The sequence below is a fragment of the Pezoporus wallicus genome, unplaced genomic scaffold (assembly GCF_028554395.1).
Source record: "Pezoporus wallicus isolate ANWC-B61680 ecotype Strahan unplaced genomic scaffold, APGP_CSIRO_Pwel_v1 contig_12728, whole genome shotgun sequence".
NCBI classification, from domain to species: Eukaryota; Metazoa; Chordata; class Aves; order Psittaciformes; family Psittacidae; genus Pezoporus; species Pezoporus wallicus.
The window spans coordinates 115865-398836 of NW_026641132.1; the positions used below are offsets into that span (position 1 = coordinate 115865).

Sequence of the window (282972 nt, forward strand, 5' to 3'; positions counted from 1 at the left end):
CGGTTTTTTCAGATACAGTTGCTATGCACAGAAATGAGGAGTATCGTGCCTGATGTTGGCTGCTTCTTTTGGTATCTTATGTATTTTCATGCCCTAGTACTGGAGTTTCAGTCCTGAGAGCTTGGGTTTGCAGGGAAAACACTGGGTATTGCATGTGGGAGGCAGTGCCAGGAGGTGTCTGTTATTGGGAGACAAGTGGGGGAGATGGGATTGGGTGGATAGATCATCAGCCTCATTGGATGTGCTGTGATTTTTGTCTGCACTTCCCAAGTTCTGTAATAGCTTGCACTGATGTAGAAGGGATGACAGGTAGGAGTTTCGGTAACAGCATGAATATAGAAAAGGGAGAGGATTTCCTGACAGCACAGTACGTATTGTTCTGGGTCTCGCAGCTACACTGGAGTGGTGGAGAGTATACTTTTAATCTCCATTGTTGTGCTCTTTATATCCATCCCCTGAGGAATTTCAGCAGGGCACTTGGGGTTGTAATGATTTACAATCGCATTCTTCTCTTTTGCTTTTTATTGGCTTTATGGGGTTTTATTTATTTGTGTTTTTTTTTTATTCATTTTATTCCTTCAGATTTCTTTGCTTTTTAGTAGCTTTTCATAACATTTTCTTTTTTTAGATGCCACATAGCAACCCACAGAAACTCCTAGAGCCCCACAGCCCCTGTAGCTATCCCATAGAGCCCTATATCCATCCCATAGAGCTCTGCAGCCATCCTGTAGAGCCTCAGAGCCCCTGCAGCCATCCCATAGAGCCGCACAGCCCTATAGCTATCCCGTAGAGCCCCACAGCCTCTGCAGCCATCCTGTAGAGCCCCCCAGTGTTAGTAAAGGGCAGGGGGCTGTGATCTGTGCTGTCCATTGGGCTGCAGTAATTGTGGGCGTGGTCTGGGCTGGGGGCGGGGCTGTTGTAGGGGTGTGTCCTGTGTGAGGTCAGGCCAATGAGGGATGGGGGTGTGGTCTCATCGGTGGGTGGGTGCTGGGGTGGGGCAGGGCTGTGGGGGCTGGGGGTGTGCTTAGGGTGGGTGCAGAGACAGGTGTTGCTGCAGAGGGTCATAGGTCATGGGAAAACCCACCCCAGGGGTCAAAGGTCATATGTCAAGGCGTCATGGAGATGAGGTCAAAGTTCAAAACTCTCAGGTTGAAGGGCAGAGAAAAATAGGAGAAAGGGTAGTCATGGGTGAAAGGTGGAAGGGTCAAGAGTAAGGGCAAAGGTCAAAAGGAATCAGTCAGGGGTCAAATGTCAGGGGTCATGGCTCAGGTCAAAATCGAGGTGTTCAAGGGAAAAGGCCTGGGTGAAAGGTGAAAGGTCAAGAGACAGAGACCAAGGGCCGAGGTGAAAGGTCACGGGTCGGAATATGAAGGCATAACCTCAGTGTCAAGGGGCAAAGGTCAGGGGTCAAGTGTTGGGTCAGAGAGGTTAAGGGCCGGGGGGTCAGCTGTCAGGGGTCAAAGGCCAGAGGCACAGTGCCCATTGCATTAGCGCCTGGTGCAGCACGGGCCATGCCCCCAGCAGTTTGTTATCCACACCTTGACCCCCGCACCCGGCCCAGACCCATCCTCATGTCATTAAAAAGGGAATAAAAAGTGAATTGGCCTGAAGAAAAGTGAGCAAAAAGTGACGAAAACCCAAATAAAAAGTGAATTAAACTGAAGAAATTCAGTGAAAAGTGAATAAAACCAATTGTAAATTATGAAACATGAATAAAAACGAATGAAAATGATTAAAAAACTTCATGCCTGTTGGGGCACTTGTGAGCACAGGGGTCTCTGTGGGACACGTAGGGGCCCCTATCGCAATGTCATTGCATGTCACACTTGGGAAGTCTTTCTTACAGGTGTTTTCCTGTCAGTGGCAAGGTTTTGCTCACTCTCCTTTAATGGATGGAGAAGTTGAGGTTTGGAGACCTTACGTGACGTGTCCCAGGAAGACGCTATCAGAGCCAAGATTAGCCATGGCGGGTTCTGCGGCTTTCCACCTGGTGCTTGTGCTGCTGAGCATCCTTGCAGAGGCAGTGTGGGTTGGACACCCCCAGACATCCCGGCTCTGTTCCAATGGGCTGGAACAGAGTGCACAAACCCAGCTTTGCCTCTTGCCTTCAAGGGGTAAAGAGGCTGTTTGCCGGTGAATAGAGCAGAGCTGGAGGTGAGAATTTGTCTGCAGTAAAGAGGAGGCCCTTTGTGGAGTAGGCACTGGATGTAATTGGGCTGAGTGTCAGCTGTTTCCTGCTTGCATGGCACTTGATCGGCAGCAGAGATCAAGTCTGGATGATGTTGTCCGTTGAAGATTTTGCTGTTGTCGTGTCAAGGGAAGCCTCTGTTACTTATTCACGTGGTTCTCAGAAGTTGTCCCACAAGAATATGTTTGAGCATCGCCTCGGTTTTGTTTCTCCTTCCCCGGATGCTTTCCATCCATTAGACATCCCCTTTGTCTGGCGTTTCTTCAGAAGCAAAAATTTCTGGCATTCTTGGTACTTTCATATTTAAAGGAAAAAATAAAAGTCGAAAATCAACAAAGAGGCTTCTGTGGCGCATGCATTTAGTTCTTTGTGTGCAGGGTCTTTCAGTGCTCAATTCTAAACAGTTGAATTATTAAACTTGAAAAGCATCTGCTCTTTAGAAAGCATTCACATGTACCGTAAACATGATGGATAACAAGGCAGAGCCTAATCTAATTGACACAGCTCTGCTGATGTTTGTAATAAGGGGTTGTGTGAACTGTTGTTTTTAAGTTGTGGGGTTGGTGACTTACTGCTGGGGTAGCTGGTGGCTGGTCTACTGAACAAGCTGGAGGGGAGGAAGCAGTGTGCTCACTGATGTGCTTGAGGTGTTGCTGTGGGGCTGTAATATTTGGCTGCATTAGGTTTCTGCAGATGGTCTTCGTCTCTGTAAGGACGCCTGGACCCTTTGCAGTTAGGGATGCAGTGAGCAGCTGATTGATTTGCACCGCAGCGTTCCTGCATCCAGGGCTGGCTTTCCTGTGTGCTTCCTCCTCAGAGCCTCTGAGGCTCATTTTTTAAGCTTATGGATGTGCAGAATAAGCAGCTCTGTCAGCAGCTGCCTGGGCAGAGCAGGAGGCCTGTGCAGTCCCACCTCCAGTATCTGAACCCGTGCTCCGTAGCGGCTCCTTCCACCCCGCTGTGAATAACCAGTACAGAACCAGCGGTGGCTGGGAGGCCAAACTGGGGCTGAAAACTTTCCCACATGAAACGTGCTGGCAGTGCCAGCCGAGATGAGGGTGAGAGGAGCCTGTTCTGCTGTGCCAAAGCACTCTTTCATCTCTTTTCAGCTCTCCCCGTGAGGGGTCCTGGCTCACAGCACACAGATGCCTTGTGCAGATGTCTTGGCTGGGAAAGAAGTGGCCCCTTTTCCCTCCCAAGCAGAGCAGTGAGATATAAGAAAGCTATTGATTTGTTTGTAGCCGGAGTGAGCTGAGCCAGGCTCTGCAGTGCTTTATCGAGCCTGGATTAAGGCTTTGTTACTCACTGATGCTAAAAACCACCAAAAAGTAAAGAAAAAAGTAGAAAGTAGAGGGTTTTTACCCTGTTGGTAAGCAAACTGCTAGCTGGGTGGTGTTTACCTGCTGGTTATTTGCCAAGCAGATGAGAGGCAGGGACAGACACTGAACGAAGGCTGTGGCAGGCTGAAGCCCTGGGCAGGCTGGCATTGGGCAGCCAGAGCTGTCTCACTGCACAGGGTGGCACATGTTCAGTGAGTCAGTGGCAAGAGTCCAGTCCTTAATGGGAAGGTGCCTCTCCTGCTGGTGGGAATCTTGGTGGGCTTGTTACTGCTGGGGAGAAGGGTGCCAAGGAAGGGCTGGGGTGGGAAGCTGAACTGTACTGCAGCCCTTAGTGTTGGTTGCTTGCCCCGCAGTGGTATGCAAGAGCTCTGCTCCACTATCTTTACTGCTCTATTCCACTCCTGCTGGAGGAGAAACAGAGCAAGTAGCCTTAAGACCTCTTAGTTTGGTCTGTCTATTAAGCACTGAATTCACCCTTGAAGGTTTTCCCTCTGGCAAGCAGGTATTTTTGAGGAAAACCCCCAGGTTTTTGGAAACAGCATTATTTATTTCCTTGGTATTCTCCTGGAAAAGTCATCAATCTCAGCCCTGCATTCCCTCTGCTGCCACTGCAAAATGGTTCCTCAGTGCCACACTGCTGGCTCTGCCTGCATCAGCCCAGGCAGGTTGGTGAAGGCACACGGAGCAATGGCTGTGACGGGTGCCAGCATGGATGAAGAGTGCTCTGGATTGCATTCAGTGCAGGGAGCTTGGCCAGAGGATCGCAGCAGCCAGCTCTGCAAATAGGATGAATTGGCATCGAGACCCTGCTGTCTGAACGTGTTAGGATTTAACTTTAATTGTGTGGTGGGGTGTAAGCATCAGATTGTACCCAGTACTTCTGTTGATCTTAAAGGTTGGAAACTCTCTTTGGTGCGCATGGTGCAGCTGGTTTTGCTTTACTTGATGGGGCTGAGAGGTTGGCCAGGGTTAGTGTCTGGGTTGCCCTGCTGAATTCATGTTGTCTTGTTTTATTTTGAGGAAATAAGGCTGCTTTGAGGTAATGTGTGAACTTCAGCCAAAATGTTCTTCACTTGGTGCCTGTGCAATGGCTTGTGTCACCTTGTCCTCGCTCTGCTGGTGTGAGATGGAAGAACTGCTCCTTGGACTTGGGAGGGGAACAGAGTGTCTCTGGGTGTTTTCAGTTGCTGGAGAGCCATAGCAATCTTTTAATCTTAAGGTGCAAATTGTCACTGCAGCATTTTCCAGGGGAAAAGCAGCCTTGAGAGGAAATGGAGCTATAAACAAGCCTGGCTGAGCTTCTGGCTGAGTGTTTTGAGCGGGTCTGTGCTCTCCCTCTTGCAAGGAGGCAGCTTGGCCGAGCTGTGCTCAGGTACCCCAGCCTTGGCTCAGTGATGCGGTGATGGGCGATGCGCGCTCAGCCCTGCTCACGGGCACTGCGCTGTTGTGATGTGTGTGCTGGCATTACGCAGTTTACCCACAGGCTTCTGAGAATCTAACCTTGTAATTTTAGCAGCTGGCTCCGGAGCAGACAGGCTGCTTAAAATAAATAAATAAAAGCACAGGCCTGCTTCCTGTGCGTGTCAATATTGGAATCATTTTAAATGGTGTGTTTTCCCCTGGTCACTGACCTATGGTTTATTCCATTATCGACTGCTGGGTTACTGGCTCTTTATATTCTGTGGTTAAGTGAACTGTAAGGCTGAAATCATCTGGCTGGGATGGTGTTGCCGCGCAGGAGCTCAGCTCTGGCTGACTCAGATTGGGGTGAAAGTGTACCCTCTGGCAACTCAAACACTCATTTATCTCCACCTCCCCCACCTAATAAATGGGTTGAACAACATAGTGGAGTATTGATCCTGCTTTCATCTGGCGGCCCCGGGCTGTAGCAGTTACCTTTGTGCCACATTCCTGCTGCTTTCCCAACAATGCCATACGTTTTCTCTAGAGCTCCCTCCCTCCCCTTGGTGACCTTCGCCTGGTCTTTGCTGCTGGACAACATCACCACTGTGGAGTGCAAACAGAGCCAGCGTGGGGCAGAGCTTGGCAGTGTCTGTGGGTAAAAGCTTGCTCAGCTGATATCAACCCAGTGCTGTGAACCCTGCAAAGTTGAGTGTTGTGGCTTGGTAACAAGCTTTTGTTCCTTAGGCTCTGTTCTAGGTCCTAACAGAGCATGGTTGCTTGCTTTCAGGACCATTATAAGGTAGACTGAGGGCTGGTTGAAGACCATGCAAGCTGCTATCTGTCTCTACTGGTGTTTGAATTAGCGCCATACTTATTGGCACCATGTTCTTCCTGGTCTTGTGGCACTAGTGGAGCTCTACTGATGCAGTGGCTTGTTTAAAACTGAGTAAGACTCAGTATTGCTACTCTTAGCAAGGCACTGCTTTCTGAGAAGCTTCTAAAGCTTCTGGCATCCAAGCTGCTGGTGGGTGATTTGAGTACAGCCTGATCCAAGACTGAAGACTGTCCTAGCTGTGCTGCCTACATTGTGCGAAGGCTCTGCAGATGCGGGTGCAGGGGAATATACACCTGGAAGCCTGTTAAGCTCTGCTAACACCAAGTAAACCATCATCCCTTTTCATACCAACAGCCTGGGGCACGTTACGCAGTGCTGAGGGTCTCCAGCAGTCTCTATGCCTAGTTGCGTGCCGAAAGATGTGTTTTATATACAAGGGAGCAGGGTGGTTCACAGTTCCTTTCCCTTTAAGCATGAACAGTCTACTGAGCTTGCATGTCCTGCCTGGGGCTGCCTTAGGCACTTTGTTTGTTTGGGTTGTTTTGTTTCTTTCTTCTTCATTGCTGTAGAAAAGTAGCTTTAATGCACAAATACTCAGACCTGCTGTGTTCTGTATGAGCCGTTCCTATCTCAGGTCTAATGAGGACTTGATCTTTGTTAGCGACTGATTTGCATGTCTTGCTTGTGGGCTACGGGGGTGTTAGAAAAGCCTTTTTGAGGGCTGCTGCTCAGCTTCCCAACCAGATGCATCCATCATCTTCAAAAGAAGCGGGGGAGAAGCATGGCTCATGCTTTCTGTTGAGTATTTGGCATCCAAATAAACAGGTGTTCTGGCATGGGAGCAGAGGAGAGCTTGTCTCTCAGAGCTCCTGTCTCTTATGTCATGTGAGGATCTTCAGGGAGCTTCTATCAAAGGCCTGGGTTTACTAACGGTGCAGATGGTTTTGGTTCTGCTAGGGGAATAACTGGGTTCCTTATGTCTGTGGCAGGGTAAAGAGGTGAATGTCTCTGGAGCACAGCCCAAAAATCACCTTGGATAGAATTAAACTAGAAGTAAATAACGAAGCTGCTCTGCGAACCTCCGGCCTTACGAGGCAAGTATTTGGGACTGCTGCCAGTCCCAATGTTATGTGCTGCATTCAAACAAGGTCATGTCTGCTGTTACTGGTGGACACATGCTGGGAGTAACCCTTGATCCTCTGAGGAAACCAGGTCTGTGAAGTTCGAGACTGGAAATTTGGGTGCTGTGGCACACAAGGTGAGACAGAGTCATAATGCAGCTCAGCGCTTTGTATGCAGGTCTCCCCACAACTTGGTGTCTTTCCTCCAGGGTTTGACTTCTGAATCTGGCTGTGTTGGCTGCTTGCTGTGGGGAAACACAGTATGGATGGTATGGAAAAAGCTGCCTAGTATCAGTCCCCTCTTGCCTGAGCCCTGCCCAGGGCTGTGTACAGGAGACAGGCTGGTTCTTGGGAATAGCAAGACAGACAGTCAACCTCTTTGTTCCTTGACTTCCAGGTAGTGCCAATTCCAAGAATAAGGCAAACACTGTGGTGGCCTTATCCAGGGACCTCGCTGATGTCAACATGTGCCTGTCCATTAACCTCATTGGACTTTGGGTCAGGTTTCTTTGAAGGCTAGGCATTGAAAGCAAAGAGCTGAAAGGCTAGCTGGGGTCGCTCCAGTCTGCTGGGGTAACTGGAGCAAGGACAAAGGGAAGACTGTGTGAGGTGAGCCTGTCTGAGGGTCAGCCCAGATGTGATTGAAGGCAGAGGCGTTTTTCATGGCCGTCTGTATGCTTCTTATGCCAGACATCTCTCACAGAGCTGCTGATGGGCCTCTTGTCTTCCTTTAATGTTTGTTTATCTGCGTGTCCCCAAGGGTGCTTTGACAATCTCTGGGGATGCCTAAAAGGATTGAGGCACCCAAGTGTCTGTGCACAGGATCAGCACAGCACGCTCGGTTTTTATCCTGTCCTTAAATAAATGCAGCTTCTGAGCAGATGGAAACATTAGCATGAGAGCTGTGTGCCTTTGTGTTTTAATGCTGTCTCCCCGAGCAGCTAGAGAGACACATTATGAAGTTCTTGCTTTAAAAGGACCTTGATCAGCAGGCTGGCTGGAGAGTACTCCGTGTCACTTTTTGGTGCTTTGTGTTGTGGAGTGCTTCAGGGGCTGCCCATGAAATTCATTGCAACTCTTGTGCCATAGAACAATCCAGATGCAAGCTGAGATTTGTAAGTTGTAAGCGAATAGCATTAGCTGGCCAGGAAGTGTTGCTGCTTGTCTTTTGAGCTCTCCATAGCAAACAAAGAAACAGAAACAACAAACATGAGGTTTACTTGGGAGTGATGTGAATGTGCTTTTTATTTAAAGCCACAGGAGAGCAGTAACTTTTGCCTATTGTGACCTTCTTTAAAAACCATGGCATCCCCTTCATTTGCTGCCTACAGTGCACACCAGTGGATGTCTGCTCCTCAAGCTGTCTGCTGCGTTCATCATGTTGATATCTGAAGTGTCTTGGTACGTTACTGACTGTTCTGCTCCTTTCTTCCCCCATGCATGTGCTGCTTCCTTAAGGCGTTTTGGCACCAAGGAGAAGGCAGAAGTAGCATTTTAAACATAAAGGATTCCAGATGTGAGCATGCCTTGGACGCTGCTGGTGGAGGAGAAACACGTAATCCACCCAGGTGTTCACATTATGGTGTGGCCACATGGTATGTGTGGATAAATACATCCCAGATCAAGGTGATTGTTTTTTGTAGGTTAGTTTCCTCTCTTCTTTTTAAACTGTAAATTGAAATCCTCTCTCTGGGGAGGATGCAACTGTGTACCTGTGAGCTGCATCCCCTGCTGGGGTGTCAACTTGATGGCTGGAGCTTCACCTTCTTAAATGTCAGTGATTAGGTGTTAGAAGTTCTCCACTTCCTGCTGGGGGAGGTTGGAAGAGGCCGCTGAGAACTGTTTGCTGTAGGAAATGAGGATTGCCAAGATCCTTTATTTTGATGGAGTTAATGTGATCCCTTCGCTTTGTGAAGGGTGGAATAATCCCAGCATTGCCACTTCAGTCCCACCCCTGGCCTGATAGCCAAGTCTTGTCCTTCTGATGCAGCTATTAGCTTCTGTTCTCTATGAAGACAGGCTGGCAGAGGTGGCTCTGCAGTGAGCCTGTCCGCTTCCCTTTTGAGAGGATCTCCAGCATTTACGTGGCCCCTAAAGTTATGCAAACTGTTTTGTGACTTTAATTTGTGAGGAACAGGCGAATAGTTCATATTGCTCTTGGGGAGGTTGTGTGCTTAATGAAACCAAAAATCAGCTCTGCTTTTCCTTGGCGTGAGTTTTAATTTTGAGCGTGTTGTGTTCGTGATCAGTATGGGGTTGTGAGTGAGACAAAGGTTTGTTTTTATGAGATCTAGCTGGAAAACTCATCACTTCTGATGCTGGTTCTCCTTAAAGGCTTTGTAGTGATTGTGGCTATTACAGCTTTGACTGTGTTGGCTTTGTGACAGAATTGTTCATCTTTGTGGCAGTGATTCCTGTCCTTTTGTTTACCTGGTAACCTCAAAATAAAAGGCGCTACCAGTGGATCTGTATCTCCTTTCCTTTAATATAGCAGGTTCCAGAGTGCCAGTTGGAGATGGTCCATAAGGGTGCTCCCCTGAACTGATGCTTCATACAAGCCCTGTGTGTTGGTTGGAGAAAATGATATTGAGCTCCTGAGGGCTGATTTTGGGGTCTGGAGTCAATTTGGAGCTTGAAAAGTGGCTGTCACAACACTGTCTCCAAGATACTGCACGAGGCGATGACGTTCATTCAGGGTGTGCAGGCAGCTCCCATGATGGTGTGCAGCACCTCTGCGCTAGCAGGGCTGTTGCACAAGGGATGGAATGATGCAATGATGCCCCAGGGTGTTCCTGCTGGCCAGCTGTTCATCTCTTTGTATGGATGCTCAGAACACTCGGAGCAGTTTGATTTAAGGAAGAAATGTTGAACTGAACGAACTAAAAATACACAAAACCCCCACAAACAAACAAAAGTCCCGACAGAGAATTACCTCATTTCAGGCTACTGTCTGTAGCATTTCACACTCTCTCACTCCTGTCAGTCAGGGCTCTTTATATCTGAATTTTGTGAGGCAGACATTGCTAAGACTGAGGTATCTTCTTACCTACTGCAGGCTCTTGCAGGGATCTGCTTGAAGTGCTGATTCCTCTTTTCTATTTCTCAGCTCATGGTGTTGCATCTGTTCTGATCAGGAAGGGAATTGGGGCTTCTGACTCAGTCCTCTGAAGAGACTCCTAAATGCTGCTGTGTCTGAGCAGCTGGAGCAGGCAGGCTGGCAGACTGGGAGGGATGCGCCTGTCTGAAGCGATAGGGAGGAGGATGCGCATGCTGGCCATGGAGGCTCTGGGGAGCTGGATCCTCTGTTTTCTGGCTGTAATTTGGCATGAAAGGTTCAGCTTCAGGCTCCTGACCTCCCTGGCCCCAGGAGTGTTGCAGGAGCAGTTGCTTGCGTGAGACCTTTTCTGATTTCTGTCCTGACCTTCGGTGTCATGCACTGGAGACGATGGTTTTTATGAGGATGCTCTTGGGTGATGAGTGATATATCCCCAAACCCCACAGAGTAGCATTTTCTTAGGTGGAAAAAGAAGTATCTGGCAACTGTGTAGGAGGCTGCTGCTTTGGCTGGTGTGCACAAGCATTAACAGTGATAAATCTGTTGGGTTTGGGGATTTTTTAGTCCCTTTTTCCTTCTCGAGCTCCTCTGGACTTCTCCGCATGAGATTAGAAAAATGGAGGCATAAAACCTTTGATCCAAGCTTTGATTAAATTCATGTGAATGCCTCTATCCCAGGAGAGGTGCTCGGTGTCAGGGGAGCATGGGTTTGGGGCCACAGCATTCCCAAATGCATGCTCCGGTGCGTTTTCCACTGAGGTGGGGCCCAGAGCAGTTATCTGCAACAGCAGCAACGTAAATTGAATGAGCAGCCCGGTTAAATAAGTAATGAAGTTAGCAGGGGGCCTAATTAAATTAAATTAAAAATTATGTATGGATGATGCCTTCCTAATAATTGCTGTAGGTTTGTCACTGAGGTTCTCCACACTGCCCCTGTGGAGGAAGCTCCCCCTCTCTCAGGTGCTGGTACCACAGAGGGATGTATTTCACACTTCGGTTTGATTTGGCTCCTTCCTGATGCTCTTGAGACTATTGCGGTGCTCTGTGTTTTACTGAGATGTACGCAGGGAGTTTGGGTGATTTCAGTCTCTGCTGCTTATATGATGGTTTTTTTCCCCTTCCCCCACATAGGGTTTCTGCTTTGCTCCTGTCCTCCTAGACCAGCCCAGGTACCACACTGATGTCATAGGGACTATCCTCTGTCCTTCCCATCCCCTTGCGTGCCTGGGGAGACTTCTGCCTTTGTAAAGCACTGGGGCCTGATGGCACATCTGGTAACTCTGACTACAATGACTTAACCCATTGCTTTATTTGAAATTAATCTCTTAATTTCCGTCTTTCCGGGCCTGTTTCAAGCAGGGATGCTTTGAAAGCGTGTGTGGGGTTGGGGATAAGTGTTAGGCTGAGGTGGAAGAACGATTCTGAAGCAAGGGAAAGCTGCTGAAATTAAAGACACTTGTGAAGACACAGCCATCACGGAACATTTGCTCTCTCCATACAGCGTGTTGAGGACAGTCTCTTGGTGTCCTGGGCACGGTCAGGCACTTAGTGCACTTGGAAGATGGGTTATCAAGGCAGAGCTGGCTCTGGCTGGCAATTACTGACCTTTGAGGTAATGTGTCCTTAATAGAAGGATGTGAGTATATCAGAGGGGGAATTATTATTGTCATAACCATCTTTTCACCTCCTTTTGAGGAGGACAGGTCTATTAAAGGACATGTGCTCCAGCAAAACTAGTCCTGCCCCTCCAGGAGGTGAATGCTGGCTTTTCCTGAAGGCAGTGTGGGGAGAAGAGGGAGCCCAAATGATCAGAGTTGCTGGTTTAATGCCTCCCTGCCCTGGTTCATTTTGCATCGGGGCTGATGTGTTAAGTCCCAGACAGTGTCTTCAATGAGTATTCAAGCTTGTTTGACAGAGGGGCAAGGTCCTGGGGACTCACAGCTGGATCACCAACATCTATTCTGCATGAATCAACATGTGCATTGCCCAGGGATGCCTGGGACAGCAGCTCTGGTAATGAATTATGGAAGATCTATGTCACATTTGGAGTCTGTTTCTTCCTTGTTGATGGGAAAACCTCCCGGTGATTAACAGGAGGCTCTTGCACCCAGTTTGCTTTCTCCGGGAATAGCAGATGCTTTACAGTCAGTTTCTCTGTGCTTCCTTATCAGAGAATCTGAAGGTCCTTTGCAAGCCTTTCATTAGTTCTTGTTTGGCTTTGGCATCTTCATGCCCACTGGCCTTCTGAGTGGCAAGATCAGTGAGCCTTGTCCCAGAGTGGAAATGTGGAAGGAGAAGGATCTTAGCCAGAGCCCTTATGAAGCCAGAGGAGCTTAGAAAGCCAGAGGGGCTTGGTGACTGATACAACTAAGTGACTTGCATAGGTTCAGTGACCTGAGCAGCGCTCTGCACATTTCATGCACAGTTGCTTTAAAGGGATGCTGATCACTTTCAGCATGACCTGCTAATTATTAGAGCAGATGAAAGCCTTCTTTCCTCTTTTTAAATCCTCCTCCCCCTCCTTGCATGTTCTCTTCTCCCTGCTCCTTCCCCAAGTCCTTATCTAAGCTAATCAACATGACACAGACGAAAAAGCGCTATTCTTACAGCAGCTATTAACTAGAAAGGAGCCAGCAGGCGTCTGGAGCCCCTCAGGAGGGACTCGCCTGCTCTAACCCATTGCTTTTAACAGCCAAAGTGAGAGCTGCAGAGTCGGAACAGAAAAGGTTTAAGCTCCTTTCTTTTGAGGTCCTAATACACTGTGACCTCTATCCTATGATGTAGGTTTGGAGGAGGACCTTTGTGTGGAATTCCAGTAGTGACGAGGGGTTTCCCAGGTATCTGATGTATCCCTAAACTACTATGAGCATATCTTTTGCTGGTAAGTTTTCCAAAGTTCAGGGTGTATGTTTAGGTCCTTCAATGAGTTTTTCCATCCCAGATGGCCATTAGTGTTGATCCAGTGTCCCTCAGCAATAAAACCAGCAAGGGGAGGGTGGCGTTAACTTGCTGCAGAAGTAGTTCCTGTGATTGCATTGAGCTGGACACATGGGTTTGTGTTCTCCCATATTTCAAGATTTTCCTGATCTAGAGTTGTGGGAGGGATTTTCCAGTGTCCTCTGCTCTGTTTCAGATGAATACTTAAAAGTTATGCTCGTGGTGATAACGGAGTAGGCTGAGACAGAGGACGAGCTCGCCTTAGGAATTTCAACTGCGGTGGTATGTCGAAAGGAAGCTAAGCAAATGGACACGATGTTTAAATAGTGTGTCCTGAATTGCTTTCATTTGGTTCTTATTTTGTAAGCCATTGGCTGGGTTTTCTGTCCTTTCAGAAATCAGCAGCTTCTTATGAAATATGGAGCTGTTTAAAAACAGACAGCAGCTGCTCCATCCTTGCGTCAGCAAGGACTCGGCAGAAGGAAGGGGAATGGTAGACGGTTGTTTAGCTGTGATATTCCTCCCTTCATTGCCGTTGTCATATTGTGTTAACAGAAGGTCTGATCAAATATACACGAGGAAAGTAAGACTTAATGTTTCTTTGTTCTCCTGGAATGGTGCTGGGAAGGGTGGGAGGGGGGAATGTTTGAATGAGACTTTTATTTATGTGGTTCAGATAGCTTGGCGTTGCCGTGTCGGTAGATACGTTGTTCTGCTCTTATTTCTTTGGCTGGTGGCTGTATTTTAAGCTGGGAAAAGTCTTGGTTGTTTGTACAAAACCTCTGCTATGTGATATGGAAACAACTTGGGGGGGGGGGGAGGGTAAGTATGTCATGGGGAGGGTATGCTCTGTTCACGCTGGCTTCCTAACTTGTGTTAAACTCCTTTCTTTTAAATCTCAGTGAGATTGTTTAAGAAAATAGAGTGAAAAATGAGGAACATCGTTGCACAAGAGCTGGAAAGAACCCAAATAGTTTGCTTACTGTTAAAATTGCGACATGACTGGAAACATTTGGTAAAGAAAAATTAATTGCCTGGTGTATTTGTGGTTTCCTGTTGAACCTCCATTTCTAGAGGAGGTTGAAAATCCCATGGATGTTTCCTCAGATTACTAGATAGCATTGTACCTTGTGTGCATGATGAAAGACTTCCAGCAAAGTGTGCAGATATCCATGGCTTCCTATGAAAAGTTCCTCCCATCTGGAACATGACTCTTCGCTCCTTTTTAGTAGGGTGGTTTGAACAGAGGAAACATGCACTGAAATTTATCCTGGTCCAGTCTTACTTCACTGAAAGAAGTCTGAGTCTTAGGTGTTGTCTAAAAGCACCTGACCTGTCCTCGAGTTAGTGATGGGGATGGGGTTTCTGTGCACTTCTTTATGGTAATGGTCTGCCAGCATGGACTTCCTTCCAATCTGAGAGTCACCTGAAGAAGGATGCTCCTGTGGTCCTTAGCCTCCAGGCACACCTTTTAATGAGCTTTCACACCATGGACTGGGCTGGCTTGTAGGGGAGGAGAGGGTCAAGCAGTCATTCAGGAGAGGGAGGGCCTGAATGCGATTGAAGATCTGCCCTGGCCCATCTCCTTGCTGCGGAGGGTGGTGGCATGGGCAGTGTGTGGGAGCTGCTGGGTGAAACCCTGGGCTGGAGACACCTGGTTGCAGGTCAGATCCGAGGATGGAAGCTCTCCTTTGGCTCACAGCCCCTGTGTCTGTCCTCATTTGGTCATACAGGAGATGTTTGTATACACACAAGTATAACTCATGATGACGCAGGGCTTTAAGTTGTGAAATCTTTGAGGTATTCCCGTGGGAAGGGAAGAGTTGTCCCTCACATAATTTCCATGGGGAAATAATCTCGTTAAACACCAGAAGTTGTTCTATAAAGCAACGGCAGGGGCTGTGGGGGGAGCGTGGTTAACCATGTAGAATGGAGACAGGCTAACGCTCACCAAGGCCAAATGTAAATGGCGTTTATAACTGTGTATGAGTGTATTAAAGCTTTAATTTGCCATCACTGATGGGGATCAAAATGAGTGCTGTTCAGCTCAGGGAGCTGAAAGCAACTTCTTGAGATGGCTATTGGTCCTGCAGCTGCAGGTACTTGATGTCTGAGAACATGCACAGTTGCTTAAAACCTGCTTCTGGTTACCCTGGCAAAGAGTAGAGCATTGGGTTGTTTGGTGTAAGCTGAAACAATGTGGTGCTTAAATAAGTAATGCTCATCCTGTCCTTCAGCTTTCTGAAATCCCCCATCCAGATCTGAACGTGTGTGCTTGCTCGTGGGCTGTTGGGAGTTAAATCTTCCTCTTGCCTCAACTGTGGAAACGGTCTTCATTTATCATTTCCCAGTTTAGCTCCTGTATTAAAATTATAACAAGGCTGGGGTTTATTTTTGTCTTGTGTACATTTATCTCCTGTGTATCCTTGTGTCTATTATTAGTCCTGCTCCATTGCTAAATGGATTGGCCGAGCTCCTGGGGACAAGATATTGAAGCATCTGACTAGTCTGCAATACCCCTCAGCCACTCTCCGCTTTTGCAGTATTCATAGTGGCTGGGTTTACCCAGCGTTTGTCATAGCTTGCTTATTTTAAATGCTGAGGATGCAGTAGGCAGAGCCAGCAGATAGGAGATCTTAAAAGGCACATCAGTTTGTGCGTGGAAGGAGGGAGGAGGTGGATGTGGAATGGAAGCTCCAGCTGAAAATAAACAGCAAGCAGTGGTGTGTGTTTGGGAAGTGTCTGAATTGCATGGCCAGGGCACAGCCCTCCTCTTGGTTTGCTTTTCTGTTTGGGTTTGTTCTCGACAGGATATTTCTGTTCCAGGCTGCATATAAGGGAAGGTCGAATCCTCTGCAAGAGGGCTGGTGTGGAGCTTGGCTGGCTGTGGATTGACCCCTTCCTGAGTGAGGAAAACATGGGAAACATGCTGAGTTTTCAGCCTGGATTCAGAATCCCCGTGACTACCACTTCTGGTCAGTGACTGAGTGCTTGTCCTCAGTCTGTGCCTAGCTTTTTGGCTTGCACAAGTGTGGTTTGTACTTCTGCTGATCTTGCTCTCCTGTTTCCACATCCAGCCTGAGCTAGCCGGGTGTTCTTTTGGTCTTTCTGGGATTTCCTCTGTTCTGTAAGTTCACGATTGAATACGTTCTTGCTTTGCTTGCGGGCCCTGCTTGTCCATGTGGCCTCTTGTGTTCTCTGCAAGGGTCTCCCAGGTCTTAGGAAGGTTCATAGTGTTCTGCACGCTGTAGTGCTTTGCCTCTGAGGACTAGTTGTGGATGCTTTTTAAATAGCCCAGGCAGTGCCTTTGGCAAGGGCATGGTCCAGAACTCACTGAAACAATTAGAGAAGTCTTACTGGCATAGCACGGCTTGGGATCACATTCTTGATTTGGTTTTTATTTCCTTCTAATTTGTTTCTCTAAAAGATGTGATGAAGTATTTCCCCCCACTTCCCTTTGTTGGGCTTTTTGTTTGGTTGTTTTTTTTTGCCTTCTTTCCCCCCTCTAAGCTATCTTGTTACTAGCAGAGATTTTTCTCCTTTCACAGCTATTTGCCATGTGCTAGTGCTGGGTGTGTGTAACCTCAGCTCTGCTCTGCTGCGGTGGGCCCCTTCAGCCCATGGGACACACTCTGCTGCTGGCCTCCTTGATCCCGTTGGAGGGACGCTGCCTGGTAGTGCACAGATCTGAATGAGTTGTCTCTTTCCACCATTTCCCTTTGTGTTACTCACCCAGCATCTTTCAGTCCCTATGTACGTGCCACGTGCTGCCTTGTTTTGCCTGGGTTAGCAGCATTTCTGATGTTGGAGCCTGTTTCTAGGCCCACGTGAAGCTTCTCTGCTGCAGGCTCTGCTAGTAGAGGCAGTATGCCCTGTGTGTCCTGTACCTGGGGCTGGGGGTGTGTGTGAAGGCTCTGGCTTGTGGAGCAAGAGAATGGTTTAGCCCTGGCTACCTAGCTGTCGGTGTAGGAGCCTGGGAGCTGTGTGGTAGATCAAGCACACAAGGACTGAGTTGCCTCATGGGTTTGCTACTGTGGCCACAGAGTGACTTGGCAAGTGGGGGAGAGTTGATCCCACTAATGGTCAGGCTTTTGAATTTGGTTCTGGGATTTAATCTTTTCCCCTACTTTTCTGAACTTCAGAGCACGCGTGACTGAGCCAGCTGATGAGCTGTGGGACCTGCTGCGGAGAACCTCGCTGCCCTTTTCATGTCCTGGGCGCAGCAGAGCTGCTGTGAGCAGGCAGGCAGGAGTGCCCGTGGGCACAGCCCAGATAAGATGTTATCACCTGAACAGAGATGAAAGTGCCTGTGCAGTTGACTGGAGTGCAGTTGGCTGCTTGCTGGGAGAAACCAGTCCTTATCTGGTACATCTCCCAGGGTAGGCTCCTCATCGGGACAAGGCGCACCTCGGGCAGAGCAGAACCCAGCCACACGCTTGAGCTTGTGTTCATTGGGGATGTCCACATGCCTTCTGGACCTGCCTCTTTCATCCAGTCACGTTCCTGTATGCCTCTGTTACAGAGAATACCTTAAGCATCCATTGCTCCATGGACTGCGCTGTAATGTGGTAATCTTTGGGTTTTCTCTTCCACCTGGAACTCCAATAAATGTTTCTGTGGCTGTGGAACTGCTTACAGGAGGAATACGAGCAGTATTGTTAAAGTTATATGGGCTTTATGGAAACATGGAGGTCTGTCATGGTCTGCCAGCATGGTAGAGGCTGCTAAATGGGTGATATTCCCAGAGACTGGGCTTGAAATCCTGCTCTCCATGCAGTGAATGTAGGTTCCCCTTGACATTGCAGAGGCTGGCTGCAAGTGCCTCTTTCTCCAGAGAGAGCAAAAGTGAAGACTCATCTTGGAATAACAGAGGTTATAACAGCAAGGTTCAGTCTTGTGGCTCCAGCTTTATTAGCAACGACCAAAGTTGTCTTTCTGTTGTATTTTTCTGGTGCTCATGGTGATTTTTCCATGGTCAGATCTGCCTTCTTTCTTGTTTTGTCCCTGTGAATGAATGGATTTTATTTGGAGCTGGCTTCCATGCTAGAATCTACTTTGTCCTGACACCCAGTGTTGGATGCATCCTGGTCTTACAGTCTGTCCAGAGGCTGTACATGACCAAGTGTACAGTTAGTTGCTTTGGAATTGTTAAAGGTCAAGGGTATTGTTGCAGAAGGTTCATCTAAAAAAGAAGAAAAAGCATCCTATGCGAGGTGCTGTTGGTTGTTCTCTTGAAATCCTTAGATTTGGAGTTTGAGAGGAAAAACCCATTGAATGATGTCTTAAAGCTGAATAAAGGAGTCAGCATTGAATGTTTTAATGTCTTGCAGATGCTGTGGGGTTGCAGGGTTTTATTTTAGATTTAACAATGGGAGTTGGAGTGGCTCCAGCACTGCACAGAATAGTCTCTTTAATTAAGGGTTTAAGCTGGAAGAGCATGTGTAGCGTGATGCCATTTTAAAGTTTCAGCGGGGCTTTTTAGTTGTAAGTTGTTATTCCCCATCTTGGATCACACATCTGTGTGGCTGGGGTCATGGTGGGGATGCTCCTTGCCCGGAGAAGGGAGGTTGGTGTGTGGAAGGGCAGCAAGGTGTCTCCAGATGGTTTAGCTCTGATTTTATTTCCTCTTTCCTGTGGCTCCTGGTGCCCACTTTGGAGGTGCCGCGTCTTTGCGGGCACATGGTGTATGACACCACATGTGTGTAGTGCGTGACACCATATCACACCCACCATCAGCTTTGTTTTACACTAATAGTTCTTTTCAGGTTAGGGATAGGGTGTTCTGTAGCTATGTTCTTAGGTGTCATCATGGTAATAGGAAGCTGTGAAGGAGGTTGTGGAATCATAGAATCACAGAATAGTTAGGGTTGGAAAGGACCTTAAGATCATCCAGTTCCAACACCCCTGCCATGGGCAGGGACACCTCACCCTAAAGCATGCCATGCAAGGCTTCTTCCAACGTGGCCTTGAACACTGCCAGGGATGGAGCATTCACAACCTCCCTGGGCAACCCATTCCAGTTCCCCACCACCCTAACAGGGAAGAATTTCCTCCTTATATTAAATGTGGTCTGCTTGGAAAGGTGTCCCCAAGACCCACTGAGGTTTACTGGAGCAGCAGAGGATGAACTGAGGCTGTGTGTCTGCGGCATTTAGGGGGGCAGGGTAGACCCTATCCCTCCACAAGTTGGAGGTTTCAGTTCTCTGTGGCTTGTTTGCCTGTTGTTTATGGGGTGGAACCCAGAAAATTGGCCAATAAATGTAAGAAATAAATTATTCTCCCCATGAAAACGCAGATGTTCAGGCAGGCATCCCTGGGTTCTCATCTGGAAAAACAGCATTGAGGGATTTTAGGTGATGTCTCTTAAGTTCAGCCCATTCTCAGCTTATGGGACACAGGTAGATGCTCTGTGCCAGTTCTGGTTCTCTACCCTGTGTGTGGCTCTGCAGTAGCACAATGTGTATTTAATAATCAGTGGCAACAACTGCTACTTTTGGCAATCCTGGACACTTTGCTATAAGAACCAGCATCTGCCAGGGTTTGCTGCATCGTGGTTTGTGCTAAGATGAGTGCTTGATTCTCTTTCGGATAGTTACTGTGAGAACTGGGCTCTCCTGTGGCATTAGGAATTGCGGCCTCGTAGCAAAGGCTGGGCAGCTGCAAGCCGGACGGGTACCAAGGAACCTTTATGGTTTGCACTTAGTGTCTCCTAGTATGTTTATCCCCATAAAATAATGAATTGAACTAGAGCTCCAAGCAATGTTATCACCTTTGCACATTAAACAATCATAATCATGCGCTCTGACTTAATGAGATTTAGAAAGAAATGTTGGGGTTTTGTTTGCCTTCTGGTTTTTGAGTGTTAAAGGCTCCCTTGGGCCGTGCATTCAAGCCTTTTCCTGAGATCCCGGGGCAGCCTGTGTGCAGAGGGCTGGCCCTGGAGACTCAGCAGCCACCAGTGCAGAGCAGGAGCTTTCCCAGAGCCGTTGCCAGACTGGGGAGTTGATGGTGGACGCTGGCAGCACTATTTTGAGCGATGAGAAGGAAGCTGACTGTGTATTTGTGGTGGCCTTGGCTCTTCTGTTTCTTAATTTTCTCTTTAATTTCTATTGTTTTCTTTGCTTATTCGCTAACTTGCAAAAATTCAGCAAATGGCAGAGGATCTCCCAGCCCTTGGGGTGCGTTGTATTCAGAGCTGCAAGTGAGCCAGCACATGGCAGCGGCGCTCGCTGAGCTCCTGCTCGGAGGTGTAAACGGGATGGGTGTGATGGACCTGCTGGCCTTCAGGTGATCAGGGTCTGGAGATAGCAGGGTCATCCTGGGCAGCTTTGTGTGTGTATTAAGGGTAAATATTAACTTTGCATGATCTTGGGAGCTGCTGTGTGTTTGCATTAGCTGCTCATTTTGGTAGGGTTTGGTTAAAATTCAGTCACGAGGCTCCTTAACTTCATCAGTCTTCACTACACCATGAACTTGAATAATGTCTTCAGTGTCGTCTCCTCTGAGTTTTGCTGCTGGTCCTCAGTCTTGCTGGGGTGTGCTAGTGCTTTTAACTCATTCAGCTGCAGAATGAGCCCAAACTGTATGGGAGTATAGGTTGCCCTATACTGGCACAGGGTACAGGACATCTTGAGTTCAGCTGCTTGCCCAGGATATCCCTGCAGTGCATCCTGAAAGGATGGATGAGCTCTCCCAAGACTTGCTGAGAGAGGGTTTGTAAAGCATCTTGCTTCCCTGCAGCTCTGCAAATCACACCCAGAGCCCCACAGGCCTCATCACTGCGGGGGCAATGACAAAACTGCACACACAAGTGTTGTTTTGCTGTTTGTTTTCTCTCAAGCTAAGCTAGTTGAGAAGAGAGCCCCGTGTGCAGCAGAGCAAGCATACCTGCTGAGTAGCAATGAAACAAAACTGAGGGAACCCAGACTGTGGCAGGTCCTGCAGGTGCTGCACTGGTGAAGTCAACACATCCATTAAATAGGAACCTGTCCCTGTGTGCCATCCATGGGAAGAGCAACATCCATCCCTGCATCATCACTGGTGATCCCAGACACTGATGATGCCGGGCAGCAGTGCGGGAAGGGAAGGGTTAAAGGAGGCGAGGTTGTCAAGTTGGGTTAGCCATCAGATAGCTAATATTTTAGAGGTTTTTCAGAGCTAAGCTATAAAAAGGCCGTAGCAGTATTTCAACTCGCCCATTGTCTGCTGGAAGCCAGCCAGCGTTGCCATGCCGACGAGGAATTATTACTTGCTGCCAGAGCTGGAGGAAAAGCTCATACTTTTGGCTTCAAAACAGGAGGGGTGGACTTATGTAATCCACTGTGTTTATAGGCTGAGACTGGCAGGAGCATTGAGAAATAATTACAGGCTTTCCATTTCATTTCCAGCTTGGTTTTTAAGGCTGTGTGGCCTCTCTTTATTTATTTATTTTGAAGTTTGAGAGGGTGGCTGCTAAAGATGCAGGAGGAGATGCGGGGATGCTGTGAAGGTGAGTACCCCTCCGCTTCCCTCCCTGGACTGGCTGGGCTGCTTTTGTTTTGGTGGCGTTTTTGTCTGGAGAGCTTAAACTAGGCCACAGCAGAAAGAAGTTGCTTTGGAAAACTGGAACTTGGCCGGGCAACACAGAAACAGTGTTTAGTGCTGGAGGCTGGGAATCCACTTTTGCGGTTGCCTGGAGGTGGCCAGCGCTTGCAGACAGAGGTGAAGTGTGGGGTTTTGTGAGCTCCAGCTGCTTTCCGAGGTGATTTTATCCCTGCAGCCCTGTTGGAGTGTGTGTTTTTTTTTTTTTTTTGGGGGGGGGGGAGGGCAGCAACAAGGAAAAAGGAGAGGAAAAAAGTTTTAGGTGTTGTTTTCTCCCCGGAATGTCTTGGTCTCACACATGGCTCCGTCGGCTGGAGAGGGATTTGTCAGTGTGATCAAAGCAGTTTTGCTGATGTTTTCGTGCTCTTGAGAGGTGAATTCCAAAGTTTAGCCTGTAATTAATGTGGGTTTGTTCGTCCCAGGAACAGTCAGCAGATGATGCTGTAATTTGGGTTTGCCTGAAAAGCAGCGCGTGGTGTGTTTTGACTTGGGGCAGGCTGGTGGGAGTTTGCAGCTGCTGTTTTCGTGCTGGCTGTCGCATCAAGGGAGTTAGTGCTGGTAAACTCTGCTCGCAAAACTCAGGGGTTGGGTGGTTCTGCTGGTTGGAAGGGTCGTGCTCCTGTTAGCGGTGAGGAGGATGCTTCTGCTGTGCTGGGAATCCGTTGCCCAGGAGGGATCACGGCATTGTGGTCACAGCTGAGGAGGGGGGATGCTGCGGGTGGGATCCAGGCTGGGATTGCTCTGCCTTGCTTCTTCCTGCTCTCTTCTCCTTGAGGAAATGGGAGTGTTAGAGCTGACTTTTAAATCTCTGACACTGGGTATAAAGCTCCTAAGAGTGGACAAAGCCCTTTTTTGGAGGGAATATGAAGGAGAATGCTTTGAAATGCTGCAGACTTGCTGTGGAGGTTACAAAGGTAGATAGAAGCTGCAGTGTGCTGTGATGTATTTATTTTATCTAATGCTTTCTTTCATTGCACAGTGTCCACAGAGTTACGTTTTCACTTTGTGCTAACCTGACTTTCTGCCGTTGTTGTGTGGTGTGTGCAGCTTAAATATCCCTCCTGCTGTGTCAGCATGCTCTGGTGATCAGCGTGGTGCTGGCTAGAATACTTAACTTCTGAGATACTGCACTTCTTAGGGACAGTGACAGTCCCGCATGAACATATTTGGTCCCTAACTTGACATATAGGGGTGCATGGGTGGAACTAATGCACGTGAGGGATTGTTAAGCTCATACTGCAGAATTAAGCTGCTTTTTCCATAGTTTCGTAGCAAAAACTTGGGAGAGTGGTGGTGCACTCTGAGTCAGGAAGTGTCCCTTGAAACGCCAGTCAATCCTGCTGTTACCAGAGACACCGGTGTGCTACACAAAGTAAGTCAGTCGTTTGATGATCCATCATACAGCTCTACCTCCTACCACAGATGCTGTTGGACGCGGTGCGAGTTAGATTTGTTACTGCAGGGCTTTTTCTGTGTGTGTTTTTTTTCTCCCTTCCTCTGGGATTCATGCCAAGATGAACTATATGTTCTGTTCTTAAGAGCTATGAGTAATGCATGTGTGAATCTATAACATAAGTAATACGAGCATATAAAATGTGTGAGTATGCAGGATTCGTGTATCCTGCATCTACGCAGCGCCGCACACATGCTGGATGCGCACTCAGAATTAGGGTGTGATACATGTCTGGGCAGAATTAATGACATGCCTTGCAGTTCCTGCTCGCTGCAGAGCCCTGATGGCCTCATCCTGGCCAGCCGAAATCCCAGTCACCAGCTTTGGTTTGCCTATTTAATTGCCCATTTGGAAGAGTTACAAATTAAGAGCTGGAATTGCATGTGCAGCGGAAGTCAGCCTTAATGAAGACAAGGGGAGATGCTGGCACTGCTGCCTGATGTTCCCTGAGTACTGGGGTGTCTTGGGGTTCTGCCTTGGAAGTAGGGATACAGGGATGCAGGGGGGTCCTACACCAAGTAGATGCTGCTGCAGGAGCCACTGTACAAGTGATGCCCTCCAGCGCAGGCCTGATGCCTCTAATGGGATAATTTTTTCCCCTCTTTTAGATGAATAAATGGGTTTTCTCTCATAAATGATTATTTTAATGTGAAAAATGAGAAGGTGGCACGTAGCCAGCTCCCCCGCCTCGCTCTTCCCCGCTCCAATGAGGTCATTGCCTCTTAAAGTTTATACCACGCGCTGCGAGACGGGGCTGGAGGAGCAAGAAGGCAACAAACGTCTCTCTGGGGATGGGTGGGAGTGATGGCCACCAGTCCCTGACACATTAGTGAGCTGTGAGTGATGCCTGGGCAGGGTCTGTGTGTGGGGAGGGGGCCTGCTGGAGGGAACCTGGCAGGATGCAGATCCGGGTGGGAGGGGAGCGCGCTGGTCCCTGTGGTGCAAGACCTGGGATGCTTTGGATGCCAGTCCAGGGGGGTGGTTGTGCTGCTCAATGGGGTGCTGGGTAGAAGGAGTTTGTGTGTGAAGGGCTGGGCATGTCCTTAGGTGAAATGGGATTGGCAGCAGTTGAGTACCAGATGCAGGCTTGCTCTTGCATCTATTTACTTTTCCTTGGGAATTTCCTCAGTGCTGTTTTTGCAACGGGGTTGTGAGAGTTTGACCCAATGAAGGTTATCTCCAGGACCTTTGTGTCCCCTGGCTGAGCAGCTGCCTGGAGGAGTTGTTTTTCTCCCCCTTGAAAGCCATCCTCAGGTGCTTGTGGATTCCTGGGCTATTGTTTTCTCCTTGTCTGTCCCCCTTCTATAGTGGATATCAATATGGAAATGGATGTGCCTGGACCATGAGGTGGTCCTTGGGGTTGCCCTACAAGCTGTAGTTCAAGAGTATGGATTTTGAGGGCCGTGCAGATCCACTGTCCTGCCTTTGCTGTAGCTCTGAGTCTGGCTGGAGCTTGCTCTGTACTAGAGGTGGTCAGGAAGGGGACCCTTCATGCATCTTTAGCTGTGCTTGTCTCACTGCTCCATCGTAGTTCTGGGGAGGTGCGATGGGCTGAGTCCACTCTGCATGATCCCACCTTTGCTGCATCAAAAAGGAGCTGTGGGACAGCAGAAGGTGTGTGAATAGTGGAGAGAGAAAGCAAGGGAGATGGACAATCACTTTTATTTTAAATCAATACATTTGAAAGCCCCTGCATTGGGAAGAAGCGTTGGTTTGCCTTTGCAGCTTCCTCCCCCAGTGTACTCATGCTGTAGGGTGCTGTACACAGCCACTGCTGTCAGCAGTGGGTTTCAGAGGTGAGTTTATACAAAGTGAGCCTAGGAGGAAGCTGTGAAAAGGTTAACAAGAGGGAAGAGGATGGAGGAGGAGGCAGTTGAGATGTTGTGGATGTGCCATCATCTGCAGTGTTTTGCAAGGACAGTGAAGATCTGGGAGATGCTTCCATTTGCTGGTGTGGGGAACTAATATCCTGTTTTAAAAGGACAGCTACCAGGTAGCTGCTCCATATATAAATGAGTACCCGAGGGCCCAGGGTGCACCAGTGTCAGCACATCTAAAGCTTCCCGGCGTTGGCTTTGGTCTTGTGGGAGTAGGTTCAGCTCTGATCTTTCCTTGCACCAAGGGTGGAAATGAAGAAGTGCAGTTGGAAGTTAGTACCAGAGGGGACCTGGGGAGGGGTCCAATGTGCTGCTGTGCTTTTAGGCATGAACTTCAGAAAAACCACCCCAAAACCCCACTTTAAAATCACTGATCCACCATTCAAGCATCCTGATAGTTGCGGCTGCTCTTGTGCTGCTGCATCCCTATGATATCTTCTGTTCACTTCATCTTTGTCTTTCTGCTTCTCCTCAGCAGCCTTGTTGATGGTTTTTTTTGTTCCCTGTCGACATGATACAATCACTCCTTGTTAGCCTATCTTGCTCTTTCCTCTTTCAAGGAAGGGAAGGAGCAGGGGAACCAGATCTGATAATTCCAGTGAGCAGAACTGTTCCCCTGAGCCCTTTATAAAGAAATAAAAAGGCTCTCCCTCTCTCTGCTTCTCTTTGAGTACAAGCACTTTACCCTCTTGGATTCCCTGCAGGCTCCTCACACTGCTAAAATTGAAACATCAAGATGTCTGAGGCAGCAGGAATTACCATCAGTGTTTTGACACCTGGAGGTACAATTTCTATTAGCTTTTATATAAAAACAACACCAGTTTTGCCAACAGAGTTCTTGTTAAATAATGCATGAAGACCCCGCTCCTGACAGTCGGTATTTTTCTTTCACTTCCCTGGACTCTTGGATAATGGCTTACTTTTTGTGACCATTGGGGAAGAGATATACACTCACAGACAGAAATGGATATATATGGACACCCCCATGCTTAGCTCCCGGTAGTGAGTTGGTTGCCCTGTTTGCCAGTTAACATGGAGAGATGGAGAAAGCAGTTGAAGGTTGGTGTGTTAAGTCTTGGATCATTGTTTGATGTTTTGGAAGCAGCAAAATGCTCTTCCTGAGATGTTTGTTAGTAAATAAGGCTGTTTAGATGGGATATGAGACCCCCGGAGGGTCTTCATGCCCTCAAGCAGAGATGGGCGCAGGGTCATCAGCAATAAGAAATGGGTAGCTTGAGTTTTAGCTTGGATGGTGCTTGGCATCAAGCATATGCTCTGTGCTCGCTTTTAGGGGAAATGAAGTGAAACAGAAGGGCACAGCATGTGGATGTGACTGCTAATAGTGAGAATCAAAGTACAGTTTTGACATCTCTAACCTAATAAGTGGTGCTGCGCGTGAGAGCCTGCTTATTTTCCTTTTTACCATGAGATGCTTTGACAGAGGAGTAAAGTCCCATTTTGACATTTCTGTCATTTTAACTAAAGAGAGAGATTACAGTAAATTGGATTAAGTGAAAATCTTCTTCAGATGTTTGTGGTTTGGGCTGATTTATGGATAGATGTCATTTGAACGTCATTCTGCTTTTTTTAAGCATCTGCTTGATGGTTGCTCTAATGCTGTTGCTGCAAATAGCCCATGCAGAGGAGGGAAGGCTGAGCAAGAAGCAGTTACCCGTGACAGATCCAGTGTGGTGTGTGGCATGGGGACAGCAGAACGCTGTCCTTCGCACGTTCCCAGCCGCATAGTGCCAGATTCTGTAACGGGTGCTTGGTTCTCATTTGAGTTCCTGTTATTAAACTTTGTTATCTTCCATTGAGAGCCATTTAAAGGGGTGTTTCCAAGTGCTTTTCCCGTCCTGGAGAGAGATGCTTCAGCACACACATTCCTTATCGTGCTCTTAGCAAATCTTGTGTTGTTTGTTCCCCTGAGACCAGGGATGAAGATGTTCTTGAGTACACTCGTGCAAAGTCTCAGTCTTGGCCTCCTGGCTGTGGAGTCCTTCACTTGCCATGAGTGTGTATGTGACTTTTCCAGGAGCCAGAATATTCCCATAAGCGTGTGCTGGCTCACTGACATTAGCAACAGCACGTGAAAATACTGTGTCCACGTACGTGGTATTTCCCAAAGATAGTGTTGAAAGTTCTGCCATTAAATTAACAGCGTGAGACTTCTTAAATACAGACGTCCTTCGTGGCGTCCTTTACCCAGGCTGCTGGTTCCACTTGGAAAGCTGCATACTCTCTTGTGGATGATGATGTAATCAACGCTGTGATTAGTGATGTCATTGATGGAGTAGTCCCCTATTGCCTGGCTCAGTGATGAGTGAGATGAGATTGAAGTCTTTGTGCAAATGGTGTTGGGAAACCGGGAAGTCAGCATCCGCATCCCTAAATGGTGTTATTTGCATGTATAGGTTTGAATTTCTAGCATCATTTTGGAAGATACTTGTGGTCCACACTCAAAAGCACTATATTTGCAGTTAGGTGTAGAGGCTTATGCATTGTTGTGGTCTCTGAAAGCTTATTTTCAATTTTGATGTTGGTTTGAAGCTCTGCACCCACGCCAGGAGGTGTATGTGGTAGTTGTCTGCCAGTGCTGCTCCTGGGGCTGCCTCTGCCCTGTGTCTTGTGGAGGCAGTGCTGGCTCAAGGGAGCATGCGTTGGGATGGGTGTAAGAATATAGAAATTACCCTTAATCCCCTGACGGGGTTGGGTGCCTTACCCTGTGTCTGTATTGATTTCTAACGTCCTGGTGCAGGCATGTGCTGCCCAGATGTAAGTTACAGGTACAGAGAAGTACCCTCGGAAGCGGAGCGCATCAGATCCTGGCTCCTTGGCATGAGTCAGCTGGTGATGCTTCACATCTGCCCTCCAAACCGAGCCCCATTGGTTTGATTGGCAGCATCTCAGCACTGCCTGGGTTTTCCCATGCTGTTGTTGACACCAGGGCTGTGGTGTTTTGTGCTCCCCCTCTGCGGTTTGTGTTGTCCTTGCAGTTAAGAGATTTGCCTTTTGCTGTGTGAACATTTTGTGCCTTGCTGGTGACTCAAAGAGCAGCTCTGGAAATATTTTCTGTGTTATTTTTTGGTGATATAAATATTAGTGGAAGATCACACCGCTGAGGGGAGATAAATCTGTAATCCTGCTTAGTAGTGGCTGATCTTATCCGAGCTGAGTAGCTCTTGTTGCATAAGGGACAGTGACCTGAAATCATCTTTTTCAACCAGCAGACAGGATGGGGTGTGTTTCATCACTTCATCGCACACATGGGAGTGATACAGACCTAAAATGGTTTAGTTTGGTGGATTTACTTTGAAATCTCCCAACAACTGACCTTTAGGTTGCTGTGTCAAAGAGAACAGCGGTGCCGCGGGAGGTGGGTTATTTTAGTGCATCAGTCTGTATTAAACAGGATTCCTGCATCTCTTGCAGCCTGGCTGGCTTTTTGGGATTGCTAAGAAGTATTTGCAAAGGTTACCTGGCATGAATGACGAGGAGCAAGCAGAAGAGCTTGATCACAGCCCATCCCAGGGATGTTGGGGTGGGAGTTTAAGGGATTGCTTTGGCACTGGCGAAGGGCTCTGCTCCGTCTCTTGGCATCGTGCTCCCACCGCTGAGTGCCAACAGAGGGTAGGTGTGTGAGCAGGAGGGGAAGAGCTGCTGCTTGTAAGAAGTGAAGAATTAAAGCCATCTGCTCCAGCTGTGTGCCTCTGCTTATTGTTTTTAGCTTCTCTAAGTAAAGCAAATGAGGAACTGGAGGTGTGTTTCTTGGCAGGGACCTTGTCTTGCTGGAGTTGAAGAGGTATTTCCCTTTCTGCTCGGTTGGTTCTTTGTTCTCCCGTCTCTCCCAGACATGTAGCAGCCCCAGGTTGAGCTCAGGTGAGACATCTGGTCTCTCCCTGCAGGGGAGGATGAGGGTGGGATAGCTTTTCTTCTTTCCTCCCCATCCCCTGAGAAATGCTACGCTAAATACCTTAGTGTTACGAGCCCCCTCTAAAGATGTGAGGCTCGCTTGGTCACCTCGCCTGTCTGCTTTCTGTCTTGCCCCCCAGTGGAGGCAAGAGCACAGACTGCTTGTATGGCTGGCAGTGGGGAAAGAAGAGGTGTTTTTTCTCCCTGGTGTGGGTGAATTGGTGCTGTCTGTGATGGATTCTTGCTGCGACAGGCTCTAAATGGGAACTCCCAAGGGAAATTAGCCTGCAGCTTTTGACTTTATTAAATATTCTTCAGTGCCATCCCAAAGGACCACTTTTTAGTGCTCTGCAATGTTTCCTCTGTATTTTAAACATCACCTACATGAAGTGTGACAACGTATGGACTATATTTACATTAAAGTCTACGTACAAAGAGTTAAGAAATGATAGATAATGCATTCTGTTCTTCACGTCTAACATCGTGATGTCTTACAGATAGATATGAGAACCTCAGCTGGAGATATTGCAGATTATTATAAAGTCCAATAGCTTACTTTAATATTATGGCTTATAATGATTGATTTAGCCATTTATTAAAGCACCTATTTAATGACTGATTAAAGTCTTTGGAAACTATTTGTGAGTTTTAAAACGTAACCTGATGTACTGTACCGCCATTAGCACCTTGCTAATAAAATACACTGTGGTGTTAAGTTGCAAAGTTCAATTTTAGGCCTTAGATGTGTTGAAGTTTTAAGTACCTTGTTACAGATTATTCCTGGTATGTTTGAAGCCTCAGAAGTACAATGTGTTCCTCACAGCGACCTGGCAGTGCTGTGTTTACCTTGTGGGTCTCCTGCCTGTTGGGACGGACCCTGTTGGCTTTGGCATTACTGGCCTGTGTAATGTCATCACCTGGTATTGAGTACCCTGATAAAATGCTCTCTCCCTGCTCCCAGTGAGGAGCGGGTCCATCTTGTGCTTGGCAGATCAGGAACCAGCAAGCGATGCTCCTGCTTCTGCCCAGTGCCTGTGGACGCTATCCTTGGGAGCAGCTTTGGGAGAGCTTTGTGCTGATGCAGAGCATCACTGTTACACAGCTCCCGGCTGAGTTGGCTCCCTGCTAGAGCAGGTGGCGTCCTCTCTGGGCTGTGCTGAGGGAGCTGAAAATCCCAGTGGGAGGAGGATGGCTTGTGTGGAAGTGCATGATGCCAAAGATGAAGTCAATTGAAGAGGTGGATGTGGGAGAGGGGAAGCTTACCCTGATAAAGAAGAGGTGCAGGCTAAGCTCTGCATCCTGCTTTGTGTCCAGAGGTGTGTTGTCTTCCTGGGTTTTCATAAAATGATTTGGGTTGGAAAGGACCTTAAAGATCACCTATTCCAACCTCTGTCCCCCATACCTTCCACTGGATCAGGATGTTCAAAGCCTCATCCAACCTGGATTTACCTCTCTTTAGACAAGTACCAAAATCAAAAGGTAAATTGTGCATACACGAGATGACAGGGGACGTGGTGGTTTTTTAAGTCTGCCTCCTTTGTCTGTATACAGAAGCATTTTTTCTATGGACTGCTCAACTTTCCATTCACTGGAGCTGCACAGAGCTGGCTGCTGGGCTGAGCTGTGTAATGGGATATGTGAATCACAGCAGGAAACCTGCTCCAATTTAAGCAGCCCTGATTTAAAAGCAAATGCAGTCAAACCAGTACAAACTCCTGCATGGAGGAATTAAAACTGCTTTGTGTGCGATTGATGTCACTTCTGCCCAGGTCAGTATCTACTGCTGAGGGATGCTCAAGTGGACAATGACTAAAACCCAATTTGTTGAGCGACAGACGTGTCTGCTCTGCCCTTCTCATTGGGCTGTAGGAAGCAGGTAAAATTAGAGAAGGAAGGGCTGTTAATGTGCAGACCTTTCATCTGTCCCCACTCCTGCCTGGCAAGTGACTTTGTGCTGTATATGGGTAAATGATTATAAAATCTCAGGCTGATTTGGGTTGAAGGGACCTTAAAGCTCATCCAGTTCCAACCCCCCTGCCACGGGCAGGGACACCTTCCACTGGAGCAGGTTGCTCCAAGCCCCTGTGTCCAGCCTGGCCTTGAACACTGCCAGGGATGGGGCAGCCACAGCTTCTCTGGGCACCCTGTGCCAGCGCCTCAGCACCCTCACAGGGAAGAGCTTCTGCCTAAGAGCTCATCTCAGTCTACTCTCTATGATCTTGGTGAACGGTGTGTGGTTGAAGACTAATGCCGTGCTTTTCCTTGGAAGTCTGAGCTTATAAGAATAATGTTGTGGCAAGGCTGGGGATGTAAACGAGCACATGGGGATTCACAGGAATGGGAATGGTCTTGCCCTGTTAGTGGCTGCTGTAGAAACAAACCAGTGAAGTCTTTTGGGCTTGGGCTGGGGTAGCAGGGAGGTGATTTTGGGGAAGGCTGTAATTTATCTTTCTCCCTCCACATTGTCAAACAATTCACTGTTCATTTGCTTACCTCTAGCATCTGTTTGCAATATTTGTCTGTCTGTACCTTTAGCATCTGTCTGCAATACTTGGTTCTTTCTGGAGATTCCCTACCAAGCAGCCACATCCTTGGAGATGTGGGGACAGTGGGTTGGCTCCGGTAGCCTGTGCCCAGTTGTTCAGTTCCCAGCCAGCTGTTCTGCAGCTGTTTTCACTGCAGAGACTGCAGTGATTTAAACTGAGCGGGTTTCCCAGGGCTTACCCCTTCTATGTGGCAGGAGATGAAGGCACCCTGCTTGCAGCCCTCTGCAAGGGGATGCATGTGGGTGCTATGTTCAAGTGCTGGGTGCTTCTCTGTGACACTGTGGTAGGGTGAAGAAAGTGAAGGTTTAGTTGGTTTATTTAACCTTTCTGACTGCTTAATTAGTTATTTTTCCTTGATTTTTGTCTGGGAAGTTTTACCCAGGGCTCTAGAAATAAACCAGAGGTGATGCTGATGAATTGCGAGGGGGGGGAAGTAGCGCATTTCCCTTTGGGTAAGAGTTTACCATTCAAGCCTTGACCTTGTTAAAACATGTTAACTCAATAAAAGTCTGAGTGTTTAAAGACAAGTGACTTCTTCCTGCCTTGAGGGGCATAATTAAGCCATTCCACACCCCTTAAACCAGAGCTGTGGGAGGAGGACTCAGGAGCTCCATATCCAGCTTCAGTCAGTCAGCAGCCTTCCACTGGGGTCATCACCATCCTGTGAGCTGCATGGAGCAGCGCTGCTGGGAGGCTCTGGAAGTGCGGGGAGAGTGTGGCAGTGATTGCACAGCAAACCTGCTGTTTCCAGGATATTGCTCCTTTTGCAGGGCACGCAGTTCTTGCTCCTGTTGAAATAGTGGTGTTTTGTATTAAAGCAGAGTGAATTTCCTGGGTGAAGCATGCAACAGCTTCACGGGGGGAAGAAGAGCAGTTCAGTTCGTCCATAAGAATTCCCTTACGACTTAAAAATGGGGGAGTTATCTCCTTTCTCAGGGTTTCCTTGTTTAAACATTCCTCATCAGTTTGTAAAGTACATCATACTTTGGTATTAATGTTACAGGGTGGATATTAAGACAGATGAGCACATTGATGTGTCCAGAAGCACCTTCTCCACTTAATCTACTATAGGATTTTAAGCGAAATTCAGAAACTTGCTGTGTTTCCAGTTTGGTGTGTTTGTGCCTACTGAGCTGTTAATCGGTACCCACTGTGAATCCTGCTCTTGTGGCTCAAAAGATCAATAAATAAGGAATTCCCCCCATCCCAACTAAACCTCAGGAACACTCCCACACTAACCAGCTATGCAGAGGAATAATTCCTGTGTGACTGGTGCACCCTGGAGTGCCTTATTGCCTCTTGGCTGTTTAAAGAGCACTGAGCTTCATTTTCCTGAACACTTCTGTGCTGTCTCCTCCCTGGAATAAGTGTGGGTTTTTTTCCTAGTACCATGGGTCTGTCTGTACCTCAGTACAGACTCCAGTGCTCCTCACAGGCACTGAAGCTATTTGAAGTGAAATCCATCGCTGGCTCCTCCCATTAAAACACAGGGCTGTTAATTGCAGTTGCTTCATGAGCAGCTCAGCTGCCCAAGCAGAGGTGATGGAGATTTGGGGACAGTAATCCTCTTCGTTATCCCCGTGTAAGCTGTCCTGCATCAACTTGATACCCAGGGAAACTCATCACCTTAGCAGAGATAATTTCAGATGCCGTCTCTTTCCTTGCTGTGAGTAACCAGAGTGCATCTTAATTTAAATCCAAGGCCTTCATCAAGGTTATAAGCTTATTGCATGAAGGTGCTGGGAAACATCCTTAAGTGCTCCCCAGATGGACTCTGGAAAGATGATTATGCTGTAATTTGTTCCTATAGCTCCACAAAAGCAATAATTGACCTTGGGACTATGACTCTGCTATTCCCTCTGCTAGAATCCCTGGTGCTTTTGTCCGGGCCAGTTTTTGTCCGTATTAAATGACTGTGTTAGAGCTTCTGTTTGCCCAGGAGAGGTGCCTCCCAGCTGATGATGAGGATTGCTTTGCGTCAGACCTTTCCCTCGTGGTTTGTGTTTGTTTCTGCTTTGTGGTTAAAGGGTTTGGAGGGTGAGGAACCATCTGAAAACTCAGCCCCAGGGCAGGTAGGTGCAGAGTGATGGGAGGTACCTGCTTGTGCCTGCACGGCAGCAGCAGTGAATTGGGGCCAGTGAGTCATCTGAGGAATAGCTTGATGTGTGCAGCTGAGGGTTGTTCTTAAGTAGCAATAATTATTATTAATAAATAGCTTTGACTTCACCAATTGCAGAACAGGGTGGACTGATAGCCCAGGGCTGATAGCCCAGGGCCTGGGCATTTTGCTGTGAAGCAAAGCAAAACTCTTCCCTCTATCTCATGCAATGGGGCAGGAAGGTCAGAGGCTTCTGACCCCATCTTGCTGGTGCTGATCGATTCCCTGTGGAAGAGCGGACCCTTCTAGATGTCTCATCTGTATAGCATGAATTTCAGTTGCCCTTCAAGGACTCCTTCAAGCTTGTCCACAGGCTCCCAGAAAGCCTGTAAATGACAGGCTGAAAACCATTGCTGCAAGCCCAGGAAAGGCAGATCCCGAAGGATTTAACCAGGTTTCAGTCAGAGTGTCCAAGACTCCTGCTCTGCTGGAGACAGACTGGTGGCTTTGGACAGCTTGTTGCCAGCAGGGCTGAGCTTGGCAGGGAAGTGCTGAAATCCCGTTTGCCCACTTGCAGGTTCAGTTATTAAACACATCAGGAATCCCCATCTGCTTCGTAAGCCTGTCTGTGGAAACATAACCCAAAGCTTGGCTCCTGCAAAGTGCCATTTGCCTCTGAATGAAGTTGGAGGGAGCTGGAGCTGTGCAAGCCTCCTTTTTAGGTGAGACTCCCCTGTGAATGTCAGAGGGATGAAACCCTTCACATTGTGCTCGCTGCTTGCCAGGCTGTAGGTGTGTGTAGAGGGGTGTTTGAGAAAGGGACGGAGGTGGAGGTGATGTTCTCCTGTCTCCTTTCCCTCTGCAGATTGCTCTGCGAGGTGCTACACGTCGTATGCAAATGTTGAAGGTTTTTTTGGTGCCTCTAGAGAGGCTTTGACTTTCTGTCTAGAAGCTATTAATTACTTAGACAAGGAAAGCAGAACATGGCCAATTAATGGCTCCTACCGCTTAGACCTGTCTCTCCGGCTGATCTGCTGTGAACTAATGAGCAGCTCCTCTCGCCGGGCCACCGGCGAGCTTGAACTTCACATTGGTTTTCCTAGGGAGAAATGAAAGCAGCAGCAACGTGCAGGAGCAAATGGCTGGAATTCGGTTATTAACCTGGGCTGAAAATTGACTCTCTCTGCTTAGTGATTACCCAGGGGATGTGAGGAGAAGGGCCTGGTGGAGGGTTCAGAGCTGGTATTTGACAGAGCATCGAGGCAGCATTCCTTAAGTTGCCATCGTGCGTCCGAGGGGCAGCGGTGTGCTGGGTAAGTACAGCGGGTGCAGTGCAAACCTGGGCTAGAATGGGTTAGTTTAAACCAGCTCCACTCCCAGATGACTCCCTTCTTTAGGGATATTTTATGGCACAGCTGCATAGCGTCTCATATATTTTTGAGTACCTTGGTTTACAGGTCATTTAATTTATTTGCAGGCTTTGTTTTGCTTCCCTAGGGTAATTCTTGTTCCTCTTGCACATGTCGTCCTATGGAAGGCATTAAATCCTGCAGTTTGTCACAATAGTTCTGCTTTTATGCTGGCAGTCGGTGCTCTTCAAAGATTTTCGTGTGAAGTTGAGACTCCTGAATCATTAGAGGATCATGAAAGAAAAGGAATCATTTAGGAGGCGAAGATGTTTTGTCGTCTTTGAAAGTGGGAACATGCGAGAGGAGAAAATGTTTAGCAGTGCTGATCCGCCTCAAAGAACTTCATCCGAGCAGCTCCAGAAAATGAATTTCACTCCTTTATTCAGGATGTAAATACTGGAAAATGTCACTCCTGAGCTGAGTAATTTGTTCAACAAAAGGATCTCAAGGAGATGACTCCCTGAGCTTTCATGAACGTGCCCCAGACATCAGAGGATCTGTCTCTTTGGTAATAGGAACTGAAGGGCTTGAAAACCAAATGAGCAGTGTGTTGTGTGTGTGTGTGTGTGTGTGTGTGTGTGCATGTGTCTGTGTGTGTCCCAGGTGCTTTGTGAGCTTCCTTGCATTTTAAAAGCCTTGTTTATCTGGGGTTTAGGTTAGCTCCTGGGAGCCGAGAATGGGTGTAGTGATGATGTGTTGTTAGAGCCATGGTTGTTAATGTGCTGTTTAATGGACTTGGGAGCGTGGCTGGAATAGTCCTAGGGTTACTGTATCGTTATTGCACCTCGGCAATAAGGGTTTTTTCCCTTGATTTAAAGTTGCTTGTGTGTGCTTATTACTGAGATTAGTGCTGCGTAACAGTTACAATGTTTAAGCCCATGTTTAATGTAAGAGGGAGGGCGACTGAAGTGGAAGAGAAGTTGTGCAATGCGTGCAGTGATGGAGGTCTGGGAGGGGGGAGAGAAGGAGCCCTGGAACGGGCTGTCTGCTGTACCCCATGGTTGGAATTGCCCTGGATCGCAGGTGGATGCGGCAGCACAGTGGGAAGTGTGGCAGCGTTTCAGGCTGCCAGACAAGGGTTTGGATAGGACAGGAAGAAGGTTCAGTTTGTGCCTTTGCACAGTCTGTCGTGCCTCAGCAGTTGTGCTTTTAGTTTCAGCTCGTACGTTTCTGTGTCTGGAGCTTTGGGCTGGATTTCCATGTGAAAAAAAGGGCCATTTTCTTCACTGTTTTTTTTTCCATCCCTGGGTTCTTAGTAATCAGTTCTGCTGGTTTGCTTTTGCTGCCCTGCAGTGGCTTTCTTATCTGCCTCCTTTTTGGCTGCCTAAACTGTGCTCTGGCGCTTGATGGTCACTCCTTTCCTTTCCTCCTCAGGCCCCTGCCCTGTTTCCCTTTGCAGTACCCAGGTGGTTTCATGTTTGGGTTTCTTCTCATTTCCTCTCCAGGCGTCTCCATTTGTCTTTGCAGATCATCTTCAACAAAGGCCTCGCATGGTCTAATTTGTTTTCTATTTCCAGCCCAGACTTAAAATAACTCTTTTGTTCCATGAATGGCCTGTGCATGGATCCAAATCCCACCTCCCTTTTTCTGCAGTGTGGGTTTCTTTCCGCCTGTTTCTTGTCAGTATCTTTAATTATTGAAGTGTCCCTGTTGGGCACTGGGACTGCAGTCAGTAGCTGTGGGTTGTGTGTGGCCGTGTGCATGCTGACTCCCTCCGCTTCCCAGTGGAGCAGCATGGAATGGGTTTGCAGGGCTGTGGGTGCCCTGGCACAGGAACAGCGATGCTGTTGGGTAATGGGAGCAGCTCTGCCATCACATCCCTGCTGATGAGCTTGCCGTCCAGACGATCCATGGGTTGTTTCAGCTGCAAAAAGCAGGAGACCAGGAGATGCTTAAGTTTGTTTAATTTATTAGAAGGGGAAAATTCAATAGTGGGAATAGGGAAACTGAAGGGAAAGGTATGTTAAGGCAGGGTTTGAAAACCAGTCTCAGTCCAGCCATGCTGATGCTGACCTGCGACTGGAGCCGTGGCCAGGCTGGCACTCGGTGTGTGGCTCCTGTATGTTAATAAGAGGATGTCCCTGCAGCTGGAAGTGACAGCCGAGCGCTCCTGCAGAGAAATGGGTCAGTCTTGTTCATTTAAGCACATATGTACCCTCTGGGAGTTGTCACAAGGTCACTCGCAGCTGCTTTGCCGAGGGCTGGGAGGTAGTTAAACTGTGTGAAATCCATTGCATGTCCTCATCTGACCAGGGCTGTCCGTGCTGGGGCTGGTGGTGCAGATGTCTCCTCTGCTCCCAAGAAACCAGATTATGCCACTGAGAGTGGGGATCTGGACGAGGGAGGAGTTGAATGACACAGGTAACATGTACTTTCCTATGCCAGAAGCATCAGTGTCATGTCACTGCTGAGAGCAGCCTTTGGAAATGCAACCGGGAGTGGGGCTGGCAGAATCCAACCCTCTGACCTTGCTCCATGGTGCCAAACGCTGTACACAAACGTTGGCAAAGGTTATCTCAGGGCAGAGCTAAACATGGGTCCTGTGCCCAAAATAACTTGGAAAGACTGGAAAGGAGAAATACAAGTTGCAAATCCTGCTTTGCCGCTTCGGGCAGTGATAGGAGCAGGGCAGACGAGTCACCTTTCATCAGGAATCAGAACTGGTTCTGCATGGAGCTGTGCTGTGGTGGGAGAGCTGATGCAGCCTGGAGGTTTCCAGCAAACCAGGACGAGAGACTTCATCTCCTGAGCTTCTGCCATCCCCTCTGTGGCTTTAGGGACTCCTTGTACCTTCTTACAAGGGTAACAGCCTGCCCTGGGCAGCTCTGTTGCGGTGCTGCAAAGCGCCTTCTTCCTTCAGATCTGCTGCTGTAATGGCTTGTGCATCTGCACTGCCAGGCAGGCTGGGAGATTAATCCAGTCCAGAAGTCATCAGGACAAAGGAGAAGAGGGAGGAGAGCTGGAGAGGTGCTGCCAACGGGTGAGCTGGGGAACAGGGCAAGAGCTGCTTTGGGTTCTGCTGTTTGAGGTGCACCTGAGGAACCAGAGGGTCTGACCATCGTGTGTAGAGCGCTGCCATCCAGCTTTGCTTTCATACACTTCCGAAGCAAGAAACATGCATTAAGATCACACACAGGTACAAGCCTTGAGCCCTGGGGCTGAAGTAACCTCTCCTCCATGTCACAGGGCTCAGGATGTGCCTGATCCTTCTTGTTGACCCTGTGCTGCTATTTTAATTTAAAACCTCTGTGCCCCGCTGTGATTGAACGCTACTGTGGGTTCCCAGGCTGCAGACACTGACATGGTCGTCTTTGTCGTGTTGAATAGAGCCCTAAATTTATGGCAGACAGCCTGCTTTCCTATTGAAAGGATTTAATAGATACAGTACATACAGATATTTGTGTGTAGTGTCAACTGTCTTGGAAGAAAATTTCACGCACATATTGATTAGACAAATCCTTTACTGTTAGGTTGTGGTGCCTTTCTTGGGAATGTCTCTTTACCCATTTTCATCATATCTTAATTATTTTGGCTTCCACTGGTCCTTTAAAGCAAGTGTGGGTAAACCTCATAAGCGCTGTTCAGGCCTGGTTTTGATCTAGAGCTGTTTGGCAATGTCAGTGCTGTAACTGGCCGTGGGTCGGCTGCTGACAGGCAACACGCTCTTCTGCTGTGCTGCACACAAGTGTGTGACTGGAAGCACCATGGGGTGGTTGGTCCCTTGGAGGTTATAGTTTGGTATTAATTAAGCATTATAAATACAGGTCTCCTTCACTTGTATTTCAAACTACACAAGGTGACTGGAGGATATGCACCGCTTTGAGGAGGAAACTTGTCGTGTACTTAACATTGAGGTAAAGATGACTTAGCGTGTCTTTCCCCTTGCATCATTTAAAGTAATTAAACGTGAGATTTATTTTCAATCCTCTTCAGTTAAATGTGCCCTGGTGAGTGCTGGCAGCGTTTTGCTTAGTTGCCTTAGTCGTGCTAGTTACTGCCTTTCAGTGATGTCTTCTGCAGTCATTTTGTGGGCTACCTCCTAACGTCTTCCATGGTATAGACCACAGGTTGAGTAACATTACTCTGGATCTAAACAAGCTGTTCCGTTCATCTTATTTCAGTGTGTCTTTGCTTTAAAACCAGTTTGTTTGGCACTTGAGCAGTGTGTGTTCACTGGCGTCTGTAAATCTCTTCTGAGGACGGATGAGCTGGTATTATCTGTGAGCTGGGAGTGTCTTCTTCTTGTCACCTTTCAGACAGATGAACTAAGCCGTGGGGTAATTATGGCTAATGGCCTGTATTTATATCGTGGATATAAATCCTCCCCTGGGAATCCTGCTCTCCCTGAGGAGCATGGCGCTGATTGGGAGGGTTGGCTCTCACTCTGAAGAGCAACAAGTGTGTTGAATGATGATAATTGGTGTTTTTGCCACTCAACTTAATTGCAAAGCCTTACTTGAGACACGTAGGGGTTTTGCATGGTCCTGACTGTATCAATGCATTGCTTTAGCTGTGGTCAGGATGTGTACTAAAGGACTCCCACAGAGGTGTACAGCCCTGTGTCTACCTGGTGTTGGCTGTGACCTTGTAGATGACCGTGGGGTATCATGAGCTTATCTGTGCCTGTCATTCAGGGTGGACACAACTCTGCTTGCCCCCATTAGCACAGGCTGTGCCCAGGTTGATGTATGCTTGTCAGACACTAGGGCAGCCAGGAGACCAGGCAGAGCTCCTCTGTGTGCAAGCGAGCCTGCAGCAACTTGCCATGGCTTGTAGAGTGCTTTCATGGTGTAAATTAGGGAGAAGAGGTGATGGGGAAATGATTTTAGACAGTAAATGGTACATGAAGAGGAGAAACAGAGGAGTAGGGAGGTGGTGCTTTGCTCTGTGGAGCAGGGTGGAGGTTTTGAAGACTCTGGCAGTGGGGCAGGATCCTGGGAGTCTCCCATATAGGTGGAAATAAATGGGTGCAGGAGCCTTTTGGGCTCTGGCTTCTTCATGTTGTAGCCCTGGTGCTGCGTTTGCTGGTAACCTCCAGCTTTCTCCTGTTCCTAATCAGAGACTGTAAATCTGCTCATACCTAGTGCTGTAATGGCTAACACAGGTCTGTGGATAAAACAGTCTCTGATGGAGACTCCAACTGGGGAGGGTGTGGGAAATACTTTTCCTGTGAGACAATGTCTGTTCCTCATCAAAATCAGTTGAGGAAAAGTAGGAACCAAACAGTTCGATCCTAGAGATTTAAAGAGCCTGGCTGCACTCTTTGATTTCCATTAATCTGCTCCTATTGTTTGTGTTCCTCCCTTAAGAGTAATTAATAAAGGGCTGTGGATGAGGAGGCACCCTGGGTTGTTTTGCTGGGGATAGATGGCCAAGCAGCACCAGCACATCCCCAGCAAGATGTTATGCTCCCAGGTTGCTCCCCAGTGGGAGCACCCACAGCCCTGCTGCTGGCTGTGCATTGACCGTCCTGCTCCCCATGGGAGTGCCCCAGTGCTTCAGTGACCTCATTTGGCTCCAGCCCCGGTCCAGCTGCAGTGGAGAGCATCCAGGGCCTTAGACTTGCATCGAGACCTTGCTGGTGGTGGTTTGCAGGTGTGGGGATGCTTGGGCAGTGCTTTGCCTGTTTGCAAGCACATGAGTTTTTACTCTTGGCTTTCTTGTTGAGGCAAAGGTAGTTTGTTGCCCTTGGTAAGGAAGAAACCTTGCTTTGTCCTGCTAGTGTGTGGTTAGTGCACACCACCAGCACAGCATGGTCTGGTACAGGAGGGTTTTGTTGCCCCCTCTGATTTCACCCCATGTGTGTGTATCCTTCTACCAGAGAGTGAACTTTTTCTTGCTGCAAAGAAAGAAGCATAAAAGCTTTTAAACTGCTTTAGAGCTTGAAACCGTGTGGCTTTGCACTGAGTGCTGAGGTTTAAAGCTGAACTGTTGATCTGAGGAGTTTAAATAGAGAAAAACCATCCCATTACTTGCACTGTAGACACCTACCACGGCATGGTCTCGTCCATGTGCTCAGCTTCCAGAGAAGCAGTTGGTTTGCTGAAAGCTGTCAAGGACTCTAGGACCTCCAACATGGAGTGTGTGTATATACATGTGGCATATGTGTGTATATATATATACACACATATATACACACATATAGATAGATAGATAGATCTCTACATGTGCTAATTAACTCTTGGGTGGCCTCAAGCCAAGATGTCCAAGTTTGAATCTGTTATTAGGAAAGTACCTTGAACTTCTGCAGATCCCAGCAAGCTTTTGAGAGCATCGTGTTCGCACCCTTGGTGCTGCAGGGAGGGTTTGCCCCTGCAGGAGCACACATGGGCTGCAGGAGAGCTGGGAGGAGGGTGGTGGTGTGTCCCTGCGGGTGAGCAGAGCGGATGTTGAACCATACGTTCGTTGCTCCTTGCACAGCCCCAAGCTCTGGGTGGGAATCAGCCATTAAAATCCCATCTAGTCAGAAGCAGGAGGGGAAGTGGGGCAGTCACACTGGAAGTGTAAATACACCCCGGCTGCCTTCTGGGTGCCTCTGAATTCCCCTGTGTGTGCTGGGGCTTTCCTACCCAGGGGTGGATTCACCGAGCGTGCTGAGCTCCGGATGGGGACGCTTTCACTGTGTGGGATGAGGTCTGGCTGCTCCTGGGATCGGGGTGGCAGGTGAGGTGTCCTGGGGCTTGGTGATGATGTGTGGCTGCAGGGCTGGGGAAATGTGGTTGTCCCCCTTCTTCCTGCATTGAGAACCAAACCCAGCTCTGTGTTTTCCCATCTGGAACCTGGCAAAACACCTTTGTCCAAAGAGGCTGGGTTGGCCCTCACTCAGAAGGAGCATGGAGGCGTCTCTGCACATCCATCCTCCTTAGGTCTAAAGGAGTGTTTGCTGGAAAGCGTTGTTTTTGTAGAGCTTGTCCTCTTTGTAAGGTCTTCAGGCTGTTCCCATCCTGCTGTTGCAGCTCTGTCTGTCGTGCCCAGCCTGCGGGGACCGTTGCCTTGGTTTGATGTGATGCTTGGCTGGGGAGCAGAGCGTGGATGCTGAGCGAGGCAGCCCTGTGCCTGCCTGCAGCAGATAGCAAGTGCTTTATCAGCACGGGCTGATCTGTGGTCTCACAGGAGGAGCAAAAAAAAAGTAGAAAAAGAAAAACTTCCTCTTTTTTTGCTTATGCTTCTTTTTTTTTCCCCTTTCCCACCCCTGCTTGGGTTTTGTCCACACCAACTGCTCCTTCAGTTGAAATTGCGTTGGTTCTCTGTGCAAGGGACCATGAGAGTGTGGGGAGAGGTGGCACTGGAAGCTTCCTCTGCTGCTCCTGGTGTGCTGGTGAAAGATTTAGAGACTGCCCCAAACCTCCCAGGCCAGGCTGGATGGGGCTTCCAGCAACCTGCTCTAGTGAAAGATGTCCCTGCACATGGCAGGGCTTGGAACTGGGTGAGCTTTAAGGTCCTTTCCAACACAAACCACTCTGGGATTCTGTGTGCGAGAGTGTGGATGGGGAAGGGGATGGGCTGAGGAGGGATCGTGCACCTTTGGAGCTTTTGTTGAAGTGCCAAGACCCTAGGTTGTGGTTTTGGGAACTAAATCACCCCCAGAAAAATGGCTGTCTTGAAGAGACATGGAGACATAGATCAACAGGGCCCAAATGAATTACAGGCAGTTTGCAGGTGCTGGGGAAGGCTTTCCAGGGCAGTCAGGTGCGATGGTTTGGGGATAATCTTATACTTGGACTTCCCTGTGGTGGGAGTAATCCACAACAGAAACTTGTCAGTGATGTTTGCCAAGCGGAAAGTGGGACTACTGGAGAGTTGAGGGCACTCAGGTTTTCATGGTCACCCAAGCCTTGATGCTCGGTTGTCTCATGGGACCGTGGTTGACTGAATATTAACCTGCCGCTTTCCTCTTTGCTTCCAGTTGTGTGACGTGGACAGCACACACATGATGCCGAGGAGCTCTCGCCTCTCCTAATCCTTTGCCGGTGATTTGGAAGCAGCCCTTCCGAGATGTCTGGATCCACGCAGCCCGTGACGCAGAGCTGGCGCGCCGCCGAGCCGCGCTACGCGCCGCACGCTATGTCCTACCCGGTTCAGATCGCTCGACCACATGCGGTAAGGCAAGAGGCTTTCCTTCCCTGGCCTCGTGGGGCAGGGGCTGCGTGGCACATCACTGTCATTGGGGCTGTTATGCAGAAATCAGGCCGTTTCCGTGCCTGTGGTATGGGATTTCATCATTCCTCTCTTGTGGCATCCTCTTTTGTTTCTCCATATGGTGCTTTCATATTTTCTCGCCCTTTCCAGCCTCTTCCTGGTGGTGCTCATGGTTCTCTGGCTCATCACTGCTGAGCACCCAGGTCCATTTTGTCTTCCTGGCAGGAGCACCCTTGGTTGGATGCAGCAAACAGCTTTGGGGGGAAAGGGGAAGGTGTAATCTGCATGGAGCAGGAGCACTTGGCCTCCAGCCCTCTTTGGCATGGCCTTGAATCACAAGGGAATGAGCATCCTCTCCTGTGTGTGGCCTTACCACAAGCCTGGTCCTTGCTCCTCACACCCATGGGGGAGCTCTCCTCACTTCCATACAGATTGAGGGGGGTGAACCTGCTCTTCCATCAGGAGACCTGTCCTTCTCTATGTGGCATTCCTGGCTGGTGGAAGCAAGAAGAAAACTGAGCTGCTGTTCTTCCATTTTATCCTCCCCCACTTTTTTCCCTCCTCTTACCCTTGACCTCTCGTCTCCTCTTGGATCAGTGCATAAGCTGATGGTGATTTATTGCCTGTGTTTTGTTGAATCCACTGAAGCTTGCACAGGTTAATTCACCCAGATCGAGCCTCTCGTCTGCGTGCTGTGTCACTCACACCTGTGCTTGCTCATCCTGAATGGTTGAATGTTTTAGGTTTAAGCCCTTAACAGAAAAACCCCTCTCCTTAGTGGAGAGCTTTAGTCAGCTCAGGCTGCTTAAATGAATCTTATTAGGTGTGGAGTGTGGCACACACTGGCAAGGCTGCTCTTTGGAGCTGCTTCTTGGTGGGTTATAGTGAGGTGGCCACAGCAAGGAAGGGGCTTGTAATACAAGTTAGTGAGGAGACCTTGTCTCGGGGTTGTGTTTCTGACAGTGATGGCTTCTGAATGGTAGAATTCCTGCTGTGATGATGTTAGGGTTTGACTTGAAAGCTGGAAACCCATGGAGTGACTGCAGAGGGGTGGAATTCCCTCATCTGCCCTCTTCAGGCTTCAGCAGAGCGGCACAGGGAGCAGAGCTGGAGCTGGGAAAGGCTTTGGAACAGAAGTGTTAAGGAGGGCGCAGGACAAGCTTTTGGCTGCCTCAGCTGGCTCATCCACATCGCTCAGGGCCTGCGTGCTTCTGCACAAAGAAGCTTTTCATCCAGGCTATGAGACATGCTGACCTGGTTCCATTTATGGGAGCTTTGCTTCCATCAGAGCAAGCGTGTTTGTTTGGGAGGTGGGACAGAACGAGAGCATTTGTCTCAGAAAGAAAATCAAAGTTCTCTTTTTATGGGAGCAGGAGGAGGATGTGCCCAGGTGAGGGAGATCTGCAGCTCTTGGTTTAAAAACGATCCCAAGAAACCTCAGTGCCCAAAGTGAAGACTGAATTTAGAAGAGAGTGAAAGGCTCCTGGCCTTGGGGTGCTGAGTCCTTGTCTTCTGCAAACCCCACTTGCTTTCCCCTTAGTGTCAGAGCAGGATGAACCAAGCGGGGCAGTTGTTTGCAGGTCAGATGGAGCTCAGGGTTTCTCCAGCCTGCCCTGCTCTCTGACTAAAGTGCACACTGGTTTTATCCTACCGTATCCATGTTGGAAGAAGCTGCTGGCGTTTGCTTCTAGAAGCTATTTTTACAGCCACATGTAATCTTCCGAAGCCTTGTGACACCTTAGAGGTGTCTGGATGCAGGAGGGGGCTGAGCTGGGATCTGTCTGGATGGGAAGCTGAAAGGCTCCTCTTGTCACAAGTGTGCCAGCCCCACATGAACCTCCCCTTGCCTCTGCTGGGGAGGGCAGGCAGAGCGTTCCATGAAGCGTGTCCCTGCATGATCTGCCCCGCTGCTCTCAGCTGTTGGCAAACACGTGGCTCATGCTTGGCAGCGCCATGGGCTGGAACCCGGCCATGGCTCTGGGGCTGGAGCTGATCTCTGGTGGGATTGCTTGGGAGAGGAGAGCCCAGTTGCTTTGAAGTTGCTGCGCTGTTTAATATTAAAAGGCAGTGGTATTTGCTTGCGTGTCTTGGCCAGGTCAGTTTTGTCATGGGATGTGTTTGCACAGTGAGAGCTTGTTTGGAAGAAAGCAAGAGAGGCCAAAACCAACCTGACACCAGCGTGTCTTGCATCTGAGTAGATCCTGGTTCTGGTTTGCCGCATTCCAAGACATCCTTTCCTGAGAGCTGGGAATTCGTCTGCCTGGGGATCCTTATCCCAGCGGTGGGAACGCCCTGGGTCAGCTCCTGGGGCTGAGCGCAGCAGGGCTGCGAATGCTGTTCTCATATACATACATGATCCCATTCCAAGTGTGGCGGTCGCGCCCAGGGATCGGCGCGGCAGGAATGCCGAGCCCAGAAATGAGCCGTGACGTTATTTTAGGCTCGGAGACACTTCATGAGAAGTGATTTAAAGGATTGCAGCTGTTTGATTTCACAGATGAGGCAAGTGAGAGGGGATGCTGTGGAGGGGCAGGAGGCGGGGGGAGCAGGCTTGGGTGTTTTTCTTTCCCCATTGCATAAACCCCAGGGGAATATCCAACAAAACAGGGGAAGAGATGCATTTCAAATGAATAAGCAGGAATGTGCTTTGTGCATATGGGCACCATCTCCCAGCAGCATTCCAGGTGTTTCTGCTGGGTTTGGAGCTGGCAGAGAAGAGCCAGGAGTGGTCAAGTGAGGGTGTTTGTTGCCTGGTTTCACTCTTAGGTGTCAGCTTTGGGCAGGGCTGATCCATGGCTCTGATCCAGAGTGAGCTCTGATGGGTGATGCAGCGAACTGGCTCTTCCACAGGGTAGGTTGGTCCTCAGCTGTGTGGGGATGTTGTCATCCTCTTCCTCCTCCTCACTGAGACGCATCTGGTCCCAGGGATGTGGAAATGGTGTGATATTTTATAATGGCCTTCAGTATAATTCCATCTTACCAAGAAACAGCCAGTGAAAATAGTGGATTTTTGTGTTTTTAAAGGGAAGAAGGAATCTCGGTGGAAAGGTTCTGCTTGATTTGACTTTCATTACCTAAAACTAAAATCGCCAATAATCATCAGTTTCTTCTTCAGAGCACTGAGTGTTTCTTGATCAAAGTGCAGGGGAAATGCTTTTGTTTTCCACATTCATTAGCTGTGCTGACGGGTGCTTAGTTGGCCTCTGTCATGTTCAGCTTGGAAACAGAACAATTGTTTGAATGCTCCATGACCTTTAGCTAAAGGTGAAAAAGCACATTACTTATGCTCTTCCCCTTCTAATGTGTCTGAACTTAATGCTCTCTCAAATGAAACTTTTCCATGAAGGAGATGTTTTCAGGCAAGCTGCAGGTATTTTCTGTAAACAGATCAATTCTCCCGCATAGCACATGGACAGAAGGGTTCCCTGCTCTTCCTCCTGTGTGGAGCCAGTTTCTTGCTGTGCCCTCCTTACCAGTCACCCTTCTGTTAATTCCCTGACCTTTCAGAGCCACAGGAGTGATGTGGCTTTGGATACAGGCTGGGTTTCCAAGAGGGTAGCACCAGCTGCGGGAGATGACAAGGGTCAGGGCACACAGCTTCTGTGCCAAAACAACTTCTGCTTTCAGGGTGCTTTAGTGTTTTACCTATTAGAGATCCTGAAGAGGTTTAGGGGTTGGTAAGATTGGAGTGTGTGCACATGCATGTGAAATTGGTGCTCCATCATCGTTGAATCCCCTCCCTGCCAAACGAGGTGCTCTGCATGCCTCCTGTTTGCCCCCATTCCCTGCACACACTTCAGGTGAGATGAAAAGGTGAGCTTAACCCTTCTGCTCCAGCTTTGAGACCATGCTTTCTCCAGTGCCCGGGAACAACTCTGTAATTCCTTCATTAAACTCCCTGTTTGCAAACCAGCACTTGTGCAGGAGCGTCCCAGCCCATTCACTTGGCCTGTGATAAATAACTTCCTTGTCTGTCTGAACCAGAGACCAGAGGTCAGTGCAGCCTTGTGTGTCGATTTGGTGTCCTAGCCAAACGGTGGCCTGGGGGGAACCGAGTGCCTTCCCTGCCCAGGCTCCTCCTCCCTGCAGGGTTTGTTAAACCCAGCGTCCTGCCCTGGGAGGTGCAGTGAGGAGATGGGAGCTGCTGAGGTGGCAGGAGCTCGCTGCTGCCCGCAGTGACACGGTCAGCGAGGCGATGCCAGGTAAGCCTGCAGAGAAACAGTGTGTTTCACATTACAAGCGCCAGGCACCTTTGCTGCTGTGTTGGTTTTCCTTGGAGTCATGATTCGCACTCATATGTGCTGGAAGCAAAATGCCAGCCTGTGTCAGGGCTCCAGGAGCATGCAGAGCGGAAGAGTTTACAGTGCACCACCTCCGAGCGCAAAGAAAAGCCTCTGTGCCAGCTGCACGGCTGAGCCCCCCCGCATGAAACACCCCCTGGTTCGTGCCAGGGATTCACATCCCGAATCCTGCCTGCTGCGCTCCAGGGAATGTGCTAAGGAATGACGGGAAAATCAAAAGCATCTCTTGGAAATAGTGACTCCGATTGGGTCTGTCACGAGGACTCAGCACAGTCTTGCTCCTGAGCCTTTCCAGAGAAGGATTGCATTAGCTCTGAGAGGATTTGGGAAGATTGGCTTTCTGCTGTGGGACTGGGAGAGCAGGGAGGTGAAGGAACAGGACAACTAATTCCCTACCCTGGGGTCTCTCTCCCATTGCCAAGAAGGAGTTGGCTTACAGCAGTTTGGATTTAAAGCTCATTTTCCCTATGATACACAGCCTTTATCCAACACAGTTCTTTTTCTTCAAGCTACTGTAAACGTCCATAATTGCTCATTAATCTCTTTTTGGATGGGATTTGATGCAGGGGGTGATGCTTTGCATTTGGTTGGTTTCAAGATTATAAATCCACAGGGAAAGAAAGAACTTTTGCTGCGTATGTGGTTTGGCAGAGGTAGAGACCCACTGAAAGCACTTTTGGAGATGCAAAGCCTTTGCCTGTATGCCTGATGCACGTTGTCTCACCAACCTCTGGAGACACCTTCAAGACTTGGGGGCCTTTTGTTGGTTGTCACTGTCCCCACATTTGTTCAAAATGCTGAGCAAGCCGGGTTATTTGACCTGAAGGATTTGCTGCAGAGGGATAAGGAAGTGTAGGAGAGCTGAGGAGGGAATGTGCAAGGATGAAAGGGGCCTACACAGACATGCGGATAGGCTATGGGGGTTGTGTGTGGTGGGAGGCGGTGGGGGGCTGCTGCAGAAGAGATAGGATGATGAGCAAAATGACTGCGTGCTTGTAGGGTGGAAGTGTTGAGTTGGTTGTGTGAGGAGCTGCTCGCCCCACGTGGGTGTTTGTGACCACAAGTGACTTCAGGAAGCGCAGCACCAGGCGTGGGGAGTGGAGGAAGGGCAGACGGGTCATTCCAGCTCAAAGGCGCCTGGATGTGACTGGGACACGAGTCTTGTGATGGAGGGAGGCTCAAAAGCAGCACTGTAATGGATGTGGTGCTGCTCTGCAGGCACCTCTGGCTGGGGGGGAGAGGGCTGGGGCTGGCTCCAGCACCCGGCTCTGGTCAGATGACTGGGAAGCCACAACAGCCGAGAGCTGTCCCACCGAGACGTGACTGCTTCTCCATGAATGGCATATTCAGATGGCTCAGCTAAACAGCCCTGCTTTGCTCGAGGGGCAGGGAGAAGGGTGTCAGGAAGGATGCGTTGCTGTGCAGCTGGTACAGATGCTAATGGTGCTGGCAGCAGACGTGGCCTCAGCAGAGGGATGGCAGCAGGATCAATGCCTTCCAAGAAGGGGCCACGTGCAGTGTGGTCACCTCCTAAAACAAAAGGCCAAGTCAGCAGCTTCTGAGAGATGGATGGCAACGAGACTGCATTGGAATAATAAGGGCATTTGTCTTTTCAGCACATGTTGTATCCCCGTAGGCAAGATAAAATGCGTGTATTCAGCCAGGTTTTTATTACTGACCTTATCTTCAACAGTGGAGCTGATTGTGGAGGAGTTCTGATTTGTTTTATGGATTATTTTTTCTTTCCTCCTTACATCTGCAGCGAGCTCCTCCCAAGGTTCTGGGGAGGAAGTTGCGCAGACAGCAGTGTACTTGTGGACAGCCTGTTTTGATCAATAACCACCTCCTTGATGCTTCAGTGGGAGGTTTTCGGTAGCAGGGGATGGCTCCTCTTTGCTGAGGCTGAGGGCAGTGGGCTGTATGCAGCCCGTGCTGTGTCTGGACTGCCTGAAGTAATGCTCTGCTGAACATTCCCCTTTCCTCTTACCTGAAATGGCTTTGGGAGAAATGATTTTCTCCAGGCAAAGGCTAAAAAGAGCATTTCTTGGTCTGATGAGCAACTGCTATGCTGCCAGTGCCAAGGGGTATCCAGGCACCGCATAGCTTTTCCTTTTAGTGCTGAAATAGGTCACGCTTGCTGCTGGCAGGGGGAGATTTAAAGCAACACCTTTTGTCAAGGTGCAGAATGTGTAGAGCAGTGGTGGGGACCATCCCCTGTCTCTGGCAAAGCCACTTTGGCCACTCCACCTTGGACTGGAGATCTGGTCTGCCTCTCTGGTGGCACTGATTGCGGGCCTGGTCTCCTGCTGCAGCCAGGGTTGCACTGAGGGGCCCAGGCAACGGCTTATTGCACAAACTCGTTGCTGGATGGTCCACATCCCTTGCAGGCGTCATGCTGAGATACGCTGCTCCGTGCTGGCTGCGTGTTCTGGGAGGGTGGGAAGCTCAACCTGCCATGTGCTTCCCAGCGGAATAGAGTGGATTTGCAGTCCAAAGCTGTGTGGTCAAGTCTTGGCCACTGTGTTGGGTCACTCTGGTTTGTGTGTCCCTCCCCTCTGGCCATTGTCATTGTATAGGGAATAGCTGTGGCATCAGGAGTGCAGGTGTGCTCTGAGATGGGGAAACACCAGCGGAAAAGCAGGAGGAAAAGGATGGAGCACGTGGCTGGTGTGGGCGCCGCTCTGGGCAGCGCTGTTCTTAACCCCTCTTCTCTTGGGAAGTACCAGTGGAAACCAGGACACTGGGGCTGAAGGTGAGCTGTGGGGTAGAGCAAGGTCCCTAGATCCACCACAGCCAGTGGAATGTTGTTGGGGGGACCAGAGGAATGTGGGACATGCACTGTAAAGTGCCCAACTCTGGCTCTGTGTTCCACCAGTGCCATAGTGTGTGAGGACACCAACCCTGCTGCCCTCACCCAATAATTCCCTGTGGTGGCGAGGTTCCCATGCAGCACATGGGCTGCTCATCAGCAGCAAAACAGGCCAGGCAACCTCTTCTGAAATTAGATAAGGGACAATTTATCAACAGTGAAATAAACAGGGATGCACTAGTGAGCATTGGTTTTTGCTCAGTAGTGGACCACACCATTAGCAATTGGCCTCATTTAAACTTAAATGCTTGGGAGTGCTTCAGCAGAAATAGCACGTTGTTAAGAAACGCAAACTATTCGCAATCCAGCGCTGGGCGAGCTCCTCACAGTCCTAATCCTTGGTGGAGGTGGTGAGGAGCTGGGATTTGCTCCTCGGTGAGCGTGAGCAGTGCCCTGGCCTGTTTGCCTGCGTGCGAGAGGTGACAAGGACAGCGTGAGGCAGCGGCTTGGAGCTGTGCCCGGGTTGCTCGGCAGGTAAGGGGTATCCTGCGCCTGATGCTGTGATTCGAGGCGGTGCTGGTGCTGGTGCTGGTGCTGCTCAGCTGGCGGATGTGGTGGGACCCCGGGAGCACTGCTGCTGGCGTCACTGCACAGCAAGAGCTGATGGCTTTGAAGCGGAGCTGTGCGCACCAAAACCTGGCGGGGAGCTCCTGGCTCTGTGCTCGGCTGGGGGCGTGGTGAGTGACAGGGGATGGATCCAGTACTTGGGGCTGCTCGGGCTGTGCTGCAGGTGCTGTTCTGGCTGTGCTCCAGGTCTCCATGGGTTTGCTCCAGGGCTGTTTTCCAAGGAAGCCAAAAGCGCTGGGTGTTTGCTCTTGTTTTTGTGCTGGTGGGAGGAAGAGAGGAGGAGCAGTTCGCTGTTCTGTTGCAAGACCAGCTCCAGGCTTCCTTTCTGCAAGCTTCGTGTCTCTGGGGTCTCTTCCTTGGGGGATAATTCTTGCAGCTGTGGGAATGCCATCTGGATGCAGCAGTCAGTAGATGCCTTATTCGTATGGAGGTGCTGGAGCTGGGAGAGCAGGGTCAGAGCTGCTGTTGCCTGTGGTTTAATGTTTGGCTCCATGCGTTGCAGGTCAGTGCATCACTTCCAGCATCACTTTCAAACCTGCTTTTACTCCTCCTCATTGGAGGTCAGGCACCCTGGGCTGGGCACCTGCAGGCAGGGGAAGGAGAAATGCAGCACACCAGCAAGTGCACATGTTCAGAACGGAAAGTGAGAGGCAGCAGGGCTGTGAGCAGTTATTAGTTTAGTGTGGGGTTGTGCTCGGGGCAGGGGACAGTGCAGAAATGTTGGAGGCCTTATGGTAGGTGAGGCAGCAGGCTGGAAGCTTTTAGAGCTGTTAAAAAGGGGCTGAAACCCAGCAGGGCTGGTTTTGTGTTGCTGAGAGCTTTTCTGTAGCGCTGCATTCAGCCTCCTGGCTTCAGCCAGTTTGATTAGTGTATCTAATGAGCCTGATAGACTCGGGTTATTTAGGGTCAGAGGATTTACCAGGAAGGGGAGGAAGACTGCACTCTCAGTGTTCCAAAATCAAGTAACACAAGAAGACCTTGAGGCTGGGAGGGCTGTCACTGAGCAGCACCCCCAGGCAGGGGCAGTGTGGATGTGCCCAACCTCCCTCATTGGGTGCAAAGGATGCTGTTGGCTCCTCTGGCTGGGCCCAAGAACCTCTTCATTCTGCTACATCAAGAAGTGTGTTATAATGAGGCTGCTTTGGGCTCTTCAGCATCTTTTTTATCTAAATCTTGGCTGCATTGCTCTGCCGGGTGATTTATGGCACTCTTGGTGTCTGTCTCTGGTGATGCTGCTTGTGCCGGATCAGCCCAGCCGGTGGTTAGAGGGGACACAGTTCCCTTCACCCAGGTTATATTTTGGGAAGCTGCTGTTTTATCAGGAGAATAAGGTCTTGATATTGAGACTTCCAAAGTGATTTTGATTGCTTTGCTTTGGTTTTGTTTTGGAAACATTCCCACTCCTTCACCTGAGGAAAGAAGCTTAATTTCTATCAATGTAAGAAAAAAAAGTGCTCATCTCTTTGCATCTCTCCCTGACTGCTGCAAATCCTCCTTCCAGCCCCCTAAACCTGTTGACGTGCCAGAGCCCCTGACTACCCATGGTCTTTCTGCTTCCTTAATTTCTGTTTCATTACATGTAGTTCTTGCTCTGAAAAGGAACAACATGTACCTTGGAGCTACAGAGGTTTTTGGTTGTTTTATTTCAGGTCTCTTGCAGGTGCCAAGGGTGCACCAGAAATTTTAGGTCAGGATGGGGAATAAATCCCCTTTGTGTGCTTTGGTGGTGGAGAATTCACATGGAACCCACTGGACGCTGCTCCCTCGTGTCTGCATGTGGAGGGCAGCAAGGTGCCTCCCACCGTATGTCTTCAGAACACTGCTAACCAAAACCAAAGCCTCTTGAGTCACAGAATCATTTAGGTTGGAAAAGACCTTTAAGGTCATCGAGTCCAACTGTTAACCCAGCACTGCCAAGTCCACCAGGCAGTTCCAAAGGGAGCTCCTGAAGCTTTCCAGCATCTGTGTTTGAAAAACACAGGCATAGCTCCCAGTGCCATTTGTTGTAGTAACTTGGTGAGCCATTAATGGACCTACGTCCTGCCAGGGCTCCTGTGGCTCCTTCGACGGTTCATGACAGGGCACAGGGATTCACCAGTTTTAATCCTCCTTGCTGATTTTTAGGTTACGTTTTCTTCTGGTAGAACCAAACCCTGATGTGAGCAGAGCAGAGCAGGTCACAGTGAGGTGGGTGGTGGCTGGGAAGGCAGGAGCTGGTGCTCACCAGCACTGCCCTCAGTGATGAAGCCGCAGGGGCACATCTGCTGTCCCAGCCCATGGCTAATAGCTGGGAATAGCAGCCTTCCATATCACTTCAGGCCATGCCAGCAGGCTCTGAGCTCCACCAGCAGTTTTCTGATGGGGGATGAAGAGGAAAACGCAAAGCTCAGCTGAGTGTGGGTAGGAGGAAAAGGAAGAACAGATGGTTCTCGGGACACACAAGAGCCTTCTCTTTCTTTTCTCAAGGGCACAGCCGTCGAGCCTCCCAGACGGGTAATTCTTGTTTGTACACCCACAGCGGTGATGGTCCTGGTTGTGGGCCTCTTGTGGTGTCTCCGCAGACACGGTGTGTTTGGTTTGTAGGTGGATGTCAGGAGCTGCGTTGCCATTTTTGTTTTGAACCAGGACGAGTGTGAAGGTGGGGAAACGCTGTAGGCAGCGATTCTGCTTTGGCTGTAAGAGCTGATAGGCTCCTTCACTCCACACGTCTCAGTTTGTCCCACCATTGTTTGGACCAATGGCATATTCTGTCCCCCATGGATAGAGCCAAAGGAGAAGCAGCATCACGGGGTAACATCCTCCCTTAACACCTGGATTTACACCAGTGGATCATCCCCATGAGGATGAGTAGATGCTGTCCCAGTAATGCCCTTCTCGTGTCGCAAGAACCTGTCTGCAGGCACCCCTTGCCCCAGAGGCTGAGGTCTGGACTGGCCAGGCTGGAGGTGGAGACCAGGAGCGTGGGGCTGGCAGAGGTTCCTGGTGTTTCCCAAGGTTGGTGAGAACAGAAGAGCAGCACCCACGCTATTGCCTGATGCTGGGAAGGAATGAACCTGATCCCAAACACTGGTGCACTTATCTAGGCGTATGGAGAAGCGATGTCCATCAGACACCACCGTTCCCCTTCCTCCTCCATTTCATATTTGTCATTTCCAGCTTTTGTGCCAGAGAGCTTGAATGTGGGGTAGGGAATCTGCCTTTCCTGGCTGCCCTGTACTGAGTGCTTACAACTTCTGTTTTCCAGAAAGCTCCCATGCAAACATCTTGTTTTACCATCTAGTGGCCAGAGATGTTGGGCTTTGATATTCCCTTTTACTCCTCAGCTGGAGGGGAGCATGGCATCCAGTGCTGGGCTGCTCTCCTCACTTACCACTTCAGAGAGGGGGTCACTGGGGCTGGTTCTTGCTACTTAAGCCCCAGAATCCTTTCTTTGCTGACCATGCACCTCGCTGGGGCACTTCTGCTTCCTTAGTGCTGGGGCATGTCAGTCTTCATCTGATCAAATAGTATCAATTGTAGCTGTTAGGGCTGTCAGCCCTGCCCACACCCCCAGCTGCATGGGGTGTTTTATTTATTGGGGTTTTTATTTAGGCCTTGAAATACCTCTTTTTGAGGGAATTGGAGCTTTCTTCTTCTGGTTGAGAACTGTTCAAAGCAGACTCCCAGGTGGGATTGGTTCTAACATAAACGTGTGTCAGTGTTACCAGGGATATTCTGTGGCAGGGCTTTCCATGCCCCTGCCGAAGGTCTCAGTTAATGAGATGATTAGTCTTCTGGTCAAGTAACTATCTGCAAATAAAAGCTAGGAGTTGAATGTAGCTGCTAAAATGCTGTTGCTGGATTCAGTCTGTGGCACAGAGCAGGAGGGATCCTTATTTAATTAAAATCAGGAACATACTGTACTGTACTCTCTCAGGGTCAAGGAACAAAAGAGACGTACACACAGTAAGTAGCAAAGTGTCCTTTCAAACCCCTTGAGCTCAGCCCTGGGGAGCTGTGTTTAAAGGGACACTCTCAAGATAACATTTGTGATTTCTCCTTTTCTCTCTTTCTTTCCCCGTATTGCTCTGTGGATTGATGCTGAAAGCACCCCTCTGCCTCTCAATTTTCTTCTTACCTGTTCTTCATCAGGACTTTTGGATGCCAGAAATCCCTGTGTGCGTGCCCAGTGCCTGAGCTGACACTGCTGGGGTCCCCAGTTAAAAGGCTGGAGGCAGGTTGGACCAGGGCTGAGCTACCATCCCAGTACCATTGCAGGACTGGGGTTACTGGGAACCCCTTGGGAGGGGGAAGCACTGTATCTGTATGCTTTCTTCTCAGTTATCAAGGCTTATGCTTGCTTGGAAGTTGCCACCAGCCTAACGAGCTGTTGTGTGTTTGTTCCCGCAGGACGTTGCGCTGTTGGAGTACCAGCATCATTCCAGGGATTTCGCTTCCCACCTCCCGCCGGGGTCTATCATGCAGCCACAGCGGCGGAGGCCGTCCCTGCTGTCTGAGTTCCAGCCGGGCAATGAAAGGTACCAGCTCCCTGCTTCCCCTGGGATATGGGCATCCCGTCTGCGTTAGGCAATGTTTAGTGCAGCGCTGTGGTGTGGAGGAGAGCTGTGAGAGACCTGGGCAATGTGTATCAGTACGGACTGTGCTGAGCCTTTGTGCCAGTTTAGCTTCCTTGTGCTAGTGCCAGTGGCACCTTTGGTTTCTTCATGCACTTTAAAGGCATCCTAAAAACACCAACAAACCCAGCCCTCTCACTCCTAGGGAGCTATACATTGCTGTAACTGGTTGCATTGGCTCTCCTAGAGTAGAAAATAAAGCTGTGTGGTTGGGTTTGGGCTGTGGCTCCCGAGGCCAAAGGGAGGAGTGAGAAGAGCTCATTTCCACTGCTTGTCTCCGCTTCCTCTTCTGCTGCTCTTCCTCCCTGCTTTCGTTGGCTTTGTTTCTCTTCCTGCATTCCCTGCACAACTTTCTCTGAGCAGATTTTTCCTGCCTGCTCTCCTCACAGCTCTCCCTGTGTCCCTGTTTTCGTTCACAGCCTCCCGTGGGAGGCTGGCAGTGTTTTTGGGTGCTACTCAGACGTCTAAGTGCTGTGTGGCTGGAAATGCTGTCGATGCTTTCACCACAGGGGCTGATCTCTTCTGAAGGCCATCACTCTCACTCTCTGTTTTGTCTCAAAATGCTGCCCTCACAGTTTCTCTTCTGCATTTGATACTTAGTGGTTTTGGAAAAAAAATGGCCTGGAAGCAAAATAAGAGCCTTATGCAAAGCATTTTTTGATGCTTATTCCTTAGTTGGGCTAAGAATAAAACCAGTGCAGAGTCAAGAGATGAATCTGGTTCTCTAAAATCATTACTGCTAGGGGAGAGGAGAAAGACCTCAGGGTGCTGGATGCATGAGGGCATAGCTGCAGACAGGACCCTCCTTTCCTAGTGGCATGGATTTGGTGCTCGGCAGAACACCCTGGGAATCTGGAGGCAAAAAGCAACCTCCAAAGTTAGTTTTGCATCTGCCTTCCTTGATGTGCTCTTCTGGATTGTGCCTGTGGCACCTGCATGTACAAGAGGGTAATGTCACTTCTGATGTTGTGTAATTTATTGCAGCGTGTTACATTGCTTTGCTTTGATTTCTCAGTGCTTTGATTTCTCAGTGCAGAGTAACACTGTTAACTTGGAAGTGGGTCAGGTTCAGCTAAATCTGGGGGAGACGGGTAAAGAGAACCCAACAACATATTCCTGCCTGGTTTTGCTTTTCACACCACTTACGGTTTGCAACATGGAGAACCAGTTCTGCTCTCCAGTAAAAGGAAGGTTTCAAGGTCTCAATGTGCTATTTCAAGTAAATATATCTTGGTTCTTCCATGTAACTAAAAAAACCCAACTGCAAGCCCTGGTGTCTGCTCTACCACATGCCAAGTGTGCTGTGGTCTTCCAGGCATCTCCCTTTGGCTTACAAATGTTTCAGACTCTCCAAACTTATTTCTTGTGTTGACAATCACATGAATGTGGGTAAATGTTAATTGAGGTTGTCAGGTCTTAGATGCACATCCAAATGCTTCCCGTCGTTACTTTGCTGTCAACCTGCATGGTGAAGGTTTGGCATGCTATAAAAATACCAGACTCAACTTATATTTCATCCCTTTAACCTGTAACATCTGAAAAATTGAACTTTTGCAAGAGCTATGCTGAGTAGTAAAGCTAAAAGTACCATTGAAGTTCAGCCCAGGTGGCATCAGAATGCTGGGGTAGGGACTCATTAAAAATGGGGGCATCTGGGGTGCAGGTTGGGGGGGTGTCTGCAGACATTGTCAGTCCAATGTAATTAATTATTGAAGTCATTCAGACTGGGAGGCGTTGGGGCTGGGGAGGTGTTAGTCTGTTTTGCAAAGCCAGCTACTGATTCTGAGCATCTTTAAGCACTACACTCAATCTTTCCTATGGGGACATCTTTGTGGTGTGAGGATAGTGCTTGGGGTGGTGTAAATGGAGCCTTTAGGGTGCTTGGTTTGCTCACCTGAGGGTTCCTCTGGTGCTCAAGGGTGAAGATGCTGGAGCGTGTGGATCAGGGTGGGTTGGTCATCAGTGCCCACCCCAAAACATGGCTCTGGCTTTGCTGGGTGCAGAGCGAAGCCTGGGCAGGGGAGGGTGGTGAAAGCACAATCTCTGCAGCTGAGTCCCCTTGGCACATCTGTAAGCACTTTGGCTTTGTTCCTGGGCTGGGATTGATGGGTTGGAGCAGAGGCAGCTGGCACTCAGCATGAGGGCTTGGGGAGGAGGCAGTACCTCCTTTGACCAAAGGCAAAGTAATGTCCTCAGTGTGGGCGCAGGAGGGTAAACAGGGGGAAGCACAATGTCTGAAAGGTAGCCCCTTACCATGGTTCCCTGCCTGATACCCCCCCCCCCCCACTTGGTACACAGTGGTGGTGGGTAGGAGACAATCTTGCCCTTGAATCTTGTTTCAGTGGAGGGGGATCAGGCTGCTTGATCCCACCTGCCCCGTGGTGGCTGCTGTTCACCCTGGAAAACCATAGGGATTCACTTTGTGCTGGTTTATGGGTTTGTCCCCCAGTTTGGGCAGATCTTGCTGTCTTTGCATGTGGTGTTTGAGATGCAGAAATCATTCACCCTTGCTTAGGTTGTTTTCCTCCAGCTTTGCAGGTGTTGTGTCTCTCTGGCTGCAGTTTTGCTGTAGCCTCCAGGCAGTGGTTAGCTGTGATCTGGTGAAAAGGGAGCACGCAGTGAAGTGTTTCACTGTGGGCACAGTGTTGTAGGGATGAATCAGGTGTTGGTGGCAGAAAGCTGCTGAGTGGTCACTCACCAGAAGGAATGGGGTGCTGAGATGGTCCCACGTTTTGGGGCTCCCTGTGCAAGAAGCTTGTTGGATGCCAGGCTCAGGCAGCTGGATGTCCCCTGGGAGAACCAGTTCCTGCAGTGTCCCACCATGGTGGGCTCTCCTCCCTTGGGGGTGATGTGCCCCCTGCTTATCCTGCATCCCAGTTCTGCAGGAGGTGCTGGGGACTTGGCAATAGCCGTTCTCCAAGTACTTCAGCCCTGAGAGTCATTGTCACCCCTTGGTGGATGGGTAAAGACTTGAACTCCCTGTTGCAGCAGTTCTGTCTTGGAAGAAGGCAGGAAAACTTGAACCTCTCCAATGTGTCGCTGTAGGAAAGTTGGCTGTGTCTGTCTGCAGGGATGTGCTGCTTTCCTTGATGGTTTTTTTGGTAGCAGGCTTTTTCTTGGAAGGATCCACAGACTTCCCCTTAGCTCGCTCAGCTGTGCCAACTGGACTGCAGGAGCGAAGAGAAGTATTTCAGGCTCTGCTGTTGGTACAAGTTGTACCATGAATACTTGCAGAGGAATGTCCTGGCAAGGTGACAAGGATTAGGGTTTTTTTCATTCCCTCTCTTCTATATATATATATATATTTTGGTCCACAAAAGAAGTGAGGAAAACTGGGTTGAGTGTTAAATGGCAGGTGCCAGCGGGGTGAGGGCTCTGAGAAATCAAGGAACTGTGTTTTCCTGACTTCTCATACGTGTTAGGATTTTCAAGCGAGGAGTGCTGGGGTGGATAATGGCTCCTCTGGCAGAAAACATGGCTGGAAATAAGCGCTGTGCCTGTTAACACAGTGTATTCCACCTTCATCCAGAGTAAGATGAGTCACTATTTTCATAGGAGACTGTTTCCCACTTTGGGAGACCGTGCTCCTTTTCCAGAGCCTCTCTGCTTAGCAGTCATGAGGAGTTTGCCTGGTGCTGATCCCAAGTATGACATTTAGGATACGTTAAGCAGCTGCTGTGTTTCTGCAGCCATCCGCGATAGTTATGTGCAGCATAGCATGAGAGCAGGGCTAATTACTGTGCTTACTGAATGTGATGAATCCTGCTGGCTGGGGAGCACTGGGAAGCCAGGGCGGCGTTCCTGGCCGCTGGAATCACATGCAGCTCTTGGTCTTCATCTGTGCTGGGCCAAATGGCACCAAGTGCTCCCGAGTTAACAGCGCGGCCGGTCTGGTTTTATTTATGGTCTTTAATTAAGTTTCTGTGGTTAAAGGTGACCCTTTCCTCAGGAGCCAGCAGTGGTGCAGTGAGGTCCTGCAACCGGGTGTCTGTGGGTCTGTTCACACTCAGAAGGGTCTGGGAGCTGTGGGTTTTATCCCTCCCCATAAATGAACATGGGAATACAGTGGCTGGAAAGGGCAGATGCTGCTGTGTAGACACGTGGTGACAAGCCTTGTCTTGCAAGAGGCCTCTGCTCTGGTGGAGGCTGACGGCGTGTCCATGGGTGGCGTGGAGGGTGACCGGGGTGCCACAGAGATACATGAAGATGTTAGAGTGGGTCAGTGTGGTGAGGGGAAACCTGGGCTGTGCCTTGGCTGAAGTGAAGCAACTTTCCCATGTATGATCTTCATCCAGATTTATTGTGGGAGAGGAATGGTGATCATGGCACAGTTTGGGTTGGAACCAACCCCCTGCCATGGGCAGGGACACTTCACGCTAAACCATGACACCCACAGCTCTGTCCAATGTGGCCTTGAGCTCTGCCAGTGATTGAGCATTTACCACTTCTTTGGGCACCCCATTCCAGTGCCTTACCACCCTCACAGTAAAGAACTTCTTCCTTAAATCTAACCTGAACTTCCCCTGTTTAAGTTTAAACCCATCACCCCTTGTCCTATCACTACAGTCCTTGATGAAGAGTGATGTAACATATGCAGCAGGTATGTCTCTGAAGCCATTAGTTCAGGGAGGGCTTCCAGGACTACCAAGAAGGCTTTCCTATGGGGCTCCAAGTTTTGGGTGCCTGCGGAAAGCATGTGGGGCAGCTTGTGGAGTGACACAAGTACTCCTCCTTCTCCTCTTGAGTGAGGCAGTGCCGTTGTGTGGCAGTGTTAGAGCTTCTGTTGGTCCTGCCCATGAATAATTCAGGCTCCCTGTATGGGGATCTTCCATATGCAGGTTTCAAATAAAGCATCTGCTCTCTTCTAAATTGCTGTTGGCTCTGAAGCAGTTGGCTGAGGGGATTGCATGGGGTGGCTCAGGCACAGAGACCTGCCCTAGTGTGGGGATGCACAACCAGAGCATCACAAGAAGGCATGAGGGACCGTCTGGTCACAGGCCTTGCAAGGACCTGGAAGTCCTTGGTGAGCTGAGCATCCTGCTTGAGGCTGTCCCACACCTTTGGCTTGGGAAGACTCAATCCTGCTGCTGGCAGACGTGTCTGAGGGTGTGGGAGCTGCACCTTCCCCACCCAGACAGGGTGTTCTTCCCATGGATTCCTGTTAAGTCGTAATGGCTTTTCTCCCTCTCCACCTGTATGACAGAGGGAATATATCAGCTGGCCCTGTAGGTGTTTTTCTAGCTGTCTGGTGGCAGGTTTGCTCCTACAAACCCTCCAGTTTCTCTCTTTAACAGGTCTCAATTTGCCCAGTCTCCCACTGCTGGCTATCATTAACTGTAAAGGGGTTGCTGAAACCTCTGACAGATCTTAGCGTTGGCTATAAATAATTCACTTCAACACTAGTGGTTTTCTGTATTACTTGCTCTCAAAAGCATTGTATCATCTGTCTGTACCTGTGGGGGCTGGAGACTTATAACAAACCTGGTTTTGGAGACAATTTCCCACCAAACCAACTCATCCAGAGGAAATACACAGCTCTAGCCAGGTGATTGTTGTGGTTCTGGTTCCAGGAGACAGACAAAGGCAGTTTTCCAGCCTGGTTATGATGTTTGGCTCCAGGATGTAGGGAACAATATTTGTGGATGGGAGGAAAACTTAAAACATGCCCTTGCTGGGAAGTTGATGGGGGCAGACTCAGAGTTACTGCTGTTGCTTTGTGCCCTTGGTGCAGGAAGCAGTTACTCCTCTTGCTGCCGCCTTCTGTTGCTCAGCTGATGGAGAGATGGGGAGGTTTGGAGAGCAAGGGAGGGCTGTGCTGCTCTGAAGAGCCAAGCAGTGAGTTCCTGAGGTGCATTAATGGGGTGGGGAAGTCCTCTTTGGCTTCTCAGTGTTTGTATTTGTCTATTTCCCTGTGATTTGGCTTCAGCAAAGTGAAGATGATAAAGGTAAGATGCATTTAGATCTCATCAGAGCTGCTCTTACGAGCCCCCAGGGCAGCTCAGGGTGTCTCATTTGCTCCTCTCTCCCAGCAGAGATGCTCCTCTGTATGTACCCAGCTAGCACTCAACCCCCCTTTTCCAGCCCATCTCATACTCTGCTGGTTCTGGTGGTGGTATGGATGTTTTCTTGGATTCCATTGCCTGCTGGAGTGAGCTGCAAGTGCCCCACACTTCGGATTACATCTGCTCATACCTTCCTAACACGCCGCATGAATCTGCTGAGGAAGCTGCCCCAGTGAATGAGTAACGCAACTGGTAGGGTGCGATGAGTGTCTCAGATTAGTAATAACCCAGAGGTCTGATCTTGGGTTGTCTTGGTCTTCTGGACTGGGACCTGCCCAAAGCAGAGCTGTACAGGGATGGATGGAGGTCAGGGCAAGCCCTGGGCACCCAGCCTGGTGCGTCAGCAGCGCTCACGCTGCTTTCAAGTAGTTCAGTGTTTGTGGCAAAGGACTGCGGGTGAAGACCAACCCGCCCCACTTCGTAATTAGTGCTGGCATTTGGGTTATTTCACTTAATCATGCGTAACTCCCATGCAATTAAAACCACTCTTTCCCTTCAGCAAAGTAGGAACCTCTGGAATAAACCAGCCAGGTGGGAGCTATGTGGAAAACGGAGCAAAAGCCCAGGCTCGGTGTAACGGGAGGTTCTTCAGGCAGGGAGCAGCATCACTGCTGTATAGGAGTCTGTTGTAAAGAGCTCGCTGCAGGTGTGGATGTAAAAGAGTGAAAGGTGTGAAGGCTTCAAGCACTTGTATTTGCAGCCAGGACAGGCTGAGTGGGTTGTGTCAGGCAAAGCCATCTCAGGAGCGGCTGGAAATTCCAGTGGATAAAGTTAATAGCTGTTCCAATGGATGTGGAAATGGAAATAAAATAGCACCCTATAACATTGCAGCTGCTTTCCCCGCCACGGCCCCTGCCTCGCTCTAAGTGACTGCCTTTGTAAAGCTGAGTGTTGCTCTTATCTTAGAAATACATAGTTTTTCCTTGAGCACAGCAGTTGTGTCGGGTTCCTGACAACTGCAGAGATTTCAGAGCCGTCCAGTGTCCGTGAGCAGCTTCTTGGTAATATGGCCTTAAAACAAAGGGGGAGAAGAAGTGAAAAGAAATCCATGTGAGTTTTAATTGCCTCGGCACAGCAGAGCCTTGGGTGTTGGAATAATTTAGCACCTGCCCAGCTCAACAGTTGCTCATTGTTCCTGTGTTTACAGCAGAGCCCGGAATGCCGGCGTGCAGCTGCGGGCAGGGCCTGGGACAAGCCAGTGGGAAACTTGAGAGGTGCCAGGAGGTATTTCTGGGCTTGCTGGGAAAAGATGAGGATCATTCAGCGTGAAAGCGCGTGCAGGTGAAGCGGGCTGTGCATCAGTGCCAACTTCAGGCACTGTTTGCTGTGAGAGCTGTGCGTTCGCCCTCTCGTAGCTTGGAGTTGGAGTGGCAAAAAGGCAGTGCAGGAGCCTCTCTGCTCTCCCATCCCCTTTTAGTGGGGAGGAGGAAGAGGCTGAGCCGGATTCTGTTTCTGTGTGTCAGCAGCAAAGCTGCTGCCCTGAATCCCAGCGCCGGCCACATGTGCCAAACCCACAGCAGCAGTGTGGTGAGCACATGCTCTGTGCCTGCTGCTGATGTTTCAATAAGGGCTTTTTATCCTCATGTGGTTTATCTTGCTTCCCTGGAGCAGGGATGAGGTGGTCGCACTGCAGAGGGCTTTGCTCGAGGTGGCCTTCACCGGGGTTCCATCTCTGGCTGTGGTCCAGCGCAGTTAGAGCCGCGGGGAGGACTTGCTGGCTTCAGAGGTCCTTCCCTTCGTCATCCCCTCTGGGATATTTAATGAGGCAAAAATCAACATCAGCAGTTGCAGTTATGGGTGGAGACCCAGCCATGCACAAGACCCCCTGTCTCCCATCCTTGCTCATAACAAAATGTGTTCCCCTTCTTCCTCCCCTTTGAGTAGCTTCTAGCACTGTTTAGTTTGTCAGTGTTTGGTAACTGGGGAGGATCCTTCCCCACGCACCTCAGGAGAACTTTAACAATCTTGTTCAAGACAAAAAGGAAAAAAAACCCTTTTTTTAGTTGTTCACAAGCTTTGAATCTGCTGTGCTTCATCTTGGGTTTATGTTTTTAAGAGACACTTCTGCCTGAAGTGTTAAAAACACACCCTTGGAGCTGCTGCAGCAAAGCCGATCCTTGGGCATAGTAAAAGGTTTAATGTATTTTTGTAGGATCCTTTTACAATTCCCACAGGAGAATCCTGCTGGAAAAATAGAGCTGAAAAAAAAGTTTTACATTAGTTTAAAAAGAAGGAAAAACCAACCCCAATTTCCAACTGCATCACACTTACCAGGTGAAAGATACTTGAGCCCAACGTGACCTGTCAGTGCAGTTGCTATCACTGGATAATGTGCCTTTGCAGCTTGCCAGGTCTGTGTTAGGGATATGTGACTACATGTGCCTGTTTTCTTTCCTCCCCCATCCTGGAAAAATAAATCCCTACTGTCTAGCCATGGAGGAGGGTGCGTTTTTTCCCCAGCATATAATCTTTGCTATTCCTATAGAAGATACTAAATATAAACAGTAGTGCAGGTACCATTGGCTCCCTTAAACCAAACGTGGCAGGAGGGAGTTCTGCCTGGCCACAGGGGGATATATGGGCCAGATTTGAGGATTCTGTGGGCTCTTGGCCTTATTCTGGTGGCATGACAGGGCAGGCTCAGACCTGCAGCCTGCTTCACTTAGCCCTGGTGTAGGGACAGGAGGTGCACTGTGCCCAGCAGCCTATGGAGCTGTGCGTCCTGGATCCAGGGCCATCTGCCTCCCCTTGAGCCCTCTGTCCTCCTCGAGTGCCTTGCAGTCACAGAACAGAGGTGGTTTGCTTTCTAAAGGCTCCTTCCTTTCCCTTTGTCCCCAGATCTCAGGAGTTGCACCTGAGAACAGAGGCGCATTCCTATCTCTCTGACCTGACCAAGCCGTCGGACTTGGAGTTCATTGAAACCAAGAGGCCACGTCTGGATCTGCTGCAGGACCCCCTGGTGCGGCACTCGCCCCTCCTGAACCAGAGCCAGCAGGGAGGCACAGAGGATCTCTCAAAGGTAAGGGGTGTGGGGTGCGTGTCTTGGGATCCCCTTGGATATAGAGCAGCCTGTGAGGCTCTGAGCTGCTGCTGAAATCAATGTAGATGGCAGTTCCTGATGCATCAATCAGTTCTTGGTGGTGTTGGATGATAGTCACTGAGATGGGGTGAGTCCTGTGGGGAAAAGAAGCCTGTCAGCTTTCCCCATAACTGTCATAGCCATGAGCTTGCATTTACTGTGTTATTGGATGCACCAGAACAATTTTGAAGCTCCTATAGGCTGAATTGGGGTTGGTCACGTCTGGCTTCTCTGGATACCGTGCCCTGATTTGATTTTTACTTGCCCTTTCTCATTCCTCACATCTCTTTATTTAATATTTGTGTTTGAAGGGTTTGAATCGGTTGCTGGTGGTTCTTTAATACAATCTTCCCCAGGAAAGCCTCCCTTGTCTCATTTAACAAAGCAAATTGTTTACTTGCAATTGTCCCCTCTGCACATGTAATGAATGTTGCAAAAATAAATCCCTTGCTTGTGTGCCTATTTGGTTTTACTTTAATGCTCTGTTGGGGTAAATTGTGTTTGATTTTTACCTGGAGCTTGGACATGTTCCTGGTTGGCAGGAAAATCTTGCTGGGAGCAGCTGGTTTGTGCTGCCAAGGAGAACTCCAGTGCTGCGAGGGTTAATGCAGCTGCAGGCTGGGCTTGAGATGTCTGAGCCCTCAGTGAAATGAAGAGGAAGCTGCATCCTTACCCAGGATGAAGGGATGATTTGCTGTATTGCTGTGGAAGCAGATTGAAATAACGTGTGGGCAAGAAAGCTCTTGCTTGGGAGTGCAGTGAGGCTATTCAGACATCTCTTTACCTGTACAGAACTGTGGGGCCCTATGTGAGGTCCCTCTGAGCTGTCTTGAGTGAGAAGGACTTTTAGTTTTGAGGTAGTTCAGATGCCAAAGGAGGCCTGGAGGAGAGGGCTACAGGAACAGCCGATTGGGAATGGTGAGCTGGTGCTGCAAGGGATGGAGCAGTTCATGTTTGAACTCTGAGACCATGGGAAACGCACCAAACACATCAGCTTGCTCTCCTTCAGCTCTTGATGGTGTGTTGCCTTGGAAAAGATGCCTCTGAGGTGCTGTGGCCCTTCTATGTCCCATCTTTGCTGCTCCCTCTGAGATGCGTGTTAATGAGGTGATGCTATGATTAGCCAGGAGCACAGTCTCCGTGCCACCAGGATGTGTTGTGATGGCTCTGAACCATAGAATGTACCTGGGGGATGCTGGGTTGGGTGGCTGATGGGGAAAATAAACTGTTGAAACCAAAAATATCCCTCCCCAAAGAAGTGAGGAAACCAGGACAGCTTTTCTGCCTGCACATTATTCCCATCAGCAGTTCTGTTCTGCCTCTCAGCAGAAAACCACATATTGTCTCAGCTATTTGTTTCTAATAGGCAAAACTGCTCTTGAGGCATTAGTTGGTCAGTTTAGGGGCTGCATTTGCTTCTTGATCTGTGACACCTTTCCAGGGCTTACATGTGTTTTATGGGGCTTGAAACCTTTGTTAATGAAAGGGAGGGAGAGGGAGAGCTGTAAGGTACAATTCAGCGAGACAAGATTGTGCTTTTAGTGGGGCCATTTGTAATTTCAGAGTCTGGAAGGAAAGAAAGTGTGGTGTCTCTGGCTGGGGAGAGCCTAAGTGGAGCTGGGATTAGTTGCTCAAAACTAGCAGGGGCTGCTTTCAGAGTGGGTTTGATGGAGCTCACTCCAAGACTGGGGTGATCTTGGTGCCGTTCAGGTGGCTGGGAGCAGAAGGCAAGTCTGGGGTGTAAGACAGCCATTCTGAAGGTGTATCTGCCTTTCCATCTTGGGAGATTGGATTAATAGCGGTCTTACGGCTTTATTCCTGAGCAGTCACCTTCAGACTAGTTTATAAATGGCTTGTGGATGTTAAGGTTGTGGTAAAGCTTCTGCATTGCCCTGAGCCCCAGTGTACTCAAGCTGTTCTGGGTGCACTGGTCCAGAGGAAATGCAAAGAGCTGAAACTTGTCTTTGGCAGCAAGCTCTGGACACTTGCATATCTGGGCTGTTTGTACATGTAAAACTGCTCCTTGCATCCATGCTAAGCCAGCAACCATTTGGTTTGGCACTGGGCTCTGATGGAGTAAATCACCACATAAGAACAGCTGATAACGACCTTCCAAGAAGCTGTGCTGAGCTCCAGGACTGCCACAGCTCCTCTGCCTGATGTGACCTCCTAAAACACCACGTCAACGATGCAGCCCATCCTGGCAGCTAATTCCCACCCTGCTTCATCCGGCCCACGCTCCTCTTTAAGCCGCACTGTGTTTTCCTGCTTGTTCACCGTGTCCTTGGTTCCTAGTGTTACTCTGCAAGCTCTAGATGAGCGCAGAGCCAGAGGTCTGCATGGACTAGAGTGGTGGCACATACACGGTGGCAGGACATGTGTCCTGGAGTGGTGGCACAGACATGGCAGCAGGACATGTGTCCTAGTGACCAGAGCTGAGAGAGGAATTTGCTGTTCCATCTGTGCTGCTGACTCAGTGCCTGACGAAGTCGTTCAATGCCTTATCTAGGGCAGCTTTGCGTGCACTGGGTGAGATGCACCATGTGAGCCCAGTATTACTAAACACGCTGGTGGCTGTTTAGGCAGAGGATCCGAGGAGCTGTTCACTTACCCCTTACCTCATTCCACATCGTTGCAGTCACTGCGTGGGGAGGAACTGAATTAACTCATCCGAGTAACAGCGCAAGGACTGCTTTTCATGGGGAGTTTGAAGGTTGAGCTGATTTATGCACAATAAAGAGCTCCACAGACCCCTCCAATAGAAAGGGCAGGGTTTGGTTATCCACTCTGGTTGCTACTCGCACTGTCCCAGGGTATGCAACTGTGGTGCAGCACCAATGATTGTCGTTCTTGGTCACTGGGTACCTGTTGGTCTCTGCTGGTTTCAGAGCAGTGATGGAGCTGAAGTGCAGAATCAGGTCTGCAGTGGGGTGTGAGTTTAGCATGTTCCTGATAACTACCAGTTACATTGGATTTACCCACCTTCAGCCCAGGGAAGGGAAGCCAGCATCGTTCCTGCACATTTCCAAGGCCTTTGTTTTGGGCCATGCATAATCTGTGCTCTGAACACAGATGAAGCAATTGATGTGGCAAATGCTGGTAACAGGTTCCAGAGTGTTTTCCCCAAGAAAAAGCAGATCTCTTGGTTCTCCTATTGCTCCTCTACCTTTCCCAGACACAGGGTGAGCTGGGCCCCTTTTCGCTGTTCGAGATCACTGCAGCTTCATTCCAGGTGAGGCTTAGTTTGCAAGGAGAAGGTAATGTCTTCTATTAGATCAGTGCATTATAGCTGGAGAAAACAGACGTGCTTTTGGGCAGCGAGCCTTTCAAAAGCAGCAGCTTTACAGCTAAGTCTCACTTGTTCTAGTAAAAGATATTACCTTTCCTTTCAAACCTCACGTTGCTCATATCCTCAAATATTGGTGTTTCTTTCCTAGCTGGGGAGCAGAATGGTGTTTTTCTTGCCTGTTTTCCCACACTTCAGCATCTTTTTCCCTGCAGAAGGGTTTGCTGTCACATTGCTGCAGGGCTGTAGTCCTGCTCCTGCTGCTGGACAAGGAGGGCTCAGGTGAGCTCAGTCTGCTGGGGGAGGAATTAAACCTCCCCATGCGCTCTGTGGGCTTACAGTGCCTCAGAGAAGGTGCTCCCTTGAGCTGGCTGAGAATAACCAGGCAGGGCTAAAGCAGGACTGCTTTTTCAATCACTGCAAGCCTGGATGTGCGGATTGCTGGAACTGCTGCTGTGATGCAGGCTTGCCGGGTGTGCTCTTGGCAGGGATGCAGGAGCTGGTTCCCAGGACCCTCGGTGGCTTCTGCTTTCTTTCTGATCAAGTCACGGACCTGCATCAAGTAACAGCAGACAGGAGCAAACCAGACAGCTCCAGAGCAGGCCAGGAATGGATCTGCATGATCCCTGTCTCCGTGCATCCGTGTGTGGCTGGTGCTGCGTGCGATCCTGCCCCGTAGGGATGGTAAGCGTGGTGCGTCTGGCCGAGCAGCGCCTGCTTTTTCCCCTCAGCTCATCCTGCCTCTCCCCTTCCATCTCTTCTTATTCCCATTATGCTTCCACTGTTGTTCTTCCCATTTCTGAGAGCGCTTTTCCACCTCGTATGTGGTTTGCTGCTCCTTCCTATAGGATGTGAGTCAGTGATCTGCATTTAGTCCCTTCGCAAGGGCTGGCTGGCTGCACTTGCGTGGAGCCTATTGCTCCAGCAGGAATATGCTCACAGGAACCATGTAATCCCATGCGTACGGGGCTGGGTGGAGGCTTAGGAAACCTGAACCTTGCTGCCATCTGCCCTGGCAGGCCCCTGGTCACCGGGTGAGTCTCTTCCCCTTTCTGTATCTCACATTTCCCCATCTGCACAAGGGACAATGCCACTTCCCTTCTTTGTAAAATAATTAACAACTATTGATGGAAAAAAGCTATTAAGAAGCCATGTGTTGTTAGGGCTTGGACTCTGCTGTACATTGTTGAAGGGTTTTAATTTCTTCCCTTTCTGCATGAGTGTTTTTGTCGTGCTACAGCCTTAAAAAATGGAATAAGAAAAGGGAAGGGGGAGTCATAGAAAAGACAGCGCCAAGGCCAGGAAATATGTAAGGCAAAGCAGAAATTAGGGCAAAGGCTATTTTGCTTTGATGCACATTAATGTAGCTTTAAAAGCAGTTAATTGAAAAAGGAGGAATTAACACATTTAAAATGCCTTTTTAATGATGCATTGCAGCCAGCAGCGTGCATGCCAAATTTCACACCGGCTGCCCGTTCCAGAGCCCAATGTACAATAAACTCCTGGAAGACAGGCTGTGGGATGGAGCCTGAGAACTGCCCTGGCCACAGGCTGGCAGAGCACCCAGGACAACCAAAAGGCCTTTTGGGAGCCCTGTTTCCTCCTCTGTGGCCAGTGCCTTGGCATTGCCATTCCCTGGCAGCTGCTTCATCCATGTGCTGGTGGAGAGGAGCAGGAGGATGGGGACTCTGCTATGGGGAGGGGGAGTGCCACAGCTCCCAGCGCATGTAGATCATGCAGGTAGTGCATGGTAAATCACCAGTTGTGTTCCTGCTCCATGGCTTTGTTATGGGAACATTGATCTGTTGCTGGGATTAACCTCTCAGAGTTTCCAGTGGGTTGGTCTTGCAGTTATTAATGAAACTGGCTGGAGCTTGTGTTGACCTTGGCAGAGGCCCCAGTTGGCTTGGAGGTAACTGGCAAAAGCATCATCTCTAATTGAGTAATCCAGCACTGGGGGAAGGGAGCAGAGGGGGTGGGAGCGCAGCAGTGCTTTCAACTGGGAGAGCCGCGGCGCTCCGGCGGGATGTGTAGGAGCGGAGCGCTCCGGAGGCAGTGAGCAGGGAAGAGCCAGGCGGCATCTTGGTTCCTGCACCCCGGACTGCCTCCTGTAGGAGCAAGGCCTGAATTCCAGTGGGATTTATTGCCATGGAACAATAGTGTGGAGGGACTGGAGAACGGGTTGGACCTGGGAGCATCGGCTGTCCCTGGGCACGGGTCCTCCCATAGCCTCTGAGTCTGTGGCATGGATCACTCTGGGCTCTCCCTTCCCCACCAGAGGTTGGTTTTCACTTTGGAAAACAAGCTCTGGGCTCATTACTGAGGCTTTCGATGGCAAGCAGGGCCCCAGGGACAGCACAGAGCTGTCATACGAGAGTGAGCTGTTCCCTTGGCCAGCTGTGGTCACATCTGGTGGGGAGGGGGTGGCTGCCTGAAAGCCCCATGGGACACTCAGGAAGAGGGATCCTGCAGGAGCACTGATGGAGAGGGGACACACTGATGGTGCCAGTGTGCTGTCACTTGGTCTGGGTTATCCAAAACCCAAGTGAGATGTGGAGTTCTGTGCCAGTGCGAGGCTTCACGAAGGTGAAATGCCTCAAACATCTTGCCACAAGAAGGGTAATTCTTGCACCAAGGCCTGTGGGGTGTTAATGCAAAGTCTGAATGCCACTTCTATGGAAGTGTCTCTAACCTCAGGTCTGAGCAATGAAATGAAACACTTCTAGTGGCTACAAACATACCTACATCCTTCCTGCTTTTGTCCTTCCCCTGCAGAGAACAGCACTCACTAACTCCTTGGCTGGGAAGCAGGCTGGGCTTTCCCCATGGTCTCAGTGCTGATGGCGCAGTTGGGCGCCCATCAGGAGTGGGTGGTGTGGGGTTGCAGAGTTCAGGGGTTGCAGGATGATCCTCCTGTGATGTGTTCAACATCCTCACATCTGCCGTGTGGTTGCTCATTGCTCTTGACTTCTGCTGATAAAAATCTGGTTGCAAAAGCCTACCTGGGGGAGGAAAGGGGGAGACGACTTAGCATTAGGGCAGCAGTGATTCAAAGCTATTTCTGGGAAGCTGAGGGAGATGTTGGCATTCTCTGCCATTCCAAACATATTTAAAAGCTGAAATACTTGCATTGTTCACGTTGTCACAGTGCAAACACTTCCAACTGGAATTCTCCCTTCCCCTGCTTCCCTCCCCTCTGGAGATCACTTCAAATCACAGGAGGGTGAGTGTGAGTGCGTGGACCCCCTGCTCACCTGTGTGTGAATACACACCTTTGGGGTTGTGCAAACAGTCTGGCTCCTGTGGCATGCCTGGGAGTTCATGGCATGGCCCATGCCAAGATCACTGTGTGGGCTTGTCGGCAGCCTGTGCCATGAACCAGGCTGGGATGAGAAAGCCAAGGGAACAAACAGCTGGAGGAGTGGTGTATCTGGAATGGGCTGCTCCATCCCATGCATGGATTCATGATGGTCTCATTTGAAAACCAGGCACTGTTAGGCACTGCATAGTCCTTGTGAGATGTTCAGCTCTTCCAGCCCACCCTGGGACGAGGGAGTAAAGGGAAGGAGCACCACAATGGACAAAGCCACTCATTTTACTCCCTTTCTCAGCTGAAGTTCCTATGGCTGAAGAACTATGGTCAGAGAGGCTCGGATGTGGCAAGGAAAGCTCTTGTATGCTGTGGAAATGCTCTGGAGCCAGGATGCAAAACTAAGCTTGACCTTCCCCAAGCTGCTCCCAAGCCACAGAGAGCTGGGTTAAGGCTCCACGTGGCTGGAAAACCGATGGGAGAAGGGATTGTGCCTCGAGCACAGGTTGTTTCACACTTCTTCGGCTCATTTGTGGTGATCGACATCCCAAACAGCCTTTTAAATTGCCTTTCAAGCCGTAGCAGCGTGCTAAGGCTGGCTGCTCTTCGGGAGCCAGCTTCATCATTTACATAATTGGCCTTTTCTGTTCCATTCAGTCAATATTACAAGGCTCTTGCAGTGCGACATCTCACCTGATGTGCTTGAGGGAAACAAAGTCCCTTGACTGTGTCCCTCACCCCTGTAATTGGAAGAAATATTGCCGGCTTTTCCTGCCTGCGACAGGGCAGCGCTGTGAGCTGGGTGTGCTGCTTCATGCAGGCTTTTCTTCTCCATCTACAAAGTGTTTGCATGTGTTATGTGGATCTAGTTTTCCGTTTCATAGCAAGGATTCTTATGTGTTCTGTTATGTCCTGGAAATAGAGGAGAGCAAAGCTTGTTTGCTGTTTAACTTCGTCAGTCCTCAGGGTGGGATTTAGGAAATGGGATTGGGGTGTCAGGAAGTGGCACCCATCTCCCGTGTATTGCTTCAAAGCACAGGTATGGTGCCAGGTGAGAGGGCTGTGCCAGCCCCCGCTGCTCTCTACCTGTGGTCAATCCATTTTGCATGTTTGTGGTAAAATAGAAACCTTATCTGGGATAAAATTCCAGGGAAGAATTCAGTCCTGGTACCAAGAGCAATGTCCTGGCTGGTTTCTTTTCTCCTTCCACTTTCAGCCTGATCTGGGTTTTTTTTTTCCCCTCATCCTTTCGGAGGGGGTATGCGTGCACTGCTCCAGCTCCCATGGGATCCAGGTGCTCTCCGGGATGGGGTATGAGATTCTTCCCGTTTCCGTGTGATTTAGCCTGTTAGTGCAGGCAACAAAGCAGTGGGAGGTTGTTACTGATTCACAAGCACGTACATCTTGCAGATGAACTCATCTTCCCTCCTTGTTCACATCTCTGCACACCCCTTCTTGCCGTCCCCAGGAGGACCCTTGGCAAGGGGTTTGCAGGGAGCACTTGGCTGTCTCCTCTGTGATTGTACAGCGCCGAGCCCATCTTTGGTGCTGTACTTTTCCACGCTTATGAAATGCAGCTCATCCACAGTTCTGACTCACACAACGAAAGCCAGTGAGTTGTGACACCGATCAGATTAATTCTGTGTGCTGTGTTAAGAGGAGGAGGGTATTTCATGCTAACGCCTTCCTTCCCAGCACCGGGTGGAATGCTGTGGAGGGGATGCAACAGCAATCGATGGTGTTTGCCTGCCATTGCTGGAGGGGCTGGCGTGGGGGAGCGATTTCAGAGATGGATTTGGCAGAGACAAGTTGCTGCTCTTTGTGCCTGTGGTGATGGAGCTGTAATAACATATTGAACATGGCAACAGCCCTTGCTAAAGCTCCGTGACTTCACGTCCGTGCTTCACGGAGCCTCATCTCATAACAGCACCCTTAGCATCGATAACAACAGAGAAGCTGTCGAGTGCCAAAGGGCCCAGTTATAATCACTCGCTGAAAACCTCCTTTTCTTTTTGGACCCAAATCTGCTTTTTAAACAGAAAAACACTTTGGCTGCGTGTTAGGCAGAGAACATTCAGAGGGATTTCTGGCTTGCTCCACCACAAAACGCTCTGCAGCTTTGTGCTGCATGGGGGGGCCTGAGGGGTGATGGACGCTGTTGTGCGTCAGGAATGCTGGCTGCGCGCTCGGCGAGCAGAGGAAGGGTTGTTTTAGGACAGGCTGACAGGCCCTTGGCTTGTTCTGCTGCTCTCGAAACATTGAATTCTCATTCTTGGCACCTTTTTCCAAGAAGAGAAGGAGCGAGAGCACAGTGGAGCCTGCTCCCCCTGCCCTTGGAAATGGGCTTTGCCCAGCGGCAGAGCTGGCTCGGGGCAGGAGCGATGTGCTCTGTCCTACCCTGGTTTGGTGAATCGAAAGCAGGAATTAGTGGGGGAGAATCAGCGCAGGATGAAAGGAGCTGCAGCACCTCCTCGCAGTTCTGACCTAGATCTACTTAGTCTTTGGTCACCTTAGTGCTCTGACTGAGCAGCTTCTGCATGTGCCAGTGTTCAGCCCAGCTTCTGCTTGCCTTCATCCCGGCCAATGACTGGCAGCCCCTTTAATCCTGTGGGATGCAGGGGAAGAGCAGAGCACTGTCCTCTAGGAGTGCCAGGCAGTAGAGGAGGGGTTGTCCAGTGCGTGCTGTCTGTGTCGCATCCCGAGGGGTTCCCCCTGGGAGCGCAGAGCCCACAGCACCTGCTCCAGCACACGCTGGCAGTGGGTCTCTCCTATGTCTTAGCACTTCATCACCTCCTCTGCGTGCGCAGTGATGCTTCCTAGGCATGCTTTAAACAACCTGCTCCAGTGGCTGCCCTGACAGGGGACATGGCTGATTTCTCTCTTCCTTGCCCTGTTCCCTGAGGAGCAGCAGTCATCATTTCTGCCTTCTGATCTCCACTTTGGATGCTGTCATTCCCGTGGCTGCTTAAGAAAGAACCATTGCCTAGTGCACATCAAGGCGTCCCACATGGTTATGCGACCAAACCAAGCACAGGCTTTTATTTCAGGCTGGTTTTCATGTCTGTGTTATTTTATCTCGTGCCAGCCATCACAGGTATGATGTAGAGCAGATTGCCCCCAGCAGCTAATGTGTTTCTGCCTCGGCAGCAGACAGAGTGGCAGATGTAAACACAGGAACGTTCCGGTCTTTCAAGCACTAAAAGCTACTCAAGAACAGGCAGGTATGTGTGTATAAATACATACTGTGTGTTGTATTAATGCCCTTCAATATATATGGAGAGGGATTTGTAAACTCATGCATCCATGAATGCTTCATGCATATATATACTTTTTCACAGGTTTTTAGGTAATTGAAAATCCTACTCTTTTTATATACACACACACCCCCTTATATATGTATATATATAGATATATCTGCTGTCTCATATACTTGTAAGCTGCTTTTTCAAAGGCTTCTTCTCGCTCAGTGATCGTGCCTTCAACAGCCACACAGGAAAGGGCTTACAGTCTCGAGCAAAGCTAAATATTGATTTGAGTCAATCTGGGTGCACTTGGAGACATCACTAGTGTTCATGAATACAGCATAATAGCTGATTGGAGTGGGGGAAATTTCATCATAAAGGCCCCAAAAGGGAGGTTTATTATTGCTTTCTTCCAAATGCCTGAATTTTATTAGCTTCAGTCATTCTTGGCAGGGCAGTGGAATGGGATTTTATAGTTAGCAAAGGAAAAGTAAACACAGTAATCATTTCACAGCCCTGTGCCTGCCAAACCAAGATGGAAATTCCAGCCTTGGTGGGAAGCTGCTGCTTTGCTAACAGATAATAACAAATTCACTGTGGCCCTATTCTTGCTATGGGAGCTGAGATGTTTGGGTTTTTTTCTGCATTAAGAGGCAAGGGTGCTTCATGCCTGGGCAGAGGTTTGCAGTTTGAGTGTCTCCACAGCCATTTGCCATTAGGAACAGTGCTCCTGCCCTGGGTCTTAGGGAGTTGTTTCATCCTGCCCTCTTGCTGGTGTTTGTCTTTCCTTGGTCAGTCTTGCTCTGACTGCGGAGCTGAATGATGCTCAAGGAGCATCATGCTTGAGATGCCACAATGGTCCCTGCACCTTTACCTGATGAACAGGGTGCAAAAAATACTGTGGCAAAACCCCCTGCCAAATAAACCCAGAACTTCCATAAAATGCTTTGTTTTGCATGTGCTTTCCTGGGCCTGTCGAGGGCTTGGCTGGACCTGCACTGCGTTTCCTGCTGCTGGGACACGTTATTTCCTCCCACCTTCCTGCCCCGCCGGCCATGGGGATGCGGATGAGGATGGTGGTGGGGATGGCCGGCACTGCTGCCCCCCCCTGCCTGCTGCCTCCAGGGCTCAGGATGCAGCCTCCTGATGGAAAAACAGGCTGAGCAGTGAAGGAAATGGCTCCTCGGACAAGCAGGGAATGTCGAGGCTCCCCCTTCCACGTGTCTGCACAATTATTGGAACAATAAAGCATTGAGCGCAGCCGGCGGCTGGCTGCGATGGATGGTGCGGTGATGGCTGCTCCCCTGTCAGCACGTATCCTGCACGGAGCAGTGTGCCCTGCCCCGTGCTACACCTGCCTCTTACAGTGCATGGAGGTGCCTGCAGGCAGACAGGGCCATGTGTGTCCTGGGTTGCTTGTGGGGTGCTTGGGGCCATGGATGGTGCATGTTCTGGGTGTCCAGGGGGTGGTGGGTGCAGTCCCCATCATGTCCCATGCATGTGTTGGGGATGGCACTTTGCAGGATGCAGAGCCAGCGCCTGCAGAAAGGAGAGATGCCAAAGTGAAGAGGGAGTTAAACAGGCTTCAGTGGTGTGTTGGGGACAGATGAGGCCACCAAAAGCTTTGTTCAAAGCCAAGAGGAGCTGTTTCAAGGGAAATACTTCCCCCCGAAGCCTGTTCTTTATGTTGGTTAAAATGTTCTCAAAAGCATCTCGGCAGCTGTGAGCCTTGTTTCACACTTAAACAAGTTTTCCAGTGCCGCCACCTCAAAATGGAAGTGAGGTTGGCTTGGATCCTGGATGTAAAAGTGGCTTCGTTTTGTGTCTCAGCCAGTGAAGTTCACAGGTCAGGTTGACCAGTGACCCCTGTCTGCTCCCATGCCTCTCAGTTCTCATCTCGTGTGCGTGTTTGAGCCTCACAAGACGTGCATGTGTGTACTGAGATGTCCTGATACAAATAGGGAGACTTTAATGATAAAATTGAACTTGTCTCACAAGATTTTTGGGGTGAGGGAAGTCTTTGAGGTATTGCCATTTTCTTGCAGACATAGAATTTCTGGTTCTTACAGATGAGAGATACCTGATGTCCTGCTTTATATACCTGAGAGCACAGCTAGAATGAACCTATACATTTAGTGACCCTGAAGAGATTGGAGCAATGAAGTGGTGGCATGCAGCTGGTGAGGAGAGCTCCCTGGGTTGCTATAGGTGCAGTAACTTGTGGTTTTGGAGCTGACACAGTTAGAAGAGGAGCTGCTGGGAATGAGCAGCAGTTCAGTGCTGGGACCCATCAGCCCATGCCCGATGTGCTGGGAGCCACTGGGGATCCTCGCTTGGTGCAGTGTCTCTCACATGTAAGAGGAGGTTTGAGATGGTCCCGCAACACATCTCAGCCACTGCTCAGACCATCTTAGGCCTTGCTTGTGTTTTCTTTCTCCATCAGTCAAGCTGTTTCTCAGTAGGCAGCTCAGCCTCCAGGATCTGGGGAGAAATGATTTTGGGTGATGGCTTTGCAGGGAGAACAGAGGGGAGTATGAACAGCCTCTAGGTCTCTATTACTTGTGGTGGTGGTGGTGGTTAAATAGAGCTGTCTTCATTCATTCCTTTTCCTCCCCTCTAAATCTGATGCCCCTTCAAGGCAGCTTGCCGCTGTTAATACGGTGTGCCGGTCCTGATTAACTCCCTGACAAATCCCCTCTCAACAGGGCCGCCCGGGTGCTGCCCTGAATGGACCCCGCGTGGATTTGCATGGCTGAGGAGTCCCTGCTCACTCCTCTGCCTCCTTCCTCCTCGCTGGCAGTAGGAGGAAAATTCAGTGTTTCTGAAGAGCAACATTTCCATTTCAAAAGCTGTTCCCTCAAGTGCGTCTGGAGTGGGATTTCTCCCCCCCCCCCCCCCCCCCGAATGGGAGCTTTAGAAGTCTCATTTCCTCTGCTTGATAACACCAGGCTGAGAAGGGCTTTTGTCTTTTCATTTCCCCTCAGTTTTTTATCTTGAAATAAGTGAGGTTTGCCGAAGCTGCTGTGGTGGATTCTCCCTCCCTCCTGCTTGTCCATGTGCTGGATGGAGGATGCACCTGGAGTCACCCAGTGAATGAGACAGAGCTTCCTGGGGTGCAGTGCAGGACCCGCTCCCCAGCACCCTGCTCCTGCTGCCCTCACAGCAGCCACCAGCCTTGGAGCACCCTCTGTAAGCAGGGGAGGAGATTTGCTCGGCACATCCAGGTTGCTGAGCACAACGATGCTCTTCCCAGCTATTCCAAACAGTGCCCTATGTGTCCCAGTGCTTGCAGGGACAAGCATGGTGCTGAGCTTGGCTCAGGATCTGGCCCCATGTTTGCAACCCGTGATGCTGCAATGTCTTTAATCATGCTGCTTGGCTGCTGCCTGCTTTTTGGCTGTGCTAGTTGGGGTGAAAACAGTATCTGTTAATGTGATGCTCCACGGAGGCAGATGTGAGTGGATGGAGTTGCCTGGCTCCCACTTCTGCATTCCAATGCAGGTGCTGTCCCACTCGTGTGATGTCATATGTACTGGTCACTGCAGTATTGCACTACTATAAAAGTAAGGGTCTTCTTTTCTGCAGAGGTCTTTTTTGCAAAAGACAAACTCCTTTGTGCTTTTAGCATGGCGTCCAGGGCTTGAGGACCAGCTGGGATACAGCAGGGACTGTGCCAGCATCTTCAGATCAGAGGGAATACGCCTACCGAGATTAACATGGGTCTCAATGCTGCAACCCTGCCCCACTGGTGTGCTGGGAGGACTCGATCCTTGCTTTACTGCATGTGGCAGTGGAAAGAGGATGGGTGGTGCTGCAAAACCTATAAATAACATGGTGGGAGGCCAAAGCTTCCAAAGGTATGGAGGAAGTGCTGGGCTTCCCCTGAGGTTTGTCAGGTTGGGTGACAGGGCTGCTGAAGGAAGTTTGGAAGGAATCTGCTGCACCCCCAGGTAGGGACCCCTCCTGCCTCCCTGAAGGTCTCCCTAAAGAACCTCCCTGAGCAGCAGGCACAGGGAGAGATGAGGAAACAAGAGAGGGCATTGGTTGCATGTGGCCACGTCGCTGCATCCCATGTTTCTGTGGAAGTCTGTGGGGATTATTCAGAGGTTCCTGTGAAAGCTGCTTAAAGCTGGCACTTTCTAGGGAAGATGAAGGTGGTTTCAGCCCAGCTGCTTTGCTGGGAGGAGCTCTGCACTGAGCTCCCCCATTGCCTTTAAAACCTGTTTCTGGAGCCAGGAGGTGCCAACCCCAAGCGCCAAATTGGGCAATTGGAAATCTGCCTCCCTGCCTTTGCTCTTAATGTAACTGGGGGCATTTCTCACAGTTTGCTCCTTTTTAAGAGACATCAAACAAGCACTCACCTCCACTGTGTTTTGTTCAGGCCTCTTGAGCATTCTGGGGAGCTTGGGGCAGCCACCTCCTGTTGTCATCTACAGACCTGAGGGATGTCTTAGTCCCTCGGGTCGTGGTTCTGAGTATCCTGGTGCAGGATTCTGACGTGCTTGCAAGCCTATGGGTTATGTGCCTGGTGCCTTTTCATGCAGACCTTTGCCTCCCCAGCACTGTAATTTCGTGGTTGTTTCCATGCCGTCAGCCAGCGCCGTTCCTCAAGGAAGCGGTTTTGCTCCTCGAACCGAGACACTGATGCTTTCCTCCTGGCTCTGGCCACAGGGTGAGCAGAGTTGTGCTTGCCAGGGACTGCCACTGTCCTCCTGCACCTGGCTCTGCAAGGGCTGGTGGAGGGGAGGATGTGAGGGGCTCCTGTGCTGTTTCTCTTCCAGGTTAGGAGAAGCCCTGCTCGCTTAAAGAAATGGGTTTGGATTGGGAAGGGAGGTGGAGATGTAGGGCTGAGGTGGGGTGTCACAGGGGTGATGATGTTCTGGGCATCACATGGTTGGATGCAACTTCAGCAAAGGTGAAATGTTGCTCTGGTGGATGAATTAATTGCATTAACTTAAACATTAAATGGAGGAGTGGAAGCGCTTGCTGCTCTGTGAGCTACAACCTTAACTTCTTCTCTGCTGAGAGCATCAGGACACCATCTTCACTTTACATGCCCAGGATACCCTCCATCTCTTGCTGAGCAGATTGCTGGCTGCTTATCATTTGGTGGGTGGTCTCAGGCTTTTATCTGCTGTCCAAAGGACTCCCTGCATTTACTCACAGCTCTTTTAGGGCTCTCATTGCTTTTGCGCAGAGCACTCCACACATGCCAGTAAGGTCCTTCCAGCTCAACCTTGCCCTTTGCAGGAGCACAGGCAGAGCATGATACCTGACCTGGAGCTCCCCAGGACCCAGCTCCACTCGCTTGGTTCAAAGCCATTCCCTATGGCAAGCACCAAAACGAGGTTTTAATTAATTTCTCTTTCTCTATTCGCTTGGACACCTTTTCAGAGTTAACAAAAGGCAAATCACTGGCCGGGAATAGCCTTACCAGATGTATCCACTGCGCCGAAGGTGCTCAGAGGAAAGGTTCCCAGAATCCCTGCGAACGTTGCAGAAAGGCATATTTTCCTGTAAGCTTGTTCTTGGAAGCAGCAGAGTTGTGTTGGCTGAAATTTACTGTTTAGGAAAAAGAAAAGCCTGAAATGCCTGAAGGAAATATTCAGCATGGAAAAATCTCAGTCCCGGCAGTTAACGCTTTAACTAACTTGGAGTCAGCTGCAGATCCAGCAGCGCAGAAGAGGCAGCGTTGGGGAGTTCTTAATGAGAGGGGGAGCGATTAGCTCCTCTTTGTAATGAGGAGATGGGTAGGTGAGAATTCATCACTCCTGTGGAGTCAGTAGGGAACATGAGCATTCAATGCAATTATTATCCACTAATGGGGAAACACAAGAAGGTAATGAAAGGCACAACATCCATTTGTCGGTGTAATGCCTTCGGCTTCGGTGGGAGTTTGCCCGAGTGAGGTTTTCTGGATTTGATCCGTATTGTAGGCTACCTCTGAGTCCCTAAACTGGTGCTTCCTCCGATCTCGAGGTCCAGAGGCAGCATCTGCTCAGTATAACACTATGGAGTGGTTTCTTTTAAGCACAAGAAGGTTTTGCAAGGCCAGATCCTAGGCTTTGGTTAGTGCGTTTAACTGGCGAGGTTTTACCACCCTCATAAATCTGCTGGAGGGGGTGGGGAGGGAGGGTCACCATTTGGTACTGGTTTTGCAATTAAATTGCTTCAAGCTGTTGAAACATTGGGGAAGTTTTTTGACCTACTTTTCGTGCAGGCTTAGAAATTGTTGGGATGCTTTCTGCCCTGGCTGCATGGAATTCAGCTGGATTACAGGGGAAAGGAATCTCGTAGGCCTGCTCATAAAGTCACAGATTTATTTAGGGAAAAAAACCTAAAAATCAGCTTTGTCTTCAGACAGCTCCTTGGGCTCCAGCTTCGTGAATTCCCACGAGAGCACATACTGGGCTGCATCCAGTGAAAGCGATCCCTGTACGTGCCATGGAGCGTGGGGATGGAGGAAGGAGGCGGGTGATGCCTTGATCCCTGATGGCATCCCTAAGGCACTGTTAGCTTGTATGGGAACACCCTTGTGCTCATGGTGAACAGCACTGTGGGAGTCACACTGCATCCACCAACATGCTCATCTGTGTCCCACTGTGGCAGCCTTTTGAGCTGAGAGCCCAGCAGTGCTGAAGAATTAAAGCCCTGTTTGAAGGGTTGGGCTGCTGAAGGAGCCATTAGTGCAGCAGATGGTCATGAACAAAAGAACTGTGATAACTCGATGTACTTTTCACTGCTCAGGCTCTGAATTTGTACTTGTGTCTCCCTGGGGAAATGAGATGTTGATTTGCAGCCCTTGGACTCTATTTCCCCATGTCAGTGCTGTCAGCAGGGGGCTGCTGATGCGACAGAACGCGTTGGACACTTTTCCAATTAAGAAGAACATTCCTTTGGTCTGTATTTGGCTCATTTAAGAGTTCTTATGTGCACGTTTTTACCTTAAAACCTGGTGGACGGAGGTGTGGGGTGTTGGCTCTCCTGCTTGGTTTTCATCCCAGGATGTGTGGGAAAGCCCTGGGGCTGCGCGTCTGCTGCTCCCCCGTGTTCCAGGACAGGGAGGACAAGGTGCTGTGTCTCTGCCGTGTAGCACAGCCTCACACAGATGGGATTTTGGGAGTGTTGTTAGTTGGAGTTCACTGATGCTCACTGGCTCTGTGCGCGGGTGAGGGAGGCACTCTTGCAGCAGCTCACCCTGATCCCAAGCCCACTTCTTGCTCATGTGTTCTTGTAGGGGGAATTAATTTGAGCAGCCCTGGCCCCATCCTGCCTGCTTTGGCAATCTCCTCCATCCCACGAGGATGTGAGATGTGTGAGTGGGCAGGAGTTGGAGATAACACCTCCTAATCCCTCCCGGTGCTCCAGCAGAAACCGCTGCTGCTGCCTGGTAATTAGAAAGTGAACAGACTGGGAAGAGGTGACGTTGGCATCCCTGAATCTCTGTCCTGGGCTTGGGGGAACATCACTCATGATCTGGTTTAGAAAGACAGAGACCAGAAGATGGTAACGTAGGGCAGACATCGTGGTGTTGTGATAGAGATCCTGAGGGTTGTCCCAAGCAAGCGGCTCTATTCGCTTGGTATGCACCAGTGATGCGCAGGCACCAGCTGGGGTTATGGGAGCTTTGTGGCTCCATCAGTGTTGTTGTGAAGAGGCAGTTAGTGTGCTCAAGGGATCAGAAAGGCCAAAATGCCTTTTGCAGTGACAATTAGGTGCAGATGGAGTGGAGCCACCAACTCGCCATCTCCTGAGGGTGGGAAGTGGATGAGGAAAATTGCCCTCGATAGAGGCTGAGCGCGTGCATGGCGTGGACACCATTCTCCATCCCACCAATTCCCACTTGCTCCCTGGGAGCATTGCAAGTGGGTCAGTAATGCAAGAAAACGACAAGGCAATGGTCTGTTGCAGGTTCCAGCATGTCCTGGGATTGGGGTTGGTGTTCTCACCATCTCTTGTGGACCCAGTTGCTGCTGTGCCTGGAGGCAGGGATGTTGAATTTACCCAGGGGCTTATTTGCTCTTGAAGGCATCGGCAGGCAGTTGGCTTGTCCTTTTCCTTTCCCCTCCTTCCCCCATGTTTTTAAAGACACTGCCGAATAGCACATAGCAGGCTTGCTCTGTTAATGTTATCTGTGTTGAGAATAAAAGCTTGCAGAGGAAACCCACCCCCAAAGCTTGGCCTTGCTCTTTGGTAGACTCCTCAGTGATAATTGTTTTCTTCAGTGCCAGCATCTCCTCTTGCTGTGGGAAGGTTTATGCAGCCTCTGCCCCCCACTCACCCAACCCTTGTTATCATATAAATCACGTAATAAGGCCAGGGATAAACAGGAACTACGGTAGCTGTTAGCCGTGTATAAAAACAAATCACATGGAAGCAGTGTAATTACTGAGAAAATACCAACTGGAGTAATGCAGTAATTGTTTTCTTTCCTCCAGCAGATTTATTCCAGCTCTCCCGGCTCTCGCTGGGCTCCAGGTCTGTGACTTCACGTTAATAGGGAGAATTTCACGTTTCACACTGCACTTGTTCAGGCCTGGCTATGGTACTGTCTGAAGCAGAGCAATGTATTTTGGGCAGCTTCTTGAGAGTGCCAGCAAACAGAGCACGAGGTGAAATATCTTCATCCGTTAGAGTCCGTCCCAGGCTCTGGGTGGACTCCGGTCTTTACAAACCTCTTTTCAACCCATTTTTGTGATTTAGAAGAAGGGCTTCTTCGTGCCTTGCATAAACCCCTGAGCTCTGCTTTTTGCACTTCATCGCTGCAGGGGAAGATTCTCTTTATACCTTCAGGTTTGGGTTTTCCTTCCTCTTGCTGTTTGTCATTTTATTTAGAGAGGTGCTTGTGAAATGACAGTGACTGGTTATTTGAGGTCCAGGGGCACTGCTTCTCTCTACTGCTATAATCATCTCTAATACCAGATGATGATGGCTTTTGTGCTGTGACTTACAGCTGTTTCCCTTACTCAGCTTTTGCTGCTGTTTCACTTCATGTTCTGCAAGGTAAGAAGATAAAGCACCAGAAACCGGGTTTCCAAAGGGCTTTGTGCCAAGCGGGGGTTTAAGGATGCCCTGTCTTGTATATTGGCAGATGTGAGATGCTGTCTTTTGTTTCATGTGCATAGAGATAAGTCTCTCTCCTGCATTTTTGGCAGGCAGCTTGCTTTTCTTTAGAAAAAGACACTGCCACTTCCCCATTCCCATGTCTTAATCTGACCAGGATTTTGTGAGCACCTGATTCATCTGCTCCTTGGGGTTCTCCAGAAACCTTTGAAATACTTCTAGTTTCTCTTCTGAACTGATGCTGGAAACAACCAGCTCAGCTTGCTGGTGCCTCTGTGCTCTTAGGGCTGCATGAGCCCCACACTTTGAGAAAGGGATTTCAGGTTGCTCCTTTGCTTTCTGTCCCTTGATGGCAGCAGTGGGAAGGGTGTGGATGCCTCCAGGCTGCACCCAGCAGTGGTCCTTCCCTGCCTGGCTTGATGCTTCCTTTAGCTAGAACAGGGTTGAGCAGGAAGAAGGAGGAGCAATGGAAGATGCTGGTGTCCTGGGACATGGCTGCTTTGTTGGGAAACATCCTCTTTTGCTTCCCCTTGTTCTAGCTTTGCTGTGGACGATGTTGCCCATCCCTTAAGGAGGGGAACAGGGCAGAGCTCATCTCAGCACAGCCCCACCAGCCAGGTCTGTGGGACTGTGGGTGCAGCATCCCCAGGAGGGAGCTCATCATGCTTCATGCCCACCAGCAGCAGGGTGCAGGCCACCCTACATTATTCTGCTTCATGGTCAACGTATGCTATGGAGATGCTCAGCAGTGCCAAGATGGCATCTGCATGCTTGGTGTGAGCTACAACACAGCTGGCAAACAACCTAGGGCCATTATTCATGTGCATTGCTAGGCAGAGGAGCACAGAGGGGTCCCAGTGCCACTGAGCTCCATCCTGTCACCCTCATTCCCAGGAGGACCAGCCTGGGGAGAAGGCTGGTGGTAGCCCTGGCTGGTGGCTGTGTGTCAGCATGTGAGGAGAGGACTCTCAGCACCAGTTGGTGCAGAACAGCGTTGGCTTTGTCTGCTGAAATGAAGGTAGGGAAGTTGTGTGAACCTCACTTGTTGGCCTCCCCTTACCTCCCCTCCCAGCAGCTGCAGCATTCTGGCCACCCACCCTGGCAGCAGTTTACGGTTACAAACCGAGCCACAGCTACTCTTCCTGCCCCTCCAGGAAAGCAATCCATCCTCTCGCTAAGCACATGAATAGATAAACTTCTAATTAAGGTGCTGGGAAGCTGCCAGAGAGGAGAGTCCCGGGTCAGGGCAGGCTGTTGATGTGCTGTGATCCTTACCTGGTGGCTGTTAAGGAGCTGCTTCCTCTCAGGTGTGTTCCTCAGTGCTGGGCATCCAGGCACGCAGCTTGTGTTTGCAGGAGGTGGGCTCCTTCCTTTGGAGCTGGGGAGGGGAAGGGCAGCGTGGTCCTGGGATGCTCCTGGGATAACTGGTTTGTTGGGCTCAGCAAAGTGGTTGCAGTGCTGGATGTGATGCTGAATGTTTTGATGTGTTTCCCCTCTGGCCTGTGCTCATGGTCATTAGAGCTGTTCCCTGTGATGGCCATGGAGGTTATGCTGATCTGTCCAGCCTCTGACTAGAAGGGTCTTGTTCGGTTCAGAGCCTCTTTACCTGGAATTTGCAAAAAGAACACTGATTGTAATCAATTCAGTCTGCTTTTATCTGAGCTGACCTCGTCTGTCCCCTTTCTCTTTGTTTTTGGATGGATGTGTTTGACATCCAGCATTCAGAGCTCCTCCAGTATTTAATGAGATGGAGGAGGACCTCCATGAAGGAGACAGGAGTCCGGCCCTTGTAGCCCCTTCTCGTTCAGGGCAGTCAATGCTGCTCTTCTCTCCAGGATGGCCATGGCTGTGCCAGAGGAGGATGTGTCTGTTAGTACCTCATCTTTGTGGATAAGATGCAGCTTTGAGCTGGCTGCTGAGATGTGAAGGGACAGTGCTGCTGGCAGCTGCTGAATATGGATGGGTTTATTGATCCATAGGAATGCGGGTAGCACTGAAGGAGCCTCCGAGGCTTTGGCAGGAGGAAGACCTCCTGCCACGTCAATGGGAGACTAAGCTGGTGCTCTCTGGAGGTGCTGGAGGTTGTGGATCACTGCGGTGATGTGATCTGGCAGCTGGAACTGCTTCGTCTAGCAGGTTTTTTGAGGGGGGTGTGTGTCTCAGAGGGCTGGGAATGGGCCAGGGAGCTGTGGCAGCTGACGTGGGAGGATGAGAGAAGGATCCAAAGTCTCCTGGGAAAGAAAGTGCTGACCTGGTTGTTTTACGCTCCCCAGGATCGTGGCCTGCCGGGCAAACTGGAGCCCGTGTCGCCCGTGAGCCCTGCTCACCCCGATGCCGAGCTGGACCTGCTGCCCACCCGGCTCTCCAAGGAGGAGCTCATCCAGAACATGGACCGCGTGGACCGCGAGATCACCATGGTGGAGCAGCAGATCTCCAAGCTGAAAAAGAAGCAGGTAAGAGGCTGTGGGCTGGAGGGGAGCACACATCCTCATTTCTGCATGCTGCCTTACACCCCTGGTCCTGGCCCAGCCATGGCCACAGAGGGGAAGTGGCAGTGCCGTCAGGATGCTCTGTGTCTGTGCTCCCTGTCGTGACATGGGCAGTTGCTGCTGTGCCAGCCGTCTGGAGCTGGTAGCTGCAAGACAAGGGAGCTTTGGAAACCCAGCCTGTGGGCTCTTTTGCATGTTGAAGTGCCTTAAAGGGAGGAAAATCTGTCCTTGGTGACTTGCCCACGGTCATGCAAGCAGTCAGTGGCAGAGCTGAAAGTGCAGCCTGGGTTGCCCCAGTTGTCTGTACAGCCCAGTGTTAGCACAAGGTCTTTTCTTTCTCCTTTCCAGCAATTGTCTCTCTCCAGTGCTATTGCTGCCACTATTGTAGTACTGGGCTGCTGAAAACATTGTGGCAATGGCCTAATGGCCCTTCCTGCATCCAGTTCCCTTCTCCAGGGCTTTGCAGCTTTGTAGCCATGAGCAGCATCTGATCCAGCTCCAGTCAGGGCTGTGCCTGAGCCAGGGATTTGAGTCTGATCTTCTCAGTGGTGCTCTACCCCTGCACAGGAGCACTCCCCAGCAGAAGGCTCGCCTGCTCACTGTTGGCATGTGTACAATTACCATAAACCCATTAAGAGATTAATATAACAAAACCTTGGGGGATGTCTGTGAAAAACCCACAGACTTAAAGGCTTTCACTTCCTAAAGCATATCACTTCCTAAAGCATATCACTTCCTAAAGCATATCACTTCCCTCTGCCTCCGTGGTACTGGTTCTTCTGTTGCATTTGCTTGGACCCGGTTCCTGAAGTCCCTGATGGCTGCTATTCCCAAACTGCCTGAATGACCTGTCCCCAGGGGTGTGCAGTGGGAGTTTGGGAATGGAACAAAGCCTCTACTTGGGCTGTTGGATGGGGCAAGTGCTTCTTGAGGATGAGCGTACAGTTGACTTTCCTCCCCATCAGATCTGTATTTTCCCATAGCAGGTACTCTCCCTTTCTTTCCTGCAAGACAAGCAGGATGGTTTGGGTTTGCTTTCAAACAGTGTGGTTTAATTAACATGAAGGGCCCTTTTTTGGTGTTGCTTTTTATCTGCAGAGATATCAGCGTGCTTAGGGAGAGGGAGCCAAGAGTGGGCAGAAGCAGCTGTGCTGGGGATGCAAGGAAGCAGCCGTGTGTGACAGCTTGCAGGGGACAGGAGCATCTGGAGTGATGGGAACCACAGAGGTTCCTTTTGTTGGGTTTGGTGGGAGCTGGGAGAAGCCAGCCCTTCCCCTCTCCCTCCTAGGAAACACAACAAAGTGCTGGTGTCCTGCCTCACCTGGCAGTCTGGCTGCTGGTCCATGTTTGTAACCCACATTTGAGGACGGAGGTGCAAACCATGGTCATTTCCCACTGTGGAGAAGCGCTTCCAGAGTGGGATATGCTCCTGGAGCAGCAGTGAAGGTCCCTCTCATGGCAGCTGGGAGGACTGACAGCTCTGCCGATCCCCTGCCTGACTCCAGAGATGCTAAGGAGCTGCTGTTGATGCTGACGGGAGCAGCATATGCTCCTTGTTGTTAAATTGAAGCTGTCCTTCCGTAAGGAAATGGGGTTTTTATTGTTGGCTGCTTTGGTTGCTTTATTTCTTCCTTCTGAGGGAATTTTATGATACTTCCTCCCCACAAAAATGCTCTGCTGAGTGGGGAAGGAGGTGAAAGTGGCTGTTGGCAGGAAAAGCATCCCCTCCCTCTTTTTGGCACATGGTGGCAAAGTCGTTTGGTAGCAGATCCCACCCCTCCAGCATGGGCTCCTCTCCCCTCCGTCAGAATCTTTCCCCAGCCCAGGGCTGGCACATCTGGGAAGAAGCATTTTGGGGGGAAGTGGGTGTTCCTGAGATGCTCCGGGAACGTTTTGTCCATCTGTGCATCTGAGCTGTCAGTGCAGGAGAAGGACGAGCGAGGGAAAGCAATCATCCTGGAGCAGAGACTGCTCCTGCAGGAGCAGGGGAGGTATCGTACGCAGCCAGAATATCCTAATGCTTTTCCCCTCTGTCTCTGGGAGGCCTTCTCAGGGTAATTAAATACATTTGTATGGAAAAATATAAATCCCAGCCAGCCCCAAACCACCATTTCTCTCTTTCTGCTTGTTCCAGACATGGCAGGGAAGGCTCTGCCTGGACTTTGCAAGAAGCAAACGTCTCCAGCAAGTTGAGAAACCTTCCCCAAGCCCTGCGCACCTCTGGCAGAAGGCCACCTCCACCAGCCATCCCCCACTCATTCATGCACCATATGCGCTTAAATCTCTTGCTGAGTCCTTTCTCCCTCTCTTCCTGACAGGGAAGGATAATCCTTATGCATTTATTCCTGGCAGCAGTACCGGGGATCTGAAGGAGAAATGAACTGCTGGGCTGTTCTCTGCAGTGGTGCCTCAGCCTCCCTGGGCCCCGAGCTCAGCACAGGGCTCTCCAGGAGCACAACACTCCCACCTGGTGATGGAGGTGGAGCCGCATGGGTGGAAGAGCTCCAGGGTGTCTCCTTCCATCTGTCTCAAGGCTGAGTTTACTCTGTTTTCCCCATGGCTCTTTGCAAGGGGGTTTTGGAGATGCCCTGTGTCTGGAAGACCTCTCCTCTGGGCAGGTGAAGCATCCTGGTACCCAGGTACCAGATGAGGCAGTGTGGTAACTTGGGGGGTGTGTGTTTAATGACCTTGGCTTCATCATGCAGGTCCCTTCGGCACAGGAGTTAGTACCTGTGGGCACAGGGTCTTCCTGCAATGCCACCCACCGCTTGCCAGCACTGCAGGATCTTCTGGCCCTTCTGTAGTGTGTGGTCCAGCCAAAGGGACTCTTATTGGGAGAGGGCACCTCCTCCACTTGGAGAAGGGTTGGCTTTTGGATGCTGTAGGAGCCAGGGCTATGGCTAATGATGGCATCTTGCATCCCTTCAGCATTGCTGTGCTGTCTTTCATTTGGGAAGAGCAGGAGGCTCGTGGGCAGCTACTGCTGGGAGTGGGGAGGGAGAGAGTGTGGAGCCGTCAAGACTCATCTCTCATCCTGCTTCTCTCCTATAAAGGTCACAGTCCCAGCCTAGCTCTTGTGGCAGACCTTTAAGAAACCTATTTTGTCCGTGTCTGGGAACCCTGACCTATCTTCCTTTGCCATTTCCCACAGCTCCCAGGGATAGCTGTCATGGGCTGAACCTGCTGCAGTCAGGTGTGCTGCCTGTAGCCCCTGCCTGCATCCTTGCCTCTAGCATCCCTCCTATAATAACGGCACAGTGTTACACCACAGAGAGTGGAGTTTAATTCTCTACTGTATTTCAGCTATAATTAGATTTGTATTTTTTCTTTTAACGAGCTGCTTTTAATGAGCCTCCACTTACTGGCAAACTTTCATTTCCTGATACGCCGTCAACCCCTCTTGTCTGAAATCACTTATAACACACCGACCGCTTCGCAGGATTTTTGTGGGTTTCAGAACAGCGTAGCCAAGATTCTGACATAGTCTTTTTTTTTTTACCCAAATATTTCCCCCAAGGGAAGCAGAGGATTTGACAGATCCCTTTTGGTGGCTCTGTCGTTGGAGTTCTGTCATGTGCGAGCAAGGCTGTGTGATGGGGATGCTTTAGGACACTAAGCAAGAGCAGGCAAATGCCTGGAAGCGCTGCTTCTGCGCTGGGGCTAATGCTGAGGCCTGCTTTGGAGCCTGTGGTTTCAGCCCTGGCTTCCCAAAGAGCTCTTGTTCCCTTTGCACATCACTGTGATTTGGGCCACCTGAGAAACAGCCATGAAGGAGAAGAGAAGGGAGCTTAGGGGCTTGGTTGTAGCCTTTGATGTGCTGCGGTGGTGTGGCTCTTTGTGGGCAGGAAGGGACGGATCCCTGCGGAGATGGGGAAGTTTAATCCCTTTCCAGATTGTGGATGGTCCAAGCTGGCTGTTTACTGGCCATCCCCACACATGGCTGGAGTAACCTCGAGGTTAAGACCCAGAGGTGGGTATGCTGATGCCAGGCTGTCCTGCCTGTGCCAGAACCCGCTCCCCAGTCTGGCTGGCAGTGGTGATGTGGTTTTGGCTGTATCTTCTTCTCTGTGCTGCTGCTTTTTCCTGCATGGAAAAAGATGTCCACGTATGGGGAGGTGGGACACGACAGAGACCAGCATGGGGGTGCTTCATCCTTTAAAACACATTTCATTTAAGGGGTGTGAGTTTTCTCAGCCAAGCCAGTAGACCTATCTGGTGCTTAAGTGTTCTCTTGGGCCGCATCCCACATCCCTAGTGTTGTCAGCAGGAGCAGAGATGATCTGAAGGAGGAATAGATACACAGCTTCTTCTTGAACCACCAGGCACTGCTGTCTCCGGTAGCACGGTGCCTTTCTCACCTCTGGTGCAAGCTGATTGCGCTCAGTCCCAGCTGCATTTTCTCCTAGTACAAGGCTTGATTTCCCCCTCCTTCCTTCACCAGGGACTGCTTTTGACTGCAGGGAAAACAACCCACAGAGCTTTGGAGATTGGGAAGCGAGCAGTGAGAAAACCAGAGGCGGTTTTGAGAGCCGCTGCCTCTCCTGTGCCTGTGCTGCCCCGCAGCTGCCGTGCGCAGCCTGCGCGCTCCCTCCTCGCACCGAGCCACAAGGAGTCTCTCATTTCCTCTTAGGATGAGGCACCCCTTGGGTTGTGTTGTCCTAGCACAGGCAGACACATGGAGGTGAAGGGGTGTATGTTTGCATGCAGCTGCTGCACCTCAGAGCGCAAATACCATGAAATGTGGAGCTGTGGCAGTGCGGTGAAGACAGTGAGAAAGCAGAAGAGCCAACAAAACAAGCTCCTCAACACTGCTGTCTTTGAGGGTGGGTCACCTGGGTAATGTCCATCCACACCTACTGGGCTTTATCTAGTTAAAGCCTGGACTTGGTGGTTTCTGCTGAGGACAGCATGTTCTGTATGAAGGGAGGAGAGGAATGAGTCTTATTCCGCCTGATGCCTGGAAGGTGGCTCATGCTGCAGCTCTTCCTGTACCTGTTGGGGCAGCCAGAGTTGCACGGTGTGTTCATGGCTCTGGGCATTTGCAGCCTGAGTTCTTGTGCTGTCTAGCCTTGACGACCCATGTCTGAGCGCTGTGCTCTCTCTGCAGGAGCTCCTGTAGCTGTTGCTTGCCCTCTTGAGCACTTTGCATCTCTCACCTTGGCCAGGAGGGCTGCCACGTGCCCTATCTGGCCAGCTCTGAGCAGGGATGCGAGGATTGATGGCGTTACTGCTGCTCTGCTGTAGTTCCTCGCTCATTTGGTTGCCCAGTGCAGCTGGTGCATAATTCATTTAATCAAGAGCAGTCATCCCAGGGCATCTCCTCCCAACTACAGCATCACAAGATAGAGCTGAAGGTGGAGAGCAGCTTTGCTCCGTGCTCCCTGTAGCACAATAGCAGCTCCAGGGGCAGGTAGCAGCAGGGAGCCAGGCCCGAGCTGTGGTTCCCTTAAAGGGTTTGCAGTAAAATCATCGCGCGCTCCCCAGGAGGCTGGTTCAAGGCAGGTCCTCATCCTCCATGCTGAAAAGGCACTGCCCCAGCAGCTCAGGGGCTGGTGGCCGGGGCAGGGAGCGCTGCGCCTGCGTGGCAGGGGCCATGGGGCAGCTCTCCTCCCTCTCCCCATCCCTCTGTGTCTCGCAGGAAGCCTCCTGCCATGGCGGTTTCTGCCTCGGCACCGCAGAGAGTCGCGTGTGGACGGGGCCGGCTGCGTTTCTCACTGTGACTCACCCTCCTCCTCCCCCTTCTCCTTCCACAGCAACAGTTGGAGGAAGAAGCAGCCAAACCACCAGAGCCTGAAAAACCCATCTCCCCGCCTCCTATCGAGTCCAAACATCGCAGCTTGGTGCAGATCATCTACGACGAGAACAGGGTGAGTCTGGAAACCTTGGAAGTACAAACATGCGACGGTGCCGTGTCAGCGGGCAGGGAACGGGGAGGTTGGTAAAGGGTAAATGGGGGATTCCCCTGGGCAAGAGCCCTGTGGGAAGTGGATAGATGGAGCCTGGTTGGGGATGGTGACAACAGAGGGCTGAGGAGCTCGCTCTGTTGTGTGGCTCGAGCACAAATGTCTTCTGAAGAACCTGCCTGGGGGGGTTTCCTGTAATCAGCTTTAGATTTGATGCATTCAGGAGATGCTTCAGAGCCCTGTCTGTTAAATAGCTGCTTCCACCCTCTCCTCTGGGAGTGAACCTGGTGGAAAGCTTCCTCAAAGCGTGGGGTTTGCTGTGGCAGGGTGAGCTGCATGAATGGAGAGGGGCATCCATGATGCTCTAATACTGCCAGGCCAGCTGCAAGGTCTCCTGGCTGCTCCTGAGCCCCCCCAGCTGGAGCAGAAAGGACATGGATGCATCCAGGGCTGGATTTGTGGATATTTGGTGCTGTAAACAGTGTTAGCAAAGGTCAGTCCAGCATCCCTGGCTCTGGATCTCTGCCTTGACCACTCATTTGTTGCATTCAGCCATTGCCTGTAATAGCAGCCTGAGGAGACAGGAATTTTGCTGTGTGCTTTGGAGCGATGGTAGGAAATTGGGCCTTTTAGTAGATAATCAAGCATATTCATTTTCATTTAGGTGTTGGATAAAAAGGATGATTTTGCATAAAAGGAAAACTACCAATCACTAATTGCTCTGAATTGTGAGGCCTGTGATTTCACTGGGAGCTGCAGAAATCCAGGTGCCCAGCTCCTAAAAAGAAAACAAAATTGCATACCCTGCGCTCCCCGGCAGTGCAATTTTCCTGGTTTTCCTTGTTCCATCTGCTTCTCTTCCTCAGCAATAGGAGACCCAATGCCAGCACGGTCTGTTGTGCGAGGGGGTAAAGAGGTTGATGAGTTTGAAGCAAGTGCTGGCTTTGCAGACAGTAGGCTTTGGGGGCAGTGATGGGTTCTCCCCATGCACCACCAAGTACCCGCTCCAGGGGTCCTGGGCTAGATGGCTTGTGCCTCCTGTGCAAGGGGTTGGGGTCAGAAAAAGGAGGTCTCAAGCATCTTTATTCATGTTCACTTGAGCCCTGTCCTGCTTGGACACTCTCGCGTACCTGGACCACATTACAAGGAGTTCTGCATTTCTCCTTGGAAGTGCCCTAATAGATGGGACCTGTCATGTGCAGTGCTCAGAGCTGGTGGCATCATTTGTCTCCATGTCTGATTTCATTCCGAGTTGTGCTGACCCTCAAAGCCAGCCTGGTAGCAGGACTTTGCTGTTAACCTTCGCAACAGGGTGCATTTGTTCCAGGTGGGTGCTCAGCAAGGGAAGGTCACATCTGACACCAAATGTTTGCATAATTTCCAGTCCGGCTCTGTGTTTGTGTCTGGATTCACCTGGGATGAGTGAATGATGGCTCTTCCCCTGCTCTTGTAAGGTCCCCTTGCGAGTAGCGTGTAAGCAAGCCTGGCTGTGGGTAGGGAACTCAAACCCAACAGCCCTTCCCTTCTGCTTGATAGAAACCCTAGCAGGCTTGGAGGGAAGTTCTTTCTCTGAAGAAGACATGGGCAACGAATGGGCAGTCAGCAGATCCTTGGGTGGCCACTTGTAATGGCTGAGGCTTGGTGGTGTAGGACCCTTTTAAGCACCCCAGCAGGGAGATGCCAAGTTGTGGGCTCTAAGGGGCAGGGTTTGCTGAGCCTTGCTGAGCCTTGCTGGCAGCACTGCCTTTGTTGTGGTTCCAGTAGCAAAGGCTGGATCCAGCATGCAATTGTCCTTCTAAGGGCCATCCCCAGGCTCAGCTTAGAGCCTCTCACCTCCCTTGGACACGTTTGGGATGCCTTTTGGTGGTGACTGCTCTCCCCCTTGGGGCCAGGAGGAGGAAAGCTGGCAGAGGAAAAGATGAGGGAGCAGTGTCAGGATCATGGGTGGAAAAGAGTGGCTGGTGCTTGGACATCAGACTGCTTTGGGTGGGTTTGGTGGCAGCAGGTGCTTGAGGTGTACCCAGCCATCTGTCAGACACAGGGAGAGCCCCAGGCATGCTTGTGCTGACCTGCGGCTTTGCTGCAGCTTAACAATTGCCAGGTGAGTTGGTAGGAGCGAAGGGCCTTGAGCCAGACAGAGACACATTGATCTAGAGTGGGGAAGGTCCCTGAGCCAAATTTAAAGCCTTTTGGCCTCTTCTGTGCTGTGGCAGAGCAGCGAAGTTGGATGCCTCAAGGCCTGCTTGCAGGAAAATCGGCTATGATGGCTCCAGCCTGCACACAGAGGGAAGAGCATCCTGATTTACTCGCCTCGCTCAGCTTGTGGCTTGCTTGAAGGAGGCAGCATGGTAAGAGATGCAAATGGAAAGTGGATATTCAGGCCTCGGGAAGGAGCACCGCAGAAGAGCTGGCAGAGCCTGAGGTGATCTCTGAAGAGCACTGCTGTGGAAGGGGCAGGCAGCCAGCCCTTGTGGCAGTCCCGGAGCAGGTGGGAGGTGGTGATGCACTTCATGGAGGGGCTGTCGCCTGGCTCTGTTTGAATTCCTCATGAACCACGGGTCTGTGCTTCCCCGAGCACGCGGGTGCTGCCGTGCCCGTTCCCACCGCTCCTGCCAGGCTGTGCCGGAGCCGCACACTGTGTGCAGTTATACCCCGAACAAAGGAGACGCCAAAAACAGGCCCTGGGAGAGGAGAGGTAACGTGAGGACAGAGCAGCTCGGAACGCCGGAAAATCGAGTTAGCCAGCCATTCTGTGACCTACTTTCCTTTGGGATAACGGTGGCTGTGCAGGGGTGAATGGCTTCTAATTTTAGCTTATGGCTCATTGGGAAGGAAGTCTATACATTCCTCTCACCGCTGTGCTGCGGAGGGATGAGGGGTTGGGATGCGGGTTGGTGCCGGCCTGGATCCCATTTTCTCCTAGGTTCAGATTCACTGATGCTAAGTGCCCATCATGCTGCTTTTCCCTCTTGTGACCTACTTAATGCCTACAATGCGAAAAGTTGCTTGGCGTTGGAGAGGATAATTGTGGAAAACGTGACCTGTAATCCCCTCCTGCTACACTGCTGGACAAGTAATTGATTTCTGGGAGAAGAAAGTTGCCTGTACAGATTGTGCTGGGGAAGAGCAGAGAGAACCTGCAGTGAAATCCTGCACTGTGAGGCTGGATTGGATTGGAACCTGCACTGGAGCCTTGGATTATAGTGAGGCAGTTGATACGCAAGATCCAGGTGCCTTCTGCCCTGGGTATGTGCTGACCAGAGCTGTTTTGTCTGGTCTCCAAAGGTAAGCTGTGCACCCCCAAAAAAGTACCTTTTGGGAGATGTTTGTAATATAACACATAAAAACACACATACATGTGTCCAAGCCAGGATTTCAACTGTGAGTGCAAACTGTGCTGTTTCTGACAGCATGTATGAGAGTGGAAGTTAACATTTTTGGTACTATCCGTAGACTAAACTGTGAAAAAAACAGTGGGTAGCATTTTCAGAAGCATCCCAGTCCTATTTTCAAAAGTGCTTTTAGTCCTTCAAGAGACAGAACGATGTTTGAAAACAGTGGCGGGTGCTGCAGTTGCGGAGATCAGTCAGACAGGAGCTGAGAGGACCGCTTTGGATGCAGGATGGGTTCATCCCCTCTGGATGCTGGCATGGTGATGCAGAGCTACCTGGGGAGATGGGGTTGTGATGGACGTCTTGCATGCTCTAAAGACTGACAGTGATGCAGGCACAGGGGATCTAAATGAAACCATGTGAGAGACCTGTAGCATCTCTGCTGTGGGGAGAAGCTGATCCCTGCTGGCTCAGGCACCTCTGAGGAGGTATCTGTGTGGCTCAGCTTCTGTGCAGGCTTTAATTTGCCCCTCTGGGATGTGTTATTGTGTCGAGAGAATTCAGGTTTCTTCCACCTCAGCTCCCCATAACCAGGGCAGATTATCTGTGTATATTTTTAGCTGTGGCTTTATTCCCCAGGGCCGTTCTGGGATTCCTTACATCCGTCCTCTCTTGAACTTGATTGAGCATACCTGGGCTTGAAGGTGGTTTTGTGCTTAAAATGGAAATTTCCAGGTCTCTTGCTAAGTACGGGGAGGAGGGCAGCATTCCTGTTGCTCCGAATCCCTTTCCATGCCTTTCCTGGGATGCTGGGCTGGCTGGCCTCTCCTTGTCAGCGTGTCCTGGAGGAAGCTGCCCTGCGGCATCCTTGGCTGTGCCAGCAGCCCACCTTGACTCGGCTGGGTGAATTCTCCTCCAAGTCCTCCGTGTGCCCAAAGCCACCATCAGGTGCCATGTACATGTGCATGCAGACACTCTGGTGCCTTCTCTCTGACCACTGTGACGACGTGGAGCCTGCATGTACCATCTTCAGCTCCAGATCCGGGTGATTGAAGGCTCTCTGCAGACCTGCTGTGCATCAGAGCCAGGCAGGATTCCCACTCAGAGACCAGGAGATGAAAAGCAGCCTTCATCCTTGTGTCAGACCTGTCCCTGCGAACAAGAGCACGTCAGCCTTCCTCTGAAACACTGAGCTCATTTATAGGAGCGGGATAAGGTCACGTCAGGACACGGTGTGACTTCACCCTCCACCATCATTCCAGGGAGGGCACGCGGTGTGCTGTGACCCACCGCAGCGTGACGAGGGCTGCTCCGGGTCCCCCTGCATCACCCCTGCATGCTTACAGCCACGCCAGCCCATCCCTGCTGTGCTGTCAGCCCTCTGTAAAACTGGGTTTGATGCAGTGCAGGCAGTGGAAGCCGGCAGCAGCGTCTGTCTCGCTCTTGGGATTGAGTTGGTGGAAATCAATAAGATTAAATTTTAATTCGTTTTCTGTCTCGGTGCTTGTTCCTTCAAAAGGGCACAGCTATCTATCTCCAACCTCGGCATTATGCTGGAAAATTGGAATTCAAAGGGTTGTTTTGAACTTTTTCCACCCCCTGCTGCTGTTGTGTCTGTGCGGAGCGTGTTCCCAGCTATCCGTTTTACCCTCCTCGCATACCTTCATAAAGCATTGATGCCCCATCCATAAATAAGGGAATAAATAAATGAACACTTTTACCATTGCAAAGTATAATCTAGCCGTTAACTACTGAAAGGCACTGAGCGTGACTCAGATCCCATGGGGGTTTAATGTCTATATAACTCTGATTTTCTATGAACTCCTGATTTACATTAGAAAGGGAAGAATCAGGCCTGCACCGTCAGCACAGAGCTGGTGCAGTAAATAAAGCCTTATCAGTGGAAGTGCTTTTGAGCTTTAAGTGTGCATAGATTTTTTCTCATACCCTATTTTATGTGGTAGTTGGGGTGGGGGCACTTTGTATTTGGCTGCCGAAAGGGCCTTCTTCATTGTGCTTTTGTTTCTAGTAACTTCTGGGGTTGCCTTGTCATGACTTGGTGATGCAAAATGGGCTTTTGAGTAGTCTTAGAGGAGCACTGGATGATGGTCCTGATGTCTGGTTTTGAGGTCTGCTTCAGGATCTGGTGTTCCCAGTAGGTGCATTGACTTAGAAGCATTGTCCATGATGAGCCCAGACCAGATAATACCATCTCCTGCATTTTCACGTCCTGGAAATAGAGATGAGAAGTGCAGAGAACCCAAATCTGTGGGAGGAGGAAGGTAGACCCTGGGGTGCAGATCTGGCTCCTTGGGTTGGTGAGCAGAGCTTTGCCATAACTGCTCCAAAGCTGAGACTTTGATTTCTAAAAGCCTTCTGTGCAATGCTAACCCTTCGTTTGCAATGGTGAAATCTTAAGGCACAGGTTGGGTTGGAAGGGACCTTAAAGCTCATCCAGCTCCAACCCCTGCCATGGGCAGGGACACCTTCCACTAGAGCAGCTTGCTCCAAGCTGCTGTGTTCAACCTGGCCTTGAACACTGCCAGGGATGGGGCAGCCACAGCTTCTCTGAGCAAGCCTCTGACCAGTGTCTGCTGATGCTCAGGGACACTTGGGTTCCAGGAGAACCCAGGGCAGAGCACGTATCCTTGGGCTCCCACAGCTGGGTTGGGAGTGCCGGTGGTGGCCATCCCTGCCGGCTGTGGGAGCTGGGGAGGGAAGAGCATTGCTTTCCATTCCCACGGCACTGGGACTTGTCCCACCTGCTTTGTGGGCAAGGCAGCAAATTGCTGGGTGGTTTGGCTCTTGGAGAGAGGATGCCGAGGTTTAAAGGGGAAAGAATTAGTACCTGTGCTTGTAGGAACGAAAACCTTTCCCCATGGAACCAGCACAGCCAGGTGGTGTGGTTTGGTCCCAGCAGATCTTGGCGCAGAGGCAGGGGCTTTGCATCCCCTCAGACTGTTTGCTTTATGCCTTGGGTAGAAAGGTGTCTCGCCTGAGGGCTTCCATGATTTCTGCTGACTTCAGCCATGTTCCTCCTGGGGTTTAGCTGCCTCTTTGCCACGCCATCCCTGCAGTGCCTCTCCCTGGAACATCAAGCTGCCGGGACAGGAATTTTCCCAGGGCCAAAGGGAAGGGCTGTCGAAGGGCTTTGCTTATCTCCATGCCTGCTCCCAAATAGAAACCTTTCCACTCCCCAACGCTGCTGCCTACGGGCTGCTATAAATAACCCCAGGAGCACGGTTCAGCTGCAGCAGCTTTGTGCTGCATGGAGCCATGGCTGGAGTCAGGCCAAGAAAATGCCGCCTCCTAATTTCGGATCCGCTTTCTCAAAATAACTCTCGTGTTTCCTCCTCTTCCATTTTTAAACTTGGCTTTAAGAGGAGCCCACGCAAAATCCCAGCCTCTCCCTCCTCTGGTTTCGGATGCTCCCGCTGCCTCGTGGGGTCAGCTCGTCATCCCCGCGGGAGCTCACATGGCCGGGAAGTTGCTTCCCCCTCCCGATCCTATTTTAAGTTGCTTCAAAGGAAAAACAAGGGGCTGGAGTTTGCTTTGGAAGCCAAATGCTTTTTAGGCGAGAATGGAGGTTTTCCTAGTCTGCAGGGAGGCTTTTGTTGTTGGTGAAGATCTCCTTAGCTGCAAGCCTGTTGGAGGAGCATGAGATGGGGTAAGAGCGTGGTCTGCCTGCCCGTGCCCCTGCCCATGGGGACGGAGGTTCTTTAGGGGTAGCTGCTGCTGCCTGGCCTACCTGTGGGTCTGCGTTTGCACCCGTGTGCCCTGCAGGGACACGGATCAGTGTTTGCGTTCCAGCCTCACCTCTTAAGAGACATCAGTCCCGCTGGAGATGCACGCAGAGGACTGGTATGTGAGGAAGTGCCCAGGGTTTGCTCCTGCTGGAGCCAGACCCAGAGCCACTCCACTAGAGCAGAGTGACTCTGATGTAAATGGGAACAAAATTCAGCCCCAGGGCTTCACTCCCTCTGCAAACGCTGCTGTTCCCAGGGCTGTAGCAGTATTCCAGGACTCTGTGGAATCGGGAAGAGGGGTCAGTAGCTGCTTGCTCTGGAGCTGCACAGGGATTATAGAACTGCTGGGGTTCTTCATGCATCTCACCAGAAGTAATGGCTTAGGTTTGCTTCCCCGTGCATTTATTCCTGTTAAATAACAGGGATTGCAGGAATGGGTGGGGTTACTCAGCACATGTAGGATGAACCCTTTGTGTTCCTTCTGCAGGGTCAATCACCAGTTGTACTTCTAATGAAATCAATATTGGAACCAGGTCCTAGGTGTTCCTTTGGCAAGGAAAGGATTGAACGGGGCAGCCAGTGGTCTTCAGCGAAGGTCCTGAGGCTGCCCTTGCACCTGAACAGTTTGAGGTTTGCCTGATTTCTCTAGCCAGGCTTCTGGCTAGCAGGGTCCCCAAGGTCCCCTCTGTCTGTCCATCCTTCGGGATGAGCCCCGGCCTGATGGGAACCTTCTGCTGGGTGTTGATGTGTCCTTCCCAGTTCAGCCACCAGCTCTCACCTCGGTCTGAGTGGCCTTTCAGACAGCCCATTACAGTCCTGCTCTGATCTGATAAATGCAGCAGGGAGCATCGACAATTACAGTGGGTGTCAAGTGTTAATTGGGCAGCTTTCAAGATAGAGGCATTTCTTTGTGTACGTACAAAGATATGACGTGCTCGGAATAGCTTCTCCTCCCGATCTTCCATTCCGGAAGACGGGTGTATTACAGTCGGTTAATGCAAGACAAATTGTCATTCTTCTTGATTCACCACATGTTCTGCCTGTGGTGATTTGCCTCCGGGTTGTCTCATTAAGTTGTCTAAACATGGCAAATGCAGCAGCTGAACATACTCAGCTTCTTCTTGAGTTAATCGCATTGTACACACGCTCCTGCAGCAGCCGCGGTTCCAGGCTGCGCCATCCAGCGCTGCCAGAGCATCCTTCACAGGGCTGGTACCCAGGAGAGCAGGCCTATGGTGGGACCTGCTCCTACCCACAATTACGCTGACTGCAATTAAATGGTTTGCTGATTGGTTTTGTCCCAGGTATGTATCACAAAAGATTTGGGTAAGCCAATACTTCCCCTTCACCAGCGAGCAGTGGTGGTTGGCCCCGTCGCCCTCTTGGCAGCAAATGCAGAGTATTTTGTAGCAGTTTTAATGATCCCCTTGAAAAATCTTACCCCTGGTTTTTATTAAGACTTTCAGATGCCACAGTGCTGATGTTCTCCAAGCTCAGCAGGTTTTACAGCTCGTGGAAACCAAACTATTAAGCTCTGGCTGGGAGTTCTCCATGTGATGAGTATTTCCAAGGGGCAAGACCCTGGGCAGACATGGCTTGTTCCTGCTAATGGAATCAGGTGCACAGCAGCAGAAATGTCTAATGCTGCAGAGTGAGCCAGGCCAGGCTGTGTTTGGTGGGGTTTGATTTCCCCATCATCAGTGGGAGAATGCTTGCGGGGACGCAGACCTGGGTGCTGCATTAGCTGGGACTTGGCAATCCTGGTGGAGGATATCCTCTTCATGGAAGGGATCTTGAGTGGAAGAGGCAGGTGCTCTATAGCAGATGGGGTGTTTCATGAGCTGGGCTGGTTCGTGGTGGTGTTCAGGCCACGTGTGGCACTAAAGCTATGTGAGTGCTGTGGTTTGCAGACAGGTCCTGGTGCTGGGATCACTTTGCTTCCTCTGTGGGTCAGGTCCCTTCTTCCCCTTACGTGTCATGCAACCACAGAGGACACTTAATGTGGTGTTGTGACATAGAGGTGGTTTTGTGGGGGTGTTTGCTGGCCATGTGAGCCCCTGAAGCAGAGGGAGAGCAGTGGGAGCCAGACCCTTGGAGCTGGAATCCCTTCCCTGCCCTGGGGGGCTTCACCCAGGCTTTGCCAAAGCCCCCAGAGCTCAGCCCTCCAGGGCTCTGGTGCTGACGGGGTTAAAATGATGACTGTGCTTCCAAAAAGGGGTTTCCCCCCCTCCCTTTAAATCCCGGGGAAGCCCAGCTCTGCCCACTGCTCCTTCACCCCTGTTTTAGGCAGCTGTGGATTTTCTCACCTCCCTGCCCCAAAATAGCTAAAATCGCCTATTCTATTGAACAAACACCTCCGAAAATCCATCTCCTCAGCCCTGCTGCTAGCAGGTATTTGCCTGTATCAGCTCAGCCCTGTGGCTCATCATGATCTGGGTGTATCAGACCTGTCAGTAACCCCCCCGCTAAAGCCTGGCTTTTTAAGGAAGTGCTGTTTACTGAAAATGTCATCTTTTATTTAGGCTCCTGCTGCAGCCAACCCATGTCTTCTTTTCAGGCCTGTTTAATTAGTAACGGCAGCACAGCCCCTGACACATGTTCCTTGGTGGTGTTTTTTACCTCTAATAGGCATTAGGTAGCTTGGCTGGGGGTGGGAGGGAGCAGAGAAGGGGAGGGACAAGATGAGGAGCCAAGGGCAGCTCAAATCTAACATCACATGCTTGTGAAGTAATGAATCCTAGAAAGGGCATCTCTGCCTGCGCGCTGGCTCGTCCTCCCTCCTCCTTGATGGGCAGCCATACAGAGGTGATGGGTTCAGTCATCCCCCTTGCACCCAATGGGGCTGGGGATTCGGGTCGCTCCGCAGGCAGAGCTCAGATGTGGTAAAGTCAGGATAACTCAAGTGCCAGAGCCCTTTGCCTGTGGGGCTTTCCTGCAGGTCCAGAGGCTGATCTGAACCTTTCCGTTCACTTCCAGGGTGGGATTTGTGGCTGCTCTGTGGAGGTTTGGGAAGGGGTTTTAGCACAGGGGAAGGGCTGGAGCAGGGGCTGTGACTGTAACTGATGGCAGAAATAACTTGGTTTTCTCTCTCCCCTTTCTCCCTGCAGAAGAAGGCAGAGGCTGCCCACCGGATCCTGGAAGGACTGGGCCCTCAGGTGGAGCTGGTGAGTGTTACCTCTCAATGCGGGCTTTCAGAGGTCCCTGGGTGGCCAGCACAGCACCCTGTGTGTGTGTCTGAGCTGTCAGAGGAAGCTGCTGCTGCCCCGGACCTCTCACTGTCACAGCACCAAGGCAGGAAGCAAAGACGAGTACTGAAACACAGGCAGAGACACACAGCCCTCTTTGGAGGGCCTTAACCCTTAGGTAATCCTCATGTGCTGCGGCAGAGCTGGGTGATGGAAGGGGCTCCATCACAGTTTGCATCCACTTGGGATGCTGTTAGCTTCATTGGCTTCATCTCTCCTCTGTCCCACCCCACTGCAGACAGAGGAGGGTGCTCTGTAAGCACTGTGCTTACAGTGACGTGCAGGTACTGGGATTCACACACATCCTATTCCTGTCTCCCTCATGCACAGGACAGCTGGGAAGAACAACTTCTAATAAATTGCCCATTAGGGGCTGCCTCCTCATCCGGCAAAATCCAGCTGTAAAGGAAGCGATTGAGTGCTGGAGGGGTGCCTGAAAACAGCCCCTGAGGGGCTGAGTCCTGAAGAAGGGTGCCTGGAGAAGGTGCATCCGCAGTGATGCTGCTGGAAGGATCCAAGGGGGACAGACGTATCTCTTGCATTGCTCCAGCCGTGGGGTGTGAGGTGGGAGTGAACACAGTCTTGGGCAGCTGTAATTTACCTTGCCTTGTGGAGGTGGTACTAATTGCTGTCTTCCCTGGGTGTGTAAGGGAGAGGTCACAAGGGAATTAGTGCTCACTGCTACGTGTCGAAGCCCACTTCCTTGTTTGGGGAGGTAGTGCTCATTACTCTTGCTTTGAGTCACCGGGGTCAAACCCTTTGCTCTCTTTCTGCTCTGAGGATTGGCAGTGCCTGGGGTTGGTGCTTCCTCATCAAAATATGTTACATTTCCTTTTCCTTCCTCCCCCTCCTTTTTGGCCTTCATTTCTCCCTTTTTTAGGTCGTTGATGCTTTGTCCCTGGGTGCTGACACTGCACAGGGGGCAGCTGTAGCAGCACCCAGTGCACACTTCTCCTCTCTTGCCTTGCCTTACTCTCAGAGGGCAGGGGAAACCTCTGCTGAGAACACCCTGCAAAACCCCGGTTGGGTTCTGTGTGTGCCTTGCAGAATGTCTCATCTGGCTGCCCAGAGACACTTCCTATGGCCCAGCCCCCCCCGTTATGTTGGCCAAAACAGCACCCAGGACCTGCCAACGGCCTCTGCGAGGCAGGATGAATAGTCAGATCTGAGTTGGAAAGGAAGCAGCTTTGCATGCTCTGCCCGATGTGCACCCCTGTCCATCAGCCTCAGCACAGACACATCTGAGGCATCTCTTACAGGGAGGTTGAGCAGCCTGGTGCTAATCCTGTGCAAAACCTCTGCAAGCAGCAGTGGTGGCTGTCAGCAGAGTGCAGGGTCTTGCGTTGCTGTGGGCTCTGGTTGTTGGGAGCTCTGGGTGTTGCTTTGCAGCTGCAGTGCTGTGGTGGATACACTTGAGCTCAGTAGCGGGGCAGCTTCCAGGGGCTGATGGTGTGAGACAAGAAGTCACGGTGGAGATGGGTTTAGTCATGGCAGAGAGAGGCCAGAGGTTACCACAGCGCTGGCAAACCATGGCTGCAAGCAGGGTGAGGTGGTGCTGCTGGCAGGATGGAGCCGTGGCTGCATCCCCTCCTTGTGCTGCTGTTACTGAGGGCTGTGGTGGGGCTCTGCCTTCTGCCCTGCTGGCAGCAGGTTGTGCCAGGGAGGTTGTGTTTGCATGAAGAAAGAAATCCTATCACCTGAGGACATTGATGGGCTTGTTGAGGCTCCCTGTAGCATTACCTGGAAGAAAGGGTTCTGAAAGTAGTCCAGTGTAGGGTAAAATAGGGATTTACCCAGGTGTTTTGTGTCTGTGTTGTGGGTTTCCCATGAAGTTGGAAGCTGCTGGGAGATGGCTCTGGTGGGAAACTCTAATTCCTGACTTTGGCCTTTTAAACAGCTCCCCCTGAGCTTTCAGGCTTACAGCCTCTTCACTGAAACTGGTGTCCCTGGGTTGTACATCTCAAGGTAGCAGCAACTGTTTATTGATGATTCCTGGCTTCTCTCTGCTTTGACCTTACAAGATCTGGCCCTGCACCTTTTATCTTAGAGGTGTCACTCAGGTCTCATCCTCTTCAGAGGATCCTCAGTTTTGTCCTTGAATCCCTTTACCCATCTCTCCTTGCTGGTGCCCCTCCATCCTGTCTGCTGGGCTCTTCCCCCTGTCCCTGTGGTGGGAATCACCACCTGCCCTGGCATCCCTGGGAAGCAGGGATCCAATTCAGGTCCTGGGAAGCTGGGACTCTCCTCTAGATCGGGAGAAGGTTGTGATTTAATAAACCAGGACTGCTCATTTCATCCCTGTGGTGTGGTGGTACCATTTTAAGTGACCCCATATTTTCCCCAGGGAGAGGTGCCAGTGAGATGTGTAGTCTAAACACTGCAGTGGCCGGAAAGCAGTTGAGACCGTTCAGTTTTAAAGAGCTTTCAGTAAATCCAAGGTGGTTTTCAGTAACAGCTTTGCATTGCAATTACATTTTTCTTGTATGTCATCCCCCAGAGAAATACATTTCGTGTCCCTTACCCTGGAGAAACACTGAGAATGTTTTGAACATCACCTTACCCATCTGACCTGTCAGCTTTGCTCCTGCTTACTCACTGAGGCAGATGTCATTCTGAGCAGGTTGGGGATGGCTCTGAGAGAAGGTGCTGTTTCTCAGTCCCTGCCCTGTTGAGAATAAAGATTCTCTTAACTCTTTAATCTGCGAGGTTATGTTCTCTATGGGGTAGGTAGAACTTGTCTCCTGGGTTTGCTCCGCTGCGTGGGCTGAGTTACAGTGCTCCAGTTGTGCAGACAGAGATCTTTGTGAGATGCTGGTGTCCCATGGATCTTGGATTTGAATCCCAGTTTCTTATTTGTGAATACTTGTGCATTTCTTTTAAAGTACTGTGTTCCAGTGCTTGTCTGTTAACACTTAGGTTTGATAGCTAAGAATTTAGGTGCTTCTATACATCATAGATCAGTAGTAGTGGAAAAGAATGTGGTGAGCTGAGTGGCATCAAGGCATCCGTGATGTCCACATATGCATCTTCTAACCCAGGCATTTGCTCCACCACCTTCTGCCAGGAGAAGGTCTCTGTGGCTCACCACACACCAGGTTCTTTGCTGTGATTTTTATGAGCACAGAGGGAAGAGGCACTGTTTGTTACTCATCAGCATTTCCAGCTCCTGCACTCCTCTTCCAAGAAGCACTCACTGGTCAAGGCCACCCAGTGATTCCTCCGGTCAAGCCTTTCCAGGGTGATGACTCTGGATGTGATGCTCCAAACCCACAGCTTGATTTCATCTCTCTGTGGCGCAGACCTGCTACGTGATGAGACAGATGTCTGTGTTCCTCTGAGCCTTCCAAGCATGAAGCGCACAGCCAGCTCCGAGCCTGGAGTCGGACTGGCAGATCTAAGAGGATTTGTGATAGAAATGCCCCTGAGGAACACAACGCACTGAGGTCTCCTTCTGGAGAACTGACCTGTCCCTCTCATCTGCCCTGGCTCTGCCATCACGGGGTAGCTGCCTGTCTCCTTGTTGGTGTCCCCTGGCACATTCAGCCCACTGTCCCCTGTCAGGGCAGCAGATGCCCAAGCAGTCCTCCTGGGTTGCAGCAGTTCATCTCGCATCTGTCTGCCTGGGCTCCTCTGCGTGCCTTTTCCACATGGGGATTACATGTGCTTTCCCAGCAATGAGGGACATGTCCAAGGACAGCCAGGAAAAGAGGCTGATGAAGCTGCTCGTGTCAAGATGCAGTGGTGATGGGCTGCAGAGTAGGGAGAGCTACACCCAGTCTCCTTCCTGTTCCAGCAGGGAAAGGTGAGGCAGGATCTGTTTTTACAGGGCAGTTATAGAGACAAGCTGGCTGTGTGGAAAAACAAGTTCCTCTGCCAAGCACCTGTGATGGTGATGGGGAGATGCTGTGGAGGAGGTGAGAATTACACCTTCTTCAAACTGGAGGAGAACGGGACCCACCTGTGTTTGCAGGTCCTGTCCTCTCCAGTGCTGCTCACTTGGCTGTGCAGATGTTCAGCAGCTGTTTTCTCTTTTCCTGTGTTTATTCTGAGATGAAATTGAGTGGACCTCAAGCCTCAGCTGTATGACCACAGTAGGAAGGTGAGCTGGTTTGTATGTAGCTGTGGCCAGGATGCTGCCTTCTGCCAGGACCTGGCCATCACACATCCCCCTTAGGGGGTGGATTGTTCACAGCTTGTTTGGTGGAGGTTTGTGGATGAACTGCCTGAAGACTTGGGCTATGTTCCTATGGTTGGACAGGAGCTGTGCTCATTGGGTGCCCAGTTGATGATGGTTGGGCCAGGGCAAGTTTTTTGTTAGCACAGCCTTGGGCATGTTCACACCAGCTTAGCTGATGACTAGAATAGCAGTGAAAGGCTTAATCCTGTGCACCCTGTCAGCCTGCTTATACAGACATAACTGGTGGCAGCTCCTGGAGCATGGCCTGAGCTCTTAATCACTATGGGTGGGATTGAGCATGGTTTCTGTGGCATCTCCCCCTTCCAGAGGTGGGACTCTGTACATTGGCATGTTCCCTGAAGGTGCATCACCCTGTGGATGGGATGGGAGTTATAGCAGGGGCAGTGACCAGGGATGGATCCAGCTCTTCTGACTCCCCATAGAAGGCCCTGTCACATCCCCACTAAGGGTGAGGGGTGCAGAGAAGCCGTGTGATTGGTGCTGGCATCTTGTGTTGGAGACAGTCGTGGCCACTGAGCTCTCCAAAGGGCAAACCATGGGTCCTTCTGGAGCCCATTGCCCCTCTTGAGGGACAGACAGGAGCATCACTCTCTGCATAGGTGCTGGGGGACAGCAGCGACATGCCTGGGGACCAGCCTGCCCCTGGCATTGCTGGAAACCGCAGTGATGAGCACTTGTCCTGCCTGCAGTTCCTCACTCTGGCTCCCCGGGAGAGCTCAGGCAGGCTTTTGCCGTGTAGATATAACAACTTGCAGCACACAGGCTGCCTCTCCCCGCTCCCCGAGCCCCCCTTTCCCCTCGCCTCCCCCGTGCCGTATGTTCCGAAGCGCACTGCGTTTCCCAGCCCATGGATGGCAGGCACGTACTCGGCCGCGCCGCTTTTATCTGGACCACGTCGCACAGTGCTTGTTGTGAGCCGGCTCACTGGAGTGCTGCCGGCCCTCCCCCGGGATGAGCCAGGATGAGCTGGGATGCACCAGGACCAGCGCGGCGCTGCCGGGAGCCAGCACCCTCCAGTACAGCCGGGAGCAGGGATGTGGGGCACAGGGATGGGCGCCTGGGCTGGCGTGGCTCAGGGATACAGGGACCTGCACCGATGCTGATGGGTTTAAGTTTCTAAATGTCAGACTGTATCATTTATGCCTTCATTTTTCTTCTTTATTTCAGCCATTGTACAACCAGCCTTCAGACACCAGGCAATACCATGAAAACATTAAAATGTAAGTACTTGGCAATAAAGGCTATTTTAAATGTCAGGTTGGGCATTAGGCTGGAGCGGGAGGGATGCTAGCTCGTTCCCAGACCCCGATTAAAGCTGCTGAGGAATTGCAAGCGTCCCTTTAGAGCTGGTGTTTTACTGCTCTGGGTGCCTGAAGCAGAAACCTGCTGTAGGAGCAGCTCCAGGAGCCCAGCAGTTGGGAGCTGTAGCTTCAAATGGATGCTGAAGGTGCTGTTTGATGCTCTCAGCTGGGGTGGATGCAGGTCCTGGACCATCCTTTTGGTGTTTTCCCAGAGAGCACTCACCTTGGGTGCTTTATGCTGTGGTTTGTGCATACTGAAGTATAAATCAGCTGCTGGTGTGTGTGTGTCTGTGTGTTTGCATGCAGGAAAGATGAGGTAAAATGAAAAGTTGCAATTATGGTTAGATTTTCATGAAACACCTCTTGAATGTCTAATAACAACTGGTTGTGTCAAAGATACTCACCGAGACTCAGCAATCATCTGATTTGACTTATCACCTCAATACACTATTTAATCATCAACCTGCACTGAATAACACAGTGACTTCCTGAGCACAGAAGAAATACATCAGATAATGAGAGTAGCGGTAATTGTGATTATTGTTGGAAATCTAAATAGTCAAACCAGATCTTGAAACTTCTATCTGCCTTTGAATGAACCAATGATTGCTCTGAGCTGCTTGCAGTGTGTCTGTTTTGGTCCAGGCTTGGTCAGCTGGCGATTATCATCTTCAATAACCTGTTAATAGTCTTTTACTCTTCACTGGTGTGTTAATTGATGCCAGGGGATCATAGGGAAAGAGTTAATGTACTTCTGCACTGTTGCGGGGGAGCGTGGTAGGTGCTGCTGGGGTTTAGGTGCTCTGCATCCCCATCAGGGCTGTGGGGAGGAGGGTTTGGTGATGTGACCCTGCTGCTCGCTGCCCGCTCGGTTCCTGCTCCACCCAGAGCTTCCTGTGTCGTCCAGGCAATGCACTCGCTGTGAAGCATTCAGACCCCACAATCACCCCAAACCTTCCAGTTCCTTCAGGGCTCCTTAGTGGATCCCTGAGCACTCGTACTGCTGGTGCTGGGCATTCCCCATTTAGGAACCCCAAATAGGAGGCTTCTGTTGGGGGTACTCAGTGCTTTCCTGGATGCTGTGTGTTAAAGCAAGGTGCTGCTAATGCCATGCGCTTCTGGGGCAGGGCAGCATCATCTCCTGGGGGTTGATGGGGAGGGCAAGCAGACAGAGAAATTGGTGGGAAATGATGGCTTTTCCTGCAGCTGGAAATCCCAGTAGCTTTTTCCTTCCAGGTGTTTCCTTCTGTTGCTGATGCATTTACTCCAGTCTTTTGAGTTTGGCAGATGTTGCCACAAGTTTTGGGCAAGGACACCCAGTAGATGACAGTTCTGCTACTGGGAGAGGCAGTGATGCCTGGCAGTGGGTCTGTGCTCCCTGCAGCTTGCAGCTCCGTGCCCTTGGAAGTCTGTTTTGTTGTCAGTTCAGGGTATTGATGGCTGATAAACCACCTCATACAGCACCATGGGCTGGCCCAAGGATGTGCTCTCCACATTGCTGGTTGTAGGTCACCCCTGGCACTGATGGTGTGCGGCAGTTACTGTCTCTTAGAGTCCCTGACCCCCTTCTTCTCTTGAAGGGCTCTACGGCCATCATAAGTCAGGCACTGAAGGTGGCAGTTTCAAGCCAATTGCTGGTTTTGCCCTTGAAAGAATGAGTTAAAAGTAGATCCAGGCTTCACCCACTCCCATTCCCCTGCCAATATTTGTGGGTTTGTGATCACATTTTCCTGTGATTTAAATTATTTCCTGTTCTTGGTTGCTGCCTGAAAGATGGGCACAAACAAGAGGGAACTGACTGCACAGGTCAGGAGGGAAACCCCATCAAACCAGCTTCCCATGCCATCAGAGAAGGTACTCCTCTTCATCGCTTCCTTTGTAGGCATCTGTAGGGTTATCCTAACCCTGGACAGCAGGCAGCCCTCCCATGCAGCTGTAGTTGGTGGCAATAGACCAGGAGAGGTTGGAGCGGGCAGGTTTGGGGTTAATGTTCACTGTGATTAATGCTGCAAAAAAAATGGGAAGGAAACCACATGTTTTAATGAAAAGCCTCCGTCTCCTCCTCGCAATTAGCTGCCTTCAGCTGGTTATTGATGCCAGCAGAGTGCCTGTATGGATCTAGGTCAGCAAAAGGCCCTCGAGCGATCTGGGCTCCAGATGTTTGCTGCTTTGGACCATGGGCCTCTCTTGGAGGTCCTGGGGTCTGAACTGCAGTGTGCTGCTTGTTGATGGATGTGCAGAGAAATCGGTGTGTCCTGTTCTCTGTGGTGTTCCTGCTGCACATAAAAGGATGTTTGGATGCTTGGGAGGAAGACACAAAATCAAGATTTCCAAGCAAATAACTCAGGGATGTTGAGCAAGAGGAGAAGATGTTAAACTTCAGTGTTTTGACCAAGTCATGCTTGGATGTTTGTGACCTACAACTGCTCTGTGGGCTGCATTTGAAGATACTTTCTGTTCTCTCCTTGTTCATAATACGTTTGTGCCTTTCTGCTCTAGAAGAGCAGCTTCTGCTCTATAGCCTGAAGGTAGCTATTTCAGCAGGAGATGGAGTGAACCCTTGCAGTGCTGGGAGGCATCAGCCAGATGCATTAGAGCAGCAGGACAACTGCCAGGACACCACAGGTTGTATTTGTAGTTGGATGCAGGTTGTTCTGAACAATTTCATCCTATGCAGGTTTAGCCATGGTGAGAAAGCCTTTTGGCAGGTGGCTGGAAAATCATCCAGGTCATGATTCTGCCCACAAAACCTCACTGTATTTAGTGCTGAACAGCCACTGCTCCCACGTGAAGCTGGTTTGCAGCCTCGTACCTGGGCACAGGGGGATGGCCAGGCTGTCGCCTTTCACAAAGACCTTTTTTCTTCTTTCAAAGCACTTCCTGGGGTGGATTTCTTTCCTCAGCTGGGTGTGAGTGTCAGTGGGAAGGCATTTGAATATCACAAAGCCAGAATTCCTCGATTTCTCTCCAGCGATGCTCTCCGCCTTGCAACACTAGTTTAATTCTTCCTGCTTGTTTGCTTTGCTTTTCAGCTGGGATGAGTCACTTATGCTAACAGAGCTGACTGGGGAGTTACGGGGAGAGTTTCTACTCCCACTAAAACGCTGCCTCTCTCTTATTTTCATGGAGGTTTATGGCCTGTCTCCTATTCAGTACAGTTAAAATTAATTTCATGCCCCAGTTCATTCCAGTGTTTGCAGCTTCAAAAGCTTTTAAGTCCTATTTAGCTGCCTCGCTGTGCTCTGTTACTGTCTGCTTGGGTCCCTTTGGTTCACCTGTGAGTGCAGGCTGTAAGCTAACATGGTTAATTTTGTATGCTACATCTGCCGCTTGAGCTCCGGCACCTCTGAGTGGTGTGTTCCAAAGACTTGACCTAGCTTTGATGGAAGCATGGCCCTTCTGTTTGAAATACCTGCTTTGTTGGAGAGAAAGGCTCTGCCACTCAATCCTCAAGAAAGAAGAGAGCAAGACAGCGTTTAGTGCCCTCATTTTCATAGGGATGGGACGAGCTTTGCCTCCATAGCTAGCTTGGATCTTCCTTTTGGCTTTACAATGGACTGAGAAGTTCCTTCAAGCCCCAGACACAGCTGGAGGCCACTTGAATGATTCTGCATCAGCCGAGGAAGTTGCAAAGACCCTTTGTTGAAGCACAGCAGCAAATGCAGAGGATGCTTGTGCACCACTTAAGCACCAGTGCATCTGCTCTGGGTCTCTTATTTCAGTGGTTTGCCAGCTGGATGTACAAGGATGAAAGCGGCTCTTCTGCCCTGCTGTGGCAGTGATTTTACGTGTTCTCCAGGCTGCTGGCACCAGAGATATGAACCTCCTTTCCTCGCAGTGTTTGAGAAATGACAAGATGTTGTTCACATGAGCAGGATCAATTACCTGCTGCCTACCTGTCTGTTCTCCAAGGGGGCCTTCATCTCTCCAGCAGGAGATTCCTACTCGGTCAGCCATGAAAAGCAGCCCGGTAGGACTCTCCTCCCCCCTTTGCTGAAGCAGTCATCTTGAAATCACAGTCTGTGGGGTTTGTGTTTGAAAGCGAAATGTGAGCTTCTGAGCCTTGACAAAGCGCAGGGAAGGAAAACTGAAAGCCCAGGGTAAGTACGTGCAAGGTGCTGCTCACAGGGGTTGCTTTAAAGCTTTCCTTCCAGAGCTGCTTGCTTTTACACTGAAATTCGGAGGTGTTGGGGTGAAACCAGGCTGCATCCCCTCGAGATGCTTTCGAGGGTGTTGGACAACCAGGGTCTGAGGGTACAGTGAAAACAGATCAAGAGCTTAGTGTGGTTTGTTTTCTGATGTGTCCACATCCAGCAGCAGCAAAGCCGTGTGCGCTGTTAACGTTGGCACATCTGGGTTGCTCTCTGCAGCTGATAGCTTTTGATTTGGGGGGTGGATAAGGAGACTTTGCAGAATAAAAGCCTGAAGTCGGGAATTTCAGAGGTTTAGGGGCTTCTGAATATCTTTTTCTTTTTAATATCCTCCCCGTTACCCTTCTCCCCAAAAAGCAGTGCAGCTCCCGCTTTCCAAATCACTTGTCACTCTGGAAAATTTAAGTGATCTTTTCATTACTGGCTGTTTAGGGGTTTTAGTAGCAATGTATTGCCTCTAAATTCATAGTTGAAGCCTGACATGTAGCACAAATGCTCTTCCAAACCCTGTCATTATTAATGCATTCTCTTTCGGGTCTTTTTATTAGTGCTTGTAGACATTTTCCTCATCAGAAATTCACCTAGCAGCTCCCCGCTCATCTCATTCAAGGTTTCTCATCTCTTTTATTCTCTGTTGGCATGCACTAGGGCAGAAGTATTACCTTGTGATGAATTACTAAATGATGGAGACACACACTGCAACCTTCTGCTGCCTTCTCTTGCCAGTAAAAAGCCAAGTACTGTTGTTTGGGTGGGCTATCTTGCAGCACTTGGGTTTGCAGTGTCAGCTTGGGCTTCGAGGGAAGACAAAGGTGGCTCACCAGGTGCTTCTGTGCTTGGACTTGTTTTGGTCCTAACCTCATAGTGCTAAAGGGGATGGGCATTTATTTCCAATCTCATGTTAAGGACTGTGGAACTGCTGCCCAAGGGACTCACTTGAGCAGCTCAGGAGGAACATCTTCCCAAGGAGGTGGCACCATGGGGACTTGGATGGGCTGTGCTGGGGGACTGGCCAGGGCAGGCTCTGGTACCAAAGCGCCCATGTTTGCTGAGACATCTCCTCCTTGGAGCATGTCACTGGCCTCAGCGTGTGAGCCACCAGGTGAATTAACAATGCAAATTAGTTATATGAATTATTATTAATGAGTTATAGTGATGGCTTTGAGTGCATTTTGGACCTGCAGAGGACATGATCTGAGAAGCTGGGAGACCTCCAATGGCTTCTTTTTCTTTGAGTGTTGTTTCTGGGCATAAACACAGCCCGCCTGACTGCACATCCAGAGTTACAGCCCTCTGCCACTCAGCTCTCACAGGCACTAATGGTTCTGGGGGTTTAGTCCATCCCAGCGCAGGTCTCTGGGGTAAATCAGCTAAAGATCTGCTTTGCTGTTCATCCCCAGAAAGCGTTTCTGACTATTGCAGGGAAACTGCTCCAAACAGCCGGCTTTCCTGGAATGTGCCCTGCCCTGGGGTTAATAGGTTGCAGTGTATTACCAGCTGGAGCTGTGTGCTCCGGCCATTCCAGAGCAAGCAGATGAATGAGCGTGATGACCCGTGAGCAGCGTGACCTGCTCCCTGCCCTCTCTGCAGGGCGTCTTGCAGCTAAGAGATGGGATGGCATCAGTGACTGCCCTGAGCTGTGGCTTGGGATCCTGACATCAGGAGTGGGCATACTGGGGGAGACACAACGTTTCTGTACCCTCTCCATTGCCTCTTGTTTCACCTTGGAGCGTTCTCCTCGTGTCCCATGGTTTGCAGCTCTCCAGTCTCTCAGCAGTGCTTTGTTTGGCTGGAGTTGCAGGAGGCTCCTCTGTTTCCGACCCTCGCCTGCGTGATCAATCTTGCTGTACAATGGCTTTGCCAGCTGCTCGCTGCCTCCTTCCCCGCCGCTCTTCGCAGGCTTGATCCTACTTTGTTTGCACTGGCTGCCTGATGAAAGACGTTCCTGTGTAATGAAATACCCCTGATTAGTTCTGATCAAATAGCAAACTTCCTTTCATCTCGCCTTGCCCCGGCTGAAGGTCTCTGCAGGCAGGCTCAGCCAGGTGTGCATCGGCTCTTTGTACCCTTGGGAGTCTTATCCCAGGGCTCTGGCAGTGTCCACACGTGTGCACGCACTGCACCGACACGCATGCGTGCGCACACATCCTTTAGAGAGCACAGCCAAGTGGTTCGTGTGGACCCGAGCCAAGTAACTCAGAAGTCACAGTTGCGGCTTCTCCCCTTGACTGGCTCCATTGTGAAAGCCAAAACACAAACCCGACCTTGTGCCGAGCCGGTTGAGGTGGAAGCGGCTGCTCCCACGGGGCTCCCATTGCTTTGCTCCGAGTGGGAGATGTGTTTCCCCATGGCTCTGAGAACCACGCTCAGGTGTGGGGCTCACGAGTTTGGGTTGTGCAAGGTTGAAAAGCTCTTGCAGCATCACTCCCCACATTATAGATAGTGTTTGAATCCTGCTTCCCGCACTGGTGGGTTTGGTTTGCCTTGGTTGATCCCTGTTTCCTCCTCCTGCCTGTCAGTGCCTGTGGGGAAATGGTGGGTGCTTGTGGGGCTGCCCCAGCCTCCCCACGTGGGTTGTGCCTGGTACTGAGGCTCTTGATGCACTTGTCCAGTTGATAACTGGCCCCCAAAGTGAGGGACCTGATGCTGTTCAGAGCCTCTGCCACCACAGACTCTAAATGGGACTCTGATGTGGGGAAAACCACATCCATGAGTCCATTTTGGGGACTGTGCCTGGGGTCTGCAGAGGCTCGCAAGGTCAGTGAAGGTCTGGAGAAGGCTGTGGTGGTTGTGTGACCCACACTGGCTGTTCTCCACTTCCCTGCAGAGGAGAGAAGGTGCAGGAAAAGGTCCTCTGGTGACCAGAGGGCTGGAATAGCTTTTGTCATGGAGAGTGTAACTAGATGTGGTGTCCTGCCTTTGGAGAAGAGCTGCCTCCAGAGGGAAGGATTAGACTGGGGCTGCACTGCAGCAGGCAAGTGGGAAATACATATTGACTGTGTCATTGCAGTGCTGGGGAGCACTGTGTGAAACTGAGCCCACCAGAAAGGTCTTTCCCCATAGGTACACAGGGAGCTGAGGAGCCCAGGGCAGAAATGCAGATGATTAGATGCATTGTTGGTGACGGGGATGGGAATGAGCCGTCTGGCAGGCTCCGTGTCTCACTGCAGCCACCCCAGCCCGCCTGAGCATCACGAGGAACCCGCATGTCCTCCTGACCCGGTGCAGTGTGACTGTGCCAGCCCAGCAATACTTCAAACTGTCCACAAGAGTCACTGTTGCTTTGTCTAAGGAGCCTCCCTCCATTCCTCCTGCCTGTGAACTGCCTCATTTCCTCACCCTGTGTTCAGGTCTCCATCCATGGAGAGAGCAGCATTGCAGGCGAGGATGAAGGCTGCCGAGGAGGACGATGGAAGGTGGTTGATGTGCTGCGGGAGTGACCTTTCCCATGTGCTCTTCCACACGGGTTATTCCTGTGCAAGACTCCAGCAGACAGCCCTTACCTTCCCTGGGCTGGGCTCTTTGATGTGCTCAGGGAGCACAGCGTGTGCTTTGGAGACCGGTGGCCCGAATTAACCTCCCTGCAAATGGTTTCCAAGTAACAGCAATACTTGCAGCAAGATAAACTGCGAAGCCGATTTATATTTACCAAGATTGTGTTAACCTTTGAGAGGTTGACCTCATGCAAAAACAACAACCAACAAACCCCAAAGATGAAGTGGCAAAAACATGTAGGGCATGAGGGGGGGTTGTTGTTGTTTTTAATGCTTTCACTCTCTGATTACTTCAGCCTTGGTGGTGGTAAACATAAACCTGCTTTCAAGGCAGTCCTGATTTTTGCAGCTGTGGAGCCATTAAATCTTTGCCTGTATTAGCACTTTCAAGGTCAGCCATGATGCAAAACTCAAGGCAAGCCATCAGCTGTGTGAGAGATGCTAATTATCTTCATTTACCCTCCTGGTTCCTGCTAACAGACCCAGCAGCAGGGTGTCAAAGCCCCCCCCCCCTTGCTGCAGAGTGTCACCCAGGTTGAGGTAGGGAGGACAGGGGTTGATTTAGCTGTGCTGGCCCCAGGGGACAAGCTATGCCCCTTTGGTGGGGGCCATCCCACACATGATCATCGTGTGGCTTGATCAGAAAACCTGTGTGGATCCAGGTCTGCTCCGCAAGAGGCATCAGCCCCATCACTTGGCTGTGCCTTCTGCTGGTGCTGCTTGGAAGTGGGAGTAGATCTGGGGCTGAGAGGCTTGAGCTGGGGATCCTGGAGTCTGTTTCTTGCTGGTAGCTGGTGTTTTCCATCTGTTGGAGAGTTACGAGTGCCACTTGCTAGTGCTGCCTTGGAAGGTCTATTTTTGCACCAAAGCATTGAGGGTGAAGTCAAAGGGAATGAAGATGTGCAGCTCAGGCGGTGGTCAGTGACTTCGTGTGTATCCCATAGCTCTGGTGACTAATGAAGAGGGGAAGACAGAAGTTACAAAATCCAAACGGTACTATTAAGAACTAGAATTACGCCTGATATTTTTCCTCCTTGATAAACTAAGAATTGTGATGCTTTCTGTAATGTTCTCCATCCCCAAATTTAGGCAGCGCTGCCCCCAGTCCTCTCTCTAAGACCCTCTGCCCCTTCCCAACCCTTGCTGCTGCTGAGGTCTAGGGATTTATGGGGGAAGAGGGTGTTTTCTCCCTTCCCCATTAGCCAGGCAGGGAGGGGAATGAGGAAGGAGCAGGGATGTCTTTTCCTTCTGCTAAATCCTGCAGAACGTGCCTACATGAGACTGTTAAGCTCCTGATCAGTAATTACACACTGCAGCTCTGCCTTTAATCGGGATAAGAGACTTAAGGAAACTCCTTTGCCCCTGGTCTCTACCTTTTACCTAGAGATTTTATTGCTGTGGATAATAGTAACAGGAACAACGGCAGGAGATCAGCTCTTGGGTTTGTGTTAGGCTCTGGGTGCTCATGCAGCCTTTCCAGCTCCCTTCTGCTTTGGTGCTGCTTCTCTCTAAGCAGTTATGTCATGCTGTCTGTAGCAAGTAGGAAGAAGAAGAAACGAGGGGGTGTTAGGGCAGACGCTGGGTTGGTTGTGGTTGCAGTGGCCAGTTTCTCTCTTGAGGTCCTCATTCTGCAAGTGGCTGGTTTGTTTGCAGTGGGGTTAGGCACAGCTCCAAGAAAGCAAGAGGTTAGGAGATACGTGATGCAAGCCCTGCTGCAATCCTGCCTCCTTATCAGCACCTCGGAGTCCCCAGGGTGCATAACCCCTTGGGAGTGTGTGTGTACTGACAGCTCCATCACTGCTGGCCCTGGGGACCGGGGCACAGGGTGGCCTCTTATTTGCGGAGCCACCTCCTGCCATGCAAAGCTTGGCCTCGGCCCCCCAACTCTTGGGACCCCATTGGGTTTTGCACATCAGAAAGTGAAGTTAGCCATGAAACAGCCTGATAAATACAGCACATGGTAAAGGTTTTCAGAACTGGGAGTATATGGATGTAATGCTCAGCTTTAGTCCTGGCTTTACCAACAGATGTGGGTGAGGTCCCCAGATGACCACATTTGCTGCTCTGAAGTTGATGCAATTCCAAGTTAAGGTGGAAAGCTGCGCTGCGAACTCCCTTGGGAGTGGGGAGAGCCAGGCTTTGGATTTGAGCTGCCTCATGAATCAGTTCTCATCTTGTCTTTCTCTTTACAGAAACCAGGCAATGCGGAAGAAGTTAATTTTGTACTTTAAGAGGAGAAATCATGCTCGCAAGCAGTGGGTAAGCGATTCCCTCAGACTTTATGTGTAGTGAGCAACGTAATTTATTATGTGAGAAAGAAAAGGACGTTTCCCAGCAGAGAGGTGCTGGAGCTCAGTGCTTTGCTTGTTGCATTGCTGTGGCATCTCTTATGCTTAAAATAACTTGGAGAAAGGAGAGGTCCCTGATCCTGCTGCAGGCAGCACCTCCCTCCCTGTGGAGACAACACTTGGGGTTGGCTTAATCACAGTGAGCCCTTCACTGATCTCAGAGAGCCTATTCACAGCGTAAATGTCTATTTTGTGAGTAATTGAACCCAAACAGAGGTGTGAATCGAGCTGACTCTGCTTCCAATAAATGGTCTGAAGCCTGATCTGACTGTTTCCAGTTGACCACAGGGCAATGTTCTAGGAATTTGTGGTTTAAAACAAAACTCCAGCTCTGTGCCGGTTTGTTTCTAGGCGGCTTTGCCTGCAGGATAGTTCCAGCATCCTTCAAGAAGATGGTTCTTGGTTAACTAAGGGGTAAGGTGGGGTTTATTATGAGACTTCAAAGGTATTTGTTGCAAGTGCCTGGTAGACAGAGGAGAAAGTTCAAGTGGGATTTACAGAATTATACATTTTTGTTGCCTGCAGGAGTTGCCTGCAGGAGCTGGGAGGCAAAACCAGTGCAAAAGGGGAAATAGAACCCCAGACTGGTTTGGGTTGGAAGGGACCTTAAAGCTTATCCAGCTCCAATCACCTGCCATGGGCAGGGACACCTTCCACTAGAGCAGCTTGCTCCAAGCCCCTGTGTCCAACCTGGCCTTGAGCACTGCCAGGGATGGGGCAGCCACAGCTTCTCTGGGCAGAAGCAACCAAATGCCAGAAGCAACCAATGGCCCCACCAGGAAGGTGGATTTTTCCATGAAGGGTGATTCAGCTCGACGCAGGGCTTCACGTTTTATGCGGAAGATGCAAATACTGGTTCCTGCCTTGGTCTCAGTGCTCTGGGGCAGGCTCAGGCGCTGGTGTTGCCAGTGGTGCAGGTCAGTGGCTTCAGTGCTGGTTTTGGACACAAGTGCTCTGGCTTGGAGGAATTGCTGGAAAAATTCAGAATAATAAGCCTGGGAAGTGGTTTGAAGGCCCTGCCTTTAGAAGTAGCTTTCAATGCTGACATTTCTGAGCCAGCAATCACATTATTTTCTTATTTATGGTGAAAAAGGCATGTTCCTTTCCTTTCCCATGCTTCATTCCCCCCCATTTTATAGCAGTCTTCCAAAAGCAACAGATCCTGCACTCCAAAGGCTTGGTTGTGGCTCCCTTATGTGTCCAAATCCATGATAAAACTTCTCCCAGGTTTCTAGCAAGGGGCTGCAGGTCTTGATGCAGCATGGGCATGGGTGCTGCTCAGGGTGCCTCGCTTGCCCCTGCTGAGGACTGTTGTGGGAAGCAGATTGATATTCCCTTCCTCAAAGCAGGGATTGTAAAGCACCATGTGGCTTTACTGGAGCCCAAAGGGAAGTGCCCAGGAGCTGCTTTCTGGTGGAAGCAGCCTGTTCCTGCGCTAAATCTGGAGTGAGCCCTTCTGTTGTGAATATCAAGGAGCTGGGGGAAAAGGTTTAATGAGGCTGCAGGAGCACGGTTCCTAAAATACGGCGTGCGCTGAAGTCGCCTGTCATGCAAAATAGGTGCATTTCTGCCAGCCAGTTTATTCAGTGTCCTTGAAAGGGGATTTTTCAGTTTAGGGAAGCATTTTGCCTATTCTACAAAATAGGCAACATACGGTTGCTGAATTTGCAAAGTGAATGCATTTGCTGATTCTGTTTGCAAAATGGGTTCGCTTAGCTATTTTTCTGCCGGTTTTGTAGCAGACCCTATTTTTAGCAAAGCCCATCTACGTGCCAGTGTTTCTTTCTGGCTCTTTTGCTTTCTGGGGTGTTATCACTGCCCTGGGCTGGCTGGAGCAGGGTCAGAGCTTGGTCTCAATAGGGTCTAGCCCTGAGAGCCCCACCAGAGGGTGTGCAGGGCTTCCTTCCTCCTGCCTCCACCGAGGCTGGTTGATGGAATTGCCATCAGAGGGGTGATGCTGCAGAGAGAGAAGGGTAAAGGGGGATGTTTTGAGTGTAAGGCGTTTATCTCCATCAGCCAGGGAATGAAAACTGTGGGGCTCGTTTAGGGATTGGACTGGTTCCTCCTGTTACCTTCACTCTTCCCCTCCTCTCCGACGAGCTGCTCCGTTCCCTGGAGCTGTGAGAGCGTGGGCTGCAGGAGGGCTCGGGCTTGGCACAGCCTACAAACTGCCTTCAGCTGCTATGGCAGCGTTACTATTCATCCATTTTTAGACACGCATGTCAAGTCCGATTTGGCTTGCCATCACTTACTTGTGTGATTGAGAGGCTGATGGGCTGGTGAGCCCAGCCGGGAAGGGGGGCAGACGAAGCACCGATGCTAAAAGCCGGCACAGATGATTGCTCAGGAATGAACATGCTTGCTTAAGGCTGCTCAGAGGATGCTCAAAGAAGAAGGAATAGACTCCCAAAGTGCTTGACCAGGAGCTTCTCCTGGTGATTCAGCTGTGAAATCTGGGGAATGCACGGTGCTCTAAGGTGCCTGTAATCTTGGCTTTCGAATGCTGGCAAAAGGTTGCAGAGAGCCTGTATCCCAGCTGGACAAAAAAGCACTAGACAGGGATGCTGCAGCCCAGCCCTGCTGCGGTGGGGCTTGAAGCTTGTGTGGCAGGGAAGATCTCTTTGCCCCATGGTGGGAAGGGGCTTAAGAAAGCAGATATGAGCCAGAAGTGCTCAGCTGGTCCATAACAAAGCCAAAGCCATGCTCTGCAGGGCCGAGCTGTGTGAGTGGGGAGCTTTGGTCCTGCCCACCCTGCTGCCGGGGTATGAGCTGCTGGGGAAGTCAGCAGCGTGACGTTGATGTTGCTTTTTTCTATCTGCAAATACGAGTTCCTTAAAAGAGGAATTCTGCATCAAGCTTTCACCGAGTTGTCCCAGAGAGTGCAGGAAAAGGAAGAAAAGGAACCGGCAGTGAAGCAGCCTGGCAGCTGTGCCAAGTGGCAGCGATGTGTGACCCAGCACCAGCTCATTCCCACGGGGAGCAAAAGACCTTTCAAAGCCTCAAAGCTTCTCACCAGGCCAAGCCGTCCTCGTGCTGGGCTGTCCCCTGGCTGTGCCACGGGCTGGCACACAGCACAGAGCACCCGCTGCATCCCAGCACCGAGCCTTCATAAACTTTGCAGGGTATTTTTAGCCTCTTCCGAATGCGATGCTCTGAAAGCAGGAGGCTGGAGCAGATTTGCTGGCAGGGTGGGAGCTCTGTGTTCAGGGGGCTGAGAGCATCACTTCGGGAGGGGTAGGAATGCAGCAGCTGGGATTTCTCCGAGCTGTTGGCATTACCTATAGCGTGAGATTTCCCTTGGTGGCATTTAGGCCATTTTTATTCTTGTTCTCATTCCTCACTTTCATTTTCTGGCTGTTTCCTTCAGTTCCTCTAGCCAAAACCCAAGCATCTCCTGTGCGTGCATGTGGGGCAGGAAAGCCTCTGGCTCTGGGTGCACAAATGGGAGTTAGTTTATGCGGGGGGGAATGTTAGTCTGCATCAGGTTTAGGGTTTGAGGAGCTTTGTCCACCCCATGTTATTGTTGGGGTGCCTCCAAAGGGCCATGGGGATCACAGCATGCGTTGCTGCGCTTCAGTTATTGCCTGGTCCAGTGCCGGTCCTGAGCTGCCTGTTCTGGAAAGCAGAACACAGCGGGTGGGAGGCGACCTGGGGTTTGCCACTGATGGTTTTGCAGTGACATCTGCTTTCACTTCCTGATCTGGGGCCTACGAGGCATGTGTTTCACTCCGAATGAAACCTTAAAAGCCCCTCTGGTCACCCAGCTGCCTTCACGTGAGGATGGACACCGTCACTCTGTCACTGCTGTCTCCTTGGTGTGGACCTTGCCTGCACATGGGAATTCTCCTCTAGGAAGAGAGTGGCCAGAGGAGGCAGGGGCAGTTAGAGGCTTGTTTGGGGAGGTGTTTTAAGTGATATTTCAATGTCATGGTTATTGGGCCAGTCCCATAAATACGAGGGAGAAGTGCAGTGCTAGACCTGTGTTGGGTGGCTGGCCATGCGAACGTCACCCAGAAGGACCTGCATGGAAATCCCATGCAGAGCCTGGGTTTGCCATCGGTGGGGATGTGCTTATCCTGCTCCTGGGCCTAAAAGCAGGAGCAGCAACTGGAGAAATGCTCCTCCTTTCCAGGATGGTGGAGGAGCTGGTGGCATCACCACGCTGCATGGCCTTGGTCAGCCACACTGCATGAGTGTCCTGGTTCAGCAAAGGTGTTGGGGCTGGAAGGAAAAGCCTTGAAGGGTACCTGATGGCCTGTTTTGAGCATTCACCCTGGGTTTGATCACAGACCCTGGAGCGTGTCTGTGTCCTAATGAACCATATTCCTTTAAGCACCATGACTCACGCTCAGCATGAGCAGCCATGGAAGGACAGGCCTGGAGGAGCTGCCCTTCCCTGGCAGTCTCCTGAGCTCCCTCTCCCTCTGCCCCTTCAGGAACAGAAGTTTTGCCAGCGCTATGACCAGCTGATGGAGGCCTGGGAAAAAAAAGTGGAGCGCATTGAAAATAACCCGCGGCGCCGTGCCAAAGAGAGCAAAGTGCGGGAATACTATGAGAAGCAATTCCCGGAGATCCGGAAGCAGCGGGAACTGCAAGAGCGCATGCAGAGGTTAGAGGAGAAGCGGTAGGAAGGGGCTGAGCTGGTATCAGACAGCCTTTCTCTTTTCTATGGGGATGGGCATGGGGCTTGTTTGCGGGAGGAGCGGGCTGGGGTGGCTGTCAGTCCCGTTTCTCCCTGTCTGGTCAAAGCAGCAGCCAGCGGACAAGCAGCTTTGCTGCTTTTTCCCCAGGATGGCTCAGCACAGGGCCAAAAGAGAAGGAAAAATGTCAGGAATGTGGTTGCCTGCGTCCCCTCTGCTGCTGACCTCCTGGCTGGCCACACTGGAGCAAGGGGCAGCTCTCTTGTGTTAGCACCTGGCTAGGACAGTGCTAACTATTGCCGTAGTGGTGGGCCCAAACTAAGATGTACGAGACCATTTGGTCATGTTGGTTATTTAATACATGCATATGCTTTGATCAGAGCCTGGGCAGGGGTAAGAAACGTGTGGAAGTTAATAGGAGTGACTACAAGTAATAGGGAGGGAGCAGAATGTCCTCTGTCTCTCCCATCCCCTGTCCAGTTTTTCCACCTCATTGGGAGCACAGTTTGAGGTCACATTATTCTGTGCCAGGAGGAGGCATGGATCCATGATCTTGCTGAAAACTCTCCATCCTTCCCATTTCAGTCCCAGGATCTTGCCCAGGGACAGCTGATGTGTGCAGAACCCAAACCCCCTCTGCCAGCACCTCATCTTATGCCCCACTAACAGCTAGATGGGTCCAGACTTCCTAATTAGTGGCTTTATTTTGTCTTAAAGAGACGGGGAGAAATGGTACTGAGGAAGAAATGTTTTAATTTGTTACCTGCTTAATAAGAGAAGTTTTAATTCCATGGGGCTTGTGGCTGTTACATTAAATGATATGGGGGGGGGGGGTGTGTGTCAGTGGCTGGTTTTGATTTAAAAGTTCCCACAGCATTTGCAAACCAGGTGCTGTGGCATCAGTACTAATGGCTTGGTGGTAACACTGATGCCACTGTTGCTATGGTTCGATGAGCAGGATAAAATACAGGGAAGTGCATGGCTGGGTATGAAATGTCCTTCTGTTGTAGCATTCCAGGAGGTCGGCACACGTAAGGAAGGTGGTTTGAAGCTCTTGTCCTGTGAGCCCTAAATCTGGGGATCACGGGGAACAGTGCTGTGGGAGCCCAGGGGGCTTCAGCAGGCACCATTCCTGCAGCATGGGATGAGGTGGCATAGATGGGGTGTTGGATATGGCCATGGTGGAGGTCAGCAAGGGGGACCACAGAGCCATTGAGCTGTCACAAATGTGGTTTGCTGCTTATGAAATGGAGCATCAGTGTCTGAGTGTTTCACTGCCCTTTCCCAGCAGGGTAGGACAGAGGGGCAGCGGTGGGCTCTCCATGTCAGCTGCACGCAGCGAGCATGAGGTGTCAGAAATCATCGACGGGCTCTCAGAACAAGAGGTGAGACCGGGTTGTCCTTTCTCCTCCTCTTCACTCCTCACTCCACTCTTCTCTGAGGAAGGCAAGAGCGCACTGCCAGGTCCCGTGGGGAAATCAGAGACAAATCCCACTAAGTTCAGGCCACGCTGAGGTTGGGGAGGTTGCCGTGATGCCTAATATGCTTTCTGGACAGGATCCAAAGTGAGGTGTTCATTTAATACCCAGCAGCATCTTTCCAGCCACCCAAGACAGGTAACAGGGCTGTGCAATGGTTCTGCAGGACCTAAACAGGGAGCAAAGCACCCCAAGGAGCTGGTGGTCAGTGGGTAGGATTTGTCAGCATTAAACTGCCTCTTTGGGACCTGAAACCTCAGGATGCTGCTCTTCCTGGGTAGCACCCCACAACCACCTCCTGGCCATTGGTTTAAACTGGAACTGGAGGTGGGAAGGGAAAGGAAGGGAGCCAGCACCCTGGCTGCCGGGTGGAGGGGTTTTTCTGTTTCATTTCATTTTGTTTTGAATGGGCTGTGTGGCTCGACACAGGGGAATCCTATGGAATGAATGGTTTGTATGTGAGCCAGTTGGCCCACATCTTCTGGGAGTGCTCCATTCATCTTGAAACATCCCCGTGACCTTGGCTTCGTTTGGATCTGGTTTCACAAGGGTTCCACTCTCTTGGCACGGCAGCGAGCTGCAGTGAATGGATTGCGTTCGGGAGGGGAGAGCAGCCATTGCCCAGCAATAGCTGAGATGTTTGCAGCCTGTGCACCACGGGTCGCTCCCTGCCCCGGTTCCAGGGCAGTTTGCTGTTAGCCAGTGAAGGCAACGACCTGGAGGACATGGGTCTCGGGAGCAGAGAGAAATTTCACAGCTCTGCAGAGGTCGTGGCCAAGAGGAGCGTTAGAGGATTGCCTCCAGCCTCCTGCACAGTGAGTGTGCTGCTGAACGGCACACTGATAGCATTCTGCTGAGCACAAGGCACTGCTGTGCTTGTCTCAGAGGAGCTTCCAGCCCTTCCAGAGGGTTGGAAGGAGCAGGGAGGTGAGAGCCAGGGAGCATTGCTGGTGGCAGAGGCCAGCTCTCTGCCCCAGCACGCTGCTGGAGAGGAGCGAGGTCTGGCTGCCTGCTGCAGGGTGTCTCTGCACCCTGACACCCTTCCAGGCACAGGGAGAGGCCCTGCTGCAGGCAGTGCTCCTGCCTGCTGCCTCTGCCTGCCCTGGCTTTCTCCTTTTGGCTGGGGCTCTCTGTGGCTGCCAGGGTAGATGCTCTGGCTGCAAACTGTCCTGACCTCCCACAATGAGATGACACCCCCAGGGCATCTGAGCAGATGGTTGCTCAATGGGAGGTGTCTCAGTGAGGATGAGAAACGTGATGGGATGAGTTGAAGCATTCCTGTGTGTGCAGAGAGTTGTGTTTTAGGAAGAGGAGGATGGGTCTGATCAGTCACAGCAGGGAAGCAGAGTGGTGCTGGGCAGGCCTGGTTGCGGGAAGGATTGGACATTACTGTTCTCCCAGGAGCTAGCATCCGACTGTAGTTTAACATAACAACACTTGAGACCTGGCCTTCCTGGGTTAAGGGCTGGAACCTATGTCTGACCAGTGCCATTGCAGGTGACAGGACTCAAAGGGGTGCTGCTGCTAGCAAAGAGGGTGGTCAGAGCCATCCCCCTGTGCCAGGGGGCCAGCTGAAGGGACAGTCCCAGCGTTCAGGCAAGGGACAGCAGAAATGAGACATCACATTGGCCACTCTGTTGCAAATACTTAAGGGAACCAGTGTGCCCAGTCTGTCCTGTCCTGGTGTGCAGCCAGGGCTCTGGATGAACTTTATGCTTGAATAGGATGGAATAAAGGTGTCAGGTTATGTCCCAGGGTGTTGCAGTGAGAGGAAAGACAGGAATGGTGGCCCTGTTGCAGTGACATTTGAAGCCTCTTGGAACAAGATTAGGTTTCTTGTGGAAGGGAAACACTATGTCTCCTCTGCTCTCCCTTTCAATAGGCTTTGGGAGCTGACCTGCTTCCCTTGGAATTTGGGCTGTAGGGCTGAACCCCTCCATATGGCCATGGGTTTGGGGTTTGCATTCCCTGTGCCACTTCTGCTCTGATTTGTCTTGGTCATGGTCAGGAGCTTTTTTGCTTAAGTCAGACATTTCCACATGGTATCTTAAAGCCTTTTATTTCAGACTGAAACATTCATTATTTCCTGGCTGACAGCAATAGCCTCTTTCAGCATTTCATTTACAATTACTCCAGCAATAAAGCTGTCTGGTGCTTGCTTTTGAATTCTCCTGTTCCTCCGCCTGTCCTTTCCTCTCGAACATCTGTCCCCTTCGGTCCCCACGGGCCCATGGTGCTGACCAACTGTTCTCTCTGCTTTCCCCACAGAACCTGGAGAAGCAGATGCGCCAGCTCGCTGTCATCCCACCCATGCTCTACGATGCTGACCAGCAGCGCATTAAATTCATCAACATGAACGGCCTCATGGATGACCCCATGAAGGTCTACAAGGACCGGCAGGTGATGAACATGTGGAGCGAGCAGGAGAAGGAGACCTTCCGGGAAAAGTGAGTGCAGCCCATACATCTCTGTGTGTAGCCCTTGGGAAGTGTGGGCAGGACCCATCCAATGCTTTGGCAGGGGCCCCAGTGCACTGGGACGTGGATTTCCCAAGGAGAATGGATTTCCCCCAGGGATACAGTCGGAGTCTGTGCTGCCTTGGGCCTGAGCACAGCGTGATGGACCTGCACAGAAACCTCAGGCCTTTCTGTATGGTTGGTGTGATCGTGTGCCTGAGCAGAGCTGCTGCTCATGGGGAGAACTAGAAGTTTTTCTGCTTCTGCATTCCCATCCCCATCAGCCAGTTGAAGGATAGCACCAATGAAACCCAGTGCTCCATACGCTCATCTGGTTTTGAGTTTACATGCTGTCTTTTGAGCACTGTGTGTCCAGGGGGATTCTTGGGGCTGTCAACATCCAGCTCCCCCATGTAGGCCCCCTCAGGCTGCAGCTTCCAGCTGGTGCCGGTCCCTCAGTGCTCCATCCTGCTGTCTGCAGGATTTGCCACCAGCTGCTGTTTCCATGGATGCATTCCCACATCAGACACATGCAGACTCTGGCTGCGGTGCTTTCTCCTGTTTGCGAGCAGTGCTGGAGAACAGCTTCACTTTGTCAGCTGAGATCACTTGGGGGATTGCTGATCCCTTCCCTTGGGTACCACTGTGCTGTCAGCCAAGCTGTGGGTCCCAGCTTAGCCTCACATCCAGACTCCCCTGTATCTCGTAGCCGAGTGGGGGCCCAGGTCGGAGGACCAGAGCATCCTTGGTGCCCCAAATGTATCAATGTGTCTGTGAAAAAACAGCTGAAGTTCAACTCCAGCTCACTGCTGTGGACATGAGGGACATGGAGGTATGTGGGTGCATCACAGCCACCTCATCCCTTGCAGCAGCGCTTCCTTAATCTGGCCTCCATACGATGATGGGATAGCTCCATGGATAAGCAGCAGGCCCACAGCCAGCCAAGCTGGAAGCTCCTCCATGTCCGGGATCCTCCTCCTGTCCCTGCTTGTGACGACTCCTGTTTGCTGCTGAAATAACTAATTGCCAAGGCAGACCGAAAGGGAACAAAACAAGCAAACCGCCTCCAAGCCTTTGGTAGAGGAGAATCCTCATTGCTAATTAGCCTTAAAATGTGACACCCCAAACAGCAAGGCTTGCCCGCAAATGACGCAAAGACTAATTACTTGGTCTTTAATGGCGGGGCCGTGCCTGCCTAATGGGGTTGGAAGAATCCACACCCAGCTCATGCATCCTGCTGTGCACGGTGGTTTCTGTGTCATCACCGTGGGTGATGCAGAGCTTGAGGCATAAATACAGCAGGATTTCAGGGCTCTCACAAAGCTCATCTGAAGAGATTGGTACTTAGGAGCTGTAAGGAGGGCCATGGGTCCTGTCCCAGCTCCCGCCCCGATCCCAGTGTGCGGGTAGCTGAGCTGCCTGGTGTGCTGTTGCTCCTAGCCTGGGTTTTTAAAGTGAACCAGACTTGTGTCATCTGTGATTGTGACCCAGAGCTGGCCTCTTCCTGAGACCGTGAAAACCTGATGTAACCTTTTATTCAGCCTTCATGGTGAGGGCTCTTGGAGAAAGCAGCCAGGCACTGCAAGGCTGACAAGCTCCAGGTCTGAACTATCTTAGCTGTCAAAACATAACCACGAGGCAGAGTCTGATTTGATTTGCTTCTGGGAAGGATTTCAGGTCTCTCTATTGAGCGCTCATCGCCAGGGGGGCTGTGGTTTGCTGGTGAAGGCTGTGGTACCCCTTGGTCCTGCTCAGGCACCAAGGCCTTGTTGTGCTGGGCACCATAAGAAGACAACATCCATCCTTGTTATGGGGACACAATCTGGCTTATGAAAAACAACGTATTGTTGTCTGCATTGCTCACAAGGCTGTGTTAACATCACTGATAACATGGCCTTGAAAACCCCGTCTGTTGGTTTGTGCTGGGTGCCTCTCCAGCTCTGTGCTCTGATTCCAGCCTGTCTGAGCAGCCCAGCTCTTATCTTTCCCCTCACCCCCAGCATTTCTGGTTTCTTTTTTCTCTTTCACATGTTTTGAGGGGAATCTCTCTTGGTGTCTGTATTATATCTGGGGGGGTAAGTTTTACCCTTCAAGTGGTAGAAAGGCCACAGTTGCCTGTGGGATAGAGATTGGGGACCCTATTAAGCACCCACACCACAGCTCACCCACCTCTTCCCTCTGATCCATTTCCATGGGGCATAGGGCCGGTAGCTCCAGAGAGCTGACAAACCACACGTGCCACACTGGCCACTCTGCTCCTGTGGGCAAAGCCCATGCTGGTGGCAGCCCTGGAGCAAAGTCACCACTCACCAGGCTCCTCGTGCTTTGGTGATGCAGTGGTTAACCATCCTCCTGCCAGCAGCAGCACCTCCTGCCAAGGGCTTGCTGGCCTGAGATGCTTCCCCACCAGCTAAGCAAAGGGATTTGTTGGAGGAGACATCTCTGTGCCTGGGGACATCTACCCGCAGTGGGTGATGCACCCTCCTGGGCTGCCGGAACCAGGGGTGAGCCTGCTGACAGCTCCTCTGCTTGTGTTCCTCACAGCCACCGTGGCACTGGGGATCTCTTGAGCAACTCGGCAACGTGGCAGCTTCCTGCTGGGGCTTGGGTTTCCCTTCCTGTCCTCTGCAGCTGCTCCTGACAGCCCAGCCAGGCCTGGGGTCCCGCTCAGCAGCAGGGGCACCCCCAGCCATGCTGCAGGATGCTTTGGCATTGATGGCAATTCTTCACCCTTTCCTTGCCAGATCCTGAAGCCTCAACCACGTGTGCAGCTCTGTGCCCATCCTGCCATTGGTACGGGCTTGGGTGTCTCTGGGAGCAGCCCCCCTGCCCTCTCCCACCCTGTGATGAACATCTGCTCATTGGAGCTGCTGACCAGCCCGGCTGCAGTGGGCTAAATATAAAGTTCCTGTCTTTCTGGGAAGCTGAGCAGCAGACAAATATTTTCTCAAACCCTTGGGTCCCTCAGGGAGCTGCTCTTGCTGCTCCAGGCACACAGGGCATGGCAGCCCAGCTGCAAGAGGGTCAGAGCCAGAGCCCATGCTAACCCTCTCCCTTTTGCTCCTCAGGTTCATGCAGCATCCAAAGAACTTTGGCCTGATCGCATCCTTTCTGGACAGGAAGGTAAGCATCCCTACCTGGCTTTAACCTGCCTCACGCTGTCTCTTCTCCATCACATCTCCCTTTGGTGCTGGAGCAGCCAGTGGATGCTGGGCACCTGTGGGTGGTGGTGGCTCAGAGTCCTGGTCATGGTCCAGATGCCTCCTGGCTCCCTGCAGAGACAAGGGACTGAGTCAGCGTCAGGGAGTTTGGATCTGGGAGATGTGTGAATGCATCCAGCCTGGCATGTAGGCGTTGCAGCCCTCCGTGATCTGCCTGGCGAGCTGCTTCCCAGCATCTCCTGGAGCAGTTTGCACCAGCCAGGCTGTCACACAGCAGGGTGGGTATGCTGCTGCCCAGCACAAAGCAGAGGGGTCCCCTCTTTGCTCAGGTTAGGGGTGCTGAGGGTGGGCTGAGTCCCAGTTCCTCCGGCGGTTTGGGTTGGTGTCATGTAGGCACACACACCTCCCCTTTTGTTTAGCTTGCCGGAGGGCCTGACCTTTCCCAAGCCTCTGTGTCGTGCTTCTGGGACTTCTCCTTTTTGCTGATGGAGGAAAGGTTTGAAAAAGAGATCTGAAGGGAGAGCAAGTCCCTGTTCCCATTCTGAGCAAGGCTAGGTACCTTCTGTGGAACTGGCCATATGGGCAGATCCTGGACAAACAGCCTGGAAAGACAGTGGTGGACCAGGTGCTCCCCTGAGCAGGAGACATTTGAGAGCTACTTGTAGGTAGCTGCATCCTCTGCCCATCTCATACAGTGTTTGATCTACACAGTGTCCACTCTCTCTGGGGGAACCCCTCTGCTTTCACGGGCTGACCTGCAGAGGTTCCATCCACCCTAAATTATTCTCTGATTCTGCGTGATTCAGGCTGGGGAAATAATTCCTAAGGCCTTGACTTTTCTTTCCAAAGCAGCAAGCAGGCAAAGGCCGGCAGCAACCTTGTGCTGCTGCTGTTGCTGTAAGATCCCAGGCGCTTTCCAGCCTTTCCCACTTGCTGAAGCCGAAAGCGGTGGGACTTGGATGATGCTCACAATCCAGCCTGTGTTCCAAGCTGTAAAATGTCTTCTAATTTTATTTGTACTCATTTGTAAATCAGGCTGTAATTATGATACAGAACACATCCATTATCCTGTTGGAGAGAGATGCAAAGTATGGCTCAATGTAATGAATTAATAGATTTTTAAATTGCATTATAAAAAAAATAGTGATCTTAGCCCTTGGAACAGATGACTGTAAGTTTTTGTGTTCTTGTATGTGTGTGTATAATCAGGGCTAGATTAGAAAGAGATCCAATTAACACTTTAAAAGTTGCAATCTGGTTTTGCACATGGTTCCTCTCCTTGCACAGGGATAGGGAGAGCGCAGCCCCTGTGAGCACGCAGCAGCACCCTGCTCCTGGGTGCTTCCAGGTGTGATGGGTCTGTTCATGCAGATCCTGGGTATGAAAGTGTAGCCCAAGACCAGCGTTCAGGTGCCAGGACAGTTCAGCAAAGGACTTTTCCCAGTGTGGAACACTCTGCTGCTCAGGATCAGGATACGTCCCAGCAATGGTTCCATGTTTTCCTAACGGGTCTAATCTGGGATGGTGCTCATAGAGCCAACTGCTGGACTTGCAGTTGGGATGGTGGCTCCTGCGTGCCAGGATCTCAATCTGACCATGAGAAAGTCATATGAGCTAGTTAAGCCAGTGAGCTTAACATCTGCACATAACACGAGCTGACAGTTGCATGGCAGGTTGTGCCTCACGTAACCCTGACAGAGGGTGACTCTCCTCCTTCTGCCTTCAGTTGCCACAGTCATCTGGGGTCAGCCCTTTCCCCGTTAGCATCCAACATGGGGTGCTTTCTGCTCTGCACCCTATCTCCATCTCATCATGCCTGTGGGATGGCCGTAGTCTGTCCCTTGGAAGAGCTCAGTGTTTTTACTAGGACAATGTACATTGCCCTCCTCTTCCAGCTCCAATGAAGGGCTTTGGGAGGGAGGTGTTTGGGTTGCAGATCTTCAGAAGCAGCAGGAGACCTGGCGATGGCAGGGCCTGAGCGCTGCTCCTTGAAGTCTGCGCCCTGATAGTGCCATGGGATGGGACCTGCTGTTCCCTGACTCGCTGTGTCCTTGCAGACGGTGGCAGACTGTGTCCTGTATTACTACCTGACCAAGAAGAATGAGAACTACAAGAACCTTGTAAGAAGAAACTACCGGAGGCGCGGGAAGGGCCAGGTAAGAGCTGGAGGAACCCATGGAAACGTTGGGCTGAGTGCTTTGCACTGCTTTGCACTTGCAGCTTCTCAGCAGCACCTTCTCTGAGCACCCCAGATGCCGCTTTCCTCCCCTCCCCAGATGGAGGTCTCTCGTGCAGGCTGCAACAGGGCTGTGGTTTTGCTCTGTGTAGCTTCTCAGAACGTGCTGTTTTCTGGTGGTTGATGTTTGTCCGTTCCTGTGCCAAGGTCACAGTAGCTTTCAAAAAGCAAATAAGAAATCCAGGATGCTTGGAAATGGAAGGGGATGGAGCGAATGCAGAAAACCTGGCTGCGTGTCAGGAGTAGCACAAGGTTGCCCGTGGAGCCTGTAGCTGTGGGCAGGAGCCAAGTGGAGCCTCTTCTCTCTCCACTCTGGAGACAGCAGCCAGTGCGCTGATGGGGATGGGGCTCCTGGGAGCTGGTTTGGGGTGCTTCTACCTTGCACCTGTGCAAAGAGGAGAATGAGCCGAGTGGGAATGACTTCTGGTGACCACCTGAGCAGAGAGGCTTATCAGTCTGTAAGAAGTGCTGGAGGGTGTCTGAGGTCTTCTTGAGGGCTTGCAGATTTGGTGCTGTAGCTGGAGGAGACTCTTAAATCTTTGGATGAGGGCCAGGCCGGTACCTAGGACACCATGAGATGCTGGGGTAGGTGACTGAATCAACCCTTGGCCGTTACCATGGCCAAGATAGAGATCTAGACGTGACCATGCCAGTGTTGCTGCTGATACCACGATACCCAGATAAGTGCTAACCTCTTGGGCAGGTACCTTGTCCCTGCAAATGCTTTCAGCCAGAGGAAGGTCCCTCAGGTCCATCCCCAGGTCCATGAATGAACAATTATCCATGTCATGAGGAGAGTGGGGTGACCACAAAGGAAGCATCTCTCCAGATAACGTGGAGATAGGGATGGAAAAACTGGCCTGGCCTGTGCCACCACTGACATCAGCGGCTCCTCACACTGCATGGCCATAAAAAGCAGCAGTTGGGTCGAGGTCCTGATTGGGAGGCAGATAGGTAGCCTCGCTCCAATTTGATTTCTGCAGCATTAAGACATCAGAATAGCTAGCACATGACGAATGTCATGGACAGGGCCCAATTTTCCCTTCTTTCTTTCAGACACATTAGGGATGGATAAAGCCCTATTAGATTATCCAGTCCCTCTCCCAGCAAACACAGGGTGGTTCCCTGCAGTACATTTTTATAGTGTTTACCATGGTCTGTTTTGTTAGATCACAGCAACTAGAACATGAGACCACATTTGTTTCTTGTTAGTGGTGGAGACATTTAGCATAGCAAATTCTGGTTTCAGTGTGAAGTTGAGCAAGTGTGGAGGGAGAGAGGCAATCTAATGCTCCTCTCTGCATCTGCCTACCTCCCGCTGTGGCCACAGACCTGCCTTGGCCTGCACCCAGCAGGTACTATTTGTGTTTTGGGGTTTAAGGGTATCCAAAGCATCACTAGCTACAGTATTTCCCATGGTGTTTTCCCTTGCTTATGAGTCTGGTCCAGCCTGGGCAGTGGAGATTGTGTGCTGCTGTTTGGAGCCTTGTTCTGTTCCAGCTTTTGGGAGCAGGGACTTAACTGCATCCCATAGTACTTACTTTACAACCGTAGTAAAAGGCAGGACTATTTTTGCAAGCAGGGGGCTGCAATATTAGTAACTTATTAAGAGTGAGGCTGCTGGGCACTGAAGGGAGCAGATTCACGTCCACTGCAGCAGACCTCAACCAGATCATTATTGATTCTGAAAGAAGAATCAGATCCCTGAGTCAGTGCTCAGGTGGAAGGTGGGATGTTCTGACAAGGTGTGAGACCCAAGGGCTGCTTGCATGAATAGTAGTGGGAAAGAAGTGCAGAGCTTAGAATCCAGCTCTCCCACAGAGATCTTGGGGGGTCTTGAGATGCACACTTAGTGCTGTGACACCTCCAGTATTTCTATATGTTGCTTGCATCCATTTCCTGCAAGGCTGCAAGCAGGCTTGGGAAGGGCATGATGCTGCGGAGAGGAGGCTCTTGCCCATGTAGCCTCATAGAGAGTCAGAGCTCTGCTGGGGAGCAGCAGTGTGGGGCTGCTCCAGCGCCAGGCGATCTCCCTTCACCTGCCCAGTGTCAGCCATCAGAGATGGTGACAGAATGCAGGACGGGAGACATGGTGGGACAGCATACAGGGAGGAGTGGGGCTGTGAGCCATCCTCCTGCAGCACTGGGAGACATGGTGCTGTGTTCCCTGTGCTCCAAGCACAGGTTTTGCTGCTGATAAGGGTTCAAGCAGTTAAACGCCAGAAGTGAGCTATAATTGATTTTAGAGGAGGGCAGGCGAGGTGGACTTCAGATCAGATGAGAGGAGTGGATGGGGTCTGGCACAAATAGCATTTCAAGTGGCCCTGCACTGTTTTCTCACTGCTTTCCTCATGGAGAGGCTGGTGGTCTTCCTTGCTCTTGGAGGAGCTTGAGAGCAAAGTGGAGATAATTACACGGAGAAACAAAGCTCCTCTGGTGTCAAGGCTCTCATTGTGGCCTACTTATTAAAAGTCCATTAAAAAGTAAGAATCCCACTGCTCCCTGGCTGATGGTCCCCTGGCAAAGGATATTCCTCATAAAACTGCTACTTAGTGCTGAAAATCTTCTGCCAAAAGCAGGGACTTCGCACGCTTCTGCTTCCAGTTTGTCAGAACATGGAGCAGCCGCCTGCTCCGAGGCAGGGGGCATGGTCATGCCATAGCGCCTGCCCCGGTGCTGGTGGGTGAAAGGTGTTCCCATCTGATGGATCGTTGTGTGGAATATTTGGGTTCCTGAGATAAAGAGCCTTTCTAAACTAATCCACTGTGTTCAGGTACGGAAAACGCCATTGAACCCTGCAAGGGGGGGATCACTGGGAAGAGGAATAACTTCCAAGTGTGTAATTTGTCACTGGAAACAAAAGAAAATAAAGAAGTTTGTGTCATGGTAAAACAATCTGATCCAATAATCAGCATGAATCTGATGAATTCATCTGCATGATTTTGCATGAGCCTCTATTGAAAGGCCCTTGTGTAGATGAAAGCCCCTTTGGGGGCTGTTGCAGTCATTCTTTAGGGTGTTCCAGAGAGCTTCTCTGCAAATGCCCCCAGTCCTGTAGTGGGGGCACCAAAAATTACCTCGGGGCTGACAAGAGTTCTGGAGAAGGACTTTTTCCAAGGGTGTGTAGTTACAGGCCAAGGGGAATGGCTTTAACCTGCCAGAGGGGAGATTGAGATGAGCTCTTAGGCAGAAGCTCTTCCCTGTGAGGGTGCTGAGGCACTGGCACAGGGTGCCCAGAGAAGCTGTGGCTGCCCCATCCCTGGCAGTGCTCAAGGCCAGGTTGGACACAGGGGCTTGGAGCAACCTGCTCTAGTGGAGGATGTCCCTGCCCGTGGCAGGGGTTGGAGCTGGATGAGCGTTAAGGTCCCTTCAACCCAAACCAATCTGGGATGCTATGAAAATCGAAGCTAGGCAGTTAGTGCCATGTGTCTCCTCTTTGGGCAAGCTGCTCAGCCGGGCTGCGGTAGCACAGGTGTTGGGCTGAAGCTGTGCTGGAGGAAAAGTGCCTTTATTTCAGCATAATTATTCCGTGCACAGCGCAGGGTTTTTATTCCACAGTATATTCCCTTTGCTTTTGGAGCAGCGGTGCCCACGTCGCTGCAGCGCGCAAGTCGCGCTTCCTGTGTCAGTGCTGGTGAATTCCCAGGGGAGAATCCCTGGAGCTCCCCCGCAGTGCCTTGATGGGGAGGCGGCTGGTCATCCCGCCAGGAAAAGCCGCTCCAGCAGCGGGTCAGTCACCAGCGGCGATGAGCGGCCGAGGAGCCGCCTGCCCGCCCTGGGCTGACTCAGATGAAGTCATGTGTGGATGAATGGATGGAGGGATGGATGGATGGAGCGGGACGTGCCGTCACACCGTCCCCCTTGGCGCTGCTGTCAGACAGTGCTCATGTAGCCCCTGGCGGAAGGGCCCTGTGTGTGTGAGCGCTGATGCTTTCGAGGACTCACTCCATGGCACCCGGGGGGACCAGCTCCACCCCGACCCCCCATTTCTCCACTGGGGAGCAGTGCCAGAGCTGTACTGGCGGGGCTGGGCCCTGTGGTGTGACCTGGCCGGGCAGCCAGCGTGGTCCCTGCCAGGGCTGACAGCCTTTCCCAGGCCCACCCTCTTCCCGTCCCCTGCCAAAACCCAAATGGAATTATCCGTCCCGCCGCTGTCCCGCCCTCCCCAAACACAAACCATTCCCCTCGCTGACGCGGATAAACAGCCCCAGCCTGGAGCTGTATAAACAACACCAGTACTTGTTTCATGGAAGCCCTGTCCTGGCTGGCAGGGCTCGGACTGACACATGGGTGCTGCCTGCCCACAGGTCCCATGGCTCCATGCTCCCCATCCCTGATGCAGGAGCAGAGCATCCGCTTAGGTCCAACCTTGCTGCGCCACCACCTCTCCTCCATCCGCAAGGATCGGGTCTGGAGCTCAGCAAGCTGCCTCTTACACTGCACATCATGCGTGTGCCCCTGCTCCACTGACTACAGTGGATAATGAGGTGAAGGGTATTTATATCTGGGAAGTGTTTGACTATGATCAATCAAGGGAGTGGCTCCTCATTAGTAACAAAGGACTCGACAGCTTCTCTTTCAGATGTGGGGAGATAACCTCTCATAAAATCCTGGTTTAATAATGCAGCCTCTCACCCTGAAACAGGCCTGGATGTGGCTGCTAAACTTTGCTGCCACAAACACCTGTAAATACATTCCGCAAGCATTTAAGCCTGTGCTGACTTTAGTGCCGTGTTTTAAAGAGTACTGGGGTTGTCTGCAGAGCAGGTTTGCGATGGAGCAGTTTGCCTGGGATGTCAGTGGCAGGGTGTGTTGTGATGGGATGTTGCTGTGAGGTGCCCTGCTTGCTGTCCTGTACCCCAGGTAAGCCCCATCCTGCTGTTGTGTGTAGACTGACCTCGCTGCCAGAACACCAGAGTGATTGAATTTGGCTCATCATCTGGCCAGGCCCAGATCTGCAGTGTGAGAGCACTGCTGGTGGCTGGGGAGACCTGCTCAGCCAGGCTGAGGCTGCAGGACCCATGAGAAGTCATCACATCTGGTCAGACCCTGTGGTCCTGGTGCTGCTGGAGTGCAGCCTCCTGGGGAGAAATGTCTCGCATTTATCCCTTGGGTGCTTCTGTGTGATGCTGTTGAGCATCAGGGTGCCTGCGTAGAGGTGGGAAGCTGTGAGAAAAGCTAGTTTGAGCTAATATTGATCCTGTAACCTTCCATTGGCACCTGCTCTTTCCAGCTGGGCTCCCATACCCTGTCCCCCAGGTGTTCCCCATGAGGTGCATCATGCCCATTCCTCCATTTCAAGGGCATTGCAGCTTTCCAAAGCCCTGCCGCCCCTCCAGGCAGCATAATCAGGCAAACACAATGGAAACTCACATTCCTGAAATCCCAGCTGCAGTTTTGGGGGTGATTAAATGAGAACGATGTGGCCATATTTGGGAAAAGAATCAAAGGATGCATTGCTGGGGGAGGATGGTCCCCAGGTCCCAGCACGGCCTCATGGGCTGCTGGCAGCGCAGGGTCAGCACAGAGACCTGCGTGCTTGGAGCAGGGACAGGCATCAGGCACGGGTTTGCTGATGGACCACTTGCTGATGGATCCTTTGACCACCACAACCAGGGTCTTCCATGCAGCTTGATTGCATCTGAGTTAGTGATAATACAAGTCACTTACAAGTGACGTGAACCCCCATTATGGTTGGCTCCCGAGTTGGGACTCGTGTTTCTCCAGCAGCAGGTTGATGCATCCTCCTGGCGAGCCTGCACCCATGTGAGTACTTCTCAAGACAGGGATTTGGGATCTGGGCTGAGCATTAGTGACCCTGGTGTTAATGCAGCATCTTCCCAGCGAGACGGGGAGTGATAGAGGCAGTTGGATTTTGGGATGAGTTGTTCTATTGGTTGTTGTGATCCAGGTTTGACTGGGAATGGATGGGAAGTATTCTGTGTCATTGCTAAGTTGCTGTCTAAAGCAAGCACAGCTGAAAATCCAGAGAAAGCTGCTCCAGATACAGGGTTTGCTTTGCCCCCACTGCATCTGTGGCATGCATGGATGCTGCTCTGCATCCCACGAGCTGCTGACCCGGCACCTTCCTCTGTTGGCTGTGCTCAGAGCAGGGTCGGCGTGCGGCCGGGGAGCTGCGAGCGGGGGGGGAGCAGGGTAAAGCAAACCACAGGGAAGAGAAAACACGTGTTCTCCGCCTGGGACAGAGCGGGGGCTCATCTCCAGTGCTTCCAAACATTACGCTCTCTTCCCCTCGGGTCATTTTCCCTTCGCGAGCAATCAAATCACTTGTTAAAAAAACTCAGCAGCGACCCAGAAAAGAAACATTTCCTCTTATGGAAAAGCCCTCGGTGGTTTAAGGAGGGAGCTGAGTGAGCAGGGTCCTGTAACAATCACTGAGACCAGGGAGCGAGCGGTGGGAAGGCACCAGCACCCGCTGAGCTGCACAGGGGCCCCTGCCCAGGGGGCTCTTGGTGCTGCCCGAGATGAGCCCATGCTCTGGTTGTGCCATGCCCTGGCGAGCGATGCTGCAGGGTCCAGCATCCCTAACAGTCGCACAGCCAGCCCCTCTCCTTGTCCCCAGCACGCTGCTCACCCCCAGGACCGGCAGCCTGGGACATGGCACAGGACTTTCCCATGGCACAGCAGGACAGCCCCACTGCGGCTGCCGGCGCTTTGCTGCTGGCACCGGCCGTGTCTTGTGGCCTGCGTGGTTCCTCCCGGGATGCTGGGCACAGCACCAGCCTTTTCCATATCTGCCATGCAATGATTGCTGTCTTGTGGAGTTTATTGTTTACCAGCAGAGGAGCAGAGCAGCTCCAGGCCGTCGCGGTCGGGTTGTGTGCCGAGCGAGGCCCCCGTTCTGTATCGGTCTTATCAAATCCAAACCCTGGCCCTTTGATTCTTCAGCTCGCTTCCGCATCAAACCCAGCCCCGGGTGGAAGCGATCAAAGCCAAGTCGCCGGCAGACATTCCTCTTCCTCTCCTTGTTGTTTTGGCAGCGGCTTGTTTTGCTTTGTGGTTTCTCCCATGAGTGGAGGGTGCCATGCATGGTCGTGAGAAGCCAGGATGTGCAGTAGTGGGTGGCAGCGAGGGCTGAGGCGTTCCAGACCATTGGATCAGAGCCACTGGGCCCTGAGAGTTAGTTATGTGGTACATAAATGTATTTCTAAGCCATCCTTCCTGTGCTCCATATCCATCCATGGGATGGGTAGGGAAATGCAGGGAGCAGTGCTGTAACTGGCCATGCAGCATCAAACCTCAGTGGTGGGTGCTCCTACCTCTCTGCAGTGGCATCAACAAAAGGGGAAGGATGCTCCATGGGAGACCTCAGGTGTCTGGGCAGCCTGGTGGCTAAAGAGGAGGCTGGTGCTGAGTACGTGTCCTGGCTCCCATTGGTGTGATGAGCCAGAGGGAGAGTTTGAAAGCAGGTGGTAGGATGGATGTGAGTGGTGGAGAAGTCGTGGCTGTGTTATACCAGCCCTGCTCCTGGCAGAGATGCTCTGTTCAGTGTCCTATGGGGACCCAAGTGCCAAATCCTGATGACTGTGCCGCAGAGTGCCGTGCATCCTGCCCAGTGGTGCTGGTACAGGACCCTGTGGGACCTTCAGGGTGATGGCAGCAGGCCCTCATGCACACACATGGCCATCACAGCGTGCTGGGGCTCCCAGAGAAGCAGCAAAGCAAATCCCAGGCGCTCCTGGCCAGCCTAGCGCAGGCCTTTTGTTTTGGGCTTATCTCGAGCTGGTTTTAATTTGCTACTCCCTGATTGAGTGCAGTGACCTCGGCCTGAGCCTGCTCCGCAGCTGAGTGCCCCTCCAGAGCATCATAAATGCCACTGGTCTGAAGTCACCCGTGGGAGAAGCGCAGAGCTGGCGCCCTGCACGCAGGAGAGGCGGCACAGCGAGTGAGCGCTCCTGGCTGCTGCAGGGGATGGGGCTCGTGCCGAAGTCCCTGTCGAGGTGTGACACAATGTGACATGATGGGGAGAGGGTTATCAAGAGTCACCGCACTGCGAGCACATAGCAAGGGCTGTGCAAAGCTGCCTTCAAGCAAAACCCCTGGATCTTGCTGCCTGCGGTGCCAGTGGATGGGTTTGTGCAGCACCAAAACCAGTTGCTCACGGCTCATCGTGGCACACGCGGCTCCCTCTGCCCATGGTTTGCTCCCTCCTGATGTAAGGAGCAGGCAGGAGTTGGTGGTTTCTGTGGTGTGTTCTTGTTCTGTAAGAGCCCATAATGATGGCAGTGGATGTGATGCACCTGCTGGCCGCCAAATGACATTCCCTGTGCAGCCAGGCTGGCCTCGAAACATGGTGTGAGAGAGGGGAGCTCTCACTCCCAGCTGGCACTTGGGCTCTTGCACAGTGCCATCACTGTGACCTGAGCCAGTTCCCTGCCAGCCTGTCCCACAGCAAGTGACATGGACAGGGATGGAAAGAGCTGGTTGTCCTGGGGTGGGAACAAGAGGGATGAGCTCAGCTAAACATCACACGGGAGCTGCTGCGAGAAGGTCCCCAGCAGGACCAGGGCTGGGGAACTGAGCCGTGCTGGTGACAGCGGTGTTCTGGTGTGTATTTTGAGGGTGCTGCACAGCAGGGAGTGGAGGGGGCTGTGAGTGACCTCGTTTGCAAGGTGCACAGTCTGGTGGTTAGCATTGGGATGCTCGTTGGGCAGCGAGTGAGGTTTGTGTGCTGGACTCTGGCATGGTCCCCACTCATCTCCCAGAGAAGGGGATGAGGAAGGCAGGAGCAGTCATTTTCCGGAGGTTTGCAAGTTTGGAAAATAAATAGCCCTGTGCCGTAGGTTAAGCTTGGCATCCTGGTGGATTAATCATGCTGGCTGCAGCCAGCACTGAGAGCCCCGGTGACGAGAGCTGTGGTTTATAGATGATGATTCATCGACTCGACTTAGAGCGACCACGTTATTCCAGCAGATTGCAAAATCATAAGAGGAATGTTGTGGTTAGTTTACGGCTTAACTATGCAAATCGTCAGGAAGCCTTCAGAGCCGGAGAATGTAAGGCACAGCGCGCCCGGATGGCTGGGCGGTGAGCAGGGGCCGGGAGCCGGCGATGGGGCTGTCGGGGACCGGCCGCTCACGGGAGCCAGGGAGCGGGGAGGTGAGTGATTTGGGATGGGGATGAGGGTCCGGAGCTCGCGGAGAGCCTGTGAGCAGGGTGCTGTGGATGCAGGGGGACACACTGCTGGCTGGGAAGGGGTTTCTGCCTGGTTTCAGTGTCTCCGTGCCAAGGCACCGGGTGTCTCCGTCAGGGCTGTGGAGGGTGAAGGTTGGGGAGCTGCTTTCCCCCACCTCCTCCTGTCCTCCCATCCTGCTTCCAGAAGCAGGCAGTGCTTCGGCAGAGGAAGTAAACAGAGTGGGAGGAGCTGCACCTCTTCCTTGCCGGGGCTTTTCTCTCCGGCAGAGCCATTGCTGGGCATGCAGTGAGCTGGTGATTCCTTGTCCGGGACTTACCTGGAAGCTGGTGTCCCCTGAAAGAATGCTCGGAGCTAGAGCTTTGGAGTGGCTGAAATCCCTGTGCCGTGCTCAATGGAGCTGGGCAGGGCGAGTGTCGCTCCGGCGGGGAGCTGGGTGCTGGGGCAAGGGGGTGGCCGGTATTCCCGGGATGCTGGCAGCGCTCTGCTCCAATCCAGCTGCTCCAGGGCTGGTGGGAAGTCAGGATAGAGGAGAGCAGGTGTTTGTAATTACGGATCAGCTCATGCCGGAGCACAGGGAAGGAGGCCGCCCGTCCCCATGGACTCGGAGCAGCATCGGCCGCTCATCCCGTGTGCAGTTTTGTCCTGGGGCCTTTCTAAATAAACAGGATGTGTCGGCAGCAAAAACAAGCAGCAGCGATGTGAGGAGGAGGAAGGGTGGTCCAGCAGTTAGAGCGTCTGACCTGGGAGGGAGGGACGAGAGGGCCAGCCCTGCCCTCTGCCACAGGCATCTTCCCTGGCCTCGGGCATGTCCCTTCACCTTCTTGTGCAAGGTGGGGAGCACGTACCTGCTGGTGACAGGGTGCCTCATCCCCAGGGGGGCAGGGATATAGGTGGGGAGAGGTTGAAGCTTGCTGGGAGCTGAGCAGTTCTGGTGCTGGGCTTTGGTGTGTCCGCTAAGAGCTGACCCACCTGCTGGTCCACCTCTAACCGGGGCAGCGTGAATCAGAGGGAAACATCGGCTCGTAATTGGGGAAGCATTTCCTGGCCTGTCACGCTTTGGGATGGCGTCCCGTCCCTTGAATCATCCAGAGCTGGTCCGCGTCCAGCACTAAGAATAGCCTCCCCGTGTGCCGGGAGTGGGGGACCGCCCGGCCCATGGTCCCCTGGCTGTGGCTTCCCGGTGCTGTGCCGCGCCATGGTCCGGCTCCGATGCTGACCGGGCTGAGGTTTGGGGTGGAGCAGGTAGCATGGGTAGGCTGAGGCAGCTGCTGTGGTTGGTCCCTGCGGGGTGTCCCACCTCCTTACTCCACGTGCTGTTTGCATCTGAGCTCTCACATGGTTGCATTCAGGACCCCAGGGTACCTGTTTCCCCACTTCAACCAGCTTCAACCAGCCCTGCAGCCTCCAGCCCAGCACATACCCCTGGGTGGGATGTGAGGTGTCACTCATGAGCGTGACCATCCCCAGAGGTACTTCCTGGGGTGTTCAGGGGGTGCCCCACACGTAACCAAGCCCTAGCATAGGGAATAAGCCATCACTGCATGCTTGCCAGGGTTCAAAGCAGCATTTGGCTCAAAGCCACCTTCACATGCAGACATGAGCACAGCCACGGGTGGAGCTGGGGACAGTTTTCCCAGCCATGGCCTCATGGTGATGGTGTTGCCCAATTTATGCGTTTCAGCCTGGCAGGTGAGAGCCAGCCAGTCCTGTCCCCTCCCGTCCTGTCCCGCTGCATAGGGTGCTGTGCCCTCCTGGCTCTCACTCCTGGTGTCGGGCACCCGTCGGGCTGGAGCAGGGCAATCACTAGAGGGCATCCTTGGATCGAGATGCTCCTCTGCAGTGGAAAAGCCCTAATTTGATGTCCTAGCAGGCTGGGCTTGAAACCTCCCAGAGGAGAGGGATGCACTGAAGCCAGGCCATGGGGTTTGCCAGTCCTTGCCATGCTGGAGCTCGGCAGATGCCTCTGCAGGGAAGCACCCACACTGCAGCATGAGCCACCATGGCCACTCGCACCTCTTCCCTGCCTTTCCACCCCTGCTCTTGCAGGCTGGCACAGGGAGATCCACGTTCCCAGCCTGTTCCTCTGGGGAGGAGCTGTGATGGCTGCTTGGGGTGACAGCCCCCTGGTTCAGACAAGCATGAAGACAAGATGAGATGATGTTGAAGTTTCCTTGGGAGCCCCCGGCAGCCTGGTGCAGGGGCAGGGGCTCAGACAGTCACTGCTGCAGAAGGGCTGGGTTTACACCCCAGGGACATGGGATCTTCAGGATGCAGGGATCCCCATCCCTCAGAAGAAAATATTCACAATGGGGTGATAGAAATACTGCGAAGCTCACCTGGGCTCCTCTCCCTTGCCAAAGCACTTGGTGAAGGGATGGGTGGTGACAGCAGAGCCTGCCCTCCTCTCCGCTGACCCTCAGAGGTGACAACCCTTATCCCATGGTGTTTGTTGGGGCTGAACCCATGCTCAGGGTTCACCCTGGTGTGACTCAGGGAGTCACCAGGTTCAGAGCAGCACTGGGGAGACCTGTGTGACAATGCCCCTTGCTCGTGTGCAGCCAGGCAGGATCCTGATCCGCCTCCTTCTCCCTGGGTTGGGGACTGGTGATGGCAGTGCCTGGCACGCCGGGTGCGATGCTGTTGTTGGCCATTTGCTGCAGGAGACAGCTCATTCCCCAAGCCTGAGAGATTTATGGACTGGAAAATCTTGTGTGTGACCGAGTGTGAACTGTTCCCCAGTTCCCCCTCCCCTGGATCTTCCCAGCCTTGCATCCCACGGAGCCGTTCCTTGGGGGTGCAGCGGGGGTGTGAGCTGATGTGGGTGCATTCAGCACGTGTGTTGGCATGGGGGTGCTGCAGGGGCTGGCCATGCCTGCCACACGTGTGCTGCTGAGCCGCGTCCCGGTGGCACAGCTGCCTCCCCTGTACAAGGAGGAACTGAAAGTCTGCAGGGATTCAGTGATGGCAGCGCTGTGTTCTGAGGACTTGTGTTGAACCAGGGCCTGGAAGAATCAGCAGCTTGCTCGTTCAACTGCTCCACAGCCTGTTGTGACAGCTCCATGCTTCTTGTTTTAGCAACAGCTCCTGGGGGCAGAGGGTTTAGCTTGCACCCAGTGCCACTGCTGCAGGGATGCCTGTGTTGGAGGCAGCCTCCCATATCAAGGACAGGCCTATCTTGCTGGATTGAGGGAGGCAGGGACACCTCATCCACGCTTGCCGAATGGCTGTGTGCCAGCCAGACCTGGCCACTTGGGACCATACTTTCTGCTGATAAATCTGCTTTAAGGCAATTTCCCCCCATTACATCACCGAACCCTTTCCCAAGGGATGGTGGAAGCCCTGCAGCTTGGTCAGGGGCTGGGCGAGCCCAGGGTGGGTTTTCCTGGAGCAAGCAGCCAGGAGCAGGATGGTTTAATAAATCATTTCCGCCTCTAATTCCTACTTCTCTATGAAATGCCTCTCGGTTGCCAGTCGCCAGAGGGAAGGGAGGTCAGGGGAACTAGGCCTCCCCAGCATCCTCCTTCCTGCAGCTGTTGAAACAAAATCCAGAGCTATTATAATCACCGTGTCCCTCCCTCGGGTACCATGGCCCGGGCGATAGAGTTGGAGCAGTTGGGGTGCATGACCATGTCAGATGCTTGAGGAAGAGATCGCAGCATTGGTATTGCTGAGTCTCAGGGCATCTCTGGTGCCCCCATCTCCTTCATGCTCCAGCAAAATGAATCCCACCAGCTGCAAATCGTGATTGCAAATCGTGACAATCATCATCTGCAGGGAACAGGGGGTTGTTCTCACCTCCCTGCTCACTGCCTGCCCCGGGGGAGCCCCTGGGGCTGTCCCACTGCTTGCAACAGGAGCCCAGACTCCCCCTGATCTCCCCGGAAGGCTTTCAGCCTCCATGGCCTCTGCAAGCACCCTGCTGTACTCTCTGCCTGCAGCACTCTTTCCTCTTGGCCGCTCGCCCCCAGCATTGTTTCGAGGCGTTTGTTTAGGTTGGCCCAGGTGCTGCGATGAATCCGCCTCAGCACTGAGGGGTTGTTTTGTTTTACGTCCCTTGTTTTGCAGCAGCAGCAGCAAATGCCCCGGAGCGGCCAAGAAGATAAAGATGAAAAAGAGAAAGAGAAGGAGAAAGAGGGAGAGAAGGAGGAAGACAAGCAGGAAACAGAGAACGACAAAGAGGAACTGACCAAGTAAGGACAATCCCTCCCTGCCTGCTGAGGGGCTGGGGATGTGGTGGTGGGATGCAGCATTAGGATGCAGTGGTTGGATCTAACATAGTTCAGGGCTGCCTGACCCCGTGCAGGACCATGTGTGCCGACTGCACCTCCTCCGCAGGGAGGGAAGAGCAGAGCCTGCTCTCCTCTTCATTCCTCATCCCAGCTGCTCCCAACCTTGGAAAACAACTCTGATAAGCTCTTTTATATATATAAACCCAATCAACCCACAAAGCCCCTCTGATCCTCCAGCTTGTTTTGCTGTTGTGAGAGCCTCTGGGAGCCAGAGAAGCAATCTGGGCGCAGCCGAGCGCGGCACTTCACCTTTAGCATTATTGATGGCAACGTGAGCGCTCCCAGATGAAGGGCTTCAGCCAGCCCTGCCTCCCTCACACCAAACAGGGAGTGTCGGAGCCGTGGCAGGGAAAGGTTGGCACGCAGACCGCTAGCTATCTGTAATGGGCTTAATACTTGGTTTAAAAGAACATCTGGCTTCATTATATCTAGGCTGCAAAGACATTTACCAGCAGGTCCTTTCAGGAAGATAAATGAGGAGGAGGCAGGGATGAATTTGAATGGTCTGGTATTAAACCTGTCTCCGTCAGGTCTCTGCGTGCACTTGGTGGTGGAGCTGCAGCCAGCTGCAGAAAGAAAGCCCCACCACAAATCACCCCACCGCCAATCCCAGCCAGGAAAAGAGCCTGTGTGTGCAAAAACAAATGCAGACCTGCTCTCCCCTCCACCTCCAAAGACCCAGCAGAAACCCCTCATCCCCAAACACGTGCAGAGGAATAATTGCTTGACCTAAAACTCAGACCAACCACGGGGGTTTTTCCCTTTCCTCCCTGATTTTGCAGGGACAAGAACGACGACACATCCGGGGAAGACAATGATGAGAAGGAAACGGTCACCTCCAAGGGTCGGAAAACTGCCAACAGCCAGGGCAGGCGCAAGGGCCGCATCACCCGCTCCATGGCCAATGAAGCCAACAACGAGGAGGCGACCGCCCCGCAGCAGAGCGCGGAGCTCGGTAGGTAGCAGTGGGCATGGGGATGGGGAGATCTTGGCACAGCTTTTTGGTTGTCCTCTCTGGTGTGATGGGGCATCACCGTGCTCTGCTCCCTGCTCACAGAGGAGGGTTTTCCTTCATGGAATCCTCTGTTTTGGGGAGCAACAGTGAGGTTTCTCCATCTCACAAATTACCCAGTTCACCCAGATAGAGCAGAGCCATATGCAAGCTTGGCCTGTCCTGGCTGTTGGTGTGGTTTATGGCCTCAGAGAGGAAGTACTGCAGGACAAAAAGAGGGTTTTCAGAAGCACTTTTGGCTGCGTTCATGCAGAGCTTGTGTCCCTCCTGCACCCAGAGATGTGTTTCCCTCTGCAGTAGTTTGGGCTTTGAGTACCCCTGATCTCTGCCTAGGAGCCTGCTTTGCCATCCTGGGCTTGCCCAGTCTCTGCCAGTTCTCCTGCCCTCTCTGTTTCCAAACCTGCCTGGAGCTTGAGCAGCTGCAGCCTGTGGGGTTTGTGACCCCCTGGCCTTGGGAATTTGGCTGGTCCCTTCCCATCTCTGCAGCTGAAGGACGTGGTGAGGGGGGCAGCGGGTCACGGCTGACGTCATGCGTGTGCACTCAGGTTGCTCTTGTTTAGCCCAAAAAGCAGCATTTTCTGTGCTGGTCCCTAGTGCCCTGGCTAGCAAGCAGGGCTAGCTAGGCCCCCTGACCCATGGCTGCGAGCATGATGCTGCCAGTCCCAGGCTAGATGGGAATCCATGGCAGCATCCGCAGCCCCGCATCAGGTGCATCTGCCTCTCACATCTGCAGCATCCGTAGTGGCCACCTTGGGAAACGGCTCATGGATTGACTTACAAAAGCCTTACATCAAGGAATTTGGCTGGTTTTCCTATACTTTACTCTTACCAAGTGCAAAATTATTACTGTGCTACCTAGAGGCAAGTAAAAATAAAAGCAGGGTGACTCCTCTCCGTTTCCTTGCTCTGCAGTTTCTTGCTTGTTCTGTTCCGTGTGCTATAAATCACCCGGAGGTGTTTCGCCTCCCTGTTCCTCTGCTGACAACTGGCTGAAGCCTTGATTGCGAGTGCTGTTTTCATACAGGCGATATAAATAGTTCCCGGCACAACAGAGCCCTCTCTCCCTCTCCAACTTGTTAAGCAATGCTGCAAAGAAGCAGCAGATAATGGCAGAAACTTAGATGGGAATTCTTTTTTATCCCAGCATCTCGGAGTCCTTCATAAACTTCGCTGCAAACGCAGAGGAAAAGACTTTAGACTGTGTTAAATTGGGAAGAGGGAATGGATCGATTCCAGTGACATATCTGAGCAATTGGTTTCACTTCATGTCTCTCTAATAGTGCTTTAATTTAGGTTGGCTAAGAAAGTTATTGCATTTTAAATACCAATTGAACATTAAAAAACAACACAAAACTGTATTGTGGTTTAACTGCAGCGTGCCGGAGCTCCCCGTAGGCATCTGTTTCATAACTGAGCAACCTCAGTAAATACCATCAATCAAAGCAAACGGGCCGTTTCTTTGACATTTCTTTCCCATACAATAACAGGGATCCTCCAGCTGAGCGAGGGGCCTGGCAGCATGTTGGGGACACTCTCTTTTGCGTAAACCAGCATCGTGGCCCTGGCTCTGCCCGCAGCCAAGTCTCCATTTCCCTCCCTCTTGGCCAGCATCCCAAGGGGAAAAGGCCTAGGGGAAGGCTTTGACCTGCACGGACTTACAGGAGGTGGCACCTGCAGTTGTGCTCAGCCAGCTGTGAAGGAGATGCCTCTTCCCAATGCAGAGGGCATCAGAGCCCGCATTGTACTATCACAGGGTCTCAGCTTCTTACTGAGCTTCTTGGAAGATGCTTCCTTCTCTCTTTACCCATATCCTTTATCCTGAACCTATCAGCCTGTTTTCCATTTTGAAAGGACACTGTCAAAACATCTCTCATCACTGTTGAAATAATGCTTCGCCTGTTGTTTGGAGTAATAACCCCTTGGCAGACTGAGCCGGAAATCTGTTTCCTTACCAAGTTGCTTTTTGCCTCTGACTCACACCCTGGTTTGTTATTGTACGGTTCACTCTAGTGCCAGGCTGCCAACAGGACTGTTGCATAGTGAAGGCTTTATGCAGGGCCTCGGTGTCCCCAGCACTGTGCTTGGGAGGGGGGAGAGGAGGAGCCTCAGGTGCTGACATCCCTCTCCCGTCTGGAGCAGCACATCCCCTTGTGGTGGGTGCTGCTCTGGGGGAGCCCTCAGTATGGGTGGAAATGGCTCTGAGCTGTCCAAGAGCCTGGTGATGGCATGGTCAAGCATGGTCAACTCCCATGATGGATGCGGTCAGCCAGTCACCACCGTGGTGATGCTGTTCTCTGCTTGCGCCGAGGGTGATGGTCCCTCCCTGCGTCTGCCACTTCCAAAGCACACAGCCGAAGCCAGCTCCGTCTTTGGTACCTGTTGTTGGCGGGCCAGAGTGCGTGGCACCAAATCAGCAGGAAATCTGCTGCCACCCTCAAGCCATCTGGCTTCTCTTCCAGTCCCAAAGTAGAGGTTTTGCATCACTGAGATGTGTCCCAGGGAGGGTGCTGTGCATGGGTTACTGTGGTGTGGAAAAGACTTGAGAGCCTGCACCGCAACAGCCCTCCCTGCAGGAGTGGTTATGCACCACACAGCTTTTTGTTGTGCCTGTAGGGAACAGGGCATAGGATGGGGTTTGTGCATTTGGGTATCTGAGCTCCCTGGGCTTGCTGGCTCCCACTCACAACTGACTGCTTTCTTTTTCTTCCTCCTTTACAGCTTCTCTTGAGATGAATGAAAGCTCTCGCTGGACCGAAGAGGAGATGGAGACAGCTAAAAAAGGTGAGCCATTTGTTTTCTTGCTGCTATTTGTTCTGCTGGAGCTAACCCAGCAATCAGGGATGGATGGTGTCTGAGTGCTGCAGTCGGTGCAGGGTGGCAGCCCTGAGCCGCGGGGCTGGATTCTGCCTGTCCTGTTGCTGGTTTATTCCAGTGAGACTCAGGAGTTGTTTGGGAGAGGCAGGCAATGGTGTGCCCAGCCTCTCCAGCCCTGTGCTGACACCAAGGATGTCTGGGCTGTGGCTGGAGCCTGGCATGTCCTGCAAGGCAGGAGCTGGTCATAGGAAAGCAGGAAGGCACCTTGCCTGGTGCTTGTTGCAGCTTCTGCTGCTCGTAGCACGAGGTGCAGCTTCACCCCTCTCTCCAGGGGTTTGTGCTGTTGGTGTGATGTGTTCCAGATGTGCTCAGAGCATTCACAGCTCTGAGGCTTGGGGAGAGGACAGTGCACTCCGCAGGCACGTGTTGGGGACTCACAGTGCCGGGCTGCGGGCAGCGTGGGGTGACTTTACATCCTGGAGCTGATTCAAAACCTTTGCTGAGACCGTGTTTAAAAAGTGCTGAGTGTAGCAGAGCCCTTCTTGCCACTTCCCCTCCTCGTGCCGCTCCTGCGCCAGCTCTTTTCGCGGCTTTCGGTCCTTTGCCAAAGTCACGTCCTGTTGATGGGCTGTCGAGCTCGTGTCCCCAGCCCGTGCATCCCACTCGCATCACTGCCGGCTCTCCTGGCCCGGTGAGGGCTGTAAGTGGGAAATTAAAATGGAAATGAGCGTGCCGTGTGGGCATGGCAAAGGCAAACAGGCCTGTTAGCAGGTTCGGCTCGCCTTGGAAAATGCACCTGCTGCTGCAATGGTGATTACACGTTGTGGAGCGCCGGCTGCCCAGGTGCTGGTGGGAGCCGTGGGCTTGGATTACTTTGCCTGTGAATATCCCAAAGTGTTTGGCTCACTCTCCTTTAAGCTGTTCCAACCCTCTTTACAAGCCGGTGCCAATCCTGCGCGTCGCTGAGCGCGGCTCTCTATAGACACAAAACTTAATAGATAGACTTTAATCAACCCAACTGGCCCGGGGCCAGGCAGTGGGGCGAGCAGGTGCTGAGCAGGGGAGGGTCGTTGGAAGGATTTTATCCGGGCGCTGCTTTGTTTTGGAGATCTCATCTGGTTGTTTAAAAGTGCCTCTTGCTGTTTTATGCTGGAGGTGCGCTTAAGGAGTCTTAAAACCAGCTGCCAAAGCCTGTGTGGAGGAAGGATGAGGTGTGGGAGCACGTAGCATTATTCCAGCCCAGGGGCCAGGACAAGGCAGGGAGATTTGCTGGTGTAAAGCCCGATTGCTGATGTTTTCCCCCTCCATTACAACCTGGGAAACTGAGATTGCAACAGCAGACTTGTGCAGAGAAGCCAAATTCCCCTTTGCCAGGAAGCAGACACTTTAATGCTTCAAACTGGCTCTATTTGGTATTTCCAGGGACCGGTGCAGTGGGGCTTTCCAACTGCAAACTGAAAGGCTGGAGGTAACGTCAGGGGCTGGAGGAGGTGGTGGGCACCCAGCACAGAGACATGGGTGCCATCCTTCTCACTGTAAGGACTCAGCTGTTAAAAGCTCTTCCCTGGTGCTGGTAGCAGCCTGAGCCCACAGCAGCTGGTTCAGGGAGTTTAACAAGATGTGAGTCCTATGGAACATCAGCCCTAACGCCCTGGGGTGCTTGATCTGATGGGGACGGTGTTCTCTGCTCCCAGCGCCCACCAACAGGGAGATCAGCCTGGCCTTGCTGTTCACCCCTGGCATTTTCATGCAGGGCATTAAACCCCATGTCATTCCTGTAAGGGAAAACAGGCGTGGGACAGTGAGATGCAAGGGTTGTCTGCTCTGCTCCAGAATCACAGAGCTGCATGGAGAGTTCCAAGTGGGAAGAGGCAGGACTGTGTCTGTCGGAAGAGACAATAAAGGGGAGTACCATGTTATTAAAGTTAACTAGGGGAACGAAAACCTAGCGAGAGGAAAGTTCTTGCTTAATGACACTTTCATTACGCAATAAACTTTGATTCACCAGTCTGTCAAAATGTGCAGAGATTGCTGTAATGACAGGGGAGCGTGTTCTCCTGGCCCTGCCTCCCTGCACCGCTGCCGTGATCCTGAAAGCAGGAGGTTTTCATTAAGCACCCGGTGTTGCAGGGCTGAACTCGATGAACCGGGAGGTTCCGGCATGACCTTTGTTAGTCTGTAAAGTCTGGTCTCTCTTCTCGCCCAAGTCTGGGTTTTCCCCTTGGCATCTAACAAGTGGTTTTGTTCTTTGTAATGAGGCGTTGTGGAAATGGCAGTTTCTTGCTCACCTGAGGTGTTCCCAGCCTTGCTGAGGGCGTTCTGCGCTTCTTGCCCTTGCAGCAAGGCCAGCTTCTGGCTCCATATGCCTTTTCCTGGGCCTTTTGGGATGGATTCAGCTTGATGGAGTGGAGGGTTGGGCATGAATGTAAAAAGCTGATGACAGAGAGTTAAATAACCCATCAAGACTCCTGAATAGTTCATTTTGGGTATATGTAAAATATTTCCTTGGATACAGAAGATATTCTTTCAAGGGCTGATTTTCAGTTCTGACAACAACCAGCTCAGCAAGATGAGTTTTGGACTGACCTGAACCATTTTTTTTCCAGTCTCATTCTGTTCATGAAACTAAAGTGGATTACTTAAAACAAAATACACTTACTTCTTCAGATTACACACACCCAACCCCACTGACACAAAAGCCCTCTCAGCATCTCCCATCACCTTTAGAACGCAGCTGCCTTTCAGCGCACTGTCTCATGGTGCAGGATCCTTCTGGAGCCTGAGTGCGTGTGTAGACACACACACAATTGTGTGCTCCTCCAACCCTCATTTGGGTTTGCACTGTTGTTCCTAACGAGCTGCTGGATGAAGGGCAGGGAGAGGCAGGTCTGTTGGGTCTTTGCTTTTTCCTCCATCACTTCTTGGCAGGGCAGCTCTTGCTCTCACAAGGGACCAGCAGCTCCATACCTTCCTCCCTTCATCTCTCCTGTGCTCATGCTGGAGCCTTTCCCTCTCCAGTCAGAGACGTTTAGTGCTGTAAAAACCTGCTGATGGTAGTAAGTGTGGGCTGGAGAAGGTGTTTTGCAGCCTGTGCTGGTCGCTGTGTGTTGTCCCTCTCTCTGGCCCTGGGGTGGGATGTGCCTTGAGGTTCCCCACTTGGGTGCTCTCCATCCAGGCTGGGTGCAAGGGGAGCTCAGAGCACAGCCTCCCAGAATACGGGATCTGCCTGCTCTGAGCAAGCCATGTGTTTGCCATGGAGTTTGTACAAGTGACATGGTGGAAATCATTGGGATGGGGTGGATTGTGTGCCACAAGGGCAGAGCTGCATCCAAGGCAGTAATTGACCCTAATGCTTGTCCTGGAAGAGCTGTGATCAGCTGTGGTCCCATCCCAAACATCCCAGGCTGGTGCTTTGCTGCTCTTCAGGCAGGGTGTTATCCCGGGATAGTGTCTGTAGTGCTCCTGCTTGCTGTTCCCCCAGAGCTGTGCTTTGTGCTGCTGTTGGCTGAATGTTTCTCGAGCGTGTAGGAGCAAACTGCGAGGATTTGCTTAGTGAGTGTCAGTGAATGAAACACAAAAGGCCTGTCAGGGGGAACTGCTGGGTAATTACTATAATTTACAGCCTACATTTTAATTTTGAGCGTTATTTTTTCAACAATAAGGGAGCAGGAATAATATCCAAACCAGGTGAAGGCAGAGAGCTGGGTCCACCAGGAGCAGCTGCTTCACGTGTGCTCACTGCCTTGTGCTGGAGACTCCAGTGTCCCCAGCCAGACCAGAGGGGATAGCACCTCTGAGGGAGGAGGCTTCCCATCCCCTCGCAGGGCCAAAGGATGGAGACGCAGCACACAAGGAGGGTTGTGGTACAAGGGAGAGAGCTGGGCAAGTCTGTGGTCAGGGCACAGGCTTGATGCAGCAGAAGGTTGATGCTCAGAAGGGGAGATCTGGGAACTGAGGGTCCCCATCCAGGGCCAGTGGAGCGGGAAGATAGCACTAGTGCTGAGCTGGCCAGGGGTCCCAACTCCATGTCCATGCCTCATTTGGTGGCACTGCTTCCCTATGGAGAGGGGGCGTGATATATGTGAAGACTGTTGTGAAGCACATCAGAAGCATGGTTGCATCCAGCCACTGAGGGAGAGGTCCATCAGGAGCATGACAGCCTGGTTTCAAGGAAGGAAGAGCATCACCCATCATTGCAGCAAGATCACACCAAGCTGGCTGCCTGCGTGATGGTCCCTCTGGCAATGCCTCTGGCGCCTGCAGGGACATGGGCTTCCCTCTGCGCCCTGTCCTCACTGCTCTCCTTAGGAACCCAGTGCTCATCCAGCTCTGCCCTCACTGACTCCATGGACCTGGAGAAGTTACCTTCCTTGGGAATCAGTTCTCCCACATGCTGCAAAGTGCCCTGAGATCAGTGGAGGAAAGCAGTGTTGCGGTGCGCTAATTCAGCTTAGCAATGCCAACCACGCTGTCAGGATGCATTGGGTTCCAAAGTGCCAATCTTTTTGCGGTATGGGGTTATGGCATGTTTTGGCTGTGCTATAGTGAGAACTGCCTCCATCCTTGCTCCCAAGAGGTTTCATGGGTGCAAGAGGGGCTGGAGGATTGCACCAGGTACTGTCAGGCATAGGGGAATGAGATCACTTAGTTCTTCCCGTGTAACCATGATCTGATAATCCACGAGCGCCCATTAAGGGACCTTTTTATGGATTCCCTCCACCCTTGCCGAGCCCCGAATGGAGCAGGGCAGCCATGCTGGATAGCCTTGGAACTCTGCAGACAGCCGATGGGGCACGAGCTGATGGCCCCTGCTGCCCTCCGGTTTCTCCTCTGCACTCCAAGATGTTCTCCAGGCTTCTCCTCCCTTCCACCCTCTGCTTCCTGGTACCGGAGAAGAAGCCCCGGTGCACCCATAGTGAGACCAATGCCAATCCTCTCCCTATCCCTTCACCGGGGCAGCAGGACCGAGGTGTGCCAGGGTGCCACGGCATCCCGCCAGCGTGCCACTGGGCTCGCCAGCGCGCACATCCCCAAAGAAAAGCGCCTTTGATTCACTTGAGAGCGGAGGAAACTATTAGCCAAGCTTTGTTTTCCTGGATCCCTCCCCCTGCCGCTGACATTCAGACGAGAGCGAGGGAGACAGAAAGTGAGAGAGGGAGGCGGGAGCGGGTGCCAAGCGGCCGCACCCCTTGTCAGCTTGGGTCAGCGCCACGTTCGTTATTAATGCTCTGTCTAGAGGTCACATTCAGATGCAACGAGCCCTGGGTCAGCCAGAGGAACAGATTAGAGCTCGCTCGCTGCTCCGCCACATACCGACGGCACCGGCTCCCCGTCCTCGGGCTGGCAGGAGCGGAGCCGCGGCGCGCAGCCGGCTGCTCCCTCCCCTTTGCCTTGCTCCTGCCTTTTTTTCCTCTTGTTTTTAATTATTATTATTTCTTGGCAACGTCTGGCATCTCCTGAAGCCGCGCAGCCTCCCCGTAGCCCTGAGCGAGGAGGTGAGGTAGGGGAGAAAACACTGGAGGCGCTTCCATCCACGTTAAACAACCGCGGCTGCGGAGGGTTGGAAAGCTCCGGCGAGCCGGAGGAGCGCAGAGGACGCCGGAGGGAAGAGCGCTGGGGCCGGAGCATGTGTTCCCACCAACTTCTGCCATCGGGGTCAGGAGTCTTCCGCCTGTGACCTGGTTTCCAGCCCCGGAGCCCACTCGCTCGCCGCTCTCGGCCGCCCATGGCTCTGAAATCCTCTCGCCCCCAGGATTTAAGGAACCGGCTTTGCTTTCTTCTCTGTCTCCGGCTGCTGCGAGGGAGCGAAAGCAAAATGCGTGGGGAGGGTGTGAGCGGAGCACTCGCAGCGCTTCGCAGCGGGCTGCCGTGCCCGGGGGGGCTTTGAAGAAGTGCCCCGACGCCCGCGTCCTTCCCAGCCTGCCCGCTGCACGCTCCGGGCACGCTCCCTGCCCGCCGGAGCCGGACCCGGAGCACGTAAGTCCCGGCTTTGGGGTCCGAAGGATGGGGTTAACCTCAGCGGTTGCGTTGTAGCTGCGTGCCTGCGGGCAGCCCCTGCGTCCGGAGCCCCCGCCCCAGCCAGCGCAGCCTGCCTTGAGATCTGATAACTCAGTTAGTCATAGTTTCAGTTGCGCTGCGGAACCGAGGGCTGCGCGGTGCCGAGGCGGGCTGGGGAGCACGGCACAGAGGCTGTGGGGGTGCAGAGGCTCCGTGCTGGTGGAGCTCAGCAAACCAGGGTGCCTGAGAAGCCGAGGGCTTACTGGCAGGTCCTGGGGTGTCTCGGTTGGTCCCTCCCCAGAGGATTGCAATGTGGGTGCAGGTGCTGCTGTTTTGCTCTGGGTTTCGTGTAAAGGGAAGAGCTGGGCTGCCTGCCGGGTCCCGCAGGCAGGGGCTGCAGCAGCTTCGTCTTCATGAGCCCAGCACGGACACAGCCACCTGCTCCGTGGCTGCAGGCACCTCAGGGGAAAGGGCAGCCAGGAGCTGGCATCACCCGCGGCTTGCAAAGGTCACACCGTGCTGGGGACTGTTTGCACTGGCATCCATCACCCCCCAGCCCCGAGCTGTGCTGTGCCGCATCCCGCTTCCCGGGTGGCACAGCATCTCGCCCTCTGGAGCTGCCAGTGTTGCAGGGCTTTGCCTGGGGGGCAGCAAGTGACGCCCCGGCTGTCACACTTGGTGCAGGGCCACCAGCGCTGTGATGAGCAAAACCGGGGTTGAGCTGCTTGTTTGCTTTGGACAGCAGCAGTGGGTTGTGACACAGGGGGTAGGTTGTGACACAGGGGACTGTCCTGTGTTCCCCTGCAGCTTTCTGCAACAGTGGGGGGAGGACTCCCACCCCGGCTTGTTATCTGTCATGGTTGGTGGCCGGACATCCCTTTTTGTGTTTATTATTGTATCTGAGAAGTCCCAGCTTGCCAGCGGGGTGATGGAGGTCGTGGGTTTGGCTTAAGCGAGGCTGGGAGTTGCAGAGTTAAAGCTCAAACTTGTTTCTTGGCTTGCCACAGCCTTTTGTGGTGCTCAGCGCTGTGTGATGCCTGCCTCTTTACATGCAATTTGATAAGCCCTGGTGCTGGGACCGGGCAGGATACAGGCACCGGCTGGATGTTAACTCCTGCTGTGCTGGGTACTGGGTTTATCCAGGATGTGGGAAGCAGAGAGGGGGGGGGGTTCATCTCTCCTGGGGTACGTGGTGCAGGGCTCGCACACACTGGTGGAGGTGTGTCCGTCTGGCTCTCATTGCTTGTGTCTGTGCTGAGATCAGTCTGTCCTAGGGTGGGTTTGTTGTTGGGCTGACACTTAGGTCTGAGCTGGTGCTTGGGGCAGAGCCACGTTCAGGAGCCTGAACATGGCACTCATCGTGGTCCTGAGCCCCATGGTATCAGAGCAGCCAGGGGAGGGGTTGGGGATGAACAACAGAGATACCCAGGCAGTGTCTCTTCCCAGGCTCTGTGATTGGTGGCTTCTGGGCAGAAAACCCCCTAACAAAAGAGGGTGATGCCCTTGGCAGGTTCTTTCCCTGCTGGTTTTCATCTTGAAGTCACCTTTGTGGCAGTACCTTGCCCCTGGGCTCAGTGTCTGCATCCTGTGCAGGGATGCTTTGGTGCAGGGGAGGATCGGGAGTTTTTGGCCTGAGTGTGGCATCATGTGGGCAGCCAGGATCCAGCCAGACCGGCAGGACCCAGCTGGACTGGCAGCATCTGGCAGGCTGGTGGCAGCTCCAGCTCCACTGGGCACCATGGGAAGCACCAGCCATGCACCAGGAAGGACTGCTGGCAATGGGGCTTTATTTCCCAGCAAGCCTGGATTGTGCCCACCTGGATCTTGTCCAAGAGCCTGGGATGGAGGGACCAGGGAACTGCTGTGCCTGCCTGTGTGCTGTGGTTGTGAGCTGCAGGACCAGGGGTGTCCAGGACACCCCTGTGGAGCCCGCAAGGACACAGGGTGCTGACTTGTTCCTTCCTCCTCATCTTCCTCCACCCTGCTGGGTTGCCCCAGCGCTGGCAGGAGCCTCATGCTCGGGTGGCACCATCTGGCCAGGATTGCCAGCCCTTGGCTTGGTGCCTGACCTGGGAAGCTGGTTGTGCTCACTGAGCCTGTGATCAGCACTAATCCGCAGCACGCCTCTTCCCAGCCCAGGACATCACCTGGGTTTCCCTGCCTGGGATCTTCCTCCCCATCCGTAACAGGACCTCATGCTCCAACCCCCTGAACTGCCTTGTCACCCTGTTCAATGTCATCACTGGGGCACAGGAGGGTGGGAAGAGCCTTTGCTTCATGCTAGGGACTAAGAGCTGCTGTCCTAAGTTGTCGTGGTCATGCCAATGCCTCCTGCAGCCATCCCAAAGGGAAGGGAGTGCTGCTCACCTTCCTGACTGCCTGGTGGCTGGCCGAGACGTGGCTGTGGGACGTATTTTGTTCCAGAGGTGGTTAGCATAGTGCCTTTTTTCCCTCTTGGAAAATAAAACAGCCTCTTCTAGGCCAGGGGATGACCTACGAAGCCGTTCAGACGGGTGCTAGTGACCATATTGTTCCTGTGGAGTTTGGCTTGTGCAGAGGATGTTTCCCATCCTGTGTGGATAATGCTGCCATTATGTGAGTGTATCTGGTGTTAAATCCTTGCTCTGTATCCGCAGGTCTCCTTGAGCATGGGCGGAACTGGTCGGCCATTGCCAGGATGGTGGGCTCCAAGACCGTGTCACAGTGCAAAAACTTCTACTTCAACTACAAGAAGAGGCAGAACCTGGACGAGATCCTACAGCAACACAAACTGAAAATGGTGAGAGCCCCATCGCAGCCCACATCGGCCTGTGTCGATCTTTCCCAGCAAGTGCTTGCGTGCTTCCCACATCCAAGGGGGGCCTTCATCATCTTGGAGGGAAAGCTGTGGGGAGCGGGAAGTGGTGCAGGAAAGGGTTGCCCACCCATCTGTCCCTGGGAGGTCTGGAGGAGGGAGAGCTGCTGTGTGGGAGATGCCTGGGCATCTGGAGTGCGGCTGGTACGCAGGGAGATAAGGAGCAGCAGGAGAAGCGGGGCTGCTCCTTGTTAATCCAGGGCGTGAGCTCAGTCCTGGCTGCGCAGATATTTTGCTGCTGGTGAGGTTGTGCTTTTCCACCCTGGCAAGGCCACACAGTTCTGTGCCTTGCAGGTACCCCAGTTACCTGGTGAACTGCCAGTTTGTTCCAGAGGAATTCAGCGGTTTAGGACCAAAAGGCTGGTCCCAACATGGATGTAGCTTCTCTTTGGGGCTGCAGGCAGATGCGCACATCCCTCCGTGCCTCAGATTCTTCATCTGAAGGGGCTAATGCTGCTTCTTTCCTAGCATGTGGTGCAGAGTGTGAATGAAGAGGGGCTTGCTTGATGTTCTGGAGATAGGATGGACTGCTAAGAGCAACTTAAGCATTATAATTATTTCATTTGTAGAGTATCCTGGGGTTCCCAGTTTCTGGCTAATAGAATTCACATGGCTAAACCCCAAGGGGTGCTTTGAAAATGCAAAGGACAATGTTCAATGCAGGAATCTCTCCAAGCAAGCTATTACAGCAAGAGTAAAAAGACAGACAGGAAAACATTCAATGACTCACGCAGGAATTTAATATCCTAGTCAGTCTATAGGAATGAGAGAAAGAGAAGACATCGGCGATTCTTTATTAATTCTCTATGCACAGACACTCCTGTGTTCCCATGTTTCACCCAATTGTTTTTAGAAACAAAGCAAACAAACTGTATAAAAGACCCCCAAACCGATAGAAAGGCTGGGATGAAATGTGCATCAAGCCCTCGGAATATAAAATGTTCCATCAGAAAGAAATCATTGTTCATTACTGGGGAGAATCTGAAATCAGCTCATACAGCTTAACTGGCAGTGCAACCGGTGTGTGTTCATTTACTCCGCTTCATAATGTTGCAGAAATTATATCACGGAAGTGTTTTTCTGCAGAGCCACATTTTTCCCTGCATCCGTCCCTCCAAGGCAGCCGCTAGACTTCTCCCGTCTAATTGCTCACTCTCACTTGCAGTTTATATCAGCATCATCATTTTAGGTTTTGAGCATTGGAGGCTATGGGATTCGGTTGTGGAGAAGAACAATGAACATTCAGCTGTTATTTATTGTGCTCTATTGTTTTGTGGCAACAGCAGATGCCAGAAAGCTGAATAAAGTAAAAGAACAACTGAGATTAAATTGCCATAGACCTTCCTTCCTGACTCCTAAATATATTCCCAACCAAACCAAGCCTCCAAATCTCATCCTATACCCAGTAGTCATCCGTGACCTCTGCGGAGGGAGCATGTGGTGAGGCAGCGTGGCATCTCCTAGTTCTTCCATGACATTCCCAGGTTATTCCCTGACCTCACCACCACCAGCTATTGCTGATGCTGTGCGGAGAAACACAGGGGCTCTGCTTTTCCTCCTCTCACTTAATGAGGGTAAACTTAATTAGCAGATCTCACTCGTTTCCCACATGGGGCTCATTAATACTGCAGCTTCCTCGTCCAGGTGGGTGTGACACAGGGTTTCAGCAGTGTGCAGGTGACTTGGAGTTGCTGCAGGGACAGGCAGGGAGCAGTGACCGGTGTGGGATGGGAAGCAGAGCCTGGCAGGGTCCCTCTGTCCCCAAAGTGTGGTGCAGAGCATGATGTCCCCACTCCCCGTGCTAGGACAGTCCTAGGTGGGATGGGGCTGTGTGTTTCAGAGGCCCCTTGTACTCTTTTGTGCTGGCCAGAGCCCAAGGAGCTCTGGGGATGGGGGGAACTTCCCTCTGAGCATCCAGGGAGCATTCAGCATTAGGAGGTAGAAGGGTTTGGGTTGCAATGGGCAAAGGTGTGTGACATGGTGATGCTCCTTTTCCACCTCTCCAGAGCCCACATGGTCCATACACTCCTACGTGCCATGTTGGGGGTTTTCATTTGAAGACCCATCTTTTTGCTGGAGAGGTTCTTAACCCAGGAAAGGAGCATGCAGGGGCTGAGGAGCTGTGTCAGCACACGCAGCCCTATTCCTCCTCTTCCCTGAGCTGCTTAGCACTCACAAGACCCTTGTCCTGCCTGTTTGAGGAGGGAAATTCCACTTTGGTCCTAGCTCAACAAAGCTGGATGCTGCAGATCCTCACCCTCCTCCCTTTCAAGCACCTCCATGGATCAGGGTGTCCTTGCCAGCCGGCTGCACCGTGGGACAGGCAGCCTGTTACTGCTGGGGCAGGGTCAGGCTACCTTGAGGCTTTGCTTTATCTGCCCCACTGTGTGTTTTGGCTTGGGTTCACTGCCGAGCACTCGGCTGTGGCCCAGGCATCAGCGTCACTTAGCCTTGAAATTGTGCATGCTGCGCTCTCTAGTATCAGTGTTTGAGGAAAGCAGAGCTTGGGGATGCACGGTGTCCTTCGAGCTGCTCTTTTTGTTAGGGGTTGCAGACTAGGCACTGTCTTCACTAAGACCTCTTGGCGGTGTGATTATCACTTTAGTGTAGTGATTGCTGGGGCTTGTTTTGGCTTGTGCAACAAAGATGGGCGAGTTGCTCCTAAGTTGATCCTGCTTGAAGGACGAATCCTTTGGACCAGTCTTGAGCAATGTTTCTTAAATTCCTTGCTTTTTGAGTGGTGCTGGCTTTGCACAACAAAGCTGCTTCGGGAGGACAGCCGGGTGGCATCTTCTTCTGGAGGGTGAACAAGTCTGCCTTGCCTTGGTGCAGAGCCTTGGCCTTGGGATGGGGAACTGAGACCCTCCTGAGCACGGTGGCAGAGAAGTCCTGCCTGTGGGGTCACCACTGCCTCTTCCCATCGCTGCTGCCTGCTTCTGTGGCAGGGCATAGGAGTCACTCTGTGGTTAGTCCTGGTCCTGGTGCAGTCTCAGATACACATCGTTATGTCACATCAGTCTGGCACTGCCAGGTCCTGCTCTTAGGAACGGCTGATGCTGATGGGAGGTACCCGTATTGATGTCTCCGTGTCAGTAAGAGGGTTTGGAAGCTGTTTTGGCTGTTGCTGCCACATCAGATGGTGAGTACAAGGAGAGACCAAATTTGTCGGGGTGGCTGCTCTGCCTGCGAGGTAGAAAACCAGAGAGATGGGCAGTGAACTTGAGTGGTGGGAGGCAGTGCCCAGTGCCTGGGTGGTGAGGGAAGAGCTGCCCATCCCTGCCAGGCTGGGAGTCAGCGTGATGGGGCTGGCTGGGTTCCTGGTAATCCGGGAGGGCAGCACAGAGGAGCAGGCATGGAGAACCCCTCATGCTGGGTTCAGTGCCCTTGCTGTGCACAGCCCATCTCCTCAGTGGTCTTGGCAAGGCAGACTGCAGAAGTAGCACCAAGTGCTGGATGCTCCTGCAGAAGTACCTGGTGTCAGGTAGGGAGTAGAGACCCCGTGGGCTGGTATAGCACAAAGTGAGCATCAGGGTGCTCATAGCAAATGGTCCTGGCACCTTCCCCTGGCCTTGCTGGTAATTGCTTCGATTAAGAGTATGTTATGAGACAGGAGATGCCTGGTCCCAGGCAGGGCTCACAGAGACACTTCGATGTCTGCTGCAGTGTTGGTTAGGATCCCATGTCAGCTGTGGGAGCCCCGTGATTCATTACGGAGGCAGAAAGGGACCCCTTTCCTGGGCTGGGTGCCAGGAGCAAGACTGCACGAGGGGGCTGGTGCTGTTAGCATTAGAAGAGGTGGTGGCTTGAACATATCTCTAGATGTAGCTGGGATCTGCTGCCTGGATTTCACATCATTTCCCTAAATAACAGCAGTGGTGCTTGCCAGGAGAGGGACCAACAGTGCCTCCAGGGCAGCTCATTGACAGCCCCCAGGACCTGGCCAAGTAGGGTGCTGAGGCAGAGGCTGGTTCCCAGCTAAATCCCCAGTGAGGAGCCTGCTCCTGCCCGCGGCTGAGTCACGGACCCATGAGTAAGAGGCAGAGAAGTCTTTGCCATAGTAACGTCAGCGCTTTGTCACCACATGAGCGTGATGGGGAACTGCTGCTTCAGACAGAAACGTGCGAGTGCTGAATCGGTGCTGGGGCAGAGGCGCGGACACCGGCACTGCCAGGGCATCGCCGCTGGGATGGGGTGAGGGCATCACAGAGCTCTGCCTTCCGCCCACTGCTGCTCTGAGCCTCCACAGAGCTCTTCCTCAAGTGCCTTTTTCCCCTCTCTCCTGCCCAGCTTGATAAAAATAGACTTTGAGCAAGCAGCGTTTCCAAGCAAAAAGCAGTTGTATTTGTTTGTTTTATCTGGAAGTTTTCTAAAGGGTTGAAAAGTTGCAGGGTTGGGGGGAAGAGAAGCGAGGGGAAGGGGGGAGCAGCTCTTCCCAGCACAGAGGTCCCGCAGCAAAGTTAACGTTTCCACCATGGCTTTATCTTTTCATCCATGTAAATAAACATCCTACACGCGTCATTCTTGTGGGGTTTGCAGGGAGAGCCGGAGATGATGGGCCTGTTCCTACTGGTAATATTTACTCAAGCAACAAGAGCAGGAAACAATAGCAAAGCTGAGACTTTTCCTTTGGGTCGGTGGGAGGGAGCAGCTGTCTGCACCCTCATGGCTGTGGCACGTGCCCCAGCGAGCAGGGACGGGGCTGTCTCAGGGCAGGACGGGGGCACCATGCAGCTCACCTTTGGGTTGCTGTGCTGCATGGACCATTCCCAGCATGGGAATCAAAGTCCTTTGGCAGCGCCGGCCAGGAAAGCTGATGTGTGGAAGTGTTGGTTGGGGTATGTGGGGCATCAGCTTCGTTATCTGCGATGAGCGTCAGGCCGTGGCCTCTCGTGTTTGTGTAGCTGCAGGTTGCGCCTGGAAATGCGCAAGATGAGCACGTTGTGTGCGTGTAATGCACGGACACGGGACCACCAGGCTCTGCCAGCCCTGTCCTGGTGACTTCTGAGTGTGTCACTTGTCTTCCTGTCCGTGACGTTGCTGCTGTATAGGCGCAGTGACACCTGAGGCTGGAGCTCAGTGTGGAGCCAGGCTGGCTGTTGCGTGTTGAACGATGGTGAGCCCAGGCTGCTGGGCTTCGGGCAGGCAAGGCCAGTCCCAAGGGTCGATAATGGCAGTGGGGAGGGCGATGGCAGTGTTGGCATTTCTCTTGGCCCTTTGGGCAGGACCGGTGCTCTCTGCTCCCACACAGCTCCCCGTGGGCTTTCCTTCTCACCATTCTCTGCCTCTTCCCCAGGAGAAAGAACGGAACGCCAAGAGGAAGAAGAAAAAAGGGACCGCCGTTCAAAACGAAGAAGCCACCTTCCCTCCCGCAGCCGAGGACGAGGAGATGGAGGTGTCAGGGGCGAGCGGAAACGAGGAGGAGATGGCCGAAGAGGCGGAAGGTGAGCTCAGGACTCTTGGCTTTGCTGCATGGTTACAGCAGAGGCAACACATGGAGCCTCTCCAGGGCTGCAAATGTCAGTGCTCACAGGGGGTCACATCTGACACCCCAAAGCCACACCGACGTGACAACATCCCGGAGCATGAGGTACTCGTGGTATTTTGGATGCCTCTGGATTGCACGCTTTTGACAAGTGTCCTGGATCACTGCCCTCCTCCTGTGTCTGTCTGGATGGTTATTTTTGGGAGCCCTTTGGTTTCTGATTTCCATCAGCATGTTCTCTACAAGCTTGCTGCTTACCAGGGCCTGGCACGCTTGGGTGCTCTTGTAAATCACATTTCTTGGTACTTCCCACCAAAGAAGGGTCCCTTCACACTCAGCAGGGTTAGATAGCCACCACTGTGGGCTCTTGAGGAGCTTATCATGGGCTCAAGGAGGGATAACCCACCAAGGTTTGTGTGTGCCCATCCCTGTCCCGTCAGGGCATTGCTGCTGCTGGAGGCCAGCACTGCCAGCAAGGGCAGGGGAAGCTATGGTCTCCCACCAGCAAAGCTGATGGATCTTGGCGGGTCTGTTCCTCCTCCTTACCCTTTTAAGGCAGCATTTTCCTCCCTCCCAGCCGTACTAAAGAAAGGGAACAACTTGAAAGTGACAATTTTCAGCTATTTATCGCTTAGAAAGCGCGGCAGTTTGGAGTTTGGAGAAAATGTGCATAATTTTCCAACAATAGCCCCATTTGACTTCTGTCAAAGTAATTTAATAACTTAACCAGCACTCTGGCACCACGCTGGTTCCTGGCCTCAGCACCCAGGCTAATGGGACTCAAAATGGGAAATCTTTTCAAATCATCTTGGCAAGTGACTCATTACAAGGCAGATTCCAGGTAAATCTTTGTGCGAGGTGATACATGACTCAGAGGCGCAAAGTAAAAGGTGGTTATTGCTCTTTGTAAGAGTGCTCGAGAGGAAACAACGTATTCTTGAGATTAGAGACAGGGCTCTTGACATGCCCCGAGCCTTATGCTCCAAGTATTGTCTCCTGTTCTGCTCCTGGTGTGGGCTGAGGAGATGAAGAAGGTTGTAAGCAGAGGGGATGAAAAGCACAGGCACAGAAGTGGCAGGGTGGGTGACATTTAGGATGCTCAGGCTATAGCTTGGAGTCAGGGGACCATGTGGCTGGCCAGGGAGAAAGGACTTGGTGTGGGGGTTATGGTATCACTGTGGAATCAGCATCTGGAAGGAGTGTGCTGGAGCTTGGCTGAGCCTGGAACAAGCCACCATTGGATGTCTCAGTGTGGTGGTCTGCGTTGAGTGGCAGTCAGGGAGAGTTCAGCTGAACATGCCATAAACCTCATCCCTGCGAGGATGATGGGACACCTCATTGCTTGGTTGCAAGTGAGTAAAGGGTGGAGAAGGCTGAGATTGCTGATGAGTCTGGCACTTTTTCCTGCCAAGGAAGGATAGATGTGCTTTGACACAGTCTTGGGACATAGTCCCTGTGTGCCACTCATCTCACCACCACTTGAAAGCTGTCTGTGCTGCTATGGAGAGAGGCAAGTCAAGGGATGCACATGAAGAAGCTTTTGGGCTTGAGGTCTGCTCAGTGAGGACACGCTGAAATGGGTTTGTGGAAGGCTCCTGGCTGTGTTTGTCTGGCAAAGGCTTGAAGGGAACAATCTGCCCAGCATTAGAAACAATCTCTTGGCATCACCTTCATCTGCAGCAGTTCATGGACGCTTGTGCTTCCAGCTCATTTTAAGCCATTGGTGGCAGATTTGAGAGTGATCTTTTCCATGTAATAATTAACCTGTCCTGCAGCACTGCCAGCACTTTGCTTTCACTGACCCTGACCTCCTTTCATCTGCACTGGCAGCTTAAATAACAATAAACACACCAGTGTTTTGGGATGGTCCCCAGCTGCCCTGGGGTGGCAGAGGCAGGGACACAGGCGATGTAAGTCAGCAATCAGAGTGTCCCTGGTCCTGGGGGAGCAGAGCTGATCCAGAGCCATGGGTGAGAGGGTGAGGAGGGAGCAGGTCCTGTCCTGCAAATCCAGCCAGCAGCCAGGGTTTTCCATTAAAATCCAGCTTCCCAGTTGCTCCATCTCCAGGCTTTTGGGCGTGTGGGTTTGTGTTTGGGTGAGGGTTAACAGCAGTTGTGCTGGGCAAGCGAAGAGGCCCCCAGAGCATCCCTTTGCTTCGTAGGCTCTGGATCCGGGGATCCCGGCGCAGCTCTCCCAGCCCTGGGATCGTCTCCTCCTCGGAGGAACGAGGGCGTTCTCCTCCCAAGGGAGGGGGTGGAGGCAGCGATATGGGAAGCAAGAATCTTGGGCTGATCCTTATTTTTATTTCTTCCCTTTTCTCAGCTGCAGTAAATAACAGCTCCGACACCGAGAGCATTCCCTCGCCGAGGCCTGAAGCCAAAGAAGGAGGCGAAAACGGGGCCAAGGCACCACCCGGGCCGGGAGGTGACTCCGGCACAGAACCGGCAGTCAAGTGGGAAGAGGCTCCAACACCCCCCGACGCTCCCCCAGCTCCCGCTGCCAACCCGGCTCCTGCTGCCAGCCCGCAGCCGGAGGCAGCTCCCGAGCCACCCAGCAGCGAGGAGAAGGTGCAGGAGGACCTGGTGGTGGACGTGGTGAAAACGGAGGAGCCGGAGGAGAAGGTGAGCGAAGAGCCCTGCAAGAGCGAGGTGAAGAAGGAGGAGAGCGAAGACAGCCAGGAGAAGGACAAGGGGAATGACAAGAAGGCAGAAAGCAGCGTCAGTGGCGCAGGGACAGCAGGGACGGAGGGGACACCCAAGGCCGAGAAGAAGGAGAGCCATAAAGGCAGTAAAGGCTCCGGGGTGAACCCCGACAGCGATTCCAGCGCGACCTGCAGCGCGGATGAGATGGACGAGCAGGATGCTGTGGACAAGAGCAGGTAGGACTGGGGAGAGAGGTGGGCAAGTGCATGGCCCAGGGCCAGAGGAGTATCTCTGTACGTGCTGCACTGTCCACATGCACGCTCCTGAGCTTGGGAATATCACTGTTGAGGGGCTCCCACAGCCAAAGGGACAGGCCTGGCTCTGCCCTACGTGGTTGTGACCCTTTGGCTATCACTTCCAAAGGGGCCGTTACACAACGGGCAGTGCGATGTCCCAGCGTACGGGTACTCCTGGGCAATGGCCGCGGGCTGCTGTTGGGTGCAGGGCTGGTGGCAGCCCGTCTGGGTGACGCAATGGAGCAGGACGTGCCCTTGGGGACGGCAGTTGTGCAGAGCACGGGCTGGTTTGCCAGCATCCAGGGTTGGGAATGGTTTCTGAGTCGGTGCTGGCAGGAGAGAAGTCACGTCAGGGACATGTTCCCAGTGCAGAGAGGGGGTGAGCTGCTCCCTTGGTGGAGATGCTGTTTGGATCTGTAGGGGGGAATTATCTGTCCTGGCCATAAAGGGAGGAGAATGGTGTGGGCTGTGTGAGCTTTCCTGGGACTGTGCCTCCAGGTATTCACCTGAGCCGCTGCAGTCCTGAGCCCTTCATCCACCCCTGGAGCCAGCAGCCAAGGGTGATTCTGACCCTTCATGGATTTCTCTTGGGGCAAGGAGGTGAAACACTGGCCTCCTCCTTGGAGAAGCGTTCTTCTCTTCTGGCTTTTCCCACAGAGCTCTCCCCACCCAGAGCCTCATAAATAGGAGGAAGATTTCCTGGTTTTATAGAATATATATGAATACATATATCTGATTTTTGTAATGGCTCCGGCTTCCATCTGTGCTGGCTCCTGGGCCAGATGGGACTCCTGAGTTTGCCATTGAACACAGGGAAAAGTCCCTCCCTGCCTCAGAGCTGGGCTGGGACTGGAGACTGGCATTCCACATCCCTCCCATGGGCTTGCAGGGGGCATTTTATTGGTGAGAGGGGTGCTGCCAGGCTAGGTGGGTTGTACTCAGTGCTGTGGATGGGGCTGTTTGGAAAACCAGCGGAGCAAAGCAGCAGGATGAGGCAGTTGGGAGCCATCGTGCATCTCCACCACTCTTAATGTTCTCCATGCTTTCCTTGTGATTGATGTGGGAGCCAGTGGGTGAGTCCTCCTTGTGCAGCAACATCCTCCACGCTGCCCTGAATGAGCAGCCCCTCGCTGCTGAGCAGCTGGAAGCAGCACTGATGATGCTGAGGGGCGGTGCGGGTGCTGCTGGCCTGGGCCCCATGGCAGGGCTGGGGCCTCTTGGCTGCAGTGCTCCTCTCCAGCGGTGGACAGAGTCCAGCACCACCCCTCCCCGCCCTCTCCTCCTTCCCAGACGGGAGAAAGCCTCCTAGCAAAGGGAGAGTGAGGCCAGCGGGGCTGTGCTCCTTGAGTTTAACATTAACCCAGCCAAAACCAGGACAGCAGCAGCTTGTACCGACTTCCCAGCAGCAAAGGAGCAGGTCTTGGGAACGACTTTTTCATCCCCAGCTCCTCGCTGAGTCAGCGCCTATCTCGCTTGTCAAACAGTTACCAGCTTCCAGGAGTGTTAAACATTAAACAGGCATCCCACAGCTCCCAGGCCACTCCTCTTACCCGGCGTGGCGATGGAGCACGAGTGATGGCAGAGCCAGGCGGCACGGGAATGCTGCAGCTCACACCAGTGCTGGTTCTGATGCTCCCAGTGATGTTCTCCCCAGCTGAGGGCTCGCAGGCGGGTACCGCAGCCCCGCTGCTGCAGTGTGACTCGCACGGAGCAGGACCAGGCTGCCGGGATGCCACGTGAGCCGCCCCATCACCGCATCACCCGATGCTCGCCCGCCCACCGCGCGCCGGCACGGCGTGGGAGCGCTTCCCCGCGCTGGTGAAGGCATCAAGCTGTCCACAGCATCTCCCAGCAGGGGACAGAGGGTGGCTGGGGTTGTCCCTGCGGTGAGAGGGGAAGGTGCAGGGTTGGCGTGTGATGTTGGGGCAGCCTTGCTTGAGTCCTGCAGTTCACGCTGGCAAAGACAAGTCCAAGGTAAGGAGGCAGAGCCTTAACTCGTCAAAGCTGGGGAAGGCAGCTGATTAACTGTGGTTCTGTGCAGCGTGCTGCGCGAGGGCTGCTGCTGGTGCTGTCGGTACTGCTGTTCTGCAGGGGGCCACACCAGATGGGGACACATGAGGGAGGCCCTGCATGGTCAACCACTGCAGACCTGAAGTGCACATAGGAGATGCCTGCCTGTGAGCATCAAGCCACCAAGTGTGGCACAAAGCCACCCTTGCACTATATGTCCTGGTCACTGGCATAGCCATAGGTACAAGGGCTCTGCTGGGCAAGCATCATGTTGGTGCTGTGGCCCTGGATTGGGGGAGCCCATTGGGGAAATCTGGTAGCTGTTACCTTTGCACAACCGCTGTTTGTGCAAGGAATTGTGTTCAGGCCATGTGTCAGTGTGTTGGCTTGTCTGGCAGTGAAGCTTGTCCGTGGTGGAGGGTGAAGGAGGTGTGGGAACGCAGTGTCCTGGTCACCCCCAAAGCTTTGTGCCTTGGAGGGTCTGTTTCCACACTGCAAAGGCTCAGCCATGTGCCAGCCCTTTCCTGCTCAAATCCTTTTCCCGTCCCTCCCACTGCTATCACCCATGCTCACCCATTGGGTCTGGAAGGCCCCCGGGCTGTCATCAGGTGGATGTGAGGTGATGAGGATTGTTCATCTGGTGACTCCCAGAGCAAAGTACCCAACAGACAGCCCTGCGTGCAGCGCAGGATCTGCTGGGAGGGACGTACTAAATTATGCAATTTGCATATTGATGAGCTTGATACTTACCCTGGCTTCCTAAGCTCAGGATCCTGGAGGGCTTTAGAAAACCTGATGATCTTAAGTGTGCTTAAATGCATCTCTGTAAGCACTATGAATGCACAGAGCTGCTGCTGGGGTGGTTGCTCTGTTGGGGGCTGGTGGGAGCCTGCTTGTCCAGCTCTGGAGCATCAAGCTGTTCAGCTACATATCCTGCAAGAACTGCTGTGAGCAGAGCAGTGCTGAGCACATCTGTCCTGGGCCAGCAGTGACAGGGACGTGGAGCTGGGCCAGCACTCCTGGGTCGGTCACCTCCTGTGAGCAACAGCTCAGCATGGAGCAAATGTCTCAGGAGCAAGTGCCAAGTGCCATTGTCCCCAGCCATGTGCCTCAGCAGACTTTGGGGAGCCCTGTGTCCCCCACAGCATGGCTTCACAGCACCCATGTTGCATTTATCAGTGCAGTTATTTGGGGGGCAGCTCAGATTTGCTGTCTTTTGCCTGGTCTGCCCTGGGTGCCTAATGAGAGCACCCTGGTCTCAATCTGGAGGTGAGTCCCCTCCAATGCTGGCCACTGTGCAGAGCACGGGCTGGGGGCAGTCCCCGCACCGTGATGAGTTTATTCCCTGCACATGGCCCCGCCACACTTGTTTATTCATCCAAGGGTGAGCATGGAATGACCTTGAAATTTATAGGCTGAAGAGAGCAGTGAAATAACAGCTAAAATAAACAAATCAAGCTGTAAAGCTTGAAAACTATGAACTGGCTTCAACAAACAGGAGGGAGGGAGAGCAGAGTTGGTCTGGGGAGACGTGGTCCCTGGGGTCTCAGTGTGAGCTCAGGAGCTGGGCACACTGAGGGTTTGACCCATGGGTTTCACACACCTTCATCCTTACCCCATTTCAGTGACACTGTGGAGATGCTCACACTGTTTGCAGAGGGGCTCAGCGCGGCTGGCTGAGTGTTTGAGGCAACTCAGATAGCCAAGGGAAAGAGCAAGTAGTGAGGGTGCAGGGCTGTAGAGCCACTGGGCTGAGCATCAAATCCCATCCAAATCCAGCCTCTCATCTTTCAAGTGATCTGAGCACCCCAGTCATGTGCATGTGGTTGGTTGCCCAGGTTTTAGCACTGTGTTAAAAGATAGTCCTTGAAGAGGAGCCCGAGGCTGATCCTGAGTGCTGGGAAAGCACCACGTGTGAGCTCCAGCGAGGTAGCGTGATGCCCATATGTGAAATCTGAACTGGTTGCCTTACTACTCTGTAACTCCAGGCTCCAGCTCTCCTTTGGGTTTACTGTGGACAGAAGCAGATTTGATAGAAATAGTCAGCACTGGGGATGAGCCAGATGTAGTGATCTTACTTGAGCACAGAGCCCCACATGGGTTGTCTTTGGAAAGCAGGATCCCATGCTCTGCTTCCTCTCAGACTTGTCATCCCAAAGCACAGCTGCCCCGGGTGCTACCCGGGCCAGGCTGTGTTGCCCTCATAGACCAAAATGACCTGGGGACACTGCAGCCCACCAAGGTTGAAGTTGAGACACCTCCATAGCAGCAGTGGGTCCCCACAGGCTTTGGGTAGCATGGCAGATCATCCTGCAGGAGCCCAGCAGCGAGCAGTGGTCCAGCACATTCCTCTCTGATGAAAAGGGTGTCCTTTAGGCTAAGCAGCATGAAACAGAGGGGTGCAGGGCATGGGGAACCAATGGGACATGTGCACTGCCTGGTTGACGTGCATGTTTTGTGTCCAGGTTGCTGTCCCCCCGGCCCAGCCTGCTCAACACTGCCAGCGATGCCAGGCTGAACTCCTCGCCACAGAAGCCACTGGACCTGAAGCAGCTGAAGCAGCGTGCTGCTGCCATCCCTCCCATTGTGAGTACCCCATTAGAGAGGGCTGGGACTGGGAGCACAGTGGCTGTGTGTGCCTCCTGCGTGCTCTTCCATCAGGCTGTGTTGCCTGCATGGTGTGTGGCAGGGTTGGAAGGACACGCTCATCCCTGTGGATGGCCAAGCTCATAGTCTGCACAGAGCCGTGCCTCTGGGCAGGGTGAGCTCCCTAGCAGGCAAGGTGCTCTCTGTGCCGAGTGTGTTCCCAGTTGCTGGAGCAGCTCTGCCAGCAGCATTTGGATGTCCCTTGAGCTCTTTGATCAGAAAGTCGTGGGAGGTCTGGCCAGAAAAAGCTTCTCATTGCCATATGACTGCTGCCTCCCGTTGCTTTAAAAAGCAAGGGTGCACCTTCCCTCTGCTTCTCTTCATCTCGTGTGCTTGAAGGAAACCGCCTAAGAAGTGTTTACGCTCTTCCTCATCCAGAGGCTCTGCTTAGGCTGTGACAAAAGCACCCCGGTATCCCCAGGGTCTACACCAGAGGAGCAACAGCACGGGGTGGGCAGGGAGGAGATCTGGGTTCTGAGCACTCGGGGAGGATCCATTCCTGATGCTCTTCCAGTTTCCCATGTTAAAGCTTAAGATGTGGCTGCTGTAGTGTAACATCTGGCAAAAGCTGCAAGCACTTAACTATAGATCAGAGGTTTTAAACATGGGAAGTGTGAGCCTCTCTTGTAGCATCACCAGCACAGAGCTTATACGCTTATGTGATGGCTGGTGAGCTCTGAAGCCCTGTTTGTTGGGCTGGTAAGACTTGAAGTGCTAGTGTGGGGCAGGTGCTTCTCATGACACCTTGATGTCTCCAGGACTGCTATGGGTGTCAGCAGCACGTGCCAAGTGTCACCAATTCGTATTGCTTTGCAGATTTCCGAGGGTTTCTCGGAGGGGATACTGCAGAGTGGAAGTGTGAAGCCTCAGGTGCCTCCCCATGCCTTGGCCCTCTACCAGCAGCAGATCACAAAAGCCCACGAGTCTGCCCGTGAGGACGTACCCCCGAGCAAGCTCTCCCAGTCCCAGCAGCAGCAGGCTGAGAAGGAGCCGCAGCAGCCAAGCAGCAGTCCCAGGGGAAAGAGCAGGAGCCCCGCTGTTGGTGACAAGGAAGGTAAGGGAGATGTGCACGTTCATCCGCACAGCAGCACCCAGCGTGTGCAGCTGTGCGCAGCCAGCAGCTCTCCTCCTCTTAGGTGAAAGCTTGCTTCAAGCCTTGAAAGCTCTTTAATAGCATCTTGAAGCAGGACGAGAGAGGCATGGCTAATTTCCCATGTTCATTAGACAGTACATGATGTCTCACTGAGCCTACAGCAAACACGGGGCTAGTGTCGAGCGCTGAGGAGGTGAAGATTGCCTTTATTAGCGGCTCTGCCATTCACTTGAGAGCAGAGGGGCCTGGAGGCATGCCAGGGTTCTGGGTACAATGGCTCTTTTCTACCTTGCTGGCTTTCTATAAAGAATGCTTTTAATGCTCAGTGGGGACCATTATTTCATTTAAAATCAATGCTAATACTGTGACTCGGAGTCCAAAGGTTCCTGTAAAGATTCCCAGTGCTTTCTCCCCGGAATAGCTCTGATGTGGTTTGGCTGCCTAATGAGCAATTCAGAGTTTCCCACCGTAGAGCATCTGAAGCATTATTAGCTTGAGCACCTGGGGATCAAGGTTAGGGAGAGACGGGAAGTCCTAATGAGACCATCCTCTAAATGTGTTTTTAATCTGAGCATCAGAGTCTGTTCTAGTTCAGACTCTCTGTCCCTGCCCCTCATAGCCAGCCTGTGGTTCAGTTGTGTGTGGAGATGCTGTCACCAGTAGCATGATCAGAGGAGCAGGGAAGTTGGGCAGGGTGGGGTGCAATACCCCCCAGTGCTGGATCCTGCATGGGGATGGATGCAGCTGTAATACATGGAGATGGAAGGTGGATAATACTGCAGTGATGAGGCAGATCTGCACTGGACCTGGGCTGTGATCTTTGCTGGAAGATTGCTGCATGCTGCACTAGTTCACCCTCAGGCAGGCAGGATCACAGCAGCCTGCTCTGCAGTGTCCAGGCCCAGGTATTTATTCCCCAAGCTGTCCTGTCCCTCTGCACAGTGACATGCTTGCCAGAAGAGTTGCTTGCTGGCACTTGACCAAATGGGGTTTTTTAAACAATAAATATTGCCATGTGTGCATCACACCTCCAGGATGTTTTGCATATAAGGAAGAGAGGTGCTTGCTCACCTGGCAAGAAAGGGAGTTTCCACTGAGTCCTGGTGTTGCCACCCATGAAGTCCCACCTCCAGCTGATCTCAACCTGCTGTGCTTGGGTTTGCTACCCACATGGAACAGTTCCCCTCCAGCTCTTCTCCCCTGGCAGCAGCTAGTCAGCATTGTTGGTGTCCCAGTGCTGCAGCTTCCTCCTGATTGCAGGATGATGAGGAGATGAGGCAAATCTCTGTGTGTGTGTTAGGTACAAGGCAGGGTTTAAGGCTTGGAAATGAACCATGTCATTCTGCAACCTTTTGGCACTATTATTATATGCAAGGGTCTGATTGTCTGGGTGGATTTTTTTATGGCTTTGTTGTCTGCAAAGCACCATTGGCTTGAAACATTTTATTCTCTCATACCTCTGTAGTCCTCTGAATTGTGCATGTTAATGAAACTAATTCTTCCTCCCTGTACCCCTGCAAACATTTCAGCAGGTCTTGGGCTCCAGCTCTGTGATGTCCAAACCCTGCATAGCTGTGCACGTGTGCTGGGTACCACAGCAGGTCTGGGTTACATGTGGACCCTAGCGAATCTTAGGCTGCTCTTCTCTGTGATGGGAGTGCATCTCCCGTTTGAAAATGAGCAGGTCTGTGATGAATCACCTCAAGGAGAGAAATCAAATCCCCTGAAGCCCTGATTTCAGTTCAGGAGTTGCTCAGTGCTGTCTCAGCTTCTTGGAGCACATCCCAGCTGTGGATCAAGGATCAGAGGGGAGATGGCCAGATAGTCCTGGCAAATCTGTGTATGTCCCTTCCCTCCCCTGCTCTCTGAGGCGTCCCAGTGAAGTGGCAAGCATCCAGACTGCGGACATCATGCAGCCACACCACCTCATGTTAAACAGGCAAAGCCTTCAGGAGAGCAGCCCCTTGCTGCCTGCTAGCAAGGGGTCAGCTCCCCCGGAGCAGGTACTCCCGTTCCTCCCCTGCTCAATAGGAGAGCTTGAACTCTTGCAACTGCTCCAGAGATCAACATCCTCCTCACCGCTCTGGATCCGCTTCAAAGCCAAGTCTTGCACACATCCTGGCCGAGGCGTTGGCTGCCTCGCAGCCGCTGGCTGGGGCTCTATCGGCTTGGAGGGCAGCCAGCCCCAGCCGTACCTTCCTGAGCACTGCCCTCTCCTCCTCCCAAGATGAGCTGCTAATCGCAGGGCCAGGCAGAGGCAGCCCTGCCTGGATCTCACCCGCAGGCAGCCGGATCCCTTTTCCCTTTGCCGAGCCGCCGTGGGGCATATCTTTGGTTATCGGCGGTTTGAAAGGCAGCGGTATGTTTTGTGTTGATTTTGTCGTGTTTCATCTGGCCTTTGTGGGCGACGGGGAGCCAAGAGCATTAATTTGGATGACGGATCATATAAACTCTGACTCCTTCGCTCCCATTCCAGGGGCTTGATAAACGGTAATAGGAACTCTCTCTTCTCCCTGTAAGTGCTATTTTATCAAAAGCTGGCTGAGTTATAGCCACCCTCTAATGCGGGGGCAATTAGGAACTGGACACATTTCACAGGCTGGAGAGAGGCATGCAGGGGAGGGGATGGCTCCCGTGGGGAAGGGAGGAGAATGGGGCTCTCCAAGAGCCATCCAGTGTGCACGTAGCCTTGGCTGACAGGGCCTTGGCATCGGAGAGCATCTTCAGCCGGGACATCCCAGTGCTGTTTGTGCAGGGGTGAGTGAGGCTGAGCTGAAGGGGGGAAAACCAGGGAGCGTGGATGTGCCAGGGAGTCTGTGTCAGTCTGGAGGACGTGCCTCTATTCCCCCATACTGGCAGGATGAAAGGATCCTCGCTAGGATCCAACGTGGGGAGAGAAGAGGCTGCAGCCAAGGTCCAGCCCTGCCAGGCTGCAGAGGTGTGAGTGCCTGGACACCTTTGTGTGCTGATAATGGATTTCTTCTCTCAGTGAAGGGGACAAGAATAATCTCTCAGCTTCTGAGCACACCGAGCGTTAATAACGGTAATGCAGTAAAGCCTCATTAAATTGGGCCTCTGATAATCTACTTGCCCTATTATTAGGCTTAGCAGGATTGAGGCATCTATTTTTATCAAAAATTGATGGTTAAAGGCTGGCTTCATTTGTGATTGCTATTGTTTACTGCCCAGTTTCTAATTTCTGGTCGATGCAGACGTTACACAGGTGGATCTGGGCAAGAAGGGCAGTGCAGAATTAAGTGGTTATCGACTACAAACAGATCCCACCAAACGTGCTTCTAATCCATCCAGAAAAGGCTGTCTCATCTGTCTGCTCAATAAAGCATGAGGATGTACTTGGGATGGAGCTGGTGCAGATGAAGCCCTCTTTTCCCCAGCACCCTGCAGAGCATGGCAGGGCTTGGGCATCCCCAGCACAGCTCTTCCATTATTAAGTACTTCTTGGCCTCTGTTCAGCCTTTTCATTGCCAGGGTGAACCCAGCCTGGCATCCGGTATATCCTAAGCCATATAATTTCAGGAAGCTTTCCTGCCCCTCACCCCGGTGCCTTGCAGAGGACCCTCAAGCTGCCTGCTCCCCACAGAGCATCTGGTCATCCTGCAGAGCCCATCTTGATCTCTGTTTGCCTTTGGCAGTCTTGTACAGTGTGGTTGTCCCAGGTGTTCAGAGAACATCAGCCCATTATCCCCTTGCTGTCCAAGACGCTGATGCCATTATTTCTGATCACTTCCTGCAGCTTACAAATGATTTATAGCCAGCAGCCATCCTTTAAGAGCAGCTGAGCTTTTGCATCGTGATGTGATGTGGGGATGAGCTTGTTCCCAGTGTGTTGTGGTCCCTGGCAGTGGACTGGGGCTCCCCAGGCACCCTGTGCCTGGCTGTGTGCAGGTGCCTGCCAGGTATCCCACACCAGCACTGGTGCCTTTTGGTTTTAGCATCATGAAGGGAGTGGCAGGATCCTCACTAATCCCTCCAGCCCTGCCTTGGTGGTTGATGCAGACCTGTGGGCCCAGGTGCAGGCTGCCCAGGGGGGTGGCTTGCATGTGACCATGCCCTGGCGAGGAGCTGGATGTTGGGCTCATCCCAGTGACTGGTTGCATGCGGAATATAGTCTCTCCTGGGTGTGATGTCCATGGAGGTCCAGGCTGGCAGTGAGCACCAGCAGAATCACCAACTTGGACATCTGCCCTCCCCACTGGGATTTAAGCATCTCAGTAAAATAAATGCTATCAAATCCAGGCAATGACACTGAGGCTTTTGTTTAGCTTGGTTGGTGGTTTCAGCCCTCATGGCCAGCTCAGACTGAACTGAAGCCATTTCCCATGTTGGATGCTGGCTGTGGCTTCCCTGACTGCAGGGAATGCTTGCCCATGGGGTTGCTGAGCAAGCTGTTCGCTTTCTGTTTCCCTTGCAGAAAAGTCTGTGCATTTCTCCTCCATCGCAGAGGCTCAGAAGCTGAGTGTGGAGCCGATGGCTGCCTCGTGCTGGCCGCCCGTCCTGTCCTACTCCCGGGATGTGATCAAAACCTCTCCCCAGGCAGAGCCCCACTTGTTTCAGTACAACCCACCAGGCAAGTAACAGCCACTGACTGTGTAGTGCGTGCCCTCTGTCCTCCCCTGGGGCTGAGGGTGGAGGTTGCAGCCACTATCACAGCTGCTGATCTTAAACCAGTGCAGCTTTTATCGGGGGTAAGAGAAGAGGGTTCATCAGAAACCTGCCAGTGCCTTGCTTTGGCCTGGCATGGAGCTCCCTCGCTGCTAATGCAGCGGTCTGAGGGTGCCAGTCAGGTCTCCCAGCTGTGACCAGGGCAGGTTTAGGGATGTGGTTGGTTTGTGGGTGCTCCGCACGCTGCTTTTGCGCAGGGTCAGGCAGGTTTCACCCCTCGCTGCACTGTCCTGCTCTGGCTGGAGGGCAGACGGGTCAGGCGCAGCACATCCTCTGGCTGCACAGGGGACAAGGCAGTAACTGAAACTATTCCAGTCCTTTCCAAAACGATCGTGTGACTTGGATCCCAGCGCAGGCTCACAGCCAGCCAGTTCATCACATCCAGCCCCTGCTCCTTCCCTCGCCCCTTTCCTCTCTGATAGCTGCAGCCGTTCTGCCTGCCCTCTTTCTTGCTAACACTTGTGTTTTCCACACAGGACACCCCATCCCACTAAACCTGCATGAGAGCTCTCGCTCAGGGCTGCAGAGACTAGCAAGCATCTCCAACCCTCCTCCCCTCATCTCCTCCACCAAGCACCCCTCTGTGCTGGAGAGACCCGTTGGATCCATTTCCCAGGTAGGGCATTGCGTGTGAGTGGTGGAGATGCCTTGCAGGGATGGCAGCAGCTCCTGACCTCTTCTGTCGCTCTGCAGGGCATGCCCATCCAGCTCCATGCACCCTACAGCTCCGAGCACGCCAAGGTCCCTGTTGGCTCGATCACCATGGGCCTGCCACTGACCATGGATCCCAAGAAACTGGGTAAGGGACTGGGAGGTGAGTGGTTTCTTGGAGAGCCCTGGGAAGCGAACTTGCCAGCAGCATGCAGGAAAGAAGAGCACAGGACACAGCAATGAAGTGCAGAGAGACCTGCTAAGAGGATGAAAGGATTAGTCCCTCAGGAAAGCAGAGACACAGGGAGCTAAATTTGTGCGGTATAGGAAAGCAGCAACTCAGCCAGGGACACATCCCAGCCTATAAATACCCTCCAGCTAATACTGTGATCGAAGGAAGGAAATATATTGCTGCTCCCCAGTCCAGTAAGATAAAGAGTAAATGGCCTGAAGTGAACAAAGAAAGTGTTTAGTCTGCAGATTTGGAAGTGTTTAACAGCAGGAGGGGATGAGTGAAGGACTAAGTGTGAGGGAGGAGGGATACAGGCCCTATTCCCCACTGTGCACATGGCCCTGTTATAAACCACTACTGGGTTTTCAGTGTCAGCTCTGGTCCTGGCGCTGGCAGCACCAGGCAGTGCCTTTGCCAAGGTGAAGGATCTGGCTTTGCTTATCAGTAGTTGTGTATTCAGCCTATTGCTGCATCCTTGGTGAAGCCCATTCCAAAGTGGTGGTGATGGCAGGAGTTACCAGTGCAGGGCTGGCACAGATGCCTGGAGCAGCGGAGGACTGTGATCCTCTGCCCTGCACCTACCCTGATACATGCTTATTGTTTTCCAGTGCCTTTTCCTGGAGTAAAGCAGGAACAACTTTCTCCTAGAAGCCAGGCCAGCCAGCCGGAAAGTCTGGTTCTGCAGCCGTCCCAGGAGGGCTCCATCCTGCGGGGTGAGGATCCGGGAGCGGGAAGCGCGAGAAGTGGGATGGGAGGGATGCTGGCACTGCCAAGCCTGGTGAGCATCACGCTGGCTGCAGTTGCCCTGTGCTTTCAGGTTTGATTTCTGGGGCTGTGCACAGCAGGAGGGGTCCCTTCACTCTTTCTCTCCAGCATTGTGGCAGAGGGGTTTGTACAGATCTTCCCCAGATCAGGCTCTTGGGCACTGATCCTGGTGGAGGTTTCACGTTCAACCCACAAATCTGTTGCTTAAGACAAAGCAAGACATGCTTAAATCCCATTAATTTTTTTCAGGCTCTTCACTGGTGCTGCTGCAGCTGGGCAGGGACCACATTTTGTTTAAATACATCCCTCCCATGTTTCTTTCCCCGTTAGCTAGGCAGAAGAAAATAAGTGCAAAGGTGTTGCTTTTAAGTGCAGATTCTGATTTGTGAGCCGCACAACTACGGCAGTCAGAAGCCTCAGTGCAGTGGGGCTGCCTCCAGCCCAGGACGGATCCACGCAAATGAACTCAAACCACCCCAAGCCTCATCTCGCTGGAGATCTGCTCTGATCCCATCAGGGCAGGCTGAGACAGGCTGTGCTTTCTCCCAGGCTCATAAATCTGCCTGGCCCCTCCACAGAGGCAGCAGGGAGCTGATAGTCTCAAAATGCCCATTTTTCCTACCTCCCAGCCTATGCTTGCAGGGCTGGGTCCCTTGGGGAATGGGGTGGAAAGGGCTCTGCAAGGCGTGGGATTTAACACTGGCATTCCTTGGAGAGCTTTCCCTCCAGAACCTCAGCTCACTTAGACTGGGTTGAATCCTGCACTTAGTCTGTTGTCTGAGCCCCGCAGTTCTTGTGCTGAACAGCAAATCCAGCCCCCAGCTCACTGCCTTTGTATTTTACAGGTACTTCCCTCAGCTCTGCCTCAGGAGGGAGCATCACCAAGGGAACACCAACATCCAGACCCCCTCCGGAGTCACCCATCACCTACCGAGGGTCCATCACACATGTAGGTCCCTTGTCTCTGGTGGGTTCTGCTTTCTGGGTGCTGGTGGCTGCAGGTTGTGCTGCACACGGGGATTGGGGTTTGTGGGGTGCACTGAGTGCGTGGCACAGGGCTGAGCAGCACAGATCTTGCCAGTGCAAGGAAGTGGAGCTGAATGAAGGAGGACATGGGTGGAGGATCAGACCAGGCAGAGCAGAGGAGGAGAATCCAAGGTGCATGTAAGGTAGAGAGGTCTCCTGCCAGGGCTGAGCATGCTGCACTGAAGGTCCTGCCCAGAGGCTCTCTTGAGCAGGAAGATAGTTTGGCCTTAATCTGCACCATCCATCTTCGGAAGAGCAGCTGGCAAGCGGGAGGTAGCGTTTTGCAGTGTGAGTTATTGCTCACACGGTAACAGAGAGGAGAGCATTAACAACAGAAAAAATCCTTTTCCTGTGGGGATTTTATCTGGCCATCACTCAGATATTTAAAGCCACTCACGCTGAGATTTCTGCCTGTCTCCTTCAAGGAGGGTGGCCGTGTTCCCTTGGGCCCTGGGGACATGATCCTGAATCCTGGCCCAGAGCAAAGGCTTCACTTGCCTGGTGCCCTGCATCAGCAGCTGCCAGGAGCAGCTCCTCGGGGGCTGTAAATAATCCATCAGAGCAAACACTGTGCTTCATCCTCTCATATGCCCCTGCAGCAGCTATGGGCAGCAGTGGGTGGGCAGGAAGGCTCTTGAGCACCACGTGCCAGAGTTCAGGAGATGAGCAGTTTGTTGAGACGCTGTTTTGCATCCAGCTAATTAATCCATCTAGATTCCTTTTGTCTGGCTTGGGATTAAGGTACCAAGCCCAGACCCAGGGCATTACCTGCCTCTCCTGCTGGCCCCGCAGCCTGCATCCCTCTGCTCCCATTGGGGAGAAGGAGCCCCCTGTTCCGGCAGGAGCTCCCAGAGCTGATATTTGATCTCAGATTAGTCATCCAGTTCACGGAAAGCAGATCTTGAATATATGCTTTCTGCTCTGAAGCCATCTGTCATCACTTGCTTTCAAATCCCCTCTGAGCACGTCCACGGAAGGAAGATGACTTACCTGGGGCTGGGAGAGCCAGCTGGGACAGCCGTTACCGGATGTGCTGCAAGGGTGAACTATCAGAGCATTGAACCTGGATGCTGGCATGTCCTGGTAGCTCTGGCAGGGTTTTGGAACTGCTGGTGCTCTAGGGCTTGGTACCAGCAGCATCTCCAAGATGGGGTGGGGGAGTAGCCTGCACTGGCACAACCTGGAAGCACCAGCAAAGCTGGCTGGGATATCCCTTCCCTGAGGCTTCCCATAAGTATCAGTCCTGGGGCTTGGTGGGGTTAAATGAGCAGTCAAAAGCTTCTCTCTGACAGCATGGCTATGCCTTCCCTGCAATGGGGTGTGGGCCCATCACCCTACAGTGGCTGTTGAGGGTTCACACCAGCAGGTGATGGCAGAGGGGTGTTATCACCAGCAATGGCTTCAAGGGCATCTAGTTCTGAGTGCTTTGAAGGGCATTAAAGGGGGGGCAGGTGTCTGTGAGCCGTGTCTGTGTGTGCCTCCAGGGAAGGAGAGGTTTCGGTTCACACCAGTTTGTGTAAGGAGCTGTTTCTGCTGGAGAGCCAGCCGGCAGGTTTTGTCCCGGACCTGCTCCAGGACTGCTCTCGCTGATGCCTGTCATCTCACGCAGGCGTGCTGCCAGCACCAGCTCCCGTGTGCAGGCAGCGCTCTGAAGGTCACTCCTGCTGCCAGCAGATGTGCCCTGGGCAGGCAGGACATCTCCGTGTCTCCTTTACCAGGTTGGGGAAGTAGGCTGTAGTAGGAAAAACAGGTTGCAAATAGGAAAGACCCTAACACTTGAGCAGTCCTTTTTGTCACCAGGGTGTCCCCAGGAGCTGCCCTGTCTCCCCAGACCCAAGGGTGGAAGCGATGCAGGTAGCTTACTCCAAACCACGCATAGTGAAAAGAGCTGCTGTTTTGGAGGTCTGTGCTGTCCTCAGCCCCCCTGCCTCTTCCCAGCAGCCTCGCACAGATCACGTACCTCTTTACCGCTCCTCGTTATCATCCTCATCAATAATTAAGCTGCAGGTCCCTCGCTGTTGGCTGTGCCAGGAAGCGGAGGCTGGGCGCGCTCGCCCTCCACTCAGCCTCCCGCGGGGAACAGCCTGTCCCTGCGCGCGCGCTTGCTTAATTGCTTGTGACACTGTTAAATATGGATCTTGGTGGCTTTCCAAGGGCACCCCGGCAGAAGTGCTCTACAAAGGAACCATTACCAGGATAATCGGAGAAGACAGCCCCAGCAGAGCAGAGAAGGCAAGAGAGGATGCTGTGCCCAAAGGACATGTCATCTACGAAGGGAAGAAGGGCCACGTGCTGTCCTTCGAGGGTAAGTCGTAATCCTCTGCCTTTTTAGGGCAGGCGCCAGGGGTTTGTGCTGCCGTGGCTGGGAGTTGGGAGCTATTTGAGGAAAGGCTGACAAAGTGCAACATGCCAGCCTCGCGTCTTTGCTTCCAGCATCGTTTCTGTCCCTTCCCACCCCTCCTGTCTATGGCCTGGCTGGGTTTCCTTCTGTCCCATGTGGTTATCTTGCCTTGGAGGTGGCTTTGCTGGCCAGCAGGGGCGCGATGTCTCTGGTTTGCATTGGTTTTGAGGACTGGGAGAGAGGGGAGGACCAGATGGGAAGGTATTGCCTTCATCCCTAGCACCTTCTGTGGGAGACTCTGCAAAAACATTAGGAAACCATCCCCAAGCTCTTATGCCAATATGGGACTCAAGAACCTGCAACTTGGAGGCAAGTCGGGTAGTCTGGCATAAAGGTTTATTCACACATCAGATTCTCCTCTGCAACATCTTGGGCACAGCTTTCCCAGTGTGGGGATGCCCTGCAGAAATCCTCCTGGGCCTCTCACAGACAGTGTCACTTGTTACAGGCTGACCCTGCCCAGCAGGGGAGTAGACTATAGCAAGGCAGACCCTGCAACTGAGCCTGATGCTGGGCTGCTCTTGAGGGGGCTCAGGAGAGACCTAAAAGCCATGTTGCAGCTCTCAGCCCTGCTGCACGGTAATGGGCTGCCTTGGTGCCTGGCTGCATTAGTGGTATCAGCCGCACTCACCAGCTGCTCCTGCCTCCTCTGTGCCTGCTCATCTGATCACAGCACTGCCCATCAAAGCTGCTCCATGTGTCCCAGCAGCTCCATCAGAGATAAGCAGATGTTCCTCTCTAGTGAAGCTGGAAACAACTCCTGTGTGCTTGTCCTTCGCTGTGTGCTGCATGGGGCATCACTGGCGTGGAGCTGGCCTCCTCCTTGCCCATGGCTGGGGTTGGGAAGAGCTGAGTTACAGACACTGCAACCCCATGTCATCTTGGGGTAGAATACTGGCATGTGCTCTGGTGTGCACAGGGATGGCTGTCCTCCTGTGTCACCTCTCAACTGAATGTGGAGGTGACTGAGGAACCGATCCTAACCTCTGCTGTGCTCGCCTGCCTCAGCAGGTATCTCTGGTCAGCTGCTGTGCTGCCTGAACCCTTTGCCTCCCTCCCCAGCATGGCTGCATCCCTCCCTGGGGCAGAGCATCCCTGTTAGGCCCTGTGGTCAGTCCTGCAGGCAGAGGCTGTCCAGCAGGAGACCTTTTCCTCTTGCCCACAGGCGCAGGCAGCTGGTTTCATTACAGGCTTGTTTCATCCAAGGCCAGAAGCAGAGGGTTCGGGTCAGACCACTGGGGACAACTCACAAGCTTTGGCTGATGCCCCTTCTGAGTGTGCCCTGGGACCACAGGGACCTTTCAGGACAGGGCTCTGTGCCATGCCTCTCACCCACCACATGGAAACCAGTTTGTCCCATGCCTGCCCACATTCACTGTCAACTCTAGCCCAGATAAGAAGTGTCACTGTGAAGACTTGTGTCTGGGCGCCCTTTGGGACAGTTGGCAGGGCTCGGACCAGGGAGGACGCAGGAAGCATTTCAGGACTTGTTTGTGCAAGAAGCTATTTTAAACTCCTCTGCCTGAGCTTGGAGTCGAATGAGGTTGATCTCAGAAGTGGTGCTATCAGGGGAGAGACAGGGAAGGCTCCCAGCAGTGAGGACTCCCTGTGCCCAGAGCTGGGATCCCGCTATGGGCAGACCAAACCCTTCCCCGTTGCATGCACTTGTCAGTGTCAGCCCCAGTCTCCTCATCCGCAGCCTGAACCCATGGCCCTCATCCTACCTGCTTTGGACACACACGAGGAATTAATTCCTTCCTCTCCACAGGCAGCCTTTTACATGCTTGACAGCGTTTATCGCATCCTGAGTCATGTTGTGTGCTTCTGCCAGCCCTGCTGCCTCTCTCCTTCCCCCAAACAGCCCGGTGAGGAAGAGTTAAACAAAAATTAGATAAGAAAACTGAAATTGTTGGTGATTATGAATTTTGGCAAGCAGAAAAAAAATTGCAAATTCTTTAGTGTCATGAGGGTGCTTAAAATAAAAGAGCTGTAATGAGACGAGATCCTGTAGCATGTGCAAGCTGAATTGTGCTAGATTGGTTATTCTCATTCTGCATATGATTGCTGATGGCTTCTGCAAGGCAAGGGACGTGGGCTCGGAGTGATTTTCTTTCTGTTTAGTCTCTTCTCCCTCGCACCCCCCCTGCTTCCCAGTGGCACAAAGGGTGCAGGGACCGCGTCCCCTTCTGCACAAGGGCTGTTGGCAGCAGATGTGCCTTGATGACAGGGTGCGGGCACATCGCCCTGTGTCTGCCGCAGGGTGCTTGGCTGGTTCTCAGTGTCACCCCCAGATTTCTCCTATAGAATGAATGTGAAGTGAAGGCTCAGGGTCAGATCTCCCTCTTGCAGCCCCGAACACTTCCGGGATTGAGTGGGTGCTGGCTGCGGGAACCAGTAGCAGGTGTGAAGTTGTAAGAATCCCGTTTTATTAATTCCTGGTTTTCCAAGGAGGACTTTTGTTCCTGATCGTCCACAGTGGGATGAGTATTTTTAACTTCCCCATTTTCTCTAATTGTATAACCACCTTCTCTGCCCACAGAGAGGACGATCAAGGCACTGGCAATCCTTGGCAGGGGCAGCCTGGCCACGGATGATGGGCAGAGCTTTTTATCTTTCCAAGCCAAAATTCCCTCTTGGAGCTCATTACATAACCAGGAGGCATTCAGCTGGATCAGAAACTGCTTAAATTCACAGCTCGCTGCACATGATGGATGCCTATGGCCCAGGGTGGGCGAGATGCTGCCTGGCATGGGCAGGGCTGTGCTGGGAGTGGTGGAGGCTGTAGCTCAGGTCAGTTGTCCGCTGTTTGCAGAAGAATCTGCTCCAGGTTCAGATGAAGAGGTAGGTGGTGATCTCCCATCACGAGTGCTTGCTCCATCAGTCCTCACTGTCTCTCCCAGTTCTTTTGGGCACTCACTGCTGTTTCAAAGGAATCATTCTCAGCTTTGCTTCTCCCCCCTTTTCCCTGATTTTCTCACCCAGGGAGTGTCTCAGCGAATGTGAAGGCTGGCCAGGATCCCAAACAGTAGGTGTCTAGCAAAAACCAAAACAAACAGGGGAAAAAGAAATAAAGATCCCCCGACCCACAGGGCCGAGTTCAGTGGAACCGCAGCTGCTCACGCCAGCGCCACGCTGGCTCCAGGCTGTCCTGCTGCTTCCCCACCAGGGATGGAGGGAGCAGGATGCAACAGGGCGGATGCTCCTACCCACACGGGAGGCACAGATCTGGAGTCTGAGACAGGCAGGGAGGGGAGAAAACACCAGCTGAATTTCTTGGAAGCCAACCTTGTGTGATGTTTCTGGCATTGCTGGTGTGCTGGGATGGGATCTGACCTTCCAGCAACGCACGCAAGCAGCAGTGAACACCCTCCCATGGCTGGTGCCGAATTTCCATGCTCCTGATGGTGCGCCTTGGTGTTGTCTTCCCCAGGTGGGGTTGCTGCTTCTCAGTGTCCCAAAGAAGACAGCAGGAGCTCAGGAGCTTTGCATGAGACCACAGGAACCAAGCGGACCTACGATATGATGGAGGGGAGGATCAGCAGGGGCTTATCAGCCCGTGATAGCTTATCTGCCAACATTGAAGGTGGGTCTGGGTGGAACCTTTCACCCGTGCTGTGTTAGTGACTCTCAGAGACACCATCTTGCCTCTTGTCTACATGATACACTTTCTCATGTCTGTATTTTGGCGGTGGTTCACTGGTACCCTGCGGCACATCCCAACAGGACAGCATCTGACCAGTATGGAAAACCAAGGGGCACAGACTGGCCTGTTTGCCTTTGGTTCCTGCCCTGGCAGACCAGTGTCAGGACTATAAAAAAAGGGAATCACATTTTTTTGAAAGAGAAATAATTTAGCGATTGTTGATGGTTTTCCTTGTTGTCCCAGGAGTCCCTGGTAACACTGTTGTATGTTTGCTGTCAGTGAACTCCTGTATCAACCCAGCTTTCTCCTTTGGATCTGTTCTAGGTCTCATGGGTCGAGCAATCCCTCCGGACCGACACAGTCCCCATAACCTAAAGGAGCAACATCACATGCGGGGCTCAATTACACAAGGTAAAGCCTGCAAGTAGAAGATGGCCATGGCCAGAGGTAATGTGGGGAGGTATTTCACATGCTTGGCCTCTTGTCAGGCAAGGAGGAAACAAGGTTGGACCCATCAAAGTCCAGCTGCACATCTCTGCACTCTCAGCTCAGAGATTCTCAGTCTTGTTCAGCTTTTAGCAGCCTAAGATCTCACCAAAGTCAGGGGTGACTGGCATGAAGGCAGTCTAAAACTAGTGCAGAATGGGTCTGGAAAGCGGTGGTAGATGTGAGGTGGTCCAGCTGCGTCAGTGATGTAGCTGCTCTGTGTACTCAGTTGGGTACCAGTCCCTGAGTTACATGCATTAACTTGAAACCCCCTTGAACTCTGAAGCACCCTCTGCATCCATCATCTGCTTGGGGGTTGCAGGAATACCTCGGTCCTACGTGGAGGCTCATGAGGACTACCTCAGAAGAGAAGCCAAACAGCTCAAGAGGGAAAACACTCCACCGAGGGACTTATCTGATGCCTACAAGGTCAGGTCTCACGAGGGCCTTACACCTCTGAAAATGAAACCAGCCCATGAAGACGTGGTGGCCACAGTGAAAGAAGCGGGAAGATCAATCCATGAGATACCGCGGGAGGAGCTGAGGCGGACACCAGACATCTCTCTGACGAGACCTCTGAAGGAAGGCTCCATCACGCAGGTGAGGATGGGGCAAGCAGCAGATGAGATTGGTCCTGCTCAGGCTGCTGTCCTCACACAGACCCTGGGGACCATTCCCAAGGTCAAAAGGGAGTTGCAAGGGCTTCGGGTTGCAAACGCATCACTGGTCAGAACTGAGTCTCTGCTTGGGTACAGGTTGCTCTTCCACATCCTTTGATGGGGTCCCTTCCAATCCAGATCATCCTATGATCCTTCCTAGCAGATAAATAAAAAACTCAGGAAGGGAGCTCAGCACCCCCTGGCACATTAAGAATGCAATGCTCTATCTACATAGGTACACGGAAGGGGATGCTTTTGGCATTTGTTTAAGGCCAGAGTCAACTCATTGCCCTTGGCAGTTGGACTCTGGGTGCACATAATCTTGGTCTCCTCCCTTTATGGGCAAGTGTCGACCCAGCAAGGCCAGTAGTTAGGGTGAAACATGGCACGCTGTCTCCTGTTGGGCTCCAAATATTTGGAGGGTTCCCATGGCACCTTGTAGTCCTACTTCGTTTCGCAGTGTGTGTAGGAGAGAGGCGTGATGGGCACAGCCAGCCTTCAGCACTGACTCATCATCTTGTTGGAGCACACCGAGACATGCAGGATGGGCGCTCCACCCTGCCCTGCGCTGTGTGGGGCTGTTCTCTCTGCTTTGCTGATGGTTGCTGCCGTTTGACCAAGTTAAAGCTGGGTACTGGCCCACTGAATGAGGAAGCACGAATCCCGCTGGAAGTTGGTGGGATGCGGTTGCTGGATCCCCTTCTGCTCTGCATCCCTTTGATGTCCCCCCTTTCTTTTGTCCCCAGGGTACCCCACTGAAGTACGACAGCAGCTCTTCCTCCTCGAGTACCAAAAAGCACGATGTGCGGTCCATCATCGGCAGTCCCGGCAGGACTTTTCACTCTGTGCACTCACTGGATGTCATCCAAGACCCGAGGAATCTGGAGAGAGCTTACGAAGAGAGCCTGAAAAACAGGCCAAGCCCAGTGACAAACTCGGGTGGCTCCATCGCCAGAGGGGCTCCTGTGATTGTACCTGAGCCGGGCAAGCCCCACCAGAGTGCCCTCTCCTATGAGGACCACCAGGCAGGGCACAGCACGGCATTTGGCAGCCACTTGCACAGAGGGTCTCCGGTCTCCACACGAGAATCCACACCCCGGCAGCATGAAGGTACTTGGCAAAGCCTTTATTTGATGCTAACGTCTCTAGAAGGCCTGCAGGAGGTGGCTGCTGACCCCACCTGCCCAAGCTGTTCCCAGCCAATGCCTGTCAAACCCGTTCTCCCCGGCACCCTGCTCCCACTCTTGCCCATGGCAATGGCTGACTCACAGCACTGGGGAGGCTGCCAGGGACAGCTGGGGCTCAGCTCCCTTCCTTGGGGTGCAGTGAGGGCACCCCATGTCTGCACCGTGGTAACCAAAGGGACAGTTGGATCATGGCTGGTGAAGCTGGTGATGTTTGAAAAGCATCATCCCAGCATTGTCCCAGGGTACCCTTGTTTCTGCAGGCAATTAAGCAGCGCTTGGTGCATTGCGTGAGGGGATCTTCACACTTGTCACAGTCTGGTGTGTGTTTGCCTGCCTTGTGTGTTTGTGCCTCATCCATCACCTTGGCACTTGAGTGCCTCGCTTACAGGAACATCTAATCCCTCCTGAGCCGGTGGATCCGGGCAGTGCAGCTGGTCTGTGGGATCTGCTGTCTCCCTGCACCAGGCAGGGTCTGCTCATGCCCCTGGCATCAGTCATCTCCTGCCCCAGAGCGGGGCTCCTTGGGAACAGTGTGTGTCTGGGCTGGGCTTGGCTTAGTGATCTGGTTGAGGCAAGCTCAGATCCAGAGCACAAAACCCCTTCTTGCTTCATGGCACGCTTGTGGGCAGGATCAGTGCTGAAGCCAGTCTCTAAGACACCTTGTTCTACCAAGCCTGCCAGCTACGGGTAACTGCTCTGGGGCCTTTTGCATCTCCTGCCTGCAAATACTCGTCCTAACCCAGGAGTCTTGTGATTTGGGGGCGTGCAGCACAAGACATTGCAATCTGCTGAGAACCGAGGTGAGGACGTGCCTCCCCGGCAAGCAGTGAGAGATGGGGCTGTGCGGCGCAGAGCTTCTCCAAAACACATCCCCATCATTCATTGCTATCTGGGGCACCTCCAGCTCTCCGTGGTTGGTGTGTCCAGTTGCTGCAGCCTCCGCTGTGTTCCTGGTTAGGTCAGTCATTCTGGGGGAAGCCTTCAGATGTTGGCAGATGCTGGTCCCCAGCTCTGCCCAGCAGTGGTGACCTCCTTGTGCCGAAGAGCACAGCAGCAAGGCTTCGCTGTCTGCTGCTTGTGCAGGCCAGGGTGAGCTCACAGACTGCCCAGCGTGGATGCACTGGGGTGGAGGGATGGTCTGGGACAGGATTCTCTCTCCGGATGCAGCTGGGGCTTCGTCTGCCTCAGCCTCGGTGGCGTAACGGGGCACGGTGGTGCGGGAGCAGGGAAAGGTCCCTCAAGGTCAGCAAGGTCCCTGGGGGACACGGTTGGCTGCAGGCATTCCTCAGGGACTCAGCTTGGCCACAGTGCTCAGTCTCTGAGTCATTTCCTTCTCGCTGCAGGGAGCATCACTGCCGGGAAGCCGGTGTCCCAGGACAGAAAGATTACCCCCACATCGAGAGAACTCAACAACTCCAAGTCTCCACATGCCCCCGTGGCTGACCACCACCACCCCATCTCCCCATATGAGCACCTGCTCCGTGGCGTGAGCGGGGTCGACCTGTACCGAGGACACATCCCGCTGGCTTTTGACCCCGCTGCCATCCCGAGGGGAATCCAGCTGGAAGCAGGTACCTTCAGTGGGCACACAAGTCTGTTTGGAATTGGTTTTTAACTCATTAGACTCCAAAAGCCTGGGGTCTCTGGAGAAAGCCACTTACATCTGCATCCTTTTCTCTCCCAGCTGCTGCTTACTACCTGCCAAGGCACCTGGCTCCGAGCCCCACGTACCCCCACCTCTACCCCCCGTACCTCATCCGGGGCTACCCGGACACGGCCGCCATGGAGAACCGACAGACCATCATCAACGACTACATCACGTCCCAGCAGATGCACCACAACGCTGCAGCCACGGCCATGGCACAGCGGGCGGACATGCTGCGCGGCTTGTCACCCCGGGAGCCCTCCCTCGCCCTCAACTATGCAGCAGGTCCTCCCGGCACGGCACCATCCAGGGGCCTGGGGGCATCTGGGGTGAAGGAGCAGCTCCAAGGGCCAAGCCAGCAGCACGGTGTCACGCAGCAGTGTAGGAACTTGGCTGGTCAGCATGGAGGACAGCCAGGGGGAATTTGATGCTCTTTTTGCCATCTTTAGTTACTAGAGATTGCTTGAAGCAGCTCTGGTCTTGGGTCACGGGAGCACTTCCCAGCCTGGCCCTGCTGGCCTTTGGAGATTAAAAACTGTCCCAGAGGGGTGTCTGGCTTTCTGCAAAGGGCAGAGCATGCTGGGGAGCTGCACAGTCTGTGTGTAGAGGGAGCTGCGGCTCATGCTGCCTGCAGCCCCCTCACTCTAGCACGGATAGAGCTCAACATTTTTCCTCACCATCATTCCTAACAGCAGAATATGCTCACAGATTTGCCTATAGAAGGGTCTCCTCCGCTTATAACCAGCACCCAGGGACCTTGTACGTGCTCACACCTTCCGTGTTGTGCCAGAGCAATGGGGACGGGTGGACGCTCCCAGCACTGCTCCCTGCTCTAACGCAGCCAAGCTGCAGCAGCTCGGCAGCATCCTGACAGTCCTCTCCCTTCTCTCTCCAGGCATCATCGACCTGTCCCAAGTGCCGCACCTGCCCGTCCTCGTGCCCCCTACCCCTGGCACCTCTGCCACCACCATGGACCGCATCACCTACATCCCCGGGCCCCCCCAGACCTTTGGCAGCCGGCACAGCAGCTCCCCACTCTCCCCAGGTAACGCTGCAGATTGCATTTCCCATAGGAAAGCAGTTGGGCAGGATTCCCTTAACCAGTCCAGGGCAGTGGACTCTACCAGGGCAGATGGGGGAGCCCAAATTCATTCTCATTCAGAGACCAGCCCACCAGCCCCTCTAATTCTCCTTGTTGGGAGCTTCCTTGCTTTTCCTCTGTCTCCCCAAAAAGGCACAGCTATTCCATGGTTTACCCAGGTTTTGTCATACTGGTTGCCCTTGTTTGTGCTGCTGCAGGTGACCTTGGATGGAGTCATTCCCTACCTGCTCTGCAGACACAGCAATGTGAAGAGCAGGTGGTGTTCCCTAGGTTGGGAATTGCTGTGTCTGCAGCCCTTTCACTGCCTTTCATTTGGGTTTCAGGAGGCCCCACACACATGACCAAACAATCGGGATCATCTGTGTCCGAGCGGGAACGGGAGCGGGAGCGAGAAAGGGAGCGGGAGCGTGAAAAATCCATCCTAGCATCCACCACGGTGGAGCATGCACCCATCTGGAGACCAGGTAGGCTGGGGAGGGAGCCTGGCACCACATCTTGGGGCATGTGCTGGGTGGACGTGGGCTTGGGGCTGTAAAACACAGAGCTGAAGAAGCCGGTCTTTGTGTTTCCTCAGGTACGGAGCAGTCCAGCAGCCGTTCATCCTCACACTCTCACAGCCACCAGCACTCTCCCGTCTCACCCCGCACCCATGAGACCATCCAGCAGCGCCCCAGCGTGCTCCACAACACGAGCATGAAGATCATCTCCTCGGAGACCCCCACCCCTTCTGTCCTGCGGTATGGCCCCACACCACGGCTCCTGCACCAGCACAGCCATGGTGGTTAATGAATGATCATCACATGGGGCACCTCTGAGATGGAGCGAGGGTTGTTTTGGCCTTCAGTATCAGTGGGAACAGGGTTGGGGCTTGCAAGGATATTGTGTGGGGAGAGGCAGGTTTTGGTGCCCAGTTCCTTCACTTTTCTTGGTGGCTTTTACCGTTAAAAGGAAAGAAAGTAGGAGCATCCCTGTGCCCAGAATGGGTATTGCTCCTCTTGCTGAAAGTGGAGTAAATGAAGGTCTCTGGGAGCTCTCCATGGGTTTATTCTCTCCAGTAGATGCATCCAGGCCACTGCCAGTGATGGAGGCTCCGTCTGAGCCCTCCTTACCTGCTCCAGCATGAACCAGCCCTACACTCAGGAGCCCTGGGAGCACCTTGGCCAGGCAGGGCTGAGCACACAGTCCTTCTCCACGTGCTTCTCTCATCTTTGCCTTGTCTTTGCCTCCAGATCCTCTTCCACCACTACCACATCACCGATCCGCTCTGCTGCCTTCCCCTCGGCCTCCACCCTGCGCTCCTCCATCAGCTCAGCAGACGGCTATGCCACCCCAATGGACCCGGCCATCCTGCAGAAAGAGGCCTCGAGGGCACGGGAAGCCAAGGCAGAACGACCCCAGACTGACAACGTCTTCACCTCAAAGCTGCCAAGTGGAGCCAACCTCGAACAGTCACCTTCACCCATTAAAGCCATGGAGTCAAGACCTTTACCCGCCTCCGGACCTGGTTCTTCTCATCACTATAGCAGAGGACAGGGGAAAAGCCAGCAGCACCATCACCCTTTGGACCAGCAGCACGCAGCCTCGGGCCCTGAGCAGCACAGTAGAGAAAAGAGTCAAAGTAAACGCTTTTCAGTGCAGGAACAGGAGCTCCGAGCACTCGGTAAGACCACCACGACAGCGGCCAACTTCATAGATGTGATTATCATGTGCCAAATGTCTTGTGATAAGGGGCAGCGAGAAAGATGCTCGCTAAGTAACGACTCCACTGGTGCTGGTAAGAAATTGGAGGGGAGAGGTGAGAGAGCTGTGGCCTGAAATTATTTCATGATTTCTTATTTGTAGTTGCACGTTTTGGCTCTCGGCTCCATCAGCTCCGCCAGCGTTCTTGTCCCTCTGCTTCCCGGTTGTTGTGTTATCCCAGACTTCTTTATTTATGTGTGTTTTAAGGATCTTCCCTCCTCTCACCCTCTTTAAGTTTTTCCCGTTGCCAAGTCCTGTTTTGCAAACGTCGTTCAGTTCCTGGTATTGCTTTTTACAGACAATAGCAATGTGCTAATTCTGATTTCCCCATCATTCGGAATTCCCAGGCAGTCTGTAAGGAGTGGTTGTGGGTAATAAATCAAACCAGCAAAGCAGAGAATTAGGAGTGTGAGCAGCACAGGGCTCCTGGCCATCAGGCAGGCACCTCCCTGCGCTGAGAGTGCAGGATCTCAGAGGGCTTAGGGGGCTGCTGCATGATGCAGCTGAGATGGGGTCCCTTCACTTGGGGTGACCTCACTCAGGGTCCCAGTGCTGGATGCTGCACAAGAGGGTAATGTGAACATGGTGCCACCAGCATGCAGGAGCAACAGGCAGCCTGTGGGGATTTGGTGGGATCCCATCTTCAAGTTGAAGCATCTGCCTTGGCCACCAGCACTGAGGGCTGCTGCCCAGCTCCCTTTCCTCTAACCCAAGGGTGGAAGGACACGGCAGTATGGCCAGGGAGGAGAGCTGCTCTCATTGGCTTATCCCGATCATCCCATCCCACCACTTGGTCACGTCTGTTCCCAGCCCTTTCTATCAGCGTGCTCCAGGTCCAAGGACACACCTCTGGCCACAGTGTGCTGCCTGGCTGAGCTTTTGCTCTGCCTTTTTCCCTGGCATCAGTGTTTCCTCCAGCTGAGTGTTATGCTGCAGAGGAGAGGGGCAGCTTTTCTCCAGCCATGAGCTTACAGAAGGGAGCTGGTGTTCCTCAGGACTTTAACTCTGGTTAGGGACCTTTCCAGAGCATCCCTTTGCAGCTGGCATACATGGGGTGATGGAGGATGCTGCATCCCTATCCCTGGCACAGGGAGGTTCTCCATGTGGTCCTCCCCTTACTGTGCCCCAGGTACGTGCAAGGTCAGTGGCACTGGGGCACTGGGGACCCTCCAGCAGCACTGTCAGCCGCCTGCCAGATCTGCCTGCAGTGGGTGGTTTCTAGGAACTGAGTGTTAACGAGGGTAAAGGTCTGTGAATGCATAAGTCATGAGTGTTACCAAACGTGCTGAGCTGGGGAGCAGCAGTGTGGGACTCCTCCAGGACTCCGTGCTCCGCCCCTGGTCTGTAGAAGCATAACTCATCCATGCATCAGTTTTCCCTCTGTTGAAAGGTGATGTGGTCCCTCCTTCAGCTCTGCCTGTTCTGATGCAGTTTGAGTCTGTGCAAAGGCCTTAAAAGGCAGAGAATGGTGAAGAAAATGCTTTGCCCCTGCAGTGTGCGAGTCTGCTGTCTCTTCACATCGGAGGTGGCTCCAGGGGTCCCTGCAGTGTGACCTGCCAGGTCTTCCCTCATCTCTTTCCAGCCCCCTTTGCTGAACATATGACTCTATCCGCAAGTGACGGTTGCCACGGCACTAGGAAGAAGCCAAGTGAGCTCCTGGTTTTAAATTCCCTTCTCCCTTTTTCCTCAGGTTTTCATGGAGGCTACAGCCCTGAGCGGATGGAAGCAGTGAGTCCCGTGAGCTCACCCAGCCTCTCCCATGAGAAAGGGGCCAAGCTGCTGCAGGATGTGGAGAAGGGGCATGGGGAGCATGACCTGAGGCAGAAACAGCAAGGTGAGGGCAGAGGCTGGCAGTGCCAGATGGCATGGGAGAGCCTGAGCTGGGATGGGGGGGGTTTGTCAACCAGCTCTCACTCACTGTGCCCCAGAGCTGATCCAGAATGGGAGCCAAGCATTAGGACAGCGATGTCACCTCACACTGGCTCTCCTCTTTGTTCTCCCCCAGGCTCGCTGAAGGCCTCAGCTCCCGAAGCAGCCCACCTGCAGCACCTCCGGCAGCCCGATGGGCCCCAGTGCCAGCCCGTGCAGTCCAGCCAGAGCATCAAGGGCATGAACCAGCGGGTGGTCACATTGGCCCAGCACATCAGTGTAATTGTCCTCATTCTCATCTTCCCACTGGGGCTCCAGGGAGGAGGGAAGAGCTGTTACGTAGCATCTGGTAGGGAAGGGCTGGGAGTGATGCTGGAGACCTCAGCAGCTCTGGTTGGGGGCTGGAGACAGCAGGATGCATCCAGCATGTTCAGCCTGGGTGTTTGCATCCCAAACAAGCCCATCATGGGAGCTGCTGCAGGCAGGAGGCAGAAGTTACATCCATGCAGGGACAAACCAGCCTCATTCCCTCCTGCTCCCCCTTATCTGAGCCCAGCAAAGCAAGAGATAGAAACCACCTCTATTTCTGACCCGGGTTTCTCATTCCAGGAGGTCATCACACAGGACTACACCCGCCACCACCCGCAGCAGCTCAACTCCCACATCCAGGCTCCAGTGTACACGTTCCCCGGGGCCACGTGCCCCGTGCTGGACCTGCGCCGTGCCCCCAGCGAGGTGTACCTGCAGCAGCAGGAGCACGCAGCAGCCTCCAGGATCTCCCCACAGAATGAAGGGGGGAAAAGGTGAGCTCAGAGAGTCCAACCAGAACTGGTGCAGATGGGTCTCTGCCCACCTGCTGAGTGCAGATGGACCAGGGATACCCCCAGTAAGGGAGTGCATAGGGCAGGCTGGTGTTTGGCATCGCTGAATTCGTGCTCCCCAGCATGGATTGCTTGCTTACACAGCCCACAGTGTAAAACTGCTATCTGATCAGGGCATTTTTACCCTGTGGTGGTGTCTCTTGCTATCCTTGTCCTGGAGATGCTCTCTAGACCCCCTTAGAGACCATGTATGATCCCTTTCCCAATCTAGCCTGTGTCACAGAATAGTTCAGGTAGAAAGGGACCTCTTGAGATTGTCCTTCCCAGTGCCCTGCTCTCAAGCAGACTCAGCTGGAGCAGGTTTGCCTGGGTCATGGCCAGTGGAATTTTGAGTATCTCCAGTGATGGAAACTTCAACACCTTTCTGGCCAATCTATACCAGCCCTTGAGCAACCTCACAGTAAAAAAACAGTTTTCTTCTATTGGGATGGAATTTCATATGTGTTGGTTTGTGCCTCTTGCTTGTTGTCCTGTCCAGTCCCTGGCACAAGATGCAGTGACCTTTCAGACCACAGGTGGCTCCAAAAACCCAAAGCAGGTGTTTTCCATTGGTTTACAGTTCATTTTCTCTTTGTTTCTCTCAGTGCATGTATCAGAAGCCTGTTCAATACATGTGCCTTGTCAACTGCAGCTCTCCATTTCAAGCACCAGCTGTATTTCTTTTAAGTCACTTTCAAATCCTGGTACTGATAACAGCATCCAGGAAAGAGCTGTGTCTCCAAACTGGTGTCTCCTTGACAGTAAATGTAATCAGGAGCAGGCAAGCTGGGAAGAGCAGAGTTGGCTTTATAACATGAGGGGAGACAGCCCAGCCCTGGCCACCCAGCAGTGGAAAAAAAGAAACCACAGAGCAAAGATGTAAATTCCCAGAACTTGCCGTGAGGAATTCCTCATGGACTTGAGCCCGGCTGTCTCCCAGGCACTGGCCACAGGCAGGCACCAAGGGACTGCTCCAGTCCTCTTCAGGCTGCCCCAGCAGCAGACAAGGTGGATGGGAGGTGGTGGGTCCACAAACATGATGGAGAATCAAAAGCTGCATCCCCAAAGGGTTAACATCACAGCGCTTCCAAGGGTTGTGACCCTGCCAGCCAGGAACGCTTGGCTGAGCCAGCAAGTCCCAGGACTGGTCCCTCCATCCCTCCTGGGCAGCTGTGTTTTGGTGCGATGCCTGTGAATCAGGGCCGTGGTTGGGTCAGTGCTGCTCTGCGCGCCTGCAGCGCGTGATGCCCAAGCTGCACTCTCCCTCCTGCTCCCATTATGAGGCACCCTAAGCCCGCAGGCGTGCGGAAGGTTTGGCCTTTTGCCCCGCTGTGGGAAAGCTATTCTAGTCCTTCTCCCCCTGCTGACCCCGAGCTGCTCGTCCAGGGACAGCGCGTGTTGCAATGAACCCATTGCGTGTCCCCATCGCAGGTCCCCGGAGCAGAGCAAGGCCTCGGCCGGCAGCGGCGGCGCGGACAACTGCATCGAGCCGGTCTCTCCACCAGACGGCGTGGGAGAACCGGAGCACGCCAAGAGCGCCACGTACCCGATCCTGTACCGCGAGGGCGAGCAGATGGACCAGAGGTAACGCCAAGGGACGGGATGGTGCGGGCAGCGCAGGGATGTTCATCCCGTCCCCACGCTCGCCGTGGTCCAGGCTGCTTTTCTGGCAGCCAAAAGCAGTGTCACATCCCGGGTTGCTGTGTGTCTATAGGGGGTTTCAACACTGTGTGGTACCTTTGCAACAGGGAGAAAAGCTGGAGATCCCAAATGTCTCAGCAGCTCGCCTGCTGATTCTGAGAAGTTACGCTGAGGGAAGAGTCTCTCTAGGGAGGGTATTGTGAACTGCACGCTGCAGAGGTTTCTGATGGTTTCTTGCTTTTGCAGGATGGGGTCCAAGTCCCCAGGAAACAACACTCAGCCTCCAGCTTTCTTCAGCAAGCTGACGGAGAGCAACTCTGCCATGGTGAAGTCCAAGAAACAGGAGATCATCAAGAAGCTCAGCACGACCAACAAAAACGAGACGGAGTACAGTAAGGACATGTGGGGATGCGAATGCAGGGCACCAGGGGAAAAAGCCTTGAGGACACATGAAGCAAAGGAGATTTGGGAATGGATGCTGATGCGTTAAGAGAGCTGCCAGCCAGCTTTCTGATTCGTGCCACAGTTTGTTGGGAAGTGTAAGGTACAAATGCTTCCTGGGATGAGCGGTGCTGGAGCTTGCTCTAGGGCTCTCCTTACTCTAGGGCTGTCAATCCCACCTGCACCACATAACCTCAATAGGAAGGAAATAATGAGCTGAGCATGGAGGAGACTTAAGAGCAATTGATACTTTAATGAATGGCCAGCCAAGCTGAGTCCTTCCTCCTTGAGCTGCATCTCCCCCCAGCATGACTTTAAGCCCTACATCAATATTGGTATAGCTCTGTAAGACTAACCAGGCTGGCTTGTATTAGAAATTCATCCCGTTCATTCATTAACTGCTAATAGAGTAGATGGGATCATAATTTAATTTAGCCCAGCATTATATGGTCAATACTAATTCAATTTGAATCCATCTTACAACAGCTGCATTGGATAAGAGGGACCAAGCTGTCTCGTCTCCTGGATGATGTTACCATAAGCCAACAGTATTGTTATGCCCCCTGGGGACATGTGGCTGAACCCCGTGACCTTCCACACTTTCCCTTATCAAGGGAAAATACATAGAAATAGGAAACTCCTCTTATTTGATGAGAATTGTTGTTATTCTAAGGGAAGTGAAATCCAAGTGAAACAGCTCAGCTAAGAGGGAAAATATTGATTTAACATTTCTCCTCCTCCTCCTCGCCCTCCCCACTGCCCAGACCTGCTCTGTGGATGTGGGGATTTGAGCCTTTGGAAATCCCATAGGTGGGAGAGAGGGTTTGATGTGTAATCCAAAGGGCTGGAGGAAGAGAGGTCAGCACTGAGCACAAGACATCACTCTCTGGGCTCTGCTTTTCTGCCCCTTCCCAGCTGGCCAGGCATGTCCACTGTGGATCTCCCAAAGGTCCTGGTCCCAGCCAGCACCCACAGCCCCAGCCCAGGGGAAAGTGGGCTGCTGTCAGGCTGGGTGCTGTGACAAGGGAGCACTGGGATCCTGTGGCTGGCACTGCAGGTCACTCCCTGCAGATGCTGCTCTCTGTATTGAAGAGCTTCTTTGTTTTTCTCCAGATGTTGGGCAGCCTGGGACAGAGATTTTCAATATGCCAGCGATTACCGGAGCAGGTAACTCCCATATTCCTGTACCATACCCCATTCCCTACAGGGCTTACAGCACAGAGAGCAGGAGACTGGTAGACTTAAGCATCTTTTTCCCTTTTGCTGTTAATACTGATTATAACAGTTGCTGGAAGGCTGAAACCTCGGGACACACCGTAACTTCCTGCTGTTGAGTTGGAGACAGCGCAGTGTAATTCCTTGGAAGTCATGGCAGAGTTTGAGGAGAGGTTAAAAGTCAAGCAGGGGTTGTCCATCTGATGGCAGTGGAGGGTTAAACTATAGAAAGGTGGACCTCATACTTGAAAGAGAGCACTGTGGTCTTCGTGGGATCTTGTGGTCACCCGTGGATGTGTAGGAGAGCAGTGGCAAAAGGGAGCATGAGGGTGGGAAGCAGGCTCTGAGCCTGTTGCAAAAGCAACCTGGGGTGAGAGCAGCACCCAGTAGCCTTGAGCTGTGAGTGTTGTGTGGACTGGCAATGGCTGAGGACCAAGAGGAGGTGTTACATGGGAGATGGAGGGGTCCAGCAGCGTGCTCAGTCCTCGAGGTGCTTCAAGCATGGGTTGACTCCAGTTTCTCAGAAGCTGGGAGGGAACATTCAGCGAGTGGCCAGGTCTCGCCATGGTGGTGCTGCTGGTGCCACCAGATGGGCTTTGTGGCACCTTGGACCCTGATGGTTTGGGGTTTGATCACCCGGCTCTGGATGAGCAGTTCTGGTGGTGGTTTCTGAGCGCTGCTGAAGGCAGCCATGGTGGGCTTCAGTGAGTCCCTGACCCTAACCAGCATTAACCTGCCGGCCTGCCTAAGTGGGGGGTTCGCTGGCTACCACTGGGGCTGTACCCCAAACCCCAAAGAGCCCCCTGCTCTCAGGAAGAAAGGGCTCAGGATGGTTCCCCAGACAACCGTGGAGATGTGTTTGCTGTGCTGAGCATGGAGACCACCCTGTAGGAGCTGAAATGGTGGTTTAGGAGTTTCCCCAGGGGCACTGCTGGGCCCATGGCTTTCAGCTGGGAAAGGAAGAGAGGGAGCAGCTTAAGGAAGGGGTCTTGGCAAAGAGGGGCAGAAAACGGCCCTGTAGAGTTGGGTGGCCAGCATGGGCTACCCTGAGACCAGCCTGAGGGAGAAAGAGTGAAGGTGGTCAAGCTCTTGCCACCTGCTGCCCATATCTAAGTGGGCTTTCAAGTGACTGAAATGAATCTCCATTGAGGAGCATTCATTGGTAGTTAATTGATTAATTACTAATGCTTTCCTACAGCAGGAATGCCTTCAGGTTGTTAGTTTTAAGTGGGAGGAGCAGCAGCTTTCTCACAACCAAGGAAGAGAGGTGCTGCAGGCAAGGACTTTGTGTGGTAGGAGAGACAGGCACGTCAGTGGTGTGAAACCTCTCACTGGTGTGTGGCTGGGAGAAGGAGCCAGCTCACATCAGCAGATGGGGTGAGAGGATGCAGCCGGGCAGAATTTGGGGTTTACGGCCCAATTTCCTTAGAGCATCCCCTGGATAAACCCACTCCTGCTGTGCTGGAGGAAGGTATAAAGGCAGAGTGTAGGGAACCTAAGCACAGCGTCTGCAGGAGGGGACCAGGAGAGACCCTGCCTGTTACAGAGAGACAAGTGAAGTGGGATCCATCCCTTTCCGAGCAGAGGGGCAGTGATCCCAGTGCGAGCACCCCTGGGATGGGATGGGGGGGGTGTGGTGTTGCTGGCAATGGGGCTTTCCTCGCCAGCCTGCTGGTTTCATGTCTGTATTTTGCCCTTTGCTTGTTCCCTGTAACCGCCACATCGGGAATGACGGTGGCGTGGCTGAACCTAGTGCCCTCTGGTCCCTGTGCGGTGCTGCACCATAACTGCATGGCTTGAGACTCACAACCACGCCGACACACCACTTGCCTCTGCATCCTGTCCCATCGCCCCCGGGGGCCACCGGCCTGGGGGGAGGAAGGGAGCGGGCTGGGTGATGGGCAGGGGGCTGGAAAAGGGGGACAAAAGGGCTCTCCCCAGTACAGCCCCTCTCTGCAGGCTGTGTGCCCTCATCCAGGGCTGCCTGCCTTTGCTGCCTCTCATGCCAAGGCCAAATCCAGTCACCTCTTTCCAGTCAGGTGGTTTCTGGGGTGCCCTCTCTTCCTTCCCTGATTTTCCTCCATGGGAAACAGCCCCAGCCTCTGAATTCCTGGCACACTGACTTTTGATCTGTGTGTGCATCCATATGGACCCCACATCCAGGTGACTCTCGTCCTGCTCCCATGTTGGGAGCGCAGCACCCCCTCTTCCTGCAGTTATACAGTCACTCCCTGTGCTCAGTGACAACCCATTCCCCTCTGCCATCCTCCAAGCCCTGCCTGCCTGCAAATCCCAAATCCCAGACTAAATCCCATCCCATCCCACCGCCAGCCCCTGCCGATCCCTGGGGCGGGATGGAGCGGGGAGGAGGAGGAGGACGGGTGCATTGCAGCGCTTTAAAGAACAAGATGACAAAGTTTGTTGCTTTGCGAGAATGTGCTGACTGTTTGTTTCTTCCCTTCTCCCTTGTCTCCTTTCTCCCCCTTTCCCCGTCCCCACCCCCATCTTTCTTCTCATTTGGCTCCCCCCCATCTCCCATCCCCTCTCTCCTCCCCTTCCCGTATCTCCCAGGGCTAATCAGTTGTAGGAGCCAGTCGGTCCAAGAGAATTCCAGTACCAACATGGGGTTGGAGGCAATAATTAGGAAAGCCCTAATGGGTAAATATGACGAGCAGTGGGAAGAGCGCTCACCTCTCAGTGCCAATGCTTTTAACTCTCTGAATGCCAGTGCAAGCCTGCCCGCTGCTATGCCCATAACTCCTGCTGATGGACGAAACGAGGACGTGCGCTCCTTGCCAGGTCTGCAGCCCTCTCCACCTTCGCTCTCTGTGTTATTAATTCTCAGCCTTTTACACTTCCCCTTTTGGGGGTGGATTTGTTCCTCCCCTCGTTTTTGTTCATTTTGGTTTTCTTTTCTCCCCTCCCTGCCCCAGCTTTGAGCTTTGTGAATCCGCTGATTAATCCTGGTCTTGTTTGACGTTCATTTAATGGTCTCAGAAGGTGCTGATGCTTTCTCTAAAACCACTGACTGCTCCTCTCCCCGTTTGTTGGGTTTTAATATCTCCTTTTCCTTTTTTACACAATATAAGGTTTATGGGGGGGGGGACACGACACACACCACACTCAAAAGATGGAAGCCATCAACCTACACAGCCACCCCGAAGTGTCTGTAAACCCGGGGTGGGCTCGCTGGTCCCTAAACAAGGGAAGGAGCTGAGAGGAGCCAGTGTGGGGAGGATGGGGCAGGGTGGTGCTTCCCTCCCCACCCCAGGCTTGGGACAGCAGGGATTGGATGCAGCCTGGGACAGAGGGTTGGATGTGACCTGGGGGTGCCTGGGGCAAGAGATGGAGCTTAAGGGAGATCAAAGTGTATAAAGGAGAGAACTTTAGAGAGCAGGGCTGGGGTGAGCTGCCCAGTGAGCCCCAACGGGGCTTGCAGAGCTGTTTGGGCACCACGGTGGGGTCTGCTCAGCCACAGGAGAGGCTTGAGCAGAGCTCAAGGGTTGTTCTGCAGACCCCCGGTTAAGGAAGAGGAGGGGGACGAGGGATGGATGGGGCAGTGTTTGTCCCCACGTGCCTGCTGAGGGCAGATTGCCTCTTCCAAGCACCCAGCACAGGGCCCAGCAGCCAGTGCTGGGGTCACCCTTGGCAATAAGGGCACAGAGCCCCTGAGGCTGAGGAGCAGGGTCCTCCAGGTCAGCTCACACCAGGCACTCTTCAGCTTGTTGCAGAAAAGCTTTTCTGGCTCCTGCATGAAACCAGCTTCTTCCAACCGTGCTTCCCCGTGCCCGGAGACTGCCCAGGCAGGCAGGGTGGGATGCAGAGCCCATCCATCCCTGCCCCTTTGGGAGCTCCCCCCTGGTTTATCCAGGATAATGTCCCCAGCAGAGGCCCCTTCCCCTTGAAACCTTTTAAAAGCTGGCTGAACATCACCAGGGATTTTGCTGCAAGGATGGATTAAAAACCATCCTGGCCATGTAAACTGTGGGAACAGGGAATGTGCTCGGGGCTCCAGCACTCCTGTGGCTCCTTGGTGGGGTCCCTGCCGACTGGCTGCACAGCAACACATGGAGCTCCTGTCCCATGACCCCTATGTGTGGGCTGAGACATGAGTTTGCTTGGGAGCAGACCCCACAGAGAACCAGCCCATCCAAAGCCGCACGGCTGCCCCAGATCCACTCCATGGTAGCATCAACCCACAAAGCAGGGAGCAGCAGGGGAGGCACAGAAACCTCTTCCTGCCCAGTGTGCGGAGCTCACCCCATCACCCTTGCCCACCACAGTGCCCAGCCCCTGGGCTGAGCTGTTCTCCTGCCACCAGCCACTTCTGCAGCCTCTCAAAGGGGCAGCGCTGGGTTACCCGGACCCCCGCAGCCCGTCCCGATGAGCCGGGTGACGAGCGGGCGCTTCTCTTTGCAGGAGGAGGGGGCAAGCCAAAGATCGCTGCCAGACCCAACAGCCGCAAGGCCAAGTCCCCGGCGCCAGGCCTGTCCTCGGGCGAGCGGCCGCCCTCCGTCTCCTCGGTGCACTCGGAGGGCGACTGCAACCGGAGGACGCCGCTCACCAACCGTGTCTGGGAGGATCGGCCGTCGTCCGCAGGTAGGGCTGGGGGGGGGACCTGTCCCCAAGGCCCCGTCGCCGGGGGGCTGACACTGACCCTGCTCTGCTCTCCCCACACAGGCTCGACGCCGTTCCCCTACAACCCGCTCACCATGCGGCTCCCCAGCGGGGTGGTGACGGCAGCTCCCGCCGCCCCGCTGCCGCAGGGCACCCCCGGCAGCCAGCACCACGCCTGGGACGAGGAGCCCAAGCCCCTGCTCTGCTCCCAGTACGAAACCCTCTCGGACAGTGAATGAAGCGAGCCCAGCGGCAGGGAGACGGCGACCAAACCCAGGGCACGGGAAGTGAATGGGGACGCGCGGGGCGAGCGCCCACCGCCCCGGCCCCGCCGGCTCTCACGAGCGAAGATGCAGGAGCAGAGCTGTTTCGGTTTTCCCTTTATCCTTTTCCTTCCCCTCCCAACCCAGCCAGTTTGGGGAATGTTTTTATTTTGGGGTTATTTTTTTGGTTTTTTTTTTGTTTCATTTTTGTTTTTTTTTCTGTCTCAACATCTGGAAATTTCTGCATCCTCTTCAGTCTGAAAGGAAAGAAGAAAATAAGCCTTAACGAGACAAAACCCAAGGAACCCATCTTCGATCTTGGCAGCCTTGCTGGGCGCTGACCCCCGCCCTCCCGTGGGAATGGAGTTGAGGGGCTGTGGGATGCTGCCCTGCATCCCAGCCCTGGGGCTGTGCCACGGAAATGCAAAACCTTGAGCGGGTGCACACAAACAAGAGCATGGTTTAGGGAGTGAAATAGGATGGAACGCCCCGGTTTGCTTCCCCCCCGGCTCATCTGAGGGCTGTTTGTCCATCATCCCCTGGTCACAAGCTCTCGACAGGCTCCAGACGTGGCCGGGGTGAGCAGGAAGGGGGGGAATGAAGAGTTATTTCTTAAAAACACAAAAATTCCTGGTCCCTTTGGTGGAAGCGATGCCGGGCTCAAATGGGAGCGGGCAGGGATGTCCCCGCGCGCCGCCCACCGGGGGGCTCGGTTGCTTTAAGTGCATTGTTTTCTGAACGGTGAGAAAAGGCAATTGTAAATTGTATTTGGTCTACAGGGTATATTTTTGATACCTTCAGTGAATTCTGTCAATATTTTACGCGAGGAAGGACTGGAAACCGCAGTATTCCACACGCTGTAAAAGAGGTTCTGTTCTTACGTGCAGGCTTTGATGTGTTTGTCCATTGTATGGAAGGGTTTAAAGGAAAAGAGGAGGTCACGCTGATCCATCCGTGTTATCCGTGAGTCAGGAGAATGTATGGACTTAGCTTAGAAGATACCAAACCGAAATCTTGCCATGGTTGCAGGGCCCCCGTTCCACCCACACCTTTGCTGACTCAGCAGAAGCCATTTGCCTGGTTGTAGATGTTGGTTCTCCAGAGGCCCCCCCCCCCCTCCGGCCCGGGTGCAGGGGGTCAGGAGCCGGCGTGGCAGGGACTTCACCACGAAAACGTCAAGAAAACACACCCAAAAAAAGGAGAAAAAAAGGACAAAAGAAGTTTTTATTGTATTTTTGTGATACCCACAAATGCTCTGCGTTGCGTTCTTTTGTTTTCATTCCATGATGTTGGCTCATATCTGCAGTTACATGGGTAAAGAACAAATATTAGACTCTTTTTTTTCTTTTCCTCATTCAATTCTGCTTTTCTTGCTCTGGGGGGAAAAAAATATGGCAAAAAAAAAGGTAAAAAAAAAAATACAAGTATTATTAACTGCTTTGCATCCTGTTCATCACTAGAGGAACCCAGAGCCTGGCACAGGCGTGCTGCAGGCCCCCGGAGGGACCCGACGCGCAGGTCCCTGGATCTTTCTGTTCCCCCTGCATCGTTCCCAGGTTGATTCTGATTTGGAAGCCAAGCGAATGCTGGTGTTTGTTGTTTGTTTGGGGTTTGTTGTTTCGGTTGTTCCCTGTTGTTGGTTTTTTTACAATGTACAGGTTTTTCATGGTCAGCCACGGTTTTTGTGTCTTTTCTGTTGTGCTTTTTTCTTTTTTATTTTAAAGAAAAAAACAAAAAAAAAACAAAACAAAAAAAAAAGAATTCCGAGTCCATGCACAAAAGATGTGGAAGTTTTTCCGTTCCCAGGTTCTCGCTGCTGGTGTCTCCGTGGCTCTGACATGTACAAGGTAACCAGAGCTGGTGGCTGGGCAGAGCGCTCTTCCTGTGTGGTGCAGATTTTGCTGGGAAAAAAACCAAAAAGGAAATCCCAAATCTGACCCATTTCAAAGCCACCTCCTTTCACCTATTTGGGGAAAAGAATAGGGAAAAGGAGCGAAACAAATCACAGCAAAGAATAAAGTTCCCACTTGGCACAGTAGCGATACTGTGTGCTGCGTTGGTGTCTCCACACATCCAGGAAGGTGATGGTGGAAGGTGGATGCGGAGCGACCGGTATCCCTAGGGCAGCGTTTGGGTATCCCACGCCAACCCCACGTCGGGACATGGGGAAGCGCCACAAGATTGCAGCCAGGAGCTGGCTGGAGCCGGAATTGATTGTTCTCTCCATTAATGCCAGGCAGCATTTGCCCATGGTGGTACCTGGAGCCATGGGATGGAGGGTGAGGAGCTTGTCCCACCCTTGGTGCTAACGCTGCAGCCGTGTTTGTGTTTCCCCATGCCCTTCGTGTGTGCAGGGTGAGGGTTGGAGCTGGCGGGGCTGAAGCACAACTGATACCCATGGCTGTGCCATGAGGCTGCCAAAGGGGTTTGCAGGTGTTTGAGAGGTTGCTTTGGTCCCTGTGGGGTTTGTGGCTCGGTGCTGGTGGATGGGTGGGTGGGCAGAGGTTATCCACCGTCAGTGCTTGCAGGAGGGGGCAGTGCCATGGGGCTGCTGTGGAGTGACCCCCAGCCACTGCCAGGCTCTATCAGCCTCACCCCTTGCTCATTGGGATCCTTTGGGATCGCTTCTGATGCATCACTGATGTTCCCAACTCTGTGCTGCGTGTCCCCATCACACCAGCAGGCACTGGCCATGCAGGGACGCATGCAGGGTTTGATCCTGCACTCAGGAATCTCCATTGCTTGGAGCTCAGCCCCACCTCACAGCTTGGGTTTGGTGCTTTGTCTTACACATCTCCATCGTCTGCTCTCTCCACGCATGCCCCATCCCACCACAGACCCTCCTGCAGTGGGGGACACCATGGGAACACACAGGGCAGTTGCCATCAGGCAGCTTTGAGCCCCTTTGTTGCGGTGCTGGAGCAGGGAGCACCCTCCTGCTGCAGATGAATGGATCAGGGTCACATCAATGGGATGAGGCCCACAGCTGCTCGGTGGGGATGCACCCAGCCCTGGGGATCTGCTGTGGGGTGATGCCCCATTTCCCTGCTCACACATGGGCTGGGGGGAGCACAGGTTTGGGAAAGGGGGAATTGCTGTCCCCATCCTGCCCTCCTCTTGCTCCCCACCTGCTCACCCCTCATCCGGGGACCAAAGCATCCCCAAGCATCCCGAAACCTCATGGCAGGCTCCGAGCAGAGAAATCCACATCAAATACCCCAAGTTTAAAGTTAAGGTTTGTGACTTGTAACAGGCAAAGAAGTTATTGGATGATTTAATCACTTGAACTGTACCGGGAGGGGGGGAAGCATCTCTTGTACCACAACCTGCGCAGAGCTGTTTGGAGGTGAGCTGTGCCATAGCCAGGGCTGTACAGAGGAACCACCGGGTGTAAATACTGCCGCCGCTTGCTCCAGAGGGGAGGGATTGCTCTGCTCGAGGCGGAGGGGTTTTGTTCACTGTTCTATGGCTCGCCGTGCCCACCAGCAAGTGCCGTGGGCAGCAGTGTCCGAGCGCTGCCCTCCTGGTTACAGAATAAAGAATAGCAAACCAACCAACCCAACCAACCCAAACCACCTTCTTTGGCAGCAAAACCACAGCGCGCTCCCGCGGGGCGGGTGGTGGTGAGAGGGGTTGCGGGGTGGGTTGGGGATGCCTGTGCTAATGGGGCACTGATGGGGTGTCCGAGGTAAAAAGGGCTGAGACGGGGCAAAGGGATGGTGGCAGCAGTGTTGGGGTACCCCAGGATGTGCGGCTCGCTTGGCCCAGGGCTGATACGGCTTTGGTTGTGTGGTGCGTGCCCACCGGCTGCACCGTGACCATCCCATGGCACTGCTGGCAATGGGGCTGGTGGAAGAACCTGGCCCCCCTCCCAAGGGACTGCAGAAGCTGGTGGTACCCAAGGGTGGCTGTGGGACCACAAATCCCTTTGCTAAAGGCCCCTAACCAAGAGATAACCTGCATGTGTGCCAGCATCGAGCAGGGGTGATGCTGGAGGGCACCTTGGCTTCTTTGCTCCCTGACCAGCAGCCAAGGTAAACATTGTTCAACTGTGATTGAAACCTAAAATACAACTTAAGTGGGATTTTAAGAGAAAATGGTTTAAAAATGGATCTTCTGGTGATGGGTGATCCCACACGAGCCCTGCAGGAAGTTATTGGGGAGGCCAATTAGCCACTGCCTAATGAAACAGCAGCCCTGGTATCTATTTGCAGGTATAGATTGCCCTACCTCTGCCATCCACCCCATGGGGTTTGACTGTGGGGTGTGATGACTTTGATGGGTCCCCAAGTTCCCCTCCTGCATCTGCACCCGCGGGGATGATGCTCCAGGAGCTCTGACTACTGTCATGGGGTGTGTAAGGTGATGAACATGGGGACAGGGAGCCAAGGGTATGGCTCTGTGCGAGGGCAGATTGAGGAACTGCATGGAATGTCATCCAGTGAGGGGTGGTTGGTCGGAGAAGTGGATTTTACATGGATTGTGTTCTCCTGGGAGCAGCAGGATTCCTGCCCGGCTGTCCCCTGCCTTCAGCTCAGCATTTCAAGTGGACACCGTGGTCCGAGCTGCTGCACATCCTGGAGGAGGGCTCCCAGTGCTGAGTGACCGCTTTGTCTGCCCAGGGGTTGTCCGAAAGGCTCCTGTGCTGGTGAAGGATCACCCTACATCCCTGCATCACCCAGACACCACCACTGCAGGTACGTACCCTCATCAACCCAACCTGCCTCTGCCAGTCTCCACGCGCTCCTCCAGTGACCGGCTCCCATCACGGAGCACTGGGCAGATACTGCTGGCTCTTGGAGATCAGTCTGAAGATCTCCAAAACCAGTGATTTTGCTGAAATCCTCCTTGGAAAGGCTTTTGCCTTATTTAGAGCCAAGCTGTTCAGCCTCTTGCACCGGTTTAAACGCTGATGAGGGCTGACAGCAGCAGCCCTGATCAGGAATTCACAGATGCTGAAGAAGCAGAAGGTGGGAAAACTCTAAAAGTCAAGGCCAGCATTTAGGATTTAATGATGGAAAACTTCAGCTCTACTTGAACAGCTGTCACATAAAGGGAGGAAAATGAAAAGGGACAAAAGCAGATGGCTTTAAAACAGTCAGAAGTCCAGACTTGTATTCTGATGGGATGGCAGGCAGGTTTTGAATGGGGAAGGGAAGACAGAAGATGGTCCCTGCTGCTTTTGCCCTGGACAGAGGCCATGAGGAGCATTGCAACCTTCTCCTGGTGATGAACTCGTGTTTTGTTGGGATTATGAGGATTATTTTGGAAAGAATTAAAGCAAGAGGAAGATTTTTAGCTGGGCCATGCTGAGTTATAAGAATGGGGAGGAAAAAGCATGAGGTGAGGTTGTCCTTGTTGTGTGAGCCAGGGCACAGTGTTGCTTCAGCATCCTCCCTGCAATCTGCATATGCTCTGTGGGTGATGGGGAGAGGGAGGCGGATGTGGTACCCAGTGATGAGCAGGGAGAGATTGGAAAGAAGAAATATATATATAAAAATGTGTGTGTATATATATACACACATATATATATATATCACATATATATATATATATGTATGTATATATATGTATGTATAAAACACACCATAACACAAAGCCCGTGTGCTGGTAGCACCCAGCAGAGCAGGGACTCTTCAACTCAGCATCTGCCTGGGTCAGACGTGCCTTTGGCCAGGAAAGCCGGTCACCATTCCTGGTCTCCTTGCCGCAGGAAGCATTTCAAACTCCGCTGACAATTGCAATCCCTCCAGTCATTTGTCAGTTCTGATGATTTGCTGTGAAATTATACATGCTCTGTGATAATGATGCAGAGGGTAAAGAGCTGATCTTGGCAGGGGATGAGACATTTGGGGCTGGCGAGTAGCTTGGAAGGAAAATAGGCAGGCTTTTGATGGGATGCCTGGCTCTTATCAGCACTAGGACACTGAAGGGCGTTGGGCAGGGGTATTTGGGCTGGCTGAGCTCTGCCTTGGCTTGTGTGCCCCTCTGGGAAGAGTTGGGCTCTTGAGGTCCTTGGGAACAAGTGTCGCTGTGTGTGCAAGGGTCAGAGCTGGATTAATTGTCAGGTTTATTTGTGCTCTCGTTCCTGGCCTCCTGCAATCACCCAAATGAGAGTTTGTCAGGGCTCCAGGCAGCGCAGTGCTCATAAATCACTCACCACCAACGGGAGCTGGGAGCAGTTGTGTGTGGAGCGAGCTGTGTCAGCCCCAGTGAAGCGCAGGTGCTCAGAGGAGCCTGTGGGATGTTCACAAACAACAAGGAACCAAACCAGAGACACGGACGAGCTCCCCAAACAAAACCCCTGCAGCCTGGAGCCGGGGTTGTCGCACCCCTCGCAGGGTGCAGGGTTCAAGCCCTGCGGAAGCTGGGTTAAAAGGCAAAGTCCTTGTGGTGCTTTCGAGGGTTTTAGTGCAGATCAGGCTTGGGCTCTGCCCTCCCAGCCTCACCGGCTTCACAGGCTCCCTCCGGCTGGCACAGCAGTGATGCCATGACAGGGGACACGGGGGAGCATCCGGATCCCATCCAAAGAGGGACCACATCCATCTGCTGCACGCAGCAGCCCCGGTGTAACCAGCAACAGATGAGGCTTTCCCCTTGTTGACCTGGTACAAGGAGAACAGGAACAACTCCTCTCTCTGTGGCCTGGAGATCAGCTTTGCCACCTCCATGGTGGCGAGAGCATCGCTCACACGTCGTTTGGAGTCTGCCTGTTTGAGGAGGCCGGTGCGTTTCCCTGCTTTGGGAATAATCCAAGCGTTCCTCCCTGTAACCTGGCGAGGCGCAGGGTGTTAGCAGCGGTGGTAAACTCCATCTGGAGAGCTCTGCTTTGAAGTCGGATGCTGTTTTAAACTCCGCAGGGTACTTTCACTTAGGAACAGCAGCGGTTGTCAGTAAAGACTGATCTCGGTCCAGATATTTTTGCTGCCCCCTGACTTCTCTCCGTATTTATTGGTCGTTTGCAATCTCTTTGATGGCGAGATGCATGGAGAAAACTCAGTGCCGGGGGACAGGAAACACCGATGGCACGAGGTCCAGCCGTAGTAACGGTGGTGTATTTAGAGCTGTGGGACCTCGTGGAGGGAGCAGAAGCCCTGAGGAGGGCTGGTCTGAGGTCTCACCCGTGGGTGTGCAGCCCCCATCAAGCCGATTGCTCCACATGTGCAGGTCAGCATTAGCACAAACCCCCGTGCCTGCAGGAGAGGGGCAACTCCATGGGCTGCTGGGGACTCATCTCCTGCCTCTGTTGGCACAGCAGGAAGAGAAGGTTCCATGAAGAGCAGGATGCAGACAGGCACCATCCAGAAGGCCTCTCCCAAACACCACATCCCTATTCAGCACGCTCCCCAGACTGTGCGGAGTGGCTGTCAGCACATGGGATGGGCCCTGAATCAGCTCCAGCAGGGCACGGACTCTGAAGAGGTTTGGACCCCGCTGACCTGGGTGTTTGTTTGCAAAGGCGGGTCTGTGGCTGCGCCATCCCGATCCAGCCCTGCCAGGATCCAGGAGTATTTTCTGCTGCTGTTTCATCCTGATCCCTTTCCAGGACGCGAAGCAGCTGCCAGGGGTCAGACGCAAGGAGCCTGGTCGGTGCGTGCCTGGAGATGGGTGCCAGGTCTGGGCCTGCATTCCAGTTGGACCGAAGCAGAGCTTTTCCCCATGGGGACGTTAATCCTGGGCCTTGGCCTGGAGCCATCTCCAGCATTCATGGTTTTGGAACCAAAACCGAGCTTCATTCTGCTCAAGGGAAGAACGAATCCTTAAACCCCAACTCTAGAGAAGTCACAACCAATTCAAGCATTGCTGGCTCCTCAGCAGTGAAAGCCATCAGCTTCACCCCCTCTGGACCCATCTTTAAGCTCCCAGTCCCTGTGGGCTGCTGGACCATGCTGCTCCCCATCAAACAGCAGCAGCCCCCAAGCTGGAGCTGCCTCCTTTGTCCATTGGTGAAGGAGAAACCAAGCAGCAGAGGTTGGAAACCAAATAGCAGAGGTTGCTCTTGGGTCTCTTTGTGGGGGAGGGCAACCTTTTTATTAGGTCCAGATGTTGCTTTCTGCCCCGGGCCATGCTGGGAAGTAAAGCAGAGTGTGTTACTGTTGGCTGGAAGAGCCTCTTTGGAAACAAGCTCAAAGGAAGTGGGGTTTCTCCTGCACCCTGTTACCTGGGGGAGATGGGCCAGCACAGGAGGCACAGGCAAGGAGTCACCTTGCTGCTGAGCAGCCCTCTTCCCTTTGCTCCCAGAAGTGAGTATGGCTTTATCCAGCTGCCCACTTCTCCAGGGCTCTTGGGTACCTGCTGTCCCCAGGCTGATGGCACCCATAGGGAGCGTTATCCCCATCACTGAGCTGACAGGTCCCTTTGGACCGATTTCTGTATCGAGATGTGGAGATGGAGCACTCCGTGGGGGTAAGGCTGCTCTCCAGATGTTACTTTTCACCATTAGGCAGTGTTTAAAAGCATATGTGATATTTTCCACCCCTTTCTGAGTGCATTGAGGGGAGAGACCTTTGGAGGGGTGAGCGTGTGGGGAGGGCAGCAGGACCTGCCCCCAGAGCAGCCGCTCCTCCGCAGATGAAGCTGCTTCAGAAAGCACTGAGCTGGTCCCTTTGCCACTGGCTCTGCTGGGCTGTGGCTGATGGAGCCGGGCTCCAACGGGTCCCGGGAGCCAGTGCCAAGCCTGGAGGCCCTCGGAACACGTGGCTCATTAGCAGTGCACTGGGGCTGGGGCTGGGGCTCGCGCAGAGGCTGGGGCTGCCAAATCATTCACAAGTCCTGGAGGGCTCAGAAAGGGCCCAAGCTGCAAAGTTCAAGGGCAGAATGGAGGCAAAGCAGTGCTGTGCTCAGCGAAGTACCCGAGCAGCGAGTGCTGCTCCACCATTCCCTGCTCCACTCCACCTTCACTTTGATACAGGCTCAGGACAGAGCTGTGAGGATGCTCAACTCCTCCCCTAGATACTAGCTAGGGATCTGTGTGGCTTTGGGTGCTATCTCCTCTGGTTCAGTCTATATTGCAGGGTAACGCCTGTGCTCAACCAGCCAAGGATGCTCCTAGAGGCCTGAGATGCTGCTAGCCCAGAATGTCTCACTAGAAGCTGGACCTGAAGCTAAAACTCCAGCTCAGCACCTCCAAGGCCATCTACTTGGCTGCAGCAGGTTGGGAGGTCCCTAACATGATGTTCATCATCACCCAGCCAGCCACAGGCACGGGGTGTGCCAGTGCTTAACACCATCCCCTGTACTCAGTGTTCTGTGAGTGTTGAGGCACTGGAATGGGCTGCCCAAGGAAGCTGTGAATGTTCCATCCCTGGTCATGTTCAAGGCCGGGTTGGACAGAGCCTTGGGTGAGATGGTTTAGTGTGAGGTGTCCCTGCCCACGGCAGGGGGGTTGGAACTGGATGATCTTGAGGTCCTTTCCAACCCTAACTATTCCGTGATTCTATGATTCTATTAAGAGGTCAAAGAAGAACACAAAGGCTTTTATTTCCTGAGGCATTTGTCAGCAAGGCAAATGTGCTTTTTAAAATGCACTGTGTTTTCCTTGCTGCCCTCCCATGCAAAAGCCAAATGGACTTTCACAAGCACAGAGCAGGGTGCTGGCTTGTGTCCTGTATAATCCAGTGCTTGAGGATTCAGATGAGGAATTGGTTGGATCCCTGCTTATCAGTAAGCAGGATATATTTAAATGAAATGGGCAGATTTCAGCACTACATCTATAATTGCTGGTGTGTTCCTCTCCTACTCTGATTATTTATGTTGAAAATGATAAATGAGGGATTGATGGTTCTAGCTGGCTCATGAATAATCAGGTTATTTCACTACAGAACCCCAGGGGAAGGTAATGTTTCCACAATCCTCCGTCAAAGGGAGAAAGCAGTTTGCACGCCTCTGTGTGTGTGTTGCTCATTCCTCCACTGCCTTGCACTTGGCTTGGTTTTGCACGCTCCCTCTGCAAGTGTGCACATCCCCATCCACTCCCACAGCACACCCCAGTGCCAACACAGGTTCCCAGTCCGTGCAACCCCTCGGTATTGTCACCTGCAGCCAGGCACAGGGTGTTAGGAGGTGATGGGCATCTTGTGATGGGAGGCTGCATGGCCAGGGTGCAAGCCTGGTGCTCTGGGAAGGTGCAGGGACTGCAGCAGTCGCCTTGGAAGCAGCCCTGATCCCATTTGTATTTCAAGGAGCTGGTCTCAGGGTTTGCTTGTGAGACAGGAAGAGCCCTGGGGAGATGATTTGTATGTTTATGGATATAGCAATATCTAATCGCTGGGCTCAGAACAGGCTCAGGAGAGGAATCTGGAGGTGGTTAGCTGGAGAGGAGGATATCTTTATGCTAGAAATGTGCTGTCCGCCTGTTTGCAGGGAATCAAAGGCTTGGCAGGATGAGCATTTTCATCCTCATAGATGTGAACTCCCCATCTGTCCTGGACTCTGAGGCGTGGAACTGTTTAGATCCAATATCATTATTAGAAGCAGAAAATAGAGCTCATAAAACTCCCTCCTTACGCCCCCAAAAAAGCAATTCCAGGACCCTCTATCCTACTTGTGAACAAGCCATTCCTGCATTGATTTTCCCGCTGCGGCTGGGCTCATTGCCAGGGGAAGGGGACTCAGTGCTCCAGCAGAAGCTGAGCAGCCCTGGGGCAGCTCCTGGCTCCTCTCCTCTGGAACCAGACCTGTTTAGAAACAGGCAGGGGAGCTGGGGACGGTCAACGTGGTGGCAAACCTGCACGGCCAGGCCACCTTCCTGCTGCGCCGTGGGGTAACTACAGAGGCTGCATCTGCGGTGGGAATCGCTCTCCCAAGCAACAGGCTGAAAATCAGCACTATATAGACTTATCATACAGACTTACAGGCTGGGCAGGCACTGCAGAGAGCAGTCGGGATGGAAGTCACCAACCCACCACCAGACCAAGTATCCAGAGGCCCATGAAGCCACCCTGGAGTCTCAACTGCTGATGCTCAGGTGTCCCCAAGGCACTGAACATGCATCATGGGACAAGAGGAGGCTGCAGAGCTGCATGTAGAGCATCTCAGGTGGGGTTAGTCACCTGGGAGGTAGGTGTGGAGCTACAGGGTCATCTGCGCTGGGGACAGAGGGACCTCGAGGCATATCTGCTGTGACAGACTCCCATCCCATCCCATCCCATGTCTGCTCCCCGCAGAGATGGCCTAAGTGACAGTTCAGCATCCTGTGCCACAGGAGATGCAGTTCATGCAGGTGCCAGGATATGCATCAGTCCAGGCATGATGCTGGTGGGTCCTTTGCATGGGTATGGATTCATGACAACATAACAGGACAATACAGCTTCCCTGCAGCTTGGCATTGCCAAAATGTGTCAAAGAGACTTCTGCATGTCCAGGCTGTGACATTGCCATCTGCTGAGCACAGGGAGCACAGACTTGCACGTGGTAGCTTCAGGCCGATGGCTTGGCAGCAGGGGGAAGTTTTTACTGCTCCAGCATCAGGTAAGCTTCTTTCTTTGGCAAATCTGTGTTATTTGTTGACTCTACATAGCTCTGGAATGAAATCTGATGAAGGCGTCTGTTGTTCCCTTGCAGCTCTGCTTTCTTGAGTGGAATGGGGATCCCAGCATGTGGGGTTTTATTGTTATTTAATTTCTAGTTGCCCATTATCAGCAACTTCTTTTAGGTGAGGCTTTTGGCATTTTACGCTCGGCATTCTTGCTGTCTGTAAAAGCAGCCTAAACCTTTCCTTCTGTTCATAAAGGCGTCTAGTCTAAATTTGAAGTCCATCCATTATAACTTCAGCACCTTGTAATCCCTCAGAGATATGTGCAATTACTCTCTGAAATATCCAAGGAGCAAAACTAATACCAAGCATCATCTGCTTAAATTTACAACATCCAAATAGCGCAGTAAAAGCCACTAGCTTAGGGCTTAGCTCATCTGAGCGCACTTGCCAAAACACATATCCTGCATCTAATACTGCTTTTGCTGCTGAGGATTTAGCTGCCACCTCAGGAATCTTCATTGGACGGCATTCCTGGTTTAAGGTTTTATTTGAATAACAGGAGTGGATGCACATGTCCTTTGTTTGGCATTTGGGTTTCAATCACTGAACTCACCCAGTCTATGCATTCCCTGCCTTCTCCTGTTGTGTTTCTTCAGGTGCTTGAGCATGAGCGGGTCTCCCATCCTTCATCCTAGGAGCAGTTCAGCCTTGATTTGTGTCAAAAAGCTTGGGATGAGGATATGGGCACTTCCCGTGCACCTGAAGCAAGCCTCTTGCATAACATGGCTCTCCTCCTTTCCATTCCTTAGAGTTTAACAGCTGCTTTCATCCAAGCCTATTGACTTCATCCCTATAAATCCAATATGATTTTTCCATAAGGATTAGTGTCAGATTCTCCCTGCAGACATCTTAGGTCTTGGAAGACAGCTGAGAGCTCTACTAATAGCTGGCTGGCGAGCCTGAGGCTTTTACAGCAATGGCTTTAAAAACACACTTCATGGCTAGGCAGGGTTTTAGCCCTGATGAAACCCATCTGGCTTCATGACTTGGAAAGCCAGGACCTAGCAGGGGTCCTGATAGTGTACTAGGGTGTGCATATCTGAATATGAAATACGCATTATGTGGGCTTTCTTGCCCTGGAAGGTCATGGAAAGGCTGGGAGAGGAATTACCTTGATTGAACACTGGGGCTTCATAGGTGGGTGGAGCAGGATCAGGCAAGAAAAGGGAAATGTAGAGTGAAGAAATGGTGAAATCTTGAAAGGTAAAACTGCCCCTGTGGGAAATGTGAGTTTTGTGCCCACTGCTTTACAGCTCTCCCTGGGCGTATGTGACAGAGCAGGTTTTACACATCACAGCACTGACAGACTGAGACACTGCCCCCCAAAACCATGGGGAGCTGGGCTGAAATCCATGGGCTAGGGAAGGACACACCAAAAACAATCCCTCTGGAGGGGAAAGGGGCATTAGGCACCAGGTAAATGGATAAGGAAGTGAAGAGGAAGGAAACCCCAGATACATCAGCATGACAGTTTGAGCATTTTATTATGATATATAAATTTTGTCTTCTTAAATTATTCTCTATGAGTTGAACAGAAAGGAATTATTGTGGAGGGGGGAATATACAAAAATAAAAGGATATTGTGAACTACTGCACCACCACATATACAACAGTAAAGTACTTTACAAGCACTTAGAGAATCAGACTTACAAAAATAAAAATATGACACATCCTTATGCAATTCCACCAGTTATATGTTCTCTTCTTCCTTCTCTAACCTTCAGACACCTTTCAACCCCATCTTCAGGTCACGATTCACATAGTAGGATACTTTGCCCACTTTGATGGCCATCACAGTATCTGAAAAAGAATCAGTGCCTCCCAAGGCTTATAAAATACAATGATTATAGAGGAGATGTTCAGAACAGATCCATCTGTGAGTGATGGGGTGATCCTCAGGGAGCAGGGTTTAGAAATGTTAATATCTCACATCAAGATACATCATTCCCTACAAAGGGCTCCTCTTCTCCACAGAGGCACAGCTCTGTGCATGTGTGCTTGATATACACAGCCCCTGCAAGCCTGGGGGACACCGTTACTCAGAGTGGGACTGAATGACTGTGACATAGGATGGCTCTGATTTTGTTTTGGCTCTAAAGAAGACAAGGATGCCCTTTCCTACAGGAAAAAAAGGCAGGCTAAAAGTACAATGGCCAAATATCCAACACACTGTTCCCACACGGAACCATTTGCCTCCAGATCGGATTCATGCAGCCTTTAGTCTTCAGTTTGCTCTACAAAGTCTTTTGCTTTTTCACCTTCTAGTGACCTTTCCTGGTTTTTTAAGACTCACTCAACATAAATAGTAAACAGCATTCACTTCTCTGACCAGCAGCTCACTCAAACACTGCTATCAACACCCAAACCTCATTTCATCATGCCCAGAAAGTATGCACCTAGGGTGCGAATCGGTCTGTATTTCACATTGAGAGAAGTAGAGCTGGCTTAGGAACAATAACAAAGGAAAACAAAAAAGACAAGAGAAGCAGGGAACTGTTTGGTCAAAGTTGTGCTCTCTGCGGATTGTGCAATGTATTCCACAGATTCAGAGTTCAGTATTCAGTTGGGGTTCAATCTTTATGACCCCAAATGCAATGACCGCAATGCGGGCAGACAGCCCCAAGCATGCCCCAGGGACAAAACAATCACAGGAATGAAGGGGATGGAGGGCAAACCCCACACCTCTGAGACAAGTGATTTTCCATATTGCAAATAAACAACTTTCTTCCCCCAGAAAACAGATGCTAAAAGGGAAAGTTTCTGATCTCAAAAATAGCTATTGATGGGAAATAATTCCCAAAGGCAGAGTCTGTCTTTACCCATCAGGTTTACAGGACTGTGGGCAGCATCAGGATCCTGGGAGAAATCCTGTAGCCACAGTCCCAGCTGCTGAAGGAAACTCACCTTTCTAAGCAGCAGTGCCATGGTCTAAAGTAATCATTTGCATCTTTCAGAAAATAGACATGAACAAAGATCTGTTGCTGAGATTAATAATGCTCCATTTAGAAGAAAAACACCTCTTTGGTGGGGACTGATCGTTCTTTTTAGATGTACAAACATACTACAGGTAAGGCACTTCTTGGCTGCTTGGAGTGATTAATTGCCAACACACATAAACTTCAGTTTCTGGCATTTAAGCAAAAAAAGTCATCACTTTCCCCACTCATGAGCAAGATGAACATTGGCTCTTCTACAACTGCCTAACCCAGCCACAGGGATAGGAGCAATAGGGAGGGTGGGCAGCAGGGTGGGATCTGCGCCCAGGCAAGGGTAAAGACGTGACCCTCTGTGGTTTTCCTGTCCTCAGGAAAAACAAATTCCCTTTCCAATGCCAGCTTTCATTGGGAAGAAAAGCAGCTTGAGATGGGCCCATGGGAGACACCATGTAAGAAGGTATTTTTCAAATACTTCTACAGATCTCAGGTACTTGGCAATGTCACAGTTTGGATGTGGTCCAGGGCGGGAGCCCACCATGGCCTGTCCGTGGCTACACAGCTCAAAGTGTGTTCAGCAGCCTAGAAACCCAAGCAGCTCTTTTTATTCCTGACATGGCAAAAGCAGAGAAGCTGCTTAAGCTCAAAGGAGCAAGAGCATGTTAGGTCATTTCTAGTCTATTTGCAGAGAAAACAAAGCACAAAGCTTCAAAAAGGTCTGGCTTGGACATGTGGGGAACCTGCAGTGCCAAGGATGCAGCCCTCCACTGCACCCTCCCAGGGGTCACATCCACCAGTGAGACCCCTGCCCTTGCATGGTGACAGACCAGGCGGTGGCTCAGGTCTCTCTCCACTGTATTTGCACAGTGGTTTGGGGGCTTCCTTGAATTCTTCTTTCCTATTGCAGCCAATGTTTAGGAAGCAAAACTAACAGTGGTCAAAGTGCGTAGCGCCTGCAGCTGGCCGTGATAAAAGAGATTTTCTGGGGAAAACCTGTTCTGCTCAAAGATCAGTGTGATCAAAAACTGCAGCTTTGTGCTTGGAGCAGGGGAATAATTCAACTGTTAACAGGAGAAAAGCCTGATGTATGGTCAGAATAGGGAGTCTCTGGCATCCCTTCAGCTTTCAGGTTCAGCTTTGAGGTCAGCCTGTCTCCATACTTACTCAGTGGAGGTGCCTGCAATCTAATCTGTCAACATGCAGGGATCTCCTGGGTATGACTATTGGTCCCGCTTTTGAACCTGGATTACGCTGTTGCTCAGCTTGGAAATCTAACCCCTTTGCTACACTCTCAAGCTGCAAGGAAAGAGCCCTCCAGAGCCCCTACAAGGTACCCAGAGAGGCAGATGAGTATTTCCACTGGTCACAGGGTTCGCTCACCAGCACCTGGTGAAACAGGATAGACCTCTATATAGATAGATGAGCTAACAAGTGCATCCCCAACTTGCACTGCACTGGGATCACATTGACCTTAGCTTTAACTGCCCTGCTGCCTAACTAACTCCACAGCACTCAGGTCTGCTGGTGCTCTGGGGACAAGACTTGCTTCAGGCACAATAATCCCTTTGGAGGCAGATGTTGCTTTTCCAAGCTTTGACGCTGACAGTCAATGACAGCAAAGAACTGAGCGATAACAAATGTATTGTTCCTGTGTTGCTGAAGAGAATTCAACAGTAGGTGGAAGCCTTGGAAATCCTTTGAGGGATTTCTCCCTAACAATTCCTAACTCCCAGATAGAGACAGAGTTCAGCACTGCCAGAGCACACATCTTTCAGTACCAACAGTGCTTCAGCAGTCAGGACTTAAGTTTGTATATAAAGACCTTGCATTTACCTCTGGTGGAAAACTTGTGCTCCACATTAAACAAGAGAACTCTGTTTCATAAAGGTCACAGTTCTGGTCCCATTTACCAAATGCCTTTTGAAATCGATGGAAAAACTATTTAAAAGTGATGGAAGTCACTGTTTAATTTTTATTATTTTAGGTTTTTCAGCTCTATTTTTTTTAAATCTCTGTGGGTTTCTGCGTCAACTGTTCTGGGCAATCAGCTACGTCTTGTTGACATTGCTAATAGGGTTTCTGACTTGGCTGTTCAGTTGTGTTCTGAAATAACTCAATCAGACTCACAGCAAGTCAGGAACAAAATGGAAAGTTCAGAAGAGGGAAAGCTGGAAATTAAATTCCGGAGCTGTGTGATTATTTTCTAAGTCTGGGCTCTTCTGAGCAACAAGCAAAACTTCTTGGTAAGGTTTTTGGAGACAATTCCATGCTATTTTCAAAGGCTATATAGATATATATGTGTGGGAATCCAGGCTCTTCAGGTTTTCAGCAAGCTACCAAAGTGAAGATATAGCAGATGTGATTCATGAGTGGGGGAATGGTTTACCTTAGGATGGCTGCAGTGATTTCTGCTCTCTCAGGTGTTCCGTGGTCCTTTTGCAGAGACAGCTCAGCTGTTTGTGAAGAACCTGTTGATTGCTACAACCTATTAAAGGGAAACCAGGATGGATTTGGGCTTTCAGTCCTTCAGGCTCTACACTGAGGAAGTTTGGCTGCTCCTCCACAGTCAGTGAAGCTGTCTACACCACAGGTATGCAAACTACAACCTTGCTCATGAGTTAACCTTGCACCGGCTTCTTTGAAGCTAGACAGCACCTTTCTGTACTACACCCTCTCTGCAATAAGCCATACCCTGATACTCAAGAGGGTTGCAAGTATGTAAAGATCCCTGTAAATTGTGTTCAAGACAACAAACAGCATGGCACACTTGGGCTGACAGTAGTTTTGACACAGGGTATTTGGCTCCTGAATCAATTGAGCACTTTTAGGAAATAACCCTTCAGCTATTCAGTTTCCTCCATCTCCCCTGCACACTCTTGGCTGGGCTCACAGAAGAGGTGGCTCTGCGTTGGTATAAGCCTTTCTCCTACCTCTGGTTGTGCTGTGCCTTGCTATGGTATATAAACATCTAACTGCTAGCAAGAGCACCATGTGCCTGTTTTCTTCCTCTTTCTCTTGGTGACAGTCCCCACTCCTCCCGGTAAGTTAGGCCTGTGGTTACTGCAGTGGTGTAATATTGCAACTATCTCCGAGATGAGCTGTGGAGCAAGCTATGATGTACTGATAGAACCATTTCCTCTGCATCTAAATTCTAAGAGACGTGGCTTGGTTTACGCTGGGCAGACAGGACGCTGACACTGCGGTTGGTCTTCCCTTTGCAGAGATCAAAACAGCTCCAAAGGTTACAGTGAGTCTCACCTATGTGCTAGACAAGAACTCACAAGGCAGCACTTTGCTATGAGTAACAGGGTCCTTTGTCATCTTGATTTCATCTAAACACAAGTCAAAAATAGATATGCTTGGAAAAAAACACAACAAAAATAAAATCCAGATCATGAACGTCAGGAACGTCACAAAATACAAGCCAGCCTCTCACTGATCAAAACCATCCCATGCCCTGCAAGCCTCCTCCCAGCCAGTTCAGCCTCACCCGAGACGCGACGACGTGTTCTCCAGCCATTAGTATTCTGTTGCCATCAATGAAGACCCAGCCAGAGACCCAGCAAAGGCCACAGCCTCCTTGAGGTTGCACGGTTGCCAGCGGCAGGGCAGATCAGAGGGTCTCGCTGTAGATGACGCACGGGCTGGTTTCCTCACAGAGTTCCAGCTGCACGCTGGAAGCAAACCAACGCTTGGCACAACCCAAGCTGTAGTTGAGGGTGGTCCGGTAAATGTTCTTGGCACGCTTTGGGAAGATGATGGTCGTGCTCTGAAACCTCAGTGGCTTCTGGCGGGGCTCAAAGATCAGCTGGGACTTGTAGTTCCGCCAGGTACAGTTGGGAGCAGCAATGATTGTCTCGCTATAGGTGGTGACGGTGGGGATGGGGCCGTAGAAAATGTCATCCCGATAATGTTTCTCGGAGTCGTACTTCACCTCGGAATTGCACCTATAGAGGACAGCAAGGGATGAGGAACTCAGCCCAGGCAGCAAAGACAGGCAGGACTCTTCTTTAACCCTTTGGAGCTGGCAATGTTTATGACCTCTTACTGCACAGACACTGGCGCTCACCCTACAACCCAAAGCAGAGGTCCTAGAGGACTCCTTCCAGCTGGTGAACCTTAGTGGAATACCACCATACCACGATCCATCACAGCATTTCTGCAGTGCATATGTACATAAGACCAAGCCTGCCTAGTCATGTCAGGGCAGAAAAGACCTTGCTGCACAGGTTCCAAGCAACCTCCTTTTTCCTCTGGTTTCCTCCATGGGCCCCACAGGGGCCTCAGCTCAGCCCTGTGAGCAATACTGGAAGCCAACACCCTGTTAGCAAAGCACATCAAGAGGTGGTGAAACCCCTCAGCTGTGGTAGGTCAGAGTCTGAGGATTGGACAGTAACCCATGGAGTGTGCAGGAAAAGCTCAAAACCCCAGCAAAATGCTTGATCCAGCCTTTTCCTGACCATTTTTAACAAGCACAGCCATGCAGCATCAACTCAAAATGCTGAGGGGCCCTGCAAAACGGAGATCTCCTGACCATTGACTCATGGTAGGTCTTATCACACTTCCTACTGCTAGTGCTATGCTTGGGGGGTGTCACTACCCCACTGACCAGGCTGAACAGATGCTGCTGGTGGGCTGTGGGCATGGGATGTCACACCGGGGTCTGGGAAACCTACTTCTCAACACAGCATGCCTGCTGCTGCTTTCACAGCTTGTTGTCCATGCAAGCTCTGGCTTGGCAGGAAAATAATGCCTTAAATAAGGTTTTCATAGATGGCAGAAGCATGACACTTGTTGAGCTGTCATGGCTGTGTGTTCGTCTATTTTTCTTTATATTGCCTTGCCATCAGAGCACAAAGACACCCAAGCTAGCTAAAATCAGAGGGCTGTGAGATGGGGGTGAGGTTGCTTGTTGGAGCCTACAGAAAGCTGAAGCAATGGTCAAATAGCATGAAAAGCAAAGAGATGCTGTGGATATGGCTGTCCAATAGCCAAGCCATTGGTCTCAAAGGAAGTGGTCATGTTAACAGCTATCAGATGCAGACAATAGGATGTCTGCAGGCATCCAGAAGGGATGTATGGATACCAGGCCACATAAAGGTCTTTTCCTAGAATCCGTGGCCCCGGGGAGCAGCAGGACTTCCACTTGTTTTCCCTTGCTCCCCAAATGCTCCTTCTGCGAGCAGCAGCCAAGGAATGTGCAGCTCCATGTAAGAAAGATTAAAAGCTGGGTGTGTGCTTGTCATTACCTCCAGCCGGAGGGGGGTGACTGATTGTGCACCACATGTAACCTGAGCTGCTGGTAATGTGTTTTGCACAGCGAGGGTGTAAGCAAGTCATTCAGCACACACAGAACAAGACTCCGATGTAATCACCATAAAAACATGCCCGCTGGCAGTTCCTCAGCAAGCAGAGATTTACTGGGGTACATTTCCAGAGAGACGTTTGCATAGGTTGCAGGGGGTGGGAACTGAGTTTACACCATCCCTACCCCAAGCTGTGTGGAACTGCTCCATGCTGTTTGCAGAGTACATTCCACACCAGCAAAAGAGGAGCAGAGACCAATGTTCATGCATTGGCTGCAGCACCAGTCTCACAGGAGGTCAGAACATCTCCATTAGTGGCTTAAGGGACCATCCCATGAGGAGGAGCTCATTCTACCTCTGTTGGCTGGTATAAGGTTGGTTTCTCTGCAGTGAGGGCTAACAAAACCAGGTGATGTAAGTATGTGCCTCCTACTGAGGATGTAAGTCAGCAGGGAACAGGATGAAGACAATCAGGTTATTCAGTGGAGGCCATCAAGCCTACAGATGGTAATGGTTTTCAATCATAGCCTTGGATTTGAGCTGGCCCTGGAAGGAAAGCCCTCTCTTAAAACCTCCCTCCATTTCCTGCCTCCTCCCCTCTGCTTCTGTCAGTGCCTTTAATTCAGGCATTACTCTCACCCCTGTTCCCCCCCTTCCCATCAAAATAACTGTGACTCCCATTTGTAAACATACTTTATTTTTCTGCAGAAGGAAAAGCACCAGGAAAAAGACAGAAATCCCACCTACCCACCCAATCCCATCTGTACCTGATTTCCTGCAAGGGCTCAGGGGTCACCTCAATGCTTTCTCCAAAAAACACGGGGTACATTCGAGGCCTCATCTCTGGCATGGATGGGTTCAGGAGCAGGTAAGGCATCTGCAGGGAAGAAAAGCACAGCAAAGTGCTGGGACACAATAGATGAGGCTGGCACAGTTCATAATGTCCTGTGGATGGCAGCTGAGCAGCCAGCACTGAACTCCATCTCTTGAAAGTCTTGTGGAAGTCACTGCAGGTGACAGCCTCTCTGGCAATGAGATGTGACATTGGCAGCATCAGGACCAACTTTGTTCCCTACAAGCTAAGTTCGCCTTGCCTGCGCTCCCAGCATCATTCAGCTCCCCTCGCAGTCCCTGTCCTTTCAGTGTTGTGGCAGGCCCTAGGTTAGGACAGTGTTCATCACACTCTTCCCCACCCTTAAAGGAAGTCAACTTGCCAAAAAACAGCCTTAAGCCAGAGAACAGGACCATTACCCTCCATCCCCATGCAACCAACCTTTGCATTTAAGATGTCTTGATTTTCTGATCTACCTGCAGCTGTATCCATTTACAGACTCACTTCCAGCTCCCAGGGCTGATGTGACACAGCAAGCTGCTCTGCACCCCCCAATGCCACCCTCTCCACCTCCCTCTGCTCAGCACATCACCCAGGTAAGCGATTCTGCCCACTTCTCTGGCACTCCATGCTGCAGCATCTGTTTGTTGAAATTAAGCCCTTCCTTCTTCCTGTCTGTTCATTTCTCATAGAAATTGAAATTGTCTGGGGGTTCGCTTTAGCCCTGATGTTGCCTTCACTGTTAAGAGTCTTGCAAAGACTCAAAGTGCAGCAGCATGGAGAAGTGCTCAAAGTCTGATGTAACACAGACAGAGCCTAAGTCTGCTGACTTAAAGGATCTAGGTTTACTTAAGTGAGGTGTGTATATATACTTACACAGATATATATTCTGAAAATGATATATCCCTTGCTGAAGTCTCTATGCCAAAAGTGGCTGTCACTCTCCAAGAGACATTCTAGTTACCTATGAACAACTGTGGGGTGAGACACTGGGCACCTTGTAACCTCTGCAATGCAGGAAATGAGTTGCAAGCCGGGGGGGGGGGTAATGAATGGAGCTGCTCCTACTCCTGACACCAAAAATTGGATTTTTAAGACTAATTACACCCTGAAGTTACTTACTCTGACAAACTGTCACAGTCCAGCCTAGGCTACTCTGCCCACCACAAAAATGAGTAATCCCACTTAACATCTTAAACATCTTTCCCACATATAGGGATCCTGTGTCTGGTGTCTGGACTAAGCCCAGCAGCTAATTAAGCCTAATCCTGCCCTCGTGGAAAAATGTCACTGCAGGTTTTGGTTCCTGCCAGCACTTTTCTGTTGGAAGCAATTTATGACATACAGGGACACAGAATCTCTTTAAAGCAGATGGCTGGAAGCCCCTGTGCAGGGTTGAAAGGTCTCTACATGGCTCAAAAGCTCATGGAGTTTTCCATTTTATACCACACATAGGCCATATGTGCTAGAATCACAGCAGTATTTCATCAGTGTAAGTCAGATCACCTCAGGACTCACTTATGGCTGACGATACTGCTCTTGTATTTGCTTCCTCTTCACATCCCACTCCTTTCCCCCTTCCGCAGCATCTTCTGGTTGGGTAGTACAGTAAGGAACATGGGAGCTGGTTCCTACCAGCAGTGCTGTATAAGAGGTACTGCAGCTTGCACCCTGCTCTGAGAACATACAGGTCCCCAGATGCTTGCCAGGTTGTCCCTCAAATTGGTGTTAACTGGCAAAGCTCTGTTGAGTCTGCCCAACAGCACCAGCTCCTGCTAGCTGAGGTCTGTTTTTCTCTAATGGCTTGGGCTTTCTGCCTCAGGCTAAGGCAAAAAATGTCACTGCTCCATCTGAATTTGCCAAGCCCTTGAGTTCTGTGTCTCAAAGCCACAAAGCTGTTTACTCTTCATTCTGAAATATCTCTGTACTTTACTGCTGTGTTCAACCATAAAGTAAAATGGCCAACCCCTCTTTTTGATTAAATAGTTCTATTCTGTTGTTAAAAAAGGACAGTATTTGCGGGGGGGAGGGGGGAAGATATGTTCACCCTCACTACCAAACACTGTCCAAAAGGCAAAGTTAACTCCCGGATTGCTTTCAACACTCTTGAAAGGGAGGCCAAGGGCAGCCTTTCTGGTCGTAAATAAAGCTCTTTGCTTCTGCAATGTGAATTGTTTACAACAGCCAAGCCTTAGTTCACAAGGGTGCAGATCTCCAGCTTTTAACAGCCTGCACATGGCCAGAGCTCCTTCTAAAGACACGTTGTATGTGAGGAGAGATTCATTTGTGTGCAGGAGTCAAATACCATGTGCACATGCATTCATGAGCTCTGGAATCAGCAGACAAGCTGGCCTTTTGGGGGTTCACCTGCAAAGAGATGTGGATTGCTTTAAGTGGTAAAGGAAGAAAGGCTGGGGATACATGTCCCTCTTTCAGGAATCTGCACAGGGCAGAAAGGTGGGTCTCGTCCTGTAACGTGAACAGCAGACCTAACAGTATAAATACCTCTTACTGGAAGATACTTGAATGAGCTATTTTCACCATGAACCGTGACTCTCGTGCTGACTTAAAGTGCTTTGGGCTTTTATATTGCACCCTGAAGACTATACTGCTGACCAGGGTACAGGTTTGCAACAGGCTCTGAAGGGAAAGCTGCCACCATTGAACTACCACTGCCTCTTCCAGCACCACCCAGATGCTTTCCAGAGGGCATCCACCCAAGTCCATGCCCGGCTCCACCCTCCTTATGTGATCCTAAGAACGCACATCTGGAGGGCTCTGCACATCCTGCTCTCTTCATGCACTATGGGGAACCTTTGCAATGCTGGGGAGGGACAACAGTTCTCTTTAGAGTGTAACCAGCAAAGCTGGTGTTTTGCTGTTCCCTGTAACAGGCAAAATGAGTCACAGCCACCAAAGACAGTTTCACGCTCTGGTACCCATCACCAACACAGTGGAGAGGCAGAACAGAATTGGGAAGGCTTTCCTGTCCCAGTTTCTACACAACAGATGTTTTCAAGCCATGCTGCCAAAACTGACTGCAAACTTAGATAACCTGAAAAGGGCTGGGAGGCACTGGTCTGAGCCGCAGGCATCTCAATGTTGTCTGACTGTGCGTTTAGCCTATGGGAATATCTATCTTCCTTACTCCTCCTGGCCAGGGACAAGTGAAGATCGGGTAAAATGGAACACCTGTGAATTAAGCTGCTTTTCAGATCCAGACCAGCTTGCTAGAATGCCAAATAACAAACTCAGGTGGATGGTAACCATGAGCTTCTTTGCTAGAGAACACAAGAGAAATCCAGATCTCTCAGTGGTTCTGCAGAGGGTATCTGTACAGTGCAGTTTAAAGAAGCAGTTTCAAAGAAGTTATTTCAGTGCTTCCAGGCAAACAAACCTTCACACTTCTTGCTAACAGAGGCTGATGTTAAGCATGTTCTAAACATCCCTAGAGATGAGGATGCAGGAGGCAAGGTCCTTCCTGTGGCTTAGCATCTGGCCCTCAGTGTTTGTACAGAAACAGGCTTCAGAGCCCCTGTGCGCTGAGGGTGCTGCTCAGGCAAAGCATGGGCACAGAGGCAAGGCATCTGTTGAAATCCTAAGTCCCACAGCAGGGAACAGGAAACAAGAACATGTCTCAGAACAATACCAATGCACATGGAGAAACAGAGGCTCTGTCATGCATGGCTGAAATCAATCATGAGTCAAAAAGTTGCCACTGAATGTGGTGAGAGCAGAATTAAGTCATCTCCAGGTTAGTTCTGCATGGAATGGTGATGAGACTATTTCCATTGTGGGTTTACTTTTCTCTGTGCAGGGAAGGGTGATAAAAAGCATTTCATAATGCATTTCACATGCTGTAAACAAGCATCAACTTCAGACCTGCAGGCTTAGCTTGATTAATTTAGAAAGGTGGAACAATTGAGGACATTGGCAAGTCAAAGCCAGCAACCTCTATCATACGTCAGAGACCTTTACTGATTCACACTTCTCTACCATGAGAAGCACCATGAGCTGCTGCAGGTCAGAAACCTTGAGGTCACCTGGAAGTCTGAAAGTGGAAGATGTAAATAACTTACAAAGCAGAGTCTAAGAATAGAGATTATCTGTAAAACCCTGCAGTCTGCTCACCAAACAAGCAACTGAATTGCTTGCATGGAGTGAAAGGGTCACTGAACAGTAAGCACAGGTTTATATAGAGGCAACCGAAAGGCATTTTGTTTCACCTCCACTGATGTCCTGAAATGTCTGCTCCTGCATCTCACCTGGAGTAATCAAGGAAAAGGGGATATGAGCTTTCCAAAACCTTTGTCTTTTGGGCTGAAATGTTATATGCACACCACGTGTCAAAAGCTGGCTTTTTTGGCAAGAGTCTGACAGCAGCTGCTGTTTCTGTATCTGTTTTAAGGTAAAAAACCAAAAATGTTCTGCCTGTCAAAAAAAAGGTACTGACTCAATTCTTTTAACTTCTGCACAGGAATGGTTGAAGAACAACAACCCTGGCCTGCTGAGCTCCCTTGGGAAGATGAGGATCCTCGGCTCATTTCTAGCAATCACTCAGCAATCTCCAGACACTGCACAAATAAGGTGAGTTTCTTTATTGCCCTGCACCACAGATGGGCTGGCTGGCAGCAGAGGTTGTTGTACACTACTGGGGGTCACTGACAGTGAGGAGGAGGAACTCCCATGTCTTTAGACAGGGTAACCACAATGGATCCACAGTCGATGTCTGTCTATCTAGCAGGGTTGCTGTGCTGGAAGGCTACAGCTGGGACCTGATTAATCTGTCCCTGGTAAATGGAGCTGTGCTGCGACTTAGAAGATGCAGCTCTGCAAAAGCCACCATAACACTGCTGTCTTTATGCAGGGAGGAGCCTGGTAGTCCAGGAAGGCTGAGGAGGTGAAAGGGAAGATACTGGGAAGATCAAAAAGTGAGTCCCATGCGTACATGTTATGGCACCAAAACAGAGCCAAAGTGAAAATTGAGTGGCAAAAATGCTACAATTTTTATGTCCTTTCTGGTAGATAATTTGTTCCAACCAGCAAAGAGTTACCGTATTATTAAAAAGTTGAAATGCTTTCTTGTTTGGCTGCATTTTTCCTTCTGTCTTAACTCTGATGCCTTTCAGGCATGTAACAGCCTGGGCAGCTAAACTCTGTTTTATTCAAGTAGTCCATAGATAAACACAGATAAAATCGTTTGCTGCACAGAAATTCAATCTACAGCTAACCAAAAGCACTTCCTTTATGGTGGCGTGGGGGGCCCTTGCTTTCGTACAGACACACGTCCATGAGAGCCATCTCAGTGACTGGCTCCTGGGTGGATTTAGACCAGAGTTCTGATCAAAAGCAAAAATAATATAATGCTTTTACTCCTCATAATTGTGTAGTCAGTGAGGTCTGTAAAGGTATTTTTCATTGGGGGGTAACTTAAAAGAATGGAAGCACAGTTATCAAATAGTAAACAAAGGTGAGGAAGAAAGTGCCATGAAACTGACCTGAAATATGCTGACGGTTCTTTAGCTTCAAATTCCAGGCAGTAAAGCAACAGAAGGGAAAGAAAATGAACGTGATTTGAAATAAGCCCCCAAGAAACCTTTCCCCAGAGAGCACAAAGTACCAGAACTGACTGACTCCTTTCGCTATGGTCATTATGGGCAAGGCACTAAGATGTGTCATTAGCTCTGGAGGGACTGTAAGGGGAAGCGGTATTCTGAGTGTCAGAGCTACAGACAGGATACAGCTTCCCAAATTCCCAGCTCCTAACTTAGCTAGGGCATAAGCAAATCTCTCACCACATTTTCCCACTATGGTAACATGTCAGGTCTATGAAAATGTCACTTTACTCAGCTGTTATTTACAGCTGTAATGAAAGATCTGGCTGAGTTATTTGACACACATCCACATTCTCCGCTCTAGCCGATAAGCAATATTTGCTTAACAGATGATTTATTTTCCCAATATCTTCACGTACTGCACATGACAAGTAATTTATACTAAACCGGATGAGATTATATTTGGAGGTGATAACAGTAAAAGCAGACCTGAGGTAGAAAGCAGGGCTTTATTGTTTCAAAGACTTGCATCCTTCCTGTCTATCCCCTCTTCTATTTCAAGTGGGAAATGAGTGCTGCTTTGCTTATTGTCCTCAGTGTTATACAGGAATGCAATGGAAATTAAGGAGCTATAAGACACCACCCTGGGTATAGCCAAGTTTTTCATGGTAGATGTTGAGACCCCATGAGTGTTTCCCAGAAGGGACATCTGTCACTGCAGATTAGGTGAGGTACAGAGTCTTCCCCCTCCTTTGCATTGAACCAAGGAGGAAGAGGAGCAGGTATGCATTTGGAACTGGACAGGGGACAGCCAGGTGGGGTTTGCCTTTGCTAGGCAGTGGATGAAGGCATGAAACTGAAACCACCACCAACCCCTGCTGCGAGAATCCCTGCAGGATCCTGCCCCACGGGAGTGGTTCTGAGGTGGGCCAGGCTGCAGCTAGATGGATGCCTCACTCCCTGCCCAAGCCTGCGGCTTTCCCCAGAGCTGCTGGGACCCACATGCGCTTGGAGAGGAATGTGCCCTGCTCCGTGTGCGGGCTGCAGGTTGGCTCACGTTGGGGGTGCTGAGCCTTTCTCACATGTGCTTTCCCTGTCGGTGTGGGCAGGCTGGAAGTTATGTATTGCCTGGAAACCCTTTGATGGCCATGCTCCCCACCTAATCCCCACAAAATAGTCCCCCTTCCTGGAGCACTCTTCGTGTAGGATGAGGTGCTGGCTTTGTGGCCTAAGGGCTCTTCAAAATGGCAGGATTGTCAGGAAGAGGTGTTTTGGGTTTGGCTTTTTTTTTAATGTCAGCCATAAATCCAACAGGTTTGGCACACACACTGACGTGGACCCCGTTGTTGGGACCATCCCTATGCAGGCTGTGCCAAGGGGCAAGGCATCCTCCTCCTCTGCACTTGAGATGAAGCTGGAATCTCCTCCCACCATGCAAGGCTGATTCTGGCACCATACTGCTGTCCATCATAGCTCCTGAATGTAAGTAGAAATTGGCATTCATCTGACAGCTGATCCACTGGGATACAGTCCTGCAAAGTCAGTGCTCAATGAGGCAGGCTTCAAGGACAAATAATTCTTTTAAATAAAAAGGAACTCACTGCAGTGGCAGAACTTGTTGCAATGGTGACAGTGTTGGGACAAGAAGTCTGCTCCTTCGAGAAGGCATGAATGATGGTTCTGCAGATGAATGTGATCCTGATCTCCCCTGATATCCATTAGGAGTCACGCTACTGAATGCAAAGCACTTATTTCAGCAGTTCTAGCCTAAAACTATATCCCAGGGCAACAACTGGGAAAACGCTAAACAGATTTGGCTACTTTGATGTAATTTCATTCCCTAACCTTCCAGCAACTCCTTCTTTCTGTGTCCTTCTAATATTATTAGAAATGTATTTAATTGTATTTATGTTCCTTTTGGCCCAGCATTACATGCAATGCCCAGAGAATTCAGCAACCCAGATCTTAACAATCAATTTAATCATGTTTCAGATTTAAAAAGCAGAACTAGGTAAAAGTCATCTTCTATTTTCATTGGGGTATTTGTGCTTCAGCACAAAACAACTGACAAATACCCTACATAGACTTTATTTGAAGAAATAAAAGCCAATTTCTCCTGCACTGCAAGTAAAATGCAAGGGGAAAAAAAGTCCCTAAATGGTGTTGAACTTGTGGTATTTATGACTCTGGCCCTAAATTGCCTTTCATATTTTCTTGGATCCCAAAGCTGTAGCCAAATTGGCTGGTTAAATGTGAATAAATGGTACATTGTCTTTGAAACAAAGTTGTGCTTATTAAAGAAGAGAGAGTTTACTTATTCGGAGTCACAGTTCATAACACAAAGCAGAGAGAGCACAGATTTTACACACAAGAAAGCCTTCGATAAGGGCACGCAATCTCATTTCAGTCTGTACAAGATGAGATGTCCTAGAGCAGGAAAATTCTTTAGCATTATTTGTGAAGTTGGACAAAATAGCTGACTGCAAAAGAACACAACTGGGTTCAGACTGGTGATTCCGATAGGTCTGCAGTGAGGAACAACATGAAATACTTCCCACAGATCTGGAATGTTGTTTTCTTCACCTGACAGCAATTTATTGTAACTGTACGTACTAGAACTTTGGCCGTGACTGAGCTTATGTATGGTTTTATAGTATTATAACACAAAGAGTACAGGCTGCATTCCTGGCTCTGTCACGTTTATAAGCAAAACAAACACTAATATAAGAGGCAATTAAAAAAGGCATGGCTTGGTGTGCAAATAGCTGCAATTATTGATTTGCCAATTCTGCATGCTCTGATGAACAGCAGAGTAGTGGAGTTAAACAGAAGCACATTCATGGATTGCATAATTGCTCATAGATCTGCAAGTCCTTGTTAAATGGCAAGATTAGAGCTAATTAGACAGTGAAATTTGGAACATGAAGCAAGCAAAGCTCACTGTGTTTGTCCTGCTTTCTTAATAACTGCAAGTACAGTATTTGCAGGGTGGAAATGAGAAGTGAAACTCTGTACAGTCAAACAGAGTGAAACCTCCTAGTTAGTTCATTATTGCATTGTACCACAGTCAGAGGTAAAGAGCACAGTCCTGCACCATTGTTACCAGCATGGTTATTACATTCCTGTTGCAATGTGATACAAAATCTACAGCAGGAGTTCCTCTGAAATGTGTAAAATGTTCATTTATGATCAAGTTAAACTGGAAAACTTAATTTTGCCTTACACAGACTTAGTTTCCCGTAGGAGTCAAGCACTAAAACTCTCAGTCTGAACGGCCCAAGAGCTGAAATTGTTTTTTCTCATGCTCTTTCATCTTCGATATCTAAGGGCTTTCTTGGGAGGAGTGGTGGCCAACTGTCACATTATTGGAATGGAGGCAGTCATATCCCCATTACAGAACTCTGCAGACACCTCCACCCCAGCTGTTTTCTAGTCCAGTCAGTCTTCATTCATCTGCCTCCTACATTTTATTTTACAAACACACAGCAACAGCCGATCCTGCCAAACCAGAGGTGTGTGGGCAACTCTTCGTACATAAACAGTCCCATCAAGACGGCACACTCCCAGGCATCTGCAGGTAAGGCTCAGTATCAGGTGGAGATCTGATTTTCATAATTAACACCTCACACCCTATGCACCATAATTTGGTGAGAGGGAGTCGCTGCTCATGGGGAAGGTTTTGGCATGCTCGGGAGTAAAAGGCAGTTTTCAATAACATGCTAAAATAGCCTTAGAACTTGGGCAAGTAAATGAGGGTGTGAGAAGCTGTTGCAAAATATGTCTACTGGGAAGAAGTTTGAATTGTCACTAATCCATACATAGATAAAATTTTCCCATGGAAAGATTTATGCTGTAGTTTTTATTCCATATAGAAGCCCATTGACTGTGTTGAATACTACTGCAAATGCCTTTTATATGTTAAAAATTGAAAAATCCTCGGGGAAGAACTTTCATCATCCTTCAAAAACCTCCACCACCATTGCTTATGCTCCAAAGTTTGAGTTTTAAAAACAGTTTTTATAGCTAAGGGATAAACAAGATGAAGCAGAAAAAAAGTCACAATAAATCTACCCAAATCCTATTCCACAGTCAACTGTTTCACTGGCACTGGACTCAGGCTAACTGAAATCTGCAGTGCTACTGCCAGCTGTCTGAGCTTACAGACCACTAACCCTGCTCTGCTTGGCCATGCATTGCACAAACCTTTCATACAGACTCATGCCACAAAACCCTACTGCAGTAAAGGGCACAGGCACGCAGCCCTCCCCAGACCACATCTCCACACCAACTTCCCTGGACAGACATCCACCCCCTGCCCCAAGCTAACAGGCAGTTTTGTCTTTTCTTTCAGTAAGAACTCCAGTAAACGCGGCTGCATGCTCCTGACAAAACGAATGTGGGATGCCAGTGCATAAGGACGCCTGGGAGCCTGTCTCGGTCCAGATGGATGCAGCTCCAACCCGTATCTGCCAGGCAGGGCAGTGCCACTGAGAAGGAAGTACAATTTCTGTTCTTAAGATAGGCAGGGGAGCCTTTTCAGACCTGGGTTTCACTCTCACACCGTTCTTAAGAGTTTACCCAGCCAAACTACCAACACTTATGTGAGCCTGGGCACACCAGCAGTGATGCCAACACCAGACTGCAGCCACGATGGGGCACAAGCAGCCCAGCGAGTCCTCGTCTACGGGTGCAGGTGAACAGGCACTGAGGGGGGACAGAGCCGGGGTCCCCTGTCAGCGGGCACAGGCCCTTTCCCCGCTGCCCCTTATCCCAGGGCATTCCAGCCTGTCTCCCACCCAGGGCCCGGAGAGAACAGAGCCCAGCGCCCAGGGTTTGGCTCTTACCACTTTGCCGTCCTTGGCATCCCGCCGGTGCCCCGGGGCCGGGGGGTCCGCACCGCCGCTGCCCCCAGCTCGGCCCTCACCGGGCGACAGGGAGTAGAAAGGGGGACTGGGACTGGGGGGCAGCCCCGAGTCCGGGCTGTCCAGCAAGCCTTCCCGGCTCCTCTCCTTCAGGCTCTCGTCCATCCCTTGCAGCTGTAGGTGACCTACCATGTCTGGGGGGCAGCGAGGGGGCCGCAGCGGGAGAAAATCCTCCCGCGCCGCCCGCCGCGGAGGGAGGGAAGGGGAAAGGCGCCCGGCGGGCCCCCCCTGAGCCCCGATCGCCGCCACCAGCCTTCCGGAGCCCGGCGTGCGGGGGGCAGCGCCAGCATCGGCCGGACCGGGCTACCCCAGCCGCCTTCCCGTTACCCGGCCCCCGGGGAATGGAAGCAAGGTCCGATCCCGCCGGGCAGGGGGACGCGGCTGGGTGCGTGCTGCGGGGCCCGGGGCAGCCCCGCCGGCAGGGAGCGCTGGGAGCGGCAGGGGACGGGGCCGGACGGACCGCGCTCGTCCGCAGGCTGCCGCCGTCCGCCCGCCCGCCGCCTCCCGGCGGTTCATTTATCCGGAGAGGGTGGGAGGGGAGCCGGGGAGCGCCCTCCCCTTCCCCCGGCCCCCCAGCTCTGCCCCGGCCGCGCGTTGTCGGGCGCTTCCCAGGCGGGGAGCGCGTTTAGCACCGCCCGCCCGCTCGCTTCACCCCCAGGCACCCCCCTGAGGAGACCTGAGGCAATCCCCGGCCACCGCGGTACCCCCGGCCCGCGGGAGAGGGGCCTGACCATCGCCCCGCCGTCGCAGGGCTGCGGGTTTGCTCTGCTGAACTCCCTCTCTTCTGTCCGGGTTCATCTTTGCTTCTTTTCCCTCAGTTCTGTGTAACTTTTCCCTCAGTTCTGTGTGGTTTTTCCCTCAGTTCTGTGTGATTTTTCCCTCAGTTTTGATCTTTTGCCCTCTTTCACCCCCAAAGCAGCTTTCCCGCTCAGTGCCAAGGTGTGAAGGCATGAAGGAAGAATTCTTCTCAAGAGCCATCATCCCTCTTTGCTTTGAGGTGGCCGAGGGTGGCATCACCAAGGCAGTGGGTCACCACGGCAGCGCTGGCTACTGAGATGTGCAAGCCCGCCATAGCCCCTGTGGCGGCCGCACCGCCATGGCGGCCCTTACACCTCGCGCTCAGTACAGCCCAAAAAGCCATCTCTGTCTCCACAGGTGCCAGTCCACAACCACTGAGGTTGTGTTTGAGGTCACCATAAACACAATGGGATGGCATACAAGTACTAGCACAGCCGCTAGCCAGGAGGAGCAACGTGTGCCAGAGGCACTGCCAGCGCTGAGGGGAATAGAGAGTCCGTATCAGCCCTCGGGGTTTGGAGAAGCAAGCAGCGGTTAAACAGGTCAGGCTTGCTGAAGCCAGTGTGGATGTTTATTGCACAATGACTGGCTGATGTTAACATTACCTTGTCCGCAGCCTTGTTATGTTTTTCTCATCGTGTTTTCTCTCTGCAGTGTCTAGACTGTGAGAAATCTGGGGCAGGCCCACTCATGCAGCTCAGCTTCATGGAGCTTTATTCACAGCTGCCTCCTCCTGAGCCGTTGGCCCAGCACCCAGCGGAATGGGACCGTGGCTTAGTGCTATGAACCCAACAAACACAGAATCATAGAATCATAGAATGGTTTGGGCTGGAAGGGACCTTAAAGATCATCTGGTTCCAACCCCTCTGCCATCAACAGGGCTATCTATCAGCAACTTAGATTGGAACATGATGTTTGTTGTGGCAGCTGATGAAAATGTGAGGGGTCTGGTACTGCACCTCGTGATGAAGGCTTTTATACCTGAGCCCTGAAGATGGCACAGAGTCCTTGGAAGTAGGGTTGATTGTGAAATGACCTGCACTCCATCCTCCTGAGGGAGCAGGTCACACTGTATGGTGGAAGGTGAACTCGACAGCTCATAAAGCTGGGTTTGTTTAGACATATTCTTGCTCAAGTCAAAAGGAAAGGCCAAGGATGCCCAACTCCATCCTTGATGAAATGAGGGGCCCTCCTCAGAGTGACTGAAGTCATCTGTGTGCACTGAGCTGTGCAGAGGAATGTCACTGATTTACGAATGTCAAACAGGCACCGAGCAGCCCACACACAAACCTCTGTGAATTCTTACCTCTGACCCGCTCAGCGGCTCCAGCAGCCACACAGGCTGATTTAGAGCCCCTCACTGTAAGGGCTCTAATGTCTCACACAGGCTACAGCTGATCTGAAAATGTCAAAGGGGACCAAAGGTCAAAATTTCCATAAATTAGGCCCTGGGTTGCTACCTATCACGTAATAGGATTCTCTGGCCAGTTAGCACTGTGAACTCGGGCATTCAGCACAGCAGTTCCCCTCCAGCCCTGTTCCCCTGCCCCTCTCCTGAACTGGCAAGACTGTACGTGCAAAGGGAAGGAGTGTTTTCAGAGCTGCTTTCCTCCAAGAAGAAAACAGGAGCAGGACAAAGAGACAGTGGACAGGGGTAAGTGCACATCCTTTACTCCTAGAGAGGTATATTTTAGCTTGGGGAGCAGGTGAGGGAGACTTTTTTGTCTGCTTCTTGTTTTAAGGTCTATTAATCCAGTTTTTTGAGGAGCTAAATGATGTATTTTTAAAGGTAAATTTCAGTACAGTACATGTGTTCATCACAGAAGTGGGTGTTCATGGTTTAGGGTTCGCTGAGCATTAAGAAACTGAAATACTAAGCACTGCTGAGCATCCCCAAGCATTTGCAGAGGTATTGACTTCACTTACAACTGACAGAACTGCTGCTGGGTTCTGCAGGACATGTGTGGTAGTATTGTTATTACTGTTGTTGTTGTTCTACAGGGCCTGTGTGTGCACATATTATGGTGGTGGTGATGTTGTTGTTCCTATTTATGTTTCAGGTTACTAGTGGGTTGTTCATGCAAGAAGGAGCTCTCTTGTGTAGAGTGTAGGGTGGGCAGGTGATGAGAAATGGTGTGATGGAGGTGACTTGTTCTTTGGTCACAAATCCTCCCGAAGCTACAATATTCATCTCTTGGCCAGTGGAAATTTGCCTGAATGGAAACTCAGTGAAGGGTACAGTGTGCAGACACAGGTTTATATATGGGGCAGTAGATTTAAACAGGACGTAAATATTGCACAGTGCCCTACTGAAGGAGAAAAACAAGTGAAGGATTTTCAGTTGGGGCCTTGTTCTACTGAAACCCTCCTTAGATCAGCAATTCTTCATTTGCTGGGAGGAATCACTAGGGACTGGTACATTCCTGTGTCTTGGCTAGGGAATAGGGAAACTGGGTCCTTGTGTGTGTGGTGGGACAAGGAGGAAGGAAAAGTCTGGAGGGAAGTTTTCTGAAGCAGCTGAGTATAGACAAACAGGTGCAAACACAGTGGTACAAGGTAAGCAGTGTGTGAAGGCATGGGCTGTGGGACAGTGGCCTCTACTATCAGCACTAACTCTGAAGGAATAACCTTGTTTAAGTGGGAATTTGAGTGTAAACCAACAATAAATAAGGAGTGGAGAGTCAAGTAACAGAAAAGAGAAAATTCCGCAGGACTGTATCTGTTGAGATTCACTCTCAGGCAGAAGTGTAATTCTGACAGCATCGATTAAAGAAGGCTTTATGGAGAACACATTTCTCGGAGCTACTCTAACCTTATTGTTATAAAATCCAGTCCTCAGGCCCAGTCTTGACATGGACAAAGAAACACATGTGAAGAAAGCCCTGTGCTTTGCTGGGAGCTGCAGGGGCTTGCTGCTGCTCAGGACCAGAGACTTCCCATGTGCCAGGCTGGTGGCATCGACAGCTCTTCTCAGGTAATGAGCAGAGCATCAGGGATGCAGTGCGATCTGCATCCTGTCTCACTGAGCTCCATTCAATTGTGTCTGAGGTTTCCAGGTGAGGCTTCACAAACCAAAATGTGCTCAGGTGTTTTTGGTCTTCAGAGAGCCCCCAGTTAAGGGCTATGACTTTATGCACATGCTTGGATGTTTGTTCCTCTTTGCTACTGGCTACCTGGCACTCACATCTGGCACTCCTCTTACTGACGGTATTCCTGGGATCCCCTTGCAGCCTCTCGGCAACCTCGACCTTCTCTCTGCCCTCCTTCCCTGTGTCCAGGTTCTGTCTGGGCTCCTGTATCCAGCACAACTGTGTTACAGCATCCAACAGGCTGAATATCCCACTAGTAAGATATATTGTGAACAGTCGGATCAAAATGCACGAAGTGAAGCAGAAGTGAAAGAGGGACTCTGGGCAGTAGGTGCAGGAACCCAGACAGCCTTCTTGGTGTGAGCAGCCCTGCTTCTGGATAAAAGCTGGTATCCCTCCTTGAATCCACTGGGATTCAAGCCTCTCCATGCTTTGATGAGTCCTCTGCCTTCTGTTTTCCTAGCTACTCTCTTAGCTAGATTTGAGTACTTTAGGGATCTGCCGTCCCACAGACATGGCAGAATGTCAGCATCACGTGCTAAGTTTCCTTTCACTGCTGCCAGGCTTGAAAGACAAATACAGTGAGGGAAGAAAGAGACAGGATACAAACACCTACATCAGGACTTTTTCTGAAGCAGGCTGGGTGGCAAAATGGGAAGAATGCTAGGAATGTCCATTCTGGTTCACTGTCAAACCTGATCCTGCAGAACACCCACAGCGTAACTAGTCCCAGTAAGAATGGCTTGGGCCATAGATGGATGTAACTATTGTCTTTGGTTCCCTCCAAAGAGGTGCAGCCTTTCCTCTCTGAAGTCTTCCTTACAATTATGTTGAAAGGTACCAAAGCAGCAGCATCACTGGGGGGAATGTGACCACAGAATAGGACCCAGGTACATGAGGCCCAGATCACCCTTGCCTGGCAGCTTACAGAGTTGTTCACCTCAGTCCAAAATGATCCAAAACATGAAGGTGGCATACCACTGCTCACTGAACAAGTGCCAATGATGGATAAAGAGAGGAAACACATCTGGAATGCTGGAAATGGATTGCCAATCCAGACAGGCCAATAATAATTTGTTTTGCAGGGCAGAATGACAGAGTTCAAATCAAAGGAACCTTTCTGCCTGAAAAAGAGGTCATTTTTTGAGAGATAAAATCACCTTCTGAGAGGTCTACTCATTTATTTAGGAAGCCCTCACGTCAGAAATCTTTTCAACCTGGACTCTGAGTCTTGGCTGTCTAGTCCAGTCAAGGCCACAGCCCAAAAGGGAACAAACTAACTTAGATGCTTGCTCCTGAGAGTTTCTCCTAGGAGGTACCTGGTCTCATTGAGTATCTTCAGGTATGGCTTTGCCAAGTGACTACAGGGGACTGTAGCTTGTTCCTGTCTCCTGTTAGCACTGTGCCAGTCCTGCACTGGGGGAGCAACCGGAATACTATGCATCTCCCTCAAGTTATGGCTGCATCTGCCCTGGCCCTCTTGCACTCTCCAGATAAACAATCCCTTCTAGCAATGACTTGGAACAAGCTGTTTAGCAGGAAATGGTGATGAAATCTACAAACTGTCCTTTCTGGGATAAGGAGTGCCTGTTCTTCACCATAAATCAAGGAAGGAAATTTCCTTTAAACATCCTAGGCATAATGTAATGACAGTGCATCGCCCAGGCAAGACACTAGACTTTGCAGCTGAAGTAAAGGATGATCTTTGGAGAACATGCATAAGGTTATATGAAGATGTTGCTTTCTCACATTTGACTGCAGTTTGTGCAGTTTATGCCACAATCAAGGCAAAAAAATAACTGAATGCTGTATCATAGACCTAGCAAAGGGTCTGAAGTACCATAAAGACTTCTGCTGACTCTGCTTGCCTTTAAGTAGGGTGCTACATGCTGAGTATTCAATTACCTGTTGAGTCCAGTTGGCATTTGCTGATATTGTTACATACTTGAGTCAAAACACAGCTCCCCTCCTCACTGCCCTGGAGAAGGACCTGCCTGTTACCCTGTGAAATTTCCCCTGCTTGTCTGTCAGGGCTGCTGGGCTGTAATCTTGGAGGATAATCAGCAGCGAAACCGTTCATAAATCACAGCTAACAGAAAAGACGCCGATAGGGTCTTAAATTTCAAGCCTGCGAAGCCATCATTTCAACAATGACAGTCAAAGGGGAGATTAAGAATTCTTTTACATGGAAAAGTTTTTCTTGGAAGAGCAACCCCCTCTTTGGTTGCCTGTAAATACAGTCATGTGGATTTGATTTTTACATGGCCCTTCTGCCCACTTGCAGGGAAGGCTCTGCAACCCCGATGGGCCTGTTCTCACACCGAACTGGCGTGTGGAGGGACTGCGGTGGGATTTGACTAAGGTCTCAGAAACAAAGAATTGAAGCTTTGCCCGGTGCTAGCAAACGGGCTGCCTGTTTAGGAGGCAGTGGCAGGAACTTTGCGAGAACCAGACCCCTCTTGGCTGCAGTCCACCATGCCTCTGGGCCCAACTGCAGAATGGGAATAAGACCAGTGCCTTGTTTTATGGTGCAAGTAACGCATTCAGAGATTATCTGTACTTACACCTCATGGTGTTTAAGGCTGTAAGGGTATTGTGAAGTCTGTTGCCAAAAAGTGAATGCAGGGATGGATTAACACTCAACCTGGAGGGTAACTGATCTCTCTCTGATCCAGACAGAGTCTTGTCTTGCTTTGTTCATTGGGACTAAGTGCTATACTTAGGAAGAAAGGAGGGAGAGTGTCTCTGTGTAGTTCTTGCCCTCCCTGCTGTGGATGATGACCAGCAGTACTCACAGTTTCTGTCTTCAGGTTGAGAACAGCAAGTCTCAGACAGGCTCTACACTCATGGTCATGGCTGTCCCCTAACAGCCCAGCTGGAAATGGACTCTGCCTGTTCACTGCAACTCTGGGATAACAAACATTTACAGCATGGTTTCTGCTAACACTAATGAGTTCTATTAGATTAATTACTTAGAGTGAGGTCTGACTTAGCTGCCTCCCTTTCCATCTATGGGGCAAAGTAGAAGAGCTAATAATGATGTTACAAGATGAGTCTACTTGCTCAGATCTAACCATGTTCAGAATCACTGGTGGACAGCTAGAGCTTGCTTAGCACTGCAAGTCTAGTGGTTAGGTTTCCAAGGGTGTATAGCACTGATGCCACTGTAGTAACTTGAACCACAAAGAGCTTGAAAACTGAAGGGATTTAACTTCTGGTCTGTAGAGGATTTAATGCCGACCTTGCCTGGGGCATTCTCACTTTCTGATAGGTTCATGTATTTAGAACTGGCTTATTAAATTAAAACCAGCAGATGAGTTAGCTCAGTTAAGCTACCTGCGGTTGTGGAGCCTCAAGGAACCCATTTTATAAATTAAGGAAAAATATCAAAACCAAATCCTCCTTCATGGAAGGCTTTGGTTTTTTGTTTGCAAAGGAAGCATCACCCCTTACTATGAGAAAATATAAAGCCTGGCGATGAAATCCTACAAAGGAGAAGAGTTGGAGGAATTCAAGCCTGAAGAAGAAGGAATGGGAGCAGGAGAAGAAACACCATGTGGGGCAATACAGTCTGCTAAGTCACATAATGTTCTTTCCTCCAGTTACTCTTCCATTTAGAGTGGAGACTAGGTGGCTTTCTGCTCTGGAATTTCTAGATATATCCTGTGTTTTCTACTTCTGTTCTTCTAGCCTGGTTAGTTTTGTGACAAGCAAGAGAAAATACCACAGTGGGAAGGACACTTCTGTTCTAAGCGTTGTTGAAGAAAAACAAGAGCACACCAAAAACTCCTCTGAAGAATGTAAAGCCTCATTGAACAGCTTACAGATGAAATTCTTTACTCAACAAATAGGTGTCATTATAAGGACTCCTACATTTCATATTCTTGGCTAGCTTGTTATGATAGTGTTGTGTCTGTTTGATTTATGACAGATTATTCCTTCCTGTAATGTCTAGCAATCACTGGCACATTTCTTCTCCAGGTATCCACCCGATTTAGCACATTTATAAAGCTTAGAAGAACAACCACAGCTCTCAAATTGCCTGTTGAGATGCGGCATGATGAAAACAAGGCATGACACAGTGACATGTGAGGGACAATAGGGGAGATGGCTTCACTGATCTCTTAGCTCTTATTTCCTACAGCCCTAAATCACATATGACGTGAAAGAAATGCTTTGTGCACCATATGGTGACCTGAGGATTGGAATACCATCTTCCTCCAAGAGCAGCAGCTGTCAACTTGTCACTTGTTGAAGAAAACCAAGACAAGCAATTTTAGCCAGCTTAAATTCACTGTGCAGGAGCTGCATCAGTGCTGAGTCCACAAATGGAAAAGGAAAAACCAGTCAGAACTCACTGTCCTAGGGACATCTTCAAGTTAGAAGTCTTTGGTTTCTATGTCTAGTATTATACTAGACATAGAATACCCCACTGAAAACCAGTTGCTTCATGATCTCAGCGTGTCTCCTAATAAAAGAATGGGAGCTGAGAATTGAGCCTTCTTAAGTCCATAGATGCTGGAACTCAGTACATTCATTGCTAGAGGTCATTTTGCTGAAGAGTTTCCCTCTTGTTCATCCTTACCAGCAAGCTCTTAGCAGACCCCCTCACACCCAGCCCTCCCCATGGCCTCCCAGGAATAACCCTGTGTCACTTGGAATCTACTCAGCCTTTTCTGATTTCTGTACTAATCAGAGACAGAGACTGACCTCCCTGTACAGAGGGACTGACATAGGTACCTCTCATCAGGGTATGACCGTGCTGTATCCAGCTGCTGAACAGATGGGTCTGAAACAATATCCCTGGGCATGGGATTCAGGCTGCTCAGCCAAAGCTCCCTGCATTTACCTAATTGCCATCAAGGTTTAGCACTGGTACATTTCCAAGTGTGGTCGCTTGTCCCCTGACAACTGGACTGAGACCACTGGAGTTGTCAGCTAAATTACCTTGAAGTGATTTAAAACACTACAACCCAGACCCCATGATGCACACAGCTCCCATTTCCTTTTGTATTTCTTTAATAGAAAAGTAACAGGAAAAGCAATTACTGGCCATATGAAATGTCAGTTCATACAGTATTTCCTACAAGACTTCAAGCAACTCCTTGTTAAAGCAGATAAGTTAATCTGTCTTTTGGTTCAGGTCACAGTAGGTTTTCAGCTTTAAATCACTGTGGCTCAGTAACTAATGGCATTTGCCATACAAATGATGCTGAAAAAACAAGGAATCTGGGTAATTATTAGGTGTATATTTCCGGTGAAAACTATCCACGTGAAGACAGTGTCAGAGAAAAGGGTGATTGATCATCTGGATTCTGCTCCCTTGTGTTTTCCTGTGCACTTTCTCTGCTCTGTAGTCTTAACTGTCAGGCAGTTACTGTAATGAAGTCTGGTAGTGGGCTTTTCAGCCTGAGGAGCTGTGTTACTCTCAGGAGGGGCTCAACAGGGCATTGTACCCGTGGAGGCTGAAGCTGCACAGCAAGAGGAGCACAGCCCCTTCGGGCATTCAGCTTTCAGAAAGAGCAGGGTAAGAGCTTTACCAGAGTTGGGTTTTTTCCACTTTGAATTCTTGCTAAAATGCTGTATGTTCCAGTCTTGAGTCAGAGCTCATTAAACTCAATGCAAAGACTCTTGTTGACTTTAATGAGCAGTGGTTTGAACCCTAGAGCTACTACATGATCAAAACTTGTGCTGAGCTGTAGGTATGGAGGTGTTTTGTTTGCATTGCAGATACAGTATTTGGCTATAAGGCATAGATGCTTGGGATTGTTTTCTGTATGGTCTCTGCTTCTTTCAGGTGCTCAATAGTTTACTAGATTGTTTATAATTACAGTTTTGTTTCTTAGGTTTAAGAAATTGGCCAAACTCCATCCCAATGTAAAACAGAAGCAACTGAATGCTACTGAAGTTAGTGAATGAAATTTGGCTTCTCTTACAATATGTATAGTTTTGTTCAGCTGTTGGCCACTGGTGTGAGAGAGCTTGTTCTCATGGTACATCTGGTCCACCACATGCCACAGCACCATGAACCTGCAACACAGATTTTGCAGTAGGAAGGGCAAGTCCATGAAGCAAAAAAAAATCAATGTGCAACAGAAAAAAAATGTGCAATGCACACAGATTTTATTTCAAGCCTGCTCAGGGAAAAGAAATCAGGGACAAAAGCTAAGCTTGGAGCTCAGAATTTCCCACTGAGTGCTGTCGCTCTGAACAGCCTTTGGAAAGGTGTGTCACTTGTTCTCTAGACTGCCACAACACCCTGGGATGCCGTAAAAATAGCTGGCAGTGCCTGACTGACAGGCAGGAGACGTGTGACCCTAAATTATGATGTTTTCCTTTTCATGATGAAATGAATGCTGCCTTAGACAGGGCTGGAATACATCTGTTTGCGGTGGGAGTGCCATTTTAGGCCCGTTTCTTTTGAAACTGGGGTTGGAATTGCCAGGGATCAGCAGAGCTATGGGCTCACAAAGAGGGCACTGTCTGTGAGGAATCTTTACATAAGCCCTGCACAACCAAGGCAACAAGAGTTTGCACAGCTGCTGCTGGAAGCAAACATGTACTTTTAGCTGACCTGGGCTGATGACTTCGGGTGTTAAATCTGACGCTTTCCAGATGTACAGACCTCTCCTGCCACAGTCCCAAAACATTCAGTCCCCAGGTAAAAAGAAAAATAATAACAATAATAATAGCAATAATAAAAGGGCACTATAAATACCACATCGTAGTATATATTCCAGAGCTGACATTTACACATTGCGTGGCCCAGTTCGAAGGTGAGTGGCATTACTCTCTCCTAAGGGCTGTGTTTTGAACCACACTTGATTCAGAGTTAGTTAGTGCTGCATCTACCTTCCATCTCCCCTCTGGTCGAGCACCTTCTTCAGAAAAGGTGCCTAAATATCCAAAGCTCTTCCTACCTGCTGGGAATTGGCAAATATCTCTGTGAGCATAAGACCCCCAGGGAATAGACCTCAATTTGTGCTGGGGCTCAGGACTAATCACAGGACAAAGGCATCCTGCCAAATAGAGAGCAAATTAAGTTTCATGCTTCATGGCAAAACAGAACCTTGAACATCAAGGAACAGACTTATAGGGATGGGATGCTGGTGAAGTATTGTCACTGGAAGAGAGACGGGGAAGGGGCTGGCTGCCCCCCCACACCATGTCCTGACTTCATCTCTGCTGCTGCAGGTTACAAGCTCTGCTGCAGAAGTCACTAATGACTGCACAGCAGCCTCTGGGATGACATTGTTCATTTGATTCTCAGAAGGAAATGGAACCTCATCTTTGCTCCAGACCCAGTATAAATTGTTTTCTTCCTTAGACTGGTTATTTTTAACGATTCCCTCCTCCATGCATCCCTGCAGCCCTTGGATGTTGAGATGTTCTTAGGGAATCTGAGGAAGGGCATGGGGTGCCTCAAGAAGATCGTTTATTTTATTCCATTTTATTTAGGTGTGGTATTTAGAAAGGCTCCAAAATTGGCAGCAAGAGAAAGGCAAATACTCTTCTGAACTGGAGACCGCCCTAACACAGGCATCTGCAGCCCAGCCTCAACTCGTGCTCCTGCCAGTTCTCTCAAGCATGACCTGGTTTGAGGACCACCTTCAATGAGATCAAAAGGTGATTCTCCCAATGCTTGCTCCACATGCCACTTTCACACTGCCTGTCAACTGGGTGAATTCTGGCCTCCTTTAGTTGAACCATGAATAACTCCAGGGAAGATAACAGTGCAATGAAGGTCAAATAAGATCCAAGAGAGCCTATAAAGCCCCAGAGATGTGTTCTTGCCATGGTGAGCATCCTGGGAAGTGGCTACTCAAAACTATCTCTTACCAGCTGGCAATTCTTTAATTTCTCCATCCTGGAGGATTGCCTGTTATCCTGGGAAAGGATCCTGGAAATTCAAGGCAGACAGCTGCTGAGAGAGCCATGGATATTTGGTGCTCATTTCTGCAGGGTTTTTCAGTTACAAAGCAGCAAGCTTGTCACATGTCCTTTCTTCCTCACTTTTCTTGTTTTCTTACTAATTACAGTGTTGTGAAGGGGAGGTTTGCTCCCTTTAAACCTTTGTTTCTCTCTCTGGCTGTGAAGAAACACTGATGTTCCATGTTTTTCATGGAATAAAATTTCAAAACTTCCTGGTTTGCAGAGGGCAATAAGTTTTACTCTGGCATTTTTGATGAAACGTAAATGTTTTGCCGTGATCCAGATTGCCATTCTTCAGTTTAGTCAGTTCCGTTAACCCCAAAATCTTTGCTTTAATTCCATTCAACTGTGAAAGTTGGCCTTGAATTGTATTTCCTCCTGGAAGCTCTCATCCAGAAACTTAATACCCATGTTTTTCAGGGCATAATGCTGCTATCATGTCTCACAGACCTTAAGTCCACTACGCATCATGGCAGATGTTAACCTCCAGGAAACAGCCTGCAGGAAAGGGGAGCCATCTAAACCACAACCCCAGTGAGGCAGTGTCCTTATGGAGAAATGAGGGTTTAATGCTTTATTGAACACATTCAAACCAAAACAGTTTTCTGATTCTGTTCGAACTGGCCCTGAAGAAAGTAACTGCTTCTTGATTTCTTAATTTAAAAAAAGAAAGAATACAAGTGTGGTTTTATTTCATTATTGTCAGGAAAGAGGATTCAAAATCAGGATGTTTTTCTCCCTGAAAATTTCAATTTTTGTGAAAACTGCCTCTTTACTGGGCAGCCTTCCCAAAGGGAATCCCCAGCCAGCCCCAGTGCTAATATCAGTGCACGCTCTTTGGAGCTGATCCAAAGGTCATTCACTCCATTAGACATTTTTATCGTGGACTTGAGTAAACTTTGGACCAGGCTCTTTTGGCAGGAGCATACAGTCTGGAAACCTAAAAATAAACCCTGATTTGGACCATCCACAGCTTTTCAGCAACCATGATGGTACATAGGTATGAGCTTGTCAGAAAGGTGATGAGGTGATTTGGCCACCTCTGTGGCCAGACTATCTTTAGCTGTTTGTTGCGATAAACACAGGGGAAGATAGCATTCTACAGGCTAAGTGTTAGGAGCTCTTGATGAAGAATTTCCCTGCAAAGTGTCAACTCCAGAAGGTTCAGATGGAAGATGTTGTCTCAAGAGATGATCTGGTTTTCTCTTCAAGAAGTTTTGCAGCAGTAACAGCTTCTGGAATATGTAACACTATCATCCTCAGTCCTAGGAAGTGAAGAGTTCCCTCCATGATGCACTGTGTCTGCAACAGTAGTTTTGGGGACCAGCAAAAGGTGCTGTCCCAGAAGAGAAGAACTGGTCAAACCTCAAAATTTGCACTTTATTTGTATCCTGTCCATTTGTATCCATGTTCTGAGAGGTTCACAGGAATCAAGAGTGAGAAGAAACCCCTTGGTCACAATGAATCCTTATCCTCTCATTTACACTGCCCTTTGCTATGCACCATGAAGAGATCACTCTGCAAATGCTGACAGCAGATCTCATGCTGTAATTGCCATGCCTAAAGCCTTTCACCTGGAGCCTGCTCCAGCTCTCTGTAAGGACCTGGGTTACAGCTCTGTGCAAAGAAAGCAAAGTGTTTCCAGCATCTTGACTTTATTGCTGCAAGAGTTTGGTTGTGTCTGTTCCCACTTGCTGGCTGATGAATCACTGGCCAAACACAAATCACTGGTCACTTGCTGCTGCTGAGGTTGGAGGAGTGGCCACATTTGCCACAAGACTGTTTAGATTCAAAACAAACAATAATTATCATTTGCACAGTACATATTTAGTAGTGTAGATGTAGTAGATATATTCAAATTTATGCTAATTTTCATGATCTAATGCATCTTTGACTTAATTGGGAAAATAAGTGTGCAGAAAATTACAGGGATTTAGGCTTTATGGGCCCTGCTCAGCATCAGTCTCTGTGGGGTTGCTCTTCTGAAAAAGGCAATTGCAATGGAGGAACATGCTTGGTATGGTATATAGGAGGATACAGTGAAGAATAGGTGGTTGTACCATGTCAGGATATGAAGGCAGAGAGAGAGACAAGGTGATAAGAAGAGATGAAGAAAGTTGGAGGCTCTTGTTCAGGTGGCAGTGGGCTTGTTTATGCTCACAGACTGTGGTGGATGCCAGTTCCGATTCCCACAATGCATCCTGTTGGAGCAATGTTGTCAATCCAGAGGGCTCCATCTTCAGCTGGTTGGTCCATTACCTTCCTACACATCTTTTTCCATCCATCTGGGTACCAGATACTTTGTTTTCTACATGCAACAGGAAAGATTTTGGCTTATCCATGAGGTTCTTTTCAGCCACTCTTTTCTGTCGGTCCTTCATCAACCAGTTGCTGTGATTGTCCTGATTCCCAAGACAACTCTCAGAGCTGCAGCAGACTCTGTTTAAGGGTGTTAATTTGTGGTGGTAATAATGCTACAAATGTGTAGTTTGTTGATCCTGGACTGCAAAGCAGTACTACTGCCTGGCAGCTACACTGCTGGAGCTGGCAGACAGACCTATTTCCAGCACGCTTCTCTGAAAGGGGAAAGGGTGTTTTGCTATTTTTTCTTTCCCTCCCTCTTCTCCAAGTCAGAGCCTGCCAGGAAGCTTTGGAGAGAAGCTCTGGTGCTTGTCTGTGCCTCCCAAGATGAGTGTGATGGCTGGCCTCTTTACCCAGGATTTGAGCACCCAGTAAATGTTGAGGTATCACTGTAGGCTGAAGGTGAGACAAGCCCCCAGGACCTGGGGTGGAGTAGGAGAAGAAATGGGGTCTTTCCAGTGTGTGGTCTCCTCTTGCCAGAAGTCAGGGTCACTTCTCATCATCCATTGGACAAACAGGCTAATCCTGAAAGTGGGAGCCAGGGTGTCAGATGTTTGTGTTGTAACACATGGCCGGGAACATCACACACTAACTAATGTGCAGCTATTCTAAGGCTACATTTTGCATCTGCCTCAATGGAACTGTCCTATCTGAGGGGGAGGCAGAGAAATGGGGCTTATGAGCTGTGTCTCTCACTTTGCCACTATCCCTTCTACAAGGAAACTTGCAAACCCTTTTGGGGAGCAGCATGTTGTGCTAGGCAAAATCATGTTGAGTGCATAGAGCAGTTAAATGTGTGTGTTAGGGGCCACCTTTTCATTGAAGCCTGGTCTCATTTCAGTCCCTCCTCCTGAATGTTAGGTGTTCAGAGACTTAGCTAAAGAGGAGTGAAAATGTGCCAGGGGGCTTTGCTGGGGCTATTCACCAGCAGAACAACTGTGCCAGCAAATTAGGGAGAAAACAAATAGCACCTGATCTGTTCCTGCCCAAGGGCAACATTCATTTCTGCATCCTGTTTGCTCTGTAAAACACACTTACACACCAGCTACACAAGTGCTGCGGAGCCTTTGTGCCTCCTGGGAGACCTGGCACTATCTTTTCTTGGGATGTAACTGAAATATTATCAGTGGGGCTCACTGTGAATTAGACATTGCTCCATGGCAGAGCTTTCTGGTTTAGGTCAGTTTAGGACATGGCAAACGCAGAGCACAGAATGGCCATCATGCAGATGCTCCGGCGTTCCTCTGGAATGTTTAGATTATCTAGAGAGCAGCTGCATCATTCATATTGGGGCAATAATGGAGAGCGGATGCTCCCATGGATGTAACTGTTTAACCCTGCAGGTCTCCATAAGGGAGCAAAGCACCTATCCAGTGTAGTTAAGGTGACACCACTTCCTATCTGCCAAGGGCACCCTCATGATCTATGAATTTTAGGCAATTCCTTTATTAATTTACTCTTCACAGCAGTAACATCTCTGACCTGGTTCCAGAGTGTCCTTCACAGCTTATGGTATCAGATTTATCTGTCAGTGCTCACATGAAGATAGATAGAAAACCCTTCACTCCTTATTGCAACAGCATGGCTTTGGTATGGAACTAGGTTAGCATGTCAGTTTGCCTGCCCATAAGAGTTTGCACAAAGTATACCCAGAGCACATCACCTGTCCCTAAGGTATGGCCACCTCAGGGTGAAAGACAGCAGCTCTTTCATCATGCACTTAGTGATAGAAGAATATAATGAATAGCTAAAACTTCAGAGGGAGAACTGTGTTGGCAAAAGTTGATTGCCCTGTTTGAAAATAGTTGAGAGAGAGAAAGAGAGAGGTTAATGCCCAGGGACTGTACAGGCACAACCTTTGTTTTCCAGCTGCTTTGATGTCTCAATTAGCAGATCTCAGAGCAAGGACCGGGGGAGCAATTTCTTGGCTGTTTCCAGCTTCTTTCTTTTGGGGGCAGGCGGGGAAAGGTTTATTTATTAGAATAGGCAGGACACAATTAAACTGAGATTGTTAAAGGAATTCAGAGCCTGTGGGATTTCTGACAAGGTGATGAAAGAGGAACTCAGATAGTTATCCAATCAGCTGCTTTTTTCCAAGAACCTAAAGTAAAAAAAACCCACCTAAATTTAAAAATGAGGATTTTTTGGTTTTATGAATGGGTTCTTGTGGTGTGCAGGCTGCTAACACTATCAGCATTGTTTCTGGGGAACTCCAGGCATCTAATCAATCTTCATTCTGTACGAAAATGTTCCAAATTGTACGAAAACCACATGGCTTCTCCTGTTTGTAGGGAAAAAACCTGACCTGACCCCATCTGTGCTCCAGAATGGCTGAGTCCCCATCTTAGGACTAATTCCAGCAAGAGCTGTGATCTGTTTTCATTGTCCTGGCACTCAGAAGAAGGCACTTTGTGTAAGGATGCACCTTTCCTTAGGAAAAGAGAGAGTTGTTCCAGGGAACATGTGGAGCGAAAGATGGGGTTGGGATCATTGCAATGGATATCCAGGCCATTCCCAGGCTTTTCATGTCCTTTAGCAAGTAGAGGTCAGGGCAGATGCATTCCTGGTCTTCACCTGGTTGTAGCGAAAGCCCTGTTTGCCTCACAGTGACTACTCTTATTTACTCCATCCTCTGAGAGCTGTGTCCTGTTACATGATGGGGGCAGAGTTTAGAGTCTTTTGGGTCAGGACAGTATCAGCCACTGTTTATGGCACCTCTTGGCTGCCTCCAAGGCCAAGTTCATTGCCTGTGGAGGCTGTAACCAGCAACACAGCTGCAGCACAGCTGGAGGCTACCCCTCAGCATACTGCAATGCCCAAGCAAGCCCAGACCACACAACGTTAGCAGCCTTCCTGTCTGCCCCCTGATCTGCTCAGGCAGGCAGTCTGCTGCCCAGAAGGCCTTGCTATGGGAAGGGAGACAGACAGCCTGGAGGCTGTATCCAAGGCCATTCTTCAATCCTCTGTGTAACAGCAGGGGACAGCATTGAAATGTTTTGTGGGGGGCAACTTAGGGTCATTCCAGGATTTTCCAGTTGCAAAAGGGGGGCAGTGAAATGAGTTGTCCAGCATCAGCTGTCAAGGCAGAGCCATAGTTTTCCCAGGCCAGCACTACAGTCCTGCCTTTCTAATGATCTGTTTGAGCTTGTTTTCTATGGAGACACCTTGCTGCCAGAGCCATCCCCACAGGTTCCATTCCTCTGTCAGATGCTGGCATGCTCTCCGCTCCTCCTGTGGGAGGCCAGCCCTTACTGGTTGCTTCCATAAAGCATGTTACAATCCATCTTTAAATTGCAGAGGGGTTGGGAGCAGTCATCTTCAGACAACATTTCTTCCAACACTTAGAGGGCAATTGCTTTAATTTGTCTTTTATACACACACAAATCATGCCACAGACATGGTGGGTGTAAAATAAATACATGTATATACATTAAAATAAAAGTTCACAAGGAAAGGCAAATTTTCCTTTGAAGGAAAGGGACTTCTGCTGGAAAGATGTTATCCTTTGAAGACTAGTAGCTTGCCTCATAAATTATCCTGCTGTTTCCTCAAGATCTTGTGCAGAAGTGTGGTACATCCTGGTCACTAGTTTCAAAGCCCAGTTCAAACCAAAGGAAACTGCAGCAGGTCATCTCTGGAAAGCAACTGAACTATGAATAGCTCTGGAGATCAAAAGAGAAAAGCTACAGACAAGACAAATGAGTAGGCTATGTAGAAACAGGCTGTGGTGACAGGGCTTGCATCCAGTTTTCAAACTCTGGGAAACACAGGGGAGGATTTTAGGTTCCAGGCCTTGACTTATGAGGAGGCAGATCAGTGTGTAAGTAAAATGAAAGGCAACATGATGTAGCAGAGCACTAGCCTGGGATCCCTCAGGCTGAACTAGCTGGTCATTGGAACTTCCCTCTGCCACATTTTTTCTTGTTGCATAGCAGAGGACACACTACTCTCCTGCAGCACTTCAGCAGTGAGTAGGGTTCATTCACTTTCTCTCTTTAGTGAATGACTGCAGCTTGCCAGAGTTGAAACTGACCTGCCATCTGGCTAAATGCATCTCAAGGAGAAAGAGGAGTCTGGGGCAGGTAAGTCTTCCTGGACCTTCTCAAACATGTTTGGAAAAACACAGTCAACTGGAATACCCTCGCTATTGATGCCTCAGCATGGCTGAATTGGTCTTTATTGCCCAGAAAGTTTGTCTACCAGCATTCATATGACCAAACTGAGTTCTTAATGTATTTAGTAGTGTGTAGGGGCTCAAATGTCTCTCAAGGGACCATCTACCTCATCAGGTACTGCCAGGGCAGTTATCAGAATGCTGTGTTGAAAGCAACATGGTCTAGGTGAGGAATGGAGAAATACTTTACTATATCCTGATGCCCCTCTGGCTTTGGACCAGGTTTATACTTCTCTTGACAATCAGCTTGATTTTATTTCTGGAATGCCAGATATCATGACAGGCCTTGGCATTTGATGTACTGCACAACAACCCTCAGAACTTATGGGGCAGAGGGAGGTCAGGGAGATGTTGAAGCTATTCTGGTTTGGGTGTCTACAAAAGCAGTGTGTGTGTTCCCTCACGACTGTTCCTGAGCCATGTGGCTTGTCGTAGGTCAGAACTGGGGCAGTGTAAGGCTTAGATTCTGCTGGTTCTTTCCTTCCCACCCTGCAGGCTATGAAAAACCACTATGATTTTGTTTATCCAGGAACCCAAGACTGGCCTGACAGCCCAACTGATTCCCTGAACTGGGAAAAAAATGCATATTTTGTACACTTTCTGTGGAACACACATGCGTTTGCTCTCTCCCTCTTCAATAATGTCAAGGAAAACTGAGAAAATTCAGCAAGTAATCTGCCCTGCACTTCCCTTGTCTACCTTTAGTGTGTTTTTATTTCTTTCCAAAACAGTTAGATTTCCGGACAAAGAGAATTGAGACTTTGCTTTGAGTTTCTTGGCTCTTCTCAGTCCACGTCTCCCCGGCCATTCCTTTATCCGAACAGAGGCTTTTGTACGCAGTATATGAGGTTGAACCGAGGGCAAATATTATTACAGTCTCATGTTCTGAATCGACACCAGCCAAGCCTCCCTCTGCACTGCTCTAGCAGGATTGCATGTCAAGTTGTTCCTCTTCTCCAAAGGCCCTTCTTCAGCACAGTCATTGAGTCCTTTGGCTCTGCAGGGCAGGACTGCAAACAGTGCTGTCAAGAGAAGAACATTGTCCTCCAGTCACTGTCTGCCTCACCAGGACTGGGTTGTGCAGCTGAAATCCAGGTTCTTTGTCTGGGGAAGGTGAATGCTGAGACTTTCAGTGGCCTTCTCAGTCAGAAGAGAGAAAGCAACAGTTAGATCTGGGCTCTGTATGCAGGCAGGGAGCAGCAGAGAGTTCAGAAACTAAATTGGTTTGAAGGAAAGCCACTCCTCCAGGGACAGGGTGGGAAGAAATAACTGGAGGATAACATCCAAGACCAGCCTTGAAGCTGCTAATAGACTGTTATCTCTCCCTACTTCTTTCATCTGACTTTTGTGCCATTTTGCCTTTTCTTGATGCCTTTCCCTCTCAGCTGTTCCACTAATGACTTCCTTGCTTCGCTTTGAAGCCGTCAGTGGCTGTTACTTATTTTCCCTTTCAGCTGGTTAATTGCTTTCATGCTTTGCTCTCCTCTTTGGCAGGAACAAAGGGAAGAAGATGGCAAACAGGAAAAGAGGTATGGATGGAGGAGGCTAAGTCAGTAAGGAAACTGGTTCCATTCCTCTGTGGAGGCATCCTGAAGAGACTCTTGCTCTAGTCAAACATTCCTGCCATGGCAAGAGCTGTATATTTGAGGAAACTATAGCCTGTGAAATGCTGTCTCTGTGGTGGAGCACCTTTCTGGGAGGAGCCTCTGGTGAGTAAGGTTGGGTTTGGGGTTTTTTTTCCAGTTTTTCAGGGATATTATTCCACCTTAATCTTTGGTAGTGCATGAAATAGGGTTTGACAGAAGTTATAGGTACTGGTAAATCCCTAAGTTACACTGAGGTGTTAGACTTGATACTGGGAAGGAAGTCTGCAATGCTGCCTCTGGGCTTTAGGAAAAGGTCACTTGACTTCACAGTTCAATAGAGTATGAAGCATTATAAGCCAATAATTGCAATATCCATCTAACTGCTCACCCTGCTCTGTCCTTTTGTGGCCCCATCAGGCTCCTTCAGTGTTCCTGTTGACTCATCTCTTCCTCTTCTTTGAGGTTTATGGTTCAAATGGAGCCTTCACCCTCCCCCTCTGATGGAAGGCTGCATGCAGAGGTAGCTAGGTGTGGGTCTGGCTCTCCCTAGGAGCGGGTCCTTCTTTGGTGTGACTGATGTCTCCTGTGAGCTGTTTGGCAGAGATTCTTTAACCTTGTGCACTTTGGAAAGTTTCCAGACTCTGTCTTTTTCTGCCCCTTGTAGTCTCAGAGGCTGATATGCACATTGCTTTCATTTGTTCTTCAAATGAAACCCCATTATACCTGGGGGTGCCTGGCTGGTAAGTCACTAATTTACTTCACAGTAGCTTAGCATGGTTTTGAAATGCCTGTTTTGCTATGGGGTTTCTGTTCATTGCAAGGCTGTGCAAACCTGTAAAACAGCACTGGAAAGAATTTCTTTGGAAAAGAGGCCCAAGGTGAACCATACTTCTTTTTCTGTTCACCCATAGGGCTATAAAAGAACTAAGGGTTGGTGCTGCTTTACAAGCTTTCTGAACTTGCAGACACTGCTGGTTTGTGTATTGCATGAGGATCTGCAGAGAAAGGGACAGAGAATGTGACATGGGCCTTCTGTCTGCATTCTCGGAATGGTACCAGTGTGGTTTGTATGAGGCAGGATGAGCTTCAAATGCCAAAGCATCTCTCATCTCGAAACATCTCCCCAACCTTAACAGGGGACCTAAAATCTCCTCCCTTATGAAAACCATCTTGTCTTTTCCAGCCTCTCTAGCGTCACTGCATTTTTCCATGTCCTGTCTTGTGCCAGATTTGGGTTGTCCCTGCCCACATAAACCAAGTTCTCTGGTAAAGAGTGGATGTGCCTCCTCAGGAAATTTCTTGAATGACCTGAACAAAGACAGAAGTCAGTGCTTCAGGGTGTATATGTTGCTTACTGACCCAACCCATGTGGTAGCTAGAAGGGGTGATGTTTAGATGCACTTTGGTTCTCCTTTGAGCTGGTTTACTGTCACTTCTCTGCTCCTCCAGAGCAAAGATGAACACTACAGATGGAGGCCTGTTTTGCCAAGACTATAGAGACCTGCTGCACAGACTGATGCATGCCTTCATACTGAGGTAAACTGGGAGCAGCATCACTGAAATCAGTTGAGGTAGTGCCAGTTAATGCATTGGGAAAAGACTGAGAGCAGTGGGCCAGAGTAGGGACTTGGGATGAGAGGAGGCAAGGAGACTGCATTTCGTTCTGCTCCATGTCAGTGGTGCTGTAGAGCCAGCGGCAATGCTGCAGAGAGTAAAAGCACTTGGAGGAAGCAGAGCAGCAGCAGCTGCTGGCAGGAACACCACCAGTTGTGCTGGAGCAGGGGAAGCAGCCCTGCACAGCCTGTGAGAACTGCAGGAGCAGTAGTAGGGTTTATGCTGCAGCAGCCAAAACTTCAGTTTAAACAAACCAAATCTGTCTAACCTCAAAGCTGCAGGCATTCATCAGCCTGCACAGAGGCAATGTGTCCTAGGGCCAACTGGCACCTTTGCCTGAGGACTTATTCCTGCAGAAGCCCTTAGCTCCAAACTGGGTTAGGATTCTAGGCAGTCTTCTGCACAAAGCCTTAATGATCTGAAGGGATCTGCTTCTGAAGCAGCTTGAAGCAGGACCAAGGGTCTTTGTGTAACAATTCTACATGCACGAATGGACACAGCAGCACCAGTCCTTTTGTAGCAGCTAAATTGGAATCTTTTCCAGCCCATGTGCTTTTACTTGGTCCTCACATTTGTGGTCCCCTCCTTTCTTCAGCTGTTTTTGCATACATGTCTTTGAAACAGAAAAGCAGAGTATTTCAAAGCTTTCTCTGTGTTAGGACTGTCTTTCTGGTGGTGTGGCTTAGACTGGATTGCTGTATTCCATATAACCCTGTTCAGTAATAAATAGTATTTGCTTCATTGGCAATATTCCTCTCTGCTGGCTACCCACTTACAAAGCAGTCAGATACACTTGACTTTAATAGGAGGCTGAAGCGACCTGATGGGGACAGCTTTTCTCAGATGGAGTGCTTTGAAATGAGAAGAGAATCAAGGACACTGCTGCTTTGCTGGGAACAGGACAAAGTCACCTCCGATAATGTGACTTTAGGACTTTCTAAGAAACAAGCAAGGCTACACTTTCAGCTCTGAAATCTTGGTAGCCTCAGGCTTTTGGAAAGCTCTATTTCATTTAGATTCTGGCATTTACTTTTGTTTGCTCGGACTATAAAGACCTTTTTATTCTCATCCTCAAGAGCTATTTACCATTCAGCACATGTGGTCTGCATCGCTCACACTAAAATCTTTTGAGGGCTTGGCAATCTGTTTGAGTTCTCTGATCAATGCTGGCTAAGGAACAATGGTAAAAACCCATGGAATTCTGTTGCCCAAAATGTGCTGCCCCTGTTCTGATTAACCAGCAGCCTCAGCTGAGGTAGGGATTGATGTTTTTCAGCAGTGCTGGTGTAAATCTGGAGTCACTACACTGAACTCAAAGCAGGTGTATCAATGTGAAACCAGAGGACAACTTTGCTCATGTGTCTGCAAAGAAAGTGAAGATCTGAGGTTTGCTCTCTACAGTGATTTACAGCGTAGTGCTTTCATGCACTGTTGACACTTTCTGTTGGTCAGTTCTATAGGCAACTCCCTCCAAAGATGCATAAAGCTGGCACCAAGACCTGTATCCTGCAGCTAAACTCAAATCATCTGTGCATGAAAACCCAAGTTTGAGCCTTACAACAGCTTGTCTCTGAGCTCTCACTACTCAGGGTATCCAAGCAGCAAGATTCAGATTCAGCCCCTCTATGCACAGTTGAGTGGAAGGTTGTTGATCCCATGGGAGAAAACTCCACCTTCCTACAGCCGTTCTCCTTTAGCAGCTTGGAAACTTGTCAGTCAGAGAAGCAACTTCCCATTGCTAAATATTGCACTGTAAGTGGCTGCAAGAGGTGTGTGTGAAGGCAGGGGGGGAACTGGGCACACTGGTTTTTGAAAAGCAAGATGTTGGGGGTGAATAGCAAAAGATGTACAATGAGAATGGCTGTTCACAGCAAGGAAGGGCAGAAACCAGGCAGGATCTTGCTGCTGGAACAGCTCCTGTAAAGAAGGAGCAGAGGTCTTAGGAGTCTACGTGTGAAAATGTAGAACATAAAACCACCCCCAGCCAGATGGCTGCTAGTTGCAAAAGCACTGCATTGAAATACAGGCATAAAATAAAAACCTGATGGTTTTGTGTGGCTTGTGGAGGCCACAGCTTAGCAAGGCACCTGCCTGAAATGAAGCACACTACTACCTCTATGCCCTGCTTTGCGTTACTAAACAGGAGTAAAAAGAAGTCTGGTTTTCTTCCTATCAGTTTATTCAAGCAGCAGAGTGAAATGACTGTCAGTGTGCTGCTTTGCCTGTGCTTAAAGCAGAACCTAAAATAAAACCTAGAGGGTGAGAATCACTGGGGGGGGGGGGAAGTCTGTCACTTCCTCAGGAAACACCTATAACAACAGCTCTTGGAAAAAATAGTCAAGAAAACCTCTCCTGTTTTGATTTTTAAACCCCCTTCTCTGCTCCCAACTCCAGCATTCTCCTTTTATTTATTTTGCTTGAGACATGGTCCAGTTTTTACTTTTTGCTGGGTTAAATGAGCAATAAGTAGTAATCAGATGTTGACATAAAGTTACATGTACACCTGCTGGCTGCTCAGAAAGAACAAGAATGCTTTTAGTTAAGCAATGGCAAGTAAACTAAGATGCAGCAGTTAAGTTCACTAATAAGAAACCCAAGCAGTTAAAATATACGTATTTATTAAATCACACAAGACTGCTGAATGACCTTTTTCATTTGATGGTGCCTGGTGAAACCAGGTCTGATTTCAGTTCTGACTCCAAAATCTGGTATTCTTCAAGGATTTTCCAGCAAACTGTGTATTTGAAGGAGCTTTCAGATGAAAGGGAGAGGAGCTATGATGCTCATCCGTATAAATTAAGTCCTGATTTCAAAACCCAGCATTGATGCCATTCTAGTTGTAGAGAGCTTTTGAAGGGTTCTTTAGATGGCTTTCAGAGCAATGGTATTTTAGAGAAAAGAAGCTATCAGGAAGGGCTGGAGTGATGCTGCTGGAATTTGATTGTTTCCTTGAAGGCTTAAGGCCAAAGAAATGTGGACTTCAGGGTGGTAAAAGTGCTTAGAGTAAAAGGAGAGAAGAGGGGGAAGAGGCAAGATGAAGGAGAAAGGAAGCAAATGCAGAGCAAACATAAGTTTCTTGTCAGACTGTTGGAGAATTGTGAAGGCATCTGAGTTCTCCTTGGGATACATTGAACCATGTGGTAACAACAGCCTGGTGGAGACTCATCTCCCACTCCTAATATCAGGGTCAGACTGGAAGCCATCTTAAGATGGGCAGGTCATTCTCCCAGTTGCTGTATCCAGATATTAAGCCCTATAATTGCCTGAGCAGATTCTGTTTCTTGTATGTGCTTTGCTTTCAAACTAAATACGATCTTTGAATGCTCTCAGAGGACCTTTTTATTTGGACCAATACAGTCTTCCTGGTTTTAATATTGGCTGACTTACTATAATCAGTTTTCTCAAGTAAACTACTTTGGACTTGTGTTGGGCACTGTAAAGCATTAGGCCTCTCTGCAACAAGACCAGACTGAGCTGAGAGCTGTGACATGTCTGGGAACAGCATGTCAGGCTTTAATGGTTTTCCAGTCAGAAAAAAGTAAGTCACAGCAAAGGGTGAATTTGATCCCCTCACCATGGGATGGAATGAAAACAGAGAGGTGGTCTTGAATTGCAGGCATGAGACCTGAATGTCTTTGAACTCAACTTCTGGGCCAAGAATAACACCCCAGTAACAGGATATGTGATGTGAATTTTACAGCCTATAACAGCTTCCTAGTTAAGACAGATACTGATAAGCCATACTCATGAGGTGTCCTGTGAACTCCAAAGGCATTCTTGGTAATGTCTCAGTGATCCCTTGCGATGCAGTGAACACCACCTGGCTCATGTACAGGCTGTGTTAGTGCTTGCAGAGGCTGGGAATTCACAGCTCTTGGTTGACATGGATTAATCCAGGAAAACCACATGACACTGCAGAATTAGGCTCTTGACATGCAAGTATCTTCCTGGTGGTGGCTGATGGTATGATCTTGGGAGCTCTGTATGCATAAACCACTGCAAAACTGCAAAGCTGGACTTTGGAAGGGCCCTCACTCAGTTAGTGAAGGGTCAGGGTCTGGTCTGCTGACATGCTGAGCAGTGTTCCCAAATGGGACTTCAGGATGAGGGCAGACTGGAGCAGTCTGGGTTCATAGTTGGAACCTGGGACTCAGGAAGCATTTCTGAGTTAAGCAAGTCTGGGCTATCAAAAAGCTATTTGACAAGCCTGCATTCCTGCTGCTCCTCTGTCCACCAGCCAGTTTGCTTGTACAGTAGTTAATGGGGGTGCTGGGACAGAGATTTGCTTGTTCAGATTTCAAAGAGCATCCCAGGGAATGGACATGTTAATCAGAGAAAAGTCATGTTCAGGAGTTTGATTTATACCTGTGCAGTAGACACAGGTCATGTAGGCTGGTAGATTGATGCGCTGGTAGATTGATGCTCAGGCTACAGGTTGTAAAACTGCTCGCATGGGTTCTGCCCTCTGCCCCTTCCAGCCACATCAGGCTGGAAGCAGCTCATATCTGTGTCCCAGATGCCTCACATGAAAGAGAGTCACTATCAGCTTGTCAAGAGGCAGTTGTGAACTCGGAGCTGCTCTGTATCTTCTTTCTCCTCTTTTTCAGCCCAAAACCTTTCATTTAATAAGGATGAGGACGCCAAACAGCCCTTGTCCAGGATCTGGTCCTGTAACAGAAAAGACTGCAATCCCTAAACCATGAAAAAAGCAGGAGGTATTTATCCCTGTCTGCCACATCTGCAAGCTCCAGCTGGAATCTAAAAGCTGAACTTAACACTTCTGTTGTCATTAGTGCCTCTTTGTTGAAGGTCTGGATTTCACGTAGGAAATCCTGCACTAGAATTGCTTGCAGAATGTATCCTTCATGCTAGAAAACAGAGATAAGTAACACCATGTGTCACAGTGCCGTGGCGTGCCCTCCATCTGCAGCTTGTATCATGTTAAGTAGGCAAGGAAAGGCCACCAGATTGCCCTCAGAATGTATGCTCATGCTCATGATGCTGGCGGGGAGATGAGGAGCCAATCCTGAATTCTTAGCTCCCATTTACCAACCCAGCTCATTCATGAGGCCTCAAAAAATGCTGGCAGCTTTGATCCTTTCAAGTCCTAGCATATAACTGGGGATGCCAAGCTCTAACTTCAAAGTCTGTCAGACCCCAGATCCATAAACTGATCAACAAGCACTTGCATGTCATCATGCAGAAGGTCTGACAGGGGGGTTGGGAGCACATTCCTTCATTCCCCAAAACTCCTGGGCCATGCCTGGAGGAGGCTGGATGCTTGGGTGTGATTGCTTCTGGTCTTTTCTTTCCTTCTTCACATTGTAAATTATTTAGGTGACAGCACCAAAGATCAGAGAGAAGCACAGGAAAAAAAATCTCAAGTAAATGCTTTATACTCCTTGGGATCATCTGTCCAAAGAGCTCTGCTCACTTGGTGAGTGTGGGGCTGTATTCAGCCACAAAACATCCCTATAATGGTTTACAGCTGGGGAAACTGAGGCATGGGGCTGTTAAACGTGACTTGGCTGCAGCATCTATAAAGCTTCTGCCAGAACAGGGAGGAGTGCTCTGTCCCCCAGCAGCTCCTCTGCATCTGCAGGAGCATGCTTCCTCCCTCCAGCAGCTTGCCAGAGGCTACATGAGAGAGACCCTGCTCCTACACATCTTGCCTGTGCTTTAGAACATGGAAAATCAACTTGCTGAACATCTCCAGTGTATTACATACATCCCTAACCCTCTGCACTCCCATCCCAAAACATCACCAGCCTTTTCTGCAAAACTTTGGCCCACGTGGACACTTTGGGAGAGTTCTGATCCATCTATGACTCTCCAGATTGTTTTGCTTGGGGAATTAATTTTTAATTGTGAGAGGAGAACAAGAGACTCTTATGTGACTCAGGCTTCCAACACCCCTTCAGGAAATGCATCATAAAAGCATCACTTCCTTCCCTAGTGTCCATCCCTCACTCCCATTTCAAACAAGTGAAATCCAGCCGCCTCTGAGGTGGAACACAGCATCAACTGAGCTAAACCCACCTGCCTGGGTTAAACATGGAGCAGTGGAGGATTTTGTCCCTCTTGGAAGGTTACAGAGAGCACAGGGAAACTTTGTCACTGGCACAGAGGGAAGTGCCAGGCCATGGCTCTTCACTTGAACAAAGGCTGCTTGTGCTGAGAAAGGTGGTTAAAGGTGAACTGAGGTTTCACACAGCCCTGAGCCAGTGGGTAGCCCCTGTCTGGAGCTGGGTTGTTGTTGGCTCTGGGCAGGTTTTTGGGTGCTGGAGGAAGTAGGTGTCCAGTGAGAGGTAATAAAATTTGCACTCTTGGCAGATCCTACTTTTGTGCCTGGGTGCTGGCCATGCCCTCAGTGTGCACATCTGCCAGAAGGGTTTCTGTATTGCTAAGTGGGGTATAAAGCTTTCATCTGCTTGCCTGCAGAGACAGCCTCACCCAGCACTGAAAGGTCAAAGATTTCAAAGGCATCCCTAACATTACTAAAGTGGGATAGGTATTTATTGCTTGGGTACCAAAGTGAGGCTTTGGGGACCTGCCATTGGCTATTCTATGATGTTGGCCAAATCACATATTTGAACTCGCATCATGCCTGAAGTTGCTCCCCTCTAAAATAAGGACAAAGTGTTCCTCATCCCTTCCCTATCATGCTATGGAAGAAAACCTGGTGGATGCTGGTTTAGATCTTGCATTATGACTCCCAGTACTGTATGCCTTTCACAGTAGAATAAATCAACTTACAGAAAAGCTGTAAGGATGTACCATTTGTAACCCTTCCAAAAGGATGAAACAAAAATATCTGATCTCTGAAAGAACAGATTAAGGAAATCCTCTTTTTCTAAAGCTTTTCAAAATCTGAAGTTTTTCCTCCTGGGAGTTTATAGAGCTTGGGAAGGTGAAGCCAGCACTCTTGTAAACTTGTTAATCTTTAAGGGAATGTATAACAGCAGACACTGGAGATGGAAACCTTCAGTTTGGTGTGCTGTAGGGAATGGTGCAGTGCAGGCCTAGGATGAAATCCTGCTGCTCCCAAATCCTCTGGCATTCAAACAGAGAAAACTTCTGTCTTTTCTTCTTTTGGCTCTGTCTCACCCCTCTGTCCCCAAATCTTCTTCTCAAGTCCGTTTTCGGCTTGGTTCCTGCAGCCTTCACATGCGTGGGGACAGAAAATGAACATTTTATACATTGGATTTGATGAATACAGTTCACGCAGAGGTTGCTGATGGATTTAGATTCCTAATGTCCTGCTGGTAATTTGAAGAACTTGCTCAGAAAGGCATTTAATGCATGCAGGAGTTGAATTAATCCAGAGGGAAACAATGGGCTGTTGGAGAGAGAATGGAAACATCATGTTCCCCAACTAATGTATTTAGTTCTTGGTGGAATACCCAACAACTGGTACCCCATCAGCCCTAGGGCTTCACCTCTCTCTGTGTCCCTTTAATGCCTTAACCTTTGGATTCTTAAAACTGGCGAGTGCTGGATCCGCTCACCAGGGAATGGCCCCAGTGCTATTTTTATCTACTGATTTAACAAGCAGCCTGAGGAGCTGTAGCAGGCAGGAAATAAAGTCCCTCCAAAAACGCACAAGGGTAAGTTTTAAGAGGTAGATTTTTAATTGCACCTTGAACAACCTATTTTTAGTTTCCATGAATCTGCTCGTTCCCCTCTCCTCTGTCATCTGGAGCTTCACCAAAGATGAACTTGTCCTGGTTGTAGCTTTGTGGGCCCATGAGTCTGTGACCCTGCTTTCCATGAGCACCGCTGCTAAGATCATGCAATAGCAGCTACAGAGAGAGCCACTCCTAACACATGCTTCTGCAGTTGGGCTGAGGGAAATCCAGAAAGAGCAAAAAACCGAGGAAATTGTTTTCCTCCCTCTTTGGGGCATTAAATGTTCTCTTCTTTCAAGTTAATTTGTTCTGTGAAAGTTCCCCTTGAAATAATTTTCCAACTACTTTGAAAGATCAAATAGATTATACTGAAAGCTACTGTAAGATGAAGTGCCCATTTGGATTTAATAACTGCTGGTTTATAGAGGTAGCCTCATTATTTCTTTGGGATAGACCTATAGAGAATGGAAGGGAGGAAAGGTTTTAATGTTGCTGAAAAATTTATCCCACGATCAGTAAAAACATACCCTAGAAATATACCAGCCACAAAAATGACATCTAAAACACAGTATTTATGACTCTCTGTATTTGTTTTGCATAAACTTTTCTGGTTTCTATTACATAGATTGATTTATGGAGTTTATTTGGAATAAATGTGATGCATATTTAACACAACCGAAGCCCCAGTCTGTTAAGCACCCAGGAGCTATAAACCTGTATATGGTTCAACCTGGGACCCTCCAAACCTCTGTATGGTTCAGCTTGGGACCCTCCAAGTCCTTTTTATCACCATATCTTTTCCCCCTTTAAAAATGCAGAAAAAGAAGAAATGAGATGAAGAAAAGCAATTCATGAAATACATGGAGCCAGGATTTCGACTCGAACTGCTCCAAGCCTTTTATTCAATGCCTCATTCTGTTCCTTAATGAAATGTTCTTTATCCAAATGGAAACGTTACCACGAATATCCTTTTTCCCAGCTTTGTCTGGGAGGTGTGGGGAGCTGGAGAGGATTGAAAACTTCTCAGAAAACACTTTGGTTTTACTGAAATTTACATCTCTTTGGAAGACACATCAAACTTCTTGGTGATTTTTCCATCAACTTCAGCTTCCAGAATTAAAGGGAAGCAAACAAGGAGCAATTTGCCTGTAAGCCACCAGTGCTGGAGTTTTAAATGAGCTAATTGTATATTTTAGCAGGTTGGGGGGGGGGGGAAGCAGTAAAAGGATTGTATTTATTGCTCTATTTTAAGAGCACATAAGTTGCATTTATCTGTTTTCCTCCTGTTCCTCTGACAGGCTTTGGCATCTGCCCTGTTCCTTCCTGTAACTGGATTACTTCTAGTGCCTTTCTAGATTGGCTAAAATAATACTACTTCTGTGTATTTTAGCGTGGCTTTGCAAGTCATCACACCACAAAGAGTCTCAGAAACCAAACTTATGTCCTTTACATGCCCACAGCAAAGCATCTGGGACTTGAATACCCAACTCCAATGCAACTGCTTGGAACTGATCTGCAGATCGAGAATTATTGGGTGAATAAAATGTCGGATTATCCTGAATTTGTTGTTCACAAATTGCTGGCAGAGAAAAGCTGAGGCTTGTCAGCTTTTAAATAACCTAATTGCACTTTAAGCTGCATTTGCCTGTTGCCAAAGGGTGTGAGTGGCTGCAGCAGGAAGAACGTATGGTAGTATTCTGCTCATAACAGATCAGAAGGTCGTTCTCTCAACTGTGTTATCTATCCAAAAGCCACCTGGGAGTTACTGTCATGAGTCTATTTTCACAATCTTAACTTCTCTTTATAAGAAGATCCAAGGCTACAGTCAGGCTATCATCATCCATACTAAGTGAAATGAGGAGATTTCCAGCTATCTCCCATCTTCTGGCCTGACCAGTATGATCTGTATGGTCTCCCCCTAACCAAGTCTGATCTAGGGGGGGATCTGTCAACTAACTGCAGGTGTAAGTTGGACTGTCCAGGTGAAGTCCTACTGTGCACATCTTCTAAACAACAAGTAGATGACCACACACATAGAAGCTTGGCCTACAGTGTGGTATGTATTCTGCCTCTTATTTTCTCCTTGGTTTTTTACTTCTCTAAAAGTCATCTTTTTCTTTCCACCGTGTTCAGAGGCTCTGCACCTCCACACACTGCTCTGATGGCTTTCAGGCATGCACAGAAAATGGAGCTATAGGAAGAAAACCCCAACAGCAAGTAAATGAAAAGGAATCTGGATTATTCAGGCAGTACAGAAATTCACCTGTCTGCTGGTGAGTGCACATAGAGCAGATGTGCCTTCTGGCACCAGTGGTTTATTTAGGGAACTGTGAACTCACAGGCATCAAATGACCTCTATGGGGCTCTGCAGCAAAGTTGTGTCCACCAGGAGCGGAGTGGCTCTGACTAGTAGAGATGATTTTGTGTGTTTGGTCTGAGTAGCAGTTCTTCACTGTGGTCTGAGAGTAGCAGGGAAAAGAGCTGGGGCAAGTCTCTGTGAAACTTTACTAGTAAAACTAATTGTTTTAAGGATCCCTCTGCCATCAGAGTGGGCAGGGTTTCCCAGGAAAGCACTTACTGGGGCACAAGGTATTGCTAAGGATAAAACCCAGGGGACCAGACCCCCACTTGCTTCTCCAGCTACTAATTTCCCCTCAGAAACCTGTTTTGCTCTCTTGGATAGAAATAACTGTGATGTACTCTAGCACGTGTCTTGTTTGTCATGGCCCCCATCCAAAGCCTACTGATATCAGAGGAATGTTTTGCAGGGACTCGGAGGGGTTTTAGATCAGATCTCAACCTCTGTGGCTACTTTTGTATTGCTTTCCTGCCAGAACTTACTGACCAGCCCCCAAACTCCTGAGAAAACCAGCATGAAGTGTCAGTCAGGGTTCAGTTCAAGTGACAGCTAAATATGTGTCTCTGGAGATGAATGAGAGCTGGCAGGCCTGAAATGCAAACGACCTCAAACAAAGGCAGGCAGTGTCCATACCAGCTTGCTTTTAAATCATACAGTAGCCTTCAGCTATTAACACTTCAAACACCATCCAGCTCTTTGAAAAGTCAGTTCATTTATTAATGTTCCTGTTAATGTCCCTTCCACACTCTGTTCACAAGATTGCCTCCTGAGTTGCTCAGACTGTGGCTTCTCAATCCTATGCAAGCAAGGATGAAGAACAGTCCTGACATGCTTCAGGAGAGACAGCAGGACCTGGTGGTGGGATGCAGAGGTCTGGAGTCTCTCAACTGCTCTGCTAGGTATGTGCTCTCCAGTTATGAGTGAGTCATGCTCCTTCCTCTCCCTGTCAAGGCTGGAAGGCTGCTGAGACACACACATTCCTGCCCCTTGTTGGCTGTAGATGCAGTTGGCATGGTGTGACTGTGGGACTGGCAGGGAGTTCCTGCATTCACTGCTCATTCTTAACTCGCTGGCATGTGCCTGCATGACAGTAAAGGTCTTGGATCTGCCATGATCTGGGGTGTTACCCTGTCTGACAAGAAACACTCTGTGCTGTGAGTTGAAGGTGCAGAACTGCACTGAAATCTCTTCAAAAGTCTGTCTCTGGGTTCTCTGAACATAAGGGTATGTAGAGCTTGTGTCTTCAACTCTGATTCCCCACACAGCAACTGACTGCACATTCCCCTTGCTGCATTTGGAGATGTCCTTAGCTTTCTTCATTTAAAAATGCTCTTTAGAGCAAAAGAACCCAACTATGTTGTCTTTTTTTCCCTGCTCCATGGACAGACACAGTGCAAGCAGAGTAAGCATGAATTGCACCACACTTGCTGCTCACCAGCTGGCCAGGGGAGAACAGTGCTTGCTTCTGTCTGGGTTGTGGAGCTGGAAAGGTGAGGCTAGCAGCAGGAGTCAAGACAAATAGGAGCCTGTTTTTGATTTGCCATCTGACCCCTGCCAGCTCAGAGCACCCTGTCTGTAATTGTGACCTAAATTAAGCCCAAATGCCATCAGCAAGGCTGTTGCTTTCTCTCACAATGCAAGTGTTTCCAGGTACCTAGCCAGAGATTTATAATCCACCACTAATTACATTCTTCTTTGTGTCTGCTGTCATGCTGGCTTGGTCTTTCTGTGGTTTAAGTCCAAGAGCATGCCTGGTCCTTTGTGCTGTATGCACAGACAGCAAGGGGCATCCCTGGCTGACAGCTTAGCTGCTGGTGGAAACCTGCTGTGCTGGGCTGTGTGTCTTTAGTAGCCCAAATATCATGGGAGACATTTTGGCATGTTAAACTCCTGACTGCACAGGTCTGCTGTCCACAGTATGTTCACTTGATAGAAATAGCTCTGGCAGCAGCCCAACAGCAAAAACACTGCTTTTCTCTTAAATGTGAGAGGAGACAAAGGCTTTGGTGCTCCCTGCCCAGCCAAGTCTTGCCTTTTCAATGGCAGATGACCAGCATCTTTCTCTATCTGAGCTAAAGTGCAGCATTTCTGCTGTGAAGCTGAGGATTAGATCCTTGTAAATGAGTGTGGAATTGATTACCAGTAATTAGCACAGATTCTTCAGTCAGGGTGCTGGAAGGACCCAGATGGAATAACATGCCTCGTGACACCACACGTGATTACACACTGTTAGCTATTACAAGCTTTGCCCTGCTGGGGAGTGTGTTGGGCAGACCCTTTGTGAGAAGCCAGTGCCTTGTCCCACAGGGCTCACACACAGAAAGCAATCTTTTATGCTGAATTACAAAGCCTCTCCCCAGAAATACAGCAACAGTTTCTGAAGAAACCCAGCTGGGTGTATGCAGAACCACTGGCATCTCTAAGGAGCAAAACTGTGTCTTCACATGCATGCCACATGCTGATTACCTTCTGCCACTCTGTGCATCATAGCAAGTGGCTTAGAGTCCCCAGGACTGCTACAGAGGAGAACTCTTATCCCTATTACTGGAAAAGCAGTTTCAAATATAAGCCATGCTCTATTCTACCCTTCTTTTGTCTGCTGCATTTCCTCCCTGTGCCAGGAGTTCTTGAAGTCTGTGCTATGGTTGTGACACTGGGGCAGACAAGCCAGGCAAGTACTTCACACACACACACACACTCTGAGCAAACCAGACATCCGGTATTTAGAAATAAACAGTGTAAAGAGATTTGGGAAATTCATTGTTCATGCCAAGACATTTAAGAGGCATCTTGGTTCAAGTAAAAGCCTCAAATCACTTCCATTTTTTTTTCACTTTGTTTTTAACTGTTGAGTTAAAGTTACTTCAAAATGGGTTGTTTCTGTTTCTGGTTGATCAAAATGAAGGTAATTTGTCTTCTGCTTACATTTCAAGGTGCTAATTTTCACCTAAATGTCTTCTCTGTCAATGAACAAGTGTTTTACTGGTGGCAAAATGTTTCATTAAAGTTTCTACCCATCCCTAGTATTTCACAGGAATTGAATCAGGCAGCTCTTTATCTTACACTATTGGATTCAGTTGCTGAGGAAGAAAGATCTCTGCTCCATTACTCGATACCTGGGTTAGCAGTGGTTGAAGACAGACAGTGGCCATCCAAGAGAGGTGTCAGGCTCCCCTGCTATATGCATCACCACGTGGCGCTCAGGTTTAAAACCTATGGGCACCATAGGTCCGCTGTTCGGTAAGTTGGATCCAATCCAGTCTTTGTTTGCTGGTTTGCTTTAGAATCAGCAGTCATTAAAGGCAATGAGAATCTTGGAATGAGATCCAGCTAACACTAAACACAGGAGTACAAAACTGGTGAAATTGTTTCTTTTTTAGCAGTAAAGTGTAGTTGTATAATGCATCTGTCCTGAAATGTGTTCTTAGTTGTGGGATTGTGGTTTGTCTTTGGTTGTGCTGTATATTTTTAAAGAGGAATTGAGGCCAATGGTATATACTTTGTCTCGTGTATTCTGGATTTATGTGGAATGGATTTGAGAAAACATGACAGATGGGAAATGGATGGGTTTTTCCATGCAGGTTGGCAGTTCTTTTACCTAACAGCTTAAATAATGGAGTCTGGGTGTTGACCAGGCATTAACACTTTCTGGTGCTCTGAGTGCTTTCCAAGTAGTCAGTACTAGCATTCAGAATCTAACTCCTAGCTCAGGTTAGTTTTGGTCAGCCATTTTCAGCCTGCAGGCCATTTGCAGCCATGCTCCTTGATGATCCAGACCTAGTTTCTGCACACTTCTACGTACAAGCTCTTCTGCTCTGTTTGTAAATAGAGTTGGGTTTTGATTTTTGGTCCACAATATGAGAGCAGTAAGTTCAGGTTCTAAGTGTGTCTGGTGTTCATCAGGGAGAATTCAGGCAGTGGTTACTGTGTGTTAATGCTGGAGCTGAACATCAGGAACTGGAATCACTCTTGTAGCCCTACAAGATGTAGTGATAGGACAAGGGATAACAGGTTCAAACTTAAACAGGGGAAGTTTAGATTGGATATAAGGAAGAAGTTCTTTACTGTAAGAAGGGTGGTGAGGCACTGGAATGGGCTGCCCAGGAAGTTGTGAATGTTCCATCCCTGGCAGTATTCAAGGCCAGGTTGGACAGAGCCCTGGGTGACATGGTTTAGTGTGAGGTGTCCCTGCCCATGGCAGGGGGGTTGGAACTGGATGATCTGAAGGTCCTTTCCAACCCTATCTATTCTATGATTCTATGTATTTGGCCTCTGCATGAGAATGAGAACCTCTATTGCCCCAACAGAGAGATGGGCTATTACAGGTGGGGCTAAATGAAGAGAGATTCTTCTCCATCCACAGTGGACATAGGTCATTGGATGCTTTGAGAGGATTCAACTTGCTGGGAAGTGCAGAATGACATAGATTTTGTACAATTTCCCTGTTGAAATCTCCTGCCTTCTCCAGCCTCCTTCCAGGCCCCTGAATGTGCCTGGAATTCTGTTCTGGGAGGCAGAGGAAGAAAGGAATTTCCAGAAATCTGACACCATCTTTTAAGGAGAAGAGAGAAGTTGAAGGATAACACTAGAACCTTCCAGTGCCCCAGCATGAGGCTTTCATCACAATCAAGGTAGGTTTTACAGAGCCACTGTACCTTCGGGACACTGGGGGGTCACCATGGCAGCATCCTTGTTTGCATTTTATCTTGGCACCTCTTCCCAAAGATCCAGGTGTCCTGGAAATCTCCTACAATGTCTCTTGAGGCAGGTCTATACCATGTTTCATGGTACTGTTTGCACAGCTGCATGTGCAGGGCAGACAGTTACTGCTCATTGAGCAATATGAACTGTATTGATAAGGCACATGATACACTGGGAGACATCTCCAAACAACCAGCAGCATAAGGGAGAAGTGCAAAGAGGAGGTCGTATGAATCCTGGACTGGTGCCTTTGTTGCATGCAAGATGTACTGTTAAAGGACATGATGCTGACAGAGATGTCTGCAGTTCCCTGCATGCTTCCAGGATATTTGAGTTGAATTCTGCCAAAGAGGACTTTTCATCCTGCAAGCTTGGGCTCTTCTTGGGACTGTTGGCAGTTATTAAAGCACAAACCCCTTCTTGCCTACAAATCCATGTGCTTGATCTTTCCAGCCTAAATCCTACAAGTAACATGCACTTGTCCCCAGGGCAGCTTGCTCAAATAACCACAGCTCTGCCGGAAAAAGGGCTGTTTGAGCCTCAGGGAATTGGGAGGAGAGGTTGAATTATTCCCAGCATCCAAAGACCAAGAGGTTCCTCCTTCTTCAGCAAATGTTTTCAGTTCCCACTTGGTGAATTATTGCTAGGGATTTTTTTTCCCTTCAGTGTTTCCATGAATGTGGTTGAGGCTCTGATCCAGGAAATGGGGGGGGGGGGGGGGGGGACCTCTGAAAAATGTATCGCACCATTTCAAAACTCAAGTGGAATTAATTAAATCCAAATTTCAACAGTGTGTCCAAAGCAGAGCTGGGCTCAAGACACACTTCAGAAGGGTTGATTTCAAAACAATCCCTTTGCGCACAGGCACAGAATATAGGGAGGTTTCTGTGTCTCCAGTACAAGGCAGGAACACAGAGCTGCTGGGTACCTGAGCTGAGAGGGAAAAGGTGGTATCTGCAGCCCAGCCTGGAGAAAACCTTCCTCTGCCTGGTTCAGAGAATCCTAATCCTCTGCTCAGCAAGCTGCAGACTGGAAAAAGAGTCAGGAAATAGTGTTGCAGAAAGGAGAGCCAAACCATTTGAAATGGAGATGCTGTGGCTGGTACACTCACAGTTCTGCTTGCTGCAGAAGTGAAATCAAGTCAAAAGAGCTAAAAGACAGTAAAGAAAGCATTCAGGACAACAGGCTTGGGATGAAGCAAAGTAGTTTGGCAATGAAAGCTCTTCACAACTGTGGGGGATGCAGGTCCTTTCCCAGCTCCACCAATGAAGTGGGGTTACAGTAGGGCTATGAGTGCTCCCATCCCTCCGTCTGTTAAACGAAGATAATGTAATTTACTGCCCCAGGGAAAACCTGATGGATTTTAAAAACTAATGCTGGTAGGGTGGAGCTTTCTCAGATGTTTTTCAAAGCCCAAACGCCAAATTGTTTCCTCATTTTCGTGCATGTGTCCCAGCTAGCTGTAGGAGAGTTACACATGGGTCAGTGAGGAGCAGAGCTGGCTCTTTCGTGTAGTAGTATTTAACAAATTCTTTCTGTCATGCCTGTTCCCTGGTTTTTCACTCCTTGGGGAGGAAATCAGCATCTTTAATTTGCTTTTGCCTTGTAGGAGTGACCTGGAAGGAAGTTGAGGGGAAGGACTCCTACATGAAACATCAGTTGTGCCTATTCAGTCTCTGCAAATGGGTAGACTTTGCATTTAGAGCCTGGGAGCAGGGGTGGTTCTACTTCATTTCTGCCCAGCAGCAACACATGTTGCCAACATTTTTCCTGTGGATCTTCTGCCTGGGCAGGGATGCTGTGGGTGAAGGTTCTGACGTTGCTAGAGACCAAAATGTCTCTTTTCTGTGGAAGCTCAGGTGCAGTGTGACATGATAAACTGTTGCAGGAAATGAGAGCTGAGGAACTTCTACCAGCCACTGTTTGAGAGAAGGGAAGCAGTAGTTCTGTGCTGTACAATCAGTTTTACAGCCTTTAACTTCCCCACTGCAAGAACAGCTTCATCTGTAAATGTAAGTCATCACTACACGTACTGCACAGCAGCAGCTGTACCTTGAAATAACGTGGGGTTTATTGGATGGGGATTACGCATTGCCAGAGCAGGTTCTGAATCCCAGAGTCATGCTTGAACCTTGGAATTAAAAGGCCTGAATTCAGGGCTCTGACAGGTCTGGGAATGTGTCCTGTTGAACTCAATAGCAGTGAGACCCTAGGCAGAGATATTGAAGGATGAGATGAATGCACTTGTTCCAAAGACCTCCCAGCCAGATGTTACCTCTGCTATATCGCAAGTGGCTTTCTTCAGGCAGAGTTAACACTAAACATGAGCCAATTGATTACAAGGGCAGGCAAGTGCTAGCTGGGTCTGGGTGGCATTACCCATTACCTTTTCCTGGCAGCTTTAACACTGAGAACACATGACTGTGGTTCAGTAGAAGTTGAGGAGCTATTTTCCCTCTGAAATGGCTACTGACAGCCCGTTTGATGCTCCAAGCCTTTGGTGGGTGATTAACATATCAGAAATTCATTTCCTCCTGCTTCCTTCTGTACTACATCAGCAGTGTTGCAAGCCATGTTGCCTGATACCACAGCTTGACCTGTAACAGCATGATGAAATTGCCTGGACACTTTGTTTTCAAGCTGAAGAAAACCCCTTTCTTCCAGCTCTTTCATCAACAGCTCAGGGAGATTAGGCTTTGATTTCATAGTGCGGACTTTGCTGGAGTGGGGCCCTGCAGCACCCTGGCACACAAACCTGTGAGCATCTGAAGCCAAACCCAGGCTGCAAGTCTCCCAACTGAGCCAGTGCCATCGGCCAGGTACGAGGGAGCAGAGAGCTTTTGCCAGTGGATAAGCAGGGAGGGCTGTGCAGGTTGCTGCTGGGGCCAGTGCTGTGGAGTAGGACACTTTCTTGGCTTTAGTCTCCCTTTTTTGTGCCTCTCAACAGAGCTGAAATGGCTCAGCATTTCCTAGAAAACCCTGAGCTTCTTGTCCACATCTCCCCTGCAGCTCTGTTTGTGGAGGGCACAATTCAGTTTCAAACCACATTATCCTGTTCTTCTTCTCTTTTTTGCCTCTTATCACAAGTATCGCTTCCTTCCTCATCCCCAGAGGAGAGCATGTGCTGGTATTACCTCAGGAGCAGATGCAATATCAGCTCTTGCTCTCCCCACCAAGCCACTTCAAGACACTGCCATGTCCCCTGGCACAACTGCTATCCCTGCTTTCCATTGGGACCTGCTGGGCTCCTGGTTGCTCAGGCCTCTCCTATCAGTCAGCTGGCATGTGTCCTCTTGTCACCCTGCCCATGTACCCTGCACCCTGTTTCCTTGCAGGTTTTTACTGGTTTTCAGAGGTAAAAAGGAAAGGGAGGAAATTATATCAGTATAAAAATACAATAGCTTCATCTTACTGGTTGACTGCTCCTGGGATGCTTTCACATGTGGCAAACATACCCAGACAATTAATCTTGTGCACCCACAGGGTGTAACTGTAAAACAGTGCATGACAGATAAAGATGTATCTTCCTTCTCTATTGTGCTGTGTTTTGGGGATTTTTTGGAACTCCTGCTTTTGCTGTGTCAGGGCCAGTTTCCCCACCTGGACCCCCAGGCATATTCTAATAAAAGCTGATGCTGTATGTCTTACAAAAGTTACATATTAGGATCTGCTTTTTCCCTGCTGTTCCTCTTTGGAGCATGGAGGGAGCCGAAGTCAACAGAAACTCATAGACATGGAAGAAGGGTGGGAAAGAAATGGCTCCCAGCACACTTATTCTAACAGTGCCTAAGCTGAAGTGGTTCAGGCCATGTGTCACAAGGTGTGAGCAAGCAGGGAATAACCAGCCCCTGTAAGAGTGCTCTCTGCAGCAGGGCTGCTCAACAGGTCCTGCTTCCCATGAGTGGAAGGTGGGGAGCACTGTGGGAAACTCCTATAACCAGCACATGCTGCTGCTTCAAGAGCTGGTGGCAGGAAACCTCTAAGTCTAGGTGAAGTGACTGCTCCTCTATGGGCGTCTGTTACTACTGGCCTGCAGTTCTGGAATCTCTGTTATCTAGCTCAGAGACTCCCTGTCCTCTCTGCCATTCTTTGTGCACCTTACATCTTTCTGCATTCTTTCCACTATCCTCTATTTCTTTGTGCCAGCTTTTTTCATTATTAGCACATATGCTTCTTTCCAGGCTTATTTACATGGATGGGGTTCAGCCTCTATGCAAAAGCCCTTATGGACATTAATCCTTAGGGACCTTCAAGAGGACACGCTAGACAGTCACTTCAATATGAAACTGAGCCTGCTGGGCACAGCAGCCCACTTTAGCTTAAGCTGCCCTATGCAATTTTATAGACCTGTTTCATAGGGTACATTAGCTGTGTAGGGGCTGTGGGCAAAGGAAGGGAACAACCTGATGGGTTGGGGTTTGTTTAACATGTCTGTCCATATGGTTATAGTTAAGTTTATACCCAGTGCAGTCCATTTATGTGTGCAGTCCCCCAGCATCTGTATCTTTCTCACACACATGCACACTGACCTGGGGTCTTCCAGACCTACCTCCCTAATGCGCAGCCAGCCTGAGAGGAAGGACCTCAGCACGCAGTGAGGATCCAGGCACTTCTGCTTGTGCAATAGGCAAACATTGTAGTAAATAACATATGTAGCTTTGTTATTAAGCATGATCTTGTGAGGGGGGCAATAAATGTTCTCTGTGATCATTTTCTTGTAGAATATCAACACAGGATAAAACAGTGGCTCTGGCTTTGCTCTTCCTGTGCATTAGAACTCCATGCTGCTCCATGCCATGGCCTCAATGTGTTGCTGTTTGCCATGACAGCTGCATGACCCCCATTTCCTTCAGACTCATTTTGCACATGATACGTGCTGGTAGCTCTTGGGGTTTTCTTGTCCCTTCTCCCCTTCTCCTTCTCACTTTTACAAAACTAATTTTGCAGCAAATTGTGTTTAATTTAAAAGATACCTGTTTGCTGGAAAGCAGAGTCAGGGACATCTGGCATTCATTGACTTTTAAAGTCAGAGAAATGACACAACTAAAATGTAGTTACAGAAGATTTCCAACTACTGGGGGGGGGGGGGGGGGCATTATTTTAGTAAATTGAACTCGGATAGATTTGCTCTACTCACTCCATAGCTCTGGATGTAGTCTGGACTGAGCCTCTTGTTTAATTATATACCACTAACAAACCAGCTTTGCTTCACAAAATGTTTGTTTGGGGTTTCTTGTCTCTGTTCGTCTGCTTTTGTCTTCTTCTGCTTTACAGCCTGAAGACACTTCTAGTGAAGACACTCCAGAGTCACCAACCTCCATGTTTCTGCCAGACAAAGCTGTTGTATCACATCCAGAGACAGGTATGTACACTGTGTCTGGGGAAGTTGAGCTGGGGACAGAAAAGCACACACCTAACCTCCAGTTTCTAGGCTGATTTGCAACAGGTAGCCCAGCGAATCACTTGTCCGGTTGTCTAGGCATACATGAGAGAGTGAGAGAGATGCTTCCCAGAGCTGTCCTTGCTGTGAGATGCAGAGGAGCTGAGTTGTGCCCTCATAGCCTGGAGTTGGGAGGCAGCTCAAGCAATCCCATCTAATCAGTAGTTCTAGAACAAAAGCCAGCCCTTTCTAACACTTCACAACAGTGGAGCTTTATTTAAACTTGAAGAGAATAAATGAGTCTTTGGCATTATGTAGGGAGAGGAGACTGCTTCTAGCTGCCAGTAGCACATACTTTATAATTCAAGAAGGCAGATCCCATCGGCAGCATCAGGCACAAACCCAAAAAATCCTGGCTTTGCCCATGGAGAGACTGAGAAGTTGGATCCTCTAAAACAGAGGCTACTTTATGAGTAGTCAAACTCGGCCACACACAAACTGGGTAGTGAGGGTAGGAGGGCACTGCTCTACTTCTTCTACTTCTGGAGGGATCTCCAGGCAGGACAGCCTGGCCATAACAAACCTCTGCCCCATCAAGCAATAGATCACTCTACAATGGCTCCCTCACCTGTGTACAACAGGTTTCATGTCAGCTGCCTTAAACTTCCCAGTTCCCCCCCCACTGCTGGTACTGGTGGAGTCCAGATGATAGTGAAACTGGAATGTTATGCAGGGCAGAATAACCCCTCCATGTTCCTCCGACTCCTGCCATTTCTGGCTGAATCCTTCACTCCTGCTGGATCTTCCCCTGGGAACTGACTGAAAGAGCCTTAATAGTTTAATCCAAATTGCCCTCCAGTTCCCCAGTGATGCAATTAATTGAAAGCAGGATTTTTACCTCTGTGTTCTGCTTAAAAGTACCCCCTGGCCATCAGGCTTTCCTGCTATGAGATTTAAAAGTCACTGTGCTGGCAGCTGATGGGCTGTATTAGCTTGACTATCTAAGGGGATAATCCAGCATGACATCAGCTACCCCAGTGTGGCAGCCCCAGCCTCAAGCAGTCTCTCACAGTCATGGTCTATTGCAGTTTAGGATCAAGAGATTTTTCTTCCAGCACTGAAGCCTGAAGTAGCAAACTTAAATGGCTTTTCCCCACAGTAATCTGCAGTGGGAGAGACACAAGTGCCTCCCCATGACAGATCTTCTGTTGAGAATGTCTATGGATCTGCTCTCCTTGCAACAGAATTAATCAAAATTAGAGATAGAAGAGAGTCAGGGCTTTTGTAGAGGCTTTTGTCCAATTTACTAAAATGCGCTGAAATGCAGTGAATTCCATTTGAAAATAATACACAGCCAAAGTAAGTCTGAGGAGACAAAACTTGAGCTGACAAAATTCTGAGAGCTAGGTGAACTAGGCAGAACAGTGTGAGCCTGGGATGAAGAGTGAGAAAGACTATGGCATAGTGCACCTCAGTTTATCCCTTTGACAGATGAGTAAGGGGAGGACAAAGACTGGAGAGCTTAGGGCTCTGATTCCTATTCCATATCAGAAGTAGCTGTGAACAAAGCTGGGAGAGGTTTTAAGAATTAGGTCCTGTTGCCCTAAACTCTGCCTGACAGCGCCTCTCTCTGCCATCTGGGAGAGGTGCCAGCCCCTTCCAATGCCTTTTCCCAGGGAGCTGAATAGCTCACTTCCTTCAACCTGTCTCTCAAAGTAGCATCCTCAGGTATGACAGGGCATATTCTGCTGCCCTGCTGTCTGCTGCAGACAGTCTCATCTTTCTGCTTATCCCTGCTCCAATTTATACATAGCCTTTGGGACATACATTAAGAGATGCCTCGGGACCTGGGGATAAGAAGAAACAACTCTTGCTGAGAGCACTGGAGTCTATTATAGAGTTGTAATTCCCACAGTACTGGGATGCATCTCAGATGGCTCCTAGGCACATTAATTTCACTTAGCTTCCAAACTTTCCTTGGCATTGGAGCACAGCACGTGCCATAGCCGGGTTTTACCTGAGGTGGGAGACCTCATCTTTTTAGACCCCCTGAAAATGGTGAATTTATGCAGGCTCTGAAGCACATGTCATCACAGACCTTCCTTCTCTGTTTAGCTGCTGACTCCTAGCAAAGAAGCCTCCTGAGCATGCGTGCATGAGCCCATTGGAAAGGTGCTTTCTTAGCTCCTGACTCCCCTCCAAGGCTCTGGCAGCCAGACACCACCTCTGTTGCCAAGCTAAACCTTGCCATGCTGTATGATGGGACAGGCTGCTCAGTGCACAGCCAGAGATGGGCCTGTTCTCACTCAGCTATTGAGCATCCCTACAGACACACTGGTTATGCCAGCCTCCATCCTACACAGCCTTCTGTACAGGCTCATATTTCCCTTCTAGAACTATTTCACCCTTTCATCCACACTCTCCCCCTATAAAAAGAGGCAAACCCTTTTTTTCCCCATCCTTCTCTTCTAAAAAGCTGTGTCTGGACTGCTGATGCCCTATAGAGAAATTTGACCCCTTGAAGAGCCCGGCTGCTGGGTAAACAACCTGGCTCAGTCCAATGTAGAGGAAATTTGGCTGGTTTGGCCTCTTGCAGACTCTCCAAAAGACATCTCCCCCTCCCTCCTTTGTGCTCCTGCCAAGTGAGCTCTGCTGCACTGCGTCCCTGATCTGTCCTGACATTAATTACCCTTTCCTGGCTCTGACTGCCCTGTCTGTGGCCAGGAAACCAAACTCACTTGCGCCTGGAATGAAAGCAAGCACTGGAATTAGGAGGGAAGAGAGGGTGTCTGCCTCCTTGGATGACCGACTGGAATAAGCAGGTGCCTCTGAGCCCTTCCTACCCTGGGGAAAGCTCCTAGAAGGCTTTGCCCATTGCAGCCTGGGCTGTATCCAGCCAACTGCTGAGCACCTGCTATGCCTGCTGGAGTGGCCAGCTTTGAATCTGTGGCCAGCATCTTCAGAAATGTACCAAGCAGACCCAGCACGAGTGTGATTAGAAACAGCGATAGGAGTAAACCCTGGAGGTAGCCCACCTCCTTTCACATGCGACTTTTCAGACCACTAATTTCAAAGGTTTCTGCCTTCACCTGGTGCTCACCTTTGTGTCACTTCTGAACAGCCACAGGGCAAGTGACAATGCTTCCAGCAGGGAGTTATGGGGGCCCAGCACCTCACATCGTGCAGCCTGTGGCAGTGTGACAATCCAATGGATGCTACTCTAAAAGCACCACTGAAGTCTTTCCTGGCACCAACCGTATGCCCAGTGCCACCCACTTCCCCAGAGTGAGAGTGCTCCTGTGGAGGCCAGAGCTTTGCTGGCAGAGTTGAATACTCTGAGCCTATGTTGAGGGAGCGCAGTTTTGCTGCTGGGCTTTTGGAGGAAGAGGGTAAATCGGAGAAGGCTAAACATGGACACAGCATTGTTCCTGACGCTGTTTTTACAGTGCCCTGAAGTTCCCATCACACACCCAAGGAAAACAGCAACACTTGGAGAGTTTAACTGGCAACTCATCAGTTACAAATCCATAGTCTGTATTAACTCCTATGTTATAAACACACAGAAAGGAAAATCCATACTTTCCTTGGAGAGAGCAGTGATGTTTCTCAAAAGGAGCATCTGTGTTTGCCACATCTCTGAGCCTGCATTCAACAGAAAAGGAGCCAGGATCCAATATAAAGGCTAAGCTATTTCTAAAATACAGCACCATCTAGTGCTGCATTGCAGCACCTCACACAGGCAGCCTCATGTCCCCTCCTCAGCACCCCACAGCACTGGGGGTCCACTTCTCACTTTCCCTCCCTGATGTAAGCCTATGTGCCTTTTGGAGTGGGCTTTGATTCGGTTCATGTGTCAGATGGCAGTGCGTTGTCTGAAGGCTGCTTGAACAAGTCTCTTTGTGCCTCTGTGTACTTGCAGCGTTCCAGCAGCCTCTTGCATAATTCATGGAGAAATTCTGTCAAAACCTCATCCAAACCCCAAATCATATGTGAAATGCAGCTGCAAACCATCTTTGTGGATTAGAGCCACTGCAAACATCCCTTCCCCCTGCTCCACCACACCTTGTGTTCCTTTGTTAAAGGCACGGAAAAGTCCTAGCTGTGCAGAAATCCTGGTGACACAAATATAGCCAGTTATCTGAGCAGTGGCTGTACCGCTGTGCTCTGAAGAAGCACAGGAGGTGATGGACTATTGCTGGGGGTCTGTGAGAGGTAAGAAAATATCAGCAGGTCAGATTTCACGATTTAAAGCCTTGTGTTTGCACTGGAAAATAAACTTTGGGAGGGTTGAAAACTGCTGATCTGAAGTAACTGTGAAACAGGGATTAAAAGTGCTGCAAACACCACTTACTACATGTAGAGGTCATTTAGCCAACAGAAGAACTGGCTGATTATTATAGTTAATTTCATCTGCCTTTCCACCATCCCATCATAAAAAACAACCTGAAAATGCATGGCTGTTTTCCCTATGCAAAATTCAAGGTTTCAGATTAAACCCCAATTCTCTTGAAGTTATATCCAAGATTCATGCACTTGGTTAAGCTGTGTAACATGGTGCTAAATGCCCCTGTAAATCAGAGCAATCTTTAAATCAAAGCAACTTTACACTCCTCTCCCCTTCCAAACCCAGGCGCTATGAGGTGAAACCCTTAAGTTGTGGGAGCACAGAAGGAGAAACTAGTAGGCCAGGAAATGCTTGCAGTGGTGCTATGTGATTGACTCTTGCTGTATAGGCAGGTTTCCTCCTGCTTTTCCAGGGAGAAGGAATGTTGTGTGAAGACAACACAGTCCAGCAGTAGCTTTGTCTGATGTAATTATGGGTAGTTTTGGGGATGGAAAAAGTTTGTTCTGTGGAAACCAGTACCACAATATGGAAGAGGATGATGTCTGAGAAAGCTGTTTCTTCCACAAGCAAGTCCATGACACCTTTTCCCACATCTATTTGACCATTTAACCTGAAGGAAAACATATTATTTCTTTGCACCAGGCTTTGTTATTTTCCTTTCTCCAAGAGGATGAGGCCAACATCAGCATGAAGGTGTGAGAATGTGGAAGCAGAGCTGCTTGCTGTGTGCAAAAGGGGACATTTTCTTTGTGATACTAACAAAATCAAAACTACAACGTTTATATTTTGGAGTTAGCCCCAGTGGTAGTAAAATTTAAATTGTCCATTTAGATTCTTTTGTTTATTGAGACACAAAAGCCCGCAGTGCAGGAACTTGTTCTCCATGGCTCACAGCAAAGGCAGGGTTGAAAGACTGGTATGAACTAATGCTCAGACACAGCTGTGCCTGAGCCCCCAGGAGGTTCTCCTCCAGAGACCCAGGCCACAGTCACAAATGGTGCTGCCTTGCAAATCCAGCTAACCAAAGCATTCTGCTACTCAGCCATCAGGAAAGACGTTTTGTAGGTGCTGTGACACATGCATATCTCTTTGGTCTCACCTCCACATGGCAAATGGGCCTTTTTTGCTGATGTTTTCATCTGCACTTGAGCAGAATGGACTCTGGTCTCTTGTGAACGCAGTGTCTGCCCTGCAATATCCTGCCCTGAAGAAGAGAAGTTCCTGGGCCTTACCAAAAGCCAAGAACATGTCCCATGGAGACAAGGCCACACAGCAGCTTCTATGTGCGGGTGCTCCCATTGACTCCTTCCTACAAGCACTCAGAATTCAGCTGTTCACACACAGAGTTGTGGTAAGCTAATATACCAATAAAAAGCATTGGTAAGGCATACCTCTATGTCCCTCCCCTTAGCACTGCCTTGGCCTTTCCTGGGTCAGTGGGGATTATTCCTATGTTTGCCCCTAGAGCTTTGATTTCTACCCCTGCCAGCCTAATTATGAATGTCCTAGCTGAGAGAGGGGGCTTCCCATTTCCTTCACTTGCTAGGCAACCAAATGTCTGCATGTTTCCATAGGGGTCTGTAACTACCCCATGGTACATTCTCCTAATTAGAAAACAATGTCTGTGGTTGTGTTTACATTGCTATGCTTATTAGGAATTAAAATGCCGGGTTGGATTTGTGCTATGTGCAACCTGAGATTGTCCATTTGTGTGCTGTTTGGAGGAGGTTTAATTGGTTTTTGAAGAAATGTATCTTGGGGGTTTCTTGGTTTCTGAATCAACACAGACAGAGGGTTTACAGCTAGCTATTGTATGAAGTTACAGATCACACGTTCCCTGTGAACTTTGCCTATGTTTATTCAACTCCAAAAATGCAAGTTGAGTTAAAGAAGAAAAAAATTGCATGGGTTCAGCAATGAACCACCACCTTGGGAGGCATTACTGGGATCAGGCAGTAAGTTTCAGGTCAGGCAGGCAGAGCTAGTAACAAGTATCATAAAGTCAATGAATATCTGTAATAAAGGGGAATCAGGTTTCCCACACTTCTAGGAAGATTCATGGTATTCTAGAAGCATAAAGGGAATTCTTGAGTTCATCAGTTCTCATCTTTCATATAATGCAGACCATAGTAATCAAAATCAATTCCAGATCAATGTCTTTTGAACTGAATACGAGAAAGTGAACTTGAGAGAGGAGTCCAACCTTACTTCAAAGGTTTACAGTAGTGAAGAGTTGATTGCTACCCAAGTAAATTGTTCCAGTTGTTAGAAATGCTCACTTTACTGCTACTCTAAATTCTCACTTCACTCCCCAGCCACCAAATCTCATTATACCTTTTGTCTGCCAGAACAAAAAGCCTATGGTCAGTTTTGTCCCCATATTGCTGCTTCTACAGAATGCAAGATCACTCTGTAACAAAGAGAATAAATTGCAGTATTGGATGCTTCTGATTAAAATCTGTTTTGTAACCTTTTAATTCAACTCATGGATCTTGCCTGAACCTTTTCCAGTCTATCAACATGCTGTGAATGGAGAACCTAGGCCCAGGCACTGTATACTGCCAAATGCATCAGTACCAAATGCAAAGGTGGTGGAGCTGCTCTTCATTACTGATGATGTTACACCACAGAATCACACACATGTTGGTTGGAAGCACCATCTGTTGTCTTACAGAGTAAGGCAGATCTTAACTCCCTTTGACAATCTGGATCTGGCTTCTTTCTTTACTCTTCACCATAACAAAAGGCCAAAGGCTGTAGGGTGGAGGATCAGCAATACTTAAGAGTCCCCATTGTTTTAGTCAAGGCTGCAACAGAAAGAGCCCAATTCAGTGCTAACCCTTAAAGAAACAGTGTGCTGACCTCCCAGTTAATAGAGCAGCCCTTCTTGCTTATTTTATTCCTGGTATTTGAACTGCAGCACATTCCAGTCGGGTAAAAAGACTTTGTTGTTTGGAGCATGCTGGAGTCAGGTGGTGAGCATACCAACAGCCAGACAGGATACTGTGCTTCCTGTGAGAGTAAATACTGACAGTCATG

At 50.8% G+C, this 282972-nt stretch overlaps 2 protein-coding genes and 1 long non-coding RNA gene across 12 annotated transcripts; 2 read left to right on the forward strand and 1 right to left on the reverse strand.

The window, feature by feature from the left end:
• Positions 1-42648: 42648 nt before the first annotated feature.
• Positions 42649-203071, forward strand: NCOR2 (nuclear receptor corepressor 2). Of its 9 annotated transcripts, none has more exons than XM_057422080.1 (46): positions 42649-42855; positions 55021-55148; positions 64145-64325; positions 85560-85739; positions 91529-91642; positions 101864-101920; positions 107367-107419; positions 117338-117404; positions 121930-122117; positions 123422-123518; positions 125880-126058; positions 129136-129190; positions 131286-131384; positions 144687-144811; positions 145693-145865; positions 148641-148703; positions 157370-157512; positions 162881-163028; positions 165392-165947; positions 170483-170603; positions 171480-171717; positions 176189-176344; positions 176916-177055; positions 177133-177238; positions 177931-178035; positions 178933-179036; positions 181268-181418; positions 184945-185097; positions 185482-185568; positions 185966-186243; positions 187049-187412; positions 188833-189060; positions 189174-189419; positions 190030-190179; positions 190560-190700; positions 190811-190973; positions 191466-191896; positions 193667-193810; positions 193982-194124; positions 194455-194648; positions 196137-196289; positions 196593-196738; positions 197901-197954; positions 200574-200801; positions 202422-202601; positions 202683-203071. In XM_057422080.1, the coding sequence occupies exons 1-46, from the start codon at positions 42751-42753 to the stop codon at positions 202856-202858; spliced, it is 7491 nt and encodes a 2496-aa protein (XP_057278063.1). In that variant the 5' UTR covers positions 42649-42750; the 3' UTR covers positions 202859-203071. The 9 variants fall into 9 exon arrangements, with proteins under 9 accessions (XP_057278063.1, XP_057278068.1, XP_057278065.1 ...); XM_057422085.1 differs by having other exon boundaries at positions 200574-200660; XM_057422082.1 differs by having other exon boundaries at positions 144690-144811.
• A 15447-nt stretch (positions 203072-218518) lies between these two features.
• On the reverse strand, positions 218519-234385 carry RFLNA (refilin A). The gene is made up of 3 exons (XM_057422043.1): positions 233889-234385; positions 223425-223534; positions 218519-221298 (listed from the first exon to the last, which is right to left on the reverse strand). The coding sequence occupies exons 1-3, from the start codon at positions 234096-234098 to the stop codon at positions 220965-220967; spliced, it is 654 nt and encodes a 217-aa protein (XP_057278026.1). The 5' UTR covers positions 234099-234385; the 3' UTR covers positions 218519-220964.
• A 7943-nt stretch (positions 234386-242328) lies between these two features.
• LOC130606073 (uncharacterized) lies at positions 242329-246335 on the forward strand. 2 transcript variants are annotated; one of them, XR_008973859.1, is made up of 3 exons: positions 242329-243380; positions 245312-245479; positions 246206-246335. It is a non-coding gene; the product is annotated as an uncharacterized LOC130606073 (long non-coding RNA). The 2 variants fall into 2 exon arrangements; XR_008973858.1 differs by lacking the exon at positions 242329-243380 and adding an exon at positions 244009-244514.
• Positions 246336-282972: the final 36637 nt, after the last annotated feature.

Coding starts and splice junctions, on each gene's coding strand:
- NCOR2 (XM_057422080.1), top strand. CDS start 42,751: ATGTCTGGATCCACGCAGCCCGTGACGCAGAGCTGGCGCGCCGCCGAG. Junction 190,180..190,559: donor CAGCTCCCCACTCTCCCCAG/GTAACGCTGCAG, acceptor TTTGGGTTTCAG/GAGGCCCCACACACATGACC. Junction 194,649..196,136: donor CAGAATGAAGGGGGGAAAAG/GTGAGCTCAGAG, acceptor TCCCCATCGCAG/GTCCCCGGAGCAGAGCAAGG.
- RFLNA (XM_057422043.1), bottom strand. CDS start 234,098: ATGGTAGGTCACCTACAGCTGCAAGGGATGGACGAGAGCCTGAAGGAG. Junction 223,535..233,888: donor ATGCCAAGGACGGCAAAGTG/GTAAGAGCCAAA, acceptor TCTTCCCTGCAG/ATGCCTTACCTGCTCCTGAA. Junction 221,299..223,424: donor GAGCCCTTGCAGGAAATCAG/GTACAGATGGGA, acceptor TGTCCTCTATAG/GTGCAATTCCGAGGTGAAGT.